Genomic DNA, 288,358 nt, shown 5'->3' with positions numbered 1-288,358 from the left:
TCCAGGAAGCTACGGCAAACCACCTCTAGGTGTCCAGGAAGCTACGGCAAACCTCCTCTAGGTGTCCAGGAAGCCATGGCAAACCACCTCTAGGCGTCCAGGAAGCTACGGCAAACCTCCTCTAGGCGTCCAGGAAGCTACGGCAAACCTCCTCTAGGCGTCCAGGAAGCTATGGCAAACCACCTCTAGGCGTCCAGGAAGCTACGGCAAACCTCCTCTAGGCGTCCAGGAAGCTATGGCAAACCACCTCTAGGCATCCAGGAAGCTACGGCAAACCTCCTCTAGGCGTCCAGGAAGCAACGGCAAACCTCCTCTAGGCATCTAGGAAGCTACGGCAAACCTCCTCTAGGCGTCGAGGAAGCTACAGAAAACCTCTAGGTACCCAGGAAGCTATGGCAAACCTCCTCTAGGTGTCCAGGAAGCTACGGAAAACCTCCTCTAGGTGTCCAGGAAGCTACAGCAAACCTCCTCTAGGCGTCCATGAAGCTATGCAAACCTCCTCTAGGCGGCCAGGAAGCTACGGCAAACCTCCTCTAGGCATCCAGGAAGCTACGGCAAACCACCTCTAGGTGTCCAGGAAGCTGCGACAAACCTCCTCTAGGCATCCAGGAAGCAATGCAAACCTCCTCTAGGCATCCAGGAAGCTATGGCAAACCTCCTCTAGGCATCCAGGAAGCTACGGCGAACCTCCTCTAGGCGTCCAGGAAGCTACGGCAAACCTCCTCTAGGCGTCCAGGAAGCTACGGCAAACCTCCTCTAGGCGTCCGGGAAGCTACGGCAAACCTCCTCTAGGCGTCCAGGAAGCAACGGCAAACCTCCTCTAGACATCTAGGAAGCTACGGCAAACCTCTAGGCGTCGAGGAAGCTATGGAAAACCTCTAGGCACCCAGGAAGCTATGGCAAACCTCCTCTAGGTGTCCAGGAAGCTACAGAAAACCTCCTCTAGGTGGCCAGGAAGCTACAGCAAACCTCCTCTAGGCGTCCATGAAGCTATGCAAACCTCCTCTAGGCATCCAGGAAGCTACGGCAAACCTCCTCTAGGCGGCCAGGAAGCTACGGCAAACCTCCTCTAGGCATCCAGGAAGCTATGGCAAACCACCTCTAGGCATCCAGGAAGCTACAGCAAACCTCCTCTAGGCTTCCAGGAAGCTACGACAAACCTCCTCTAGGCGTCCAGGAAGCAATGCAAACCTCCTCTAGGCATCCAGAAAGCTACGGCAAACCTCCTCTAGGCATCCAGGAAGCTACGGCGAACCTCCTCTAGGCGTCCAGGAAGCTACGGCAAACCTCCTCTAGGCGTCCAGGAAGTTACGGCAAACCTCCTCTAGGAGTCCAGGAAGCTACGGCAAACCTCCTCTAGGCATCCAGGAAGCTACGGCAAACCACCTCTTGGCGTCCAGGAAGCTACGGCAAACCTCCTCTAGACGTCTAGGAAGCTACGGCAAACCTCCTCTAGGCATCCAGGAAGCTACGGCAAACCTCCTCTAGGTGTCCAGGAAGCTACGGCAAACCTCCTCTAGGCATCCAGGAAGCTACGGCAAACCTCCTCTAGGCATCCAGGAAGCTATGCAAACCTCCTCTAGGCGTCCTCCAGATCCCCTTTAGACTTGTAAGCTTTGAAAGACTCCAGTAAGCTGCATTGTGCTAGTTTACCCTGGTCGAGATTTGAGCTTTGGTCGAGGAGTCTTGATGCCGGAATGAGAAGAGGGGTAGACAAAGAAGAAGCAGGACTGACTTTGTTCAGTTGGGGGGTGAGAGTCTACTTGGACCCCATGCTCATGGACTTCACGCACCAAACCAAATCGGCAGGTCAGCTAGAGGGTCCCACGATCTTTTGCTTTTTGCCGCTTTAAGCCCCTGTCTGTTTGCCATCCAGATGATAGCGGCTGACTGCATGATGCTGTTGATACCAGGTGGGCATTGCCCTCGTATGTGGTCAAGTCACACTGAGGAGATAGCAGAGTTCCTTCGGGCAGCCAGTGGCTTGGCTCCGTCCTCATGCCTTCGAAAGTCTCTGCCTGATGAGAAGTGAAATGCACCAGAGTCTGAACAGGCCAGGATCAGGCGTCCCACGCGCTCTTATTCTCAGATACTGATAAATAAAATAAGAAAGTCATCCTCGCGTTCCACAGTTGCAATCCCTCATCATCCGGAACTTGAAACACTTCAGGGAAAGAAGATCTCCTTAATTGATGCCATCCTCCCATATCTTTCCTGTGCCACCTCCAGTGCCAGCTCTGCTCTGAAACCTTTTCACCGCCAAGGGGTTAAGTGTGGCACTGCCTGGTGCCGCTGCACGCCCCACAGTGGACATGATGTGGAGGCCAGTATCTATGGAGTGACTTCCGTTTTTTACGCTTTAGGAACGCCCCTGATCCGGCTTGTTGGACTGCGTCATGCCTATCCCTGGTGATGCCTTGTGCTTTCAGCCCTGTGTGGATTGTGGGAGAAACCCCTCCCCCCCAGGAACCTGCCTGTGCTCCTGTTTGCGGGAGGAACACAACCCACAGGATTGCCGGTCATGCCAATCCATCCAGCCCAGGGCCCTTGACCAGCAGGGCGCAAAATGATTCCGTTTATTTGCCACAAGAGGGGCAACAGAACCCCGTCCAGGTTCCCAAGCTGGGAGCAGAAGAAGGAGGCAGTGGAGGAAGAACAACACTCTGCAGCACACGACGTCATGTTCCTCCTTCCTCTTCCTCCAAGGAAAGGAGTCATTGCTCTAGGTAGGAGACCCTGGCACTGCAACGAGGGTTCCTTTTCCCACCACATTCCCTTCTCCAGAAGAATGGGGGTGGGAGGGTGGATATCTGGCAAAAAAGACTAGACCTGTTTGCCAAAGCTCGCAGTACACAACACGCTTGGACGCGCCGGCCTGGATGCCTCTCAGGACACTGGCCTCATGCTTACCGGCTCAGCACAGGGCTGCTCCTCCTTCAGGTGTCGCGCTTTCTGTGCCTGTTGCCCTCGCTGCAGCGCTCTGAGGGTCTGTGCCCACCAGACATATACCACGGTTCCGATGAGCAGCTTTGTGTCTACAATGTCTGACACTTTGAGGAGGAGGGTCATCCTATCCCATTTGGGATGGAGCCTCAGTACTCTGGTGGGGGCAGGGGACCTCTCAAACTAGTTTTATGGTGAGGGGGAGAACTTGCTGGATCTGGCCTCAGGCTTATAGGAAAACATCATGGACACGCCCCCTGAGCTGGACATCCTTCCATGATCGAGTCAGGGCAGGTCTGACCCTCTTTCCAGAGGGTGATGTCAACAGTGGTGGAAGCACTGGGCTTGAAAGCACCCCTCAGGCCCAAAGTTCATTTGGAAGGGCAACCTCAGAGGGTGTAGAGGCCCCGGGAGAAGCAGCGTTGATTCACCTGCTAAAGAAGCACCCCCCCACCCCCGCGACCTGAGATCCAGGCTTTCTCCTCCCTGTGCTTCCCCAGAGAGTTTGGTGGCGCAGGACGGAGAGCAAACCATAAGACCATCCCTTCCACCTGGCTGCCCCTGGGCAGGGACAGCAGGCGATTGGATCCTTGGGAGCCAGGTGTTGTCTCCAGGCACTCTCGCTCTGAGATGGCGCTCTTGAGTGTTCTTTCTGAGGCAGCAGAGAACGTCTCAGATGAGGAGATGGAGGCCTTCAACACCTTGGTGAGGGACAGCAAGAAAACTGCACGCCAGAATTCTCAGTCAGGTCTTGACATGGCACGTGGCATGGGCAATGGGATCGGTGCGGAGGAGACACACATGGATTTACTCCAGAAGTCCAGGCAACGCTGTTGGACATCCCTTTCCACAGGCACAACCTCTATGGGACTAAAACAGATGATACCTTCCAGAAGGTTCAGCTGTCAAAGGCCAGGGCCGAATCCTCAGGCCTGGTGGCTCAGCAGCACTCCAGCTCAGCCCTGAGGGGTCAAGGTGTTTGGCACCTTGCCTTCTGCACCTAGCATGGTTGGGGACAAGCGCACTCCAGCAAGCAGCGGCTGTGCTGCACCTCCTGCGAAGGCTGTGGTTGTGGAGCACAGAAAGGCAGCATTGCCGGTTCACCGGTCACCACTGCGATCCTGGGCGTAAAGCCTGCAGGCATGCCACCCAAACTGAGGGCAGAATGTCCCTGTTCATCGAGAAATTGAAACAGATCCCTTTTGACGGTTGGTCGTAATGGATTCTGTTGTCCCACAGATTCCTCATGGCCCTTGTGGTCTTGCCCATCGATGTGGGAAATGCCCTCCTGACAGGGCTCCCAGCCGCTCTCTTGTCCCCCTAAAAGCACTCCACCCACGCTGCAGCACTTAATCTCAAACCTCACATCCTTGGGGCGACTGCCTTTGAGGGCAACTGTGGCTGGGCCCATGGACTTTCTGGCATCTGGAATAAGGTTGCCTTTTGGTTATTGTTGTCTCCTTGCTCTCCCTTCTTTCCCCTTCATTCTCGTGTATTGATCTGCTCTTTTATGACTATAATGTTGATAGAATGTACATTGAGGGCCCAACGGCCGAATAAAGTTATGTAAACAAAACAAATATACTTCTTATTACGAATCCTGAATTATCACTGTCCTACATGGAACTATATTGGCTAAATACTGTTCAAGACTGTACGGATCATGTACAAAGCAGTCATGAGTAGCACGCTAGCGCAGTCATGAGTAGCACGCTAGCGCAGTCATGAGTAGCACGCTAGCGCAGTCATGAGTCGCACGCTAGCGCAGTCATGAGTAGCACGCTAGCGCAGTCATGAGTAGCACGCTAGCGCAGTCATGAGTAGCACACTAGTGCAGTCATGAGTCGCACGCTAGCGCAGTCATGAGTAGCACGCTAGCGCAGTCATGAGTAGCACACTAGTGCAGTCATGAGTCGCACGCTAGCACAGTCATGAGTAGCACGCTAGCGCAGTCATGAGTAGCACACTAGTGCAGTCATGAGTCGCACACTAGCGCAGTCATGAGTAGCACACTCACGCTAGCGCAGTCATGAGTAGCACGCTAGCGCAGTCATGAGTAGCACGCTAGCGCAGTCATGAGCAGCACGCTAGCGCAGTCATGAGTAGCACGCTAGCGCAGTCATGAGCCGCACGCTAGCGCAGTCATGAGTAGCACGCTAGCGCAGTCATGAGCCGCACGCTAGCGCAGTCATGAGTCGCACGCTAGCGCAGTCATGAGTAGCACGCTAGCGCAGTCATGAGTAGCACGCTAGCGCAGTCATGAGTAGCACGCTAGCGCAGTCATGAGTAGCACGCTAGCGCAGTCATGAGTCGCACGCTAGCGCAGTCATGAGTCGCACGCTAGCGCAGTCATGAGTCGCACACTAGCGCAGTCATGAGTCGCACACTAGCGCAGTCATGAGTCGCACACTAGCGCAGTCATGAGTCGCACACTAGCGCAGTCATGAGTAGCACGCTAGCGCAGTCATGAGTCGCACACTAGCGCAGTCATGAGTCGCACACTAGCGCAGTCATAAGTCGCACACTAGCGTCCCTGCTTGCTAAGATCCACATATCCTGTGGCACACGCTCCTCACGCAGCAAATCCCCCAACAGGTTCAAATCACAACCCATCCGTGAAGGGGAGGACCTTGAAACAATCCTTCTCTCGTCAAGCACCCACCCTCTGGATCTTGGTCTTGGTTTTTCCTCTGAATACCCCCCCAACCCACCAATTGTCCAATTTTGCAAATCTCTCAAAGCATGGCTTTTTTCAACAACACCTGACTCGGGACTAATCCCAATGGAAGCACAGACCGCAACGCGCAGTACTGCGCGACAATTAAAAGACGCCAGCCCAAACGCTGCCTACTTGCAATCTCTATTGCATTCCGCTGCTCCCAAGCTAGGTCCACCTTCAATAAAAATACAAGAACATAATAGGAAATGCTGTGCCAGCAGAGCTGCTCTTCAGAAACATTTCCAGCACCAGGAGGCGCAGCGCAGCTCTGAGTCAGCTCCGCCTGATGCCCCTACATGCCCTGTGCCAGACATGACGTCGGGCCAGTATATATTTAGGTGTCACGCCCTGTGTCTCCGTTAATGTTTCTGTGCCCTCCGCTCACTTTGGGAACACAGCTCTCCATTTTTAAGAAGAAATGACTCCACGAATGCCTCGGTCTTCAAGCCATGCACGGATTGCGGTCCACAGGTGCCAATCTCCAGTGCCCACAGGACGCATCTGTACTGCTTGGGGGAGAAACACTACCCCCAGGACTGGAGGACTGAATGTTTAAGGATAAAGGCAAAGATAGAGATCTCGACCGAGGCCACAGGACTGAGCAGACGTCCGAAGAGAGGCCCCTGGCCTGAAAGGAGCAGAGGAAGCATCGCCCCAAGAGGTCCCCTTTTCCGAGCAGCTCCATCTCCATCGCTCTTCCTCCACTCCAAGGACTTCCCAGAAGCAGCAGCGCTGTGAAATCGTTTCCCTCCCAGTCCTCCACCCCGGAGGATTGGGAATCCATTAGACTGAAGATGCTTGACATCTTTGCCAAGGGCCTGGTGCCAGCAGCACGATCAGGCCCCCGCGCTTGACTCAGTTGGCAAGGACCCCACGAGGGCCTGCGACCACATGCCTAAGGGCTCCGCCCCAGCCCCCTTTACTTCTGCATCATCGGTGCCAATGGCGCCGGAGATGCTCTAGAATATGCCCCACTTCCTAGGCCACTTATGCCAAAGATGGGTCCAGTCTTCTCAGAGGAAGGGGAGGCCATTCCTTTGGGATGGAGCCCCTGTGTCCTGGGGAGGAGAGGGTCTTCCTAGAGGCATTCTATGGAGAGTTCGAGGCTTTAGTAGCTCTGATGTTAGACCTTGGAGAAGCCAGTGGCCTTGATACTTCTCTGGAGTTGTAATCATACAAGGGTTCTCTCCATCACTGATGGGAACTGGAGACGAAGTAGATACACACATTAGGGGGAGGTGGGGTCCCAACAGGCATTATGTACTGCCACTCAGGCAAATGTCTATAATGGAGCCAGAGGCTTCGCCATTATTCTGTCAATTCTGCTACGAAGAAGTCATGAATAAATCTTCATTTTACAATATGAAAAAATATATGATAAAATAACAATGAAGTGATATTTAATAACTCCCAGGACCCCCCTTGTTTGTGCATATTAAGTAGCTTTGAGTTCTCACCCTAAGTTACTAGGGTAATCCAGATGTGGAACCCTTGCTCATAGTTCTTAGAGAGGCACAGCTCCACCTCACTGACGAGGCCCAACCAGGCCGAAACATGTGTCTGGGGTTTCTGTTGGTGCTCTTGTTCAGAAGTGAATTGTCTGGCATTTCGGTGCTGGGCGGCCTTTGGCCAGGACAAAGACTGATATGTACTGGACATTTCTCTTCTGTGAAAGGATGGTGGCCCCTAATCACCAATGAAGACCCTCCCTGGCCCAATGAAGACCCTCCATGGCTCCTAATCACCAATGAAGACCCTCCTTGACCCCTAATCACCAATGCAGACCCTTCCTGGCCCCTAATCACCAACGAAGACCCTTCCTTGCCCCTAATCACCAATGAAGACCCTCCCTGGCCCCTAATCACAAATGAAGACCCTTCCTGACCCCTAATCACCAATGAAGACCCTCCCTGGCCCCTAATCACCAATGAAGACCCTTCCTGACCCCTAATCACCAATGAAGACCCTCCCTGACCCCTAATCACAAATGAAGACACTTCCTGGCTCCTAATCACCAATGAAGAACCTTCCTTGCCCCTAATCACCAATGAAGACCCTCTCTGACCCCTAATCACAAATGAAGACCCTCGCTGACCCCCTAATCATCAATGAAGACCCTTCCTGAAATCCAGATAGCATAGGGCACCTGACCCATGTCTGTTCTAAAGGTGAAGGGAAGATAAAATACACATCAAAGGTCTTTGTAAAGTCATGTACCTAACCATCACATATTTAAATGGATCTAATTCATGTTTGTGATCAACATCAGGTGAGAATCCATCTGCACTTATGCACGTAAAGAAAGATCAAATAGATGGTACCTTTAAATGTTTGGGCGGTTTCTGTTATTTTTCCCCTGTTTGGTTGCACATTGATTTTGATTGCCCTGGTCTGGGGTTGGAGAATGTGATATGCAGAGTTGCTGGACATGTCCATCTGCCCTCCCTGGTGCCTTCTGAAAAGGATGGACCTGCGCTGCCAGTCAGGGGACTAGCTCTCCCACTTGAACCTTGGCACCCTGAATCTTGATGCCTGGCTGCTGAAAGGCTGAGATACGAGGAGCGTGGGACCTGTGACATCCTGCATCTACTCCTCTCTGCACATAGACATGCCACTAAGTCCATACGTGCCTTCAGGTGGGGTAAATTCTTGGCTTGGTGCTGCAAGAGGGATCCGGTCCCTTTATCATGTCTTATATACTCGGCTTTGCTTTGTTGTTTTTTTTATTAGCAAATAGTTTCAATAGAAACCTTTCAGCTATTTACAAAAAAAAGAAAAGCAAAAGCACAAAAGGTAAGCTAATTATTAAAAATAAAACAACTGATACAGAGAAAAAAGTACAATTACAAGAAACAGCACTTTCAGTAATCGCTCTAGTCTATTTCAGTTGCTTTGAGTCTTTCGAGTATAATCGCGACAAGTTCCAGAAGGCTAAAGGTCAAAGAGGACCTAAGTCCTTGTATCAGCTGGAGCCAAATCTCTTTCTCCATCAGTATGCTGTTTTCAAAGTCAAATCTTTTCATCGGGTTTGATCTCTCGTCCTTAAATCCCGGACAGGTCATGATCAAATGCTCCAGAGATTCCAGCGGAGGAGAACAGAGTCTACACTGGTAGTGCCTAGAGGACTCTGGTTTCCTGACTTCAAGTATCTCCTCTGTCGGGAGAAAGCTTAAACGCATTCTAAAGAATTTGGAGCAGGCTTCTATCCGATGGAAATTTTACCAAATATGGCAGAGTTGTTCCTCGTTTTCTGGTATCCGTGCAGTGTTTCCTGTACAGGTTATACTCCGTTACTGCATCCAGAGTGTTAATCCAATCGGGATGAAAAAGTGCCTGCTTCACAGTATCAGGTTTGTCTATCAGACAGTTTATGTTCCGGCCAATGCTGTTTAGAACTTCTGTACACTCAGAAGACCATTCATTTAGAGAACGTTCGCCTGGTTCAACAGTGTGAATCCACCTTCTATCGGGGGTTTTAAGCATTTTAGGAAAAAGCAAAGGCTTTCCCAAACAGTTTGTACATATAGCAATGCTAGACCCAGCTCTCTTCTAATGATTGCCACACGCATACATTTTGGCAATGATAGAACACATCTCCAAAATAGGCCCTCTAGGATAGGCCAGATTTCCCTTGGCAATGAAAAAGAGCTCTCCGAACCATATGTCAGGATACGGATTACCTTCACACAGTAAAAAGTGAGAACTGGTAAGAGCGAGAATTTACAGGATCTTATGTTGATGATCTTTGCCAGTATAGCAAGGCATGTCATCTTCCTTCTTAGCTCCATCTCGTGGTGAGTGTCCACTAGACTGTCATTGATCGATATTCCCAGATAAGTCATCTGGGTTGTCAGCGGTATTTTTGCTCCTTCAATGAACCAGCTGCATCCTTTTGTCTGCTTTCCCACTTTCCGGCCAAAAATCAGGACACTAGACTTCGATGGGTTGTTGGCTGCCAGGTATTTAGCTAGAGCATCTCATTGCCTCTGCAGACTGACTGCTGTTTCGTCCATGATTATGACTTCATCTGCATATAATAGTCTGTTTACCTGCGTCCCTGCAATGCTAGGCAGGAAAGATCTTATGCCTGTAAAGGCCTCCTCCATGTCTGCTGTGTATAAATTAAAGATTGCAGGTGCTAACCGGCATCCTTGTTTTAGACCTGTTGTGGTAGAAATTGCTTTGGTAAGATCTCACTCTCTGTTCAATCTTATCCGTACAGTGGTTGACGTGTGGCGATTCTTAATGGCTTCCAGAATGTCTCTAGGACAGTCCCAGGCAGTTAATTTGTTCCATAAGGTTTGACGATTAACAAAGTCAAATGCCTTCGACAGGTCCACTGAAGTCAGGTACACTTTCTTGCTATCTTTTTGTGAGGATCTTATTTTCAACAAATTCAGACAAAACAAGTTTAGAGATGTTCCCTCGCCCTTTTGGAAGCCAGATTGACAAGGATCTCAATGTTTAGTTTTCCTTAGCCATGAGGTTAGGTGCCTCAGGACCAAGGCTGTGAATATTTTGCCAGTGACATCGAATAGGGCGATAGGTCTGTAATTACCTGGTAGGGCCCTATCGCCCTTCTTGAAGATGGGTACTATGATTGATGACTTCCAGGAAGCTGGTATTTTGTTTCTTCGTTTACTTTGCTCAAACAAGTCGAACACTAATACAGCCCATTCTTCCGGATATACTCAGTTGTGTATTTCCTGCTGTCTACCTGGATAGGCCTAATATTTAACAAAGGGCACCTGGTTAATGCCTTACTCTACCCAGGTAGGTAAACATTTATCAGACACAATTGAGTAAGGTCATGTGGGAGCCCAAAGGAAAAAGCAACATTCAGTCCTGATGGTCAAGAAACCAAACGGTTTAAGATGACTGCTACTTTGATCCTTATTTAATACATCAGCAGCAAGTGTTATATACACATTTAGATAAACAAAGGATGTTCAACAAAAACCGTGAAAACAAAACATGGCATGATACATGAATAGCATGACCCAAATACACATTTTGGGTTTACAGTTCCAACAATTACACACTCTGTGTTCCCTACTGGGGATGAAGGTTCAGACTACTGAAAGTGTAATTGGAGTACGGATTTGACAAGTGTGTAAAGAATGTACAGTGGTGGAGTATTTACAACAAAAGTGATATGGGTCAACACAACTGTGTTTCGGCCTTGGGGCTATCTTTGGGTAGCTGTTGGTGGGATGGCCTTCATCAGGACGGAAAACGTGGTGCATGTGAAGGATCCAAGGTTATCTTAATCAAAAGCACAGTGGCAGAAATTCTGGGGGTCCTCATTGTCAGCGAGGACACAGAGACATGTGTCATGCCCGCGCCGCTGTCACACGCATTGGCAGCCATCATGGACTACTTGGTACTCATTTATCCTCCTAATACTCCTTGAACAACTCCTTTTCACGCCTTGGTCTTTTATTTCCATTTGCTCAACTTTGGTTCTTTCTTATTTTATTCAATTAACTACATTTACCATAATGCATCTGGCTACAGTCCTCAATTCCTGGCTATTCTCATTCATCGTTATTGGGACCACAATCCCCAGAAGCCCTAGCGGCCAGTGCTGCTTCCACCTGCTCAGGACCAGAGAGGGAGGAGGCAGATTGTCATCAGGTGTGCTGCCCCAGGTGCTGTCAATTAGCCTGCCTCAGAACAGGGCAGGGCTGTATATAAGCAGCTGCCTGCAGGAGCACAGTGTCTTGCATCTTGAGTTCTTCCCGCTCCTCTTTGCCTTGACCCTTTACTTTGTATGCTGTTCCTGTTGCTGCATTATCCTGTTTTGTTCTAGTGCCCTTTCCGGGCTCCCTGCCTTGCAGCCGATCACGCTCTGCTGCCTTCTACCTACAGCCCCTGTCCTCTGGGTTTCCTGCCTTGCAGCCTATTACAGTCCTCTGCAGCCCTCTACAGTCAGCAGCCCTGCTCCTCTGTGCTCACTCCTTGCTGCCCTGCTCCTCTGGGCTCCTTGCTCTGCAGCCTGCCTCACTCCGGCTGCCTACAGTCCTTGTCCTCTGGGCTCCCTGCCCTGCAGCCTACCTCACTCCGGCTGCCTACAGTCCTAGTCCTCTACAGCCCGCCTTGCAGCCTGCCTCACTCCGGCTGCCTACAATCCTTGTCCTCTGGGCTCCCTGCCCTACAGCCTGCCTCACTCCGGCTGCCTACCGTCTTTGTCCTCTGGGCTCCCTGCCCTGCAGCCTGCCTCCCTCCGGCTGCCTACAGCCCTTGTCCTCTGGGCTCCCTACCATGCAGCTTGCAACCTTCTGCTGTCTCCAAGCCCTTGTTCCCTGGGCTCCCTACCTTGCAGCCTGCACCTCTTCGCTGCCTACAGCCCTTGTCTCTGGGCTCCTTCCTTGCAGCCTGCTCCCTCTGCTGCCTTCAGCCCGTGTCCCCTGGGCTCCTTCCTTGCAGCCTGTCTCCCTCTGCTGCCTACAGCCCTGCTCCTCTGGGCTCCCTACCTAGTGGCCCTATTCTTTTGGGCTCTCTGTCTGTCGCCTACTACTAATCTCTCTCTGTCCTGTTCTTCTGGACTCCCTGCCTTTCAGCCTACTACAGCCTACTACAGTCCTCCACAGTCCAATACAGTTTGCCTGCACCTAGTGCCACTCTTGACTGCAGACCTGCTTCCTACTTTGCAGCCTTCTGTTTTCCTGACTGCTGCTCCTTGCTCTCTTCCTTGAGTCCTCTGTACTCCACCTTAGGTTATCTATTTCAGTCTAACTGCCTTTCCTTCATTTCCTTCTGCTAGATTGCTCATTGACTTCCTTTTCGCTGGATATTTCTGTTCTTGTCTTCTCATGTGTTTTATGTAATCCCTTTGTACAGAGCTTGCCTGTTGGTTTTCGGCAGGCAACCTCTGCCCCTTCCTTTGTCGCGTTTTCAGTGTTACAGATACCCATTGCTGTTGTTCCCAGCCATGAGCATACAGCGTGGGCCTCTGTTATAGCAATCTGTGCAGAAGGCTGGAATTTCCTAAGGTTCGTGGAACACTCTTCCCCATTTCAGCATACACTCCAAGAGGGAATCCAGTTTGTTTGTACCTTTGTATCTTTTGCCCCTTTTGGCTCACAGCTACTGTTTCCTACTCTTCTTTTTCGTTGAACTTCCTGCTGTGTGTGCTTATCTGCTACCTTACTTCGGCACAGCCACCCAAACCCTACTTGGGTACCCTGTGCCACTCTTGACACAGTGCCATTCCTGATAGAATGCAAGACCACAAAGATTCTTGTTCCATAGGCAGGAAGGGCACACAAAGACCAAAGATGCTTTCTTTTCGGTTCAAGACACCTCTGCAAAAATCTAAAGTTTTCTTAAGGACTGCAAACACAAACCATAGTTTAAAATACAGACTCGCCCTAGTAAACAAAGGTTTACAAGCACAGTACTACACTCACTGGCTCGCTGACCCTTCCATGTGTAACTACTATGACATTTGCAACTATGATCCGCAGTCTCTATCTAGAGAGGAGCTACAGCAAGAAAATGAATTCCTGCAGATTTTGTTAGCCCAACCAGTGGAAAACACTCATGCGGTTTCTGGCATTTCTTCTGACACTACATTCGACATTCAGCCGGTACACAAACCTTATATTCCTTTATCCCAGGCTACCCTGTCTCAGGACCAATGTCTTAACACTGCTACAGCCAAGGATATTGCACTCATTGTGGCAGACTCTCAACTAGAGTACGCTGTTGCCAAAGTGATATGCTCAAGATCAGCCTGGCAAGCTACACAACCTCCCCTGACTGCTGTAAACACTTATTTAACCAGACAAGGCATTCAGTATCCTGAGGTTAGTGCAGCTGGTCCTGGGTACAAAAGACCAATACTGACCATCGGTTATCTTAATGCTTCCCCAGTAACTACTAACCATGATAACTCTAAGGTCAGTCTTCCTATTGCAACACCCAAATTTTCTGCTGCACCAGATTCTGAAGCTGTAGAACAGGCTAATGGAACATACCTGTCACAAGAACAACTCTTAAGCCTTAAAAGACAAACCGAAGACCTCTATGATGAATTTGTCTATCTGCATTATAAGAATCTAGCCAAGGGACACAATTTACCAGACCATCTGACACTATGTCCAACACCCGACATTCTGTCTTTAGAGTTTAACAGATTAAGGCATGTACTGGTAACACAGAAGAGGATACAGACTTATACAGAGCAGTTGGAAGACCTGAACTTGGCATATAGATACCAGTTAAAGCTTGACACCGCTCATTCACTTACTAGCCACAGTAACACAGGCTGTTGTTCAGATAGTGAAGAATGGACTCCTTCAGTGGGCCAGATCGCTCACACGGCCATTACACCAAAGATCAAGTGTAATCATCTGACTGGATATTCCGCTGAGTCAAAGGATTGTTCCATTCTTGCCCTTGATGTCAGTCCTTTACTCCCACTTACAGCCTCTACTGAAGTGACCAGATCTGAGATGTACTCTGCTTCTATGAACATTGGCACTCCTGACCAGGACTCAGATCCTGAAACATACCCAGTACCTGTCTGGAATCCAACTTTGCCTACTGTCAATACCCCAGATCCATGTATCAACTTGGGCACACAAGACTTTGCAGGCCAGCCTTCGGAAGGCCTACCCTTTCCTGGTCCTACATCCACCATGCTACTTGTTACAAGATCTGCTAGCCCAATCTCTGCTGCTCCCCCTGCTAGTACTCCTGAATCTGCTACTGATGCCTCATCTCAGATCACTCCTACTGCAGTCGAAGCACCCCCTTCCTCTCTGCCTGCAAGGACAGTACCTGTTGCAAAGCCAGTTAAAAGTTCAACTATTAAGGCAACAGCTCCGGTAGATCCTGTTTGTGCCTCTGCAGCACCTAAATTACCAGTCACGACACCATCAGTCTCAGGTGCGTCCCTGTCGGCTGGTGCTCCTGTGACACCTATACTTCCAGCTGCTACAGCATCTGAACTTCCTACTGCCATTCCTGATCTTCCTACAACTCATGGTGTTCCTGCAACTTTTGTTACTCCTGAAGTCTCTGTCGCAAATCTTCATGTTGCCATTGCTGCTTCTGACAATTTGGACGACCGTCCTAGAGCAACCAATTCAGCTGAATCTCTGGTTCCACCTTTCAGCACTGTACCATTGCCAGTCCTAAGGAAGACAACTTCTTTCAAAGCAATATATGCCATGGAGCCTGCAGCACATCTCCACAGTTCCTCAGTTCATGAACGCACTGTTGGATTTTGGGTCCCTAAGAAGTTGTCTTTTCTGAATTCTACCACAAAGGTTCGAAACATTGGTAATGTCTCCTCCCTTCAATACTCTCACCTTGCAGCATTCAACAGTTTTTGGTGCTTCGTGATGTGCCTTTTCGGTATAAGACTCTCTCGCGGTGTGACAGGCCTTGGACGTGCTCTTCTTGTTGGTCAGTCTTCAGGGGGCCTGGAGAGGGGCATACTGTCATGCCCGCCCGCTGGCACACGCATTGGCAGCCATCATGGACTACTTGGTACTCATTTATCCTCCTAATACTCCTTGAACAACTCCTTTTCACGCCTTGGTCTTTTATTTCCATTTGCTCAACTTTGGTTCTTTCTTATTTTATTCAATTAACTACATTTACCATAATGCACCTGGCTACAGTCCTCAATTCCTGGCTATTCTCATTCATCGTTATTGGGACCACAATCCCCAGAAGCCCTAGCGGCCAGTGCTGCTTCCACCTGCTCAGGACCAGAGAGGGAGGAGGCAGATTGTCATCAGGTGTGCTGCCCCGGGTGCTGTCAATTAGCCTGCCTCAGAACAGGGCAGGGCTGTATATAAGCAGCTGCCTGCCGGAGCACAGTGTCTTGCATCTTGAGTTCTCCCCGCTCCTGTTTGCCTTGACCCTTTACTTTGTATGCTGTTCCTGTTGCTGCATTATCCTGTTTTGTTCTAGTGCCCTTTCCGGGCTCCCTGCCTTGCAGCTGATCACGCTCCGCTGCCTTCTACCTACAGCCCTTGTCCTCTGGGCTTCCTGATGTCATGATGCCTGCCCCCGGAGCACCAGGCCAGGCCCAGCACCCCCGGAAGCAGGCATCATGCACTCGGGTAAAAGCCCAGCGGCCCCTTATAGGGGCTCTTTGGACTCAGTCCTGGCGCCTTTGGCGCCAGGCTCATGTTGGACATCAGTCCTGGCGCCATAGGCGCCAGCCTCATAAAGGGAGGTGTCTGGTGCACTTACCTGATGCAGACCATGCTGCACGCTTCAGGCCTCCCTGAGACCTGAAAGGGACTATTTTTTCATAGGGACTATTTTTTCACTCGGGCGTGGCCAGGGAAGGATACATACCTGGGACTTATTTGGTAGCTATTTAAGCCACGCCCAGACAGCAGCTCATGCTTCGCGTTGTTCTGCATTCCAGCAGCTGAACGCTCACCGTGTATGCTACTGCTCCTGGATTCCAGCCACGCCCGCCTCGAACCTGGAACTCCTGTTAGGAAAGAAGAGAAGAGAAAGGTGAAAACCACAAACTATTTCAAACTTCTTACCTGCATCCGGAATCTTCACTCCAGCATCCCTGAAGGACTTCCATTTAAAAGCATCGCGTTGCTCGCTGCAGCGCGCTCTTCACTCACCTGTCCTCGAGACATCTCCCGGCTCCATCGTGGCTGTCAGCACATGTCGCCACATCTCTGCGCCTAGGGGAGAGAAGAAGAGACAAAAGGTGAGCAAAGGGAACACCGGAGGAAATCCTCATTTACAGCCATAATACTTACCAGCTTTTCTTGGTGTCATCCCATATTTCGGGTCGGCGCCGCTCCGTTGGCAGGTACCGCACCCCGGCCCCTATGGGGAAAGGACAAAAGACATTATTTGGAAATGATAAAGACATTTAGAGGAATCGCCCTCACTAACTCACCTGAGTTTACCATCGGCAATTAACCCCTTCAACACATCGTCTTCATTCTGCATCTGAAATAAAGGACAGATCACAAGTTAGGAAGACAACATAAAAGGGGGCTCACTCTTGAACTTTTGAATCTTCATACTTACGGCATTTCGCTCAGAAAGTCAAGAGGATTTTGCCAGCGCCATTCTGAAAACCAGTGAAGTAACTGGACTAACATGCGCCCCTGCACCAGACACAGGATGGAGAGTTCATCCTTCCAAACCATAAGGTGAGCTTAAACCAGGGGTTTGGAGGAGGAAGTTAGAGGAGAACGAAGGGGAACAAGGGGGGAATCAAGCACACTATTCTGCAGACGGTTAATTCCCTTTCTCATCTGCAGAAGGATATTCCTACGGGCCAGTCGAGCAAGATTTGGGGAACCAGTTCAATCGGTGTTCCGGGCTCTGCGCATCACGCTTGAAGAGGCCACAGCAATCCAGACTAGACCTGCGCCTCCGTGGGAACCAGGTGAGCGTTACAGAACGCGAAGCCTCCCTACAAATTCCCACCCAGGCGCTATGGAAACTTCAGAGACTGACCAACTGGCCCAACTACTGGGGGAATTACGGGCCGAGGTACACGCCGCTCGTCAAGAGATTAATGCCCTCAGGAGAGAAGTGATTGTAACAAAGGAAAGAACTGATGACCTGGCTAGACAGCTTTTGCAAGGTCAAGCTGGACAAACTCCTTTACCCGGTTCCGGGGGGAACCCCACTCCTGTGGTTTTCAGTAACCCTGTACAGATTAATCTACCTGGAAACATGCCGCTGGCCCCACCCGAACGCTTTGCAGGGGACCCCAAACGATTTGCCGTATTCATGAATCAGTGTCGTTTGCACTTCCTATGCAGACCTGGGGCCTTCCCTAATGACCATACTAAGGTAGCCTTTGTATTGTCATATCTCAGCGGCTGTGCTGCCGATTGGTCAGTTCCACTGGTTACTCAAGATGACCCGATTCTCCGTGACTTTCAAGGATTTCAAGCAAGCATGGAAAGGTTATTTGCTCGACACTCTCAGGGGCAGGCTCTGGATGATGAACTTCTATCCCTGCGACAGGGCAATCGGGACCTCCTATCCTACATTGCAACCTTTAATAGACTAATTGTGGAAACTGGGTGGCCAGAGGATAAGAGAATCACGTTATTTTATCGAGGTTTACGCGGAGAACTTAAAGATGTCTTGGCCCAAGTTGTGAATCCGCCCCAAGAATGCACAAAATATATAGACTTAGTAATCCAATTGGATCACAGACTTCAAAACAGAAAAGCAGATCTGTCCAAGTTTGAAACCCGGCCGTTGGTCAAGACCCACGTGAATCCCAAGGGTGCCGATATGTCCGAGCCTATGCAAATTGGAGAGGTTAAAGGACCTTTAACCCAAAAGGAACGTGAAAGGAGGCGGCAGTTAAAATTATGTCTTTATTGTGGGAACTCTGGACACTTTCTACGAGATTTCCCAGCAAAACCGCCCAAGAAGGTGGTAGGAGCCGCTGATAAAAACCATGAAGACTCTGTTTCGGGAAACGACCCCGCCCGACAAGCGTAGGGGTCCGCTTGCCGAGCTTGAAAACTAACTCTCAGACCTCGCATTTCATTGTGCCAATGGTTCTTGTAGATCCGGAACAGCCTAAGCGGTTGCATGCAATAAAGGCATACATCGATAGGGGGGCTATAGGAAACTATGTGGATCGTGAATTGGTCTCTAGGATTAACCTCCCTCTGCGTCCTAAAACCAGCAAAGATGTCATCACCACAGTCGATGGAACTGAAATTGCCTCTGGACCGGTAACACATTCCACTACTGAGGTGACTCTTATTGGTCCAGACGGCCATCGGGAGGTAGTTGTGTTTGACGTAATCAAGGCTCCACAGTTTCAGGTTATTCTTGGAATTCCTTGGTTAGAGACACATAACCCTCGAATTGATTGGCGAGCGAAGAGAATAACCTTCCCGGATTGTGCACAAACCTGCTACCCAGAAAATCTGATAATTAGTCTAGCATCAGTAACCTCTGACTCCATGCAACTACCTCCAGAATACCAAGACTTTCAGGACGTCTTCCAAAAGGAACAGGCCAACACGTTACCTCCCCACCGATTGTACGATTGCCAAATCGATCTGGTGCCCGGTGCACAACCCCCTTGTAGCAGGATTTACGCCCTTACAGAACCGGAAAATCTGCGTTTGAGACAATATTTAGATCAACACCTAGCCAATGGTTTCATTCGCCCGTCAAAGTCTTCGGCATCCTCGGCTTTGTTCTTCGTGCCTAAAAAAGAAGGCGACCTTAGAACCTGTATCGATTACCGTGCATTGAACCAGATAACTGTTAAAAATCGTTACCCTCTGCCTCTGATCCCTGAACTCTTTGACCAGGTGAAGGACGCTTGCATATACACCAAGTTAGATCTCCGGGGGGCTTATCATCTGGTACGAGTAAAAGAAGGCGACGAATGGAAAACGGCCTTCCGTACAAAATATGGACTATTCGAATACCAGGTGATGCCTTTCGGGTTGTGCAACGCGCCTGCTGCCTTCCAATTCTTCATGAACGATGTGCTTCGGGAACTCATCGATGTCTGTGTTGTTGTGTATATTGATGACAGTCTTGTGTACTCCTCTTCGGAATCTGATCACAGAAAGCATGTCAGGGCCGTTCTAGAGAAATTGCGCCTGCACAAACTGTTTGCAAAGCTGGAAAAATGCATTTTCCATACCACCGAGGTTGAGTTTCTTGGATTCATCTTGACACCTAAAGGGGTCCGAATGGACTCACGGAAAGTGGATGCCATCCTCAAATGGCCATCACCTAGTTCGGTGAAAGGCGTCCAAAGCATGCTTGGTTTTGCCAATTTTTATCGCAGGTTTATCCCAGAATTTTCACGTGTGGTGCAACCCATCACTGCACTCTTGCAGAAAAATAAACGTTTTGAATGGACCAAGAAAGCCGAACAGGCCTTTCGGGAATTGAAAGCTAAATTTACGTCCGCACCTATTTTGAAGCACCCACGTCCCGATCTCCCATATATAGTTGAAACCGATGCCTCCAGTTTAGCCATGGGAGCTGTCCTGTCTCAGAGAGACACTGAAACTAACCAACTGCACCCTGTAGCATTTTGGTCCAGGAAGTTCTCGCCGCCGGAGATAAATTATGCAATCACTGATAAGGAATTATTAGCCATTAAGTCCGCCTTTAAGGCTTGGCGGCATTACCTTCTTGGCGCCCGGCATACCATCACCGTGATCACTGATCACCGAAATTTGCAATATTTAAAAACTGCCAAGGCTGAATCGTCTCGACAGCTCCGATGGGCTTTATTCTTTGCTGAGTTCGATTTTGTAATCACCTACCGCCCCGGCTGTAAGAATGGCAAGGCGGACGCTCTATCTCGAATTGGAATGGGAGAAATAGACACAAACTCAGAGCCTGTGCCGATAATTCCCGAACAAAGAATTTTGGGGATTTTACAATCTCTTGAAGACATTCAAGCACGAGTAAAACAATTCCTGGACTCTTCAGCCTTGCAGGATTGGATCAAAAGGGGGTCTTACTTTTCAGTAACCGATGGCTTACCTTGCTTCCAAGGACGCTTATTTCTGCCAGAAAAGGAATTGCAAGAACTGGTTATTTCCCGTCACCCTGATACCCTGATGGAAGGACATCCTGGCATTGCCAAAACAGAGGAAAAGATTAAACGACAATTCTGGTGGCCTTCCTGGCGAAAGGATATTAAATCTTTCGTGATGTCCTGTGGAGTTTGCACCCAAAACAAAGGTCAGAAAACAAAACCCGCCGGTTTTCTTCAGCCCTTAGACATTCCACCAGCACCTTGGCACACCTTGTCACTAGATTTTATCACGGAACATCCCTCCTGTAATGGATACAATACTATTCTGGTCGTGGTGGATTTATTTTCCAAAATGGCCCATTTTATTCCATTGAAAGGATTACCTACAGCTTTTGTTCTTGCCAAGGAATTCCTCGAAAATATCATCCGTTTGCATGGATTCCCTTCCATACTAGTCTCAGATCGGGGAAGCCAGTTTATTTCTCATTTTTGGAAAAAGTGTTGTCAACTGGCACAAATCGACGTAAGACTCTCAACCAGCCACCACCCACAGACCGATGGTCAGACGGAGAGAACGAACCAGACCCTTGAACAATATCTACGATGTATATTGCACCAATCGGAGGGTAATTGGAAGGACATTTTATGGGTGGCTGAATATGCATACAATAACTCAATACACTCTGGAACTGGTCAGAGCCCCTTTTATACCCTATATGGACATCACCCTCGTACTTCAGACTTGGACTCACCTCTGAGCCTTCAAATGCCCGCAGTGGACCATTTGCATTCTACGATTACTCAAGCCTTCAAGAATGCAACTGCACATTTGCAACATGCGAAAGGGAAATACAAAAAGAATGCGGATCTGCATCGAAGAGAGGCGCCTCCATACCAAATAGGGGATCAAGTATGGTTGGCTACCAAACACCTATCACTCAAGGGGCCTCAAACTTTTAATCCAAGGTATTTAGGCCCTTACTCGATCAAAGCTATAATCAACCCAGTGGCAGTCAAGCTCGATCTACCAGCTAACATGCGGATTCACCCCGTTTTTCATGTGTCACTTTTGAAACCAGTGCACCCAGGAACCAGATTAACAAAGCCACCAGAACCGATTCAGATAGATGGGGAGCCTGAATTCGTGGTTAAGAACATTTTGGATTCTAAGATCTAAAAATCAAAACTTTTCTATCTAATTGATTGGAAAGGGTACCGGCCTCAGGAAAGGTCTTGGGAACCCAGTGACCACGTACATGCACCTCGGCTGGTAAAAAGGTTCCATCGGAATTTCTCAAACAAACCGAAACCTCCAGAAGGAACGACCTTGGGAGGGGCCTTGGGGGGGAGTGCTGTCATGATGCCTGCCCCCGGAGCACCAGGCCAGGCTCAGCACCCCCGGAAGCAGGCATCATGCCCTCGGGTAAAAGCCCAGCGGCCCCTTATAGGGGCTCTTTGGACTCAGTCCTGGCGCCTTTGGTGCCAGGCTCATGTTGGACATCAGTCCTGGCGCCATAGGCGCCAGGCTCATAAAGGGAGGTGTTTGGTGCACTTACCTGATGCAGACCATGCTGCACGCTTCAGGCCTCCCTGAGACCTGAAGGGGACTATTTTTTCATAGGGACTATTTTTTCACTCGGGCGTGGCCAGGGAAGGATACATACCTAGTTGGGGAAGGATACATACCTGGGACTTCTTTGGAGGCTATTTAAGCCACGCCCAGACAGCAGCTCATGCTTCGCCTTGTTCTGCATTCCAGCAGCTGAACGCTCACCGTGTCTGCTCCTGCTCCTGGACTCCAACCACGCCCGCCTCGAACCTGGAACTCCTGTTAGGAAAGAAGAGAAAAGAAAGGTGAAAACCACAAACTATTTCAAACTTCTTACCTGCATCCGGAATCTTCACTCCAGCATCCCTGAAGGACTTCCATTTAAAAGCATTGCGTTGCTCGCTGCAGCGCGCTCTTCACTCACCTGTCCTCGAGGCATCTCCCGGCTCCATCGCGGCTGTCAGCACATGTCGCCACATCTCTGCGCCTAGGGGAGAGAAGAAGAGACAAAAGGTGAGCAAAGGGAACACCGGAGGAAAGCCTAATTTACAGCCATAATACTTACCAGCTTTTCTTGGTGTCATCCCATATTTCGGGTTGGTGCCGCTCCGTTGGCAGGTACCGCACCCCGGCCCCTATGGGGAAAGGATAAAAGACATTATTGGGAAATGATAAAGACATTTAGAGGAATCGCCCTCACTAACTCACCTGAGTTTACCATCGGCAATTAACCCCTTCAACGCATCGTCTTCATTCTGCATCTGAAATAAAGGACAGATCACAAGTTAGGAAGACAACATAAAAGGGGGCTCACTCTTGAACTTTTGAATCTTCATACTTACGGCATTTCGCTCAGAAAGTCAAGAGGATTTTGCCAGCGCCATTCTGAAAACCAGTGAAGTAACTGGACTAACATGCGCCCCTGCACCAGACACAGGATGGAGAGTTCATCCTTCCAAACCATAAGGTGAGCTTAAACCAGGGGTTTGGAGGAGGAAGTTAGAGGAGAACGAAGGGGAACAAGGGGGGAATCAAGCACACTATTCTGCAGACGGTTAATTCCCTTTCTCATCTGCAGAAGGATATTCCTACGGGCCAGTCAAGCAAGATTTGGGGAACCAGTTCAATCGGTGTTCCGGGCTCTGCGCATCACGCTTGAAGAGGCCACAGCAATCCAGACTAGACCTGCGCCTCCGTGGGAACCAGGTGAGTGTTACACCTGCCTTGCAGCCTATTACAGTCCTCTGCAGCCCTCTACAGTCAGCAGCCCTGCTCCTCTGGGCTCACTCCTTGCTGCCCTGCTCCTCTGGGCTCCTTGCTCTGCAGCCTGCCTCACTCCGGCTGCCTACAGTCCTTGTCCTCTGGGCTCCCTGCCCTGCAGCCTACCTCACTCCGGCTGCCTACAGTCCTAGTCCTCTACAGCCCGCCTTGCAGCCTGCCTCACTCCGGCTGCCTACAATCCTTGTCCTCTGGGCTCCCTGCCCTGCAGCCTGCCTCACTCCGGCTGCCTACCGTCTTTGTCCTCTGGGCTCCCTGCCCTGCAGCCTGCCTCACTCTGGCTGCCTACAGCCCTTGTCCTCTGGGCTCCCTACCGTGCAGCTTGCAACCTTCTGCTGTCTCCAAGCCCTTGTTCCCTGGGCTCCCTACCTTGCAGCCTGCACCTCTTCGCTGCCTACAGCCCTGCTCCTCTGGGCTCCCTACCTAGGGGCCCTATTCTTTTGGGCTCTCTGTCTGTCGCCTCCTACTAATCTCTCTCTGTCCTGTTCTTCTGGACTCCCTGCCTTTCAGCCTACTACAGTCCTCCGCAGTCCAATACAGTTTGCCTGCACCTAGTGCCACTCTTGACTGCAGACCTGCTTCCTACTTTGCAGCCCTTCTGTTTTCCTGACTGCTGCTCCCTTGTTCTCTTCCTGGAGTCCTCTGTACTCCACCTTAGGTTATCTACTTCAGTCTAACTGCCTTTCCTTCATTTCCTTCTGCTAGATTGCTCATTGACTTCCTTTTCGCTGGATATTTTCTGTTCTTGTTTTCTCATGTGTCTTATGTAATCCCTTTTTACAGAGCTTGCCTGTTGGTTTCCGGCAGGCAACCTCTGCCCCTTCCTTTGTCACGTTTTCAGTGTTACAGACACCCACTGCTGTTGTTCCCAGCCATGAGCATACAGCGTGGGCCTCTTTTATAGCAATCTGTGCAGAAGGCTGGAATTTCCTAAGGTTCGTGGAACACTCTTCCCCATTTCAGCATACACCCCAAGAGGGAATCCAGTTTGTTTGTACCTTTGTATCTTTTGCCCCTTTTGGCTCACAGCTACTGTTTCCTACTCTTCTTTCTTGTTGAACTTCCTGCTGTGTGTGCTTATCTGCTACCTTACCTCAGCACAGTCACCCAAACCCTACTTGGGTACCCTGTGCCACTCTTGACAGAGTGCCATTCCTGATAACAAGTTCCATATAAAACATGACGGGTCAGCCAGGAGCCTGCATGCCGAAATGTCCCGGAGAGATTTAATGGTACAGAGAAATTTAGCCGTGGGAAAAGAATTCACCAGGGCACGGGTCGACACATCAAAACCAAACGGGGCTTGCATGGTCACTAACACAGCATAGATCAGTCCTTCGGGCAAAACGAAGCGTCTGCAGTCCTTCGCTGCCGGCCACATGAAGGACTGCAGACGCTTCGTTTTGCCCAAAGGGCTGATCTATGCTGTATTAGTGACCACGCAAGCCCCTTTTGGTTTCTTGACGATCAGGACTGAATGTTGCTTTCTCCTTTGGGCTCCCACATGGCCTTACTCAATTGTGTCTGATAAATGTTTACCTGGCTAGGCCAGCAGATCAGCACTGTGAAGGGGTACCTGGCCACTATCCCAGTTTTTAAAAGGATCCCTGAGCAAGGCTCTTCCTTCACAATTACCACTGTTATGAAATGTTGTGCCTTTGCTAGTTGGAATTACCAGTAACTATCACAGACCAAATGACCAGACAGACCAAAGGATAATGATGAAATAATGCTGTAATCACAATGAAAGAAAGCACATTGATATGACAGCTATCAAAGTACATGCTCAATGTTCACACATAATTTTGTTCATACATACTTTCACATATGTAATTTATGATGTAATCATATGTGGCGTTTCAGAAAACCTATCGCCGGGAGGGATTGGATTAGGGGAACATATCTACTTGTAGAATTGTATAAGGGTTAATATCTCATTGGCTGCCACTTGTCTATAGGACACGCCCCAAGCTACTTCTACGTACGTCACATACTGATTATAGCAGAGAATATGGCAGCGGGCTAATAACTGCAACATTGTGTATGAAAGTGTGTGGCAGGCCTTTTGATTGGTTGGATACACTATCCAACCTTGGACTTCCGACTCCTAAGCAGCATGTGAACAAAACGAAACCTAAGTGTTCAAGCTGCGTCAACTCGTTCTCTTGTTTTCCAAAATAGTCTATCACATTTCATCAACCTGATACTTAGCCAAGGTCTATCATTTGTAGGTAGTTGAATTGGAATTCTGCTCATTGTTCTGGGACATTCGAGGGAGTGTGAGCACACCAGTATCTTAACTCACGCTCTAATGAACAGTCTTTGTTTTGAGTTCTTCATCACGTATTCAGAGACCCCAATTTTGTCCATTTCAGCCTCTCAATTGCTGCTATTTACTTGTATTAAACAGGGTGTCATTTCCCCTTTCTGGCCTTTAGAAACATGCTCACTCCACCTCACACAGGCTTTTGCCCTCGTATTTGTTCAATACTTGGCATCTGCAAATGTCCTTGTCCCTCATAATCTTAGCAGAAATATATCTTACGCAGATGGTATTCAACTTTCTTTGTGCCTTGCACCCATCTCTCGAAATAGCCTCCTTGACTTCAGGCCAACGTAGTTCCTTATTCTGCACACAAACAGCTTCTTCATCAATTCTTCAATTTGCAATCCTAGGCTTGTATTTTGAAGTAGCTGGCTCTATTATTTAATGGGGGCAGTCACACATTTTCTTCCAATGGTCATCCTAACTATTATTATTATTATGCATATACCTCTTTTTACCAAGCTTCTATAAGCTTTTTCTACTTTGCAATACAGTGTATTTACAGTTATTGGTCAGCAAGTTACTTCCTCTTCTTATGTGCATGGTCACTTCATTTTTAGGTACATGTTTCTCTTCCTGCTTCAGTTAGATCGTCAGTCTTAAGTATTTTCATATCGTTTCTACATAGGTTTATGTATCTTCTTCATGACATCATTCTATTTGCGTCAGACATTTCCTTAGCGTTCATCCATGATTCCCATATCTGCATTCTGGCACTTCAGCAGTGGGCATCCCTCTTGGTGACTTCCTTCCACTGTATCAACATGAAGATATCTTCTCAGTGGCTGTCTGAGTACACATCGTCTTTCATACAATCGTCGCGGTATGGCCATGTTGTATAAACTTGTGCATGGGTTCCCAATTGTAGCTCTTCGTCTGCTACTCCAATAAGAGGGTGGTGAGGGGGCAGGGACTAGAGAAGAGGCGTTCACCTGCCCCTCTACATTCCCCCCTCTGGATGAATATTCAACCATACCCTTCTTTTCCCATTCTTCCATAATTCCTGCTTCATCTTCCTCTATCATCTGATCATATTTACTTTTCTTTGGGAACCAGACCTTCGTCACCCTCATCAGGTGCCAAGGTCGGGCCATCTTGCTGTACACTTATACCATCGCATGATGGGGAAAATGGAACTCTGACAGAAGTAATAAAAATGTTAACGACCCTGAATACAGAAGGGGATTGTCAATATACGTCCTGGAGTGTGAATGAACACATAAAGAATGATACGTATGTTGTTCCTCCGGGCGCGTCCCTCCGTCTCCTCCACCTCCTCCGCCCTACTTTCCAGGTTGCCCACGCGTTGTTCTAGGACATGGAGCTCAGATTTGTGGGATGCACATGCAGCTGTATTCGGTGCCACCTGCTTCTCTAAGTCGCCTGTCCGTTCTGCTAGCGCTCTGACGTCTTGCCGGAGGAGATTCACCTCCTCCTGTACTGCCCCAACTTTGAGCTCCAGTGCCACCTTCAGTTCGACCATGGCAAATTCCAATTTGGTTTCCCAAGCCACTTTAAGGTCTGCAATTGCTGCAAAGATCTCCTGGTCTTTGCTTGTGGCATCTGTGCCCACGGTGGGGGTTCTCTCCTTGCTCCTGGCCCCCTCTGCCACCAGCGGTGTTCTGGTATGTTCATCAAGCGTGGGTTGTTTGCCCTTTGTTTTAGGCAGTTTATTGGCCATCTTAATGTTTCTGGGCTTGTGTGTACGAGGCCCACAGCGTTTGGTCTTTGGCTTCTGTAGAATTGGTCCCCGGTGGGCAATGGGACCCGGGTGGGCTAAATTTGGGGTTTCCTTATGCTGCTGAGTCTGTGCCTGGAGTGGATTGTATCCTCCCACGTAATTGTGCACTGGCAATTCTTATTTCCCTCTGTGTGCGTGTGCAGCTGTTTTGATTATTGTTGTTACATTGGGCACCTCAGCAGGCTATTCATCTCCACCTGACAGTGTCATTTATTCAATAAGTGTGTTCCAAGCGATCCGCTTCAGTAATGTGCAACCTCCGCTACTTAAGGTCCCCAATGTACAGTGTGGTCACACTACACAACCTGCTGCAGAGCACCTCTGTACCGTGGCGCAATTACCAGCCCCCTCTGCTGATCGCCGGGCCCTGCACAGCGCTGTAGCCCTACATGGGTTAGGTGTTCCTGGATACTAATGTATCCCCGATGTTGCACTCTCTTTGTTTTTGTCTCTCGAGGTCCGGGGTGTCATACGTTAAGTCCGCCCGCCTCGACTCGCCGTGCTATTGCTACAATGTTCCCTTGGCCAGGCCCGGCTTCGTCAGCGCATCAGCGGTAACTCCATCTCAATCTGCCCCGGGGCTCCGCAAGTGCGTATTCCGCAGTGTTGACAGACAAACATTTCTACGGACCGTATATTGTCCGTCCTCCGCATCGGGTGGTGGACTTCATTTACTTCTCGCTGCACGCTCGGGTGGTGCCTCGCTCCCTTCCTGACACAGTTTCTGTTAAGGGCACCCCCGCTGCAGCTTATTTCAGTCTCTTTGCAATCAGGCACGCAATCCACCCTACCTAGTCAGCTGTTTTCCTCTTTGTTCTGAGGTGGCCGCCATTTTTTCCACTGCAGCATTCGATTCTCTGCAGTTTCCTTCGGTTTTATCCATATCAGCCGCTCCGTTCCTCGATGTAACAATATAACTCCCATTGCGCCGGAGCATTACACACACATTCCTTCCATAGTAATAACTTCCGTATCCATATTCATGCGGGTTCAGATCTGCAGGAGCTTCAGAGAAAGCACGTCCTCCTACATGGCTCACTAGCCACGCCCCCTTGTTTTTTCCATAATTCTTTTTCTTTCTGCAATGATCTTCCTTGTATTTCAATTAACTGCACGGTGGACGTCATATTAAATTCTTCCTTAACCAACATGAATCGCGGTGCGTCCTGCTTTATATTCTTTACTTCACTCTCAAATATAGTTGGACAATTGGATGCTTTTTTGGCCTCTAATTCTGCAGCTTTGCTTCTGCAAGAGATTAAATCTGTTCTCTTTGAATGGGCTTCACATTTTACAATTGCTATGGTCTCTGGGAAACTCAATGCTTCAATGAGTTTTTCTAATAATCCTGTATGTTGCACTGGAGTGCTGTCTGGGCAGAGGAAATCCCTCCTTTTCCAACTTGACCGGCCTGCGTGTGTGGTTGACGGCACAGAGGCGGAGTCAGAGTACACCATCAATTCCTCATCCTCAAAGATTTGGAGCGCGTCAATAAGCGGGGTTAATTCTGCAGCCTGTGCTGAGTAATTTGGGGACAATCTCCTAAATCATTACATCAAAGTTACCCTCTCTGTTCAGTTTTCCACTGCTGATCCTGTATGTCTCACCCCAGTCATTTGATCAATACTAGATGACCCATCAATGAAGACCACTCCCCCCCCCCCAGAGCATTTTCTCTAACTTGGGGAAAATCATCAGACCACTCGCCATACGTTGTACAGTCATCATCTTCTCCCACTGGTTCAGCTATAAACATTACTGGATTCACTGTGCTACACCTAACAATTTTAATTGCAGGGTTTGAGATAATTACCTCATATCCTAATGCTCTTTGTGAGGTCAATGTGCTTTTGGGTTTTTCCAAAATTGCAAATAATGTATGATCTACTAACATGGTCACTGAACATCCCATGGTTATGCTTGAGGCTTTTTCAATTGCAAAGACAGCTGCTATCAAGGATTGCTCACAAGGATGATGTCCTGTCATGACTGGATCTAAGGTCCCACTATAATAAGCCAATGGTTTATGAATATGTACCAATGTGGTTCTCTGTGTTTGAGCATTGCTGTCAGGACTTCTACATTTGAATGAGAAAATAAGTAAAATGTGTCACTTTAATTTGGAATCCCTAACACAGGTGCTGCGCTTATCGCGTTCTTTAATTCATGAAATCATTCAGTCACCTCTTCTGTCCATATTAGTTTATTTTTAGTCATCTGTACCTCTTTAAGTCCTTTTAGAAGTGGTTGAATATATGTACCATAAGACCCAGGACCTGCAATAATTGCATAGGCTTAAAAATAGTTGCATTTGTCACAATGTTTTTGGCTGTTCAGTCCTTATAATAGCCTCTGCTCTTTCAGGTGTCACTGTCATCATTCTGAGCTATAACCCTCTCCTCACCTGAGTCTTCTTCAGTAGAAAACACCTCCTATTTGTCGGAGGGAATACTCAACCCCTTTTTCTTCTAAGTCTTTCTCTCCTTGTAGAGATGAGGCCGATCCCGGGAGGTAGCCACTATGCCCGCTGGAGGCACAGCCTAGGAAAGGGGTCAACAACCCAGGAGCCGCCAAAGGTAAAGAGAAAAAGCCAGAGTCATTAAAAACCACTCTTAATGGGAACTGGCGAACTTCGTCTTTTGTGGATTCCGTAGGTAGTGGTAGGTCTCTGGATCCGAGGGACTCCAATGCAAAGGTAAGTAGAAAGAAGCAGAAGGAACAGTATATGCAAAGTCTCAGTGTGAGTGGAGAGAGAGATGTCTAGAAGAAATGGCAGCTGGGCAGAGTGTTAGAACTCGAGGAAGGGTTGTTGGCTGCAATCCAATGTAAGCGGAGGAGCTGCGATGAGCTCGCTGTATGAAGAGCTGCAGTGGATATTGAAGCGGCTGCAGAAAGGTGAAGAGCAGATGAGCCGCAGGGCGAACCAATGATCCCTGTATTGAAGACAGCCGGAGGGGGAAGGCAGAAGTACTTTGCATGGAAGAGCCGCGCGAGAAAAGGGTGACCCATACCCGGCAGTGAAGCAGAAGCCTGGAAAGTGCAGCAGACTGTTGTGTGCCACGCAGAGGGGCCGTGAAGCGAACTGGGGAATAAAGCATGGGAGTGCCATGCAAACTAGAACCGAGAGGCACAGGGGTGCCATGGGAAGGAGGAAAGAGGTGGCCTGGGAAAACAGCCCCAGAGGGGTGGGAAGCAAAGCTAAGCGGAATAGCGGGGAAGCAAACTCACAGCGTGCGAACCAGTGGGGAAGAAAGCACAATGGTTGCAATACTGTGATAAGGGGTGTGGCCTCCTTAAGAACCCGGCGTCGAGCATTAAGACTGGAAAGGGCCATCACGTACTGAAGAAACATGATGGCTGTTTCAATGGAGGATCTTCCATCTCCTCCACACGCTCCAGTTGCATAAGCCAGTAACAGTGTGCCCTCTTCTGTACCTGGTGGTTGCAGGTTTTCCCGGATGGGTTCGATGGAATTGTTTGAGTTATGGGGCTTTGATGAAGGAAACAGGCTCCCAGGAATTCTCGTAAAGGGGATATCCCTTCCATTGCACCAAGTACTGGAGCCTACCCTTATGGAATCTAGAATCACAAATCCTTGAGACCTCGTATTCCTCTGTCTCCTGGGGTGTAGTCGTCTGGATGGGTTTCTTCTTGCGACAAAAGGCATCTTGAATGCAAGTCTGTAGAAGACAGGAGTGAAAGACTGGATGCAGTCTGTTGAGGGAAGGTGTAACTTAAGTCTAAAAGCCACTGGATTGATTTTGGCTAAGATCTGGAATGGCCCAATGAATCGGGGGAATGTTTTGAAGGACAAACCCATCTGGGAAAATATTTGGTGGATAGCCAAACCGACAAACCTGCATCCCAGTGTGGGACCCTTCTTCTGTTTTAATTGGCTTGCTTCTTGTACTCTTGTCAGGTCGTTTTTAACACTTCTGAGGCTTCCTTGTGAGCTTGGGTGATTTCTTTCAGAAGGGCAGGTAGGAACCGAGGATGGATACTGTAGCTGCAATAAAATTGACTCATCCCAATAGCCGGGTGGACAGTGTTGTTGTAAACAAACTCCGCTTTCGGAAGCAATTCAACCCAATTGTCTTGATGGGTATTCATAAAGTATCGTAGATACTGCTCCATGGTGTAGTTGAGGCGTTCGGTTTGTCCGTTTGACTGTGGATGGTAACCAGATGAGAGCACTCTATCCATACCCAACAAGTTACACAAGGTCTTCCAAAACCTGGAGGTAAATTGTGTACCTAGATCCGAGACTATAGAATCCGGCAAACCTTGTAACCTGAAGATCTCTTTTAGAAAAACCATGGCACTCTCAGAGGCTTAGGGGAGGCCAGGGAGAGGAACAACATTTGCAAATTTACTGTAAGAGTCCACTACCAAGATGGCAGTACAACCCTTAGAGAGGGCTAGATAGGTGGAAATATGGCTCCATGGTCCGGTGGGGGTGGGACCTTGTTCCAATAAACTGATGGGTTTGCCTGAGTTGGACTTACATTGGGCACATGTAGGGCAAGAACGGACAAACACTTTGACATCCTTGTACAAGGTTGGCCACCAGAAGGAGCATTTTATGGGTTCTTGAGTGGCATTGATTCCCTTGTGACCTGCAGTTCTTCCTTCATGGCACCAGGCGAGCACCTTGTGTTGCAATTTGGATGTAGGTACCACTAAAAGATCCTGATGGAAGAGAAGATCTTTGCTCTTTCTGTAAGTGGGATCCGACTGGTCATATGGGAATCCTGTACTTCTTGGACTAAGTGTGAAACTCCTAGAAAGCAGTTCTTTCTAAAGAGGGTCTCCCCACTCTGTCCTTTGATATCCGGAATGGTCCATCTGCGAGAGAGACCATCCGCCAAATATTTGTCAGAGCCTGGGATGTAGGTAATGGTGAAATCATATTGAGCAAAGAAAAAAGCCCATCTGGCATGGCGTGCATTTGAGCACTCCATCTGTTCGAGCACCTTGAGTTTGCGGTGATCAGTCCTGATCTCAAAGGGATGCACCGAGCCTTGTAGAAGATGTCTCCACTCCGTACAGGCGTGTTTCATAGCTAAGAGCTCCTTTTATATAACTGAATAATTCTGTTCTGAGGTGTTAAGTGTTTTTGACAAGTAAGCAATGGGATGTTCACTGTCCCCGAAGTAGTATTAGAGGACTGCTCAAATAGCCCCCGCAGAGGCGTCTGTCTCTATAATGAAATGTCTTGATTGATCTGGCTGTTTGAGTACTGGACCCGAGCAAAATTAGTTTTTGAGGAACTGGAAGGCGAAGTTGGCTTCTTCACCCCAAACAAATGGAACACTCTTCTTCAATACATTTTTGATGGGTAACACAATCTGTGAGAATTTAGGGATAGATTTTCGATAAAAATGTGCTAGTCCCAGAAATCTTTGTATGACTTTGACACTAGACGGAACGGCCCATTGTTGCACCGCTATCACCTTGCGTTGGTCCATCTCAATCCCCTTGTCAGAGAGAATGAAACCTAGGTAGGGAACTGAGGAAACCTCAAACGAACATTTCTCAGGTTTGAGAAGGAGATGATTCTTCTGAAGTCAGTCCGGAACTTTACATACATGTCCTCCGTGAGATTCCATGGTCTTTGAGAATACCAAGATGTCATCCAGGTAGATGATAACTGTCCAGTATAGAAGGTCCGAGAACAAGCGGTCCATGAAACACAGGAAAACAGGAGGGGCATTGACTAGCCCGAAAGGTATGACTCTATAATCAAAATGGACATACAGCATTCTGAAGGCGGTCTACCATTATTCCCTTGTTTGACCCTCAATAAATGATATGCCCCTCGGAGATCCAACTTGGTGAAAATCTTAGAGCCCTGTATGTATTCTAGGATATCCTTTATGAGGGGCATGGGAAACTGGTCTCTTATTGTCACCTGGTTGAGGCCATGATAGTCAATACAGGGGCGCAATTCCTTCGAGTCCTTCTTGGGAATGAAAAACAGAGGAGCCCCTGCTGGAGACTTCGATGGTTGCATAAGTCCTTTCTGCAAATTGGCATCTAGATTTTCCTTAAGGGCTTGTTTTTTGGGGATGTAAGGGAAAATATGCATCCAAAAGGCACTAACGCCTCGGGTTTAAGGTCCAATGCACAGTTCTCCAGGTGATGTGGGTGTAACTGTTTTGGTAGTTGATCAAGAAAAACTTCCTTAAAGGAATCGTAACAAGCTGGGATACAATGGATACTCAAAACCACACTCTCTACCTTGGAGCACTCCACTGAGGGCACCTGGGGCTTGAGGACCCAGTAGCAATGGGAAGAGCAGTAGGCAGAAGGAAAATTATGTTTTCTCTCCAGTCAATGTAGGGATTGTGTAGTCTCAGCCAGGGAAATGGGCGGCTCAAATGAGATCAAATCTGATAATTTCCTGGTGTTCGCATATGACAGCAATTAAAGGGGTAGATCTATGGGTGATAGGACCCAAGAGAAGAGGCCTACCATCGACTCGTTCCACCGCCTGATTCTCCTTTCTTTCTTATACCCTCCTTGTGGGACTTCATCCAGAAAATGTCCTGCCACTCCACTGTCGATAAGTGCTAGTGTTTCTATCTTCTTGTGGGGAAGAATGAGACAGAGACGGACTGCCAACAGTGTGCGTGACCAATAGGGAACCCTCCTAGTCTCCCAGGTCCAGGTCCTGGGTTCCTCCTAGGACCGGGGTCTTTCGTTTCCCTGTTGCCTTGAGGGCAATTTAGGACAGTCTCTAGGAATATGGGTGTTGGCCCCACAATACATAAAAAGACCTAGTTTGTGTTTTCTTCTCCTCTCTGTAGAGGAAAAAGAACCTCGAGCCGAACCGATTTGCATGGGTTCTTCCTTTGTTGTAACCCCAGAAGTTGAAGTTAGCAGGACTGGGACCAAGTTTGTTAGTGGCTTGTTAGAGAGTTTCCTGCGTTCTGCCTTCCTTTACTTTGGACAGTAGTCAATCTGTAAGGTAAAGGCAATCAATTTGGTGAAAGTAGCAGGGCAAGCTTTCTTGCCAACTCGTCTTTCAGCTCTTCCTGCAAACCTTTTCTGAAGATGACATACTGTGTCTGCTCGGGCCATCCGGTTTGGGCCGCAGTACGTTTGAAGTCACTGATGAAGGCATAAGGTCTGTTGATCCTTGGCCGAGATCTAATAGGGATTCACAAGCAGAATACATGACCTCCGACCTCTCAAATGTCCATCGCAAGAGGGCCAGAAAGGCTTGTAAATCCTGTAAAGCAGGGTCTGCTGAGGTGACCAAGGGTGTGACCCAGGCCAAAGCATTGTCCACCATTTTGGATACCATGAAACCTTTTCAGGACTGGTCCGTATCATAGGTAGTGGTCCAAAAAGTAAAATGGACTATGCAGGCATCTATAAATTCTTTAAGCTTCTTTGGTGAGCCCTCGTACTTGCCGGTAGCCAACGCCATTGTAGGGAGGTCTGAAGATCGGTCCCTTTCTGTGACCATGTGCTTAAGCACATCATTTTCCACCTTGACAGATTGGAGTTTGGCTGAGATTCCTTGAACAGCTGCAATCAATTCCTGAACCTATTTGGCGGTAGCCATAGCAGTGGAAATTCTTTGGTGTTGCAAACTGTCACCATGCGTAGCTAGAACCTCCTCCTCACCTGAATCTTCTTCAGTAGAAAGCGCCTCCTCTTCATCCGAGGGAATAGTGGACCCCTTTTTCTTCGTAGTCTTTCTCTCCTTGTAGAGATAAGGCTGATCCGGGGAGGTAGCCACTATGCCTGCTGGAGGCACAGCCTAGGCAAGAGGCTGACCTCCCAGGAGCCGCCAAAGGTGAAGAGAAAAAGCCAGAGGCATAAAAAAAATCTTGATGGGAACTGGCGAACTTCAGCTTTTTTGGATTCCGTAGGTAGTGGTAGGTCTCTGGATCCGAGGGACTCCAATGCGAAGGTAAGTAGAAAGGAGCAGAAGGAGCAAAATATGCAAAGTCTTAGTGTGAGGGGAGAGAGAGAAGTCTGGAAGAAATGGCAGCTGGGCAGAGTGTTAGAACTCAAGGACGGGCTGTTGGCTGCAATCCAATATAAGCGGAGGAGCCGCGATGAGCTCTCGCTATGAAGAGCTACAGTGGATATTGAAGCGGCTGCAGAAAGGTGAGGAGCAGGTGAGCCGCCGGGCGATCCAAGGAGCCCCATATTGAAAAGAGCCAGAGGGGGAAGGCAGAAGTACTCTGTGTAGAGCAGCTGTGGAGAAAAGGGTGACCCACAGCCGGTGGTGAAGCAGGAGACGGGAAAGTGCAGCAGACAGCTGCGTGCTACGCAGAGTGGCCACAAAGCAAATTGGGCAATAAAGCATGTGAGTTCCGTGCAAACCAGAATTGAGAGGCGCAGGGGCACCAAGGGAAGGAGGAAAGAGGCAGGCCAGGAAATCAGCTCTAGAGGGAGGCAAAGCTAAGCAGTATAGTGGGGAAGCAAACTCACAGCGTGCGAACCAGTGGGGAAGAAAGCACAATGGTTGCAACACTGTGATAAGGGGTGTGGCCTCCTTAAGAACCCGGTGTGGAGCAGAAAGACTGGAAAGGGCCATCAAGTACTGAAGAAACGTGAGGCTGTTTCAATGGAGGAACTTCCACCTCCTACACACGCTCCAATTGCGTAAGCTGGTGACAGTCACTTTTCTCCCTTCGTGTGAGATCAGCTGTCCTATATACAGTACCTCCTCTTGGCAATATTGTAATTTCTCCTTATCCACTGTAAGGAAGGCATGGTATCAAACATTAAGACAGACACAAGAGACTACAGTTCAAGGGTGTTTATTGAACTTCGCTTGGGCTTGCAGAACGCCTATCTAATCCTAAATCTAATGATGGGAGAAAGCTACGACCATCAAATAATAATAACGCAGCCCTAGTTAAGTCTCTGTCAAAAAAAAGGGCCTATACTAATAAACCTATTTCCAATCCTTACTTCAAAATACAAAAGGGTGTGGGACAATGGTGTATGGAAAAAGTAAAGTGTTCAAGAAATAATATGTCACGATAGTTGAGCAATTGGCTTCCCTTCCGCACGTTTTCAGCATGGGACAAGGCGGCACATTCAACCTTAGCACAGTCTCTGGCTTCTCTAGCACGAGGATGCAGTTCAAATCTCAGTATCAGGGCATTCTGTGCCAAAGTCTCTTTGCCATTCACCCCGGATCCCACTCCACCGGGCTCAGACACATTTTAACACAAAATCTTCAATTAGTCCCCCTCTGCCGGACTCGGACCAGATTCATGTATTTTTCCAAACTTTCTCTATTTTGTCAAAACCAAAGACTTTCGACTGTGCGCAGGATTTAGCTTGACCCGTCGCAGGACCACTTCGATTCACATTTATTCATTCACTTTCAAAGGATCTCCCTTCTGCCGGGCTCGGATCTAATTTATCTACTTTTGTTACTCCTCCTCTGGATACTTTACAGAGACCTTTGATTGAACACCCACACAGTGCCGGACCTCTCTGTCAAAGGTATTGTAGCTTATATTAAAGTTCAATCACTCATTAGCAGTTTAACTTCACTTATGTCTCTTATCACACGCTTTTTAGCAATGTTCGTTTCAGCGCTTGCCATACAATGTTGTTGCTTGCAACCTTGGCTTTAACACAGACCGGTCTCATATCGGTTTCGCCAACTCACTGGCTGTGTTGATTTCACAGATGCTGCTTTGTTCTTGGAGCCAAGGATGGTACCAGGGCAGCTGGTGCTTCTCCCTGCCTTGATTATTGAAGCTGGAGGGCCCTGGGTATCTCCAATACGCAATGCAGGATTCTTCAGCCTGATTTCCTGGTTTTACTCTTTCTATTCTCAAGGTTTCTGGAAGGTAATGGTTCCTTGTTGAAAAGGTCAAGGGAATCTAACTCCTTGCGATTCCCTTCGGTTTTGCCGTCATTCCCGTTTGCTCAGCTGTTGTCTTGAAACTGTTGCTTCCTCATGTGCTTTGTATGATACTGCAAATGCATCAGAGGGACAGGGCCTCTGAATCCTTGTCCTTTATTGCTTTATCATGTATGTTCTGACTTGTTTTCCATACAGGAGTTCATGTGGGACTCTTGGCGGTGTGGCTCTTCCTGTATTTGGTTTGGTGAACAGACCCTTGGGATACCCTTATGGCACCCATGGGTGGGAGTATGACCCTGTACTCCTAGTGTATGTATTTGGGCACCTGTGTGTGGGCCACTGAGCAGGGTACGGGCTGGGGGCAACTCTCTGCTGAATTGTCAGGTGCCCTGAGCATCCTCCATTTTGGGATGCTCAGGCCCTGTTATTTGGAATCCGTAGTTTCCTGATGGAGACAAGAAGGCCCCCGTGGCCTCTTGCCATCCATCACCTGTTATATTGGTTATCCCGAAGTCTTCCAAAACGTGCCACAAGTGACTCGGTCCCTTCCCCCTGAGTGGCTGTTGGGTGGAAGTTCCATATATGGTAGTATGGGGAAGTGCTGACCAGACTGGCTGGAGCTTTCCCAATGACCGTATGTTGTGGATACGCCCGTGGGGTGGGATCTGGGTGAATGGAGTGTGTGATGAAGACGCATTCTGTGTTATGGGTGTCTAGTATCTGGTGTTTGACAAAATGAGTGAGACAGCCCTGCCCGAAACTGGTATAAATGCAGTGTGTAGTGCTGAATGGCAGAGTGATTGCACGAATCCACAATCTGTCTGGTGAGTGTCTGGATGGAGAAGAATGGCCTGACTGCACCGAGTGCCTGATTGGCTGCCTGAATGCACTTCTGAGTGATTGGTTGCCTGAGTGGGACCCAGCAGAATGAATGGGAGATCAACAGTATATCTGCAGGACTCTCACTGCTAGTCATCGTTCAGAAGCTGAAGTTGATACTTGATGCTTAATCTCGAAGCCAAGCCCAAAGAAGGTGAACCGATGTTCCCTTCCGTGTAATCTGAAAGCTGATGTGCCTTCAAGAACTGATCCAAGAGAGCATCTGGTAAGGAGACCTCTTCCGGCGCTACGAGGGACCATTGTGTACCAGCTGATCTTTGCCAAAGCTCCCTGGGAGACAGATCTACAAAAGGCTGCCGACTGGAGAAGGGGACCACCGAGGAGAACAAAGAAAAGCACAAGACAGCCGTCCACCATCGACGACCGCTGTCGCCGACTGGAGCCGCCGTGCTCCTGTTTTCCTTAGAACTTTTGATCCAAGGAGTCCCTTGTTCATCATCGTTTACTGCTTTCGTCCTGCCAGAGAATGTCAAGGCCACCGATGACCGAGGAGAATCCGCCGGTGTGTTTCCCCCCATCCGAAGACTGCAGAGACGCTGATGAAGCTACTGAAGCCAGCCGTGGTCACGTCATGTTCGCCGACGCCAGACGCAAACGACTCGACGCCGTTGCTGGGCCAAAGTTCTTCCATAACTCTTTGCGGCAATGAATCATCGTCGTCGAGGAGCACCGCATGCCTCCCCTGTTGCAGGATATTTTCGATCACTCATCTACGAGCGCCGCAAGGATCGAAGCTGCTGTCTCAATGACAACTTTCACCCTTTCTTCATCTCGCAAGTTCGACGACCCGTGGCTCCCGCTTGAAAGGGAGCACACTCAAGAAGGGCCCGTCGATTCCCCAACGAAGAACTCTACAACGCAAGGTACATTTGGGTTGTGGAACTATAGTAGAAGGTAATACTCTAATAGACAATACCTGGATTGGGCTTGTACAATATATCTTTATTTACAGGTTGCCCAGGTGGGGAGCTCCTCATAGGGAACTGTGCCTAGTGGTAGGGGAATATGAAACATCAAGATATTTTTCAAATGAAACAAGGAAAACTTTAATTCCTCAACCATTAGGTCACCCAGTGATAACACAATACAAACGGTTCATAAGAGAAAAGATATAGCAAACTGGTTAGAACTGGGTGCAGGTGGGGGGATAGGGAGCCAACGTGATGGAGCTATCTAGCCCGTACTAGAAGAACACCCTGTCCCTACTCTGGGGTGCCTATCCCTAGATGGCGGATGGTGCAACGCCTATCTAATAGTAATAGGGTAGAGAGAAAACTGTCCCTTAATCTACCAAAAATGTGGGCGCCCCGACCTGCATTGAGAAATTCTGGACACGGGATGCAGTAATGAGGAGCAACCATAAAAAACAACACCGTACCACTTCCAATGTATCTTAGTGCGGCAGAGCTACTAATAAATCACTGCCAACACAGCTAAATAGCTTCCATGAGTGTTCCAATGATCGTGGGATTTTCAGTATATGTTTTATAAACCCTAAGGAAATATTGGTTAAGCCTCATGTTGGAGTGGTAAAGCTTCTAAACATCTAAAAGGGCAATTGGTGTTGGTACATCAATACCTGTGACTGTAACACACTTTAAAAGGCTCACGTAGTGTGAGTAAAGAGCGTAGAATGTTATTGGTAAGGTATCACCCCTTGTTATTGGTGATATCTACAAGATGGTACCACCAATGGCCAAGAGGATCGACCGGTTTTGATGGAGTAGGATGTTCACCGCATCTTCTTCAGGACCATTTGTTCAATCAATCATCAGATTTGTCTTCCAAAACGTGCCACAAGTGTGGGGCACAATCTGGATGGGCTGCTTCGTCTCCTGTAGAGGAGACAAAATATGGATAGACCAAAGGGAGGTAATCAGTGGACCCAATGGGCTGACTCATGTCATGTCATAGTCCACTTTTTGGGGGCCCTGGAGACTGGTTGGGCCACTTTTTCACCAGGAAGCATATCCCTTTTGAAGATTGTGGTGATTGTAATGCCTGTTCCTCCCTGCTTATTATCCAGAGCGCTGCCTCCCAGAGCTCTGCCCCTCTGCATTCTGTATGAAGGCTATGTACTAAGGCAGCCTGTTGTGAGCCTGTCTGGAGCAAGTCTGGACTCTAGATGTAAGTACACAAGTACTACCCTATAAAAAGCGTTCCAGGCTTCTCGCAAAAGCTAACTTTAAAACCCCTGTCCAGCCGAGCATCTCACTCGCCTGTGACATCATTTCTATTGACACTCTCTTATCTGCTGTCACGCCACTGCTTGGCACTCTTACTACTCCACTTGCCCTTATCACCCCAAGCCTTATCGTGTGACGTGGGTACCTATATCATTAGCCCGAATACTCTTAAAACATTTTTTACATCTAGTCCACCCCTCCAGTACTCTGTCACCAGCCCACATCTAACCATACCTTTTCATATTTGCGACCAGCCCATCTCTAAAGTGCAATCACCCCACTGATGCAGAATCAGCCTGCTGCTTCACTGCACCTCTGCCAATATTGAGATTTGCATATTGTCTAATTCTAACAAGCAAATGTATTAAATTGTTAGCGCCCCATTGCTACTGAACTAGCCTATCTTGAAATTGTATTGCCCAATTGCTACTGAACTAGCCTATCTTGAATTGTTACTGTCCCATTGCTACTGAACTAGCCTATCTTGAAATTGTATTGCCCAATTGCTACTGAACTAGCCTATCTTGAATTGTTATTGCCCCATTGCTACTGCACTAGCCTATCTTGAATTGTTACTGCCCCATTGCTACTGAATTAGCCTATCTTGAAATGTTACTGTCCCACTGCAACTGAACTAGCCTATCTTGAAATTGTATTGCCCAATTGCTACTGAACTAGCCTATCTTGAAATGTTATTCCCTATTGCCACTGAACTAGCCTATCCTGAAATGTTATTGCCCCATTGCTACTGAACTAGCCTATCTTGAATTGTTACTGTCCCACTGCAACTGAACTAGCCTATCTTGAAATTGTATTGCCCAATTGCTACTGAACTAGCCTATCTTGAAATGTTATTGCCCCATTGCTACTGAATTAGCCTATCTTGAAATGTTACTGTCCCACTGCAACTGAACTAGCCTATCTTGAAATTGTATTGCCCAATTGCTACTGAACTAGCCTATCTTGAAATGTTATTGCCCCATTGCTACTGAACTAGCCTATCTTGAATTGTTACTGCCCCATTGCTACTGAATTAGCCTATCTTGAAATGTTACTGTCCCACTGCAACTGAACTAGCCTATCTTGAAATTGTATTGCCCAATTGCTACTGAACTAGCCTATCTTGAAATGTTATTGCCCCATTGCTACTGAACTAGCCTATCTTGAATTGTTACTGCCCCATTGCTACTGAATTAGCCTATCTTGAAATGTTATTCCCTATTGCTACTGAACTAGCCTATCCTGAAATGTTATTGCCCCATTGCTACTGAACTAGCCTATCTAGAATTGTTACTGTCCCATTGCTACTGAACTAGCCTATCTTGAAATGTTACTGACCCACTGCTACTGAACTAGCCTATCTTGAATTGTTACTGCCCAATTGCTACTGAATTACCCTATTTTGAAATTGTATTGCTCCATTGTTACTGCACTAGCCTATCTTGAAATGTTATTGCCCAATCGCTACTGAATTAGCCTATCTTGAAATGTTATTGCCCCATTGCTACTGCACTATCCTATCTGAAATTGTTACTGCCCCATTGCTACTGAATTATCTCTCCACGAACAGCTACCCCTATCACTATCAAATTAGAATATATTGAATTGCATATAAATCACTATGACTACTAAATCTGATTAGCGAGCTCCATACTAGCACTCAACCCTTGCGTGTCACCACACTGCACACATGTATCCACCTATAGCCTGCCAGACAGCATCACCAGCCACTCCCCCCTCACCTCACCCACCTTGCTCTCTCACTCATCACACTGCTCTGTATCCACAAAAGTATACCCAGCCTAACTCACTCAGTCTCCAGCCCAATAGCCTACCCGTCCTCTCCCACAGGCTTTACAGACTTAGAGCCCGCACCAGGTCACATGTCACTCTCCGCAGCATTCCACCCACTCTAGACACCAGAAACTCTAGACTAAGCTCTCGCACCCCTAAACATGCCTTACAAACATACACCTCATACCACCAGATGCCCAACTCCCACTCCAAATGCACCAAGCTCAACCCCAACCTCTCTCATTCTATCACACACTCAATACATCACTGGGCCCGACCCCCAGCACCTACTGCCTTAAACCATCCTCATCACCCTACCCTGATCTGAAATGCGCACTCATCAATGCCAGATCGCTCCCTGCACATGCCTTGGAGATTAATGACCTCATCACCACCCTTAATCTCGACCTACTAGCCATCTCTGAAACCTGGCAACATGTAGCATCAGGCCCCTCCATTTCTCTCGCCCTCCCCCAAGGTTACTCAATCCTAAGACAGGACCGCAAAACCTCCTCTAAAGGAGGAGGTGTAGCCCTCATTTTCAAAGACACCTACTCCATTAGACTCTGCAACCATCAATGGGAAAACAATTTAGATCTCCTTGTTGCCAAACTATCTCTCTCGCCCAACTTCACTATTAACATCCTAATCACCTGCAGGCCACCTGGCTCACCACCAGACTACCAAAGACATATCCTCCAAATCATAGGGAACAACCCAAAAAGCTCAACTAAAACCATCCTAGTAGGTGATCTCAATCTAGGCCTTCACGATCCCAAGGACAAAGCAGCCTCCACCCTAGCCAAAGTTCTCAGCAACATAGGTTTTGATCACAAAATCAATGCTCCTACCCACTGCAAAGGCTGATGCATAGACTGGATCGCTAATCACAAATGCCAACCTCCATCGCCAACATCTCAGCCCTCCCATGGACAGACCACCATCTCATCCAATTAGCTATTTCCACCATTCCCACTCATAAGACTCTCTCACATGCCCCTCCCGCCAAAGTCAGACACTCCAAAAAACTAACTAAAACCAACCTTGCTCCGCTCCTAGACATCCCTGAATTCAAACCCCCTTTTAACAAAGACCCATCTCACTGGCCACCACCTATACTCAGATGCTCACCCAAGCAATCGAGACGATAGCTCCCCTAGAAGATGAAAAAGAAAAAAAATCCAAGCACTCTAATTCCTGGTTTACAGAAGAGCTATGCACTCTACGAACCAATAAGCGCCGCCGCCAGCCAACCTGCAATCCTCGCCTAATCAGTCCTCCCTAAACAAATTTAAAGAGATCCCATCTACACACAAAAAGGTCATTTCCATTTTCCTTACCAAATCTGAATCTTTCAACCATAGAATCACCAATGCTAAATCTAAAACCAAGGAAATCTTCACCATTTTCAAAGACCTCACCATCCCCTCCACCACCCCGGATGAAATAATTAAAGACAAAGCTTGGTGCACCAGCATCCAGAGTGCTCTCATCGACAAAGTCAAAATGCTCCAAGACAAAATAATAACCCAATGCAAAGCCCTTCTCAACCAGGACACCCCACACCTGTCCTCTCCACCTAAACCTCTCCCGCAAACACCTCTCTTTGTTTTTAGAGACGTCTCAGAATTGGAAGCCACTGACCTCCTCAAAAATATCAAACCCTCCACCTGCAAGTGTGACATCTGTGCCCCTACTATCATCAAAGAAGGTGCAGATTCTCTCACCCCCGTCGTCACCGCATTTATCAATGCAACCTTCTCCACTGGCATCGTACCTCAAATCCTAAAAGAAGCATGCGTTCGCCCACTCATAAAAAAAACACCCTACACCCCACCTGCCCCAACAACTACCGCCCCATTACCACCATTTCCTTCCTCCTAAAAATTCTGGATAAAGCTGCACACAACCAAATCCGACATTATCTGGAATCCAATGCCATCCTTGGTAGAAGACAATCAGGCTTCCACAAAGGACATGCCACAGAAACTGCCCTTGTAGATCTCAAGAACCAAATCACCAAAATAATGGACAACGGTAAACCTTCTCGCTTGCTTCTCTTCGATCTCTCCGCTGCGTTTGATCTTGTAGAGCACGATATCCTCACCACCCACTTGTCCAATGCAGCCCACTTCTCCGACAAAGCCTCCTCCTGGATAACCTCATTCCTCGAAGGAAGGGCCATGAAGGTTTACTCTGATCAGGCCCAGGCCGACCCCACAACCATTAACTGTGGAGTCCCCCAAGGTTCATGTATAGCACCCACCCTCTACAACCTGTTCACCAAACCTCTCTTTGACCTGCTGGATGCGCTCGGCATAGCATATACGAACGATGCCGACAACACCCAAGTCCTCCTCCCTCTCACCGGAGATTACGACCCTGATGCAGCAGCACTCCTCCAGATCTACGCCACCATGCAAACCTGGATGGCAATCAATGGTGTCTGCCTAAACGGGGATAAAACCGAGCATCACCCTTGGTCCCAAGGAAACTCTCTCTAAACTTAACACCAAATACTCTCAATTCATCATTGACCATACTAACATAACAGTCTCATCATCAGTAAAGACCCTTGGAGTGTATTTAGATGCCACACTCTCTGACATGACAACTCAGCGCCATCTCCTCCACCTCTGCTCACACCACCAAACTAATAACTGCCATAAAACCCTTTCTAACCTCCCAAACCTCCATAGCCAGAGCCACTATAGGAGCTACACTTGACTACAGCAATGCCCTTCTGGCAGGCACTTCCACTAAACACATAAACAGACTCTAAATAGTACAGAACAACGCACTCCGCGCAGCCCTACACATTCTTAAAAGGGAACTCATATCCTAGATCAGACGGGATGCCCACTGGCTCTCTATTAAAGAAAGGATCAACTTCAAAATCCTCACCCTGACTCACAAATGCATCAACCTCTCTGCCCCATCCTACCTATCTGAAACCTTATCCAAAAACACCTCTACCCACCCTACCAGAAGCCACCTTGCTAACCAACTCCGTGTACCGCTCATAAAAAGAACCAATGCTGGCGGATTAGGTTTCCCTCACATAGCACCTAAACTATGGAATGCTCTCCCGAATGCACTCAGAGCTGAACCCTCCCTGCTTGCCTTTCGTAAATCACTCAAAACCACACTATTCACGTAACACTCACCAGACCTTCAATAGTAGGACCTGACAATGCCATGTACCTCCCACAGCCCAGGCACCATGTCCGGAAACAATCAGTAAAGTCTATTCTATGTAACCCTAAAACCAAATCTGTAATGTAGCTGCCATGTATTCCCTGTATATCCTGTAACAGCGCCACAATGCCCTAGGGCTGATGTGCGCTTTAAAAATACAAATAGGCAAGTAAATAAATAATATTTCTCTGTCTGCCTTTCCTAGGCTGGTTATATGATATGATGTGGCATTTATAACGCGCCTATGCACAAGTGTTTCAAGGCGCGACGAGGCAAGGGAGGGGGAACAGAGGGAAGACAGACAACAATCCTACTAGGCCAGATTTCATTCAGATTGCGCAAGTGCATGGGATGGGCGAAGGGGCAAAGTGCGGGGGCAAGGGGAAAGGGACAGTGCAGTACATGGGCATAGAATAATAACAATAGGTAAAAGTAACGGCCAACAGGTGGCAAGTGCAAAGGTAAGTGCAGACAACAGGTGTAAGTGCTGGTAGTGGGACTGTAGGGATACAGAAATAGTGCCCAAGTGTGGGGGTTGCCAGGCAGGCAGTGCTGGAGTGTGTGACTGGCGGGGGAGGGACCTGGGCCCGAGAACAAAAGGTGGCCAAGTGACCAGTGCAGGTTCAGTTCAGCCAGGAGGTCAGCAGGAGAGAGGAGGAGAAAAGGCAGAAGCAAAGATAAAGGTTTTGAGGTGCTTCCGGAACTGGAGATGGTTCTCCTCAAGTTTCAGTGAGGCAGGGAGGCTGTTCCAGAGGGAGGCCCCAGCCGAAGAAAGAGATCTACCACCAACTCGTTGCTTGGAGAAGCGACTGACCCTAAAGGAGTTGGAGGCAGATGAGCGAAGAGCTCGAGAGGGAAGATATTTAGGAAGAGAGAGTTGAAGGTATTGAGGCCCCAGTGCCCCAGAAGGCCTTGTGGACAATGCAGAGGGTTTTGAACTTGATCTTCCCAGCCACTGGGAGCCAGTGCAGAGAGTTCAGTCCTGGAGAGATACGAACCCTGGGCTTGAGGCCAAGGACAAGTCTTGCAGTCCCGGTCTAGATGGGTTGCAGAGAGTGGAGAGTAAAGGCAGTCAAATTTAGAAATAGGCAGTTGCAGTAGTCCAGCCTAGAGAGAACCAGAGCTCTGGAAACAGTGAGCTTCTGGGGGAAGGAGAGGAAAGGCAGAATACCTCTGAGGAGGTGCAGCTGGTAGCGTGACTTCTTAGAAACATCATAGATGTGAGGAGAGAAGGAGAGTGTGGAGTTGAAGATGACCCCAAGGTTTTTAGTTTCGCAGGTAGGAGGAGGGCCAAGAATGGCCGGCCAGAGAGCGACAGGAAAGGAGGGAGCGGGTGTGCCGATGAGGGGAATCTCAGTCTTACTGGCATTAAGGCAGAGGTCATTGGCAGCACACCACTCCTGGATGGCAGACAGTCAGAGATGAGAGTCGGGGAAGAGGTGGCAGAGGGTAGCCTGAAAATGAGCTGAGTGTCATCCGCATAGCACTGAAAGTTGGGGCAGAGAGCGGCAATGCCAGGTATTGGTTGAACAACCAGGGAAAGAGGTTAGATCCCTGGGGGACACCACAGGTAGAGATAAAGATAAAGAAGAGGAAGGACCAAAGTTGGACCCGAGAGGGTCGATCAGAGAGGAAAGAAGTCAGCCACGCCAGGGCCTGATCAGTGATACCCAGGTTGTCACGGAGATGATTGAGCAGGATGGCATGGTTGACCGTGTCAAAGGCAGAAGAGAGATCAAGCAAGATGAGGACATGGGGTGTTAGAATCAAGGTTGGAGAGCAGGTCTTCATAGATGTTCAGGAGAGCAGTTTCCGTGCTTCTGGCAGCTCTGAAGCCAGACTGATGGTCATGATGACAACCAACAGATTCAATGTGAAGATTAAGCTGGGCGATGGCCAGTTTTTCAAGGAGTTTGCCCAGGAAGGGGAGTGATGGAGATCGGGCGATAGTTAGCCGGGCAGGAAGGGTACACAAAGGGTTTCTTAAGAAGCGGGTGCACAGGGGAGCGCTTCAGTGGGGAGGGGAAGACTCCAGTGGCGAAGGAGTGGTTGCAAAATTAGCCAGAGCAGGAGCCAGGATGTCAATGTGGTCCTTAATGGTTTTGGAGGAACAGGGGTGAACCTGTTTTGACAAGACTTCCATAGATCGACTTGTCTAGGAACCTCATGAGAGGAGAACAGGGGAAAAGCAGTGAAGGAGGGAGGAGAGGTGGCTGCAGATGGGACAGAGGAAGAACATGGAATAGAGGGAGGAGGGGGAGAGGAAGAGAGAGAGAGGACAGGATGTCCTGAGTTTTAGAGATGAAATGAGAATCCAGAGCTGTGCAGAGGGCCGGGGAAGGGACAGGAGAGGTAGAGACTGCGGCAGGATTGGCCAGTTCCTTGCAGATTTTAAAGCGTTCAGCCGAGTTGTTAGATGCTGCAGAGATGCGGGCTTGGATGTGGGCTCTCTTCTTGGTGAGGACAGAGAGGCGGTATTGCCTTTGGAGCAGGGGGCAGGCCAGTCTGTCAGAGGATGTACCGGAAACACGCCATTTCCTCTCGCCCACCATGCACCTTCGTTTAAGGGTGACGAGGTCTGAGTCGTACCAAGAGTTGCACTTGGCTTAAGGCTTCAGGCAGATCCTCATGACAGGGGCAAGAACATCGAGAGTATAAGATATAGCAGAGTGGAGCATGAACAGGGCTGCGTCAGGATGTGAGTCAGCCAAGAGGGTATAGGGGGAGAAAGTGGCGGCGAAAGCCTCAACTGACACACACTTCATGGGACGGATGACCGAGAAGGTGGGTGGCAGTGAAGGAAGTGGCTTGGCCTGAGGGGTACAGAAGGAGAGATGGGAGGAAAGGAGAAAGTGATCACTCCAGAAGAGAGGAGTGGAGAGAGGGATAGAAAGGGGAAGGTCTGAAGAGATCAGAACATCTAGGGTGTGCCCTGCAGAGTGAGTCAGGCCAGAGGGGAGGAATGAGAGTGAGAGAGAGTCACAGAGGTCATGAAAGAGTCCAGAGGGGGTACAGGAGGCATCCAGGTGGGTGTTGAAGTCTACAAGAAGGAGGAGTTGAGTGGTCGAGACCAGGAGTGAAGAGGAGAGGTCCGCCCACTCAGAGAGGAAGGAGGAGATCTGACCAGATGGCCGATAGATAGTAGCCACAGTGGGGGAATGGCTAGGAGAGAGAGAGAGCCTGCAGGCGAGACATTCAAAAGAGGAGTAGGCCTGCGTGGGAATGACAGAGGCAGGAATCCACTGCAGAAAGATCAGGGCTGCACCCTCTCCGGAGCGGTTGGGACTGGGCACGGAGAGGATCTTGCAGCCGTCCGGGAGGAGCGTGTTAAAGCTTGTGACAGCGCTGGCCGTGAACCATGTCTCGTTGAGATTGAGCACATCGAGGTCAAGTTCTTCCAAAAGGCTGCCGATGTCGGAGGAGTGTTTGACAGCTGAGCGAGAGTTGCGAGTGGCAATATGGAGAAGGTTGCCATCCTTGAAGGACTTTCGGGGAGAGGTACAAATCAGAGGTACGCTCTGCGGAGGTGTAGAAGGAGCCCGAGGGGGGAGAAGAGAGGGAGGGAGAGGGCAAGGTAGCCGAGGAGGAGGCAACAGGGGGAGGTGAGGAGGCCCTGTAAGGGGGAGAGGTGACAGCAGGAGAAGAAAGGAAATTGATGAGACGCGGGAAGTGTCTGTCGAAAAGGAGATGGTTGGCTTGAGGGCCTTGGACCAAGACGGTACCATTCACATAGACATTAATGATGACCTTAGAGGAGTGGAAGGAGGCCAGAAGGGCCTCCCACCGGGTGCCACCGTTGATGGGAGAGGAGGAGAAGGGAGAGAGCACAGAGACCATATGTAGGGTCCATAAATCAGGTGGGGGAACGACAAAGAGTATATCAGTGACAGTTTGCCTGGAGGAGGCACTGGCATAGGTGTCAGCGATAGGGAGGCCTGGGTTGGAGACCAGGATGTCCTTTTTAAACTTCTTCCTACCAGGTTTAGTGAGGAGAGCAGGATAGTCGATAGAGAAGCAGTTAGAAAAGATAGGAGAGACAGCGAGCACCATAGAATAGGCGGGGAGAGGAGAGAGTAGGAAGCGAGTGGGAAGTGGAGAGCACTAGGGAAGGACAGAGGCCAGGGTGCAAGCAGACGAGACAGAGAGAGACGAGACAAGTTGAGCAATTGGACAGGAATGATGAAACTCAGAATTAAGGAACTATCACAATGCAAATTTTAAAAGACAGGCAAAAAACACACCTACGTTTGAGAATTCTGAATAGAGGGAGAAAGGCCTAGGTTTCACAATGCAATTTTAAATACTTGAGACAGCGCAAATGTTAAAAGACAGGGGAAAAAGTGCACCTAAGTTCGAGAGTCTGCTAGGTGGAGGGGGTGAGCAGGGAGGCCTGCGGGACTGACCAGGATGATCACTGGCAACTGTGTCCCCTGCAGACACAACCAGGAGCCACGTATATACCTCAGAAAAGTGGTCCACCCCTCGCCTCAAAAAAGTGGCCCACCCCTCGCCTCACGACCCTTGACCTCTGATGACCTCACCAGAAGTGATGTCATTTGACCCCACCCAAAAGTGTCATCCTGGGAGGCCCACCCCTAGCCTCACGACCCTTGACCTCTGATGACCTCACCGGAAGTGATGTAATTCGACTCCACCCGAAAGTGTCATCCCAGGAAGCGATGAAACACAACCTTTCACCCCTTGTCAAAACAGGAAGTGGCATCAAATAGCATTGTTCCTAACTACACTACGAAAAATATGGTTATGATTTCACTAATGTGATATACATTTCATACAAGAATGGATCACCATATGTCTCATTAATGTCTGTGTGTATAGATCCATATTGTCAAATTACTGTGAATGCCAGCAGTCCTCCAAGGCCAAATGATAATATGTTATTGGATATCACTTACACTTTAGCTCTTTTTATAGAACAAACATGCACACAATATCACCCAACCTGCGTTGGTTCTCATATATCGACTACAGAAGGATGAAAGGCTGAGATGGGGTTGCTGGGATTCAAACCTGCGACCTGCAGATCAGACACAAATCGCAGCAGCGAGCACTCAACCCACTGAGCTATCATATCGGCTATAGTAAAATGAGCAGCTGTAGTGGATACCATTAAACTGGTAACTGAGATTTAACAGCAGACCAGTTAAGTTCATCTGCAGGTCTGGTGCAAAGTTGCGCGCATGCTGCAGCAACATGTGAATGAGGCATGCATCATAATTCATGATGCACACATCATGCGTGTAAATCAATCATCAACGCAAGGTAACGTGTGGTACCTTGCTTTGATGAATGATGCCGTTGCGGGTGCTTTTTGTTTGTTTAAAAATGTTGCGTTTTTTTCAAACTTGTTTTTTTTTAACCGCCCTAATCGTGGGCAGGAACCGGCCCCCAGGGACTACACTTGATTTCTGCCTGGCCACGGGCCGATTGGCAGATGGGCCAATCCGACCCTGATGGAGGGTTCGTAGCGCTATATAAGTGCCAAAGTATTATTATTATTATTATTATTATTACACACACACCAAAGCACTATTAACTAGTAAAAAAAAACTATAACGTTGTGTTCTTTGTGTTTTTTCTGCTAATTGTTGCGCCCGACCGCGTGGTGCTCCCTCCCCCACCGCTCGCAGTCACTTCCTGTACCCTCTCCCTCCCGCCTCCCAGCCAGCCCCCCGTCCTGATTGGTTGTCCTCCCGGTTCTTAGCTGACCATCCCTGAGCAGCCCTCTACCCGGCAGCCCCACAGCTAAGGGCCCCTAGGCAAAGGGTGGCTCCCATATACGCGGCTCCTGGTTGTGTCTGCAGGCGACGCAAGGGGACATCCTGGTCTCCAACCCAGGCCTCACACTGACTCCATCTCCCTCTGCAGACACTATCCTGCACTTCGTGTGACCCTCACAGGCTGTAACACAAGTGTCCCTCTCCCGCCCCTCACACACTGAGCATCCCCTTCCCCTCTGCCCCGCCACCATCACTCAAAGCCCATGTTTCCCCTGACACACACTGTGCCAGCCTCCTACCCACCTCGAGCTTGCAGCCTGCTTCGGCAGTCATGCCTTCCCCCTCGCCCCCGAGAGGCAGACCTGGTGCCCTGTACAATATCCTGCCCCGTCAGACTCCGACGGCTTTGCCATCACTTGAGAGGCCGCCCCTCAGACAACGACCCTCAGACGCCGAGGTCTTCTCCATCCCCTGAGAGGCAGACTTGGTGCCCTTTAAAAAGGGTGTTTCTTTCTGCCATTCTTGTCATTTGCTGTGGAACATTTTCGTTTTTGCTGCAAACTCCCTGGAGGTCCTCTTTCTGTCTCTGCTAGTGGGGGCAGACGCAGCACCAGCTACAAAAACTGCACTGGAAGCGGAGCGGGAGCAGAAAAGATTCTGTTTGAGCTCTGAACCGTTTGGAGGGTATCATAGCCCCGCCTGGTCATGTCACTGCTTTTGTTCCCTGTATTGCATACACCGCTTGTACTGAGGACACTGCAACACTGCAACACTACTTCGTGAGCTTTAAGCAGCGCAAAGCTCGTTACGGGGGTGCGGTGAGCGAATGCACTCTGTGGCACACTATGTTTTTTTTGGGAACTGAACTGAGGAGGAAGATTACCCTTTAAGGTAAACTCTTCGCCTCCTAGCGGGAGCAGGACTACCTCAAGGGCAACTATTGCACCTACTTCCATAGTTTATCTGACTCTCCTGTGCGGAACTCTTGCGAGAGGCAGGGCCGTAGAAGTGCATGTGGAGCGCGGTGCACGCAGTGCTTGCTGTGCCTGTGGGCTGTTTGCATTTGCCTAGATTTATTGTCTATTAACGTTACGTCGATTGTGGACCCTTGGGTTGGAGACGTCATTGGACGTGTATCTGACTACTGATTACTGGAGACTGAACACTTCCCTACGCAGTGGGGGCTTTAGACTTCTTCAAACTTACTGAAACTTCATATCCTAATGTGAGGTGACTGCAGGCCTAGAGCCTCATAGTTTTTTTTTTTTTATGTAGTGAAAGCTGCACTTGCATTGCATTGTGGAACCTGTAGTGAAGTGACTTCTGCAGTCATAGCGCAAACTGCGATTCTGTGTGAACTGGTCATTTCTTCTCTACCGGGTGGTGTCTGCGGGCATTGCGCATTGTACCTTTGAGCCATCCTGGCAAACACACTGGATTTGGATAGAGGGGTCTGGAAAGTGTTTCTTATTTTGACGTGAGGTGACTGCGGGCTAGGGCCTTTGAGCCTCACTGTCTTCTTGAACTAGCAAAAGCTTCCTTTTCTTTACATTGTCTTGTACTGTGGATGCTGCAGTGAAGCAGCTACAGCTTGAATTGCTATTGAACTGATCTCCTGTGAGACATGGACATCTCTCCTGTTTGAACCGAACACACTTCTGTGTGAGGGCATTGCTGGGTGGCGACTGCGGGCATTCTGCCCTTGAGCCACTCAGCATGGTGGCATGGAGCAGCAGGGAGGCTGCTTAGGTACATGAATATGGTTGTCAAGATGCTCCTTGTCTGTGAGTTAAACCGATTGCTGTCTTTGAAAACTTGCCTTTTTACACTGTGTGCTAACGAAATTAGCAGAAGTCTGTATTAAGCATATGATACATGCTGTGTCTTGCCGGTATTACCCTAAAACTTAGATTTAGGACTGTCGACCCATTATCCTGTTAGTTAATGGTTTGTGTAATGAAGAAAGGAAAGCGTGAACTATATCCATATCAGAGGACAGTTCCCCTCAGGAGGCGAGAGACAAGGGCCGAGGTAAGGCCTTTTGATGATATTTTGTCTGCTCCTTTGATCTTTACCCCCTTAAGGGGGACTACAAGAAAGGCTATGGATATGCCCTTGCCCCCTTCCCCTCCGTCTTCAATGGATATAGTCCTGCAGAATCTGAATGACAGAGAGGGAATGGGGGATGATTCGATCTTATTGATCGAATCCGGTGAAGGTGATAAGATTGCTGAAGATGTGAGGTGGGGGGCGTTAGGCTTGCAGCAGCCTGTGGTTCTGGAGGACTCCCAATGCCAAACAGACAGACAGTTCCCTTTTAGCATTGTCGCAATATCCACTGGGCAAAGAAGCTGAATGGCAACTGTCCTCGGCTCAGCCAATTCCTTTAGGAAATCTTGGGGAATGCTCCAAGATGATAATTTCAATGTAAAAATCTTAGAAGAACTTTCTTTGCACGCTCTTCTTCTGAGGAAGCTTAATAGTGCTGTGGAAAATATTCATTGTTTGACGGCTAATCATGGGAGGCCTGTGAACCAATCAGAGGGGGGGGGTCTGGAGTCGGTTCTGCTCACAGCATCTGCAGGTGATAAATCGGGCACAGTGAATTCCGGAAACTCAACTTTGATATTGAAAGAAATGGTTTCAGACGATATTGACAGATAACACCAATACAAAAAGAAAAAAAAAAAGAAGTCTGTCCTGAAACAAAATGTTTTGGGGAAAAAGCATAAACATAGGAAGGCAGCCAAGAATAACTGGCGCAATCAGGTGAGAGAAGAGGTTGTATCCCCCTCCTCGGACTCAGGCACCGATATGGAAGGGGATGACGCTATCCTGTGTATGAAAATCTGAAAATAAGGGCCGGCGGGATAACAAGGCCATCAAAATAGCTGATCCCGTGCCTCAGGTTAAGGGAAGCTTATTTGATTTTTTTCCCCAAAGGACTTAACAAAAAAGTGTCTACCACTGGGGACTCCACTCTGGCTAAGGTTGTCCTAGGAGAGAGACAGATTCTCAAAGAATCAACTACACCAACTACACAGAATATCCCCCCACTGCCGCGCCGCAAACATTGAATGAAGAAGGGGGGGCTGTCTCAGGCTACTGTAGTAGCAATAGGATCGGGAGGACCGGAACATACCATTAACCAACTGCCCGGGATGAACCCTTCAGAGGAGCGAACTTCTGGTAATACAGGTAAAGGAGACTGTATGCAATTTAACAGCTCGGGGCGAAAAATGCATCTGAATAATCCAGCCTCTTGGGGAGTGGGGTGAAGAGATTTTAGGGTTTGTCTCACTAGTTAGGGTAGGGCCTATGGAGGCCGGATTGGAAGGAAATGTGGGGGGAGACATGGTAATAATAATAATAATAATAATTAGGCTTTTATATAGCGCTACAAACCCTCAGGTATCTGAGCGCTGCTTATTATTACCCACGGTGTGTGGTGCTCATTTATCGACCTCGGAAGGATGAAAGGCTGAGTTTGGCCCCGCCGGGATTCGAACCTGCGTTAGCAGGCTCTGCACGGGTGTCAAAGCGAGCGCTCTACTCGCTGTGCCACTTGACCGGCTTAACACGTAATGGAACGTGTTGTTAGAAAAGTTATCAAGCTGATGTTAGATGAACATGTGAGTGTGCAATCTGTACCTGAACCCCTCCAATGCCCCAATGGTAGCTTTTCCTCTAGGGCTGTTGTGAAAGAGCCCTTAAAGGACACAAGGTTACCCTGGGGTGCTCTTGCTGCTGATACTGTGGTGCTGGCTGAACCTTTGGAAACCCCCTGCTGGGGGACCCCCCAGTACGCAAGTAGGGGGGAGCTTTGTGCAATTGGTATCTCAAATGGACGATCATCTTTGGGAGAGTAATGTTATTGCTCCCCACACAAATATGGCAGACATGGTCGCTTTACGTCCCCCACACTACCCTGACAATTCACTTATTCTCCCATGATGGGTGGGCTTCATTAAACTGCCCGAAAATTTTGGCTATGTCTGGGGAAATTCCTAGTCGATCACTAATAACCTCTGGAGACATAAAGCTAGTCAACTTTGTCCATCCTTGTAGGTACGACTTTGTTCGAGTGTTTTTTTTATTTAGAGACCGTGATGGGTGTGGTATTAAAAGAACAAGGTGCTATCCACAAATTTGGCTATGATTTGGAGAAGGCAGCAATGGAGGGGGGACATAATTCAGGGGTGTCTAGGGACCCCCAAATAAAAAATGTTGCAAGTATGAATAATAAGTACCGTGTGGAGAGGACTGATGGAGATTCCAGCCTTAGAAGGCTGGCTCTTACATTGCGGGAATCCATCTCACAACTCCAAGGCTTGAAGCCTAACAGTTAACACTACGATTACATTGCCCTGGTTAGTTGGAACTCCAGGGGCAATTGTTTTCTCAAAAATTGTCCTGAGATCTGCTCCCAACTGAAGGGGTGCTCATGTGTCTGTCTACAGGAGACCTGGTCTACGAGCAGTATGTGTTTGATGGATTCATTGTGCATGCTACATTGGCCCGTAAGGGAACGGTCGGGCGCCCGTCGGGGGGGTCTGCTCATGGCTCTGAATGTAAATATTGGCTGTAGCATCGTTAAGATCCGTAGGATCCTTGACTGGTGGCTGGCGCTGCTGATTCCGTCTAACGTGGTCAGCGTGATCTTTTGTTGATCAATGTCTACTGGAGCCTGAAGTTGGTAATTCAATCAGCCCTAAAACAGCTGGGTCATATCATGATGGAGTGTCTGGAAATTGGTCCTAATACGAGGATTCTGATTGTAGGAGATTTTAATGTGGAAATTCCCAGATTTAATACTGTTGTGCACAATGGAGGGGGAATAAGCCCATCCCAGAGGATGGGCAAAACGCAACAGGGTCTCTTATGGGGACTTTTCTTAGAAGCGCGTGGACTTCAGAATGCTAGAGATCTTCTGAAGAATGATTCAGACCATTCTACTTGGTTTAGAGGTATATTCTCCACTGTAATTGATCATGTCTTTTTTTCTGTTTCAATGATGAAATTGGTAACGGACTTCAAGCTACTTACTACCACTTGTAGTGATCATAAGATTCTACAGTTTAAATTTGCGGGGGAGGGGGACAGTGTTTGCAACAATGTTTGTGATGCCAATCTACAGGTCAACGTTACTAAAACAAGAGTTATTTGGCATAAAGGTAATGTTGTAAAATTGCCGTTTTCCTGTCTGACTTTAACAGCTTTAGGTATGGGAAAAAACATGTATTGTATACTAATGAGTCTTTTGGTGACTATGTGGGGAATGTAATTAGCCAATCTATGGGCCAAAATGCAAAATGTAGTGCTTGGAAATTCCCTTGCACACGTATGATCTGGTGGTTAGAAGCATTAAGAATAATAGAGCCCGGGAATTGCGTACCCCCCCAACTAGCTTTCCATCTTCCAAAACAATGCAACTAAGGAAAAATATTAATAACAAATGGAAATACAAGATCAAGGCTCTTCGTGCTGCGTTATATCAGGCAGATGGGGAAAGTATTCTTGCTTCTATGAAAGATAAGACTGCAAAAACATTCTGGGCTTTGGTGAATAATCAAATGGCTAGGAATTGTGAGGCCCTCTCTTGCTCTATATCAGAAGCACAATGGGTTGGCCATTTTGGTGAGCTCTATAAATCTTCCCAGGTTAAATCTTTACTTCCAGACGGTGTGCGAGATACTGAGTGGCTATTTAAAATCCATCTGGAGTATGTTGAAGAAGTGATTCAGAAGGCTTCAGCATCTAGGGCGGCTGGGCCTAATGGCCTTGCGAATGTTATCTTGAAGAAAAATCAGGGGCCCTGGGCTAAAATGTTGTATATCTTCTTCAATGACATCGTGAAGACCCGTATCATTCCCCAATTATGGCATATTTCCTTTGTGGTTCCAATCTACAAGAAGGGCGATCGGTCTTGTCCTAAGAACTATAGGCCAATCGCCCTTCTTGATGTGGATTCCAAGTTGTTTTCAGGAATTATTTTGAAGTACATCCAAGAGTGGATTAAGGCACACAGTATTTTGTCTCAATTCCAGTTTGGCTTTAGAAAAGGGGTGGGAACTGACGATGGTGGTTTGTTTTTGAATGTCTTGCAGGCAAAGGCATGGACTAAGGATTCGGCACCCATTTACGTCGCCTCCATCAACTTGTCGATTTAGTTTGATAAGGTGGATAGGTCAGTGCTTTGGGGAAGGTTACATCGATTAGGGATGCCTTTGGATCTCCTTTCTATATTAATACATCTTCATGAGGGATCAAAGCTCCAGGTCCGGCTGAACAATCTGGGTCGCTTAACCTCCTGTATAATTGTCTCCAACAGCCTCCGGCAAGGGTGCGTTTTTGTTCCCACCATTTTCAACCTCTATGTTTCTGATGCCAAAAAAAATTTGGAAGAAAAATCTATTGTTCTCCCACTGTGGAAGGAGCCATAATGAGTTGGACTGTCTATGCGGACGACTCTTTACTGTTGGACGACGCCCCAATTGGCTTACAGCGCTTACTCTGTAGATTCAGGGATTACACTGTGGCCAACATACCCAGTGGTTTCTGAATCACGTAAAGCTAGTGGTGCGTCCTTGTTTGAGATACCTGGGTTACCCCATTTTTGGGTGTCTTCAGAAATCTCAATATAGGGACTTCTTGGAGATTAAGGTAGCGCCTCTGATTGCACAACTAAAAAAAGTGGGCAGTGAATTCGGAAAGTTCTCTATTGTGCCTACGCTTCACTACTATAAATTGAAGATTTTACCCGATCTGTGCTATGGCCTCGAGCTGTTCCCAAAATGGATGCTCGCTGAATTTCCCAAATTCGAAGTTCGCTTACTAAGGGCATCTGTCAAGTGTCTACCAAATGGTGTACCTGTGGAAGGCCTTCGTTGTGAATTGGGGCTCACCTCCATTGTAAATGTGATCGTATGGAGAAAGATGACGTTGTTAAGGAAACTAATAACCTCCCCTAAGGACACTTTGTACGATCTTTTGGGTCGAGGTTTTCGAATTGATACAACTGCATCTGATTATTTGTCAAGATTGAAAATGGATTGCGTAGAATATTTGACCATCTTGGCATCTCCTTAGCTCTTCTTATATTTAACCCCCAGAAAGGGAAAAAGCGGTTTCAATGGTGGGTTTGGAGTGTCACTGTCAGAAATGTAGCTGCAACAGTCTTATACAAACATCTGTGTGTGATTTTTAAAAACGGAGCACAATTGAATCCTACTTAATTCTGTTCCCTGATAAGGGCGCTCGACAGAAATATATGCGCTTCAAATTTAATGTCCTTGCAACTGGTGAAATTTTACATATGTGGCAAGCGGGGGATGAGTTTCCACTGAAAATCTTGAACATCTAATGGTGGACTGCGTCACTCTTAGGAATGCAAGAATACAGTATTTTGGGAAATGTGTTAACGATACAGGGGTCGTCAACTTAGACTTACTTTGGTGGAAAATGCTTCATGTGAAACATAAATCATTACAGCTTGCGGTAGTTAGGTCCTTATACTGAGTGATGAATATGAGATAAGTGAATAAGCAGGTTACATTGTATGTTCACTGTATTTTGTGTTTATTGCCTTCTGGTTCTCGTCTGTGTTTGTTTAGATCTGGGAACTATGTATAAGTTATTCATCTAATTTATTCAATTATTTTTTTATCTGGTTTTCTTTTTGTATTATGTTTTTTATCTTTTGTAAAGGTTATGTCTATAACCATAAACAAACAAACATATAATAATATCCTGCCCCGTCAGACACCGACGGCTTCCCCATGACTTTAGAGGCTGCCCCTCAGACACCGACCCTCAGACGCCGAGGTCTTCTCCGTCCCCTGAGAGTCAGACCTGGTGCCTTTTACAATATCCGGCCCCGTCAGACACTGAGGGCTGTATCCTGCCCCGTCAGACACCGATGGCTTCCCCGTGACTTTAGAGGCCGCCCCTCAGACACCGACCCTCAGACGCCGAGGTCTTCTCCATCCCCCGAAAGTCAGACCTGGTGCCTTTTACAATATCCGGCCCCCTCAGACACTGAGGGCTGTATCCTGCCCCGTCAGACACCGACGGCTTCCCCATGACTTTAGAGGCCGCCCCTCAGACACCGACCCTCAGACGCCGAGGTCTTCTCCATCCCCCGAAAGTCAGACCTGGTGCCTTTTACAATATCCGGCCCCCTCAGACACTGAGGGCTGTATCCTGCCCCGTCAGACACCGACGGCTTCCCCATGACTTTAGAGGCCGCCCCTCAGACACCGACCCTCAGACGCCGAGGTCTTCTCCATCCCCCGAAAGTCAGACCTGGCGCCCTTTACAATATCCGGCCCCGCCAGACACCAAGAGCTATATCCCGTTCCGCCAAACAGCGGGGGTTGTATCCTGACCCGCCAGACACCCAGGACTATGTCCTGCCCAGACATTCGGGGCTTTCCCCCATTTCCTGAGCGGCAGACACGGAGCCCGGCGTGCCGATGCACTCCCCATCCCAGAGAAGCATGTCCCGGTTCCCGGCCCAATCGCCTGCCTCAGTGGAGTCTTTCCCGTCAGACCCCGAGAGGTTTCCCATCCCCGAGAGGCGCTCCAGTTCCCTGCGCCGGGAGTGGTAAGTGAACACCTAAAATCAAGAGGGGGCGGGGGGGGGGGGGCTGGAGGAGCAGCACCGCAGGCGGGGTAACAGGAGGGAGGACAGCGGGTAGCAGCACCCAGGACTACACTCTGCTCCAGCACAGCACTCTGGCCACGACCTGCTAGGGAACCGCACCCTGCGCTCCAGCGCAGCACTCTGGCCAGGAGCGGCACTCTACCAAGACCTGCACCAGAACTGCACACTGCTCAGGGGCTGTACCCTGCCCAGGACCCGCTCCAGCACTGCACCCTGGTCAGGAGCTGAACTCTGCTCCAGCGCAGCACTCTGGCCAGGAGCGGCACTCACTCTGTCACAGCACTGCAAACTGCACGGGAGCTGTACTCTGCCCGGGACCCACTCCAGCACTGCACCCATCCAGGACTAGCACTCTGCCCGGGCACTGCACTCCACCCAGGACGAGCACTCTGCCCGGGCACTGCACTCCACCCAGGACCAGCACTCTGCCCGGGCACTGCACCACACCCAGGACCAGCACTCTGTCCGAGCACTGCACCTCACCCAGGACCAGCACTCCGCCCCAGCACTCCAGCACTGTCTGCAGTCCTCCTGCGTTCTTGAACACTGCACACTTCCCGTGACCGTCACTGCACCCACCCAGAAGCTCAGAAGTGTGGGGCAGGGCTGCGCCCTGACCTGCCATCTCCTCGGGACCTGTCTTCCTTCCCCTGCGTATGCCAGGCGCCGCCCGCTGGGGCCCAGGACCTGCACTCTCCCATAGCCCTGCACTCTCCCATAGCCCTGCACTCTCCCAAAGCTCTGCACTCTCCCTTAGCTCTGTACTCTCCCATAGACCTGCACTCTCCATTAGCTCTGCACTCTCCCATAGACCTGCACTCTCCATTAGCTCTGCACTCTCCCATAGCCCTGCACTCTCTGCACTCTCCAATAGCCCTGAACTCTCCTATAGCCCTGCACTCTCCCATAGCCCTGCACTCTCCCAAAGCCCTGCACTCTCCCATAGCCCTGCACTCTTCTCTTGCGCTCTTTCCCGGGACCTGTCTCTAGCGCTGCATTCTGCGCCCAGCACTACACTTCCCTGATCAGCATTTCTCGTTGTCCGCCATTAGCAATCCCCTGTCCCACCCCCCGGCTGGTTCGCGGATCTTTGGCGCCAGGTACGGACTTCTAAGGTTCGCGGAGTCCGGTCCTTTCCCGGAAGCCCACACAGGTGACCCTCTGACCCCCCCCCCCTGTCCTCCACTTCAGTTTATTTTTTGACACAACTCCTCGATGCGCGGGTCTGAATGGCCGCCTTGTAGGTGGTGGCGGGGCCTGGCGTCTGCCCCAGCCCCCCCTGGCTCCTTCAGGGCGGAATAGTGCTGCCTCTGTGCTGTTGGGAGAGGCGCTTTGGTGAGGACTGGCCCGGCTTCTCGAGTCTTGGCTGCAGGTGCAGAGACGGGGGGGCCCCATGGGCTGCTCTCGGGGCCACCTCTGGGCCCTGGCCTGGGCCCTCGGGCTCCTGTGGGACACGGCCACTGGAAGCTTCATGAGGAACCACGTCCACTCGAGTTTCATCCAGCGGCGGCTGAGTGGCCGCGAGAGGCGGGACATGCAGCGTGAGATCCTGTCCATCCTGGGGCTGCCCGGGCGGCCGCGGCCCGGGGCCGGAGCCAAGCTGCCTTCCTCTGCCCCCCTCTTCATGCTGGACCTGTACCATGCCATGGCCAGCGAGGAGGAGGAGGAGGGGGAGGATGGGCCGCAGGGGGTCTCCCGCCCAGTGCTGACCAGCCTCAGCACCCAGACCCCCCCTCTGGGCGCAGTCATCAGCCAGGCGGACACGGTCATGAGCTTCGTCAACATGGGTGAGTGGCACCAGGCGCAGCTGGCATTGCCTGGGGCATAGGGGAAGGCTCGAGACAGCTGGGCCAAGGAAGGGTTGGCAACAAGGGTCAGACCTCAGAGCAAAGCTTCAGAGTGATGGGTCAAGAAAGGATGGGAAAAGATGGGTCAGAGCAAAGCTTGAGAGTGATGGGTCAAGAAAGGATTGAAAGGAGTAGGTCAGAGCAAAGGTTGAGAGCGAAGGGTCAAGAAAGAGTTGAAAGGAGTAGGTCAGAGCAAAGGTTGAGAGCGACGGGTCAAGAAAGGGTTGAAAGGAGTAGGTCAGAGCAAAGGTTGGGAGCGACGGGTCAAGAAAGGGTTGAAAGGAGTAGGTCAGAGCAAAGCTTGGGAGCGATGGGTCAAGAAAGGGTTGGAAAAGAGGGGTCAGAACAAAGCTTGAGAGCATGGGTCAAGAAAGGGTTAGAAAAGGTGGGTCAGAGCAAAGCTTGAGAGCGATGGGTCAAGAAAGGGTTAGAAAAGGTGGGTCAGAGCAAAGCTTGGGAGCGATGGGTCAAGAAAGGGTTGGAAAAGATGGGTCAGAACAAAGCTTGGGAGCGATGGGTCAAGAAAGGGTTGAAAGGAGTAGGTCAGAGCAAAGCTTGAGAGTGATGGGTCAAGAAAGGATTGGAAAAGATGGGTCAGAAGAGCATGGGTCAAGAAAGGATTGGAAAAGATGGGTCAGAGCAACGCTTGAGAGCGATGGGTCAAGAAAGGATTGGAAAAGATGGGTCAGAGCAACGCTTGAGAGCGATGGGTCAAGAAAGGATTGGAAAAGATGGGTCAGAGCAAAGCTTGAGAGCGATGGGTCAAGAAAGGGTTGAAAGGAGTAGATCAGAGCAAAGCTTGAGAGCGACGGGTCAAGAAAGGATTGGAAAAGATGGGTCAGAGCAAAGCTTGGGAGTGATGGGTCAAGAAAGGGTTGAAAGGAGTAGGTCAGAGCAAAGCTTGAGAGCGACAGGTCAAGAAAGGATTGGAAAAGATGGGTCAGAGCAACGCTTGAGAGTGATGGGTCAAGAAAGGATTGGAAAAGATGGGTCAGAGCAAAGCTTCAGAGTGATGGGTCAAGAAAGGATTGGAAAAGATGGGTCAGAGCAAAGCTTGAGAGCGATGGGTCAAGAAAGGATTGGAAAAGATGGGTCAGAGCAAAGCTTGAGAGCGATGGGTCAAGAAAGGGTTGGAAGGAGTAGGTCAGAGCAAAGCTTGAGAGCGACGGGTCAAGAAAGGATTGGAAAAGATGGGTCAGAACAAAGCTTGAGAGCATGGGTCAAGAAAGGATTGGAAAAGATGGGTCAGAGCAAAGCTTGAGAGCGATGGGTCAAGAAAGGGTTGGAAGGAGTAGATCAGAGCAAAGCTTGAGAGCGATGGGTCAAGAAAGGATTGGAAAAGATGGGTCAGAACAAAGCTTGAGAGCGATGCGTCAAGAAAGGGTTGGAAGGAGTAGATCAGAGCAAAGCTTGAGAGTGACAGGTCAAGAAAGAGTTGAAAGGAGTAGGTCAGAGCAAAGCTTGAGAGCGACGGGTCAAGAAAGGGTTGAAAGGAGTAGGTCAGAGCAAAGCTTGGGAGCGATGGGTCAAGAAAGGGTTGGAAAAGAGGGGTCAGAACAAAGCTTGAGAGCGATGGGTCAAGAAAGGGTTGAAAGGAGTAGGTCAGAGCAAAGCTTGAGAGAGAAGGGTCAAGAAAGGGTTGAAAGGAGTAGGTCAGAGCAAAGCTTGAGAGTGACGGGTCAAGAAAGGATTGGAAAAGAGGGGACAGAACAAAGCTTGAGAGCGATGGGTCAGGAAAGAATTGCAAAAGATGGGTCAGAGCAAAGCTTGAGAGCGATGGGTCAAGAAAGGATTGGAAAAGATGGGTCAGAGCAACGCTTGAGAGCGATGGGTCAAGAAAGGATTGGAAAAGATGGGTCAGAGCAACGCTTGAGAGCGATGGGTCAAGAAAGGGTTGAAAGGAGTAGGTCAGAGCAAAGCTTGAGAGCGACGGGTCAAGAAAGGATTGGAAAAGAGGGGTCAGAACAAAGCTTGAGAGCGATGGGTCAGGAAAGAATTGCAAACGATGGGTCAGAGCAACGCTTGAGAGCGATGGGTCAAGAAAGGATTGGAAAAGATGGGTCAGAGCAAAGCTTGAGAGCGATGGGTCAAGAAAGGGTTGAAAGGAGTAGGTCAGAGCAAAGCTTGAGAGCGACGGGTCAAGAAAGGATTGGAAAAGATGGGTCAGAGCAAAGCTTGGGAGCGATGGGTCAAGAAAGGGTTGAAAGGAGTAGGTCAGAGCAAAGCCTGAGAGCGACGGGTCAAGAAAGGGTTGAAAGGAGTAAGTCAGAGCAAAGCCTGAGAGCGACGGGTCAAGAAAGGGTTGAAAGAAGTAGTGTCTATAAATTCTTACGATGCCATGTGCAGAAAGTCTTATTTAAGTAAGAACTGGTCAATTGAGCGATCAATCTGTGGCAGATACAAGTGTATAAAAAAGTCATTTAAGAAGAAATCCTGTATGAACGACTGGGAAGCCTCTATCAATCACCTAAGTGGCCTTAAAAAGGATTCTTTCCTTGAAGGTATTGTGTATAGCTGCTGTACCCCAGAGCTGTATTTGTTGAAGTGTCCTCGTCCTGATGTGCAGAGATTTCGACTTTTGATGCATACTGACCAATTAATTACCTGTAAGAGCCACCCATGGAAAGTGGCAGCCATACCGGAGACAGTGCAACATGTGCTTACATTATGTCCAAAACTGGAGGCCCTTTACAGGGCTCGTTACTGTTGTTATTATCACCACTTTGAATGGGCAGCGACTACCCACTTCTGGAACATGTGTCTTAATTCTTCCTCTGAAGTTTTGATTATCGCATTATACGATGTTTGGACTGTGGTGCACCGTTTCTTTGAGTGCTTTAGTGGCAAACAATATTTAAACAAATGGAGAATGGGTGATGATGTTTGGAATAAATTATTCTAACTACAATGAAGTAATTAATTGAAAAACAACCAAATGTCTTAACATGAAAATCATAGGAATTTCCAGCTTATATGAATTAGAAGTCTTGTATATTAGTACTGATGTGTATATTTATATATGATGAATTTTATCTTTTTTTCTTCTGTTGTTAATGATTGTAAATCTATTTTTGTATGTAGTGTTGTAAAAGTTCTTCATGGACAAAAATACAACAATAAATAAATAAATAAATAAAAAGAAAGAAGTAGGTCAGAGCAAAGCATCAGAGTGATGGCTCAAGAAAGGGTTCAAAGAAGTAGGTCAGAGCAAAGCATCAGAGTGATGGCTCAAGAAAGGGTTCAAAGAAGTAGGTCAGAGCAAAGCATCAGAGTGATGGCTCAAGAAAGGGTTCAAAGAAGTAGGTCAGAGCAAAGCATCAGAGTGATGGCTCAAGAAAGGGTTCAAAGAAGTAGGTCAGAGCAAAGCATCAGAGTGATGGCTCAAGAAAGGGTTCAAAGAAGTAGGTCAGAGCAATGTTTGAGAGCAATGGCTCAAGAAAGGGTTCAAAGAAGTAGGTCAGAGCAATGTTTGAGAGCAATGGCTCAAGAAAGGGTTCAAAGAAGTAGGTCAGAGCAAAGCTTCAGAGCGATGGCTCAAGAAAGGGTTCAAAGAAGTAGGTCAGAGCAATGTTTGAGAGCAATGGGCCAAGAAAGGGTTCAAAGAAGTAGGTCAGAGCAAAGTTTGAGAGCAATGGGCCAAGAAAGGGTTCAAAGAAGTAGGTCAGAGCAAAGTTTGAGAGCAATGGGCCAAGAAAGGGTTCAAAGAAGTAGGTCAGAGCAAAGTTTGAGAGCAATGGGCCAAGAAAGGGTTCAAAGAAGTAGGTCAGAGCAAAGTTTGAGAGCAATGGGCCAAGAAAGAGTTGAAAGAAGTAGGTCAGAGCAAAGCTTGAGAGCGATGGGGCAAGAAAGAGTTGAAAGACCTAGGTCAGAGCAAAGCATCAGAGTGATGGCTCAAGAAAGGGTTCAAAGAAGTAGGTCAGAGCAAAGCATCAGAGTGATGGCTCAAGAAAGGGTTCAAAGAAGTAGGTCAGAGCAAAGCATCAGAGTGATGGCTCAAGAAAGGGTTCAAAGAAGTAGGTCAGAGCAATGTTTGAGAGCAATGGCTCAAGAAAGGGTTCAAAGAAGTAGGTCAGAGCAATGTTTGAGAGCAATGGCTCAAGAAAGGGTTCAAAGAAGTAGGTCAGAGCAAAGCTTCAGAGCGATGGCTCAAGAAAGGGTTCAAAGAAGTAGGTCAGAGCAATGTTTGAGAGCAATGGGCCAAGAAAGGGTTCAAAGAAGTAGGTCAGAGCAAAGTTTGAGAGCAATGGGCCAAGAAAGGGTTCAAAGAAGTAGGTCAGAGCAAAGTTTGAGAGCAATGGGCCAAGAAAGGGTTCAAAGAAGTAGGTCAGAGCAAAGTTTGAGAGCAATGGGCCAAGAAAGGGTTCAAAGAAGTAGGTCAGAGCAAAGTTTGAGAGCAATGGGCCAAGAAAGAGTTGAAAGAAGTAGGTCAGAGCAAAGCTTGAGAGCGATGGGGCAAGAAAGAGTTGAAAGACCTAGGTCAGAGCAAAGCATCAGAGTGATGGCTCAAGAAAGGGTTGAAAGACCTAGGTCAGAGCAAAGCATCAGAGTGATGGCTCAAGAAAGGGTTGAAAGACCTAGGTCAGAGCAAAGCATCAGAGTGATGGCTCAAGAAAGGTCAAAAGTAGGTCAAAGAAGTAGGTCAGAGCAATGCTTGAGAGCAATGGGCCAAGAAAGGGTTGAAAGAAGTAGGTCAGAGCAAAGCTTGAGAGTGACGAGTCAAGAAAGGGTTGAAAGAAGTAGGTCAGAGCAAAGCATCAGAGTGATGGCTCAAGAAAGGGTTCAAAGAAGTAGGTCAGAGCAATGTTTGAGAGCAATGGGCCAAGAAAGGGTTGAAAGAAGTAGGTCAGAGCAAAGCTTGAGAGCGACGAGTCAAGAAAGGGTTGAAAGAAGTAGGTCAGAGCAAAGCTTGAGAGCGACGAGTCAAGAAAGGGTTGAAAGAAGTAGGTCAGAGCAAAGCTTGAGAGCGACGAGTCAAGAAAGGGTTCAAAGAAGTAGGTCAGAGCAATGTTTGAGAGCAATGGGTCAAGAAAGAGTTGAAAGAAGTAGGTCAGAACAAAGCTTGAGAGCGATGGGGCAAGAAAGAGTTGAAAGAAGTATGTCAGAGCAAAGCATCAGAGTGATGGCTCAAGAAAGGGTTCAAAGAAGTAGGTCAGAGCAAAGTTTGAGAGCAATGGGCCAAGAAAGAGTTGAAAGAAGTAGGTCAGAGCAAAGCTTGAGAGCGACGAGTCAAGAAAGGGTTGAAAGAAGTAGGTCAGAGCAAAGTTTGAGAGCAATGGGCCAAGAAAGGGTTCAAAGAAGTAGGTAAGAGCAATGTTTGAGAGCAGTGGGCCAAGAAAGAGTTGAAAGAAGTAGGTCAGAACAAAGCTTGAGAGCGATGGGGCAAGAAAGAGTTGAAAGAAGTAGGTCAGAGCAAAGCTTGAGAGCGACGAGTCAAGAAAGGGTTGAAAGAAGTAGGTCAGAGCAAAGCATCAGATTGGTGGCTCAAAGGGTTCAAAGAAGTAGGTCAGAGCAAAGTTTGAGAGCAATGGGCCAAGAAAGGGTTCAAAGAAGTAGGTCAGAGCAATGTTTGAGAGCAATGGGCCAAGAAAGAGTTGAAAGAAGTAGGTCAGAACAAAGCTTGAGAGCGATGGGGCAAGACAGAATTGAAAGAAGGTCAGAGCAAAGCTTGAGAGCGACGAGTCAAGAAAGGGTTCAAAGAAGTAGGTCAGAGCAAAGTTTGAGAGCAATGGGCCAAGAAAGGGTTGAAAGAAGTAGGTCAGAGCAAAGCTCGAGAGCGATGGGCCAAGAAAGAGTTGAAAGAAGTAGGTTAGAACAAAGCTTGAGAGCGATGGGCCAAGAAAGAGTTGAAAGAAGTAGGTCAGAGCAAAGCTTGAGAGCGACGGGTCAAGAAAGGGTTCAAAGAAGTAGGTCAGAGCAAAGTTTGAGAGCAATGGGCCGAGAAAGGGTTGAAAGAAGTAGGTCAGAGCAAACCTTGAGAGCGATGGGCCAAGAAAGAGTTGAAAGATGTAGGTCAGAACAAAGCTTGAGAGTGATAGGGCAAGAAAGAGTTGGAAGAAGTAGGTCAGAGCAAAGCTTGAGAGCGACGAGTCAAGAAAGGGTTCAAAGAAGTAGGTCAGAGCAAAGTTTGAGAGCAATGGGCCAAGAAAGGGTTGAAAGAAGTAGGTCAGAGCAAAGCTTGAGAGCGATGGGCCAAGAAAGAGTTGAAAGAAGTAGGTTAGAACAAAGCTTGAGAGCGATGGGCCAAGAAAGAGTTGAAAGAAGTAGGTCAGAGCAAAGCTTGAGAGCGACGGGTCAAGAAAGAGTTCAAAGAAGTAGGTCAGAGCAAAGTTTGAGAGCAATGGGCCGAGAAAGGGTTGAAAGAAGTAGGTCAGAGCAAACCTTGAGAGCGATGGGCCAAGAAAGAGTTGAAAGATGTAGGTCAGAACAAAGCTTGAGAGCGATGGGGCAAGAAAGAGTTGGAAGAAGTAGGTCAGAGCAAAGCTTGAGAGCGATGAGTCAAGAAAGGGTTCAAAGAAGTAGGTCAGAGCAAAGTTTGAGAGCAATGGGCCAAGAAAGGGTTGAAAGAAGTAGGTCAGAGCAAAGCTTGAGAGCGATGGGCCAAGAAAGAGTTGAAAAAAGTAGGTTAGAACAAAGCTTGAGAGCGATGGGCCAAGAAAGAGTTGAAAGAAGTAGGTCAGAGCAAAGCTTGAGAGCGACGGGTCAAGAAAGGGTTCAAAGAAGTAGGTCAGAGCAAAGTTTGAGAGCAATGGGCCGAGAAAGGGTTGAAAGAAGTAGGTCAGAGCAAACCTTGAGAGAGATGGGCCAAGAAAGAGTTGAAAGATGTAGGTCAGAGCAAAGCTTGAGAGCGATGGGTCAAGAAAGAGTGAAAGAAGTAGGTCAGAGCAAAGCTTGAGAGTGATGGGTCAAGGAGGAGTTAAATGGGATTGGTTGATACAAAGCTTGACAGAGAGTGCTTAAAAAGGGTTTGGAAAGATGGGCTATAGCAAAGCTTCAGAAAAATAAATCGGGAGAAGTGTTGGAAGCAATGGTTAAAAGAGCTAGACTTGAGAGAGATGGGCCAAGGAAGGATTGGAAGAGATGGGTGAGAGCAAAGCTTGAGGGCAATGACTAAGGGAAGTGAGTGGTCAGTGAAAAGCTTGAGTGATCGGTAGAGGAAAGGTAGACAGACATAGATAGAGGTGGGTCAGGAGGAGTTGACAGTGGGTAAGAGATGATTTTTAGAAAAGCTTGAGGGACATGGGTCAGGTTAAGGTTTGGAAGCAATGGTTAGGAGAGGTAGGCTTGAGAGAAATGGTTCAAGGATGGGCTGCAAGAGTTGGGTCAGTACAAAGCTTGAGAGAGATGTACCAAGGAAGGATTGGAAGAAATGGACGTTAGGTTATTTGTTTGTTTATAGTGCTCCGTGGTCAGAAACCAGCTTCCAGGCACAGGGCTGCTCTTCCGTATCCATTGGCCGCCAGTGAATGCTGATGACTCTGGGCCCTCGTGAAAGGTTTATTTGTTGGTAGACAGTGGACTATGTAGCCCCTAGCTGCCACCCTGGCAGAGTGGCCTGGGCACTAGGGATGCAGAGCTTGTATGTCCTGTTGCATGTGGGGTGGGCAGCCAAGCGTTGGATCCCACAGGGAGGGCTCTCCAGGTGAAGACGAGGGCCTCTCACGTGGACGATGCGGATCAAGCCCGCACCAGAGCCTGATGGTCAGGGCTCCAGTGCCGGGAGAGTGAGGGGAAGGGCCGCCTGAGCCGGCTTCCTGTGGCACGCGGTACCCATGTCTCACTGGCCAGTGCCCAGGGTGTACACAGCACACAGGGAAGCATTGAATGCAGCCGCTATCAGTTGTTAGAGCCTCCGTTTCAAGCTTGCTGATTGGCCAGGGGAAAGCATTGGCGGCGGGCCTCTGCTGTGGTTGGGGTCTGGATTCTACAATTACTGACTGTTGCCTGTCCAATTGGCACGTGAGTCGGGGACTGGCCTTGGCTGCTCGCATCTACACGCGCCTATAAGCAGAGTAAGCTCGTCGGGGCGCTTCCTCACCCGTTTGCCCTCCAGCAATGGACCTTTTTTGGCAGCGTTTGGTACTTGACCCTAATTATGAGCTCTTTTTTGTCTCACAGATACTAGCAGTTGCCGGCCTTCAGCCCAGGCGGGTCCCTCCTCCAGACGGTTCTAGTTTGGGTTCGAGCGCTTGGCATGAGACAGTAAAAACACACTGGCTTTGCCAATGCTTGTTTCCATTGTGCTCCGCGTTTTCACGAGGCCGTGCAGATAGCTGGAAGGGAATGTCTTATGCACCACGCTGCTGCCGACAGAATTTCTCAACTGTTTAAAATCACATATACCAGCCAATTTGGTTCTTCTATGAACTAAAGACCAAACGCATGGTGAAGGCGCCATGCACCCTGCCTGTGTGGCGCCCCTGGGCTGTGGCTTCACTGCGGCCCCGTGTCCAGGCCCGGCATCCGTAGATGGCCTGGGTAATTCCGCGAAGGGACCCGACTTATTTATTTATTTTAATTCCTATATTGTTCAGCACGATCATGGGCCTCAGTGCACACAAACAAACATACAAGGTAAACACAGTATAATCATGAGAAAAACAGCAAAAACAGGAGCTGGAAGAGATTTCCAATCGGAGGGTGAGTTAAGGAAATTGTTACAGTTTGCCAGGAAGATAGGGAGATGACTGTGACCACAGCCAATGAGTATAGAGCCCCCGGGGGCTTGCGTACAACACTCTCCCAACATGATCCTAGGCAGGACCTTCAGATCCCATCCTCTGGCAATCCCTGGTCCAATTCTTTCATGAAGCCAGGCCAACACCTTGATCCCCAGTGCCGGGTGCAGACTTCACAGGTGGCAATACCTCTTTGGGTGCAGACCTTGCTGGTGGCAATACCTCTCTGGGTGTAGACTTTTCTGCTGGCAATACCTCTCTGGGTGAAGACTTCGCTGGTGGCAATAGCCCTCTGGGTGCACACTTCTCTGGTGGCAATAGCTCTCTGTGTGCACACTTCACTGGTGGCAATACCTTTCTGGGCTCCGACTTCGCTGGATGCAATACCTCTCTCGGTGCACACTTCACTGGTGGCAATACCTCTCCGGGTGCAGATTTCGCTGGTGGGAATACCTCTCCGGGTGCAGACTTCGCTGGTGGCAATACATCTGTGATTTCAGACTATGCTGGTGGCAATACCTCTCTGGGGCAAGACTTCACTGGTGGCAATACCTCTCTGAGTGGAGATGTCACTGGTGGCAATACATCTTTGGGTGCAGAACTTGCTGGTGGCAATATCTCTCTTGGTGCAGACTTCGCTGGTGGCAATACCTCTCTGGGTGCATACTTCGCTGGTGGCAATACCTCTCTGGGTTTAGACTTCGCTGGTGGCAATACCTCTCTGGGCTCCGACTTTGCTGGTGGCAATACATCTCTCGGTGCACACTTCACTGGTGGCAATACCTCTCCGGGTGCAGACTTCGCTGGTGGCAATACATCTTTGGGTGCAGACTTCTCTGGAGGCAATACCTCTCTGGGTTCAGACTTCGTTGGTGGAAATACCTCTCTGGGTGCAGACTTCGCTGGTGGCAATCCCTCTCTGGGTGCAGTCTACGCTGGTGGCAATACCTCTCTGGGTGTAGACTTTGCTGGTGGCAATACATCTCTGATTTCAGACTACGCTGGTGGCAATACCTCTCTGGGACAAGACTTCACTGGTGGCAATACCTCTCTGAGTGCAGATGTCGCTGGTGGCAATACATCTTTGGGTGCAGACCTTGCTGGTGGCAATACCTCTCTGGTGGTAGACTTTGCTGCTGGCAATACCCCTCTGGGTGCAGACTTCTCTGGTGGCAATACCCCTCTGGGTGCAGACTTCTCTGGTGACAATACCTCTCTAAGTGCATACGTCTCTGGTGGCAATACCTCTCTGGGCTCCGACTACTTCGCTGGATGCAATACCTCTCTGGGTGCACACTTCACTGGTGGCAATACCTCTTGGGGTGCAGACTTCGCTGGTGGCAATAGCTCTCTGGGTGCAGACTTCTCTGGAGGCATTTCCTCTCTGGGTGCAGACTTCACTGGTGGCATTTCCTCTCTGGGTGCAGTCTACGCTGGTGGCAATACCTCGCTGGGTGTAGACTTCGCTGGTGGCAATACCTCTTTGGGTGCAGACTTCGCTGGCGGCAATACCCCTCTGGGCACATACTTCGCAGGTGGCAATACCTCTCTGGGTGCAGACTGCGCTGGTGGCAATACCTCTCTGGGTGGAGACTTCGCTGGTGGCAATACCTCTCTGGGTACAGACTACGCTGGTGGCAATACCTCTCTGGGCTCCGATTTCGCTCGTGGCAATATCTCTCTGGGTGCAGACTTCGCTGGTGGGAATACCTCTCTGGGTGCAGACTTTGCTGGTGGCAATACCTCTCTGGGTTTAGACTTCGCTGGTGGCAATACCTCTCTGGGCTCCGACTTTGCTGGTGGCAATACATCTTTGGGTGCAGACTTCTCTGGAGGCAATACCTCTCTCGGTGCACACTTCACTGGTGGCAATACCTCTCCGGGTGCAGACTTCGCTGGTGGCAATACATCTTTGGGTGCAGACTTCTCTGGAGGCAATACCTCTCTCGGTGCACACTTCACTGGTGGCAATACCTCTCCGGGTGCAGACTTCGCTGGTGGCAATACCCCTCTGGGTGCACACTTCTCTGGTGGCAATAGCTCTCTGGGTGCACACTTCATTGGTGGCAATACCTTTCTGGGCTCCGACTTCGCTGGATGCAATACCTCTCTCGGTGCACACTTCACTGGTGGCAATACCTCTCCGGGTGCAGATTTCGCTGGTGGGAATACCTCTCCGGGTGCAGACTTCGCTGGTGGCAATACATCTGTGATTTCAGACTATGCTGGTGGCAATACCTCTCTGGGGCAAGACTTCACTGGTGGCAATACCTCTCTGAGTGGAGATGTCACTGGTGGCAATACATCTTTGGGTGCAGACCTTGCTGGTGGCAATATCTCTTTTGGTGCAGACTTCGCTGGTGGCAATACCTCTCTGGGTGCATACTTCGCTGGTGGCAATACCTCTCTGGGTTTAGACTTCGCTGGTGGCAATAGCTCTCTGGGCTCCGACTTCGCTGGTGGCAATGCATCGCTCGGTGCACACTTCACTGGTGGCAATACCTCTCCGGGTGCAGACTTCGCTGGTGGCAATACATCTTTGGGTGCAGACTTCTCTGGAGGCAATACCTCTCTGGGTTCAGACTTCGTTGGTGGAAATACCTCTCTGGGTGCAGACTTCGCTGGTGGCAATACCTCTCTGGTTGCAGTCTACGCTGGTGGCAATACCTCTCTGGGTGTAGACTTTGCTGGTGGCAATACATCTCTGATTTCAGACTACGCTGGTGGCAATACCTCTCTGGGACAAGACTTCACTGGGGGCAATACCTCTCTGAGTGCAGATGTCGCTGGTGGCAATACATCTTTGGGTGCAGACCTTGCTGGTGGCAATACCGCGCTGGTGGTAGACTTTGCAGCTGGCAATACCCCTCTGGGTGCAGACTTCTCTGGTGGCAATACCTCTCTAAGTGCATACTTCTCTGGTGGCAATACCTCTCTGGGCTCCGACTACTTCGCTTGATGCAATACCTCTCTGGGTGCACACTTCACTGGTGGCAATACCTCTTGGGGTGCAGACTTCGCTGGTGGCAATAGCTCTCTGGGTGCAGACTTCTCTGGAGGCATTTCCTCTCTGGGTGCAGACTTCACTGGTGGCATTTCCTCTCTGGGTGCAGTCTACGCTGCTGGCAATACCTCGCTGGGTGTACACTTCGCTGGTGGCAATACCTCTTTGGGTGCAGACTTTGCTGGAGGCAATACCCCTCTGTGCACATACTTCGCAGGTGGCAATACCTCTCTGGGTGTAGGCTTCACTGGTGGCAATACCTCTCTGGGTGCAGACTACGCTGGTGGCAATACCTCTCTGGGTGCAGACTTCGCTGGTGGCAATACCTCTCTGGGTACAGACTACGCTGGTGGCAATACCTCTCTGGGCTCCGATTTCGCTGGTGGCAATATCTCTCTGGGTGCAGATTTCGCTGGTGGCAATACCTCTCTGGGTGCAGACTTCGCTGGTGGCAATACCTCTCTGGGTTTAGACTTTGCTGGTGGCAATACCTCTCTGGGCTCCGACTTCGCTGGTGGCAATACATCTTTGGGTGCAGACTTCTCTGGAGGCAATACCTCTCTGGGTGCAGACTTCGCTGGTGGCAATACCTCTCTGGGTGCAGTCTACGCTGGTGGCAATACCTCTCTGGATGTAGACTTCGCTGGTGGCAGTACCTCTCTGGGTGTAGACTTCGCTGGTGGCAATACCCCTCTGGGTGCAGACTTCTCTGGTGGCAATACCTCTCTGATTTCAGACTACGCTGGTGGCAATACCTCTCTGAGTGCAGATTTCGCTGGTGGCAATACCTCTCTGGATGTAGACTTCACTGGTGGCAATACCTCTCTGGTTTCAGACTACGCTGGTGGCAATACCTCTCTGGGACAAGACTTCACTGGTGGCAGTACCTCTCTGAGTGCAGATGTCGCTGGTGGCAATACATCTTTGGGTGCAGACCTCGCTGGTGGCAATACCTCTCTGGGTGTAGACTTTGCTTCTGGCAATACCCCTCTGGGTGCAGACTTCTCTGGTGACAATACCTCTCTAAGTGCAGACTTCTCTGGTGGCAATACCTCTCTGGGCTCCAACTACTTCGCTGGATGCAATACCTCTCTGGGTGCACACTTCACTGGTGGCAATACCTCTTGGGGTGCAGACTTCGCTGGTGACAGTAGCTCTCTGGGTGCAGACTTCTCTGGAGGCAATACTTCTCTGGGTGAAGACTTTGCTGGTGGCATTTCCTCTCTGGGTGCAGACTTCGCTGGTGGCATTTCCTCTCTGGGTGCAGTCTACGCTGGTGGCAATACCTCTCTGGGTGTAGACTTCGCTGGTGGCAATACCTCTCTGGGTGCAGACTTCGCTGGCGGCAATACCCCTCTGGGCACATACTTCGCAGGTGGCAATACCTCTCTGGGTGCAGACTACGCTGGTGGCAATACCTCTCTGGGCACATACTTCGCAGGTGGCAATACCTCTCTGGGTGCAGACTTCTCTGGTGGCAATATCTCTCTGGGTGCAGACTTCGCTGGTGGCAATACCTCTCTGGATGCAGACTTCGCTGGTGGCAATACCTCTCTGGGTTTAAACTTCGCTGGTGGCAATACCTCTCTGGGCTCCGACTTCGCTGGTGGCAATACATCATTGGGTGTAGACTACGTTGGTGGCAATACCTCTCTTGGCTCCTATTCTGCTGGTGGCAATACATCTTTGGGTGCAGACCTTGCTGGTGGCAATACCTCTCTGGGTGTAGACTTTGCTGCTGGCAATACCCCTCTGGGTGCAGACTTCTCTGGTGGCAATACCCCTCTGGGTGCAGACTTCTCTGGTGGCAATACCTCTCTGGGCTCTGACTTCGCTGGATGCAATACCTCTCTGGGTGCACACTTCACTGGTGGCAATACCTCTTGGGGTGCAGACTTCTCTGGAGGCAATACCTCTCTGTGTTTAGACTTCGCTGGTGGGAATACCTCTCTGGGTTCAGACTTCGCTGGTGGGAATACCTCTCTGTGTTCAGACTTCTCTGGTGGCAATACATCTCTGGGTGTAGGCTTCTCTGGTGGCAATACCTCTCTGGGTGCAGACTTTGCTGGTGGCAATACCTCTCTGGGTGTAGGCTTCGCTGGTGGCAATACATCTCTGGGTGCAGACTTCTCTGGTGGCAGTACCTCTCTGGGTGCAGGCTTCTCTGGTGGCAATACCTCTCTGGGTGGAGATTTTCGCTGGTGGCAATACCTCCATGGTTACCGACTTCGCTGGTGGGAATACCTCTCTTTGTTCAGACTTCGCTGGTGGCAATACATCTCTGGGTGTAGGCTTCGCTGGTGGCAATACCTCTCTGGGTTCAGACTTCTCTGGTGGCAATACCTCTCTGGGTGCAGACTTTGCTGGTGGCAATAACTCTCTGGGTGCAGACTTTGCTGGTGGCACTGCATTGGTGATTATAATGTTTCTTGGATCTAGAACCAGCTCTCTTAGTGACTTGTCTGCAATACGCGGCATATCAGATGTCCCGGGTCGAGCAGATCTAAAAGGGCGGGGTTTAAGTTTGGTGCAGACCCAGTAACAGCTCACAAGGAGGCCTGGCCCGGATCTGGATCCAGCAGAACCAGCCCCCTCTGAGCTGGCCTGTCTGAACCACCAACAGCGGATGCTGACAGAGAAGCGTCAGAGGATTGTAGCACCTCTCCCACGGTGGCGCCTTGAAACCTATCAAACATAGTGCCTTTATTAGGGGCTGGTTAGTCCAAGTCATTAGAAGGGAGGTTCGCCCATTCAGTCTAGGCCACAGCAGCCCAGGAATGCCCTGCGAATCTATTGGCATGTAGGTGCATCTTATGCTCCTGGTTTCCCCCATTTAGTGTTGACCCGATATAAGGTCCACATACAATATGCTTCTGCATTTTTTGTGCTTTTTCAACTATGAAAGCCCAAGATGTTTTTATGAATAGAATTTACGGATTTAATGTTTTTTAAAAATAGTTTTGATACTAATAACATGTGTTATACTGCATTTGCGGTATTGTTCTGTTAATTACTGCATTCCCTCACAGCCGTTCACTTGAAGTTGGGTTCAATCTATTCACAGTGTATTTCCGCCTGACCCACATTTTCTTGGTTTAATGCATTTTATACCCCCCATGGTTAAACATGAAGTCTTTACAGCATTCTTAGCGGTGTCCTCGCGGTGGCAGAAAAGACGACCGCATATCCTCGGGGTCTGTGATGTCTGCCAAGACCTTTGACTGGCACTGGGTCTTTTCTCCTCTGCTTGTCGTGGCGACTCGAGCACTCATCTGCTTGGAGTCGGAGCGACTTGAGCACTCGTCTGCTTGGAGTCGTAGCGACTAGAGCACTCGTCTGCTTGGAGTCGTAGCAACTCGAGCACTCGTCTGCTTGGAGTCGTAGGGACACGGGCACTCATCTGCTTGGAGTTATAGCGACTCGAGCACTCATCTGCTTGGAGTCGTAGGGATTCGAGCACTCATCTGCTTGGAGTCGGAGCGACTTGAGCACTCGTCTGCTTGGAGTCGTAGGGATTCGAGCACTCATCTGCTTGGAGTCGGAGCGACTTGAGCACTCGTCTGCTTGGAGTCGTAGCGACTAGAGCACTCATCTGCTTGGAGTCGTAGGGACACGGGCACTCATCTACTTGGAGTTATAGCGACTCGAGCACTCATCTGCTTGGAGTCGTAGGGACTTGAGCACTCATCTGCTTGGAGTCGTAGAGATTCGAGCACTCATCTGCTTGGAGTCGGAGCGACTTGAGCACTCGTCTGCTTGGAGTCGTAGCGACTAGAGCACTCGTCTGCTTGGAGTTGTAGCAACTCGAGCACTCATCTGCTTGGAGTCATGGAGTCGTAGGGACTCGAGCACTCATCTGCTTGGAGTCATGGAGTCGTAGGGACTCGAGCACTCATCTGCTTGGAGTCGTAGGGACTTGAGCACTCATCTGCTTGGAGTCGTAGGGACACGGGCACTCATCTACTTGGAGTTATAGCGACTCGAGCACTCATCTGCTTGGAGTCGTAGGGACTTGAGCACTCATCTGCTTGGAGTCGTAGAGATTCGAGTACTCATCTGCTTGGAGTCGGAGCGACTTGAGCACTCGTCTGCTTGGAGTCGTAGCGACTAGAGCACTCGTCTGCTTGGAGTTGTAGCAACTCGAGCACTCTTCTGCTTGGAGTCGTAGCGACTCGAGCACTCATCTGCTTGGAGTCATGGAGTCGTAGGGACTCGAGCACTCATCTGCTTGGAGTCGTAGGGACTTGAGCACTCATCTGCTTGGAGTCGTAGGGACACGGGCACTCATCTGCTTGGAGTTATAGCGACTCGAGCACTCATCTGCTTGGAGTCGTAGGGACTCGAGCACTCATCTGCTTGGAGTCGTAGGGATTCGAGCACTCATCTGCTTGGAGTCGGAGCGACTTGAGCACTCGTCTGCTTGGAGTCGTAGCGACTAGAGCACTCATCTGCTTGGAGTCGTAGGGACTTGAGCACTCATCTGCTTGGAGTCGTAGAGATTCGAGCACTCATCTGCTTGGAGTCGGAGCGACTTGAGCACTCGTCTGCTTGGAGTCGTAGCGACTAGAGCACTCGTCTGCTTGGAGTTGTAGCAACTCGAGCACTCATCTGCTTGGAGTCATGGAGTCGTAGGGACTCGAGCACTCATCTGCTTGGAGTCATGGAGTCGTAGGGACTCGAGCACTCATCTGCTTGGAGTCGTAGGGACTTGAGCACTCATCTGCTTGGAGTCGTAGGGACACGGGCACTCATCTACTTGGAGTTATAGCGACTCGAGCACTCATCTGCTTGGAGTCGTAGGGACTTGAGCACTCATCTGCTTGGAGTCGTAGAGATTCGAGTACTCATCTGCTTGGAGTCGGAGCGACTTGAGCACTCGTCTGCTTGGAGTCGTAGCGACTAGAGCACTCGTCTGCTTGGAGTTGTAGCAACTCGAGCACTCTTCTGCTTGGAGTCGTAGCGACTCGAGCACTCATCTGCTTGGAGTCATGGAGTCGTAGGGACTCGAGCACTCATCTGCTTGGAGTCGTAGGGACTTGAGCACTCATCTGCTTGGAGTCGTAGGGACACGGGCACTCATCTGCTTGGAGTTATAGCGACTCGAGCACTCATCTGCTTGGAGTCGTAGGGACTCGAGCACTCATCTGCTTGGAGTCGTAGGGATTCGAGCACTCATCTGCTTGGAGTCGGAGCGACTTGAGCACTCGTCTGCTTGGAGTCGTAGCGACTAGAGCACTCATCTGCTTGGAGTCGTAGGGACACGGGCACTCATCTACTTGGAGTTATAGCGACTCGAGCACTCATCTGCTTGGAGTCGTAGGGACTTGAGCACTCATCTGCTTGGAGTCGTAGAGATTCGAGCACTCATCTGCTTGGAGTCGGAGCGACTTGAGCACTCGTCTGCTTGGAGTCGTAGCGACTAGAGCACTCGTCTGCTTGGAGTTGTAGCAACTCGAGCACTCATCTGCTTGGAGTCATGGAGTCGTAGGGACTCGAGCACTCATCTGCTTGGAGTCATGGAGTCGTAGGGACTCGAGCACTCATCTGCTTGGAGTCGTAGGGACTTGAGCACTCATCTGCTTGGAGTCGTAGGGACACGGGCACTCATCTACTTGGAGTTATAGCGACTCGAGCACTCATCTGCTTGGAGTCGTAGGGACTTGAGCACTCATCTGCTTGGAGTCGTAGAGATTCGAGTACTCATCTGCTTGGAGTCGGAGCGACTTGAGCACTCGTCTGCTTGGAGTCGTAGCGACTAGAGCACTCGTCTGCTTGGAGTTGTAGCAACTCGAGCACTCTTCTGCTTGGAGTCGTAGCGACTCGAGCACTCATCTGCTTGGAGTCATGGAGTCGTAGGGACTCGAGCACTCATCTGCTTGGAGTCGTAGGGACTTGAGCACTCATCTGCTTGGAGTCGTAGGGACACGGGCACTCATCTGCTTGGAGTTATAGCGACTCGAGCACTCATCTGCTTGGAGTCGTAGGGACTCGAGCACTCATCTGCTTGGAGTCGTAGGGATTCGAGCACTCATCTGCTTGGAGTCGGAGCGACTTGAGCACTCGTCTGCTTGGAGTCGTAGCGACTAGAGCACTCATCTGCTTGGAGTTGTAGCAACTCGAGCACTCTTCTGCTTGGAGTCGTAGCGACTCGAGCACTCATCTGCTTGGAGTCATGGAGTCGTAGGGACTCGAGCACTCATCTGCTTGGAGTCGTAGGGACTTGAGCATTCATCTGCTTGGAGTCGTAGGGACACGGGCACTCATCTGCTTGGAGTTATAGCGACTCGAGCACTCATCTGCTTGGAGTCGTAGGGACTTGAGCACTCATCTGCTTGGAGTCGTAGAGATTCGAGTACTCATCTGCTTGGAGTCGGAGCGACTTGAGCACTCGTCTGCTTGGAGTCGTAGCGACTAGAGCACTCGTCTGCTTGGAGTTGTAGCAACTCGAGCACTCTTCTGCTTGGAGTCGTAGCGACTCGAGCACTCATCTGCTTGGAGTCATGGAGTCGTAGGGACTCGAGCACTCATCTGCTTGGAGTCGTAGGGACTTGAGCACTCATCTGCTTGGAGTCATAGGGACACGGGCACTCATCTGCTTGGAGTTATAGCGACTCGAGCACTCATCTGCTTGGAGTCGTAGGGACTCGAGCACTCATCTGCTTGGAGTCGTAGGGATTCGAGCACTCATCTGCTTGGAGTCGGAGCGACTTGAGCACTCGTCTGCTTGGAGTCATAGCGACTAGAGCACTCATCTGCTTGGAGTTGTAGCAACTCGAGCACTCTTCTGCTTGGAGTCGTAGCGACTCGAGCACTCATCTGCTTGGAGTCATGGAGTCGTAGGGACTCGAGCACTCATCTGCTTGGAGTCGTAGGGACTTGAGCACTCATCTGCTTGGAGTCGTAGGGACACGGGCACTCATATGCTTGGAGTTATAGCGACTCGAGCACTCATCTGCTTGGAGTCGTAGGGACTCGAGCACTCATCTGCTTGGAGTCGTAGGGACTCGAGCACTCATCTGCTTGGAGTCGTAGGGATTCGAGCACTCATCTGCTTGGAGTCGGAGCGACTTGAGCACTCGTCTGCTTGGAGTCGTAGCGACTAGAGCACTCGTCTGCTTGGAGTTGTAGCAACTCGAGCACTCTTCTGCTTGGAGTCGTAGCGACTCGAGCACTCATCTGCTTGGAGTCATGGAGTCGTAGGGACTCGAGCACTCATCTGTTTGGAGTCGTAGGGACTTGAGCACTCATCTGCTTGGAGTCGTAGGGACACGGGCACTCATCTGCTTGGAGTTATAGCGACTCGAGCACTCATCTGCTTGGAGTCGTAGGGACTCGAGCACTCATTTGCTTGGAGTCGTAGGGATTCGAGCACTCATCTGCTTGGAGTCGGAGCGACTTGAGCACTCGTCTGCTTGGAGTCGTAGCGACTAGAGCACTCGTCTGCTTAGAGTTGTAGCAACTCGAGCACTCTTCTGCTTGGAGTCGTAGCGACTCGAGCACTCATCTGCTTGGAGTCATGGAGTCGTAGGGACTCGAGCACTCATCTGCTTGGAGTCGTAGGGACTTGAGCACTCATCTGCTTGGAGTCGTAGGGACACGGGCACTCATCTGCTTGGAGTTATAGCGACTCGAGCACTCATCTGCTTGGAGTCGTAGGGACTCGAGCACTCATCTGCTTGGAGTCGTAGCGACTCGCGCACTCATCTGCTTGGAGTCGTGGCGACTCGAGCACTCATCTGCTTGGAGTCGGAGCGACTTGAGCACTCGTCTGCTTGGAGTCGTAGCGACTAGAGCACTCGTCTGCTTGGAGTTGTAGCAACTCGAGCACTCTTCTGCTTGGAGTCGTAGCGACTCGAGCACTCATCTGCTTGGAGTCATGGAGTAGTAGGGACTCAAGCACTCATCTGCTTGGAGTCGTAGGGACTTGAGCACTCATCTGCTTGGAGTCGTAGGGACACGGGCACTCATCTGCTTGGAGTTATAGCGACTCGAGCACTCATCTGCTTGGAGTCGTAGGGACTCGAGCACTCATCTGCTTGGAGTCGTAGCGACTCGCGCACTCATCTGCTTGGAGCCGCTATGTTGGGTGTGTTGTCACAGGTTCCAATTGCACCGCTCAATGCCCTGTTGCTGTGGTGTTCCTGAGGTGGAACCTTGCAGCTTGCCACATAGCCCCGGCCGGCATGGGGAGGACCTTGCCTCCACTTTGGGAAGAGTGGTGAAAGGCAGGGCAGCCGGCAAACATCGAAGGGGGCTTGGCACAGCCCCCTCTGCTGACTGCGAGTGGAGGCTTCCTCTGCAATAAGTACCATGGGTGCGAAACACTGGATGGATGTTCTCAACCAGCTTTTTAAAGAAACCAAAACCATGGCAGGCGAGTTAGGGTGCACCCAGGGTCTGCCATGGATGGGAGAGCTGCTTTCATGTTTGCAAGGTGTTCCTTGTATGTGAACTGAAGGAGGAAGCAAGCACCCAATGTCATTTAGAACCGCCCCCGAGACCCCTGCCCCACCCCTGCTTTCAAGACCTATACCTTTTCGTGGTTGCTAAGCAACCACTGAAAGGTAGACCCAGGGGCGCCCACCGCAGCAGCGCAGGCAGGGAGCCGGCAGCTATATTAAAAGAAACGGACGCTTGGGGAATCCGTATTTACGCCTGGTTTATTTTCTTCAATATAGTAGGGGTCGCAAAGAGCAAGTCAGGCATCGCAAGGGATCAACCCCCAAATGACGTCCCTGGCCAGGCACCAGGGAGTGAGTCAGACGGGGCTCTCAGACTGAGTCTGACTTAAAATTCCAGTAGCATTAAAAAAAAAACGTATTATAATAGTTCCGCCGTAGACGGTATACGTTCTACTTTATCAAATTAAATGATGCGAAAGCCTGTGTGTGTGTTGCTCCTCTCGGCACCACCTAGAGGCTGGGACGCCTTATGCAAAGACCGTCCCTGATGGGGACTGCAGTGGTGGTGGGGGTGAGTCAAGGACCTGTGGAGAGACTTGGGGCACGTGGTGTGGGTGGCTCAAGGAACTTTGGAAGGGTAGTTGGGTCCTAGGATGGTGGTGGTAGAGGTGGCTGAAGGACCTATGGAGGGGGAGTCGGAGCATGCGTGGAGGTGGCTCAAGGGCCTGTGGGATGGGGGGAGAGGGGGTTGCGGCCTGCAATGGTGGTGGAGGTGACAAGTATTTTATGTTATGGTAGTTTTAATAAAGCACTTCTTTCACCGTTAGGCCTCTTGGCGCTATCAGATAGAAAGCAGACATGCATCTCAATTTACGATCAAAACGCTCAGAACTGGTTGAAGAGGAATGTTTTCAGCTGTCTCTTGGCAGAGATAGTGGCAGGGAGTTTCACACCTTGGCTGCTTGAACCGTGAAAGATCGGGCCCCCTCCTTTCCCTCGGATAGGAAGAAATGTCTAGGAGGTAAATCTGACTGCCTCTTAGGGGACGATTCAACCCGACATTTGATTTTCTTCGTAATGATCCCGGTTTTCTGAAGCGCTTTGAAGCACTCCACCTGTGTATAAGCGCTCTATAAATAAAAGTTAGAATTACTTCTTGTTCAAGTTCTGGACAGCTACCAAAAGTCACTGGTCAGAACGATTGAGGAAAAGGCCTTGGGTTTTGATTTAAAAAGAGTTTCCCAGTCTTGTCTGGGTGGATTTTCAGGAAATTAAGAGTCCATCCAATCTGTAATTGCCAGCAGACAGTTCTTAGCTGAGTAAAGTTGGGGGTTTATTCTGTTCATTTATCGATTCATGTATTTGTTTTGCGCCGAAAGGCTGCAGGCATCGGGGCGCAGCCATAAAACATCATAGAGCATAAAAGACGGGACGAGACCCTGTTAGGCAGAATCACCTGCAGTCCCCTTTGGGAACAGTACAAAAAAGAAGGTGGGTGAGGCGCGCACTCCCGGTCCTGGTCAATTGAACCTGTTGCAAAAAATATAATAAGTAGCTGGGTCAAATCCCAAAATGGACAAATATTCACAGGGTTAGATCCCTTCTGCTGCAAATCAGGTACTCAGTAATAACAGGGTTAGATCCCTTGCTGCAAATCAGGTACTCAGTAATAACAGGGTTAAATCCCTCAGCTGCAGTTCTGTGGTCTGTAGTTGTTCTCCTCCTAGCGCTTTCTTATCTCAAATAATCATCAGGGAGGCTGTTGAGCAGGTGTGTCTAATTAGACTCAAAGGATTCTGGTAGCTGTAGTGAAAACGTTTTTTTCTGTTCAGGTGACCAGCAACCGACACCCCTCCAAAGCACAAGTCCTTCCCAAATTAGGGGGAGGGGAGAGAACCATCTTTATGATTCTCCAAAGTGGGGCACAGTCACCCCGTGGCGCTGCCTCTGGAGCCCGGGACTCCCATAGCATTCAGTACAAAAAAGAAGGTGGGTGAGGCGCACACTCCCGGTCCTGGTCAATTGAACCTGTTGCAAAAAATATAATAAGTAGCTGGGTCAAATCCCAAAATGGACAAATATTCACAGGGTTAGATCCCTTCTGCTGCAAATCAGGTACTCAGTAATAACAGGGTTAGATCCCTTGCTGCAAATCAGGTACTCAGTAATAACAGGGTTAGATCCCTTGCTCCAAATCAGGTACTCAGTAATAACAGGGTTAGATCCCTCGGCTGCAGTTCTGTGGTCTGTAGTTGTTCTCCTCCTAGCGCTTTCTTATCTCAAATAATCATCAGGGAGGCTGTTGAGCAGGTGTGTCTAATTAGACTCACTTTGGAGAATCATAAAGATGGTTCTCTCCCCTCCCCCAAATTTGGGAAGGACTTGTGCTTTGGAGGGGTGTCGGTTGCTGGTCACCTGAAAAGAAAAAAACGTTTTCACTACAGCTACCAGAATCCTTTGAGTCTAATTAGACACACCTGCTCAACAGCCTCCCTCATGATTATTTGAGATAAGAAAGCGCTAGGAGGAGAACAACTACAGACCACAGAAATGCAGCCGAGGGATCTAACCCTGTTATTACTGAGTACCTGATTTGCAGCAAGGGATCTAACCCTGTTATTACTAAGTACCTGATTTGCAGCAGAAGGGATCTAACCCTGTGAATTTTTGTCCATTTTGGGATTTGACCCAGCTACTTATTTTTTACAACAGGTTCAATTGACCAGGACCGGGAGTGCGCGCCTCACCCACCTTCCCCTTTGGGAACAATACAGGCAATTAGGACTACATGTGTAAGCACAATTTCACCTTTGGTACAAGCCTGTCCTACACAGTAAAGTGGTAGCGATGGCTGAGCAGCCAGACTTATCTCAAGAGTTTAAGCGAGCAGTAGAACAAGTTACACAAAGGGCCAACAATCACAGTGATTCAAACAAACACTCAGGGTTTCTTGGTAAAAGAATATACATTTAATTACACAGAGTTTGAAAACATTACACTAGCACCAGCAGCTCAATATCATATACTAATACACTACAAATACACAACCAATAAGTTACTGAACAAGTTCAGCTCCCCTGAAGTGGGAGCAAAATGGCACTGCAGATACTTTTAAAAAGGGGTAAAAAGACAAGGTTATAAGAATCAACAGCACAAACACTTGCATAGGCAGGACAAAGGGTTTCAGTGACTACAACCAGCAATTCAGTTCAAGGCCTGGGCCAAAGTCAATGGTTCAGAGTCTTGTATAGGATAGAACAGTTCTGGTAGTAAACGGTTAAGCACTTGCCACAGATCTTAGAAGAATTTGTTCAGACGAAAAGTTAGATGTTGTTTAGGGAAGGACAAGCCTTTGAAGTCAGGAAAGTTTCACAAACTTTCACCGCACTTGCACAGTACCTTGTCAATGAAGAAAGCTGTAGCTGAGCAGTTGTTCCTGGCAGTTCGAGCAGATCTCGCTGTTCCTGATCTTCAGTCGTGGGGACAAGAAGGAGGATGTCGGGAGGTTCCTTCACTTCCCAGGAATGAGGCCCAAAGCTGTAGCAAGACGTTGGGTTAAGGTGTGAGTGCCGTAAAGTCCCCCTGGTTTCCTTCCCTCTGGCTATCCAGTTTTCAACAGCACACTGCAGAAAATTCGACCAGGAGGGAATGCTGTCCAGGTGGCTTGCGAGTTGGCTGTTCCTACCAAACTCAAGGAAAGAAGTTAACCTTGAAGGGGCTTCTCTGTCAAGGGAGTATCAGGCAATTCGGACCTGCAGCAGGGCTTCACCGGTCATCCAGGAGTTGCAGCAGTCCTCTTCCTTCAGCTCGTCTTTGGTTCTTTCGTTCCAGTGGTCGACTCTCCTTTCCAAGTACCAGAGACCTGCTTTTAAACAGTTTTCCCCCATTCATTCCAGCCTAGCTGTCACTCACCCAGCAGGGTGGCTGTCCTTGCCGGACAACCAGCCAGCCAATCACGCCAGAGTGCATTCAGGTCTCCTAGGAGACTAAGCACAGGGAGTTTCGGGCACCTCCCTCACATCCTGTCCACCCCAGACATTCAGGCACCAGAGGAGGACTTCAGAACTGAAGCCCACCAAAGGCAAATGAACAAAGGGACCAAACCTGGTTTGGCACGCAGAGCCAAACACAAGAAGGATCCTTCCAAAAAGAAATGGTAAAAAAGTTGACCGGAGTCTGTTTTTACAGATCGGTTTTAGGCGCCATATTGGAAAACATGGCTGACCTGATTTTTAGCTACTGGTGTTTGCGGTCGGGAAAAATCATGCTAGTTTGTTTAAAACCACTGCAACCAGCCATTTCAAGCAGGAAAGGGTAACATTTGACTGTTACATGAGAGTTTAGCTTAGAAGCTAGGCAACGGCTCCAGCACTCTATAGGAAGATAGTGTGTGCTGGGTCAGTAAATTTAAAGAGACTCGTAAAGCCAATTTAATTTTACAGGCTCTGGGAGACAGTAGTCAGTCCCAGAGAAGGTATTTAAACCTTGGGGAGTCTGAAAGACACCCCTCTGCCACTGCACTGAAGGTGCTGTGTGACACACAGAAAAAGATGATGCCACTGGAGTTGTTTTAAAACTCCACAACCAAAGAACACAAAAGTAAAACACACACAAAATACATGGAAGAGTGGGAAAAAAGGCTCACACTCTTCCCAGATAAAAAATGCAATCCTGCAAATCCAGCAAAGTTGCTGGGGCTCTCTAAAGGTCAGGGAAATTAGCACAGTCTTGAGAATTCTCCCTAACAGACCCTACCTAGTTACAGGAGCTAGTGAGCTCATAGTCCTTATTTAAAAAGAAACATTTACAGCTTTCTTCTGAAGATTGCATAATTAGGCTTAAGTTTAAAAGTTAAGGGCAATTTGTTCCATTTTTGTGCAGAGGGCACCGGGAAGGCCCTCCAGAGCCCATTTACTCATTTGTGGGGCAGGACTGAGATCCAGAGGGGGCACCTCGGGACGTGCAAAATTATCCTTTCCTTCAGATATTTTGGTGCTTCCCCATGGAGACACCTGTGGACGACTGTAACATGTGTTTACTACCTCTGTCCCCACAGGCCATCTCCACCCCTTCTAGCCCCCCCGTGATGTTCCCTTGTGCCCCCCTTCCTGCACGCAGGTGTTGCCTGTTTTGCTTGATTCTTCTTCTCTGCTCCCCCTCCCCTGCCCTCCAGCCTACTTCTGCAGGAGTCTGTCCTGATACATTCTGGTTTCACCATCACCGTCTTGTGGCCAATGCTGGATTTGACTCTTATGGACTTCATTGATTCACAGTGCGTCACCCTTTCTCAACTCTCATGCTGGACTTCCTTTGCATCTTGTACTCATGGTGGCCCTGAATCATGCTGTTCCATCTTCATCTTGTATCCTGGCTTGCAACATTATGCGTTACTACTGACTTCTGCAATTGTATTCGCTCTCCACTCTTGCTTCTCCACTCTTTTTGACTGTTTACTCTCTGTTCTCTCCTCCTTTCCCTTCTCCCTGTTCCTATCTCCTCCCTTTACTTTCTTCTATGCACTTACTCTATCAGAATTGTCCCTGGACCTAGTATGATAACAACCTCATCTGTCTCCTCCCCCCTCCCCTTACTGGTTTATTCCTCCCAACCCCCCTCCAGCACTATCTGAAATGTCGTCCGGCCTAGTGTGATAGTCGCTTGTTTTGTTCCTCCCATCCCTTTCTGCACCCTTCTCCCTCATCTTTTGTTTTTCTCCGGCTCTACCAGAAATGTTGTCAGGCCTAGTACGGTAGTCGCCTGTCTGTTTCCATTTCCTTCCCACTCTCCCCTCCCTTCCTTATATATGTCTTAGCTCTTTCACTATCTGAAATGTCGTCAGGCCGAGTACGATAGTTAATTTCACATCCTTACTGTTCATGGCCTGTAAGAATGTGGTTGTATTTTCCCTTGTTCCCTCCCTTGCCTTGAAGCGCTTTGAAACACATTGTGTATAGGCGCTATATAAATAAACTATCATATCGTATCATGGATTTGAAATGTATCCTGTCCTCAGTCAATCAATGGTGCGCCTTTCTGTCAGCCGTGATGTGGTCACTCTTATTTTTTTTCTTATTATTCTTACCGCGTTGTTTTCAATGATCTGACATTTTGCTATGCACTGTTTGCTGGCGCCTAAAAGTAAGGCATTGCCGTAATCGAGGCTGGAAAGGATGGTGGCCCTTGCAATGGTTGCAGCGTTCTCTTTGCAAAGATAGTCTCGAATAGCCCTAAGCAGGTGCAGATGGTAAAGGTGATTCTTGTTAAGGTTCTCGACCTGAGCACCAGTGCTCAGGGAAGCTTCCATGACAAGTCCTCAGGGTTTCACTTTGTCAGAGACAATGATGGAGGGTCTCTTTGATGGTAAATGATTTATGTTCGGGTCCCAGTTTGGCTTGTGCCTGCTGGGAAACCTGAAAATCATCATCTCAGTTTTATTGCTGTGAAGGCATTCCATCCGTGCCGCGATAATGTTGTATAGTGTTTCCACCATTGTGCTTACCTCTGAATAGTTCCCGTTTAGTTCCACCACCCACTGGGTGTCGTCTGTGTAGTTTGTGAAAAATGCTCCTATATCGTCAAGCACTACGCAGAGACACCTGATATAGACGTTAAAGAAAACTAGCACCCCGCGGGACACCACAAGTTATGGGGGCCTCTTTGGAGAATTTATCTCCCCAGTGTATTTCGGATTTTCTGTTCGCTAAGAAAGAGACTAGCCATCTGGTGGCCTCTCGAGAGCAATTTGCTACTTTCTATAATGCCCATTGGAGTTGTTTATGGTCCAATAGGTCGAAGGCTGCACTAAGGTCCAGGAGTATGAGAAGTCCTGTCTTGCCCTTGTCCAGGACACTCAGCATCTGTGTCTGCAAGTCTAGCATTGCGGTTTCCGTACTATGTGCTCTCCGAAGCCTGACTGCTGGCTGTGCAGTATATTGTTTAATTCTACATATTCTTGCAGCTGTTCAGTAGCTACCTTGTCCATCACCTTGAGTAAAAAATTACAATTGGTGAAGGGTCGCATGTTTACGAGGTCCCTTTGGTCTAAGCCCGGTTTCTTCAATGGGGGTGTAACGGTGACTATTTTGATGTTATTAGGTATGGTACCGTCTCTGAAAGATGCATTTACCATCTTGCTGAGTATGGCTGCAAAGATCTCTTTGTTTTGAAGTATGATTTTTGGGGGTATGACATTTTGATCACATGATGTGGGTTTCATGGAAGTAAGTCCTTTGATCATATCCTCGGGTGTAGCGGCTTGGAAAATGAAGTGTCCTTGCAGTGGCTGCGTTGGATCCGGGCACCGCTGGTCTAACTGGGCATCCCATATTGTTTTGAGCGCCTCTTATTTTCTCCCTTGCTTTCATAATTTTGTTGGCAAAAGCGTCTTGGACCTTGTCACAGTCCTCCTGAGATGGGGAGAACAGGGGGGGGGACTTAGGTTTTTTGACAGATTTAAGGATGTCGAAGAGCTTGCTGTTAGAAATAGTGGCTAACCTAATCTGATTATTAAAGTAGTCTCTCTTGGCCTCGCAAATGCCCGTTTTATAGATTTTCTCAGTTCTCTTCCAGCTCTCCTTGTTGTCCTGGGAGGGTTGTTTCAACCATCTGCCCTCGTTCCTTCTCTTTTCCCTCTTAATTTCAGCAAGATTGGTGCTTGTTATTTACTCTGACCAGTTTGGCCTTAATGGGAGCAAATTGTTCCACAGGCTCGCGGGCCCCACGCAAGTATTTCAGAATGATATCCTTGCAAGAGTCGCTGTCCTTGTCCTCTTCCAGGATTTTATCGATACGCTGTTGGAACTGTGCCATCCCAATTTTCTTCTAGTTCCTATTAAGAATTCTCTTGGGTTAATAGTTTCTTTTCGGTTCAGGATATTTTAGATGTATAGTGAAGGTCACTTTGAAGTGATCAGGCCAGATACACGGTATCTTTCACCCGGGCGTCCAGATAATGGGCGATAACCCAATCAAGTTGATTCCTTTTAGCCGCTGTAGGTTCCTCATAAACTACCTTAAAGTCGATGTTATTGAGGGCTTTCTCAAAGTAAAGGGCTTCTTTATCAGATGGGTAACCTCTCCATCTATTGAAGTCTCCCGGCAGCAACGTGGCGGCATTTGCACTTTTCAGGTTGTTAATTTGTTGAATGACTTCAACTGTGAAATCCGATGTTAACGAAGGAGGTCTGTATACTAGAATTATATTGATACAGCTGTTTTCTGTGGGGGTGTGTTTGGGGTGAAGTACCTCACATCCCACATCCTAGGCACGTAGATGTGTATTGTTTCCCTAACTATGACTGCGACCCCCCCCCCCGCCTCCCGATCCCGGTCTCTCTATTTTTGCAATAAATAGTATAGCACTCAGGAACTGCTATGGCAAAGGTTGGACCGATAGGGTCTCCACATTGTCCAGTTCTATCAAAATGTGTGTGTCATCGCATAGTTTCAAAAGGTTAGGCCATGCTGGTGAATAATCTCTATTGAAAGACGTGTGTAGAGATTAAAAGCACTGAAGTCCTCCACCCGTTACAGGAGAACATTGTGAAAACAGTGGACCTGTTGATATCTGTCAGTCCGAAAGGAATTGATCCACTTCAACACGTGCCTTCAATGGATGGATAGATCCCTTCAAGTATCGGTGGAGGTGGCTCAAAGACCTGTGGAGGGAGAGATGGCACCTGCCGTGGTGGTGTAGGTGGCTTAAAGACCTGTGGAGGGAGAGATGGTTCCTGCAGTGGTGGTGGAGGTGGCTCAAGTACCTGTGGAGGGGGAGATGGCTCCTGCAGTGGTGGTGGAGGTGGCTCAAAGACCTGTGGAGGGAGAGGTGGCTCCTGCAGGGGCGGTGGGGGTGGCTCAAAGACCTGTGGAGGGAGAGATGGCTCATGCAGTGGTGGTGTAGGTGGCTTAAAGACCTGTGGAGGGAGAGATGGTTCCTGCAGTGGTGGTGGAGGTGGCTCAAGTACCTGTGGAGGGGGAGATGGCTCCTGCAGTGGTGGTGGAGGTGGCTCAAAGACCTGTGGAGGGAGAGATGGCACCTGCCGTGGTGGTGTAGGTGGCTTAAAGACCTGTGGAGGGAGAGATGGCTCCTGCAGTGGCGGTGGAGGTGGCTCAAGTACCTGTGGAGGGAGAGATGGCTCCTGCAGTGGTGGTGGAGGTGGCTCAAGTACCTGTGGAGGGAGAGATGGCACCTGCAGTGGTGGTGTAGGTGGCTTAAAGACCTGTGGAGGGAGAGATGGCTCCTGCAGTGGTGGTGGAGGTGGCTCAAGTACCTGTGGAGGGAGAGATGGCACCTGCAGTGGTGGTGTAGGTGGCTTAAAGACCTGTGGAGGGAGAGATGGCTCCTGCAGTGGTGGTGGAGGTGGCTCAAGTACCTGTGGAGGGAGAGATGGCACCTGCAGTGGTGGTGTAGGTGGCTTAAAGACCTGTGGAGGGAGAGATGGCTCCTGCCGTGGTGGTGGAGGTGGCACAAGTACCTGTGGAGGGAGAGATGGCTCCTGCAGTGGTGGTGGAGGTGGCTCAAGTACCTGTGGAGGGAGAGATGGCTCCTGCAGTGGTGGTGGAGGTGGCTCAAGTACCTGTGGAGGGAGAAATGGCTCCTGCATTGGTGGTGTAGGTGGCGTAAAGACCTGTGGAGGGAGAGATGGCTCCTGCAGTGGTGGTGGAGGTGGCTCAAGTACCTGTGGAGGGAGAGATGGCACCTGTAGTGGTGGTGTAGGTGGCTTAAAGACCTGTGGAGGGAGAGATGGCTCCTGCAGTGGTGGTGGCTCAAGTACCTGTGGAGGGAGAGATGGCTCCTGCAGTGGTGGTGGAGGTGGCTCAAGTACCTGTGGAGGGAGAGATGGCACCTGCAGTGGTGGTGTAGGTGGCTTAAAGACCTGTGGAGGGAGAGATGGCTCCTGCAGTGGTGGTGGAGGTGGCTCAAGTACCTGTGGAGGGAGAGATGGCTCCTGCAGTGGTGGTGGAGGTGGCTCAAGTACCTGTGGAGGGAGAGATGGCACCTGCAGTGGTGGTGTAGGTGGCTTAAAGACCTGTGGAGGGAGAGATGGCTCATGCAGTGGTGGTGGCGGTGGCTCAAGTACCTGTGGAGGGAGAGATGGCTCCTGCAGTGGTGGTGGAGGTGGCTCAAGTACCTGTGGAGGGAGAGATGGCACCTGCAGTGGTGGTGTAGGTGGCTTAAAGACCTGTGGAGGGAGAGATGGCTTCTGCAGTGGTGGTGGAGGTGGCTCAAGTACCTGTGGAGGGAGAGATGGCTCCTGCAGTGGTGGTGGAGGTGGCTCAAGTACCTGTGGAGGGAGAGGTGGCTCCTGCAGGGGCGGTGGGGGTGGCTCAAAGACCTGTGGAGGGAGAGATGGCACCTGCAGTGGTGGTGTAGGTGGCTTAAAGACCTGTGGCGGGAGAGATGGCTCCTGCAGTGGTGGTGGAGGTGGCTCAAGTACCTGTGGAGGGAGAGATGGCTCCTGCAGTGGTGGTGGAGGTGGCTCAAGTACCTGTGGAGGGAGAGATGGCACCTGCAGTGGTGGTGTAGGTGGCTTAAAGACCTGTGGAGGGAGAGATGGCTCCTGCAGTGGTGGTGGAGGTGGCTCAAGTACCTGTGGAGGGAGAGATGGCTCCTGCAGTGGTGGTGGAGGTGGCTCAAGTACCTGTGGAGGGAGAGGTGGCTCCTGCAGTGGTGGTGTAGGTGGATTAAAGACCAGTGGAGGGAGAGATGGCTCCTGCCGTGGTGGTGGAGGTGGCACAAGTACCTGTGGAGGGAGAGATGGCTCCTGCAGTGGTGGTGGAGGTGGCTCAAGTACCTGTGGAGGGAGACATGGCTCCTGCAGTGGTGGTGGAGGTGGCTCAAGTACCTGTGGAGGGAGAGATGGCACCTGCAGTGGTGGTGTAGGTGGCTTAAAGACCTGTGGAGGGAGAGATGGCTCCTGCAGTGGTGGTGGAGGTGGCTCAAGTACCTGTGGAGGGAGAGATGGCACCTGTAGTGGTGGTGTAGGTGGCTTAAAGACCTGTGGAGGGAGAGATGGCTCCTGCAGTGGTGGTGGCTCAAGTACCTGTGGAGGGAGAGATGGCTCCTGCAGTGGTGGTGGAGGTGGCTCAAGTACCTGTGGAGGGAGAGATGGCACCTGCAGTGGTGGTGTAGGTGGCTTAAAGACCTGTGGAGGGAGAGATGGCTCCTGCAGTGGTGGTGGAGGTGGCTCAAGTACCTGTGGAGGGAGAGATGGCTCCTGCAGTGGTGGTGGAGGTGGCTCAAGTACCTGTGGAGGGAGAGATGGCACCTGCAGTGGTGGTGTAGGTGGCTTAAAGACCTGTGGAGGGAGAGATGGCTCATGCAGTGGTGGTGGCGGTGGCTCAAGTACCTGTGGAGGGAGAGATGGCTCCTGCAGTGGTGGTGGAGGTGGCTCAAGTACCTGTGGAGGGAGAGATGGCACCTGCAGTGGTGGTGTAGGTGGCTTAAAGACCTGTGGAGGGAGAGATGGCTTCTGCAGTGGTGGTGGAGGTGGCTCAAGTACCTGTGGAGGGAGAGATGGCTCCTGCAGTGGTGGTGGAGGTGGCTCAAGTACCTGTGGAGGGAGAGGTGGCTCCTGCAGGGGCGGTGGGGGTGGCTCAAAGACCTGTGGAGGGAGAGATGGCACCTGCAGTGGTGGTGTAGGTGGCTTAAAGACCTGTGGCGGGAGAGATGGCTCCTGCAGTGGTGGTGGAGGTGGCTCAAGTACCTGTGGAGGGAGAGATGGCTCCTGCAGTGGTGGTGGAGGTGGCTCAAGTACCTGTGGAGGGAGAGATGGCACCTGCAGTGGTGGTGTAGGTGGCTTAAAGACCTGTGGAGGGAGAGATGGCTCCTGCAGTGGTGGTGGAGGTGGCTCAAGTACCTGTGGAGGGAGAGATGGCTCCTGCAGTGGTGGTGGAGGTGGCTCAAGTACCTGTGGAGGGAGAGGTGGCTCCTGCAGTGGTGGTGTAGGTGGATTAAAGACCAGTGGAGGGAGAGATGGCTCCTGCCGTGGTGGTGGAGGTGGCACAAGTACCTGTGGAGGGAGAGATGGCTCCTGCAGTGGTGGTGGAGGTGGCTCAAGTACCTGTGGAGGGAGACATGGCTCCTGCAGTGGTGGTGGAGGTGGCTCAAGTACCTGTGGAGGGAGAGATGGCACCTGCAGTGGTGGTGTAGGTGGCTTAAAGACCTGTGGAGGGAGAGATGGCTCCTGCAGTGGTGGTGGAGGTGGCTCAAGTACCTGTGGAGGGAGAGATGGCACCTGCAGTGGTGGTGTAGGTGGCTCAAAGACCTGTGGAGGGAGAGATGGCTCCTGCAGTGGTGGTGGCTCAAGTACCTGTGGAGGGAGAGATGGCTCCTGCAGTGGTGGTGGAGGTGGCTCAAGTACCTGTGGAGGGAGAGATGGCATCTGCAGTGGTGGTGTAGGTGGCTTAAAGACCTGTGAGGGAGAGATGGCTCCTGCAGTGGTGGTGGAGGTGGCTCAAGTACCTGTGGAGGGAGAGATGGCTCCTGCAGTGGTGGTGGAGGTGGCTCAAGTACCTGTGGAGGGAGAGATGGCACCTGCAGTGGTGGTGTAGGTGGCTTAAAGACTTGTGGAGGGAGAGATGGCTCCTGGAGTGGTGGTGGCGGTGGCTCAAGTACCTGTGGAGGGAGAGATGGCTCCTGCAGTGGTGGTGGAGGTGGCTCAAGTACCTGTGGAGGGAGAGATGGCACCTGCAGTGGTGGTGTAGGTGGCTTAAAGACCTGTGGAGGGAGAGATGGCTCCTGCAGTGGTGGTGGAGGTGGCTCAAGTACCTGTGGAGGGAGAGATGGCTCCTGCAGTGGTGGTGGAGGTGGCTCAAGTACCTGTGGAGGGAGAGGTGGCTCCTGCAGGGGCGGTGGAGGTGGCTCAAAGACCTGTGGAGGGAGAGATGGCACCTGCAGTGGTGGTGTAGGTGGCTTAAAGACCTGTGGCAGGAGAGATGGCTCCTGCAGTGGTGGTGGAGGTGGCTCAAGTACCTGTGGAGGGAGAGATGGCTCCTGCAGTGGCGGTGGAGGAGGCTCAAGTACCTGTGGAGGGAGAGATGGCACCTGCAGTGGTGGTGTAGGTGGCTTAAAGACCTGTGGAGGGAGAGATGGCTCCTGCAGTGGTGGTGGAGGTGGCTCAAGTACCTGTGGAGGGAGAGATGGCGCTTGCAGTGGTGGTGGAGGTGGCTCAAGTACCTGTGGAGGGAGAGGTGGCTCCTGCAGTGGTGGTGGAGGTGGCTCAAAGACCTGTGGAGGGAGAGGTGGCTCCTGCAGGGGAGGTGGAGGTGGCTCAAAGACCTGTGGAGGGGGGGTGCCTCCGGCTGTGGTGGTGGAGGTGGCTCAAGTACCTGTGGAGGGAGAGATGGCTCCTGCAGTGGTGGTGGAGGTGGCTCAAGTACCCCTGGAGGGAGAGGTGGCTCCTGCAGGGGCGGTGGAGGTGGCTCAAAGACCTGTGGAGGGAGAGATGGCACCTGCAGTGGTGGTGTAGGTGGCTTAAAGACCTGTGGCAGGAGAGATGGCTCCTGCAGTGGTGGTGGAGGTGGCTCAAGTACCTGTGGAGGGAGAGATGGCTCCTGCAGTGGCGGTGGAGGAGGCTCAAGTACCTGTGGAGGGAGAGATGGCTCCGGCAGGGGTGGTGTAGGTGGCTCAAAGACCTGTGGAGGGGGGGTGGCTCCGGCAGTGGTGGTGGAGGTGGCTCAAGTACCTGTGGAGGGAGAGATGGCTCCTTTCAATGGTGGTGGAGGTGGCTCAAGTACCTGTGGAGGGAGAGATGGCTCCTGCAGTGGTGGTGGAGGTGGCTCAAAGACCTGTGGAGGGAGAGGTGGCTCCTGCAGGGGAGGTGGAGGTGGCTCAAGTACCTGTGGAGGGAGAGATGGCTCCTTTCAATGGTGGTGGAGGTGGCTCAAGTACCTGTGGAGGGAGAGATGGCTCCTGCAGTGGCGGTGGAGGTGGCTCAAAGACCTGTGGAGGGAGAGGTGTCTCCTGCAGGGGAGGTGGAGGTGGCTCAAAGACCTGTTGAAGGGGGGTGGCTCCGGCAGTGCTGGTGGAGGTGGCTCAAGTACCTGTGGAGGGAGAGATGGCTACTTTCAATGGTGGTGGAGCTGGCTCAAGTACCTGTGGAGGGAGACGTGGCTCCGGCAGGGGTGGTGTAGGTGGCTCAAAGACCTGTGGAGCGGGGATGGCTCCGGCAGTGGTGGTGGAGGTGGCTCAAGTACCTGTGGAGGGAGAGATGGCACCTGCAGTGGTGGTGTAGGTGGCTTAAAGACCTGTGGAGGGAGAGATGGCTCCTGCAGTGGTGGTGTAGGTGGCGCAAGTACCTGTGGAGGGAGAGATGGCTCCTGCAGTCTTGGTGGAAGTGGCTCAAGTACCTGTGGAGGGAGAGATGGCACCTGCAGTGGTGGTGTAGGTGGCTTAAAGACCTGTGGAGGGAGAGATGGCTCCTGCAGTGGTGGTGGAGGTGGCTCAAGTACCTATGGAGGGAGAGATGGCACCTGCAGTGGTGGTGTAGGTGGCTTAAAGACCTGTGGAGGGAGAGATGGCTCCTGCAGTGGTGGTGGAGGTGGCTCAAGTACCTGTGGAGGGAGAGGTGGCTCATGCAGGGGTGGTGGAGGTGGCTCAAAGCCCTGTGGAGGTGGGGTGGCTCTGGCAGTGGTGGTGGAGGTGGCTCAAGTACCTGTGGAGGGAGAGATGGCTCATTTCAATGGTGGTGGAGGTGGCTCAAGTACATGTGGAGGGAGAGATGGCTCCTGCAGTGGCGGTGAAGGTGGCTCAAAGACATGTGGAGGGAGAGGTGGCTCCTGCAGGGGAGGTGGAGGTGGCTCAAAGACCTGTGGAGGGGGGGTGGCTCTGGCAGTGGTGGTGGAGGTGGCTTAAGTACCTGTGGAGGGAGAGATGGCTCCTTTCAATGGTAGTGGAGGTGGCTCAAGTACCTGTGGAGGGAGAGATGGCTCCTGCAGTGGCAATGGAGGTGGCTCAAAGACCTGTGGAGGGAGAGGTGGCTCCGGCAGGGGTGGTGTAGGTGGCTCAAAGACCTGTGATGGGGGGATGGCTCCGGCAGTGGTGGTGGAGGTGGCTCAAGTACCTGTGGAGGGAGAGATGGCACCTGCAGTGGTGGTGTAGGTGGCTTAAAGACCTGTGGAGGGAGAGATGGCTCCTGCAGTGGTGGTGTAGGTGGCTCAAGTACCTGTGGAGGGAGAGATGGCTCCTGCAGTGGTGGTGGAGGTGGCTCAAGTACCTGTGGAGGGAGAGATGGCACCTGCAGTGGTGGTGTAGGTGGCTTAAAGACCTGTGGAGGGAGAGATGGCTCCTGCAGTGGTGGTGGAGGTGGCTCAAGTACCTGTGGAGGGAGAGATGGCTCCTGCAGTGGTGGTGGAGGTAGCTCAAGTACCTGTGGAGGGAGAAGTGGCTCCTGCAGGGGCGGTGGAGGTGGCTCAAAGACCTGTGGAGGGAGAGGTGGCTCCGGCAGGTGTGGTGTAGGTGGCCCAAAGACCTGTGGAGGGGGGTAGCTCCGGCAGTGGTGGTGGAGGTGGCTCAAGTACCTGTGGAGGGAGAGATGGCTCATTTCAATGGTGGTGGAGGTGGCTCAAGTACCTGTGGAGGGAGAGATGGCTCCTGCAGTGGTGGTGGAGGTGGCTCAAAGACCTGTGGAGGGAGAGGTGGCTCCTGCAGGGGAGGTGGAGGTGGCTCAAAGACATGTGGAGGGGGGTGGCTCCGGCAGTGGTGATGGAGGTGGCTCAAGTACCTGTGGAGGGAGAGATGGCACCTTTCAATGGTGGTGGAGGTGGCTCAAGTACCTGTGGAGGGAGCGGTGGCTCCTGCAGGGGCGGTGGAGGTGGCTCAAAGACCTGTGGAGGGAGAGGTGGCTCCAGCAGGGGTGGTGAAGGTGGCTCAAAGACCTGTGGAGGGAGAGGTGGCTCCTGCAGGGGTGGTGGAGGTGGCTCAAAGACCTGTGGAGGGAGAGGTGGCTCCTGCAGTGGTGGCGGAGGTGGCTCAAAGACCTGCGTTGGGAGAAGTGGCTCCTGCAGTGGTGGTGGAGGTGGCTCAAAGACCTGTGGAGGGAGAGGTGGCTCCTGCAGTGGTGGTGGAGGTGGCTTAAAGACCTGTGGAGGGAGAGATGGCTCCGACAGGGGTGGTGGAGGTGGCTCAAGTACCTGTGGAGGGGGAGATGGCTCCGGCAGGGGTGGCGGAGGTGGCTCAAGTACCTGTGGAGGGAGAGATGGCTCCTGCAGTGGTGGTGGAGGTGGCTCAAAGACCTGTGGAGGGAGAGATGGCTCCGGCAGGGGGAGTGGAGGTGGCTCAAGTACCTGTGGAGGGGGAGATGGCTCTGGCAGGGGTGGTGGAGGTGGCTCAAGTACCTGTGGAGGGGGAGATGGCTCCGGCAGGGGTGGTGGAGGTGGCTCAAGTACCTGTGGAGGGAGGGATGGCTCTGGCAGGGGTGGTGGAGGTGGCTCAAGTACCTGTGGAGGGGGAGATGGCTCCGGCAGGGGTGGTGGAGGTGGCTCAAGTACCTGTGGAGGGGGGATGGCTCCAGCAGTGGTGGTGGAGGTGGCTCAAGTACCTGTGGTGGGGGAGTTGGCTCAAGTATATGTGGGGGGATGTTGACTCAAGTACATGTGGCGGGGAGTTGGCTCAAGTGCCTGTGGCGGGGGAGTTGGCTCAAGTACATGTGCAGATTAATTGGCTCAAGTACCTGTGGCGGGGGAGTTGGCTCAAGTACCTGTGGCGGGGGAGTTGGCTCATATGGCGGGGGAGTTGGCTCAAGTACATGTGGCGGGGGAGTTGACTTAAGTACCTGTGGCAGGGGAGTTGGCTCAAGTACATGTGGCTGGGGAGTTGGCTCAAGTACATGTGGTGGGGGAGTTGCCTCAAGTACCTGTGGTGGGGGAGTAGGCTCAAGTACATATGGTGGGGTAGTTGGCTCAAGTACCTGTGGGGGGAGAGTTGGCTCAAGTACCTGTGGCGGGGGAGTTGGCTCAAGTACATGTGGCGGGGGAGTTGGTTAAAGTACCTGTGTTGGGGAAGTTGGCTCAAGTACATGTGGCGGGGGAGTTGGCTCATGTACATGTGGCGGGGGAGTTGGCTCAAGTACATGTGGTGGGGGAGTTGGCTCAAGTACGTGTGGTGGGGGAGTTGGCTCAAGTACATGTGGTGGGGGAGTTGGTTAAAGTACCTGTGTTGGGGGAGTTGGCTCATGTACATGTGGCGGGGGAGTTGGCTCATGAACATGTGGCGGGGGAGTTGGCTCAAGTACATGTGGTGGGGGAGTTAGCTCAAGTACATGTGGTGGGGAGTTGGCTCAAGTACGTGTCGTGGGGGAGTTGGCTCAAGTACATGTGGTGGGAGAGTTCGAGCCTGCAGTGGTGGTGGGGGGGAGTTGCATCCTGCAGTGGTGGTGGGGGACTGTCAATATGACCGCCATACTTGTCTCTTTAATAAATGAGGTGATGGCCGGAACTGTAATGAATTTGCGGAATTGGGACAATAATGGGGTTGTCTGTGTAGAGGTGGTCGGACCAAACAGAGGGGCATCCTCAGAAGCATAAGGTGCTGCGCGTGCAGGGCTATAGAAGGTGGCACAGCAAGAAGGAATGCAAGGCCCGTAGAACAGAGCAGAATGGGGCGGTCCATTTAACTCTTGACATCTAGGTGCTTTTCTGAGGGCCAATGAAAACCCTGAATGGACTCCACCAAGAACATGACTGGCAGACATGTTGCATAGGGATTTCTCCCTGTGCCTCTCCTGCCACAGCTGCTGCTTAGCGAAGAGAAGGCGCAAGATGGCTCCCATTGCTGCAAGCTGTGGTGTCTTGGAGCGAGGCTCGCAATGGCACAAGGGTCTTGCCAGTGGGCTTGGGTAGCCTCGAGCTGTGCCTGCGGCCAAGTAGCTGTGACTGCATAAGCTCCTGGGTTGTTGTCTGGGGCGTGGAGGCCTCCCCTGTGCTTTGGGAAGAGCTGAAAGAAGTGAACTGGATAGTCCAGCCCATTTGATGAGCAGCAATTACCCTTGAGATGGATGGGGATGCAGATCTCACTCATACACCAAATAATAGAGCCGACTCAGGAAGTTGACAAAAAGGAAGACTGTTTTAATGTCAATTATCTAAAACAGGGAGCATAACGAACATCAGCACTCGCTCGATCTTCAAACTCAATGCATTGCAGAAAAAACGGTACTTTTATAAGCAAAATGTGTCATCAATGACGTTGACCAACGTCACTGCAAACGTCATCCTACATGGAGAACTACAAAAACGTATGTGCATAGGCTATTGGTTCTGAGTGAACGTCTAAGTATATGATCCATACTAGTCTGAAAAAGTGTACCTATGTGATTAGTTACTTAACATCAGTTGGGGCAATTAAGCCCTCCTCTAAAAATGACCACTATGAACGTCACTAAATACTCGACGTCCCATTGCTTTACACATTATAGGACCCCTGAATACACAGGTCCTCTACAATTGGTTGGCACTCTATCCATCTTCAGTACTTTTCCACCTACGTTAGCAGCCTGCAGGCTGGCCGTCCAGATGCTGGTGAGGTTGCCTTAACTTTAGCTTCCCACCAATTAGCATATCAATCCATCATCACCTCAGTGGTCTACTGTCAATTAGGCCTTTGAACTTCGTCCTTGAGAGTGTTCTTAGCTCTGAGAAAATTAGGGAGTGAGCAGCACAGTCTACCTTCATGCATAGGTGTGACCATCTCATTCATCCAACTTCATGCTTCCATGTGACTAGAGAGCATGGAATCGAGCCTTTTCATGTATTTAATATTTTATTCAAATAGTCCTGTAATGTCTTCCTTGTTATGTTTACTCCTTCTACACAGGAGGTTTGTTCTTTCACACAATTTTGTATCCAAAGTCAGTTTACTCCAGTTTGATAAGACCTTGGCTTCTTGGGGCTCATCCAACCTCGCCTTTCTGAGCTCCGCTTCTTTAGTTCAATGTCTGCTTTTTAACTGCGACACACTGAACAGAGGCCTTTTTGCTAATGTTCAACCTGATTAAATACGTTTAGTGGAAACATCCCTACTCTTCTTGTTCCTATGTATGTATACGTTGGCGCTTGCCGCAATCTACTTTACTATAAGCAAAGACCTAGCTCCACGATTACTTGCTGCTTGCGTTTCTTCTGCATCTGTACCCGTGTAAAATGATTTAATATCTTCATCTGTTTCTATGACATAGGTTTCTTCACCTTGAGCCCAAGATGTCACTTATCCTTATTGCTTTCTTGATGCCTCATAGAATATCTGCATTCTCCGATCACTGCATCCTTTTATGTACTTCATCTTCAGCTCCCTATAAAATATACCTGGCAATGGCTAGTGATATTACCATTCATCCTTGCCGTTTATTGGTTCTGCTTCTTCAGGGATCTCGTTCAGATGGCCGTCATATTTCTTTTTATGCAGATAAGGTTTTCTCAATGGGTACCTTGGCTCCCATATTCTCTTAGGTACTGGCCCTTTCACTGGCATTAGACTGAGTCCATATTCTGCTCTTTGTTGATTCAGCTGTTCTGTATACGTCACATACTCTGGTTTCCAGCATACAGGTAAAAGGGGTGGGTCGATTGAGGTGGGGGTACTTGGCTCCTTCTCTACAGTAGCTTTCTTTTGGAGTGATGGTGTAGTCGCATTCCAGATCCGCCAGTACGCTGGTCTGCATCACAGAATGGCTGGCTGCGTCCTAGCGTCTCGTCATCCACACACAGCACTAGTTGTTGGCATTGTTCGTGAGGTCATCATCTGAGATGCCCTGCCCTGGAGTTGGACATGGCTGGACAGATCTATCCCTTGCAATGTGACTGCACTTGTGGTTTATCTGCCTCAGTGCCTCTCTGGAGGACGCTGGGTTCTGTGGGGGCTCATTGGAGTCTGCCCGTCTTCCTTCTTACTGGGAAAACCCCTTCTTTGAAAGGAACCTGCTACACTTCTCCCATGGAGCTAAGTCCTTTGTGCTCGGCAAGGGCCTAGGCATTGGATTATAGTCTTGCTAGTGCATCTTTGTGTGTAATGTCACGGCGTCTTCACAGCATCTACCCATTCAAATAGTCGTTGCCCTCCTGTGCCAGGTGCGTTTCTCAACAGCGCAGGTTGTCTTTATGAAGCGAATTCCATGCTGTCTTCGACTTGCAGAAAGGTGTGAAATTGACACTTCCTCTGGGCCCAGGGAATAGGGGGCTCCTCGGGGGCTTGCAGGGAAATGGCTGGTGGTGCAGTAATTCCTTGCATGTTGCTTTCTTTCTGCCTGCCACCGGCTCCAAAGACAATACAGACTCTCTGTCCTGTCCAAGAAGAGAGCCCACATCCAAGCCTGTGTCTCTGCAGCCTCTAACAACGCAGCGCAACTGTTTAAAATCTGCAAGGAGCTGGCCAATCCCGCTGCAGTCTCCACCTCTCCTGTTCCCTCCCAGGCCCGATACACCACTCTGGCTTCTCACTTCACCACTAAAACTCAGGACATCCTGTCCTCTCTCTCCTCTTCCTCTCCCTCTCTTGGCCCCCTTATGCCCCCCCAACCTCTCCTCCTCCTTTCTCCTCCTTCTCCCCTGCCACTCCTGAGGAGATTTCTATACAAGTCTGATCTATGAAAGTGTTGTCCAAACAGGTGCTCCCCTGCTCCTCCAGAACCGTCAAGGACCACATTGACACCCTCTCTCCAGACTTGGCCAATTTCTGCAATCACTCTTTTGCCACTGAAACTTTTCCCTCTCTCCTCAAGCATTCCCTTGTGCACCCCATCCTTAAAAAGCCTTCTGTGGCTCCTACCTGCCAGACAAACTATCCCCTGAACTCTATCACTCCTTTCCTGGACAAACTCCTGGAAAACTGGCCATCTCCCAGCTTATTCTCCACACAGAATCTGTTGGTTGTATCCATGACCATCAATCTGGCTTCAGAGTAGCCATAGGTATGGAAACTGCTCTCCTGAACACCTGTGAAGATCTGCTCACTAATCTCGATTCTAGCCTGCCCTCTGTCCTCATTCTCCTGGACCTTTCCTCTGCCTTTGACACGTTCAATCATGCCATCCTGATCAATCGACTCTGTGAGAACCTGGGCATCACAGATCAGGCCCTGGCTTGGTTGACCACCTTCCTTCTGGACCAACCCTCCCAAGTCCAACTTGGGTCCATTCTCTCTGCCACCTCTCTCTCCACATGTGGTGTTCCCCAGGGCTCTAAACTCTCATCCGGGCTCTTCAATGTCTATGGGCCCCTTTGGCCCACCTAATCTCTAGCTTCTCCCTAACTTTCAGTGCTAGGCGGATGACACTCTGCTCTCCTTCAGGCTTCCCTCAGCTTCCTCTCCTCTCTCGCTCATTTCTGACTGTCTAGTTGCGATTCACGAGTGGTGTGCTTCAACGATCTCTGCCTTAGTGCCAGTTAGACTGAGATCCTCCTCATTAGACCCTCTCTCACGCTGGCCGCCCTCTTGTGCCCTCTTCCTTCGCCTTCCTGTGCAGCTAAAACCTTGGTGCCATCTTCGACTCCACTTTATCCTTCTCTCCCCACATCACGGACCTCGTCAAGAAGCCCCACCTTCCCCCAGAAGCTCGCTGTCTCCAGAACCCCAGTTCTCTCTAGGCTGGACTACTGCAAGAGCCTCTTTCTCAATCTGACTTCCTTGACTCTCCGCCCTCTGCAGCTAATCCAGAACAGGGCTGCAAGACTTGCCTTTGGCTTCAAGCCCAGTGACCATATCTCTCCAACCCTGAAATAACTCCACTGGCTCCTGGTAGCTGCAAGGATCAGGTTCGCAAGGCTTTCTGGGGCTGGGACCCACACTCCATCCAACTCTCTATTCCTAAATACCTTCCATCTCGAGCCCTTTGCTCAGCCACCTCCAACTCTCTGAGGGTCAGACGCTTCTCCAGGCAGAGACTGGGGGGCAGATCTCTCTCCTCTGCAGGTGCCTTCCTCTGGAATGGCCTCCCTGCCCCTCTCAAACGTGAGCCTGACCACCTGAAGTTCCAGAAACAGCTCAAGACCTACCTTTTCATATCTCTCTCTCTCTCTCTCTCTCTCTCTCTCTCTCTCTCTCTCTCTCTTTCTCTCTCTCCCAGCCTACCGCACACTTATTTATTTTACATTTTTCAGTGCACAACACGCCATGAGCATCGGAGAACAAAAACCAAGTGTCAAGAAGAACAGAAGGAGCAGATCAGGCAGGAAAGAAAGAGTGGGGACCTAAGCAGCAGAGTTACAGCAATGTTTTCATGGCCTTTTTAAAGGCCAAAAGTGAGGAGGATAGTTTGCAAGCATTTCTGGGGGGCACACACCTCAAAGCAAGTGCCTCTGAACCTTTTTAGGTGAAAGTGAGGTTGATATAGTGAGTGAGAATTATCAGAGTGCAACGCTCTGGTCGGTTGAACGCGAGAGATTCTTCTTTCAAGATGGAGAGGTGCGGCGTCATCCTGACATTTGTAGGACAGTGACAGTAACTGATTTATTGACCGGATATCGTTGCCCATGATAGAAAGATGAGAGTAACTAGGGTCGATATTCTTCAAAGGGGGAGCGGGGGGCTTGTGTCTACAATGAGAAGCTCCGTTTTCTCGGTGTTAAGCGCTAAGGAGTTATAGGCCAGCCACGATTGAATTTCATTGTAAATGTAATTCACATTTTTGTGGTCATTGGCATAAGTTCCTGATAACTGGAAGAAGACCCGGGTGTCGTCCGCATAGTTAGCAAACTGGATGCCCAGGTCATCAAGGAGGTCAAGCACTGGTCTGGTGTATACATAGACCGGGTCGGGATAAGCAAGATCCCGGAGGCACTGCGCACGCACGTAGAAAGGATGGGAGTGGCTCCGGCATCCTTAAAAGCCACTCTTCAAGTTCTGGAACTCAGGAAGTATGAGATCCAATCTGCTGCTTTCTCTGAAAAGTTAGCGATGTTAAGCCGCCTTTCATCTGAGAGATTGTGGCCAATGAGATCAGAGGCCGCAGAAAGGTCCAATAACATAAGCAAGGCCGATGTGATGTCGGACTTAGGGTCCAGCAGTGCTGTCTCAGTCCTGTGCCGAGCCCTTAGGGGCTGTATCTGTAACGCTACAGTCCCCTGCTTCCTTGCACTTATCCAGAGCCGCGCCGCCCTGGCTGCACTTATCCAGAGCCGCGCCGCCCTGGCTGCACTTATCCAGAGCCGCGCCGCCCTGGCTGCACTTATCCAGAGCCGCGCCGCCCTGGCTGCACTTATCCAGAGCCGCGCCGCCCTGGCTGCACTTATCCAGAGCCGCGCCGCCCTGGCTGCACTTATCCAGAGCCGCGCCGCCCTGGCTGCACTTATCCAGAGCCGCGCTGCCCCGGCTGCACTTATCCAGAGCTGCGCCGCCCTGGCTGCACTTATCCAGAGCCGCGCTGCCCTAGCTGCACTTATCCAGAGCCGCGCTGCCCTGGCTGCACTTATCCAGAGCCGCGCTGCCCTGGCTGCACTTACCCAGAGCTGCGCTGCCCTGATTACACTTCTCACACCCCGCCCCCCAGGTGCTTCCCCCCCCCCTGCACTTTGCCTATAGCACTTGCACGATCTGAATGACACAAGGCCTAGTAAGATTGTTTGTTTTGTCTTTCCTCTGTCTCCCCTCCCTTGTCTTGTTGCTCCTAGAAACACACGTGTAAAGGCACGTTATAAATAACATATCTATCTCTCCTCAGTGCTTCTAGTGTTCTCCGGGTGTTGGCCTCCAGAGAGAAACTGCCACGTGGTCTCCGGATCCCACCTTTGTTGCCACTGTAGGAATTGATGTTTGACACACCACTCAATAAAGACTCCATAATTGTGTGTAGTTGTTCTCTGATCTATTTTTCATAAAATAATTCAATTCAAAAGACACCCGGAGTGCAACTCAAGGAGACAGGAGTGGGGAGGGAGTGTGGCTCTGCCCGATGTGCACTGCCACTGGCAGCGTGATGACGTGGCAGGGCGGGGTGCAGACAGCGTGATGACGTGGTTGGGGCGCAGAACCGAGCAGGCGCACCACTACACCTATCTTTCTTCTCAGGAGGATAGCTCAAGGGCAATGCGCTCGCCTTGGAAGGAAGATGACACAGAGCACCACAGGTTCGTTCCTGGGTACGCGCTTAGAATCCTCTGGGTATTGAGCGCGTTATAAGTAACATATATCATATGATATCAGGTCTCTGCCCTGGGCAGCTAGCCGGTCAAGTGGCACAGCGAGTAGAGCGCAAATCCCAGGCAGGCCAAACTCAGCCTTTCATCCTTCCGAGGTCGTGGGTAATAAGCAGCGCTCAGATACCTGAGGGTTCGTAGCGCTATATAAATGCCTAATTATTATTATTATTTTTATTATTATTAGACTCTTGTGGTATTTGCCGTTAAACTACAGATGCCCTGGTTGCGGGACAACCAACATAAATGCCAACTCTTCTGATTTAGGCGGTAGACTCCTGACTTTTCAGTGAAAAATATTGCCATTTTTCACGTTCTCCCACCTAACAATGCTTTCCTACGGGGAACATCCGTCTCCTGGTTTCTCTCACAAAATCTCCCTGCCAGGTGCGTCGGAATGTTGACCCAAGAATACATCCAAAGGCGGCACACACAGGGGCCACCTTGGGGTGGGGTACTGTAGTGCCACAGGAGCCACGTTAGTGGCAACCACATCAGCAAAGTGGCCACATTAGGGGCTACAGCAGTGCCACAGGGTCCCATTATGGGGGTGCAGCAGTGCCACATTAGGGGGTGCAGAAGTGCTACAGAGGGCACATTACGGCGTGCAGCAGAACCATGGGGGCCAAATCAGGGGGTAGAGCAGCAAAGGGCCACAGCAGTGCCGCAGGGGTCACATTAGTGGGTACAGCAACTCCACAGGGGGCAGATTAGGGGATACAGCTGGCCACAGCGCCACATTACTGGTGTACAACAGAATCACAGGGGCTACATTTTGGGGTGCAGCAGTGCCACAAGGGCCACATTAGTAGGTACAGCAGTGCCACAGGAACCATGTCAGGGGTACGGCAGTGCCTCAGGGGCCACATAAGGATCTATGTCTGTGCCACAGGGGCCACATTATGGGCTACATCTGTGCCACAGGGGCCACATTAGGGTGTATGACTGTGCCACAGGGACCACATTGTGGGCTACAGCAGTGCAACATTAGGGCTGCAGCAGCACCACAGGGGCCACATTAGGGTTTACATCTGTGCCACAGTGGCCACATTAGGAGTGCAGCAGCACCACAGGGGCCACATTAGGGTCTATGTCTGTGCCACAGGGGCCACATTAAGGGTGCAGCAGTGCCACAGGGGCCACATTAGGGTCTATATCTGTGCCACAGAGGCCAGATTAGGGGTGCAGCAGCACCACAGGGGCCACATTAGGGTCTATGTCTGTGCCACAGAGGTCAGATTAGGGGTGCAGCAGCGCCACAGAGGCCACATTAGGGTCTATGTCTGTGCCACAGGGGCCACAATAGAGGTCCAGCAGTGCCACAGGGGCCACATTAGGGTCTATGTCTGTGCCACAGGGGCCACATTAGGGATGCAGCAGGGCCACAGGGGCCACATTAGGGTCTATGTCTGTGTCACAGGGGCCACATTAGGGGTGCATCAGCGCCAGAGGGACCACATTAGGGTCTAAGTCTGTGCCACAGGGGCCACATTGGTGGTGCAGCAGCGACCCAGGGGCCACATTAGGGTCTATGTCTGTGCCAGAGGGGCCACATTAAGGATGCAGCAGCACCACAGTGGCCACATAGGGGTCTACGTCTGTGCCACAGAGGCCAGATTAGGGGTGCAGCAGTGCCACAGGGGCCACATTAGGGTCTACGTCTGTGCCACAGTGGCCACATTAGTGGGTGCAGCAGCGCCACAGGGGCCACATTAGGGTCTACGTTTGTGCCACAGGGGCCACATTAGGGACTAAATCTGCACCACAGGGGCCACATTAGGGTGCAGTAGCGCCACAGGGGCCACATTAGTGGGTGCATCAGCGCCACAGGGGCCACATTAGGGTGCAGCAGCGCCTCAGGGGCCACATTACGGTGCAGCAGCGCCTCAGGGGCCACATTAGGGTGCAGCAGCGCCACAGGGGCCACATTAGGGTGCAGCAGCGCCTCAGGGGCCACATTAGTGGGTGCATCAGCGCCACAGGGGCCACATTAGGGTGCGGCAGCGCCTCAGGGGCCACATTAGGGTGCAGCAGCTATTGGAAGGACGGCAATTCTTGCTCCCGGGGTGTGGAATGCGGGACATGAATTATACTTGAATCTCAAGACTTCGGGGCGTTTGAGTGCTATTTAGACCTCACGCTGAATGCGGCTACGGGTTCCTTTGACACTACATTTAGACGGAGCGCTTGACCACTGCGCGTTCTGAGTGGGCGCTGGGGAGGCTTGGATGCCAGTGGGTGCCTGGGGCCATGCTGTCGCCTACCGGGAAACCATGGCTCATTTTGGGCTCTTCTGCCCACGCTCTTCCATTTTTGGACAGAAGTGGCGTATACCCGCGCTTAGGGAAGCGGCAGTGACGCATGTCCGCAGGGCCTTTATTTGGGCTGACAGCACTATTTGCCCTGCAGTTGTCATCGCTCAGGCACACAATATGAACTCAGCATGGAGCCCTAGTGGGCAGCATTGCTTCCCTCTCCGGCCCATCGCCCTCTTGGGGTGAGAGGGGGCATGGGGAGGGGGGGGAGTGTCCAATTGTTCTCAAGGTCAGAGCCATTCCCATTTACCGTTCCATGCTTTTGCTTCTTTCTATGACCTTTTACATGTATGCAGGATAGGGAATATACACTCACGTGTATGTTAATCTTCCAGGGTTCTGCAGCTGAGAAGGGTTTTAAAATAATGAGTAGAAACAGTACATTTTACAGCACTTTCTTAGAAAAATTGGGTCCAAAGTCACACCGTTTGTGATCCTTTTTGGATGGTGGCACACGAAGAGCACCAACAGATGCGAGTTACCACCAGTGCAGAGGACCATTGTCATGATAACTTTGCCCACAGCATATGCCAGTATATAAAGCATTTTCCTGCTGGCTGAGCCCATGGGTATTACCCCCAAAAAACGAAGGAGAAAATAACCAGGTGGAAAAGACCAAATTTTTAGGTCGGAATTTTGCGAGATTGCTGAATATTTTTATAAAAAAATAGATGGGGGGGGGTGGGGAAAGGGCATTACGTAAGGTAGGGGAGTGTGGGGGCCGTGCAGTCTCCCCCATATTATTAAAACAAATAAGTGCAAAAATACCAAAAACCTTTGGATAATTCGACCAAAAATATCTGTCTTTCCCATCTCGTTATTTTTTTCTTTGTTTTTTTTTCATGTAGTTCTGTGCCCATACATATCCATGCATGCTGCACCAAAATATGCTATTATTACCATATATTTTTGACTTGGCATCAAGGTTAAAGCAAGTATAAGTGTTATTGCCTGCCAAGACGGGCCCACATACAATATAGACCAATCTAGCCAGGTAATAACATTTCCGTTTGCTTTAACCTTGATGCACAGTTACTGTGCATCAAGGGTAAAGAAAATGTGTTGAGTGTAATTACCTGGCCTATAATTAATGCAGGCCAGTGACAACACTTATGTTTGCAAGGATAATGCAAACATAAGTGTTATTAACTGGCTATACCGGCCTAGCTTAAATGTAAGCCAGTCTTGCCATGTAATAACACGTATCATGAGTTTGCTTTATACTTGATGCACAGTACCATGCATCAAGGGGAAAGAAAACATGATAAGTGAAGCATTATTATGTGGGTAGACATGCCTGCATTATAGCGAGTCTACCCATGTGACATTGCTTCACTTATTTATTAATTTTTTATTTACTTGTTTGTAATCACAAATTAGCAATTTTCACAAGAATAGCTTCACTTATCACGTTTGCTTTGCCCTTAATGCATAGCACTGTGCATTAAGAGTAAAGCAAAAACAATGCCATGCTGTGAGCAGCCCCCTCCCCTAAATTTAAGGGTGAGGGCAGAAACATACATAAATGCACACAAAGACTTCCATCCACACATTCACATATCTTTTATACAACTAGCATACTTGCACATATTCATAAAAACAAACACATCAACATGCATGCACACATACATACACAGCATATTAGAAAAACACACTTACCTGCATGCACCCTCAACACAAGCCTGTGCAGCCACAGGGAGGACCGGATGGCTCTCCACTCCTCTCTGGGGCACAGACAGGCTGCCTGACAGGAGAGGACTCCTCACCTGTCAGGCAGCCTGTCTATGCTGCTAGCGCAGTCTGAGAGCTGACAGGGCCAGTCTTCTGATGCCCCGCCGGCTCCCATTATTTCTGGGGCTCATTTGTTGTGGAGCCCAAAGGGCTATGCATACAAACGGAAAAGAAAGCGGAGCGAGGGACGTGCCCCAGCCCAGGCCCCCGTGAAAATAAAGCATGCAGGGATTGTGCTTCCTTCCACTCTGGCTTGGGGCGCTGCACCCTCCCCCCCCCCATCTTTCCCCACCCCACCCACAGTGGTGGGACGCCACTGATTAGGGGTTGTATTATTTAGCTCCACTGGTTTTCATCTGTCCTCACTGACGCCCTTGTCTCTGCCATGGACCCAGAACTATCAGTGAAGCTGCATAGGAAACACATCCTGTGCTCTAATTATTGCCCCCAGTCGCCGCTCGCCAATCACAGCACTCCTTCAATTGGAGACTTGTTCTCAGTACTTGATGCCCTGGATTACGCCTGCGTCCCGCCTCTTTCCTCCATGCGTTTGGTCTTGGGTATATCTTCCATTTCATTGTAGAAGGTGTCCCTACTTTCCCACATTGACGTAATTCTAGTTCTGGGTGACATGTCTAAAAGAGAGATCAGGGGGCGTACCCAAACATTCGGCACTCTCTGGTTTATGTGAGACTCTAACGGCCGCTCACTGCCTCTTAGGATTTAAATGGAGCCAGTCAACACGCCAAGAATGGTCTAGTCCTGAAGCCAATACGACAACAATGGTCTAGTCCTGAAGCCAATGCACCAACAATGGTCTAGTCCTGAAGCCAATACGACAACAATGGTCTAGTCCTGAAGCCAATGCACCAACAATAGTCTAGTCCTGAAGCCAATGCACCAACAATAGTCTAGCCCTGAAGCCAATGCACCAACAATGGTCTAGTCCTGAAGCCAATGCACCAACAATGGTCTAGTCCTGAAGCCAATACGACAACAATGGTCTAGTCCTGAAGCCAATGCAACAATAATGGTCTAGTCCTGAAGCCAATGCACCAACAATGGTCTAGTCATGAAGCCAATGCACCAACAATGGTCTAGTCATGAAGCCAATGCGACAACAATGGTCTAGTCCTGAAGCCAATGCACCAACAATGGTCTAGTCCTGAAGCCAATACGACAACAATGGTCTAGTCCTGAAGCCAATGCACCAACAATGGTCTAGTCCTGAAGCCAATGCACCAACAATGGTCTAGTCCTGAAGCCAATACGACAACAATGGTCTAGTCCTGAAGCCAATGCAACAATAATGGTCTAGTCCTGAAGCCAATGCACCAACAATGGTCTAGTCATGAAGCCAATGCGACAACAATGGTCTAGTCCTGAAGCCAATGCACCAACAATGGTCTAGTCCTGAAGCCAATGCACCAACAATGGTCTAGTCCTGAAGCCAATACGACAACAATGGTCTAGTCCTGAAGCCAATGCGACAATAATGGTCTAGTCCTGAAGCCAATGCACCAACAATAGTCTAGTCCTGAAGCCAATGCACTAACAATGGTCTAGTCCTGAAGCCAATGCACCAACAATGGTCTAGTCCTGAAGCCAATGCACCAACAATGGTCTAGTCATGAAGCCAATGCGACAACAATGGTCTAGTCCTGAAGCCAATGCACCAACAATGGTCTAGTCCTGAAGCCAATGCACTAACAATGGTCTAGTCCTGAAGCCAATACGACAACAATGGTCTAGTCCTGAAGCCAATACGACAACAATGGTCTAGTCCTGAAGCCAATGCGACAATAATGGTCTAGTCCTGAAGCCAATGCGACAACAATGGTCTAGTCCTGAAGCCAATGCACCAGCAATGGTCTAGTCCTGAAGCCAATGCACCAACAATGGTCTAGTCCTGAAGCCAATGCGACAACAATGGTCTAGTCCTGAAGCCAATACGACAACAATGGTCTAGTCCTGAAGCCAATGCGACAACAATGGTCTAGTCCTGAAGCCAATACAACAACAATGGTCTAGTCCTGAAGCCAATGCACCAACAATGGTCTAGTTCTGAAGCCAATGCGACAACAATGGTCTAGTCCTAAAGCCAATGCACCAACAATGGTCTAGTCCTGAAGCCAATACGACAACAATGGTCTAGTCCTGAAGGCAATACGCCAACAATGGTCTAGTCCTGAAGGCAATACGCCAACAATGGTCTAGTCCTGAAGCCAATACGACAACAATGGTCTAGTCCTGAAGCCAATACCCTAACAATGGTCTAGTCCTAAAGGCAATGCCCCAACAATGGTCTAGTCCTGAAGCCAATACGCCAACAATGGTCTAGTCCTGAAGCCAATGCACCAACAATGGTCTAGTCCTGAAGCCAATGCGCCAAGAATGGTCTAGTCCTGAAGCCAATACACCAACAATGGTCTAGTCCTGAAGCCAATACGACAACAATGGTCTAGTCCTGAAGCCAATACGACAATAAAGGTCTAGTCCTGAAGCCAATGCACCAACAATGGTCTAGTCCTGAAGCCAATGCACCAACAATGGTCTAGTCCTGAAGCCAATGCATTAACAATGGTCTAGTCCTGAAGCCAATGCACCAACAATGGTCTAGTCCTGAAGCCAATGCACCAACAATGGTCTAGTCCTGAAGCCAATGCGCCAACAATGGTCTAGTCCTGAAGCCAATACAACAACAATGGTCTAGTCCTGAAGGCAATACGCTAACAATGGTCTAGTCCTGAAGCCAATGCGACAACAATGGTCTAGTCCTGAAGCCAATGCACCAACAATGGTCTAGTCCTGAAGCCAATGCACCAACAATGGTCTAGTCCTGAAGGCAATACAACAACAATGGTCTAGTCCTGAAGCCAATACCCTAACAATGGTCTAGTCCTGAAGCCAATGCTACAACAATGGTCTAGTCCTGAAGCCAATGCACCAACAATGGTCTAGTCCTGAAGCCAAAGCACCAACAATGGTCTAGTCCTGAAGCCAATGCACCAACAGTGGTCTAGTCCCGAAGCCAATGCGCCAACAATGGTCTAGCCCTGAAGGCAATACACCAACAATGGTCTAGCCCTGAAGTCAATACGCCAGGAATGGTCTAGTCCTGAAGGCAATACGCCAACAATGGTCTAGTCCTGAAGCCAATGCGCCACCAATGGTCTAGTCCTGAAGCCAATACGCCAGCAATGGTCTAGTCCTGAAGCCAATACGCCAGGAATGGTCTAGTCCTGAAGCCAATACGCCAGGAATGGTCTAGTCCTGAAGGCAATACACCAACAATGGTCTAGTCCTGAAGCCAATGCACCAACAATGGTCTAGTCCTGAAGCCAATACGACAACAATGGTCTAGTCCTGAAGGCAATGCACCAACAATGGTCTAGTCCTGAAGCCAATGCACCAACAATGGTCTAGTCCTGAAGCCAATGCACTAACAATGGTCTAGTCCTGAAGCCAATACGCCAACAATGGTCTAGCCCTGAAGGCAATACACCAACAATGGTCTAGTCCAGAAGCCAATGCACCAACAATGGTCTATTCCTGAAGGCAATGCGACAACATCGGTCTAGTCCTGAAGCCAATACGACAACAATGGTCTAGTCCTGAAGCCAATATGCCAGGAATGGTCTAGTTCTGAAGCTAATACGCCAACAATGGTCTAGTTCTGAAGCCAATACGCCAACAATGGTCTAGTCCTGAAGCCAATGCACCAACAATGGTCTAGTCCTGAAGCCAATGCGCCAAGAATGGTCTAGTCCTGAAGCCAATACACCAACAATGGTCTAGTCCTGAAGCCAATACGACAACAATGGTCTAGTCCTGAAGCCAATGTGACAATAATGGTCTAGTCCTGAAGCCAATGCACCAACAATGGTCTAGTCCTGAAGCCAATGCACCAACAATGGTCTAGTCCTGAAGCCAATGCACTAACAATGGTCTAGTCCTGAAGCCAATGCACCAACAATGGTCTAGTCCTTAAGCCAATGCACCAACAATGGTCTAGTTCTAAAGTCAATGCGACAACAATGGTCTAGTCCTGAAGGCAATACGATAAGAATGGTCTAGTCCTGAAGCCAATACGACAACAATGGTCTAGTCCTGAAGCCAATGCACCAACAATGGTCTAGTCCTGAAGCCAATGCGCCAACAATAGTCTAGTCCTGAAGCCAATACAACAACATGGTCTAGTCCTGAAGGCAATACGCTAACAATGGTCTAGTCCTGAAGCCAATGCACCAACAATGGTCTAGTCCTGAAGCCAATGCACCAACAATGGTCTAATCCTGAAGCCAATGCACCAACAGTGGTCTAGTCCCGAAGCCAATGCGCCAACAATGGTCTAGTCCTGAAGCCAATACGCCAACAATGGTCTAGTCCTGAAGCCAATATGCCAGGAATAGTCTAGTCCTGAAGGCAATACGCCAACAATGGTCTAGTCCTGAAGCCAATGCGCCAACAATGGTCTAGTCCTGAAGCCAATACGCCAACAATGGTCTAGTCCTGAAGCCAATACGCCAGGAATGGTCTAGTCCTGAAGCCAATACGCCAGGAATGGTCTAGTCCTGAAGGCAATACACCAACAATGGTCTAGTCCTGAAGCCAATGCACCAACAATGGTCTAGTTCTGAAGCCAATACACCAACAAAGGTCTAGTCCTGAAGCCAATGCACCAACAATGGTCTAGTCCTGAAGCCAATGCACTAACAATGGTCTAGTCCTGAAGCCAATACGCCAAGAATGGTCTAGTCCTGAAGCCAATGCACCAACAATGGTCTAGTCCTGAAGCCAATGCGCCAAGAATGGTCTAGTCCTGAAGCCAATGCACTAACAATGGTCTAGTCCTGAAGCCAATACGCCAAGAATGGTCTGGTCCTGAAGCCATTACACCAAGAATGCTCCAGTCCTGAAGCCAATACGCCAAGTTTGGTCTAGTTCTGAAGGCAATATACCAATAATGGTTTAGTCCTGAAGCCAATACGCCAACAGTGCTCTAGTCCTGAGACACACACTCGACTAGACTCCGAACCCATTGATATATGTCACTTCGGGACCTGACATACAGGACCGCCTTATAGGGTATTTTAGTTAAGGACTGTCTTTAAGCTTCAGTGTTATATATATGTTCTTGCGTTCCGTGTCGTTATTTATGGAGGCGTATATAAGACTTGCTCATGGGTTTCTACAGCTTGTGGGCGCTACATTCAAGGACACGTGACGCATGGGCTGTACTCGCCTGCGTCATCATTCTGCCCCAGCTACAGTTCTGTTAGTTATGCATGGGGCTATTTAGGGTCAAGTCCTAAAAATTAAATTGGGGGGACTCATCAACAAGCGCAATGGGACACGATGTCGCCAGAAATTGGCATATCAAGGTGAAATATGCACATTTCATCAAATTGGCTTTGCATAACCACCCAAATTGCACAGGACGAATGGCATTTGCCTTCCATAAAATCAACACACACACGAAACCAAGAGAGGCTATGTTCTTCTAATAGTGTTTTTGTAAACGTTATAATATGTGCATGTTTTAAACTCCAATAACCAATACAAATGTTTCCCCTGGGACTTGCAGCACCGAAATGCGAAATTTCACCTTCAGTTGTTTGTCATTCTTTCATCAGGTTCTATAGTGCAGTGGTGACTGCGGTTCGATCCCCGAAGTCGCCTTAAAATCATATATTAAAAGAGAACATTCAATGCTTCTCATTTTAGCTGGGGAGACTCTGTCCACCCTCTGAATAAAGTGGGGGGCGCGTGTACCCTCGACTTGAGCCCTGCTATTTATATATGTTCATTTGGTGTAACTTGATGTCTGTTTTCAGCCGTGAAGCACGTGCTGGCTGTAACGAGATGGTGCACGGCCTATGACTGCACGTCTCAGACGGTGGCGTGGGTCTCTATTTCTGAGTTCCACTACTGAGAAAGTGTGAGACTTCGCTTCATCGTTATAACTATTAGGCTGCTCCCATAACTCAGGTACAGGAATTATGAAACTCTAGGGAAAGAGCAATCATTCCCGGCGCCTTCCACCCGGATCCAAAAGAGACCCCCCAGGGAGGTCATTCCAGTGAGCGTCTAGGGCAGGGGACCACAACCTGTGGCTCGCCAGATGTCATGTACTACAGCTCCCATGATCCCTCACCATTGACTATGCTGGCTAGGCTTGATGGAAGTTGAAGTCCAAAGCATCTGGGGAGCCAAAGGTTGCAGGGCCTGCTCACGCGGGACCTGCGGGAGGCCACCATTTCATGATGCGTGGAGAGGATGTGGCTACGCCGAGAATGTCAGACTGTCAGGCAGAGGAGTCCCAAGACCAGGGGCTCTGCCCCCTCAAAGATACTGAATGAGCCCCAAATCAGGATAGTGGTAGGGGGGCCGTCTAGTAGCGGGGCCGCCAGAGTCAATGCCTAGGTGCGTTATCCGTGGCGGAGGCGGAAGGAAGGCCCTGCAGTGAGTTGCAGGCCTCCGGGAAGCATCTGCACGCCACTGCGGTACTCCAGAAACACCACCACTAGACGGTGAACCTGGAGATGGCGCTGTGCTCGGAGGTCTCTGGCACCGCTCTTTAGCAGCAATGCCGGAAGCATGGTGACCACAGGCAACTGGGCATCAGTTCGTTCCAGGAGAACCTGCTCCACATTGCCCCGCCCTGCGGCCCACTCTGGCCTGTTGGGCCAGGCCTCCGGGCATTGCCCTGCTGCCCTGTAGGCCAGTCCAATCCTGGCAGTAATGTTTATAATGGGCAGGCAGTGGGTAGACTTGGAGAGCAGGCAGGTGCTGAAAAGGTTCCGAAAGGGGGTGGCTTTGCCGCTTATCCATCTCACCGAAAGCTGCGACCTTACGCGCTCCCAGAGAGTTGGCAACCCATGTGCCCAGGTCTGTGCCAAAAGCATTGTGCCGCCCTAGCAGTCAGACAGGATAAACTCGCTGATAGATGTGTTCTGCCGCTTAATAAGAGAAGAAGGCATTGCTTGCATAAGAGCAGAGAGGAGAACCGCCGGGAACCGCGACTATACAATATAAAGGCCATAGCCCTTCCCCGCAAGAACTACGGCCACCATGGCAAACATCTCCGGAAATGGTTCCCGGGCCATTACATGTGGTGCATGGCAGGTGTGGACTCATGGAACCTTCAGTGGGTCTGCAGGTCTACGGGCAGATGGCTCTTCTGAGAGGAACAACAGAACAGTGTGGCGGAGTGGCAAAAATGCGACGGTAGCTATATTACCGCCGCATTACTGCTTATCTCAAGCCTGAGATTGGGTGGGAAGCTGGAGATTTACCCGAGCTATAAACTGGAGGGAAATCTCCAGCTTTCCACCCATTTTGTGGCTCAATTACCGCCAGCGGTAATAGCGCCAAAAAACACAAGAGGGTCCTATGGACTCTTTGAAAATGGGGAATTACAACCATACGGCAACTTGGGACCGTGAGAGGCGAGGGAGGATGAAAGGGGGAGCAGAGTTAGACACTCATGAAAGATGTGTACACATAAGAGAGAGGATTAAGGGAGGGATGGAGACTGTGATAGTTTCACACCTGCACCAAGAAAGCTCGATTCCTAATATCGCGCTCCAGATCAGAAACCTCTGGAAAAGAGATTCCATAATATGTGCAGTTTGTAGGGCCACCCACCCTCCTCTGGTACTTTAGGGGGACACGCTCCCATTTAGTCTTGAATACCTCGGGGTGCGGTGGTGGAATCTTACTCTGCACCTCACTCATCGCTTCCCTTTTCTAGTACAAGCGGTCAAAATACCTTCTTTCCTCAATAAAACCCAGTAGAATACACTGAGACGGCCTCACCGGTGGGCGCCCCTTTATGGGGCGCCCTCTGGAGGTCTCAGTTTGCCACTCCTCTGTTGTTTTCTGGATGCCTCTGTGGGTATGGCCCAGTACATCCATCTGCCATTGAAGTATTGGCTAAAGTCCTCTAAAACCGAAGTAATCCCCCTCCCTGCCTCTCCTGCCTCCCTTCCTTCTTCACGCCCCCTGCATTGGAACTCCCCTCCCCTACATGCTAATAACCCTTTCGAGAGGCAGATGTACACGTCATCTCTAGTGCCCGCCCCTTATCTACGTCATATTGGAAGGCACTGTGCATGACACCAGGTATCATCCCAATACTGCATCGAAGATAACAGAGACGGTATGCACTCAGACAACCGCATCGAATGTACCCTCACACTGACGTGGTGGAAGGATGTCTGCAGACACCTTGAACATAAAAGAGCTATACGTGAAATCTGACAAGTATAAAGTGACCTCATGAAGAGAAGACACGATATGCACAACATAAAGAATGAAGATGTGACTGAAGTAACAAAGTGAACATACATGCGAATACGGAGAAATCATAGACACTAAGAAGATAAGTGCGAAGAGATGCAGTAGATGTATATATGCAGAAACACGAGGCAGATGAGATATATAGAAGCGTCCTGCCATAGAAAATAGAACATGGTTAAAGCAGCCATGATGACAAAATGGACGTCGACTATGCATAAATCGTAAGCAAGAAGCCTGAAGGAGAGAGATTAGAACTGCAGAGCTGACAGGCGCTGAAACAGCTTTGTGCAAAGAACAAAGGGTATTTGCTTGGCTTAGGATCAAGGATGCCACAGCAAGAAGCGACTGCAAGGCACGAAAGGAGTCGAAGAGGATATGCCATGCACGTAGGACATATTTCTCTTAGATTAAGCAAAGGATTGAATAACTATGAGTGCCAAATATTATACAATCAAAGATGCAGAAAGCATATGCAAGACCGAGCAACCAAGTCTCCAAAGGCCGAGGAGAGTAATAGCACCCAGTATAATTGCATCAAATAGCACTAAATAAAAGGTCGGGATGGACGAAATCATGGTCTCCTCACATGTGGTGCCAGACCAGAGAACAAGGCCTATTCATTGGGTTCCAGATGAAGATAGCAATGTACCCTCTCCCCAGAGAAGAGAACAGTCAGTAAGGTCAACTACAAAGAAGAGACCTTTGCTTAGGACCTAATAAATGAGAGATGTTAGGCTAATTGGCCAAGTGGGCAGTTATTTGACGTTGTTCCCCGCACCTGGGTTTCGTTTTGCGTATGCGCTTCTAACGAGCCGAATGTCCAAGGTTGGAAGAGAATGCCAACCGGTCAGGATGGCCGATGTGATGATGGACAACACATTGTTGCAGAAGCCAATCCGCTGTTATTATTCCGCTATTATTTATATTACATGAAGGTAGAGGTGGTTCAAGGCGTGCCTACCAGATAAGGGGCAGCCAATGATGATACTAACACCTAAATAAGCTATATTTATATATATTGCCTTAACCAAGCCACTTTATCATCTGCCGGCCTGCTACTATCCCTCAGTCCCTTACCTAGGAATGCCCCCTGTTTCCCCTGCACCTTTATCATCTGCCGGCCTGCTACTATTCCTCAGTCCATTACGCAGGAATGCCCCCCGTTTCCCCTGCCCCTTTATCATCTGCCGGCCTGCTACTATCCCTCAGTCCCTTACCTAGGAATGCCCCCTGTTTCCCCTGCCCCTTTATCATCTGCCGTCCTGCTACTATCCCTCAGTCCCTTACGCAGGAAAGCCCCCTGTTTCTCCTGCCCTTTTATCATCTGCTGGCCTGCTACTATCCCTCAGTCCCTTACGCAGGAATGCCCCGTTTCCCCTGCCCCTTTATCATCTGCCGTCCTGCTACTATCCCTCAGTCCCTTACCTAGGAATGCCCCCTGTTTCCCCTGCACCTTTATCATCTGCCGGCCTGCTACTATTCCTCAGTCCATTGCGCAGGAATGCCCCCTGTTTCCCCTGCCCCTTTATCATCTGCCGGCCTGCTACTATCCCTCAGTCCCTTACCTAGGAATGCTCCCTGTTTCCCCTGCCCCTTTATCATCTGCCGTCCTGCTACTATCCCTCAGTCCCTTACGCAGGAAAGCCCCCTGTTTCTCCTGCCCTTTTATCATCTGCTGGCCTGCTACTATCCCTCAGTCCCTTACGCAGGAATGCCCCGTTTCCCCTGCCCCTTTATCATCTGCCGTCCTGCTACTATCCCTCAGTCCCTTACCTAGGAATGCCCCCTGTTTCCCCTGCACCTTTATCATCTGCCGGCCTGCTACTATTCCTCAGTCCATTACGCAGGAATGCCCCCTGTTTCCCCTGCCCCTTTATCATCTGCCGGCCTGCTACTATCCCTCAGTCCCTTACCTAGGAATGCCCCGTTTCCCCTGCCCCTTTATCATCTGCCGTCCTGCTACTATCCCTCAGTCCCTTACGCAGGAAAGCCCCCTGTTTCTCCTGCCTTTTTATCATCTGCTGGCCTGCTACTATCCCTCAGTCCCTTACGCAGGAATGCCCCGTTTCCCCTGCCCCTTTATCATCTGCCGTCCTGCTACTATCCCTCAGTCCCTTACCTAGGAATGACCCCTGTTTCCCCTGTCCCTTTATCATCTGCCGTCCTGCTACTATCCCTCAGTCCCTTACCTAGGAATGACCCCTGTTTCCCCTGCCCCTTTATCATCTGCCGTCCTGCTACTATCCCTCAGTCCCTTACGCAGGATTGCCCCCTGTTTCTCCTGCCCTTTTATCATCTGCTGCCCTGCTACTATCCCTCAGTCCCTCACGCAGGAATGCCCCATGTTTCACCTGCCACTTTATCATCTGCCAGCCTGCTACTATCCCTCAGTCCCCAACACAGGAATGCCCCCTGTTTCCCCTGCCCCTTTATCATCTGCCAGCCTGCTACTATCCCTCAGTCCCTTACCTAGGAATGCCCCCTGTTTCCCCTGCCCCTTTATCATCTGCCGTCCTGCTACTATCCCTCAGTCCCTTACCTAGGAATGACCCCTGTTTCCCCTGTCCCTTTATCATCTGCCGTCCTGCTACTATCCCTCAGTCCCTTACCTAGGAATGACCCCTGTTTCCCCTGCCCCTTTATCATCTGCCGTCCTGCTACTATCCCTCAGTCCCTTACGCAGGATTGCCCCCTGTTTCTCCTGCCCTTTTATCATCTGCTGCCCTGCTACTATCCCTCAGTCCCTCACGCAGGAATGCCCCATGTTTCACCTGCCACTTTATCATCTGCCAGCCTGCTACTATCCCTCAGTCCCCAACACAGGAATGCCCCCTGTTTCCCCTGCCCCTTTATCATCTGCCAGCCTGCTACTATCCCTCAGTCCCTTACCTAGGAATGCCCCCTGTTTCCCCTGCCCCTTTATCATCTGCCGTCCTGCTACTATCCCTCAGTCCCTTACGCAGGAAAGCCCCCTGTTTCTCCTGCCCTTTTATCATCTGCCAGCCTGCTACTATCCCTCAGTCCCTTACCTAGGAATGACCCCTGTTTCCCCTGCCCCTTTATCATCTGCCGTCCTGCTACTATCCCTCAGTCCCTTACCTAGGAATGACCCCTGTTTCCCCTGCCCCTTTATCATCTGCCGTCCTGCTACTATCCCTCAGTCCCTTACGCAGGAATGCCCCCTGTTTCTCCTGCCCTTTTATCATCTGCTGCCCTGCTACTATCCCTCAGTCCCCAACGCAGGAATGCCCCCTGTTTCTCCTGCCCTTTTATCATCTGCCGACCTGCTACTATCCCTCAGTCCCCAACGCAGGAATGCCCCCTGTTTCTCCTGCCCTTTTATCATCTGCCGGCCTGCTACTATCCCTCAGTCCCTTACCTAGGAATGCCCCATGTTTCCCCTGCCCCTTTATCATCTGCCGTCCTGCTACTATCCCTCAGTCCCTTACGCAGGAAAGCCCCCTGTTTCTCCTGCCCTTTTATCATCTGCCAGCCTGCTACTATCCCTCAGTCCCCAACACAGGAATGCCCCCTGTTTCCCCTGCCCCTTTATCATCTGCCAGCCTGCTACTATCCCTCAGTCCCTGACCTAGGAATGCCCCCTGTTTCCCCTGCCTCTTTATCATCTGCCGTCCTGCTACTATCCCTCAGTCCCTCACGCAGGAATGCCCCATGTTTCCCATGCCTCTTTATCATCTGCCGTCCTGCTACTATCCCTCAGTCCCTCACGCAGGAATGCCCCAAGTTTCACCTGCCCCTTTATCATCTGCCGTCCTGCTACTAACCCTCAGTCCCTCACGCAGGAATGTCTCCTGTTTCCCCTGCACCTTTATCATCTGCCGGCCTGCTACTATCCCTCAGTCCCTTACGCAGGAATGCCCCCTGTTTCCCCTGCACCTTTATCATCTGCCGTCCTGCTACTATCCCTCAGTCCCTGACCTAGGAATGCCCCGTTTCCCCTGCACCTTTATCATCTGCCAGCCTGCTACTATCCCACAGTCCATTACCTAGGAATGCCCCCTGTTTCCCCTGCCCCTTTATCATCTGCCGTCCTGCTATTATCCCTCAGTCCCTTACGCAGGAATGCCCCCTGTTTCCCCTGCACCTTTATCATCTGCCGGCCTGCTACTATCCCTCAGTCCCTTACCTAGGAATGCACCCTGTTTCCCCTGCCCCTTTATCAACTGCCGTCCTGCTATTATCTCTCAGTCCCTTACGCAGGAATGCCCCCTGTTTCCCCTGCACCTTTATCATCTGCCGGCCTGCTACTATCCCTCAGTCCCTTACCTAGGAATGCCCCCTGTTTCCCCTGCCCCTTTATCAACTGCCGTCCTGCTATTATCTCTCAGTCCCTTACGCAGGAATGCCCCCTGTTTGCCCTGCACCTTTATCATCTGCCGGCCTGCTACTATCCCTCAGTCCCTTACGCAGGAATGCCCCCTGTTTCCCCTGCACCTTTATCATCTGCCGTCCTGCTACTATCCCTCAGTCCCTGACCTAGGAATGCCCCGTTTCCCCTGCACCTTTATCATCTGCCAGCCTGCTACTATCCCACAGTCCATTACCTAGGAATGCCCCCTGTTTCCCCTGCACCTTTATCATCTGCTGGCCTGCTACTATCCCTCAGTCCCTTACCTAGGAATGCCCCCTGTTTCCCCTGCCCCTTTATCAACTGCCGTCCTGCTATTATCTCTCAGTCCCTTACGCAGGAATGCCCCCTGTTTCCCCTGCCCCTTTATCATCTGCCGTCCTGCTATTATCCCTCAGTCCCTTACGCAGGAATGCCCCCTGTTTCCCCTGCACCTTTATCATCTGCCGGCCTGCTACTATCCCTCAGTCCCTTACCTAGGAATGCACCCTGTTTCCCCTGCCCCTTTATCAACTGCCGTCCTGCTATTATCTCTCAGTCCCTTACGCAGGAATGCCCCCTGTTTCCCCTGCACCTTTATCATCTGCCGGCCTGCTACTATCCCTCAGTCCCTTACCTAGGAATGCCCCCTGTTTCCCCTGCCCCTTTATCAACTGCCGTCCTGCTATTATCTCTCAGTCCCTTACGCAGGAATGCCCCCTGTTTCCCCTGCCCCTTTATCATCTGCCGTCCTGCTATTATCCCTCAGTCCCTTACGCAGGAATGCCCCCTGTTTCCCCTGCACCTTTATCATCTGCCGGCCCGCTACTATCCCTCAGTCCCTTACCTAGGAATGCCTCCTGTTTCTCCTGCCCCTTTATCATCTGCCGTCCTGCTACTATCCTTCAGTCCCTTACGCAGGAATGCCCCCTGTCTCCCCTGCCCCTTTATCATCTGCCGGCCTGCTACTATCCCTCATTCCCTTACGCAGGAATGCCCTCTGTTTCCCCAGCCACTTTACCATCTGTCGGTCTGCTACTATCCCTCAGTCCCTTACCTAGGAATGCCCCCTGTTTCCCCTGCCACTTTATCATCTGCCGGCGTGCTACTATCCCTCAGTCCCTCATGCAGGAATGCCCCCTGTCTCCCCTGCCCCTTTATCATCTGCCGGCCTGCTACTATCCCTCATTCCCTTACGCAGGAATGCCCTCTGTTTCCCCAGCCACTTTACCATCTGTCGGCCTGCTACTATCCCTCAGTCCCTTACCTAGGAATTCCCCCTGTTTCCCCTGCCACTTTATCATCTGCCGGCCTGCTACTATCCCTCAGTCCCTCACGCAGGAATGCCCCATGTTTCACCTGCCACTTTATCATCTGCCGGCCTGCTACTATCCCTCAGTCCCTCACGCAGGAATGCCCCATGTTTCACCTGCCACTTTATCATCTGCCGGCCTGCTACTATCCCTCAGTCCCTCACGCAGGAATTCCCCATGTTTCCCCTGCACCTTTATCATCTGCCGGCCTGCTACTATCCCTCAGTCCCTCACGCAGGAATGCCCCCTGTTTCCTCTGCCCCTTTATCATCTGCCGGCCTGCTACTATCCCTCAGTCCCTCACGCAGGAATGCCCCATGTTTCACCTGCCACTTTATCATCTGCCGGCCTGCTACTATCCCTCAGTCCCTCACGCAGGAATTCCCCATGTTTCCCCTGCACCTTTATCATCTGCCGGCCTGCTACTATCCCTCAGTCCCCCACGCAGGAATGCCCCCTGTTTCCTCTGCCCCTTTATCATCTGCCGGCCTGCTACTATCCCTCAGTCCCTTACCTAGGAATGCCTCCTGTTTCTCCTGCCCCTTTATCATCTGCCGTCCTGCTACTATCCTTCAGTCCCTTATGCAGGAATGCCCCCTGTTTCCCCTGCCACTTTATCATCTGCCGGCCTGCTACTATCCCTCAGTCCCTTACCTAGGAATTCCCCCTGTTTCCCCTGCCACTTTATCATCTGCCGGCCTGCTACTATCCCTCAGTCCCTCACGCAGGAATGCCCCCTGTTTCCCCTGCCACTTTATCATCTGCCAACCTGCTACTATCCCTCAGTCCCTCACGCAGGAATGCCCCCTGTTTCCCCTGCCACTTTATCATCTGCCAACCTGCTACTATCCCTCAGTCCCTCACGCAGGAATGCCCCCTGTTTCCCCTGCACCTTTATCATCTGCCGGCCTGCTACTATCCCTCAGTCCCTCACGCAGGAATGCCCCCTGTTTCCCCTGCACCTTTATCATCTGCCGGCCTGCTACTATCCCTCAGTCCCTTACCTAGGAATGCCCCCTGTTTCCCCTGCCCCTTTATCAACTGCCGTCCTGCTATTATCTCTCAGTCCCTTACGCAGGAATGCCCCCTGTTTCCCCTGCCCCTTTATCATCTGCCGTCCTGATATTATCCCTCAGTCCCTTACGCAGGAATGCCCCCTGTTTCCCCTGCACCTTTATCATCTGCCGGCCTGCTACTATCCCTCAGTCCCTTACCTAGGAATGCACCCTGTTTCCCCTGCCCCTTTATCAACTGCCGTCCTGCTATTATCTCTCAGTGCCTTACGCAGGAATGCCCCCTGTTTCCCCTGCACCTTTATCATCTGCCGGCCTGCTACTATCCCTCAGTCCCTTACGCAGGAATGCCCCCTGTTTCCCCTGCCCCTTTATCATCTGCCGGCCTGCTACTATCCCTCAGTCCCTTACCTAGGAATGCCCCCTGTTTCCCCTGCCCCTTTATCATCTGCCGGCCTGCTACTATCCCTCAGTCCCTTACCTAGGAATGCCCCCTGTTTCCCCTGCCCCTTTATCAACTGCCGTCCTGCTATTATCTCTCAGTCCCTTACGCAGGAATGCCCCCTGTTTCCCCTGCCCCTTTATCAACTGCCGTCCTGCTATTATCTCTCAGTCCCTTACCTAGGAATGCCCCCTGTTTCCCCTGCCCCTTTATCATCTGCCGTCCTGCTATTATCCCTCAGTCCCTTACGCAGGAATGCCCCCTGTTTCCCCTGCACCATTATCATCTGCCGGCCTGCTACTATCCCTCAGTCCCTTACCTAGGAATACCCCCTGTTTCTCCTGCCCTTTTATCATCTGCCAGCCTGCTACTATCCCTCAGTCCCTGACCTAGGAATGCCCCGTTTCCCCTGACCCCCCATCACCTGCCATCATCTGTCTTACTACAGGAATTCTGGCTGGTGTCTTCTTGCCTTTTGTGCGTTCTTTCTGCAGAAACCGCCTGTATTTCGAATACACTACAATTATGAATATAAATGTCACAGGCCGAGTTCCCTCATGTATCATAGGCTGTGTTCTCCTGTAAACTCCTCGGGATGCGATAGGCTGGCCTGCGTCTGAAAGCCCGGGATCCCCGTTATGTCACAGACTAGGTTCCCTGTCTATCAGAGGTCGGGTTACCCTGTATATCAAACGTTGGGTTCCCTGTATGTCATAGGATGGGGTCCCCTGAATGTCAAAGGCTCGGGTTTCCTTGTTATGCTATCTTAGGGGGGGGTTATAAATCGCAGCGGTCACCCGAGGGCATCATGGCGCTATAGATCAGATGATTCGCAGGTTTATGGAGCAGCATTTAACCTAAGCAAGGTTAGAAAGGAGGGGCTAAAGTCAATAAATTAGATTCGCTGAAAAGTGCTGGTGGGAGGGTGTTCCACAGTTTTGCTCCTGAACCCCCTGTCTTTCTCTTCAGCATCTTGGTACAACAAGCTTTGCCTCCTGGATGGGTTTCAGGAGGAGTTGATGGGCGCCATTTTAGGTTCTTTAAGCGAGGATTCGAGTGTGGATGCTGAAGGCTTTTAAAAACCCAACGGTCGGGGTGGGGGTGGGCAATGGCGGGGACGCGGTTCCGGTGTCATGCCATCACACCTAGAGGACGCGGTTCCGGTGTCACGCCGTCACGCCTAGGGGATGCGGTTCCGGTGTCACGCGATGATGTTTATGTTCTTTCAACAACCTTCTGGCTGCAACATTTTGAACTCTCTGTAACTGTAAGATAAGAAGTTTGGGGAGTCCCAAATATATTCTCTTGTTAAGGCATAAACTGGAGGATACACGTGAATCCCTCACTGGTGCCTGATGCGAGAAGGACAAGTGTGGAAGAAGAAGCTGTTTTATTTTCCTAATGAGGAAGTAGAAGCTGTTTTATGTTCCTAAGGAGGAAGAAGAATGCTGTTTTATGTTCCTAAGGAGGAAGAAGAATGCTGTTTTATGTTCCTAATGAGGGAGAAGAAGCTGTTTTATTTGCCTAATGAGGAAGAAGAAGCTGTTTTATTTTCCTGGTGAGGAAGAAGAAGCTGTTTTATGTTTCTAATGAGGAAGAAGAAGCTGTTTTATTTTCCTAGTGAGGAAGAAGAAGCTGTTTTATGTTTCTAATGAGGAAGCAGAAGCTGTTTTATGTTCCTAAGAGGAAGTAGAAACTGTTTTATGTTCCTACTGAGGAAGAAGCTGTTTTATTTTCCTAATGAGGAAGAAGAAGGTGTTTTACGTTCCTAATGAGGAAGAAGAAGCTGTTTTATGTTCCTAATGAGGAAGAAGAATGCTGTTTTATGTTCCTAATGAGGAAGAAGAATGCTGTTTTATTTTCCTAGTGAGGGAGAAGAAGCTGTTTTATTTGCCTAATGAGGAAGTAGAAGCTGTTTTATGTTCCTAATAAGGAAGAATAAGCTGTTTTATGTTCCTAATGAGGAAGAAGAATGCTGTTTTATTTTCCAAGTGAGGGAGAAGAAGCTGTTTTATTTGCCTAATGAGGAAGAAAAAGCTGTTTTATTTTCCTAGTGAGGAAGAAGCTGTTTTATTTTCCCAATGAGGAAGAAACTGTTTTATTTTCCCAATGAGGAAGAAGCTGCTTTGTTTTCCTAGGGAGGGAGAAGAAGCTGTTTTATGTTCCTAATGAGGAAGTAGAAGCTGTTTTATGTTCCTAATGAGGAAGAAGAATGCTGTTTTATTTTCCTAGTGAGGGAGAAGAAGCTGTTTTATTTTCCTAATGAGGAAGAAGAAGCTGTTTTATTTTCCTAATGAGGAAGAAGAATGCTGTTTTATTTTCCTAGTGAGGGAGAAGAAGCTGTTTTATTTTCCCAATGAGGAAGAAGAAGGTGTTTTATTTTCCCAATGAGGAAGAAGAAGCTGTTTTATTTTCCCAAAGAAGAAGAAGCTGTTTTATTTTCCTAATGAGGAAGAAGAAGGTGTTTTACGTTCCTAATGAGGAAGAAGAAGCTGTTTTATGTTCCTAATGAGGAAGAAGAATGCTGTTTTATTTTCCTAGTGAGGGAGAAGAAGCTGTTTTATTTGCCTAATGAGGAAGTAGAAGCTGCTTTATGTTCCTAATGAGGAAGAAGAAGCTGTGTTATGTTCCTAATGAGGAAGAAGAATGCTGTTTTATTTTCCTAGTGAGGGAGAAGAAGCTGTTTTATTTGCCTAATGAGGAAGAAGAAGCTGTTTTATTTTCCTAGTGAGGAAGAAGAAGCTGTATGTTTCTAATGAGGAAGAAGAAGCTGTTTTATTTTCCTAGTGAGGAAGAAGAAGCTGTTTTATGTTTCCAATGAGGAAGAAGAAGCTGTTTTATGTTCCAAATGAGGAAGTAGAAGCTGATTTATGTTCCTACCGAGGAATAAGCTGTTTTATTTTCCTAATGAGGAAGAAGAAGGTGTTTTACGTTCCTAATGAGGAAGAAGAAGCTGTTTTATTTTCCTAATGAGGAAGTAGAAGCTGTTTTATGTTCCTAATGAGGAAGAAGAATGCTGTTTTATGTTCCTAATGAGGAAGAAGAAGGTGTTTTACGTTCCTAGTGAGGGAGAAGAAGCTGTTTTATTTGCCTAATGAGGAAGAAGAAGCTGTTTTATTTTCCTAGTGAGGAAGAAGAAGCTGTATGTTTCTAATGAGGAAGAAGAAGCTGTTTTATTTTCCTAGTGAGGAAGAAGAAGCTGTTTTATGTTTCCAATGAGGAAGAAGAAGCTGTTTTATGTTCCAAATGAGGAAGTAGAAGCTGTTTTATGTTCCTACTGAGGAATAAGCTGTTTTATTTTCCTAATGAGGAAGAAGAAGGTGTTTTACGTTCCTAAGGAGGAAGAAGAAGCTGTTTTATTTTCCTAATGAGGAAGTAGAAGCTGTTTTATGTTCCTAATGAGGAAGAAGAATGCTGTTTTATGTTCCTAATGAGGAAGAAGAAGGTGTTTTACGTTCCTAGTGAGGGAGAAGAAGCTGTTTTATTTGCCTAATGAGGAAGAAGAAGCTGTTTTATTTTTCTAGTGAGGAAGAAGAAGCTGTATGTTTCTAATGAGGAAGAAGAAGCTGTTTTATTTTTCTAGTGAGGAAGAAGAAGCTGTTTTATGTTTCCAATGAGGAAGAAGAAGCTGTTTTATGTTCCAAATGAGGAAGTAGAAGCTGTTTTATGTTCTTATTGAGGAATAAGCTGTTTTATTTTCCTAATGAGGAAGAAGGTGTTTTACGTTCCTAATGAGGAAGAAGAAGCTGTTTTATTTTCCTAATGAGGAAGTAGAAGCTGTTTTATGTTCCTAATGAGGAAGAAGAATGCTGTTTTATGTTCCTAATGAGGAAGAAGAAGGTGTTTTACGTTCCTAGTGAGGGAGAAGAAGCTGTTTTATTTGCCTAATGAGGAAGAAGAAGCTGTTTTATTTTCCTAGTGAGGAAGAAGAAGCTGTTTTATGTTCCTACTGAGGAAGTAGCTGTTTTATTTTCCTAATGAGGAAGAAGAAGGTGATTTATGTTCCTAATGAGGAAGAAGAATGCTGTTTTATTTTCCTAGTGAGGGAGAAGAAGCTGTTTTATGTTTCTAATGAGGAAGAAGAAGCTGTTTTATGTTCCAAATGAGGAAGTAGAAGCTGTTTTATGTTCCTACTGAGGATGAAGCTGTTTTATTTTCCTAATGAGGAAGAAGAAGGTGTTTTACGTTCCTAATGAGGAAGGAGAAGCTGTTTTATTTTCCCAAAGAGGAAGAATCTGTATTATTTTCCCAATGAGGAAGAAGAATATGTTTTATTTTCCTAATGAGGAAGAAGCTGTTTTATTTTCCCAATGAGGAAGAAGCTGTTTTATTTTCCCAATGAGGAAGAATCTGCTTTGTTTTCCTTTTGAGGGAGAAGAAGCTGTTTTATGTTCCTAATGAGGAAGTAGAAGCTGTTTTATGTTCCTAATGAGGAAGAAGAATGCTGTTTTATTTTCCTAGTGAGGGAGAAGAAGGTGTTTTATTTTCCTAATCAGGAAGGAGAAGCTGTTTTATTTTCCTAATGAAGAATAAGCTGTTTTATCTTCCCAAAGAGGAAGAATCTGTTTTATTTTCCTAGTGAGGGAGAAGAAGCTGTTTTATTTTACCAATGAGGAAGAAGAAGGTGTTTTATTTTCCTAATGAGGAAGGAGAAGCTGTTTTATTTTCCCAAAGAGGAAGAATCTGTTTTATTTTCCCAAAGAGGAAGAATCTGTTTTATTTTCCCAATGAGGAAGAAGAAGCTGTTTTATTTTCCTAATGAAGAAGAGGCTGTTTTATTTTCCTAATGAGGAAGAAGCTGTTTTATTTTCCCAATGAGGAAGAAACTGTTTTATTTTCCCAATGAGGAAGAAGCTGCTTTGTTTTCCTAGGGAGGGAGAAGAAGCTGTTTTATGTTCCTAATGAGGAAGTAGAAGCTGTTTTATGTTCCTAATGAGGAAGAAGAATGCTGTTTTATTTTCCTAGTGAGGGAGAAGAAGCTGTTTTATTTTCCCAATGAGGAAGAAGAAGGTGTTTTATTTTCCTAATGAGGAAGGAGAAGCGGTTTAATTTTCCTAATGAAGAAGAAGCTGTTTTATTTTCCCAAAGAAGAAGAATCTGTTTTATTTTCCCAATGAGGAAGAAGAAGATGTTTTATTTTCCTAATGAGGAAGAAGAAGCTGTTTTATTTTCCTAATGAAGAAGAGGCTGTTTTATTTTCCTAATGAGGAAGAAGCTGTTTTATTTTCCCAATGAGGAAGAAACTGTTTTATTTTCCCAATGAGGAAGAAGCTGTTTTATTTTCCTGATGAGGAAGAAAAAGGTGTTTTACGTTCCTAATGAGAAAGAAGAAGCTGTTGTATGTTCCTAATGAGGAAGTAGAAGCTGTTTTATGTTCCTACTGATGAAGAAGCTGTTTTATTTTCCTAATGAGGAAGGAGAAGCTGTTTTATTTTCCCAATGAAGAAGAATCTGTTTTATTTTCCCAATGAGGAAGAATCTGTTTTATTTTCCCAATGAGGAAAAAGATGATGTTTTATTTTCCTAATGATGAAGTAGAAGCTATTTTATATTCCTAATGAAGAAGAGGCTGTTTTATTTTCCCAATGAAGAAAAAGCTGTTTATTTTCCCACTGAGGAAGAAGCTGCTTTGTTTTCCTAGTGAGGGAGAAGAAGCTGTTTTATTTTCCTAATGAGGAAGAAGAAGCTGTTTTATTTTCTAAATGAAGAAGAAGCTGTTTTATTTTCCCATTGAGGAAGAAGCTGTTTTATTTTCCCAATGAGGAAGAAGCTGTTTTATTTTTCTAATGAGGAAGACAAAGCTGTTTTATTTTCCTACTGAGGAACAAGAAGCTGTTTTATTTTCCTAAAGAGGAAGAAGAAGCTGTTTTATTTTCCTACTGAAGAAGAAGCTGTTTTATTTTCCTAATGAGGAAGAAGCTGTTTTATTTTCCTAATGAAGAAGAAGAAGCTATTTTATTTTCCTAATGAAGAAGAAGCTGTTTTATTTTCCCAATGAGGAATACGCTATTTTATTTTCCTAATGAAGAAGAAGCTGTTTTATTTTCCTGATGAGGAAGAAGCTATTTTATTTTCCTGAAGAAGAAGATGAAGCTGTTTTATTTTCCTAATGAAGAAGAAGCTGTTTTATTTTCCCAAATGAGGAAAAAGCTGTTTTATTTTCCTAGTGAGGGAGACAAAGCTGTTTTATTTTCCTAATGAGGAAGAAGAAGCTGTTTTATTTGCCTACTGAAGAAGACGCTGTTTTATTTTCCTAATGAAAAAGAAGCTGTTTTATTTTCCTGATGAGGAAGAAGCTGTTTTATTTTCCTAGTGAGGGAGACAAAGCTGTTTTATTTTCCTAATGAGGAATAAGAAGCTGTTTGATTTTCCTAATGAAGAAGAAGCAGTTTTATTTTACCATTGAGGAATAAGCTGTTTTATTTTCCCGATGAGGAAAAGGCTGTTTTATTTTCCTAGTGAGGGAGAAGAAGCTGTTTTATTTTCCTAATGAGGAAGAAGAAGCTGTTTTTTGTTCCTTATGAGGAAGAAGGAGCTATTTTATTTTCCTAATGAGGAAGAAGAAGATATTTTATTTTCCCTAAGAGGAAGAAGAAGCTGATTTATGTTCCTAATGAAGAAGAAGCTGTTTTATTTTCCCAATGAGGAAGAAGCTGTTTTATTTTCCTAGTGAGGGAGAAGAAGCTGTTTTATTTTCCTAATGAGGAAGAAGAAGCTGTTTTATGTTCCTATTGAAGAAGAAGCTGTTTTATGTTCCCAACGAGGAAGATCTGTTTTATTTTCCTAGTGAGGGAGAAGAAGCTATTTTATTTTCCTAATGAGGAAGAAGAAGCTGTTTTATTTTCCTAATGAAGAAAAAGCTGTTTTATTTTCCCGATGAGGAAGAAGCTATTTTATTTTCCTAAAGAAGAAGAAGAAGCTGTTTTATTTTCCTAAAGAGGAAGAAGCTGTTTTATTTTCCTACTGAGGAAGAAGAAGCTGTTTTATGTTCCTAATGAAGAAGAAGCTGTTTTATTTTCCCAATGAGGAAGAAGCTGTTTTATTTTCCTAGTGAGGGAGAAGAAGCTGTTTTATTTTCCTAATGAGGAATAAGAAGCTGTTTTATTTTCCTAATGAGGAAGGAGAAACTGTTTTATTTTCCCAAAGAGGAAGAATCTGTATTATTTTCCTAATGAGGAAGAAGAAGCTGTTTTATTTTCCTAATGAAGAAGAAGCTGTTTTATTTTCCCAATGAGGAAGTAGCTGTTTTATTTTCCTAGTGAGGGAGAAGAAGCTGTTTTATTTTCCTAATGAGGAAGTAGAAGCTGTTTTATTTTCCCAAAGAGGAAGAATCTGTATTATTTTCCCAATGAGGAAGAAGAAGCTGTTTTATTTTCCTAATGAGGAAGAAGAAGCTGTTTTATTTTCCTAATGAGGAAGAAGAAGGTGTTTTACGTTCCTAGTGAGGGAGAAGAAGCTGTTTTATTTTCCTAATGAGGAAGAAGCTGTTTTATTTTCCTAATGAGGAATAAGAAGGCTGATGTCACTGGTGCAATTTGACTTTTTTTTGTGTCCATTTTTTATCCAAGATAATATTCAGATTTTTTACTTCCATTTCGGGGTCTGGGCTGTGGTCGAATGTATTTGGCCAACGTAAGGGATCCAGATGTCAGATTTCTCTTCACGATTAGAATCTCTGTTTCATCGGGTTTTCAAGTAGTTCGAGTCCCTCCAGCTTTTACTCGCGAACAGCCAGTCTCTGATCCTACCGGACCGGTTGCCATTCCAAAGTCGGGGTGTCATCTGACTAGTTAAAGAAGACAACTCTCAATTGATGAATGACCTCCATTAAAGGGCAGAGAAGCATGTTAAACAGCCTGGGCAACAATGCAGATCCCTGTGGGACTGCACAATGAATGCAGAGAGATTGCGAGGAGAAGGGAGCTAGGTGCACTGCATGGGTAGAAATTGCACATCGCTTTCTGATTATAAAGAACAAGCAGCTAGCCTTGAGAAATGACTAGAAGAGAGGGGTTGCACTAGAAAACTCTTAAATAATTCTAGTGAGAGGGGACAATACACAGCTAGGGAACCGTTGCTAGGGATACCACATTGCACACCTTCATGTGTGTTATGAAACTCAATCCTAAAACACAGAACATTTAAAAAATAATGTACAAATACTGCCCATTGATGGTGCCCCCGTCGCCTCTGGAAGAAGTCCCCACATTTTCACTGAAGAGGTAGAAACTTGAAGGACCAATTAGTCCATTTTAAAAATTGATGTGAGAAACAATGAATCAGATATTTGGCTTTAAAAGATGGTTGAGCCCCTCACTGACTAGATCGTCTGACGACTTCAAAAGGAGTAGAAAGAAGGACTCATTTGGACCCTGGCTGAATGTTCAGTCTGCCTTGCAGCTTCTGTCCGTGAAGGAAGGCCAGGATTCCAAGAGGGAAGCAAGATCCCTCCCCTAGATATCTCCCATGGAACAGAGGGAGATACCGAACACAGAGGAGCCATCTAGCAGCTCCAGAACCGGTACCCAGGCAGCACACAACGTGCCCTGCTAGGTTCTGTCAGCAAGCTTCCTAGGTGGGAAGTGCCAGAGAGTCTCTGACCAAAGGACAATGCCATTATTGCCTGCAAACACTCTCCTCAGCTTTGGGTTGTCCGCCTTGAAAGGACGCCACGAGCCCTGCGAATAAGCTAGGTGAAGTGCCACACAAGCATCAACCAGCATCCATCTTTTAAGGACATTTTCGAGACAGTCGAGCCCTCAAACTGCGTCCGGCTGCACCACTGACTGTTGTCACGCTGCAGTCACTGAAGCATGTTTGTTTTTGTTTTAATAATAATAAAGTAGATATTGCTATACAACCTCGACTGGACCGTCCCTTTTATCATTGGGTACTAATTATATTTTCGCTGTGTTGCAACTAACCAACGATCAATGACCTTGCAGAGATAAGCCTGCTGTTCCGTCCATGTTACCAAAATTGGGCAAGGAGGTTTATAATTTACTTGTGTTCCAATCTGTTCGGATTCATTCTGGAGTACTAGAGGTGTGGGGCAGATTGATGGTTTAGAAACCGCTATTCATCCCTGGACCACTGGTGCCCTGGAAGTTGATTCGTCACAAGGCCTGTGTCCCCGGCCCGGTTTCCCTGTGCGTCACAGGCCCTGATGTCTCCTTTGTGTCACAGGCCTGGATTCCCCTGTGTGTCACAGGCCTGGGTTCCCCTGAGTGTCACAGGCCTGGGTTCCCCTGTGTGTCACAGGCCTGGATTCTCCTGTGAGTCACAGGCCCTGGTTCCCATGTATGTCACAGGCCCCAGTTTGACTGTGTCTTCCAGGCCTGTGTCCCCCTGCGTGTCATATGCCTGGGGTCCCCTGTGTCTCACAGGCCTGGGCTCCCCTGTGTGTCACAGGCCCGGGTTCCCCTGTGTGTCACAGGCCTGGGTTCCCCTGGGTGTCACAGGCCCGGGTTCTCGTGTGTGTCACATGCCCGGGTTACCATGTTTGTCACAGGCCTGGGCTCCCCTGTGTGTCACAGGCCTGGGCTCCCCTGTGTGTCACAGGCGTGGGCTCCCCTGTGTGTCACAGGCCTGGGGTCCCCTGTGTCTCACAGTCCTGGGTTCCCCTGTGTCTCACAGGCCCGGGTTCTCGTGTGTGTCACAGGCCCGGGTTCCCCTGTGTGTCACAGGCCCGGGTTCCCCTGTGTGTCACAGGCCTGGGCTCCCCTGTTTGTCACAGGCGTGGGCTCCCCTGTGTGTCACAGGCCTGGGATCCCCTGTGTCTCACAGGCCTGGGTTCCCCTGTGTGTCACAGGCCCGGGTTCTCGTGTGTGTCACAGGCCCGGGTTACTGTGTGTGTCACAGGTCTGGGTTCCCCTGTGTGTCACAGGCCTGGGCTCCCCTGTGTGTCACAGGCGTGGGCTCCCCTGTGTGTCACAGGCCTGGGGTCCCCTGTGTCTCACAGGCCTGGGTTCCCCTGTGTGTCACAGGCCCGGGTTCCCCTGTGTGTCACAGGCTTGGGTTCCCCTGTGTCTCACAGTCCCGCGTTCCCCTGTGTCTCACAGGCCTGGATTCCCCTGTGTGTCACAGGCCTGGGTTCCCCTGAGTGTCACAGGCCTGGGTTCCCCTGTGTGTCACAGGCCTGGATTCTCCTGTGAGTCACAGGCCCTGGTTCCCATGTATGTCACAGGCCCCAGTTTGACTGTGTCTTCCAGGCCTGTGTCCCCCTGCGTGTCATATGCCTGGGGTCCCCTGTGTCTCACAGGCCTGGGCTCCCCTGTGTGTCACAGGCCCGGGTTCCCCTGTGTGTCACAGGCCTGGGTTCCCCTGGGTGTCACAGGCCCGGGTTCTCGTGTGTGTCACATGCCCGGGTTACCATGTTTGTCACAGGCCTGGGCTCCCCTGTGTGTCACAGGCCTGGGCTCCCCTGTGTGTCACAGGCGTGGGCTCCCCTGTGTGTCACAGGCCTGGGGTCCCCTGTGTCTCACAGTCCTGGGTTCCCCTGTGTCTCACAGGCCCGGGTTCTCGTGTGTGTCACAGGCCCGGGTTCCCCTGTGTGTCACAGGCCCGGGTTCCCCTGTGTGTCACAGGCCTGGGCTCCCCTGTTTGTCACAGGCGTGGGCTCCCCTGTGTGTCACAGGCCTGGGATCCCCTGTGTCTCACAGGCCTGGGTTCCCCTGTGTGTCACAGGCCCGGGTTCTCGTGTGTGTCACAGGCCCGGGTTACTGTGTGTGTCACAGGTCTGGGTTCCCCTGTGTGTCACAGGCCTGGGCTCCCCTGTGTGTCACAGGCGTGGGCTCCCCTGTGTGTCACAGGCCTGGGGTCCCCTGTGTCTCACAGGCCTGGGTTCCCCTGTGTGTCACAGGCCCGGGTTCCCCTGTGTGTCACAGGCTTGGGTTCCCCTGTGTCTCACAGTCCCGCGTTCCCCTGTGTCTCACAGGCCTGGATTCCCCTGTGTGTCACAGGCCCAGGTTCTCGTGTGTGTCACAGGCCGGGGTTACCCTGTGTGTCACAGGTCTGGGTTCCTCCGTGTGTCACAGGCCTGGGTTCCCCTGTGTGTCACAGGCCCGGGTTCCCCTGTGTGTAACAGGCCTGGGTTTCTCTGTGTGTCACAGGCCCGGGTTTCCCTGTGTGTCACAGGCCCGGTTTCCCCTGTGTGTCACAGGCCCGGGTTCCCCTGTGTGTCACAGGCCCGGTTTCCCCTGTGTGTCACAGGCCCGGGTTCCCCTGTGTGTCACAGGCCTGGGTTCCCCTGTGTGTCACAGACCCGGGTTCCCCTGTGTGTCACAGGCCCGGGTTCCCCTGTGTCTCACAGGTCTGGGTTCCCCTGTGTGTCACAGGTCTTGTTTCCCCGGTGTGTCACAGGCCTGGGATCCCCTGTGTGTCACAGGCCTGTGTTCCCCTGTGTCTCGCAGGCCTGGGTTCCCCTGAGTCTCACAGGCCTGGGTTCCCCTGTGTGTCGAAGGCCTGGGTTCCCCTGTGTGTCACAGGCCTGGGTTCCCCTGTATCTCACAGGCCTGGGTTCCCCTGTGTGTCGCAGGCCCGGGTTTCCCTGTGTGTCACAGGCCTGGGTTCCCCTGTGTGTCACAGGCCCGGGTTCCCCTGTATCGCACAGGCCCGGGTTCCCCTGTGTCTCAGAGACACGGATTCCCCTGTGTGTCACAGGCACGGGTTCCCCTGTGTGTCACAGGCCTGGATTCCCCTGTGTCTCACAGGTCTGGGTTCCCCTGTGTCTCACAGTCCTGGGTTCCCCTGTGTCTCACAGGCCTGGGTTCCCCTGTGTCTCACAGGCCTGGATTCCCCTGCATCTCACAGGTTCCCCTGTGTGTCACAGGTCCAGATTCCCTTGTGTCTCACAGGTCTGGATTCCCCTGTGTGTCACAGGCCTGGGTTCCCCTGTGTGTCACAGGCCCGGGTTCCCCTGTGTGTCACAGGCCCGGGTTCCCCTGTGTCTCGCAGGCCCGGCTTCCCCTGTGTGTCACAGGCCAGGTTTCCCCTGTGTCTCACAGGCCTGGATTCCCCTGTGTGTCACAGGCCTGGGTTCTCGTGTGTGTCACAGGCCCGGGTTACCCTGTGTGTCACAGGTCCGGGTTACCCTGTGTGGCACTGGTCCGGGTTCCCCTGTGTGTCACAGACCTGGGTTCCCCTGTGTGTCACAGGCCTGGATACCCCTGTGTGTCAAAGGCCTGGGGTCTCGTGTGTGTCGCAGGCCTGGGTTCCCCTGTGTGTCACAGGCCTGGGTTCCCCAGTGTCTCAAAGGTCGGGATTCCCCTGTGTCTCACAGGCCTGGGTTCCCCTGTGTGTCACAGGCCCGGGTTGTTCCCCTGTGTCTCGCAGGCCTGGTTCCCCTGAGTGTCACAGGCACGGGTTCCCCTGTGTGTCACAGGCCTGGATTCCCCTGTGTCTCGCAGGTCTGGGTTCCCCTGTGTCTCACAGTCCTGGGTTCCCCTGTGTCTCACAGGCCTGGATTCCCCTGTGTCTCACAGGTTCCCCTGTGTCTCACAGGTCCAGATTTCCTTGTGTCTCACAGGCCTGGACTCCCCTGTGTGTCACAGGCCTGGGTTCCCCTGTGTGTCACAGGCCTGGATTCCCCTGTGTCTCACAGGCCTGGATTCCCCTGTTTGTCACAGGCCTGGTTTCCCCTGTGTCTCACAGGCCTGGATTCCCCTGTGTGACACAGGCCTGGGTTCTCGTGTGTGTCACAGGCCCGGGTTACCCTATGTGTCACAGGTCCGGGTTACCCCGTGTGTCACAGGTCCGGGCTCCCCTGTGTGTCACAGACCTGGGTTCCCCTGTGTGTCACAGGCCTGGATTCCCCTGTGTGTCAAAGGCCTGGGTTCTCGTGTGTGTCGCAGGCCTGGGTTCCCCTGTGTGTCGCAGGCCTGGGTTCCCCTGTGTCTCACAGGCCTGGGTTCCCCTGTGTGTCACAGGCCCGGGTTGTTCCCTTGTGTGTCACAGGCCTGGGTTCCCCTGTGTCTCGCAGGCCTGGTTCCCCTGAGTATCACAGGTCTGGGTTCCCCTGTGTCTCGCAGGCCTGGTTTCCCCTGTGTCTCACAGTCCTGGGTTCCCCTGTGTCTCACAGGCCTGGATTCCCCTGTGTGTCACAGGTTCCCCTGTGTGTCACAGGTCCAGATTCCCTTGTGTCTCACAGGCCCGGGTTCCCCTGTGTGTCACAGGCCCGGGTTCCCCTGTGTGTCACAGGTCCGGGTTCCCCTGTGTGTCACAGGCCCGGGTTCCCCTGTGTGTCACAGTCCCGGGTTACCCTGTGTGTCACAGGTCTGGGTTCCCCTGTGTGTCACAGGCCCTGGTTCCCCTGTGTGTCACAGAACAGGGTTCCCCTGTGTCTCAGAGGTCCGGGTTCCCCTGTGTCTCAAGGTCTGAGTTCCCCTGTGTGTCACAGGCCTGGGTTCCCCTGTGTCTCACAGGCCTGGGTTCCCCTGTGTCTCACAGGTCTGGGTTCCCCTGTGTGTCACAGGCGCGGGTTCCCCTGTGTGTCACAGGTGTGAGGAGAAGGCCAGAGGACGAGGCCTGCACTCCTCTTTGCAGCTCCGCTGCGAGTGCCCCCATCAGCTGAGCTGGATCAGCTGTCTGCAGCGTTCGACCTTCGTTTTGGTGTCCCTACGTGCTTCGCGCACATTTCAGAGGCCTCCACCATGGAAGGCATGATCACCGACTGCAACAATGCTTTTCAAAAAGCATCTTTTGAAACTCCCGCCGACCCGATGCCTCTTCCCGCCCGCAGTCCGCAGCCTGATACTGCTTCCCGCCCTTCCGGCTCCACCCCCCCACCATAAAGGGAGACGGGGCTCACCGCCAGGCAAAGCCGCGAGAAGGCCAGAGGACAAGGCCTGCACTCCTCTTTGCAGCTCCGCTGTGAGTTCCCCCATCAGCTGAGCTGGATCAGCTGTCTGCAGCGTTCGACCTTCGTTTTGGTACCCCTGTGTGCTTCACGCACATTTCAGAGGCCTCCACCATGGAAGGCATGATCACCGTCTGCAACAATGCTTTTCAAAAAGCATCTTTTGAAACTCCTGCCAACCCGATGCGTCTTCCCGCCCGCCGCCCGCCGCCCGCAGCCTGATACGGCTTCCCGCCCTTCTGGCTCCACCCCCCCACCATAAAGGGAGACGGGGCTCACCGCCAGGCGAAGCCGCGAGGAGAAGGCCAGAGGACAAGGCCTGCACTCCTCTTTGCATCTCTTCGCTGCTCGAAGTCTGCCGTTTGCCGTGTCTGAAGTGAAACCCTGCCTGCATCACAAGGTAAGGAGTCCCACACTCCTGATCAAGTTAACTCACTCGCCACCAGAACCCAGCGTCTGCGTGCTTGTAGCTCTACATGTACACCACCCTCTATACCCACACCAACAAGCGTACAAAAAGCACGCCTGCAGACCAGAACAATGAACCTCTCTACTAGCCCAAACACTCCAGCCGCACCTAACTTCAATCCCCATAGGCTGCGCCTCATTATGGATCAGAGCACACGCAGTAAGCACTACCCTGACCACAATGCTTCTGTAACATTGGCCACAACCCCGGGTAAGGCACCACCCGCAGGCCTGCATGTGGCTATACCAATGTGCAATTCTTCTACCACAGCCTTGCCACCGACCAATGTAAATGCTACTTTATCCATGCCTATGACCCTAGAAAATGTGCCCCCCAGTATTTCTAATGTGATTACCGCAATGTGCAATTCTTCTACCACAGCCTTGCCACCGACCAATGTAAATGCTACTTTATCCATGCCTATGACCCTAGAAAATGCGCCCCCCAGTATTCCTAATGTGATTACCGCAATGTGCAATTCTTCTACCACAGCCTTGCCACCTACTAATGTTAATGCCTCGTCCGAACCCCACCTCAAGTGTGCCCTTATCAACGCCCGATCCATCAATGCACACGCCCTAGACATCCACGACCTCATCACCACCCTAGACCTAGATCTTTTAATGATCACTGAAACCTGGCTACACGAAGCCTCATGTCCCGCTCTATCCCTCGCTCTCCCACCAGGCTATGCCATCACTAGACACGATCGCCTGACCACAGGAGACGGTGTTGCTCTCATAGCCAAAGACTCGATCTCCATTAGAAACTATAAATAACAACAGTGACTACCTCCAACTGAAACTCACCATCTCACACCACTGCACCATCACCCTACACCTCGTCTACCGACCACCACGCCCACTGGGAGACTTCCAGGCCTCCCTCACACACCTCCTGGCCGACAACCTAAAAAAGTCATCTAAAGCCATTCTCCTCTGTGACCTCAACCTAGGCCTGCATGACCCCAAAGACCTTGCTGCCAAATCACTTGACAAAGCTTTGGTCACTCTAAGATTCACAAACACCATCACAGACCCCACTCACACACTAGGCAGATCACTAGACTGGATAGCTCACCACAACTGTCCACTCACAGTCACAGGCAATACCCCCACCCCATGTCTCCGACCACCACACCATCACCTTTAACATCCCCACCTCCGCCTCGTCACCCCCCCTACCCTTCCCTTCAGCTCTCACAAGAAGTGCCCGCCAACTGACCAAAGAAAGACTCCTTCCCTTCCTACAGGACCTGCCTTTAGACACCCCTTTTCCAATGACCCAGAAACCCTTGCCAAGAACTACAACTCTGCTATCATAGCAGCAATCAATGCCATCGCTCCACTTAAACCACGCAAAACCAAATGCACCAGCCGCACCAATGCGTGGTTCACCCAAGACCTTCTCAAACTGCGTACAGACAAGCGAGCAGCACTAGCCCAATGGCAAACATCCTGTGATGATAAAGACAAACTTAGCTTCAAATCCCTCGCAAATGAATATAAGAAAGCCATCATCAAAGCCAAAGCCGAATCATTCGAAGATAGAATCTCCGAAGCCAAATCAAACACCAAAGAAATGTTCGCCATATTCGGGGAACTCGAGACCCCTACACCAACCCCCAAAAATTTCACCAAAGATAAAGCATGGTGTGATGACATCCAAACAGCTATGCGCAACAAGATCAGCTCACTCCAAGCCAAAATTCTGAACACTAAACTAGCGCTCCCCACCACTCCTACCCCCCTCAACCCCCCCCACTTCCTCACCCACAGAGGCCGCCCCACCTTCTCTTTCAAAACCATTCAAGAGAAAGACATCAACATCTTGAAAAACATCAAACCCTCCAACTGCAAAGGAGACCCTTGCCCCGCTTCCATCATCAAAGACTGCGCTGACACCCTTGCTCCGTTCCTAACAGCATTCGTCAATGCATCCTTCACCACAGGGAGAGTCTCCTCTTGCCTCAAGGAAGCATGGGTCCGACCGCACATAAAAAAACCTACACTTGACCCCACCTCCCCCAACAACTACCGCCCCATCACCACAGTCCCATTCCTCCTCAAGATTCTGGACAAGGCAGCCTACCTGCAGGTCCAGCACTTCGTCGAAGAGCATAATCTCCTAGGACTGAGACTATCCGGGTTTCGGCCTAGACATGGGACAGAGACTGCCCTACTCGACCTCAAAAACCGAATGGATGACGCAAGGGACCAAGGCAAACCTGTCCTGCTCCTCCTCCTCGACCTCTCTGCAGCTTTCGATCTTGTAGATCAAGACATCCTCTGCCATCACCTCACCTCCACAGCCAACTTCTCCCAAGAAACTGCCACATGGATCACCTCCTTCCTCCAAGGCAGGACCATGCAGGTCTTCTCTGACCTAGCCACGGCGTCACCCACCATCATGCTATGTGGGGTGCCCCAAGGCTCCTGCCTCTCACCCACCATCATGCTATGTGGGGTGCCCCAAGGCTCCTGCCACTCCCCCACCCTCTACAACATCTTCACCCGCTCCCTCTTCCTCATCCTCGACGCCATGGGCATCTCATACACCAACTACGCCGACGACACTCAGATCCTTCTCACATTAACAGGTGACTATGACACTGACTGCGCAACTCTCAACAACATATATAACACAATCCAAATGTGGATGGATATCAACAGCCTTTGCCTTAACTCAGACAAAACTGAGCTCCTTCTCGTAGGATCCCCTGACACCCTCAAGAAACTAGACTCCCAGTTCAGCCATTTTACCATTGACTCAGTCAGGATCCCAATACTGGACACAGTAAAAACAAAAGGCGTCTACCTAGACTCTAACCTATCTATGACCAGACAAGTGAACACGATCGCCTCCTCTACTGCCTACTATGCAAAACTCCTCAACGCAATCAGGCCTTTTCTGTCCAAAGACACTTGCACCAACATAGCTAGAGCCATAACTGGCTCCTGGCTAGACTACTGTAACGTTCTCTTCCTAGGGACCTCCAACAAAAACCTCGAGAAGCTGCAAGTAATTCAGAACAGCGCCCTGCGTGCTGCACAAGGCATTGCTAAGAGAGAGCACATCTCGGCTGCCAGGAAAGCGTCCCATTGGATCCGCGTAAAGGAAAGGATTATATTCAAGGCGCTAAGCATCACCCACAAATGTGTCCATCTCTCAGCCCCAGCGTACCTATCCCAGAGAATCCACCCGTCGCTTCCACAAGACCCACCAGGACCCCCTATGCCAACTTGCTCTCAGTACCCAGGGTAAAAAGAGCTAGAGCAGGTGGCGCCAGCTTCCCCTACCTCGCTGCTCTACACTGGAACACCCTTCCCACCTCACTGCGAGCTGAACCTTCACTGACTGCTTTCCGCAAAGCCATGAAAACTACCCTGTTCACCTAACCAGCCTCACATGCTCAAACTTTAATGACTAACATGTATGATGTACTATGGTGCATGATGTACCTTGCTGGATGATTCTCCCTATTGCTTAGCTCCGGGACCGGCCTCACTGTGACCCAAGGCACAACATGTACCTGTAACTAAGTTCCCGTACAAGTAACAGCGCCACAATGCCCCTGGGCTGCCTGCGCGCTATATAAATGTAATAAATAAATAAATAAATAAATGTGTCACAGGTCCGGGTTCCCCTGTGTCTCACAGGCCTGGATTCCCCTGTGTGTCACAGGCCCGAGTTCCCCTGTGTGTCACAGGCCTGGGTTCCCCTGTGTCTCACAGGCCTGGGTTCCTCTGTGTCTCACAGGCCTGGATTCCCCTGTGTCTCACAGGCCTGGATTCCCCTGTGTGTCACAGGCCTGGATTCCCCTGTGTCTCACAGGCCTGGATTCCCCTGTGTGTCACAGGCCCGAGTTCCCCTGTGTGTCACAGGCCTGGGTTCCCCTGTGTCTCACAGGCCCGGATTCCCCTGTGTGTCACAGGCCCGGGTTCCCCTGTGTCTCACAGGCCTGGATTCCCCTGTGTGTCACAGGCCCGAGTTCCCCTGTGTGTCACAGGCCTGGGTTCCCCTGTGTCTCACAGGCCTGGATTCCCCTGTGTGTCACAGGCCTGGGTTCTCGTGTGTGTCACAGGTCCGGGTTCCCCTGTGTGTCACAGGCCCGGGTTCCCCTGTGTGTCACAGGTCCGGGTTACCCTGTGTGTCACAGGCCTGGATTCCCCTGTGTGTCACAGGCCTGGATTCCCCTGTGTGTCACAGGCCCAGGTTCTTGTGTGTGTCACAGGCCCGGGTTACCATGTGTGTCACAGGCCCGGGTTCCCCTGTGTCTCACAGGCCTGGGTTCCCCTGTGTCTCACAGGCCTGGATTCCCTGTGTGTCACAGGCCTGGGTTCTCGTGTGTGTCACAGGTCCGGGTTCCCCTGTGTATCACAGGCCCGGGTTCCCCTTGTGTCACAGGTCCGGGTTCCCCTGTGTGTCACAGGCCCGCTGAGGGGCGGGTAGGTATTCCAGACTCGAGGCCTTCGTCCCATGTGACCTATCCCCTGAGCCACGTCAGAGGGCTCTGGAATGAGGCCTTTGGTGGCTCCATGGGTAGGAGTGCAATGGCTTCCCTTAATCAGAGGGCGCGAGATGTCTATGGGACTTAATGAGCGTCTTCTGGGGCCTCCTTTCATTACCGGGTACAGGCGGCGCATCCCCCAGACACCGGGTAATTACCCGCCTAGATTTCTGCAGAAACCACATGAAAGGCGCGGCAGAGCATCACGCGCACTCCTGCGACTGCACCCAGCTGCCACATCCAGAACCAGACTGCCACGTCCAACGCTGTCCCCTGGGAGGCCCCACCTGCCCGTCACGCCCAGTACTGGCCTCTCTGAGCCTGCACCGGCCCGCCACCCTATAGTGGGCTCAATGACCCTGCGCATGCCTTCTTCCACCAGTACTGGCCTCTGAGAGCCTGCACCCGTTCACTTCTACTTCCAGTACTGGCTTCACTGAGCCGTCACTGGCCCACGAGCTCGTCTCTAGTGCTGGCCTCGACGAGCATGCACAGGTCTTAACATCCACGACTGGCCTCCGTCCGCCACCGCCTTTCTTCCAGCTCCAACACCGTCCTACCTGAGCCCACACATTTCACTGCCTTTACTACTGCCCTCATTGAGGTGCATGCACCCGTAAACTCCATGACCCCGGTGGGGCTCCTTGCACCATGTGGGCTCCATGCACCATGTAGGTTTCATGCCCCCTGTGGCCTACATGCACTCGGGGCCTCCTTGCACCATGTGGGCTCCATGCACCATGTAGGTTTCATGCACCCTGTGGCTCCATGCTCCCCGTAGCTCCATGAACCCGGAGGGGCTCCTTGCACCCTGTGGCCTCCATGCACCATACAGGTTTCATGCATCCTGTGGCCTACATGCACTCGGTGCCTCCTTGCACCATGTGGGCTCCATTGCCCTGCTGCCCTATGGGCCAGCCCTTGTGTGAGAGGGGCCCCTTCTGACAGAGCACCACCTGGCTCTTGCCAGCATGTTGGACATTGCCCTGCTGCCCCATGGCCCAGCCCTTGTGTGAGAGGGACTCCTTCTTCCAGAGCACCCCCTGGCTCTTGCCAGCATGTTGGGCATTGCCCTGCTGCCCTATGGGCCAGCCCTTGTGTGAGAGGGACCCCTTCTGCCAAAGCACCCCCTGGCCCTTGCCAGCATGTTGGGCATTGCCCTGTTGGCCTATGGGCCAGTCCTTGTGTGAGAGGAGCTCCTTCTGACAGGGCACCCCCTGGCCCTTGCCAGCATGTTGGGCATTGCCCTGTTGGCCTATGGGCCAGCCCTTGTGTGAGAGGGGCTCCTTCTCACAGAGCACCCCCTGGCCCTTGCTACCATGTTGGGCATTGCCCTGTTGGCCTATGGGCCAGCCCTTGTGTGAGAGGGGCTCCTTCTCACAGAGCACCCCCTGGCCCTTGCTACCATGTTGGGCATTGCCCTGTTGGCCTATGGGCCAGCCCTTGTGTGAGAGGGACCCCTTCTGCCAAAGCACCCCCTGGCCCTTGCCAGCATGTTGGGCATTGCCCCGTTGGCCTATGGGCCAGCCCTTGTGTGAGAGAGACCCCTTCTGCCAAAGCACCCCCTGGCCCTTGCCAGCATGTTGGGCATTGCCCTGTTGGCCTATGGGCCAGCCCTTGTGTGAGAGGGACCCCTTCTGCCAAAGCACCCCCTGGCCCTTGCCAGCATGTTGGGCATTGCCCTGTTGGCCTATGGGCCAGCCCTTGTGTGAGAGGGGCTCCTTCTCACAGAGCACCCCCTGGCCCTTGCTACCATGTTGGGCATTGCCCTGTTGGCCTATGGGCCAGCCCTTGTGTGAGAGGGGCCCCTTCTGACAGAGCACCCCCTGGCCCTTGCCAGCATGTTGGGCATTGCACTACTGCCCTATGGGCCAGTCCTTGTGTGAGAGGGGCCCCTTCTCACAGAGCGCCCCCTGGCCCTTGCCAGCATGTTGGGCATTGCCCTGTTGGCCTATGGGCCAGTCCTTGTGTGAGAGAGACCCCTTCTGCCAAAGCACCCCCTGGCCCTTGCCAGCATGTTGGGCATTGCCCTGTTGGCCTATGGGCCAGCCCTTGTGTGAGAGGGACCCCTTCTGCCAAAGCACCCCCTGGCCCTTGCCAGCATGTTGGGCATTGCCCTGTTGGCCTATGGGCCAGCCCTTGTGTGATAGGGGCTCCTTCTCACAGAGCACCCCCTGGCCCTTGCTACCATGTTGGGCATTGCCCTGTTGGCCTATGGCCCAGCCCTTGTGTGAGAGGGACCCCTTCTGCCAAAGCACCCCATGGCCCTTGTCAGCATGTTGGGCATTGCCCTGTTGGCCTATGGGCCAGCCCTTGTGTGAGAGGGGCTCCTTCTCACAGAGCACCCCCTGGCCCTTGCTACCATGTTGGGCATTGCCCTGTTGGCCTATGAGCCAGCCCTTGTGTGAGAGGGGCCCCTTCTCACAGAGCACCCCCTGGCCCTTGCTACCATGTTGGGCATTGCCCTGTTGCCCTATGGGCCAGCCCTTGTGTGAGAGGGGCTCCTTCTGACAGGGCACCCCCTGGCCCTTGCCAGCATGTTGGGCATTGCCCTGTTGGCCTATGGGCCAGCCCTTGTGTGAGAGGGACCCCTTCTGCCAAAGCACCCCCTGGCCCTTGCCAGCATGTTGGGCATTGCCCTGTTGGCCTATGGGCCAGCCCTTGTGTGAGAGGGGCTCCTTCTCACAGAGCACCCCCTGGCCCTTGCTACCATGTTGGGCATTGCCCTGTTGGCCTATGGGCCAGCCCTTGTGTGAGAGGGGCCCCTTCTCACAGAGCACCCCCTGGCCCTTGCTACCATGTTGGGCATTGCCCTGTTGCCCTATGGGCCAGCCCTTGTGTGAGAGGGGCTCCTTCTGACAGGGCACCCCCTGGCCCTTGCCAGCATGTTGGGCGTTGCCCTGTTGGCCTATGGGCCAGCCCTTGTGTGAGAGGGGCCCCTTCTGCCAGAGCACCCCCTGGCCCTTGCCAGCATGTTGGGCGTTGCCCTGTTGGCCTATGGGCCAGCCCTTGTGTGAGAGGGGCTCCTTCTCACAGAGCACCCCCTGGCCCTTGCTACCATGTTGGGCATTGCCCTGTTGGCCTATGGGCCAGCCCTTGTGTGAGAGGGGCCCCTTCTCACAGAGCACCCCCTGGCCCTTGCTACCATGTTGGGCGTTGCCCTGTTGCCCTATGGGCCAGCCCTTGTGTGAGAGGGGCTCCTTCTGACAGGGCACCCCCTGGCCCTTGCCAGCATGTTGGGCGTTGCCCTGTTGGCCTATGGGCCAGCCCTTGTGTGAGAGGGGCCCCTTCTGCCAGAGCACCCCCTGGCCCTTGCCAGCATGTTGGGCGTTGCCCTGTTGGCCTATGGGCCAGCCCTTGTGTGAGAGGGGCTCCTTCTCACAGAGCACCCCCTGGCCCTTGCTACCATGTTGGGCATTGCCCTGTTGGCCTATGGGCCAGCCCTTGTGTGAGAGGGGCCCCTTCTCACAGAGCACCCCCTGGCCCTTGCCAGCATGTTGGGCATTGCCCTGCTGCCCTATGGCCCAGTCCTTGTGTGAGAGGGGCCCCTTCTGACAGAGCACCCCCTGGCCCTTGCCAGCATGTTGGGCATTGTACTGCTGCCCTATGGCCCAGTCCTTGTGGGAGAGGGGCTCTTTCTGCCAGGGCACCCCCTGGCCCTTGCCAGCGCGCCTTTCTGGAGAGACAGGTCTTTTTATGCCCTGCATGGGGTTAGGAATCCCAGAAACTGGAGCTGGGTTTGGTGGCTGGGGCGCAGCCCTTCCCTTCCCGAGTGGAATCTCCTGGGGGGGGTGGAATGTCCTCGCCGTGCTCCACCCCCCCCCCCCCCCCCCCCCGCCCGCCCACGGCACAGCTGCTGTGCTGCCTAGCTGCCAGGCCCACACAGCCGCAGCAGGAAGTGGACACCACATCCGCCCGGGTGGCCGCCGGCCCAGGATGCATCTCCGGGAGGACCTTGCGGTCAGCTTAAGTGGCAGGAGCGTGTCATTAAAATGTTCCTTTAATAGCGCCAAGTTACTGGCTTCCACACCTGCAAACACTTTATGGTCAGGGCTCTGAGGAGCAGACGGCCTCAAGTCGTGGGTCCCGGCTGGCGCATCCCTCGGCAGAGGGGTGACGAAAGCCAAGAGAAAGGACCCCAACATGGGCAAAAGCACCCCGAGCTCCTGGCAGAGGGGCAGCCGGCTACTGCCACTCAGGCTAGAGTCTCTAGGAGGCCCCACTCTGTTCCTCCCTGGCACACAAGCACGGACAGAGGAAGGTTTCCGCTTGTGTTTGGTGGGCATATGCTCCGTGCTGCCATCATAAGCCCAGATGCTATGCCCAGGTACTCTCGAGAGGGGCCTCGTGTTGCCATCATATGCCTGGAACTCGCCTGACTGCCTTGGTGAGGCCCGGGGCAGCTCACCGAGCCCGGTTTGCCCCTTTCCGCATTGGGTGCGGCTAGGAGTGTGCCATCTCATCCGTGCCTTTACACGCACCACACAGCCATGGGAAGCTCTCCGATGCGGGGTAATAATACCTGGTCTCATGCCTTCGTGCAACGTCCCGACCTGCTCAGCTGCACTCTGGCTGGCTCTGCCCACATCCATGCACCAGTGCAACCAGCATGCGTGCACAAAAAGCCTCCATCCACAGAGCTCAATGGTCGCCAGGCGAGAATCCAAGATCGGGCGTTCTCCCGCTGCGCTCCCACGCTCTGGAACAACCTTCCTGCTAACCTTAGACTGGGTCCCTCCCCAGGGGCGTAGGAGACGCATACAATCTGGGGGGGGGGGGGGGCAGAGGACACCTTGGGGACTTTGCTAATGTGAATATTGGAGAGCTGGCTCAAGAGAGATACCCAGCTCATCTGTGCAATTTAGAACACAAGCGATGTGAAAGACAGACCAATGAGAGTGTTATGATATGATAGTTTATTTATATAGCGCCCATACGCAATGTGTTTCAAAGCGCTTCAAGGCAAGGGAGGGAACAAGGGAAAATACAACCACATTCTTACAGGCCATGAACAGTAAGGATGTGAAATTAACTATCGTACTCGGCCTGACAACATTTCCGATTGTGCAAGAGCTGAGACATAGATAAGGAAGGGAGGGGGAGAGTGGGAAGGAAATGGAAACACAGGCGACTACCGTACTAGGCCTGACGACATTTCTGGTAGAGCCGGAGAAAGCAAAAGGTGAGGGAGAGGGGTGCAGAAAGGGAGGGGAGGAACAAAACAAGCAACTATCATACTAGGCCTGACAACATTTCAGATAGTGCTGGAAGGGTGGTGGGGAGGAAAAAAACAGTAATGGGAGGGTGGAGGAGACAGATGAGGTTGCTATCATACTAGGTCCAGGGACAATTCTGAGAGAGTAAGTGCATAGAAGAAAGTAAGGGGAGGAGATGGGGAAAAGGGAGAAGGGAAAGGAGGAGTGAACAGAGAGTAAGCAGTCAAAAAGAGTGGAGAAGCAAGAGGGGAGAGCAAATACAATTGCAGAAGTCAGTAGTAACACATAATTTTGCAAGCCAGGATACAAGATGAAGATGGGAACAGCATGATTCAGGGCCACCACGAGTACAGGATGCAAAGGACGTCCAGCATGAGAGTTGAGAAGGGTGACGAGCCGTGAATCAATGAAGTCCATAAAAGTCAAATCCAGCATTGGCCACAAGACGGTGATGGTGAAACCAGAATGTAGCAGGACAGACTCCTGCAGAAGTAGGCTGGACAGAGGGTGAGGGGGGGAGCAGGGTAGAAGAATCAAGCAAAACAGGCAACACCTGTGTGCGAGAATGGTGGGGGCACAAATGTACATCACGGGGGGACTAGAGGGGGTGGGGATAGCCTGTGGGGACAGAGGGAGTAAACACATGTTGGTGCATGCTTACCTGCTGTCTGAGCAGGGGGTCGGGCCCTGGGTCCTCCTGGTCTGAACAGGTCCAAACAGGAATTGCCCTTTTCTTCATCTGCCCTTCGCTTCGGATGCCCGGGCGAGAGACGCCCTTGATCTAAGAGTTAAGAGCAGGAAGGAAGAGGCAGGGTTAAGAAGGTGGGTGGTGCTTAGGCCAGGTAAACTAGATCCACTTGCACCTGCTCCCCATCTGCAAAGGAAGAGGGGCTGGAGGGCTCCTTAAGTAGGGAAAAGAGCAGCAAGCAGGAAAGCACCAGGTGGGCGGGGCTTGCTAAGTGGTGAAAAAGAGCAGCAAGCAGGAAGGCACTAGGTGGGCGGGGCTTGCTAAGGGGTGAAAAAGAGCAGCAAGCAGGAAGGCACCAGGTGGGCGGGGCTTGCTAAGTGGTGAAAAAGAGCAGCAAGCAGGAAAGCACCAGGTGGGCGGGGCTTGCTAAGTGGTGAAAAAGAGCGGCAAGCAGGAAGGCACTAGGTGGGCGGGGCTTGCTAAGGGGTGAAAAAGAGCGGCAAGCAGGAAGGCTCCAGGTGGGCGGGGCTTGCTAAGTGGTGAAAAAGGGCGTCAGGCAGGAAGGCACCAGGTAGGCGGGGCTTAGGCCAGGTGACCTAGATCCACTTGCACCTGCTCCCCATCTGCAAAGGAAAAGAGGCTGGAGAGCTCCTTAAGTAGGGAAAAAGAGCAGCAAACAGGAAGGCACCAGGTGGGCGGGGCTTGCTAAGTGGTGAAAAAGGGCGTCAGGCAGGAAGGCACCAGGTAGGCGGGGCTTAGGCCAGGTGACCTACATCCACTTGCACCTGCTCCCCATCTGCAAGGGGAAAGAGGCTGGAGGGCTCCTTAAGTAGGGAAAAGGAGCGGCAAACTGGAAGGCGCCAGGTGGGCGGGGCTTGCTAAGTGGTGATAAAGAGCGGCAAACAGGAAGGCACCAGGTGGGCGGGGCTTGCTAAGTGGTGAAAGAGCGGCAAACAGGAAGGCACCAGGTGGGCGGGGCTTGCTAAGTGGTGAAAGAGCGGCAAGCAGGAAGGCACTAGGTGGGCGGGGCTTGCTAAGGGGTGAAAAAGAGCGGCAAGCAGGAAGGCTCCAGGTGGGCGGGGCTTGCTAAGTGGTGAAAAAGGGCATCAGGCAGGAAGGCACCAGGTAGGCGGGGCTTAGGCCAGGTGACCTAGATCCACTTGCACCTGCTCCCCATCTGCAAGGGGAAAGAGGCTGGAGGGCTCCTTAAGTAGGGAAAAGGAGCGGCAAACTGGAAGGCGCCAGGTGGGCGGGGCTTGCTAAGTGGTGATAAAGAGCGGCAAACAGGAAGGCACCAGGTGGGCGGGGCTTGCTAAGTGGTGAAAGAGCGGCAAACAGGAAGGCACCAGGTGGGCGGGGCTTGCTAAGTGGTGAAAGAGCGGCAAGCAGGAAGGCACTAGGTGGGCGGGGCTTGCTAAGGGGTGAAAAAGAGCGTCAAGCAGGAAGGCTCCAGGTGGGCGGGGCTTGCTAAGGGGTGAAAAAGGGCGTCAGGCAGGAAGGCACCAGGTAGGCGGGGCTTAGGCCAGGTGACCTAGATCCACTTGCACCTGCTCCCCATCTGCAAGGGGAAAGAGGCTGGAGGGCTCCTTAAGTAGGGAAAAGGAGCGGCAAACTGGAAGGCGCCAGGTGGGCGGGGCTTGCTAAGTGGTGATAAAGAGCGGCAAACAGGAAGGCACCAGGTGGGCGGGGCTTGCTAAGTGGTGAAAGAGCGGCAAACAGGAAGGCACCAGGTGGGCGGGGCTTGCTAAGTGGTGAAAGAGCGGCAAGCAGGAAGGCACTAGGTGGGCGGGGCTTGCTAAGGGGTGAAAAAGAGCGGCAAGCAGGAAGGCTCCAGGTGGGCGGGGCTTGCTAAGTGGTGAAAAAGGGCGTCAGGCAGGAAGGCACCAGGTAGGCGGGGCTTAGGCCAGGTGACCTAGATCCACTTGCACCTGCTCCCCATCCTTCACATGTTAATGCCCACATTTGCCAACGGCTATTCACATTTGCAACGGTGGCGTGTTTTTAATTGAGCAAATGTGAATTGCACATGGAATATAGTATATTACATATCACCGACCGAGGAGAGCCGTGACCGCATACAGGAACGAAGCCGAAGCTCGAATCACGGTCAAGAAACATGCACTATATTTTTCTTGTGTTGTGACAGAGTAACGACTGCTTAAAAAGCATGGCCGCCCCACTACCTGCTTTAATATTTGCAAGCAAATTCTAATGGGGGCAGAGAATCTAGCAGAGAGAGCCAGAGCACATTGGGGGGCGGGGTGTCAGTCCCTCTCTGCCGGATTCTCATGGGTCACTGCCGGAGTGAGTAATAGGCATGGCAAGCAATTCAGGTGGCACCACCAGCATGCTGTCACTAGTATCAGAGGGGAATGCAGTGCCCGTCCCCCGGGCCATATCGGGCACCATTTAAAAATGTTTATAAAACAAAAGTTAGGTCCACAGATGTGTTAGTTCTTTCCACCTGAATGTTTAGATGGGGATAATTTACTATTCCAATCCAGTCCTTGTAATGTGTGAAATACTTTTTAAGATGTTCTATCTCGCACGGGGTCGGGTGCCATGAAGTACACAGAGGAACATTTGAAAGAATAGTATGTAATTGTATGATAGGTTATTTATAACACACTTAATACCCAGAGTTTTCTAAGTGGAACCTGTGGTGCTTCCGTCGTCTTGCTTCCAAGGCGAGCACCTTGCCCCTGAGCTATTCTCCCAGTACAATTGTAATTGTTTATTTGTAAAGTACTTATACACAAGTGAAGTGCTTCAAAGCGCTTTGAGGCGGGGATGGAACAAGGGAATACAGCCATCATTGTTTGGCCTTGAAGATTCCGAATGATCAAACGAAATTACTAAATTGTAGTGGGACTGTCCTGGAGGAGAAACCAAAACGTATCTTCCACTTTGGTTGTAAGTAACTTGTAAGAGGAACTTCTCTGCGATTTAACGTGTTCTGTGTAGAGTCTGGTCACCCTTGCTTGCTCAAACACCATCATGCAAGGCCTAACAAGGGAGACGGGAAACACGGTGGCTGCATGCAGGTTGGCATGACGTGGCACACAGCCTAGTGATGCCCTGCCACCATGTACAATTACTGCACGCAGATGAGCTATGCACAGGGTAGCAAAGCACGCCATGAGCAATGCACACGTATGGGTGCTGGCAGAGTCTGGCGGGGCAAGGTGATGTGCTAGCTCACGACACCACACGGAGACTGATGTAGGGTGAGGTGCGTGAGGATGTGCTCATCAAACGGTGGCTAGTGACACGCACTTTGGTGAGGCCGAGTGTCATAAGTGTAGACGTGATCACCACATGCAGTGTGGTAAGGTTATGCAGTGAGACAGGACACAGTGACTGCATGCAGGCTGCTGGAGCTGGTGTAATCCACAGTGAGGCAATGTGTAGCGTAGGGTAGCATGATTTGTGAGTCAGGAGGGAGCGTGTGCTTACCATTGCAGACTCGTAGTGGTACAGGCCGCCCTGAGAGATGCAGGGTGTGGTGTTCTGAGCAAGGACTTTGGGAGAGATGTGGCTCACTACATGCAGAGGTGCAGTGTCATGGCCAATCGGGAGGACACTGCATTGCACAAATCAAGCTCTTACCCAATAAATATACAGTATGAATTGGAATCAGATCACTTTATCTCATTCCGCTCCGTGGCGCTGATACGAAAAAGTATTCATCCTAATTTGATTGTCTTATAGTCCTGGCTCCTGGACCCGCACCATAGTTCTTTAATTATTTAGCACCTGAGATGATTTTTTAACCTTCTCCTTGTCAGCCACCTGTTAAAATGGATTTCTGAACTCTGACCTGGTGGGCAGAGGTTCAGGAGGCCAGCCTAGCTTCATGGAACAGGGTAACCTTCTGTACAAGCCAGACCAATCAAGGTAGCTTGGCGGTGGTCAAGACTAGTTCTCAGGAGGGGTGAGGGTGCCTGAAAGACCTCAATGAGCACACAGAGTAAAGGACACTTACAAATCACTCCCAGTCAGGTGTATATATATTAAAAATACAAATACATGTATTCAAGGCCTTTGAGTTTCAATACAATAGTTATAAAGAGTAATACATTTAAACCAACACAATCCTATCTAAATACATATATAGAAGACCAAAGGGGTCTAAAGGTTAATGCACAAAATGGGTCCACAACCTAGAAAAGGGAAGGAAGCAGGCAGTGCAACTGGTCTTTAGGCAGTACTGCAGTAATCACAATCCTAACTGACAGGCAGTCGAGTCCCTAACATGAGGGGAGCCCATTGCTCAAATGTACTTGCAATGCTGGCGCACGCGGTAGTGCAGATGAGCGAAACGAGGTCCCTTGTAGAGTCTGTAGCAGCTCAGGAAGGTGGGTGAGGTGATGTAGAATAAGTTCCCACTACTCGTGGAGGGTCTCCCCAACAGGGCAGAGCAGGTTCCAGGAGTTGGGAATAGTTTGCTAGTTCACTCAAGCAGTGGAAAGGAGAGGGGCACTCAGGGGCCACTCGTGCATAAAAATGGATTGATGTGCTAGGGGCCAAAGGTAAAGGTTGTAATTACTCACAGACCCCCGGCGCACTCCAGACGAGACTTCGGCAGTCGAGTCCATTTCGGTTGCAGGTTCAACTGCGGCAATTCTGTGGCTCTGCGGCTTTCAGCGATGAAGTTACAGCATTGATTCCCAAACGATCCAGTGGCGATTTCTCCGCTCATGGTGGATGGATCAGCCAGTTCCGCTGTAGCAGGCTTCAGGGCACAGAGGACCACAGCTGCAATGAACTTGCAAAGTTTGTCACCACGGCTGGGCGACACAGTAACCGTGGATACTCCGGTTCGGACACTCTCTCTTTACTCCAGACCTGGTAATACCAAGTATACGAAATTTGGTGTGAGAGTGCCGTAAACACAGAGCTTGCCAAACGGTGGCGTTATCAGAGAAAAGGTTCTGCGTAAGCTGGTCAGCCCACTGGTTGGCCCAGGGACACTTCCGAGAAGGCTTACTTGCAGGGTTTGATGAAGGTACCGAGAATAGTTGGTCCCACTATTCCAATGGGTCAAAGCATCTTCGCAGATCTTCTGGTTTGATCAGATGCAGAGGGGTTCAGCAGGACAACAGCGGGCTCAGGGTGCCAAACCTTCCAGCGGGACACCAGTGGTTCCTCAACTCGGCTTCTTGGTTTCAGGACACTTGGATCCTATCCCTCGTTCAGTGAGAACTCCAGAGATCGACATGGTATGGGTGCTTCTTTGATTATTTGTGCCGGGCAGATGTCTCCTTGGCATCTAGACGTTATAAGGGAGGCTATAATGTTCGCCACTTACTGGGAGGAAACTGGGGCAAATATGAATCTATTTGGTAGTTTAGTAGCATATGACTGGGATCTCTTTGTGATATAAGGATTCTGGAGGTTTAGCTTTTTTGCTTCTATTTTTTCTTGCAGAAGAGAAATTTCATTGGATAATATGTTTTGGAATATTAGTGCACCAGGTTTTATCCTTGGTGCAAGTGTCAGTTGGTGGAGTCAGGGATTCTAGTTCTTTTAGGATAACAAAGAGTTCTCTTGTACTTGAGCTGGCTTTGTTAATCCTGTCATTGTATGTATCACGTTTGCTTTGGAGGATCTCTGATTTATAAATAGCTGTCATTTTCAGTAGGTTATCTTTATTTAAAATTGTCGGATACTTTTGTATAACCTTTGTTGATTTAAATATTCACATTACTGTTTACATTATGTTATGTTATGTTACTTTGCATTTACATAGCGCCTTATGTACCATTGGTATGGTCTGAAGGCGCTAGTAGGTTGAACGCCGCTGGGAACCGAAGTTCAAGTCAGTAGAGAGAGTAGAGAGAGTAGAGAGAGTCAAAGGTGCGTGTGAGCACCGGATATGTGTGCAGCTGGTGTGGCAGTCATGTAATAGCTGCTTCTTAGCGGTAGGTGTGGTGGTTGAGAGGTCAAGAGTATGTGTTCGTTCTGGCAGGATTTATCCAGACCGATTCTGGCTACGTTAGGCCTGAGGAGAACGCCTGGCTGGGGGAAATGGGGTTGTAACCAGCAGTGTTTAGTTAGAGTGATGGGGAGTATGAGGCAGATGATGGTATGAGAACAGTTATACCGAATGGTGTCATAGTATCGCTGTGTTCTATTTGAGTGGTGGTGTAAAGAAGAGAGTAAGCGTGGTAATGTGAATATGGTGGTTTACTTAAGGTGCTTGAGATCGCGCCCACTCGAATAGTTCCATGAACTTCATCCGTTCCATGTATTCCGACTGTTCTGTGTATTACGACCGTTTCAAGCACTCAGACCGTTCCTTTCAATGCTCTTTCAGACGTTCCATGCCGTCCAAGCCATTCCATGTATGTCACGCCATTCTGTGCACTCCAACCCATTCCATGCACTCCAACCCGTTCCATGCACTCCAACCCGTTCCATGCGCTGGCATCCGTTCGATGCACTCCCATCCGTTCCATGCACTCCCATCCGTTCCATGTACTTCAAACATTTTATGCACTCCACCATTTTATGCACTACTCCTTTCATTCGTTCTATCCACATCTCTGATTATTTCTCACTTCCGCTAACAACTTTGCACTACTATCTTATTCTCTCTTCTGCGCCTTCTCATAATCACTGGAGTCTCTGGGACCTGATTTCTGCTTCCCCCAGGACTATCTCTGCCCCTCCTACGGGCCGCTTTTTAGTTTCTTGCCTCTTTTCTGCTTCTCACAGGACTGTCTCTGCCTCCCTTATGGGCCGCTTTTTAGATTCTTACCTCTTTTCTGCTTCCCCCAGGACTATCTCTGCTCCCAGATTAGTGCTCTTGCATCAAATCAATAATGACAACTCAGTAGTTTGGCAAAGGGAGTCCTTTAATGACAAGTACAAAAAACAGGGAGTTCATGAATATCAGCAATTGCTCGATCTTCCTTCTCGCCTCAACTCCAATTACTTTCAGTAAAAACATAGTATTTATACCAAAAACTTGTCATCACTGACGTGTAATTTCTTAAAAATTAGAACTTGATCGGTTCTAGAAAGGTAAGTTTAATATAGGCACTATATCTATATTTGGTAATGGGGAGAGGGGATTGGATAAACAATGTCAGCTGGGGCAACTAAGCCCTTCCTTAACAATGGCTACTGTAAACGTCACTAAAAGTACAACATCTCATTGGTTTTACTAACTATAGGACCCTAGATTACATGGTCCACTATGATTGGGTTGGCATCAATCCCACTCATACTTTTCCATTTGCTTAGCAGCGTGCAGAATAGCTGGCCAGGTGCAGGTGAGTTTGTCTGCCCCCCAGCTTCCCTCCAATTATTGTTACAATCAATCATCACCTCAGTGGCCATGTGTCAATTATTTCTTTGTATTTTGGCCTCAAGTCTGCTTCTTGGTCTGGGAAAGTTAAGGCGTCTGGGCATGGCAAGGGTCCATGTCTAGGTGTGTTTCATCCCTTCTGCTTGCTCGGTCACGTGATTCCTACACTGTGAAATCGTCTTATTCTCCATGCAATTTGGTGTATTTGATTTAATTTTGCCAGTCTTCTGCCATCTGTGGCTTATCTTAACCTTTCTGCGCAGGATACTCTGTTCTTATTTTCATTAATTGTAACCACTGTTGGTCTATTTCAGCTGATATGACCTTGGCTTCTTGGCATGGTTGTCTTCGTCTGAGTTTCTCTCCGTCTTTAATTTTTGATTTGTTTGCTGCGAAGCTCTCCTCTTGAGACCTTTGGCCACCTTTGGTCGATTCTGCTCTTGTGCATAGTGTAAGTATACTTGTATAAAGTGCTTTCTTGAGGTAAATATGTACATGTGGCGCTTGCCGCAATTTGTCTTACTACTAAGCATAAGCAAGCCTCACGATTTCTGTGCTTCTTATATCACTGTGCATATGTACACCTTTACACTTGCTGAATATCTTCATCACGCTCATGGTATAAGCTTCTGACATTTTGACACCAATTATTTCACTTTAGGCTCAGGATGTCACTTATCCATGGTGTTTCGTCTCTTTTCATCATTCTCAAGTCGTTATATCTTCTATATGTGAGTCAGTCTGGGTTCTTATGACGTCACCATTCGTCTTCTTTTAGTATCTTCTTCAGGTATTGCATTTTGACAATCGTCATTCTGTCTCACGTGGTGGTATGGTTTTCTCAATGGGTACCTTATTGTCCATGTTTTCTTGGGTGTCGGTACTTCAACAGGTTTGTTCTTCTGATAGGTACTGGACAGAGCCCTACTGCGGCTCTCTGCTGGTTTATTTGTTCATCATACGTCATGTATTTCAGCGTGAATTTTCCTGGTACTTCAAAATGGGTGGTTGGAGTGTGAATCGTGCTTGGTACTTCCTCTACACTCCCCCCTCTGGGTGATCCATCGACCACTTTCACTTTTTCCTTTGTATCCACCTTTACTTTATCCTCTGGATCCATTGTTATTTCATCTTCTGGGTCCACACATAGGGGTCTGAAGAAATATCTCTTTGGGGTCCATATCTTTATGACTCCCCTCAAGCTTCATGCTGTTCTTACGTGCGCATCTTTGTTCCATGTCATAAGTTGACATTGTCCACTTGGACTGCAATAGATCCATCTTTCCACATAATTTCTATGTTTCCTTGGATACCGAAACTTTGTTCCTTCTGGTGCATAAATGCTAGTTTTCACAAAGTCTCTTATTTCTTCATCAGTCATATCCTTGGGTTTCCATCCTGACTCGGCATCAATCATGATCTTCATCCCTATGGCTTTTTTTTGCAGTTTTCTGGCACTGAGAGATTATTATCTTGATAACACAGAATCCGAGCAATATCATCACTAGCAGGGCTCCTAGGAATTTTAATGCATCTGTCATCCTATGTGGAACCCATGAAAATAGTGACCCAAACCAGCTGTCATCGTCAACTTCGTCAGTTTCATCAATCATCTGATTTTGTAGTTTTGTCAGCATACCTATGGCCTCTGTTAAGGTTCCATTTTCGTCACCGTGAGATGGTATAAATGTGCAACATGATTCTCCGATTTTTTGCCCAAACACCTCCATCCATGGCTGTGATCATGTCAAGGACATATCTGTTCTGTAGAGTCATTAGTCGAATCGCCCTTAACTCTTCCTTGATTGCATTGAATCCTTTTATGGTCGTGTTGATGGTCTGCAGTAACTCCCACCTGGTTATCTGCAACCATTTAGTATTTTCTCCAACCTGAACTCTTGGCATCAGAATTGTTGTGAACACTGATAAGGTTAGGCTTAACAGCCTGTGTTCATACGGGATTGCATAAAAGGCTTCCTCTGATTTGGCAGAAAAGTAATTCTATCTCTTCATTCGGTTCATTCCACAGATCACTTCTTTCTCAGGTGAGCATCTGCTTTCGGGAAACTGTCAATAGTCAGATCGCTTTTTGGAATCACCAATGCTGGGACCTGGACATTCACTAATGCACTAATGTGCATATACCTCCCCAATTTGTTGGCAGTCTGATATATGCTTTGGATCCACATGCCCAATAATGATCCATGATCACTGCAGTACCATGTACCATTCCTGGAGCATCAAATACTCAGCCACATTTCTGGTTCTCTCCCATTCTTCTTGTGCCATTATTCCTGAAGCAGAATTTTGGGTTCTACAATGGCACTATATGCAAGGGACCTCCTCTGTCTTCGACCCATGTCAAAAGTTTTGCAGGTTTTGGACATAATGGCTTGCATCCATTCTGTACTATGTCAATGGTGGGCTGGTAACAGCCGAAGACCATCCATGCTCTGCAGATCACTACTCCTTCCTCCCACCCGTCTGGTGAAAGCACTGTCCCCCAAAGTTGCATTTGGCCCCAGTTCTTCCAACTCCAAGCTTCTTCTGGAGTTTTTCCTTGAACGTTCAGTTTTTGGTTTGCCTCTCTTCTGATCTATGCTCCTTTAACTCCAGGCTTCTCATATCTGATCACAATGTGCTTTGTTTCTCCATTGTTTCTTGTCTTTATGTCCTGGACATAATCATCTTCATTTGGATAAGTTGCTTCAGTTGCCCATTTGAGTGTAGCATCACTTCGCTTGAACTGGCCTCTGGTGTTGCACATTACTATATGTGATAGACAGTGTGCTGTTGTGACATCTATTTCCACAGCTACAAAGATCTTCAACTTCCCCATGCTGTATGGTAAGAGTGCGCAAACAAAGCATTCCTCCTCTGAATTTTGTCGTCCAACTTCTTTCATATGTTGGTACCAGATGTTATTTCCCAAGTTTGCTGTGCTGTCCAGGTAGTCATTTAGTTCGTTGTTGTCTTCTTGTGTGCTTCTTCTGACTCATCACATCCTTAATCGCATCCATATAGCTTCTTCTTGCTGGAGGATTCTCAGACCTCTCCATCCATGGTCCAGGCATCTTCATCTGTACCATTTGAGTAGGAGAAAGTCTGGCAATTCTTTCCTTGTCCTCTTGTCTTTTCCTGGTTCTGGTTATAAATGGCCAAATTGATTCTGCTATCATCTCTGTACGTGATAGTGTGGCAGGACTTGTACTTGTTCTCTTCATTGGATTAGGTGTGCTTGTCTATGCTGTCTCTGTTTATTCTCCAACTCCCTTTGGTTCCTTAAAAGTTCAGCTTTCTCCATTTGTCTTTTTACTTCGCTTGGTGTGGAACCTCTCATAGCAGGTTGTCCAAACTTCTCCCCTTCTTTGGACTGTGGTTCTGTAGTTATTGACACTAAACATGGTGTATGTGCACTCATCGTTTACGTGTGTATGTTTTTCATTAACCCCTTCTCATGTTTGCTCTGCCGACCCTGTCTCTGGCGGTTCAATATGTTTGTTACCACAAGTGTGTGTGTGTTATTGCTCATCACATCCATTTCAAGTTCACTCATTCCGCTATCAGACCTTTTAGGGACTGGAATGACTGTGTAAGGTCTGGGCACCTTCGTGGGCTTCATGCTTACATCATTAGGAGGGTGCACTGGAATCGGAACGCTTTGTGCACCAATGAAAAATGCAGTTCGAATCGTCAGTGACAGTAAAACCATGATGAATATAAACTTGTGGATCAGTTTAGGCGCTGGTGGGATATGATAATCCAGTGGTCGCTGTTAAGCGAAATAATTTAGACATATGGTCGAGTCAGGTCTTTGTCATTCGTTTGGTTGTTTATTTCATGGTTAGTTAGCACCAATGAAAACATCATAATGGAAATGAATGGCACTTTTTGACATGGTAAATCGCTGCACAGCCGACGTGCGTTTCAACCTAAGTCTTTTTCAAGGCCATTTGAGTTAGGGGGTGGGCTCCAAATTGTTGTAGACTGGTCCTCCCAGATAAGGGCACCGGGGGGCCCGATGGCCGTTCGTTAGCCGGGTTCGGCGTGCTGTGGTCGGCGAGCGTTTGGCCGTGTGGCTTTCCAGAGAAACGCTCGCCCGACCACAGCACGTCGGCTGTGTAGCGATGTATATGAAAATGTCAAAATAAGTTTGCGTGTTCAAAATAAACAAGCTCCCATTCAATTCCTCTTATCTGTTTCACTGCAGAAGACATGTCGTCTTGTTATCAGCATACGCAAGAGTGAAGCTTTCTGACAACACCTTCTCGATCTGTTGCTCGGTGGAAAGTTTACAATCGTCTCTGGTAATTCTGATGATGATTAGAAAATTCGACCTCCATTACAATACCATGCTCATCTGTGTAGAGTTCGCTGATGAAAGTGAGGACATCAAAACTGGAAGGTCTCCCCACAAGCTCTGCAAAGTCCTCAATTAGGCCAAAAAACACATTGCTTACTAGTCTGCTATCTTCTGATGACAAGGACATTTGTCTTGTCCTCACTGTACTCTGGAAGCAAAAGGAACTGCTCGGCAATCACAATGAGCAGCCTCCTTATTGTCTTTTCAGGGTCTTGAAGAAATTCAGTGATGTTAGTGAGCCTTCCCACTAACGACGGGTACAATCTCAATACTAATTCGAAGCAGATCAAAACATCCTTAGTGAGGTCACTACTGTGTGACACCATAAGTGAGTACAAATAAAGCTTCTGTGTTGAAAGATTCTTTATACTGTATTTTCTTTCAATTTGTGTTTCCTCAATCAAAATTTGGTATATCCTTTTCTTATCAAGGCTTCAATGTGCCTCATTCCAAAGTTCAAAGTCAACAGATTTGTGGCTTATATGTGTAATTCTCTTCTTCACCCTGCAACTAGGATGCACAGAGTGTCCGTGTTTATGTCCTTATCCCCTTTTTTGCTCAGAGGAAAGGTAAAAAATTAAGCCACAACTTTGCACAAAAGTTCTTTGCCTTTGTTTTGCTGGTCATGCGTCCTTCTTCCTCGTCATGGATCTCGTCTGCATGTGCTGTGGTTCTTCCTCGTTGTCTGTAGCCTCTACGCATTGGGGTGCGGGCAGAGGGTCTTCTCCGATGTATGGCTTGATGTCACCCAAGAAAATCCAAGCTCTTCTTCCTAGTAACTTGACTGCAGAGGGAGTGACGTCCTCCACTCTGAATGGACCGTTGAACCTTGGCTCGTCCCACTTCTTTCTTGTGTGGTTTCTCACCAGGACCGTGTCCCCAGAGAACAGTTGTGGAACACGTAAACCCTGAACTTGGTCTGTTGTAGTATTTCCTGCTGTGTTCTGTGCTGCCCTGCACCCTTTTTGTCATAGCTGCAGCTGTCCTGAAATTACATTAAGACAAGATGTCGTGCAATTCAAGTAATTTTGCATTTCTGATCCCAACACTTCCCCTGTTGGCTGAGCATCACATCTAGCTCTATCTCAGGGTGTCAGTGGCGTGTGCATCCTTGTGCCTGTTATGATTTAATGCGGCATAAGGTGGTGGTTAGAACCAGGCTGGTTTCTGAGTGCATACAGTGCCAATGGAAGGCAGTGTAGCCACCCCTTCTTTAGAGTAAGCTTCAACTTGGCTATCCTTTCATTTAACAAGCCGTTGAGCTTCTCGCATATCCCATTACCTTGAGGATGATACGCCGAAGAAAACTTGTGCTTTATACCAAGCAACAAGGTGATCTGGTCAAAGACTGCATTAACAAAGTGAGGCCCATTGTCTGACCTCATGACCTCACATATTCCCCATCTGGGAAATACCTCCCTCACCAGAAATTTGGCTGCACAGGTAGAGTCTGGGTGTTTTACATAACCTGCTTCTATCCATCTAGAGAATGGACACACCACAACAATTAGGTACCTATACCCGTTACATACTTGAATCATATCGACATAATTGACATGCAAGTGCTGAAAAGGTCCATTGGGCCTTGGGATGACTCCTCTAATTACTCGAAGTGTATGCCCAGCCATGAACTGTGGGCAGATTATACAGTTCACCATACAAAATGCAACGTGCTCTGCCAAGTTCGGTATAAACCAGTCTTCACCAATCATCACTGCTAAATTCTCTTTCATCATGTGTGCTGGATAGTGTAACTGTTCCAGTGCTATCTTCAATAAGGCTATAGGCATTACCAGTCTACCAGTGCTGTCTTGTAGCCACAAGCTCTCGGAGGGGTTTAAAGAGCACCCTTGCTGCTTCCAGAGGCTTTTCTCCTCCTGTGGTGCCTCCCCTTGGAGTTCCATTAATTGGGTTTTCTCCATATTCCTATAACTGTCAGGTTCACTTCGTGCAACAATCATTCTCTCATGCACATCAGTTAATTCAACATTCATTATAATTTCGTCTTTGGTCGACACACACTTGGCTTCTGTGTCTGCTGCTTGATTTCCTCGTGAGATAAAGTTTGTCCCTTTCATGTGGACGGTGCATTTTACGGCCGCTATACCCACTGGGAGTTGTAGTGCCTTAATCAGCCTGTCCAATAGGGCTGCGTGCTGCACTGGCGTGCCATCCGCTCAGAGGTAGCCCCTCCTTTTCCAGCACGCTAGGCCTGTGTGCACTGTTGATGTCACATAGGCAGAGTCACTGTACACTGTCACTTCCTGGTCTGCGTGATTCTTGAGTGCGAGTATCAACGCCAATAATTCTGCAGCTTGCGCTGAATAATGGGGTGGTAATCGTGCACTAATAAGTACTCGAAGCTCTTCATTTGCTATGTGCTTCATCACAGCGACGCCTGTATACCTCTGCCTATCATTTTGATAGATTCTCAAAGAACCGTCAACAAAGACAATTTCTCCTTCTGCCAATGCATTTTCTTTCACTCTGGGAATCTCATCATAAAATTCTTCATAGTTCACGCAGTCATGAATCGGCTCTCCTTCAGTGACTGGCTCTGCTATAAACATAGCTGGGTTTACTATCTTACGTCGAATTATCTTAATCGATGGATTTGATATGATAACTTCATTTGTAGAAGCTCTCTGAGATGTCAATGTTCCTTTTGGTTTCTCTAGAATGGCAAATAATGTGTGCTCGACGAACAACGTCATTGAGCATCCCATCACAATGGTTGCAGCCTTCTCTATGGCGAATGCTGAGGCAGATGAACTTTGTTTGCATGGGAAGTGACCTCTCATCACTGGGTCCAAATTTCCACTGTATTATGCCAGGGGCTTGTACCCCTATGTGGTTCTCGGTGTGAGTACTGCCGTCATGACGTTGCCATTCATGTGTAAAAACAAGTAGAATTCCTCTGCATAATTGGGAATCCCTAAAACTGGTGCCGTGCAAACGGCCCTTTTTAGTTCGAAAAATCCTTCTTTCATGGTTTCGGTCCATTCAATGTTTTCTTTTGTCCCCTGTGCCTTCTTTAGGGCTTGCAACATGGGCTTGGGATAGGGGCTGTAGTCAAAGACCCATTCCCTGACATAATTGCATAGTCCTAGAAAACTCTGCATTTGTTTTATCGTGTGTGGCTTGACTATGTTTAATATAGCTTCAGCCCTTTCAGGGGTAACCCTTTTCCCCTCATGTGAGATCAGCTGGCCTATGTACAGCAATTCTTGTTGACATTAATGTAACTTCTCTTTGTCAACTTTATATCATTTATCAGCCAATACAGTCAACAGCTGAATGGAGTCGTGTCTGCACGTTTCTTCTGTTGTGCTACAAATTAAGATGTCATCCACATATTGCAAGACAACACTCTCTAATGAAATATTGCTTAAGTCCATCTGCAGGACTCTGTTGAAAATTGAAGGAGACTCACAGTACCCCTGAGGTAACCTCACGTTTCAGATGCATTTGTCTGAATGTGAATGACGTCAAATCTTGGGAGTCTTTGTGCAATGGGATTGAGAAAAATGTATTTTTCAGGTCAATCACCGTGAAATATTTCGTTCAACGGGTATATTACATAGGATAGTGGACGGGTTAGGGACTAGAGGGAACTCGGCCTCCACAATATCATTTATCGGCCTTAGATCTTGGATTAAACACCAAGATGTTGTATGACGATTCTGATGTCACTAATATGCCCTGCTCCATCATAGCAGAAATTGTTTTGAAAATCCCTTCATCTGCTTCTCTAGACATGGGATACTGTCGTGCTTTTGGTAAAATTGCTCCTGGTTCCAATGTAATCCTTACTTCTCCCACTCCTTTAAACAAGCCTACGTCATAAGGGCCTGTAGTCCACACTGAGACAGGCACCTTGGCCATGTCGTCATCAAAATATTCAGGACGTTTTTTGTGCTAACATCATTTTCTGGGGCACCTCTCTTTTGATCATTTTCACCCAATAAATGAGATTAACCTCAACTGTTGTTTCATCTACACCTGTTTGTTCTTCAAACAGATTGTCATCAGTGACATAAGTCAATCTGTACCCTTCCTCAATGGCGATTACTGTGCACCATTGTCTGCCTTCGTCATCACAGCCGTTGATCAGTGTCATTTTTCCCCGCACTATGGCTGTGTGTATTGCCAAGGGAAACACTTGTCCCATTTCCTCATGCATAGGTATTCTTGGCCTAAATAAAAACTCATCTAGGGGTTCTCATTGGTTTGTCTGTAATGCCTGGTAACCATGACATTAATATACGCACTCCATACGCAAATATGTCTGGTTCCAATGAGACAGCTCTCATAGCCGTTTGTCCCGCGTATTCTCTAATAATTTCGCATACATTCAAATAATACATTCCTGGAGTTGAACATACTATGCCCTTCTCCGTGAACGAGATTATCATGTTTATCTCTGTCATTAGGTCTCGTCCCAATGTATTTACTGGAGTTTGCCTTCCATATTGCAGTGGCACATTCATGTCACATTCTCCTATAGAGACTGGAAGTTCTTTTGTAAAAGGAACACGACTTGCTGCTTCTGTGAAGCCCTGAGTATTTATGGCATCGCCGGACAAGGAAAACTTGCCTTCACGTATACACGAGCGTGTTGCACCTGTGTCAACTAAGAAGCAATATTCTTTATCCCCTATGAGGACATCTACCCTTGGTTCCTCGTGAGGGTCTGGTGTCACTGATAGGATAGAACACATCAGGTTGCCCAGTGAGCTGTCCTAGTCCATATATAACTTTGTCCCATGTTGAGTGAATGGACTTCCTCCATCCACAGTGCTATTTCTCATTCCAGAATTAAGTGCCTGTCCTGTACTTGTTGTCTGTGACAGTTGCATCGAAGACTGTTGAGACTGACCTTGTGAAAAATGTGTCATATTCTGAGATTGCAAGGTTTGTTGTGCTCACGGCGTTTGCTGTTGCACCGTGTAATTTTGTGCAACTCCATTTCCATCCTCTGTAAAAACATAGGTGGATTCACCATCCCTACTCTTGTTCCTTGGTTGTTTTGTACCATGCCTTGACTTCTACATGTGCGTGCTAGATGCCCTGCCATCCCACATGTCCAACATATTGGCGGTGGTCTGATTATTTGCCCATTTGACATATCCTGATTGCCGTTTTGCATGTTTTGAAAAACTCCCTGATTACCTTGGAAACCTCCCTGATTACTCTGGAAACCTTTTCCTCAAAAGACTCTCCCTCTGGGGTAAAACTCATTACTGCTTTGATCAACCTGCCTTTGATTATTGACCTGCTGTATGTTCGATCCTTCTTTGCTAGTTATCATTGCCCCTTCAATGGCATATTTTGACAATTTCTTCTGCACTAATTTTGCCACTTCAGCTTTTCGTGCAGCCTCTTTTTTGCAATATTTCTCTTGCAGCAGCCTTCAATAGTGAGCTATGGTCAACTGTATTTCAGACCATGGTTTGGCCTCAATTCCTACCAATTTCTTGAGCTGCTTCTGTACCTGATCCAGCAGCCCTTGGCATAATATATGGTAGAACACAGGTATGGACTTCCCCCAAGATTCACGAGTTTCCAGCACCCATGCGTCTAGGAAATTCTGAATGTAAACCAATGGATCTTCTGACTCCTTCATTGTTTGTGTCATTATAGGTCCCATGTCTGAAGTGTCCGGGTATAGCAATGGTAATGCTTTCCATACCGCAGCTCTGCAATTGGTAAACGGAGCTCCATCATGCGTGGTATTAACTGTAGTCACACCAGGGTAACCACCTGCACATGTCCTCACATCGTCAGCTCTATCACCAAGTATGGTGATTAAAAGACCCTTAATGTCCCTGATAGCTAACGTGTCCCCTCCCGTCATTTTTTCTAGCTCATGTATCCATTTTCCAGCTCCCGATGTCAACATTGGAAGCTTATTTTTCAGGTTTTCTCGATCCCTGTATGGCCAAGGTATATACTGTAGCCTCGTTCCTCCTTTTTCAAGTAACGGAAATTGTAACACATGGCACACCTTTTCCTCCCTCATCATTTTTCTATCCACTGCAGGGGTAATATTCCCACAGTGCTGTCTACCTGCCAATGTCCTTAGTCTGCTCACATAGGACGGTGGAGACACCCCCCTCTGAACGTAAGATACTCCTTTGTGTCGGTCTGATTGTGTGGCTGACTCTGATGTCTTGGGTGCAGACTCACTAGAGTATGACCATCTTATTCCCTTTCCTCTAGAGAAGCATTTTTTGTGTCTTCTCTCATCTTCCTTTTCCTCATATTCCTCTCTTTCTGTGTCTGATGTTGTCTGTACTCAACTCGTGTAACTCCTCTCATCTTCCTCATTCCTATTTAGTGTCAACCTATCTAGGGACAGCTCTCTATTTCTGCTACTTCGGGAGGCGTCCTTAGTGTAATACAACTGAGTGCTCTCAAGACGCTCGTCCTCTCTTCTCTCTCAGGGTACCTGTTCTAGCCCCATTTCATCATATATTCTATTGATCGTCTCTCTGATGCTTCTGGTGTCAAAGTCATTGTCAATATTTGCTCTAGACGTGCCTGGTACTGAATCCTACTCAGGTAAGAATACTTCTATGTCCTTCCAGTCTACAACTGGATCGGGTTTTTTGACCTCTTTCCAGATATTCAAGATCCCGTGCCCTCTGTCTTCTCTTGCGTTCTATGTCGTTATCGAACTCTCTGTTCCTATCTTCTTCCTGTTTCTTTGCATCTTTGCGTTCATTTGCCTTTCGTATTTCCTCATCCCTTTGTCTTTTTATTCTCTTCTCCCGTATCTTTTGTGCTTCTTCTTCTATTATTCTTTGTTCCTGCCTGTCCTGGTCATTAGCTGCTCTTGGCTTATGATCGTGTTTCCTTTCTTGCTCTTCACGATACAGCTGCTCTCGTCTCTGTCTATCTTTTTTCCTGATTCTTTCATCTCTCAATCCTTTTTCCTTTTCCTTATCTTTCCTTTTTGAATTGTCTGACTTTCCCTTTTGTCTCACGTCCTCAATGCCTTTACCATTGAGTTTCAATACAATCTGACCTCCCATCCATTAGTTCTGTTTGAATGCCATCTCATCAGTTCTGTCCTCATCTCCTTTCCATCTCTTTCCCTCTCTACTTGTATCTAGAGATGTACTTGCTTGTGCTTGATCTCCTTTTTCCTTTTCGCGTCTCTCCTTGTCCTTCGGGACTTTGGAGGTGATATCTCTATCTCTGTCTTTGTCTGGGTTTTCGTCACTACTTTGCATAGGAGATTCATATGCCGGGTTGCTATATCCCGTGGCTGCTTTAAGTTCTCTCAAAGGATACAATCCTTCATTTTTACTGGCTTCGCTTTTTGTTTCAGACGGGGCGGGTGGCGCCGAAGGCATTTCACCCCCTCTGTGCATATGTTAAGTATCCAATCTAACGGTGGCCCCTCCTCCTTATCCTCTTGGTTCATCTTCAAAAGCTCTAAAGTAGGTAGGCATTTATCTAACTTTTTGCCAGTATACGTGGCGTGCAAATATGCCATCATGTGTTGCAGGAGCGTTTTAGATAGCGATCCGTCTTGGGGCCATGGCATAAACATTTTGTGGGCGGTTCCTTTAACCCATTCCGCACTGTACTTCTTCAGCTTAGGTGCATGTTTTGGCAACTGTTTGCACAAGTGTACTAACGGTGTAATGTCTTCCATGCTTAAATCTGTTTATCTTGTCCCTATATAACACTTTATTATGCTTTATGTTTCTCAACCAAAATCAACAATATGAGCAAGCACCAATCCTGTTTTTTCCTAAAAATGTTACTTTTTCTTTTTCAAACAACAACCATCAATTCATTTCATACAACATGTTTTCTATACAATTGCACAATTTTCATGCTATTTCCCCCAAAAATGTTCTTACCTCGTGACGTCAGAAAAAAGGGACAGAAAAAACACAATGCAGACGTAAGAGACTAGACAGACTCCGGCCGGATACATAAATCTCCTGCCCCTATCATTATTCCGATATGGAATGTAAGCCCATTTCTTTGAAAAATGTCTTTAATCGTTTTGGTCTCCTACTGCATCCTATTTTTTTCAGGACTTTAAATGCAGGCTTCTTCTAGCGCTATATTAAAACTAGGTATTTGGGCGTATCCTCCTTGCTCGGGTATCCTCCCGGTATCTCTCTCTATTCTCAGGTATCCTCCCGGTATCTCTCTTCTATTGCTGGGGTAGCTTTAAGTTAATATTTTCCCCTTATATATGTTATGCTCTTACTCTGTTGTTATTTTTGTGCCACCTCCCTCCGTTACCTTCCCTTACTTGTTCTAAGGCATGTAACTTTTTGCCAAAGCATTTAGTCTTTTTCACTCACCGCTCGCATTTTTTTCCTTTCTGGATGCTCGGGATCACCGCCTTCATTACCGCCTCTCCTTGCTGTTCGTCCGATTAGCTGCTCGTAGAAGTGGGAAGGGGTTTGTGGGGGAATGCACAGGTTCCTTCAGACCTAACCTGCAGGGTTTATCCACTAGACTATCCACTATCCCCAAGGAGCCTCTCATTCTACTTAGCCAGATGGCAAAATGACTTGTGATATTGCAGAGGACCCAGAGTTACTTATGTCGATGGCCAATGGGTGTCTTCTTCTAATCGATTCTAATCAAACCATCAATCTCTGCTACCAAGTGTGCGGTAGGGACCCCAGCCGGCACATAGGACTGGGGGTTTCCCAAACAGCACTTTAAGATGAGTAGCAGCACCCTTGAGATGGATGGGGTTGCTGATTAGTACTCTAGTATCAAATCAATAATGACAACTCAATAGTTTGGCAAAGGGAGTCCGTTTAATGACAAGTACAAAAAACAGGGAGTTCATGAATATCAGCAATCGCTCGATCTTCCTTCTCTCTTCATCTCCAATTACTTTCAGAAAAAACATAGTATTTATACCAAAAACTTGTCATCACCGACGTGTAATTTCTTAAAGCGTAGCATGCACTTCATTGGTTCTAGGAAGGTAACTTTAATATAGGCACTATATCTGTATATGGTAACGGGGATGCTCGGGATCACCGCCTTCATTACCGCCTCTCCTTGCTGTTCGTCCGATTAGCTGCTCGTAGAAGTGGGAAGGGGTTTGTGGGGAAATGCACAGGTTCCTTCAGACCTAACCTCCAGGGTTTACACCTAGACTATCCACTATCCACAAGGAGCCTCTCGTTCTACTTAGCCAGATGGCAAAATGACTTGTGATATTGCAGAGGACCCAGAGTTACTTATGTCGATGGTCAATGGGTGTCTTCTTCTAATCGATTCTAATCAAACCATCAATCTCTGCTACCAAGTGTGCGGTAGGGACCCCAGCCGGCACATAGGACTGGGGGTTTCCCAAACAGCACTTTAAGATGAGTAGCAGCACCCTTTGAGATGGATGGGGTTGCTGATTAGTACTCTAGTATCAAATCAATTATGACAACTCAATAGTTTGGCAAAGGGAGTCCGTTTAATGACAAGTAAAAAAAACAGGGAGTTCATGAATATCAGCAATCGCTCGATCTTCCTTCTCGCTTCAACTCCAATTACTTTCAGAAAAAACATAGTATTTATACCAAAAACTTGTCATCACTGACGTGTAATTTCTTAAAATGTAGCATGCACTTCATTGGTTCTAGGAAGGTAACTTTAATATAGGCACTATATTTGTATATGGTAACGGGGAGAGGGGATTGGATAAACAATATCAGGTGGGGCAACTAAGCCCTTCCTTAAAAATGGCTACTGTAAACGTCACTAAAAGTACGATGTCTCATTGGTTCTACTAACTATAGGACCCTAGATTACATAGTTCACTCTGATTGGGTTGGCATCAACCCCCCTCATACTTTTCCATTTGCTTAGCAGCGTGCAGAATAGCTGGCCAGGTGCAGGGAGTTTGTCTGCCCCCCAGCTTCCCTCCAATTATTGTTACAATCAATCATCACCTCAGTGGCCATGTGTCAATTATTTATTTGTATTTTGGCCTCAAGTCTGCTTCTTGGTCAGGGAAGGTTAAGGCATCTGGGCATGGCAAGGGTCCATGCGTAGGTGTGAAAGTTTCAACCCTTCTGCTTGCTCGGTCACGTGATTCCGACACTGTGAAATCGTCTTATTCTCCATGCAATTTGGTGTATTTGATTTAATTCTGCCAGTCTTCTGCCATCTGTGGCTTATCTTAACCTTTCTGCGCAGGATACTGTGTTCTTCTTTTCATTCATTGTAACCACTGTTGGTCTATTTCAGCTGATATGACCTTGGCGTCTTGGCATGGTTGTCTTCGTCTGAGTTTCTCCCTGTCTTTAATTTTCGATTTGTTTGCTGCAAAGTTCTCCTCTTGAGACCTTTAGCAACCTTTGGTCGATTCTGCTCTTGTGCATAGTGGAAGTATACTTGTATAAAGTGCTTTCTTGAGGTAAATATGTACATGTGGCACTTGCCGCAATTTATCTTACTACTAAGCATAAGCAAGCCTCACGATTTCTGTGCTTCTTATGGTTACTGTGCATATGTACACGTTTAAACTTGCTGAATATCTTCATCACGCTCGTGGCATAAGCTTCTGACATTTTGACATCAATTATTTCACTTTAGGCTCAGGATGTCACTTATCCATGGTGTTTCGTCTCTTTTCATCATTCTCAAGTCGTTATATCTTCTATATGTGAGTCAGTCCGGGTTCTTATGACGTCACCATTCGTCTTCTTTTAGTAGCTTCTTGGCTTCTTCAGGTATTGCATTCTGACAATATTCATTCTGTCTCATTGGTCGATATGGTTTTCTCAATGGGTACCTCACTGTCCAGGTTTTCTTATGTGTCGGTACTTCAATTGGTGTTGTTCCTCTGATGGGTACTGGACAGAGCCCCACTGCGGCTCTCTGCTGGTTTATTTGTTCATCATATGTCATATTTCAGCGTGAATGTTCCTGGTACTTCAAAATGGGTGGTTGGAGTGTGAATCGTGCTTGGTACCTCCTCTACACCTGAATATGGTGAAAGATATCCTCAGCACTCTGAAACGTAACTTCCACGATCAGATGTTTGTTTAAGCGCCTAAATGCAGTTAACATTAGATTTCGGCAGGATGGTTGATAGAAGGTGGCCAGGGACTGTGGGTGTTCATAAAGGGGAGGAGTGCAGAAAGCTGAAAAATAGTTACAAGCAGGTGATCGTATGATGCATTTCTTTTTGTCCCTGTCCTTCCTGTAGACTTGATAGAACAGTCATGAAACAGAATGTTTGGGCTCATATTACTTTGCATTCCGGTAAATGAAGGGGCAGGAGAAAAATAGAGATATACTTACACTTGTTTTTTTAAGTGTATTTCAGTTTACAATAAACTTTTCACACTATTTTTAAGAATAGTGTTATTAATACACAAAATGTGTAGAAATTAGATTCAATGTAAAACATTTAGAATAAAGTTCAAACTTAGACATAGTTAAGATCATAATAAAACTTGAATAAAACCATTTCAGTTCCAAGTTGACCGAAGTGTCAATCACAAGCAGCCACAGCGTTCTTCAAAAGTGTCCCTCAGTCACCAATCACTACAGCGCTTTTAGCCGATCCAGACCAAGCTCAGCTCATATTCTCCCAGCTTAATTAACTTATAGATGATTCTATTCATTCTCCCAAGGCTAATCTGAGAGATTGATTAGAAGTTAACATTAGTTTATCCCATGAAAATTTGTCAAGACCCGATTGGTTGAATGAATAAAAGGACACAGAGGTATGATCCTCTCATTAAAAAAGGCAGGGTATTCTAGTACCAAATGAAAACAGGACTCCAACGGTGCCTGCCCACACAACCTAAATCCGCCAAGTTCCTTCGGTAAGCCTACTTTAGGACCAATCACCTCGAGGGTTGGTAGACAATTCAAACAAAATCTAAGATGGCGTTCCCTACTTTTCTGAGAATTTTGTGTAGGTACAATCTTGGTTTATCAATGGGAGGTAGAAATTCATTTTTTCTTTAAACAACACCAATCTCCCCAAATCCTCGATGTCCATACACAAGTCCCAATGTTTGATTTTCTTTTTCAATACATAAACTGAATCTAGAACGTCAAGATCAACCATCTTATAAAAGGGCAAAAATCTCCTATGAAATAAAGTTAAAAAAAGCCTAGGGTTCGACTCGTAAAGGTAGAAACCCTGTGTTGTTTTTGCAGAGTGCATATGTTTATTTAAATGAAAGACATTTCGCTTGGCACCCTGGGCCCACCATAAAGTTAGTTCAAATTCCGATCTGTTTGCATTGATTGGGACTCACTTTGGAAGAGCCATGGTGGGCATCCAGATTTTGCTTTCCAAGAATTTCCTACTTGTCATTGTCACCAGTTCACAGCTATACATACCAATTGCAATGACTTTCAATCGGTAAAACTCTATTCGTGTAGTGAGCCCTTCTCGTTTGTATGCTGGAGCCTGGCTCCTTCCTATCCAGGTGCCAACACAATGCTCTATTTTGATCTAGTTTCAGTTCCTACACTAATGCCATTTAAACTACCTATTTCTGTATGGCAGTTTACATGAGCTGCCTATTTAAGTGTAAGTCATGGATTCTGCGTTAGTGTTCTCTTCACGTTTATATTTCTGGAATGGAGTAAGGCTGTCTCAGTTAGTATTATTTTTCACCTGCTCGGTACTGGTGAGTACCGGGGTCAGAGGTTGGTACTTGCGAGTTTATCTGTACCCTTACAATACCATGGCAATTGTATTCAGGCATTTGCAAGTAAGACATTTCACATGAGGAAATTAGCGAAGAAGGAAGTGAATTTTGAATGGGTTAGCCATTGTGAAATGGAATTTGTGGAGATAAAAAAGGCTCTCAATCAAACACCAATTCTGAGCAATTATGATACATGTAGAGTGAGTGTTGTAACAACGGATGTAAGCAACAAGGGTTTGGGTGCACTCCTGTTACAAAGAGAAGGAGAACAGAAGTTCACAATGGCTTTGCATCTAGTGTTTTAAAACAATCGGAAATAAACTATTCTACTAAAGGGAAGGAATCGCTGGCAATCAAATGGGCAGTGGAGAAATTCAGACCATTCTTATGGGGAACTAGGTTTGTGCTGATGTCAGACCACAAACCGTTAAAGGAGATTTTAACTTCCAAGGGTTTGGACACGCTGTCGTTCCATCACTAACTTGCAGGAGCATACATGGGATGTGCAATATGTTCCGGCATTCGGAATAAACCAGCGGATTGCTTGTCGAGACTCACTAATGTGATAGATGATGGTGAGGAGGAGTGCAAGCAACAAGTTCTTAGTGTAGAACAAGGAACTGTGTCTAAGGAGGAGTAGAAAGAGGCCATGAATTCGGATGTAAGGATTGAAAGATACTCTGGAAAGTGGGAGCATGTCGAGGATTTCAATCATAAGCAAATAAAATGGTTTATAATGAGTGGCATTTTTAAAATGGGTTTGTTTTGAGAGGTGATCAAATTGTTCCACCAGTTGGAGAGAGAGAAAAAATGATGTTGGTTGCCCATGGTTGGAAATGTATCACACTTAGATGGATTAATGGGGACAAGACATGTATCATACTTGGATGGATTGTTGGGGGTGGGAAATGTATCGCACTTAGATGGATTTTTGGGGGTGGGAAATGTGTCACACTTAGATGGATTGTTGGGGGTGGGAAATGTATCACACTTAGATGGATTAATGGGGACAAGACATGTATCATACTTGGATGGATTGTTGGGGGTGGGAAATGTATCGCACCTAGATGGATTAATGGGGACAAGACATGTATCATACTTGGATGGATTGTTGGGGGTGGGAAATGTATCGCACTGAGATGGATTTTGGGGGTGGGAAATGTATTGCACTTAGATGGATTGTTGGGGGTGGGAAATGTTGTGCACTTTGGATTGTTGGCAGTAGGAAATGTGTCACACCTAAATGGATTGTTGAGGGTGGGAAATGTGTCACACTTAGATGGATTGTTGGGGGTGGGAAATCTATCGCACCTAGATCGATTGTTGGCGGGTGGAAACGTGTTGCACCTAGATGGATTGTTGAGGGTGGGAAATGTGTCGCACCTAGATGGATTGTTGGGGTAGGAAATGTGTTGCCACTAAATAACTGTACTAAAAACTCACCATTCTGCCTACTCACCCTCAAACTCTGAACTAAACACAAACACACCTCTACCGCACCACAATCCACACATGCTTCACAACATCAAACATGAAAGTAAACCGTACACAATCATACCTCAACACCACATGATGGCTACCAACTGAAAACGCACCAACACTCAGTGACCAGTTTCTTCAAGCTGAGCTGCCAACAGCACATCAAAGCTCTTTCTGATCTCCTTCTCAATCCCATTAACACACACCCTCAACCCTCTTTCCATTGGAGATCTGTCAGAGCACCAAGAGACACGCAACTGGTAACAGTGCCAGCAGTACAAGACCCATTAACATTAGCATTAACATGAGGGGCATCAAGGAATGTCAAAAACCTAACAAAGAGTTAGACAAGATTATTGTTGGCCAGGCATGGATATACAAATTGAGAGAATGGTCAGAGAATGCATTACGTGTGAAAATTCTACTAAGGGTTATGTTAGCAGGTCTAGCTCAATGATGGTCATGATGATCCCTACAGTTCTGTGGGAAAGAGTTGGTTTCTATATTGTTGGTCCTGTGAGGAGTCAAGGGAAACAAGTTTATTGTATGGTGTTATTTGATTTCTTGTCTAGAGGGGTTGAAGTACAGGAGACACAGAGTATATGCACCAGTGATATCATAAAATTCCATGATGTGGAATTTCAAGGGAAATATCCCCATATTTTACTTACTGAAAATGGTGTACAACTTGTATCGAACTAGATGTAGAATTTTCATCAGTGTAATGGTATTGAACATTGCACAAGTTCTATTTACCATCCTGAGACAAATGGTTTGGTTGAAAGATTTAATCATGTAATAAAGCAGAGTATGCAGGATGCCCCAGCAGATAACAAGGACTGGAAGAAGGCTGTTGATGAAACTGTGGGTGCGTACAGATTGTCTCCTCATTTCATGACTGGAGTTTGAGGTTCTCAGAGGCAGGAAGCCTAACACTAGAGTGTGTCCAAGGTGGATGGGTAGATCAAGTGTGAGTAAGGTGAGAGTGGAAGATGTTTGGAGAACAATTAGAGAGAGACAGATGAGTAACAAAGTTGTGTATGACATTCGCAAAGTATCCAAGGTGTGTGATGGGGTGGAAGTTGACTGTGTGCAGATTGAACTGCCCCTTGCATTACACAGGCAAGGTGGGTCTTGTTCCAAAGCCATAATGGTGACAGAGGTGATGCAAGGAGTTGTAAGGACGGCAGATGAAAGGGATTGAAATATCGGTAGAGTGAGTAAGCATGAAAATCCATTACTGTCAAGTACCAATGGTAAAAGGACTGTTGGCCTATTTTAGTCATGCACAGAAACCTCGTAGTCGTTATCTCCTGTGTTTTCCCGACAATAACACTTGGGTGACCTACATGAGATTTTGACTCGATTTAATCCACACGGTTTTCTGCATTAGCAAATGGCAGGGTCATGGAGTGTCTGACTTGAGCCATATTTGCAGGTTCTGTGCAAATTTGAAACCCTACAGCACTTATTTTTGTACTGTCCTTACTTTGAATGTCAAAGCCAAACATGTTTAGACATGGATATAGGAGCTTCCTCGAACCTTGCACGGTACCTGGTTTGGACACGTTGCATGTGGGGTAACAGCAACTCGATAATATTGGTCACGGTGTGACTTTTGGGGACTTTTAAGGCTGCTTTAAAGGAAAACAACTTCAGGCTAATAGACATTATGGCTTAGGTGCAATTTCTGGGTGTGCCCTATGCTAGTATGTCTGGTGTATTAAATTCTATAATTGGAGCAGATGGAAGTATATTCATGTGAAAAATAACTAGACGTGTTAATCTAAGACGCTTGCTTTCACTAGAGAATTTGAAAAAATGCCAGGGTATGTTTTGATGTTGGTTGTATTATGGGAAGTGCGTTTTTCTTTTTGGTAACTCCTTCACAACTCTGACTTGATTTCTGGTAGCCCTTCTTTGTGTTAACTGACATAAAGGTATAAAGACCCAGTCTTAGGTCACAGTCGGTTTTACCTGATGGACTGAGTACTATTTGATTTTAAGAAACACTATGTATTATTTTTATTTGAAATGAACTTTGTCTCATGACTATGAATGGAAATGTTCAATACTGATATTTGTTATTCTTTTGAGTAATGTAACCCGAAAGTGAAGAGGGCAACGCTGTTTTATTTGTGGCAACATATCGTGGTTTGAAAACTTTTTATTCTTAGGCAGTTGAAAAACTGTAATGTGTAATGTAGTGTTCTTATTCTTTGCCGTATCATATGTTTTGTTGCCAATTTGTAAAGGTGTAACTAAATTTACAGCCAAAAACAAAATAAAAAACAAACAAACTAATAAAGAAAAAAGGACTGCTGGTAGGGATGGCATACAACACCAAGGTAATGCGAAGGGGAATGGTAATGAGGAGGCAGATATGCCCCGTGCTGATAGGCCCAGGAGGGGAATGGCAATGAGCTGGCAGATATGCCCCGTGCTGATAGGCCCAGGAGGGGAATGGCAATGAGCTGGCAGATATGCCCCGTGCTGATAGGCCCAGGAGGGGAATGGCAATGAGCTGGCAGATATGCCCCGTGCTGATAGGCCCAGGAGGGGAATGGTAATGAGGAGGCAGATATGCCCCGTGCTGATAGGCCCAGGAGGGGAATGGCAATGAGCTGGCAGATATGCCCCGTGCTGATAGGCCCAGGAGGGGAATGGCAATGAGCTGGCAGATATGCCCCGTGCTGATAGGCCCAGGAGGGGAATGGCAATGAGCTGGCAGATATGCCCCGTGCTGATAGGCCCAGGAGGGGAATGGCAATGAGCTGGCAGATATGCCCCGTGCTGATAGGCCCAGGAGGGGAATGGCAATGAGCTGGCAGATATGCCCCGTGCTGATAGGCCCAGGAGGGGAATGGCAATGAGCTGGCAGATATGCCCCGTGCTGATAGGCCGAGGAGGGGAATGGCAGTGAGCTGGCAGATATGCCCCGTGCTGATAGGCCCAGGAGGGGAATGGTAATGAGCTGGCAGATATGCCCCGTGCTGATAGGCCGAGGAGGGGAATGGCAATGAGCTGGCAGATATGCCCCGTGCAGATAGGCCCAGGAGGGGAATGGCAATGAGGCGGCAGATATGCCCCGTGCTGATAGGCCGAGGAGGGGAATGGCAATGAGCTGGCAGATATGCCCCGTGCTGATAGGCCGAGGAGGGGAATGGCAATGAGCTGGCAGATATGCCCCGTGCTGATAGGCCCAGGAGGGGAATGGCAATGAGCTGGCAGATATGCCCCGTGCTGATAGGCCCAGGAGGGGAATGGCAATGAGCTGGCAGATATGCCCCGTGCTGATAGGCCCAGGAGGGGAATGGTAATGAGCTGGCAGATATGCCCCGTGCTGATAGGCCCAGGAGGGGAATGGTAGTGAGCTGGCAGATATGCCCCGTGCTGATAGGCCCAGGAGGGGAATGGTAGTGAGCTGGCAGATATGCCCCGTGCTGATAGGCCGAGGAGGGGAATGGCAGTGAGCTGGCAGATATGCCCCGTGCTGATAGGCCGAGGAGGGGAATGGCAGTGAGCTGGCAGATATGCCCCGTGCTGATAGGCCCAGGAGGGGAATGGTAATGAGCTGGCAGATATGCCCCGTGCTGATAGGCCGAGGAGGGGAATGGCAATGAGCTGGCAGATATGCCCCGTGCTGATAGGCCCAGGAGGGGAATGGCAATGAGCTGGCAGATATGCCCCGTGCTGATAGGCCCAGGAGGGGAATGGCAATGAGCTGGCAGATATGCCCCGTGCTGATAGGCCGAGGAGGGGAATGGCAGTGAGCTGGCAGATATGCCCCGTGCTGATAGGCCCAGGAGGGGAATGGTAATGAGCTGGCAGATATGCCCCGTGCTGATAGGCCGAGGAGGGGAATGGCAATGAGCTGGCAGATATGCCCCGTGCAGATAGGCCCAGGAGGGGAATGGCAATGAGGCGGCAGATATGCCCCGTGCTGATAGGCCGAGGAGGGGAATGGCAATGAGCTGGCAGATATGCCCCGTGCTGATAGGCCCAGGAGGGGAATGGCAATGAGCTGGCAGATATGCCCCGTGCTGATAGGCCGAGGAGGGGAATGGAAATGAGCTGGCAGATATGCCCCGTGCTGATAGGCCCAGGAGGGGAATGGTAATGAGCTGGCAGATATGCCCCGTGCTGATAGGCCCAGGAGGGGAATGGCAATGAGCTGGCAGATATGCCCCGTGCTGATAGGCCCAGGAGGGGAATGGCAATGAGCTGGCAGATATGCCCCGTGCTGATAGGCCCAGGAGGGGAATGGCAATGAGCTGGCAGATATGCCCCGTGCTGATAGGCCCAGGAGGGGAATGGCAATGAGCTGGCAGATATGCCCCGTGCTGATAGGCCGAGGAGGGGAATGGCAGTGAGCTGGCAGATATGCCCCGTGCTGATAGGCCCAGGAGGGGAATGGCAATGAGCTGGCAGATATGCCCCGTGCTGATAGGCCGAGGAGGGGAATGGCAATGAGCTGGCAGATATGCCCCGTGCAGATAGGCCCAGGAGGGGAATGGCAATGAGGCGGCAGATATGCCCCGTGCTGATAGGCCGAGGAGGGGAATGGCAATGAGCTGGCAGATATGCCCCGTGCTGATAGGCCCAGGAGGGGAATGGCAATGAGCTGGCAGATATGCCCCGTGCTGATAGGCCCAGGAGGGGAATGGCAATGAGCTGGCAGATATGCCCCGTGCTGATAGGCCGAGGAGGGGAATGGCAATGAGCTGGCTGATAGGCCCAGGAGGGGAATGGTAATGAGCTGGCAGATATGCCCCGTGCTGATAGGCCCAGGAGGGGAATGGTAATGAGCTGGCAGATATGCCCCGTGCTGATAGGCCCAGGAGGGGAATGGTAGTGAGCTGGCAGATATGCCCCGTGCTGATAGGCCGAGGAGGGGAATGGCAGTGAGCTGGCAGATATGCCCCGTGCTGATAGGCCCAGGAGGGGAATGGCAATGAGCTGGCAGATATGCCCCGTGCTGATAGGCCGAGGAGGGGAATGGCAATGAGCTGGCAGATATGCCCCGTGCTGATAGGCCGAGGAGGGGAATGGCAATGAGCTGGCAGATATGCCCCGTGCTGATAGGCCCAGGAGGGGAATGGCAATGAGCTGGCAGATATGCCCCGTGCTGATAGGCCGAGGAGGGGAATGGCAGTGAGCTGGCAGATATGCCCCGTGCTGATAGGCCGAGGAGGGGAATGGTAATGAGCTGGCAGATATGCCCCGTGCTGATAGGCCGAGGAGGGGAATGGCAATGAGCTGGCAGATATGCCCCGTGCAGATAGGCCCAGGAGGGGAATGGCAATGAGGCGGCAGATATGCCCCGTGCTGATAGGCCGAGGAGGGGAATGGCAATGAGCTGGCAGATATGCCCCGTGCTGATAGGCCCAGGAGGGGAATGGCAATGAGCTGGCAGATATGCCCCGTGCTGATAGGCCGAGGAGGGGAATGGAAATGAGCTGGCAGATATGCCCCGTGCTGATAGGCCCAGGAGGGGAATGGTAATGAGCTGGCAGATATGCCCCGTGCCGATAGGCCGAGGAGGGGAATGGCAATGAGCTGGCAGATATGCCCCGTGCCGATAGGCCGAGGAGGGGAATGGTAATGAGGTGGCAGATATGCCCCGTGCTGATAGGCCGAGGAGGGGAATGGCAATAAGCTGGCAGATATGCCCAGTGCTCATAGGCCCAGGAGGGGAATGGCAATGAGCTGGCAGATATGCCCCGTGCTGATAGGCCGAGGAGGGGAATGGCAATGAGCTGGCAGATATGCCCCGTGCTGATAGGCCCAGGAGGGGAATGGTAATGAGCTGGCAGATATGCCCCGTGCTGATAGGCCGAGGAGGGGAATGGCAATGAGCTGGCAGATATGCCCCGTGCTGATAGGCCGAGGAGGGGAATGGTAATGAGGTGGCAGATATGCCCCGTGCTGATAGGTCTAGGAGGGGAATGGTAATGAGCTGGCAGATATGCAACGTGCTGATAGGCCCAGGAGGGGAATGGCAATGAGGTGGCAGATATGCTCCGTGCTGATAGGCCCAGGAGGGGAATGGCAATGAGCTGGCAGATATGCCCCGTGCTGATAGGCCGAGGAGGGGAATGACAATGAGCTGGCAGATATGCCCCGTGCTGATAGGCCGAGGAGGGGAATGACAATGAGCTGGCAGATATGCCCCGTGCTGATAGGCCGAGGAGGGGAATGGTAATGAGCTGGCAGATATGCCCCGTGCTGATAGGCCGAGGAGGGGAATGGTAATGAGCTGGCAGATATACCCCGTGCTGATAGGCCGAGGAGGGGAATGGTAATGAGCTGGCAGATATGCCCTGTGCTGATAGGCCCAGGAAGGGATGCCCCGTGCTGATAGGCCGAGGAGGGGAATGGCAATGAGCTGGCAGATATGCCCCGTGCTGATAGGCCGAGGAGGGGAATGGCAATGAGGTGGCAGATATGCCCCGTGCTGATAGGCCGAGGAGGGGAATGGTAATGAGCTGGCAGATATACCCCGTGCTGATAGGCCGAGGAGGGGAATGGTAATGAGCTGGCAGATATGCCCTGTGCTGATAGGCCCAGGAAGGGATGCCCCGTGCTGATAGGCCGAGGAGGGGAATGGCAATGAGCTGGCAGATATGCCCCGTGCTGATAGGCCGAGGAGGGGAATGGCAATGAGGTGGCAGATATGCCCCGTGCTGATAGGTCCAGGAGGGGAATGGCAGTGAGGTGGCAGAAATGCCCCGTGCTGATAGGCCGAGGAGGGGAATGGCAATGAGCTGGCAGATATGCCCCGTGCTGATAGGCCCAGGAGGGGAATGGCAATGAGCTGGCAGATATGCCCCGTGCTGATAGTCCGAGGAGGGGAATGGCAATGAGCTGGCAGATATGCCCCGTGCTGATAGGCCGAGGAGGGGAATGGCAATGAGCTGGCAGATATGCCCCGTGCTGATAGGCCGAGGAGGGGAATGGTAGTGAGGTGGCAGATATGCCCCGTGCTGATAGGTCCAGGAGGGGAATGGCAGTGAGGTGGCAGAAATGCCCCGTGCTGATAGGCCGAGGAGGGGAATGGCAATGAGCTGGCAGATATGCCCAGTGCTCATAGGCCCAGGAGGGGAATGGCAATGAGCTGGCAGATATGCCCCGTGCTGATAGGCCCAGGAGGGGAATGGCAATGAGCTGGCAGACATGCCCCGTGCTGATAGGCCGAGGAGGGGAATGGCAATGAGGTGGCAGACATGCCCCGTGCTGATAGGCCCAGGAGGGGAATGGCAATGAGCTGGCAGACATGCCCCGGGCTGATAGGCCCAGGAGGGGAATGGCAATGAGGTGGCAGATATGCCCCGTGCTGATAGGTCCAGGAGGGGAATGGCAATGAGCTGGCAGACATGCCCCGTGCTGATAGGTCCAGGAGGGGAATGGCAATGAGCTGGCAGATATGCCCCGTGCTGATAGGCCCAGGAGAGTAAGCAGGAGGCCTGTGTATCGGATGAGTTTGGTGACTGATTCAGAAGGAATAATTCGGTCAGCGGCATCTCATTCACCAGTCGATTGACTTTTTCTTCTTATCTGTTTTCTGTGTTGGGTAGTTATTTACTCGGAACATGCCCTGCTATTGTTCCCCATCTGTGTTCATAGCATGTCTTACTGTCTTACTGTCTTACTGTCTTACTGTCTATTTTGCACATGGTTCGTTTTCTCGTTTATTCATTTTCCATTCAGTTCTCCTTTTTCCACTTAGTGTAGCATATTTGTAGTGTATTTTTCAGAGTATTGACAGATGTGTAGTGTTGTGGATAAGGGCGGGAGGTGTGTTCTTTAGAACAAGGGACCAATTCTTATTCCCTGTTCCACTGTAGGACAGATGTCAATTGGAGGCGAACCAATGATGCAAATACATGATCTCCCTTCCACTTACTGTGTAAAGCATCTCTTTTACAATCATGTGACTTTTCATCTCCATAGCGCAGCGTGCTATTTGGGACCTATTTTTTCACTTTTTAAACATCTATCACTTGCCTGCCAGAACTCAGCTGCAGCCCCACCCAATTACTGCTCTTCCAGGCCCACCCAGGTGGAAGGTCTTCCATGTTATAACCCCATGTCCATCAGTGCATACAGTCTGCTAGACACATCCAATCAGATCAGCCTCTGCAGGCATGGCATGCCAGGTCCATCCAATCAGACCACCCACCCAAACCTACCTACCTGCAGGTAGGGTCTGCAAGCCCCATGCAATCAGAGCAATTCCTGCAGATATAGCCTGAGAGGCCCATCCAATCACACCATCGCATGCATTTAGGACTGGCAGGCCCATCCAACCCACCCATTAACTTAGTATCTGCTCTAACACTAGAGACCCTTTTATAGTGTAATACAACTAGGGAGGGGTCATTATTGCAGGAAATTGCCTCACCTGAAAGGCGCCGATTGCCATACGTTGGGCAAGGGCCATTATCCTAAGTGATGGCTATTAGCAGGCTCTGCTAATAGCAATCTAGGGTTTGGAGCTATTGTGGTTGTGGTTTGTAATATTTAAATAATAAGGCAAACACCTGCATCGTACACTTGGTTGAGTTGAGACTGCTTCAGCCAGATCCAAGTGAATAGCGCATGCGTCAAGCGCTGGTCTCTGTAATTGGCCCAGCCGACAATTTGCCAATTCGAATCCTCTGCGGCCTTCGCTTTGCGCCCCTCCAAGGTCAATAAACGACCATAAATGGGGACATAGTAACACCTGTTATCACTCTGCTTAGAAGCCGGCGGAGAATCAGGACTCTGGAAGAACATACATTATGCATGGTGGGTAATGTAAAAGGGAGCATTTCTCTGTGGGAACATGTAAGCAGGGGTGCCTTTTTTAGCTTCCACTTTGGTGCGTTGAATTGAAAGCATAGAATTATTCTCGGTTGTTTCCACTTTTGCTTCTAAAGTCGGAGGGTTTAGAAAGCAGTCAATATCAGTAGTTACTGACTACATTCTGGGCATTCCGATTGGCCCTGCGTCGCTCATGTTGCGATTAAACCCCCTTGCGGTCACAAGCCCACATCAGCTCTCATGGGAGCGGGTGGGTTGCTGGGGGTGACATCAACAGAAGTGCCACGCCCTCTCCTCTGTGGGTAATTAATAATACTTAGCTGTATTGAAGCATGTCTATGAATGATGCGTCCACAGCCCTTCCCCCAACCTCCCCTGACAGATTGTGTGCTTGTGTCTTGCAGTTGAACACGACAGGGACACCTTCTATCAGAAACCCTACTGGAAAGAGTTCAAGTTCGACTTGACCCAGATCCCACCGGGGGAGGCCGTGACCGCAGCAGAGTTCAGAATTTACAAGATGCGAAGCGTGTCCCAGCACGCGAACAAGTCCCTGCACATCAGCATGTATGAGATTGTGAAGGAGCACAGCAACAGGTAACGGGGGAGGGGAGGCGGGTGTGAGGTAATGGCAAAAAGTACGGAGCACAGAGCGTAAGTGGCTCACTCAGGCAAACACTCTGCACCTGGCATCATTGGGGCAAACACTCTGCATCACTGGGGCAAACACCCTGCACCACGGGACTAATCAGGCCGAACCACTGGAGCACACCCAGCACATTTGGGGCAGAGGCCCTGCACCTCCCTGCATCACCCGGTCCAACACTTAACATCCCGTGGGCAGACACATCGCATAGCCCGGGAGAATATTATGCAGTGCACCGATTTGGCAAACATTCTGAGTCAACTCGTGAAATAGCCCCTATCATTGGTGAAAACAGCTCACATCACCTAGGGAAGCACCCCATATTCCATGACTAACACCCTGCATCACATAGGAGAACACTCCACAGCCCCCATGCAAATACCTTGCCCTTTCCAGGCAAATATCTGGTATCATATTCACATCACCTTAGCAAACATCCTGTATCACCATAGCAAATATCCTGCATCACCTTAGCAAACAACCTGCATCAGCTTAGCAAACATCCTGCATCACATAAGCAAGCATCCTGCATCACCTTAGCAAACACCCTGCATCACCTAACAATCAGCCTGCATCACCTAAGCAAACATCCTGCATCACCATAGCAAACATCCTGCATCACATAAGCAAACATCCTGCATCACCTTAGCAAACATCCTGCATCGCCTAACAATCAGCCTGCATCACCTAAGCAAACATCCTTCATCACCTTAGCAAACATCCTGCATCACCTTAGCAAATATCCTGCATCACCTTAGCAAACATCCTGCATCACCTTAGCAAATATCCTGCATCACCTTAGCAAACATCCTGCATCACCTTAGCAAATATCCTGCATCACCTAAGCAAATATCCTGCATCACCTTAGCAAACATCCTGCATCACATAAGCAAACATCCTGCATCACCTTAGCAAACACCCTGCATCACCTAACAATCAGCCTGCATCACCTAAGCAAACAGCCTGCATCACCTAAGCAAACATCCTGCATCACCTTAGCAAACATCCTGCATCACCTTAGCAAACATCCTGCATCACATAAGCAAACATCCTGCATCACCTTAGCAAACATCCTGCATCACCTTAGCAAAAATCCTGCATCACCTTAGCAAACATCCTGCATCACATAAGCAAACACCCTGCATCACCTAAGCAAACACCATGCATCACCTAACAATCAGCCTGCATCACCTAAGCAAACATCCTGCATCACCTTAGCAAACATCCTGCATCACCTAAGCAAACATGCAGCATCACCTAAGCAAACACCCTGCATCACCTTAGCAAATACCCTGCATCACCTTAGGAAGAATTCTGTTTCACCTTAGCAAATATCCTGCATCACATAAGCAAACATCCGCCATCACTTAAGCAAACAGCCCACATCACCTAGACAAATATCATGAATTGCCTAGCAAACACCCTGTAACACCTTAGCAAACATCCTGCATCACCTAGCAAACAGCCTGCATCACCTAGTAAACAGCCTGCATCCCCTAGGCAAATATCCTGAATCAACTAGGCAAACTCCCAGAAACACTTTAGCAATCAGCCTGCATCACCTAAGCAAACATCCTGCATTACTTAAGCAAACATTCAGCATCATCTGTGAAAACAGCGTACATCACTCAAGAAAACACTCACCTCCACTCTAGCAAACACCAAACTCCCCCAAGGTAAACATTTAGTATTTCCAGCAAACTCCCTATCAGCCAAGCACCAAGTTCCATCAAGAAAAACACCCTGCATCACCTAAGCAAACACCTTGCATCACCTAAGCAAACACCCTGCATCAACTAAGCAAACATCCTGCATCAACTAAGCAAACATCCTGTATCCCCTAAGCAAACATCCAGCATCACCTAAGCAAACATCCTGCATCACCTAAGCAAATATTCTGCATCACATAAGCAAACATTTTGCATCACATAAACAAATATCCCGCATCACCTAGCAAACATCCAGCATCAACTAAGCAAACACCCTGCATCACCTAAGCAAACACCCTGCATCACCTTAGCAAACACCCTGCATCAACTAAGCAAACATCCTGTATCCCCTAAGCAAACATCCAGCATCACCTAAGTAAACATCCTGCATCACCTAAGCAAATAGTCTGCATCCCCTAAGCAAACATTCTGCATCCCCTAAGCAAACATCCTGCATGACCTTAGCAAACATCCTGCATCACCTAAGCAAACATGCAGCATCACCTAAGCAAACACCCTGCATCACCTTAGCAAACATCCTGCGTCACCTTAGCAAACATCCTGCATCACCTTAGCAAACATCCTGTATCACCTTAGCAAATATCCTGCATCACCTAGCAAACAGCCTGCATCACCTAGCAAACAGCCTGCATCCCCTAGGCAAATATCCTAAATCAGTAAGCACCGTGCATGATCTGATCTGAACTTATTGATGTGATTTTTATATAGTTATATGATATGATGTGGCATTCATAACACGCCTATACACAAGTGTTTCAAGGTGCAACGAGACAAGGGAGGGGACACAGAGGGAGGACAAAGACAATGATCCTACTAGGCCTAGTGACATTGAGATCGCGCAAGTACAGAGGAGAGGGGAGGGGAAAGTGCCAGGGGCAGGGATGGATGGGCGAGTGCCGTACAAGGATCAAAAACAGCAAGTAGTGCGGTCAGCAGGTGTCATGTGCAAGGGTTAAGTACAGACCGCAGGTGTCCAGTAAGTGCAGGTAAGGGGACTGTAGGGTGGTAATTGTAATTGATTATTTATAATGCGCTTAATACCCGGCGGTTTCCATGCGCGGACAGGGGGATCGAACCTGTGTTGCTCCACGTCATTTTGCTTCCAAGGTGAATGCGTTGGACCTGAGCTATCCTCCTTGCAGTTACAGACCCAAAAGCAGGGGTTGCCAGGAGGCAGTGTGGGTGTGCAACTGGGTGGGCAGGGACCTGGGCGCGAATTCTGAGGGTAGCCAGGTAACCAGTGCAGTATCAGACAGGAGATCAGCAGGGGAAAGGAAGAGAGAAGGCAGAGGCAAAGATGAAGGGCTTGAGGTGCTTCCGGAACCTGAGATGGTTTTCCTCAAGTTTCAGAGAGTCTGGAAGGCTGTTACAGAGGGAGGCACCAGCCTAAGAAAGAGTTCTACCCCACCTCGTTGCTTGGAGAAGCGACTGACCCTGAGGGAGTTGGAGGTGGAGGAGCGAAGAGCTCAAGTAGGAAGATATTTCCAAAGAGGAAGTTGGAGGTGTTGCAGTCCCAGGCCCCGGAAGGGTCTTGAACCTGATTCTTGTAGCAACTGGGAACAAATGGAGAGATTTCAGGGCTGGAGAGATACGATCCCTAGGCTTGAGGCCACGACAAAGTCTTGTAGTCCTGTTCTGAGTGACTTGTAGAAGACTGAGAGTAGAGGCAGGCAGATTTAGAAAGAGGCTGTTGCAGTAGTCCAGCCTAGAGAGAACCAGAGCTCTGGAGACAGTGAGCCTCTGGGGGAAGGAGAGGAAAGGAAGAATACCTCTGAGGAGGTGCAGTTGGTAGTGTGACTTCTTAGAGATGTGTACAGTTCACAATAGTCTATTTTTCCTTCACTTGGACCCAGCTGTCTTTTGCAATGAACTGCTCTTTCCCAGTAGATTCAACCTTCGATAGCTAACACGCAACCAGGTTTCCCCTCTGGACACATTGGAGCTGTGTAGGTTCCTAGGGCCATAATGTTCAGGCGTTTCCAATTCTCATCTACACTCCTCGCCTCACTTCAGAGATGCTCAGAAAGTAGTGACTGCATCCCACTGGACATGAGTCTCCCAGACTCCCAGTGAACAACCCGACCCACCTGGAGCTTGCCTAGATTCCTGGCATTATTCTGGATGTTGGAACGTATGTCGTTAGAACAGGCTCATAGAAATTAAAGAGCCTTGTGCTGCCTTAAGGTCACACTGCCAGCTGGACAACGTCCAGGGCTGCCACCATGGCCACAACGCAGATGGAACTCCAGAATCCTTAATCAATCGTCTGCCGCTTGTTCATTCAGGTAGTCTTGTCCTTCTCCCCAGATGACGTTGCCTTTGATCCTTTGCCAAGCGAATGTGATGTTAGATATGGGATTCTTTCAATGAATTGTGTGAAGCTGCTTGAATCCTCTCCCACGCACACATCTACATTAAGAGTCAGTCATCAATCCTGGAGCTTTGTCTAATTAACCTTGTCTCTCCTCATGACTCGCTCCCCAATAAAGATTCCATGCTCAGTGTCCAGAGTTGACACCCCCCCATATGGGACCTTTGAACTCCCTCAGTACTCTGCTCTTGACCATCAGCATGTCCCTTTTTTGGGAGCCAGTTGTGCAGCTCAGGTAGAACAATTTGGAAAACCAGATGTCACTTGAAAATTCTAAATCCTCAGGTAGAACTGTCTTGAGTCTAACGTTTTATCTCAGGCCATGTGAGGTTTCATTATGATTGATTCTTTTAACTATTTGATCTTTAGGGGTTGAGAAATCGCAAAGTGAACAATGTTGCAAACAGTTCGAGACACAGGCACTTTGTCTGAAGTGGCTAGTTCAGCAACTCGTCTGCAAACAGAAAGCATCCACCTTCCAGAACTTCCATATCTTCCTGTGGTTCACAATAGCGTGGAAAACATATAGGGCCCGATTCATGGAATTTCCTGTGCGGTCAATGGGGACTTTGCGTGCCAAACCGCACACAAAATCCTGTTTGTCGATTCAGGGAATCAAATGCGTGGGACTTTTTTGTACCCTGCGTAGACCGGAGTAGGGAGCGAAAGTCGCAAAATCGGGAAGAACAACAGAAAATGTGGGCGTTGCGGGGGACAGCCTGCGCAAGGCCATTGCATGCCCACAACTGTGCAGGTAAAATCGTATTCATGGATCTGACTGCGGAACTTTAGGTCAGGGAAATGACCACGCAAAGCTCTCAATGTAACCGCCACCTGAAGATAGGCGTACAGACCCTTGCACATAAGAATCACTGCACAGAGGTAAGATTAGGGTTCCGATAGAAGTTAAATTGCATGTGAGCAGTGTAGAGGTGTGCAGGGATGTTTTACACGGGCTCATACGCATATTTACCGAGAAATGTTAACTTTTATGATACATGTTACGCCTGTTGATGTGGTACTGGGAATAGTTCCAAGGGACACTACGCAGTGTCACCGGGGTGCTGGCTTGGATTACAGGGGTGCTTGAGTTTGCGCCCGAAGACCACACTCTGGTAGGTAGGGGTGTCACGGTATTAGTTTTATGACGGTACGATAACCTTCTTGCCAAATGACGGTATATCATGGTTATCGTGGTATAGCAGGTGGAGTTAACTAATCTTGACAAATATTTTCTAAAAGGTCGTAAATTGTCAGATTTATCAACACAAACAAAACCAGGCACCCAGGGCCAGAATTGGGCTTTTCAACATACTTTCCACTGAAATGCCACCCCTTGTTTCCACCAAACACCAACACACGTGTGGAGAGGAGGGGAGGGCCCGGCTGCGACTGGCAAAGCAAACTGAATAGCTTTTCTTAAGTGGTCATTTAGGCTTTAAGCTCCCCCACTGGCTACTGGTGAAGATGAACATGTTGCCATCTTGATAATCTGCATGCCACAGATCAATGGAGTCTGATGGTATTATACGCGTGTGCGCATAGACACACGCACACACACTTTTTAAAAAAAAAACATTTTATTGAATTATAAAAATAACCAAACAATACAAACCAAACAAACAGTGCATGTTCCAACAGTTTCATTACACTTTCTTAACTTCTAACCACTACTATCCTTAACCCACCCCCCTCTATGAGTCTGTTGCATTAAACCTTCAGTTTCCGCATCCTGTGGTTCGGTCTCCTCTTCTACAGGCTCCGCCGGGTCATCTAATGACCCAAACAGTTCGGCTATCAGTGATTTCCAGGCCATCAGGGACTCAGTCTTCTCCTCCCCCCTGTCCTACTCGCTTCTTGCCATGCCATGGTTTCGGCTTCCGCCCCTTTTTTGCAAATCTCTCCACCGCACCTCTACCTTTGGCACATGGCATGACTTCCATCCCATGGCAATCCTCCTCTTTGCAATCACATAAGCCAGATCCCTCAGCTTACTCACGTGCCTGAGCTTCTGTGGTCTGGGGACCCCCCAGCAGACAGGCCCACACTGTGTCCACTACCATCTTGACCCCTTTTTCTTCCAGTTTCTCTTTCAGTGCCCTCCAGAAACGCTCTATGATCGGGCATGACCAGAACATATGCACCATGCCCGCGTTCTCCTCATCACACTTGGGGCATGCTTGCCGTCCTGCATTTTCAAACCTCGATATCCTCCAAGGCGTCATATATGCCCTATGCGTTATGTACAGCTGAATCTGTTTCAGCCTCGCGTTTCTAGACACCTTCTTATGATACCCCTGCACCCGTTCCCACATCCCGTCTTCCATCGGGGCTCCAACCTCCGTTTCCCAATCTAGTCTCAACTGTGTGACCTCCTTCCCCACTTTAGACATCAGCATTTGATACCATCTGGAAATCCCGCGACCCCCCTCAGCTATGCCGTATATCACGTCTATGGTGGCATCTGATTCTTCCTCCAACACAGTTTCAGGCCATGTTCTCTTAATCCTCTGTACCACTCTATGATACGTAATATACTGGCCCTCGTGCAACCCAGTTTCTTCCCGCAGCCCCTCAAAAGTAATACTAGAGCCCTCCCGCCAAATATCACCCATTGTTGCCACCCCAGCCGGTTCCCAGTGGTTCCTGAGTGTCATTCGTAACTGCGCCTCTGCCCCCGTCAATGCAACCAGTGGTATCTGCGGTGAGCATGGGGACGGGTTCTCCATCATTTGACATGCCCTGCGCCACACCTTCCACCCCAGAAGCATCATTTTAGGGCGCCCCACCATTTCCGCCCTGGGTACCCACATCATCTCTTTCAAATAAAAAGGTGCACAATCACGCCCAAACAGCCTAAATTCCGAGGTCTCTTCGTCAGAGAGCCATTTGGCAACATACTGTAGCTGGCTTGCCACATAGTACGCCTCATAGTTGGGCAGCTTTATCCCTCCTTTGTCATGGAAGTTCTGTAGCTTCCATAACGCCACTCTATTTTGCGTGCCATGCCACAAAAAGTCCCTACACATGCTATTCAATTTGGTGAGAACTTCTTAGGAATCAGGTACGGTATGTTCCCGAAGTAGTGTAGGAGCCTTGGCAGGACGACCATCTTTAGCATTGCTCCCTGCCACATCATCGCCAAAGGCAGCTTTTCCCAAAATTGCATGCACTTCTCAATTTTTTTAGGGGCTACTTCTGTATTGCACCTATGCTCTTCCTCCACGGTGTGGTATATATCTATCCCCAGGTACCGAAATGTGCTAACCGCCCACAGCACTTGCAATACAGGTAGCCGCTCCGCTGGAATCCCCGTGTACCCCCCCTAATGGGAACAAGCTGGATTTATGGGGGTTCACTGCTATACCGGACAGCACAGCGTATCTCTCCAGCACTTCTAGGATGCACTGGAGATTTTCTTCTGGGAATCGCAAGTACAGCAGCATGTCATCTGCATATAGGGAGATCAGATGCCGCTCCCCTTTCACCTCAATGCCTATGGTGTCATATTGCTGCCTCAGATATATTGCTAGAGGTTCCAGGGCCAGTATGTAGAGCATTGGAGACCACACACACTCTCTCTTTACGTTACAGCCTTTAGTTTACTTCCGGCCCAAAAGGTGTTCAGTAATCACGGACATGTTACCCTTTGGTATGGCAGCAGGGAATACCAACAGAGATGATAACATTTCGCAGTGTGACTTATTATATGTAAATTCAATGATAGAACCAGGGAAATCCCCCATCGTCATATGTTTAGAAAACATTATCCAGTATAAATATATAAACCCCAAAGTTGCCAACCCAAAGTCCCGGGAGGATAGCTCAGCGGCAACATGCGTGCCTTGGAAGCAAGACAACACGAAGCAACACAGGTTCGATCCCTGGGTCCGCGCTTAGAAACCTCTGGGTGTTTAAGTGCGTTATAAATACGCAACTAAGACAAAAACAATTACGCAACTAAATAAACAAAACCAATTTCTTTAACAGTGCCTCGATGACTGCGGGCGGTGTGAGTGCTTTAAAAAAAAAATTACATAAAAAAAAAGTAAACCCTTTTCCTTCTTGGCACTGTATTTATACTTCCTATTGCTAACATATTGATTTTGTGTCAGGCACGTGTGGTTTATGGAATGGCATTAAAAACTGCTCAAACTGAACCTACTTGGCAGACGGCACATCCAACAGTGCCTTACCATGACTGCGCAGCAGTTGCTTACTGCAGCCTTTCCAAATCAGATTGAAAAGCACACTTAACGGTATGAACGGTATACCGGTATAAACAATGTGACGGTTATTATTGTTCAATTAAGTGGTTCACGGTATCTTTAACGGTATACCATAATACCGTTACATCCCTACTGGTAGGTATTAGTGGCTGTAACTGCTTTGCGGGGGGCGTGTCAGGGGCGTTCCTGCCGCAACTTGCCTATAGACTTACTTTGCGGGGCCTATTCCATGAAAACGTGGAGCGCGCAAAAAAACAGATGCGCGCAGGCTCACACAGAGTCGTTCTCGGCACACAGGCTTTGCGGGATCTATGCACACTTTTCCATGGATCGGGCCCATAGTCTGTAATGAACTTGACAATTACATTCAGTGAAGAAACTCTTCCTTGGAGATTTATTCCCCCATCTCTGCTTCATTTACCTCTAATATGTGTCCATCAGTCATGCACTGACCTGCCCACTAGAGGAGGGCTACTTATTCTAAAAAATACAGATAGGTAAAACAATATGATGCCAAGTTAGTTTTCCGTATTGGCCAAGGCCACCCAGACTCTTTCATTTTCAGTAATCTTTTGGGAGTACATGTATCAATCTTGGGGTTTACATTTGTTCTTACCCCTCTGTGAGTTGGGAGCTGCTGCCTTTGGGACTGAGTTGGATAGGAAGCTGTACCCGCATGCCGCAGGGGGCCATGCCCCAGGGAGAAAGCCCATGCAGAATGCTAGGCCACATTACCACCGCTCCTTCTCTGCCATGTTCGGAAGGTCATGTGTACGCAGAGCAGTGCCAAAGCTAAACACTCACATGCACACGTTTCAGCTGCCAAGAGGGTACAGTACCAGTACCGTACAGCACAATGTAATCTCGTGTAGAGGAACACATGGGAAAAGGCAAATACCGCGAGAATAAAATGGATGCTGAAGACCTCCAGGGAGCGGTACTGCCGCAGAAAGAAAGCGCCGAATTCTCAAGGCTGGCTCAAAGCACCTTTGCAACCTAGCGCCACAGGGCAAGGATGCACCAGCGATGCAAGGAGCAACAAGGGACCAGGACACTTCTATCGACACTCAGCCCTCGGGTGCGCTGACAGTGGAAAACAATGCAGGTAGATGAATTGCAAATACAATCACGCAGTGTATTCCTCTACAGGAGATCGCGCCGAGAAGGACACTGCGCGAGCCTGTGCGCCCGCGTATTCATGGAATTCACTGCGCAAAGTGATCGTATTCACAAGTCGCGCGCGGAATGCCCCTGAGACGCCCCCACGCAAAGCATAAAGAGCCAGAACAGCTACCTTTGCGAGCACTCACTAGGTGCGAGTAAATGCACCCTCCAGACAGTGTGCAGGGTCCGCCGGAAACATGCCTGCATCTCGGGGACCCTGTGCAGGGTCCCACGTAACTGTTGGCGGCACCCCAACAACATGCACATGAAAAATCGTAACTCGGTTTTAACTCAGAAAATCTGCGTGCAAACCCCCATAAACCGTTCCTGCACCCTGCTACACTGCTCACGCACATCCCACAAGTAAGATGAGAAGCCTGGTTACATACGCGCACCCCTAAACCCGACATGCAAGCCCCTCTCCGCGCGGCGAATCCTATGCGCAAGTGTACTTACACCTGCCTTCGGGTGTCGTAGTGATCGAGGGATTTGCATGGCCATTCCTATGCTGACAGGATGGACGCTCAAATCCATGAATACGTTTTGTGCCACGCATTTGTGGCCATGTGAGGGATTTTTTTCCCCATTTTCCATGTTCCGACCCCTACTCTAACTGTCTAACGGAAAGCACTCGACGGCTCACAGAGACGTGCCGAGCCTGCGCGAACTCCACGCAAGTCCTGGAAAGTACAGCGCATTTGATTCCATGAATTGACAAACACGGATGTGCGCACAGTTTTGCGCGCAAGTACCTTATTTCCCGCAGAAATAATTCCATGAATCGGACCCTAAATGATGTTATAGGGTACTGTACATCATTGGCAGTTTTTTACGCCTGTTGTTATTTAAAAACATTCACATATGTGTTTTCCGAGGGTTTGCTTTGACACTGTTTTTTTGAGCGTACAAATCTATTTACACGCCCTTTGCGTAAACCCTACGAGCTGCTTTTTGTGCTCGCCTTTGCCATAATAGGATGGTGAACCTCCAGAGGGCGCTGTTGTGCACTTGGATGCATGCAGGGTCTTGTGTGAGCTCCATTGGGATGCAGAGGTGTCCGGTGTAATTGTTACAGAATCACTGACCGGTTTGCCACCAAACTGATGTGAGAGTGTTATGAACTTGGCAGGCACACCCTGTCCAAAAACTGGGAAGATTTCCCCAACAACGCCCGAGATACACGGAGAGATCGAGTGAGCAGACCTGCCTGGTGCCCGGGGCAGGCTGAGGGTGCACTGACACTCACGACCAGACCCTCTGCCTCACCTCTACTGCAGCATTGGTACTGGTTGCCCGCACCCTGAGACGAAGTGAGGGAGTAGTGGTCAGGACTAGTTTACCCGGGCAGCCCGGCATAATTCAGGCAAGTTACATAAGTTGCAGGGCCCCGTTCCACACATGCCATACAACACAGCCGGGAAGGGGTGTGAGCCTGGACGGCACGCAAACCGAGGAACAGACGACCGAAACAACACATCATACTAACTTGCTTGTTTAAACAGACACAGACCCGTGGGCTAACTAGCATGGCTCCATTCCGCGTAGCCTCAAAGTGCGCCACTCAACTACTTCCGTGCTCGCCACTGGCCCGCACTTCGGGTGAGGAGGGAGATACTCGGCAAGAATACTCTCACTGATATTGAGAGTGGAGAGAACATAGTGGCACCTGCCGTATTCTAAGACTGATAGGAGGTGGTTTGGTGGCCCGAGTCGAGGCATTCTCCTCCACTGAACTTGGCAGCCTGCAGCGGGAGGTACACACTTGCCCGCAGACTTGCACGGGGTGAAACAAAGTGAGCCCAAACCAAAACGCCCTTAACTAGAAGGGAGAAGCGGTGAGGACTCATCTGGTGGCACAAGAGAGGTGCAGCGACGTACAAGGTACATATCAGGATGCAACAGTGCTGCGCTGGATAGCAGGTAACCGCTGTGGCGCCTGATACATGTTTCCACTGACGCACACACACCCATCCAAGGCAAGCCTCTCACAACAAGCTCCACACAGCATTGTAAGGCCCCAGAGTAATGGACTAAGTAATATACTTTGTTGGGGCACACGAACACAGGACGCGTCACCTGCGGAGGCAGCGTTTTGGTTACATTTGTGGAACAAACTAGAGGTGGGAAGCAACCCATGGATATGGTGTGGTAACAAACCTCACAGAAGCCAAGCTGTGAAACTCCCTACACCAGCCTGGTTCTGAATCTCGAAAGACACCAACGTCTCCAACTAGATACCCAACAGGGTGGGGTGGCAAAGAGCGTCAAACCCTGAACCAGCAAGCAACCATAAGGCTCCGGCAATACCTATACCTGACTCTCTGACCACAACACCCTACCACGTGACTGATGCCAATGCAGTGTGCCCACCTAATATTAATATGAAACACTTGTGTATAGGCGCGTTACAAATGCCATATCATATCATATTGCTGGATAATGACTAAAGGTGCGCTCTCAAAAAAAGGTGGCACGATAGACAGATTCACCAAGCCAGCCACTAAATAAGCAACCGCCGACAGTGCAGGAGTACAAAATATGGCGACGGCATCACCACCAACTGACCTGCATGGAGTTGTCACTATCATGCAACGGGGATGTGCTGTAATAAACAATGAGTTGGCTGGCATTAACATTAATATCAACACAATCCGAGCCCATCTGGAAAAGGCAACGCAGTGCATCACCGAAGCGGAAACGCGGATTAGCAACACTGAGGACACCGTAGAAACCCTGCAGAACACAGTAACAACCATTGCAAAAGACTTGGGCAATATCAAGTTGAAATGCGAGGACCTAGAGGCAAGGTAGAGGAGAAACAACGTCTGCATCATAGGATTCCCAGAAGACGCTCTGAAGGGCCCCATGGAACAAGCTGAAGAGGAACTCCTGAAAAACCTGCTAGAGGATCCAGGGGGGTCCTCGATGTTCGTTGTTGAATGAGCGCACAGGTCGCTGATGGCGAGACCCAAACCAGGAGCATTTTCTCCACCTATCATGGCTCGCCTAATGAATTACAGAGACAGGGATCTGGTACTAAGAGCGGCCAGAGAGAAACCAGACCTCAGGATGGGCTCCAGCATAATCCACATTTCCCCAGATTATATGGTTGCGGTAGAGCAAGAAAGGCGCTCATTTATTTGGGTGAAGAAGCTGCTGAGAAACCGCTAAATTCCCTATGCTATACTCAGCGAGGCTGCGCATGCATTTCAAGAACAAGACCTACTTTTTTTCGAAGGAGGCAGCCTCTTTTGTGGAGGCAAATATCCCCCTACCAGAGGCGCAGCTGCTTGGAGAGACGGAAGGGTGATGAGACTGCAGCACTATCTGCCTGCAAAGCACCAAACAGGCTCAGATAGCATGACCTACAGCAGTGAATTAGCACTCACCGACACTATATTTCAGTCTGTTTCTAGCCTGCGCTCGAACCATTGAATATGCATGGGGGTACAGAGGATTGTATGTTATTGTTGGTAAATTGCCCCACGCTTGAAAACCCCTGTACCCCGCAAATGTATTAATGATGTGTTTTTTGAAATGCAAGACTAGTGGTGAACTGGAAACAGTTCTCATGATGTGTGAGCCTGCACTCCCAGACACCACGGAAGCAGTCGCCCCCAATGCAAGTGCACAATTTAGTTCATACTGGTAGGTGGAGGGAGGGGGACCGGAGGATGGGAGTTACATAGTCACAGTTCGGGGCACTATGAGGGAGGGGGAGGTGGTGTTGGGGAAAAGTTGGGGTGAAAAAGTTAAAAACATGCACACTCAGATAATGAAAGGTAATGAACAAAATGCAAACAGATCGAGGTCTATGGAGCACAAGGGCTGATATGTAGGAAGAAATGGCTAACGCCGGACCCACTGAGATTAAGCTACTAAGTTGGAATGTTCAGGGCCTGGGCATCCCTGTGAAAGCATACAAGGTGGTTGCATATGCAACCAGACAGGGAGCTAAGATACTGTTCTTACAGGAAACACACTTCTTGGAACATCATGCCCAAGGTTTGCCCCTAGCTGGGGGGGGAGCGCCGCTACCATACCTTTTACTCTACTAAGGCTAGGGGGGGTCATGCCCCTCATTCATAGATCACTCCCTTTCACACATCACTTCATAGAGAGTGACATCTGTGGCAGATATGTGTTGGTGCATGGGTAACTGGGGAGTGCAGAAGTCCTATTGATAAATATTTGTGGTCCCAATGTAAATTACCCCGAATTTTATGAACAAGTGTTTCAAAAATGCATACCCAACCGCACAACTGATCTGCGGGGGGATTTCACCACTATACTCAACACAGACCTGGACCGCAGCACAACCACGCCAAGACCGCTAACGAAAATGGCATGCACAATACACACATCTCTGATCTAGATCTCAGAGACACATGGCGTTCGCTCCATGGATCACAGAAGTCCTTTACCTTTTACTGTACTGTGCATGACATGCATTCTCGTATAGACCTATGGCTAACATCACACGCAGTTCTGGACTGGGTTGCGGAGGCCCAGATACTTCCCAGGACACTGTCAGATCATTCCCCTATATCACTTGTTATAAACATCCCGGAGGGAGCCCCCCAAAGGGCACAATGGCGATTCAAACCCGCATCGCTCTCAGACCCAGTCTTTAAAACTAGCATGACGCAGCACATCTCAGACTTTTTTTAAACCAATGAGGGATCGGTGGCCGAGCAGGCTGTTCTGTGGCAAGCATGCAAGGATTATATGAGAGGAGTGGCTATGCCCACCGAATCTGGGGTACTATGCAATATCATGCGGTACCTTAAGAAACGTGAAGAAACCATAGCTTGGCTGCAGGTTGAATACTCGAGCAGCTCATCTCCACAGATCACTGTGGTACTTAATGTGCAATTAGAGCAGTACCCGTGAAGCAGCAGATAGGGAGCTGCGCTACTTTGACAGACCTATGGTGGCTCGTAGATACAGGGAGCAGGAGAGGCCAGGCAAGCTTTTGGCACAGACGGTGCGCACAGAGAGAGGCAGTACAGATATCCCATGCATCACCATGTTGGAATAGAAAGTATATTGTGCCTCCTATTGTAATAAGTATATTAATATTGGCCTACGCCAAGCTGCTCGAAAGTCACTTGCGAGATCTGTGTTACAAGGTCCTGACCTTTAATCTATGTAGGCCGCCATTTTAGGTCAAACCGCCATTTTAGGATTCGGTGTGGAAAAGTCACCCTGTGAGCTAAAATGGTGGACGATGTCATTGCAAAATACAACATGGCCGTCTTGACCTCTGTACATAGCTAATGTGTAATCTGCCTGCAGGCCACTTGTTGAGGTCATGAACTGAGACCTCGTCCTTCGTTGACCTATGTGTAAAAGGACCACTTGCGCGATGAAACGAATCCACAAGCATATATTGAAGATAATGTGTTTGCATAATGAACGAAGAACATCTGTCTTACTACATTGTATTTATGTTTAAGAAGATCTGCATGGGCAACTTTAGAATACACAGTTGATGCATACGCTTGTTCCTACACGTATTAAAGACAAACCAGTTAAATGCGGTTATTTGAGACTCGGCACAAACCCTAGAATTGGTGATGTATAAAGTAGAATATTAACCCGAAGTGGGGCTGGACATAGTGCCCACAAAATGTATAAAAAGTGAATGCATTCTAATGTACAGTCTCTCACTGAACACACTGAACCACGCTGGAGTTCGTTGTGTTGTACTGAGGACCGATAGCTATCTGACTTTGCACTGTTTTTGTAATTGAATTCAGTAGAGAATAAAGTACTTTGTATGTTCCTTTGTAACCCGTGTTCGGTGTATTTCCTTTTGGGGTACTCAGCCTCGATATTTTATTTCTGTTTTCACAACCAGGCAGGATGGGGTAGTGGCTACGAAAACAGACGAGGTTTGCGAAGTGTTCCGTGACTTCCACAGTGGCCTATACTCACACCAGAGTGTGGCCACTGAGAAGGAGCTCGACAAATACCATGCTGCAATACCCACAACCCTATTGTCCGCAGACACGCGTAATGCCCTAGAAACTCCCATAATGCCAGTGAAATAAAGGTGGCAATAAAAGACCTGCCTGGTGGGAAGGCCTCAGCCTCGGGCAGGTTGGGGGCTGAACTCTATAAGGAATTCATAAAGGCACTTGCTCCCCACCTACTGGCGGTGTGGAATGAAGCACTGGACTCCAGTATCCTGCCAGAGACAATGCGAGAAGTGGTCATAACTTTGCTGTTGAAACCCGGGAAACCACCCGAAGACTGTGGATCGTACCACCTGCTGTCCCTCATTAACATGGATGCAAAAATGTTCACAAAGATACTGGTTTCCCGACTCAACCCGGTGATGCCTTACATGGTGCAAGAGGACCATGCGAGATTCGTGTTAGGGAGATCAACGACATCTAACATTCAGAGGTTCCATAATATTCTAGCAAAGATCCCGAAAGACACTGAGGGGGTCGCCATATCCCTAGACATGCAGAAGGCTATCAACACCGTCTATTGGCCAATCTTGTTTAGAGTACTGAATAATTACGGATTTGGCCCTCACTTCATTAAGTGGGTACGACTCCTTTATACACAACCGTACGCTAGGGTGTCCGTGAATGGGGTGCTGTCATTCATTGGTGTTGAAACTGGAGGACGGCACCAGACAAGGATGTCCACTCTCCCCCCTACTGTTTGCACTCGTGATTGAACCCCTAGCTGATCTCATGCCAGGGCGGGTATCGCCATAGCCGGGCGATTATATGTAGACGACATCATGTTGTTTGTGAGAAACCAAGAGAAATATCTTCAGAGGGTAGTAACAGTGATTCAGGAATTCAGAAGTTATTCCGGACTCTGAATAAATATAAATAAGTCTGAAATATTCCCCTTGACGGATGGCATGCAACCACCATGCAATCTACTGGGACTTTGATGGGCTCCCCAACAGGTTAGATATTTGGGGCGGAAATGGCGCGATCGCCTGATCAGGTCCGCTCATTTAACGATGACACACTACTGATAGCAGCATGTACCAAACTCGAGCGTTGGTACCATGTACCTCACTATTTCACTCATGGGACGAGTGGCACTAGTGAAAATGATTGTACTACCTAAGCTCTTCTACCTCTTCAGTTCTATTCCACTGTGGTCAGGTAGGACCTTCTTTGAGAAAATAATGAGTGCCTGCTGCACGTTTGTGGGGAAAGGTCAGGGGGGGGGGCAGCTGGAGGCGTCTTACGCAAACATATGAGCAGGGTGTTCTGACAGCTCCGGATTAAGGGATGTATTATTTGGCAGCCCAAGCATATTATGCCAGAAACTGGATAGAGGGCGAGCCACAGAGCTGGTATGTCGACTTGGGCACACAGGGAAGGGCGAGGGTCACTCTATTACAAGATAGCCACTGGTAAGAGAGGAAATTGCAATCACTTTTGGACCCGGCACTGGCCACATAGCAGGCATGGTCGAGACTAGTACAACAACCTCGGAACACCGTAATGTGTAGCCCCAAAATGCCGATCTGGGGCGCGTCCTAAATTGACCCGTCAAAAGATGCAGCACTGACCACACACTGGCAGGAGGCGGGCATCACACAATTTGGAGAATTATACCATAATGGCCAATTTAGACCCTGGGAAGACGTTAAACTTCAGGTGGGTGACACCCAGCTGCGGAAAGTGCAATATTTCAGAATCAGTTCAGCTGCAGTGTGGAGCGGATTCCCGCAGGAGCCTGCTTGGCACCCAAATCTGAATTATATAACTTCTGTTGCTACCCCTAAAAAATCTGCATTAGCTTCATACAAGTGGGCATTGGTAGCAAGCAAGCTACAAAAACCTGATGTCAGGGGGAAGTGGGAGGAAGATCTGGGTGTCCCACTCACAGAACCAGGCTGGTCGCAACTGTGCACTCCCACCAAACAGATATCGCTCAACTCCAGCTACAGGCTGATTCACTTCAAAATATGAAATAGAGTGCATCCAACCCCGGGTCGCTTGAGGAAAATGTAGGACATGTCCAAGATGTGGTAGTGAGGAGGCCGATCTAATGCACATGCTATGGTCCTGGGAAGCGCCCTCTGGATACTGGGGTAACATCTGTGAGGCATTAGAAGCAATGGTGGGACAGCCTGTACAGTGGGAACATTCTGTGTGTTTATTGGGCTATGTACTTAAAATGGATGCTGTTAAAGGCAAACTTATCAATATTGGACTGCTGCTGGCTGAACGCGCCATATTAATCGGGTGGAAGATTATAACAGCCCCAAGGGTCGATGAATGGACGAATGTTATGATACGGGCAATTGGCCGAGAGGAGGTGTACTCCCGCTCATTACCTCGGGCCGGTAGACCACAAGACATATGGGCGGGTCTTCATCAATACCTGAGTAACAGGACCAGTGTGGACAGCGACGAAAGTGGACACTGTGAATGCTCTGTTGGCCGACTTACCTGTATACTGGTTGTCAAACGATACCTGTGTAAGCATTTCTTCAATGTACGTATGTTTCATGCTGAGTACTGTGCAATTGAAATAAAAGTTTTATTTTTTTGTTTTTTTTATTTGATTGTGCATTAGTTTAATACAATACAACTTTTTACACAGTTTCCTCAAAACATCTCTTCAATAAAAATCATCCTAAACATTTCCTCAGTTTCGTTATTTTTTCTTTTCTTATCATGATTAAGAGTCTGCTATGTTTGTTTCATATGTTTATTTTAAGCTCAATATCTTTTTTTTCAGGATTGAAACTTAATTCCACTAAGTTAGAGTCATTTGCTTCCAGGAACTTACCTCAATTGACTTTCCAAGCATTTAGGGGATTTCCGCTTTTACCAATCCCTTTTGTACTAAGCATATTGTATCCAGTCACTGGTTCTTGGTCAGTAATTTTCCTTAGTAAGGAAACTGATCTTCCAACAGATTACGGAATGAAGTGATTGCCGGCCCAATTCAGTTCTTACCGCTGATATCGGGAGACATTTTGGTAGGTTTAAGATAAGCTTCCAAAATGTACTTTCTGAGGCATCGCAGATTTTCCAGCTTAAGTTTAGGCCGGCCTCACCTCCATGGGTTAATGTTGGTTGGACCTTTTGTACATAAAATGTTCTCATGGGTATCAGCGAGAACCCGCCGTATCTGTCATGCATCATTTTCCCTTGGGAGCATAACATCTTTACTTTGCCTGTTCATTCTTTTTCCCAGTTCTCCTCGGCTATCGATTTGTTAAATAGTATACCCAAATACTTGCTTTCTGTCACTGATTCAAGGTTATCAGCTCCTATTTTCCATTTAAACTGTTTGGAGGTTGTTCTTCTATCTCCTCCAACCGTGAAGAATTTGGATTTATTGGTATTTATTAATAATAAAACTTAAAAAAAAAAAAAAAGGATGGTGAACGTCTTCCCAGAGGGACTGCTCATAACTTCCTTAGATAGTTCTTGCCCACTCCTTAACTCCAACTGGAGTAACACTTTCTCTCCATCACCTCAAGGCCCAACAAAATGTCTCCCCTGGGTTGCAGTTCAACAGAAGCGTGCCCAGCCTGCTCCCCAGAAGCAGCGTCAAAACCTGCAGGTGCTGCTTCCTGGCACATGGATTGTGGCACATGGATTGCTCCCAGCCTGCTCCCCAGAAGCAGCGTCAGAACTTGCAAGCGCAGCTTCCCTGCGCATGGCTTGCTCCCAGCCTGCTCCCCAGAAGCAGTGTCAGAACTTGCAGGTGTTGCTTCCCGGTGCATGGTTGCTGCCATGGCCCCATCTCCCACTACTGCGTCCCTCATGGGCTCCATCTCCCACTACTGCGTCCCTCATGGGCCACATCTCCCACTACTGCGTCCCTCATGGGCCCCATCTCCCAGTACTGCGTCCCTCATGGGCTCCATCTCCCACTACTGCGTCCCTCATGGGCCCCATCTCCCAGTACTGCGTCCCTCATGGGCCACATCTCCCACTACTGCGTCCCTCATGGGCCCCATCTCCCAGTACTGCATCCCTGAGGGGCCCCATCTCTCACTACTGCGTCCCTCATGGGCTCCATGTCCCACTACTGCGTCCCTCATGGGCCGCATCTCCCACTACTGCGTCCATCATGGGCCCCATCTCCCACTACTGCGTCCCTTATGGGCCCCATTTCCCACTACTGCGTCCCTCAGGGGCCCCATCTTCCACTTCTGCAGCCCTCATGGGCGCATCTCCCGCTACTGCGTCCCTCAGGGGCCCATCTCCAAATACGGCGCCCTTCATGGGCCCCATCTCCCACTACTGCGTCCCTGAGGGGCCCCATCTCTCACTACTGCGTCCCTCATGGGCTCCATCTCCCACTACTGCGTCCCTCATGGGCCCCATCTCCCACTACTGCGTCCCTCATGGGCCCCATCTCCCACTACTGCGTCCCTCATGGGCCCTGTCTCCCACTACTGCGTCCCTTATGGGCCCCATTTCCCACTACTGTGTCCCTCAGGGGCCCCATCTTCTACTACGGCATCCCTCATGGGCCCCATCTCCCACCACTGCGACCCTCATGGGCCCCATCTCCCACTACTGCGTCCCTCAGGGGCCCCATCTCCCACTATTGCGTCCCTCATGGGCCCCATCTCCCAGTACTGCATCCCTGATGTGCCCCATCTCCCACTACTGCGTCCCGCATGGGCCCCATCTCCCACTACTGCGTCCCTCATGGGCCCCATCTGCCACTACTGCGTCCCTCATGGGATCCATCTCCCACTACTGCAGCCCTCATGGGCCCCATCTCCCACTATTGCGTCAATCATGGGCCCATCTCCCAGTACTGCGTCCCTCATGGGCCCCATCTCCCACTACTGCGTCCCTCATGGGATCCATCTCCCATCACTGCGTCCCTCATGGGATCCATCTCCCACTACTGCGTCCCTCATGGGCCCCATCTCCCACTACTGCGTCCCTCATGGGCTCCACGTCCCACTACTTCGTCCTTAATGGGCCCATCTCCCAGTACTGCGTTCCTGATGGGCCCCATCTCCCACTACTGCGTCCCTCATGGGATCCATCTCCCACCACTGCGTCCCTCATGGGATCCATCTCCCACCTCTGCGTCCCTCATGGGATCCATCTCCCAGTACTGCGTCCCTCATGGGCCCATCTCCCACTACTGCGTCCCTCATGGGCCCATCTCCCAGTATTGCGTCCCTCATGGGCCCATCTCCCAGTACTGCGTCCCTGATGGGCCCCATCTCCCACTACTGCATCCCTCATGGGATCCATCTCCCACCACTGCGTCCATCATGGGATCCATCTCCCACCTCTGCGTCCCTCATGGGATCCATCTCCCACCTCTGCGTCCCTCATGGGCCCCATCTGCCACTACTGCGTCCCTCATGGGCCCCATCTGCCACTAATGCGTCCTTCATGGGCCCATCTCCCAGTACTGCGTCCCTCATGGGCCCATCTCCCAGTACTGCGTCCCTCATGGGCCCCATCTGCCACTACTGCGTCCCTCAGGGGCCAATGTTGTCTGTCTTGTGTTTGTGTCTGTTGAATGCTGGCCACACGGGCTAAGTAGCCTTCCGAATGCAGTCCTACTTGCGAGTACAGCTCTTCCCTTAAAGCTGGACATTACTTATAGTAAGGTGTCTATGCTCTTCTGGGCATGTGATCAGGTCTGCACATCCTAGTTAGCAACCTCTGGATAATGGGAGATAGCTGCCCTGATGGGCACTGCCAGTCTGTATGTTGCTGAAGCTTGCCACCCGTGCCAGCACTCACCCCATGCGTCTTTCTTCTGCAGGGAGTCGGACCAGTTCCTCCTGGACCTGCAGGATGTGGGCGCCGGGGACGAAGGCTGGCTGGTCTTTGATGTCACCGCAGCCAGCAACCACTGGTTACTGAACCCCAAGTATAACCTGGGCCTGCGGCTGTACGTGGAGACCGATGACGGTGGGTACCCGAGGATGTGAGTGGGGCCACAGCATGAGGCCACGGCATGAGGTCTGCCCATGTGGTCCAGAGCCACCCCTGGTAGCAGGCGGGCACATCTGGCGATTGTAAGGGTACAGAAGTAAGACTCGGACACAGTGTTTATAGAGGCTAAGAGGGGTTTCCCTGCCTCTAGGGGGAGACTAATGAGATTGCCAGGAAGTCCTAAACTATGAGTTGTCTGCCCCTGTCCTGCCCCATACACTTACCTCTGTGCCTAGCACTAGCCATCTCACATACATGTGCAGGGCGATCTCCTTTCAGAGGAACTAAGAGGCTCTTTCTGTTTTCACACAAATAAAAAGTTCCCCGTTTTGCTGGCAGAGAAGTGTTGCAAAGGTAAACTTCCAGACTTGGATATGCGCCCCCTTTCCCGAGCCTCTGTCTCATGTTCAGTCTCTGAATATTTGGCAACGAGCTGGTGTTTGTTTTCACAGTTACAAGTTCTTATTAGCGTGGTATGCTTTGCTCCCCAAGTGAAGCTCGCTAATTCTAGGGGTCTAGTTCCCCCCCCCAAGTGAAGCTTCCTAATGTTAATGTTAATGTTAAAGGACATTTGTACCCGCGCACTATCACCACCGTAGTGGTCCCTTGGCGCTCTGGCGGCTCTGAAAGAGGGGGAGGTTGGGTTAGTGGGAGGAAGCAGGAAAGGTGCAAGAGAGCAGTGATGTGCTGTTGACAGCCTCAGCCCGGTGGGTCCGTTGGCTGGGCTTGGGGTGCCTTGTGGTCCGTATTTGTCGTGTGCTGTTGTGCAAGTCTATGTGTGGTTTGTTTTGTTGTTGCATTGTTGTGAAGTTTGTGCGGATTGCTGCGTTTAAGGTTTGTGGTTGTGTTTGGTTATAGTTTGAGAGGTGTATGCAGAGGGATGGAATTGTTAGTTGGCATTGCTGTCCTTGCAATGGTGGGATTCCATCTAGGTGCGGCACCTGCTGACAGTCACTTTTCTATCTAGATTTGACGCGAGCTAGGTTCATAATTCTAAGTGTGGCATATGCTAACAATCACATTTCTGTCTAGATGCGACACAGGCCAATGTTCACAATTCTATCTAAGAGTGGACATGCTAACATTCACAATTCTAAGAGTGGACATGCTAACATTCACAATTGCTAGGGTTATAGTTTTTTCCCCCGAAGTGAAGCTCCCAAATACTAGGGTTATAGTTCTCCCACCAAGTGAAGCTCCCTAATGCTAGGGTTATAGTTCTTCCCCGCCCAGTAAAGCTCCCAAATACTAGGGTTATAGTTCTCCCACCAAGTGAAGCTCCCTAATGCTAGGGTTATAGTTCCCCCCCCCAAAGTGAAGCTCCCTAATGCTAGGGTTATAGTTCCCCCCCCAAAGTGAAGCTCCCTAATGCTAGGATTATAGTTATCCCCTGAGTGAAGCTCCCTAAAGCTAGGGTTATAGTCCCCCCAAGTTAAGCTCCCTAATGCTAGGGTTATAGTTCTCTCACCCCAAGTGAAGCTCCCTAGTGCTAGGGGTATAGTTCTTTCCCCCGAAGAGAAGCTTCTTTTCCCTAGACGCCTTTGGATGGTACAACTCAAGAGGAAATGTTTCTCAACTGCGCAGTTCCCGTCTCCTAGCGGTTGTATACTAATTGACCTTTTCACAATTGACCTCAGGAGAATTGACGTCGGGAGAATTTACCTAATTTAGAAGGTCAATTAGGACATATATGCGGGGGGAAACCCCCCGCAACCACCCACCCAATCCAAAACCCCATGCAACCCCCCACCCAATCCCCTCGTATTATTTATAATCCAAAACCAACCCAATACATATATAAAATAACTAAAATAATATAACGATCAATTGTGCAGAAGGTCAGTTAGGACCACTATAATTAGGTCAATTGTGCAAAAGGTCAATTGTAAAAGGTCAATTTGGGTAATACCGTCCTAGCAGCTTGGCATGTTCTGATACCAGGTTTAGGACTCCTGTCATTTCCATAGTTCTTGGTCATGTTATTTACAGTCTTTTGTATGGGTGCAAGTCTCAGGCTCACAACATGTCAAATTGAATATTTGGTTTCCCTTTAAAACACGTTGTCGTCTTTATTTGTTATCCGTCGGGGTCACGGAACCTCCTGGCCTAAGACCTTGGTTTAACATGTGGCTGTGAGTCCCAGACTCGCAATGTCGTATTACTTGGTTCACTTCCCTCCAAGTCTGCAACTCTTCCTCACTTGCCTCAGGGTCACAGACCATCCTGAGTATGTGACTCTCCAATATTTGTTTCAGGGTCCCAGAACTTCCTGAGTGTGTGACTCTTCCTTATTTCCTTCAGGGTCCCAGACCTTCCTGAGTATGTGACTCTCGCTTATTTGCTTCAGGGTCCCAGACCTTCCTGAGTATGTATCTATCCCTTATTTGCATGAGGGTCCCAGACCTCCCTGAGAATGTGACTCTCCCTTATTAGTTTCAGGGTCCCAGACCTTCCTGAGTATGTGACTCTCTCTGATTTGCTCCAGGATTCCAGACCTTCCTGAGTGTGTGACTCTCCCTTATTTGCTTCAATGTTCCTGACCTTCCTGAGTTTATCACTCTCCCTTATTTGCTTATTTGCTTATTTGCTTTAGGGTTCCAGGCCCACTTAAGTGTGTGAGTCTCCCTTATTTGCTTCAAGGTCCCAGACCATCCTGAGTATGTGACTCTCCCTTATTTGCATCTGGGTTCCTGACCTTACTGAGAGTGTGACTCTCCCTTATGTGCTTCAAGGTTCCAGACCTTCCTGAGTGTGTGGCTCGCCCTTGTTTACTTCAGGGTTCCAGACCATCCTGAGTGTGACTCTCCCTTATTTGCTTCATGGTTCCTGGCCTTCCAGAGTGTGTGACTCACCCTTATTTTCTTCAGGGTCCTGACCTTTCTGAGTGTGTGACTCTCCCTTATTTGCTTCTGGGTTCCTAATCATCCTGATTGTGTGACTCTCCCTTATTTGCTTCAGGGTCCTGACCTTCCCGAGTGTGTGGCTATATGCATTTTCAGTGCAGTCATGCATGTGAGTTTGATTATATGCATGTGTAGTGTTACTATGCAGGTCAGTTTGGATATATGCATTTTCAGTGCAGTCATGCATGTGAGTTTGATTATATGCATGTGTAGTGTTACTATGCAGGTCAGTTTGGCTATATGCATTTTCAGTGCAGTCATGCATGTGAGTTTGATTATATGCATGTGTAGTGTTACTATGCAGGTCCGTTTGGCTATATGCATTTTCAGTGCAGTCATGCATGTGAGTTTGATTATATGCATGTGTAGTGTTACTATGCAGGTCAGTTTGGCTATATGCATTTTCAGTGCAGTCATGCATGTGAGTTTGATTATATGCATGTGTAGTGTTACTATGCAGGTCAGTTTGGCTATATGCATTTTCAGTGCAGTCATGCATGTGAGTTTGATTATATGCATGTGTAGTGTTACTATGCAGGTCAGTTTGGCTATATACATAATGCTCTTTACTGTCTAGGTCCTCAACATTGTCATGTGGGTTAGTTGTACTAACCTGCCAGTTATAAATGTTAGCTGTATGAGGGAGGGGATCATAGGATTCCTCCCCATGTGATCCTCCCTCGGTGCACCACCCTCAGGGGCACTATTGTACTGTGGACGCACAACCCCTCTCCCCAAGGGAAAGGTCTCCTCCTAGGGAATAAAGGACGACATCCTCAGATCCGTCACACCACGCTTCCTCCTACTTGGCCACTCAGCCAGGGGGGTCGAGGCCTTCTTGCTTTTGCGGTGCAAGCAAACGTGGCCAATGAGCGGAGTAGGCGGTAACGGCCATCTTGGTTTTGCATCTGTCGTGACAGGGCACAGTGTGGATCCGGGGCTGTCCCGCCTCCTAGGCCGCAGAGGACCGCGCTCCAAGCAGCCCTTCATGGTCACCTTCTTCCGAGCCAGCTCAAGCCCGCTCCGGGCACCTCGGGCGGTCAAGCAGCTGAAGAAGCGGCAGCAGAAGAAAAGCAATGACTTACCGCACCCCAACAAACTGCCAGGCGTCCTGGGTAATTATCATGTTATTATTATTGTTATTATTTAATGAGCGCGGACCTAGCTTCAGGAAGCAATAGAGCGTGAGCCTGCACGGATGCTCACCACTGGGCGCATCAATTGACCCCAGGAGTCTGTGTTACAGGGCTACCTTGGGTAGGAGTAGACGATGCACAGTAAGACCTTTCCAGGTATATATACGCACGCGCGCACGCAGGCGTGCGCGCGCGCGACAGTACTGCTAAATACATAACAGGATGCACAGCGCCAACCCGTTCCCATTCACACCTCAAGGAAGCCAAGATGGTTGCCCAAGTGACCACTTTTTGCAGCTCTTGGAAGTGAAGAAACAGCCAGATAAGGAGCTCTATCTTTCTACATTAGATCCACCACACAGCCACCACGGCTGATCCACGCCACAGCCACCATGGCTGATCCATCCCACACGCACCACGGCTGACCCACCCCGCAGCCACCACGGCTGATCCACCCCATACCTCCCACGGCTGATCCACCTCAAACCCACCACGGCTGATCCACCCCACAGCCACCATGGCTGATCCACCCCACACCCACCACGGCTGATCCACCTCAAACCCACCACAGCTGATCCACGCCACAGCCACCATGGCTGATCCACGCCACAGCCACCATGGCTGATCCACCCCACATGCACCACAGCTGATCCACCCCACACCCACCACAGCTGATCCACCCCACACCCACCACGGCTGATCCACCTCAAACCCACCACGGCTGATCCACGCCACAGCCACCATGGCTGATCCACCCCACACGCACCACGGCTGACCCACCCCACATCCACCATGGCTGATCCACCCCACACCCACCACGGCTGATCCACCTCAAACCCACCACGGCTGATCCACGCCACAGCCACCATGGCTGATCCACGCCACACCCACCACAGCTGATCCACCCCACACCCACCACGGCTGATCCACCTCAAACCCACCACGGCTGATCCACGCCACAGCCACCATGGCTGATCCACCCCACACGCACCACGGCTGACCCACCCCACACCCACCACGGCTGATCCATGGCTGATCCACCACAGCAGATCCACCCCACACCCACCACGGCTGATCCACCCCACACCCACCATGGCTGATCCACGGCTGATCCACCTCACACCCACCACGGCTGATCCACTCCTCATCCACCATGGCAGATCCACCCCACAACCACCACAGCTGATCCACCCCACAGCCACCACAGTTGATCCACCCCACAGCCACCACGGCTGATCCACCCCACAGCCACCACAGTTGATCCACCCCACAGCCACCACAGTTGATCCACCCCACACCCACCACAGCTGATCCACCCCACAGCCACCGCAGCAGATCCACCCCACACCAGCCACGGCTGATCCACCCCACACCCGCCACGGCTGATCCACCCCACACCCGCCACGGCTGATCCACCCCACACCCACCACGGCTGATCCACCTCAGACCTGCCACAGCTGGTCCACCCCAAACCCGCCACTGCTGATGCACCCCACACCCACCACAGCTAATCCACCCCACACCCACCATGGCTGATCCACGGCTGATCCACCTCACACCCACCACGGCTGATCCACTCCTCATCCACCACAGCAGATCCACCCCACAACCACCACAGCTGATCCACCCCACAGCCACCACAGTTGATCCACCCCACAGCCACCACGGCTGATCCACCCCACAGCCACCACAGTTGATCCACCCCACAGCCACCACAGTTGATCCACCCCACACCCACCACAGCTGATCCACCCCACAGCCACCGCAGCAGATCCACCCCACACCAGCCACGGCTGATCCACCCCACATCTACCACGGTTGATCCACCCCACACCCGCCACGGCTGATCCACCCCACACCCACCACGGCTGATCCACCTCAGACCTGCCACAGCTGGTCCACCCCAAACCCGCCACTGCTGATGCACCCCACACCCACCACAGCTAATCCACCCCACATCTACCACGGCTGATCCACCCACACCCGCCACGGCTGATCCACCCACACCCGCCACGGCTGATCCACCCTACACCCACCACGGCTGATCCACCCTACACCCACCACGGCTGATCCACCCTACACCCACCATGGCTGATCCACCCCACACCCACCATGGCTGATCCACCCTACACGGCTGATCCACCCTACACCCACCACGGCTGATCCACCCCACACCCACCACGGCTGATCCACCCTACACCCACCACGGCTGATCCACCCTACACCCACCACGGCTGATCCACCCTACACCCACCACGGCTGATCCACCCTACACCCACCACGGTTGATCCACCCTACACCCACCACGGCTGATCCACCCTACACCCACCACGGCTGATCCACCCCACACCCACCACGGCTGATCCACCCCACACCCACCACGGCTGATCCACACCACACCCGATCCACCCTACACCCACCACGGTTGATCCACCCCACACCCACCATGGCTGATCCACCCTACACCCACCACGGTTGATCCACCCTACACCCACCATGGCTGATCCACCCCACACCCATCACGGCTGATCCACCCTACACCCTCCACATGATTTAAGAGCAAACATGAGCACATTTCTTGGTTCTACATATTTCAATGACATAACCCAGGGCAAAGAGCAATCCTTCATTCTCTACTGGGCACAGGAGGGCAGTGCCAGCAGGACACATTCCGCTTGGGATTCGCCTATTGGGCGGTTGGGGGGGGGGGTGTAGGTTGAGGGTTGGAATGCAAGCAGAGCCGAGGGTGGCAAGGTGCTTGTAGCCAGAACTCCAGGTGGCGCATCTCCTTGAAAATGACCCTGAGTTTCACTGCCAGCTGGTGAAGGTGTTCATACCAAGGGGCTGTGTGTTCTCATTTTGTGCTGAGGGCGATGGTGTGAGAGGCTTTATTCTGGGTGAAACACATTTGTATAACGAGCTTCTGGGGGCTCTGATATACATGCTGTGACAGGCGCGCAGGAGAAGGAGGACCAAGGCCCCAACCAGGTCCCCCTTACACCAATGGTCGAGATGGGACAGGACTGTCTTCAGAACGTGTGGCTGGAAGCTGCCGTGCCCGTAACGCTGGATTATTCGACCATTATTACGTTTGTTTACTTTAGCCATTTGCCATATTTCTATAATCCTATTTTGCAAAATATATTTTACCTGTGAAAGAGCTCAGTTTTGTTGAACACATGCACACACAAATCCCTAGACGTTGTTGTAACATTAAAATGTGTTCTTCGATTGTGGCCAAGCTTTTCAAAACCATAGCTAGTCATGCTCGGGCTCATACCACCGATGTCCCAGCAGGTGCCATAACACCATTAGAGCCTGGAAGACCTGATAAGATGTCCGCCATGGAGCGCGCCGCTTTGCCTATTCACCCTCAGTGCCCAGGAGGGCCTGCTATCTATCTGCACCCTGAATGGCTGCATGATATCCTACAGGAAGCAGCCCGACCGAGCCAGGGGGCCAAGCCGGCCCAGCTCGAAGGCCCGGCTACAAGCTTCCTCACCTGTCTTTCCCTGTCTTACCGGAATAACCAGCATTTCGGAAGAAAATGTGCCGGGATTCACACATCTGACCGCCTACCCTCTCTTAAGGCAGCTTCAGAGTCAGCAACTCACTGAGACCTGAATTCCTGGCTGAAACTGACTGGTTACCTGGCCACCCTCTGATCTCGGGCCCAGGTCCCCTCCCCCACCGTTACATACCTACCCTGCCTCCATGGCTACCCCCACACTTGGGGACTGTTTTTCTGTATCCCTACAGTCCCCCTCCAGCACTTGACACCCAATGTCTGCACTTACCCTTGCACTTGCCACCAGCTGGCCTACTTCTATTGTTTTATTTATTCTATTACCCCCTGTACTGCACTGTCCCCACCTCCTTCCCACTCTGCATTTTTCCTCTTCCCCCTTCTCCTGCACTTGCGCGATCTGAATGACACCTGGTCTAGTTGTCATGAACCGTCCTCTGCGCCCCTTCTGGACTTCCTGGTCCCTGACCCATAGGGGATTGAATACAGTGATCCTTCCAACATGGCCGCTCGAAACGGAATGCTCCTGGTCAGTCTCTACGTTCCACGCTGCACGCTCTGCAAAACAGACACGTCCCCGCGGCTCTGCGCGTCTCAACGCTACCGCTTGCTGTAGTCGGACGTGTGTTGCCGAGTTCGTTCGGGGCTCCCGTTTGATTCCTTGTTCCCAGTCCTTTGAAACCCCGTCCTTCCTCCCATTCGTCTACCTTATCTTCCTGGATTTCTTCCGCGCTCAGGTCACGGCGTTCCGTGCCTCTGAGTGCAACTTCATTCCTTACTGGTATCCACCCTGGACTTCTGAACGCACCCGGAAGCTGGATAGCGAACCTCACGCTGGAATCCGAGGACCAGCGTTCGGGTTTGTACAAATCCCGGACCGTGAGAAAGACATCCCAGAAGGTCGCAAGCAAACAACAAAAGCAGCTGAGAAGGGGAGAGACGTGTGACAGATTGAGACGCCTAAAACACGATACAGACACAGAGATGGAAGCCAGCTTCACTCTCTTCCGAAGAGGTCTAAATGAAGAAATAAAAGATGAGCTAGCTAGGGTAGCTCGCCCAAGTTCCTTCCAGGCTCTTATGGACCTTTCCTTGCAAATAGACTTCCGAATCCAAGAAAGAAGCGCAGAGAAAAAGAAGTCTAAATCGGGTTTCCAAAAGACCACCACAGAACATCCGCCTAGGTCAGAGCCCACAGTTTCTCCAACCCCAGACCCAGAACCCATGCAACTGGGGGCCTTCCGTGGACCCATTTCCCCACAAGAAAGGATGCGACGGATCCACACTGGTCTGTGCATGTATTGCGCCTCCGATAAACACCTCGTTAGAAAATGCCCTATTGCTCCTCCACGGAGTTCGGGAAACGCCAGCTCCCGATCCTAGAAGGGGCACAATTTCAGGAGAGAGATGTTTGCTCCACATCAATTCCATCATTGAACTCTCCTGGACAAAATAATCTTGTGGTTCTACAGGCCTTTCTATCGCCTTCCAAGAAATAATCTTACCCCATCCTGGCATTAGTAGATTGCGGAGCCATGGGCGTATTCCTAGATCATGATTGGGTCACTGCTCACAACATTCCACATGAAATTCGAGGAACAATGCAACCTGTAGAGGCTATCGATGGGAGACCTCTGTCTTCAGGACCCATAACCCTTCAGACTAAAGAGATTCTACTCTCTATAAACCACCATCGAGAGAGGATCGAATTTGACATTATAAAATCAGCCATTATCCGATGGTTCTTGGAATGCCCTGGTTACAAAATCATAACCCTTACATCAATTGGGCAGCAGGCTCCCTGCTCCTTGGATCTGAACACTGTATGTCTCACTGCTTATCCCTGTATTCCTTACCGAAGCCTTCTGAAGACTCGCAAGAGAGCCAGCAAAATCCAGTCACCGTCTCTAACATCATTTAGATTCCCAGGGCCTATCAAGCCTTTTCTGATGTATTTTCGACCGCTATAGTTCAAGCTCTCCCTCCTCACAGACCAGAGGATTGCGCCATCGATACTGAACCTTCGGCAGTGATTGATTTCGGCAGGATGTTTATATTATCAGAACCTGAAAAGAGGGCTCTCCGGGAATACCTGGATACTAACCTGGAAAATAGCACAATACGACCATCTAAATCCCCAGCGGGTGCTTCATTGTTCTTTGTTCCCAAGAAAGACACCAAGGAGATCAGACCACGTCTAGACTACCGTGGCCTTAATCAGTGCACTCTCAAGGACCGCTACCCCTTTCCCCTCATCTCGGATATCTTGGAAGCAGTCAGAGGTGCAGTAGTCTTCACTAAATTAGACGTAAAGAATGCCTACCATCTTATTCGTATAAAGGAAGGTGACAAATGGAAAACAGCCTTTAGAACCCACTTTGGCCATTTTGAATACCTGGTTATGCCCTTTGGATTGCTAATGCCCCAGCGGTCTTCCAACGTTTTATGGACCGAGTGTTCTCTGATATGCTGTTCATCTTCGTCATTGTATATCTGGACGACATACTGATATACTCCAAGGACCATCTAAGACATTAAGAGCACGTGAAGACAGTCTTACAATGTCTACGTGAACATAAGCTCCTGGCCAAGCCCGAGAAGTGCATTTTCCATGTATCAACTGTTCACTACCTCGGATTCGTTCTCATTCCAAAGGGAATTGGAATGGACTCCTCGAAAGTAGATTCCATTTTGTCTTGGCCCATTCCAACTACTGTGAAACAGATTCAATCTTTTCTGGGGCTTGCTAACTTTTATCGGAAATGTATACCAACCTTTTCAGAGATTGTGCATCCTATTGTTAAATTGTTAAAGAAGGACACCCCCTTCCTGTAGACCTCAGCCCAAGATACAGCGTTTCAATGCTTGAAGTCGGAGTTCACTCAAGCCCCCATCCTAGCTCAACCTGACACTGATCGACCCTTTCTTGTTGAGACTGATGCTTCCAACTACACCATTGGGGCAGTCCTAAAGCAAGAGTTGGATGACCAGTTAGAACACCCCATCGCCTATCTTTCTCGCACCTTGACTCCCAGTGAAACCCCTTACTCCGTTTTGGAAAAGGAACTACTAGCCATCCGTCAAGCCTTCTCTGACTGGCGTCATCTCCTCCTGGGAGCTAAACACCCAGTCCAAGTTCGCACGGACCATCGGAATCTTCAAGTCCTACAATCCCTAGAATGCAGAAACAGTCATCAAGCCCGTTGGGCCTTCTTTTTTGCTCAATACCAGTTTCAAATCCATCATGTCCCTGGAACAGATAACATTATAGCCGATGCCTTATCCAGACGTCCAGATAACGAAACCTTTGAAGATTGGACCTTCCCAAAGATGTTTCCCCACACAATCTTTGTTGCCCAAGCACTCACCCTCCTGGAGAATATTCGAAGTCAAACTCAATCCTCTTAAACCTGGAAGGAGTTTAAGAGAAATAATTAATGGAATCTCACAACAAAGGATGGATATCTATCCAAGGACAATCGGTTGGTCATCCCGACTCCTGGACTGAGACAAAGGATCACAAGCCTATGCCATGATACCTTTCATTCGGGACACAGTGGCATTACCAACACCCTCCATCTAATACAAAGACAGTTTTGGTGGCCGAAGATGAAGGATGATATCAGGATCCATATCCAGACATGTGCAGTCTGCAATCAGAACAAACATGACAATAAGAAACCGGCAGGTCTCCTAGTCCAACCAACAATACCAACAAGACCCTGGGAAATTATCGCCACAGATTTTATCGTGGAACTACCATCCTCCAGGGGCTACACAACTATCATGGTTACTATTGATTTGTTTACTCATATGGCTCATTTTACACCTTTATACAAACTGTCATCCTCATCTGAACTTGCCGGAATCTTCCTGGAACACATATTCCGGCTTCATGGGCTACCCTCCAAGATCATTTCTGACCGAGAACCCCAGTACATATCTCAGTTTTATTTATTTTTATTTATTTATATAGCGCTAAAGCCCGCAGGCATCAGAGCGCATTCCAAAAAGACAGGACAGTGATTACAAAAATGGGACAAGAATAGACACACAGAAGATCATATCATGGGGAGCTGAGAGAGGTCGCTCTTATGTCGTATTCTGGGAATTCAACGTGCCTTGTCTTCAGGCTATCACCCACAAACCAATGGAGCTACTGAACGTGTAAACCAAACTCTTGAACAATACCTTTGTTGCTTTGCTACCAAGGTCCAAGATGATTGGTCACTCTTAATACCGGTGGCCGAATTCGCTTATAACAATTCAGATCATTCAGCTATCAAAACCAGTCCCTTCTTCTGTAGTCAAGGATTCCATCCTTCAGTTCTTCCCTCCGTTCTCCCACACCCTACCTCAGTTCCTGCGGTAGATTCCTGGATTGAAAGCCTTATTACAGTACACAAAGAAGCTAAGGAACACTTGGAAAGGGCCCGAAGAGACGTTAAACGTTATGCTGACTCTAAAAGAAGACCTGGACCTTCCTACTCTGTAGGCGATAAAGTCTGGTTATCCTCAAAGTTCCTTCCTCGACATCTGCGCCCAAATAAATTGGCTCTCAGGTATTACGGCCCTTTTTCTATACAAGAAATCATCAATCCAGTGGCTATTCGACTACAACTACCAGAATCCTGGAAAAGGATCCACCCAGTCTTCCATACCTCACTGTTAAAACCATATCTTCAGTCATCTCGAACATCTGCAAAATCTACCCCAGTGATTGTAAATGACCAACTCGAATACAAGGTTTCCAGAATCTGTGACTCTAGGTACCGACGCGGGCAACTACAATATTTGGTTGAATGGAAGGGATACCCTCCCAGTGAACGCACCTGGGAACCCATGTCAAACATGAATGCCCCCAGGCTGGTTCGAAGATTCCATCTTATCCATCCGGGTTTCAGAGGAGGCATACTGTCATGAACCGTCGTCTGCACCCCTTCTGGACTTCCTGGTCCCTGACCCATAGGGGATTGAATACAGTGATCCTTCCAACATGGCCTCTCGAAACGGAATGCTCCTGGTCAGTCTCTACGTTCCACTCTGCACGCTCTGCAAAACAGACATGCCCCAGCGGCTCTGTGCGTCTCAACGCTACCGCTTGCTGTAGTCGGACGTGTGTTGCCGGAGTTTGTTCGGGGCTCCCTTTTGATTCCTTGTTGCCGGTCCCTTGAAACCCTGTCCTTCCTCCCATTCCTCTACCTTATCTTCCCGGATTTCTTCCGCGCTCGGGTCACAGCGTTCCGTGCCTCTGAGTGCAACTTCATTCCTTCCTTGTATCCACCCTGGACTTCTGAACGCTCCTGGAAGCTGGATAGTGAACCTCACGCTGGAATCCGAGGACCAGCGTTCGGGTTTGTAGAAATCCCGGACCATGAGAAAGAAGACATCCCAGAAGGTCGCAAGCAAACAACAAAAGCAGGTGAGAAGGGGAGAGACTTGTGACACTAGTAGGATTGCTGTCTTCCCTCTGTTCCCCCTCCCTTGCCGCATCTCGCCTTGAAACACTTGTGTATAGGCGCGTTATAAATGCCATATCATATCATACCAAGGTAAGAGGTGTTGTGGCCCAACCCTCGCTTCCTCTAATTAATTAGTGTCCTGCTCTTCCCACTGCTGCTCATGCACGCACCCACAACCACATGTCCAGGTATCGCTTAAGGAGCCCGTCGGACCTCACCAGGGTTAGCCCCCCCCTTTTCATGATCTTTTACAAAAAATGATCTGTTGCATTAGATCTCTGTTAGACCCAGTTTGATCAGCCATTTTTGAGGTTAGATCCACTACAGAACAGGAGTTATAAGCAATTACTTAGTGGGGGGGGGCTCACCCCTAGCTAGTACCCCTCAATCAAAAAGTACACAACAATCGATGTCATTGGTTAGATATATGTTAGATCCGGTAGGATCAGGCATTTGTTTGTTAGATCACACACAGGTGCTGAAATAGTTGGCTGCAAAGGAGGGTGGCTGCCCCTGCCCTCAACTAAATTTAGGGAAAAAGTCATTCTTTTTAATACATATTTGTTAGATCCGGTAACATCAACCATTTTTAACGTTAGATCTGCTACAGAACAGGAGTTATAAGCAATTATTTAGAGGAGGGGCCAACCCGTAGCCAACCCCCGCAATCAAAAAATAGACCAAAATGTATGTCATTTGTTAGATCTACCCATGTTGCCTCTGACCAAAAATATGCCAATATTGTCACTGGCACACTCTCATGCTGATCGGTCTGCAAAATATGCCAGCACTGCTACTGTAAAGCACATTTTCATGATGCCTGTCTACCATAAATGGCAGCACAACTCTGTAAAACATTGTTCATGCTGCCTTTGCCAAAATATATGTCAGTAATGCCACAGTAAAAACGTTAATGATGGTGTCTAGATTATACTCCAGTATGCCACTCTGAATCCTATTGACAGTGTGGGTACCTCACAGGAGGAAGGTTTCTAAGGCCAGGGAGGATGAGAATTAACAGCTGAGAAGGAATGGGCCCGACATTCCTCCAATGTCTACTCGCCTCATGGAGGCACTGATACATCTGATGAGGTAACATTATTGCCTCACTGTCAAGGGGATCCCTTAGACTTGAGCTTCTCCCTGCAGGAGATAAAGAAAGCGCCAGGGTTACAGAAATCGGGGAAGGCCCCAGGCCCTGATATGGTACCTGCCTGTGGACCTTTTCAAAAAAGCGCCTGACATCTGGGCAGTTGTGTTCCATTGCTTCTTTAGCACAATCATTAAGACAGGGAAGATGCCGGCATCTTGGACTAATGCTATAATTGTCCCGCTGTATAAAGAAGGAGGGGGCGTGACTGCCCTGGGAACTACAGGCCCATCTCACTCCTGGATGCCAGGGCACTACAGGTCCATCTCACCACTCCTGGATGCCAGGGCACTGTTGGTGCACGTGGAAGATTGGGCTACAGGCCAGAACATTATCAGACATGTGCAGGGCAGCTTTCAGCCTGGCCTTAGTACTACAGACTAGAGGCTGTCCGGCTTCAGTTTTATCGATGGACTTGACACGTGCATTCGATGCTGTCTCTGGGGCACCGCTGGGGCAGGCTTTGCAAGAGCTTGATGTCCCGCCGCAGCTTTTATGTGGAATCCAGGGCTTGTGTAATTGTAACACTGCCCGAGCCAGGTGGACCCTAGTAGGGAATATGAAAGCTGAAATGCCCCCTAAACAAGGGGTGCGACAAGGGGGCATCTTGCACTGACTCTATTCTGTATGTTCATTAATAATTCCATACTGAGACTCACGCATTTCCAATCTGATGCTCCCAAATTAGGTGAGGATACAATCCCTGTCGTATTATTTGCTGACGATGCCGTATTGCTTTCAACGACCCCGTTGATGTAGGTCATTATGCTTGTAAATCCTGTGGCTTCATCATGAATTCCGATAAGACTAAGTCAATGGTCTTGAATATCCCAGGGCAGTGTGGGCATGCTAGGCTGAGGGTTACTGTCGAAGGTCGTGCTATTGAGCAGGTTGCTTCCTTTGTGTGCCTCGGCCTCAGGTTAAGTGGGAACAGCAGATGGACAAGGCCATGCTGTCCTTGGAGAGACAGAGCAACTCCATTCTGAAATTCAGTCGAAAGCCTAGCAGTGCTGTGTATTGCCCTGTCCTAAAGCTTTATTTATTTATTTTATGTATTGTTTGCTTGTTAGGCACTTATACAATAAGAATATACTGTTTCAAAGTCCCCACAGGGCAGGGAGGGGAGTAGGGTGGGAAGTAAAACTACAATATTACACCACAGTATTTAAGAGCAGAGGGGGGAAGAGGAAGAGGGACGAACCTACTATTCCTTGTGAGTATTCAGAACGTGCAAGTGCAGAAAGGAAGAGGGGGTAGGTGCAGGGGAGTCTGAGCTCGTGGGAGAGCCACGGATGAAGTGCTGGGAATGTTGAGTGCTACACAGCCTGGGCCGCGATAGATATTAACAAAAAGGAAATTATTATTGCACCCGAGCACACACATTGAGGATTCGACAGCCAAGGCCCCTTGCTGGATCCCAAACTCCTTGATTGCAGTTATTCCAATACCTGCTTTAATCATGACCAAAAGACCCCAAGCCCGACGACCCCATTACCTTGAAGGGCCAACTGGAAGCAAGTTGTATAGCCACATCTGTACAGGCGCGTTATAAATGACTTGTCATATTCTATCATCCAGCAAGGGTTGTTTCAACAACCATGACTCCTGTGCACATATAACCTCATACAATAGAAAAATGGATCCCAGCCCAGGATTAGTAGAGTTTCAGGACACTTTCTCCAATGGATCCTTTTTACTAACGCCGATTCAGAAAACACTCATAACATTGTGTATGGCTTGCGCTAACCATGACCAATCCTGGATCTTCTTTCGGAAAACTACAGTTCCCAGCACCTATTGAACTTCCCGTCTCCATATCCTTCCCAGAATGTGTACCCAATGCAGCACCAACATTATCCTCATTCGAGAGACTCAAGGCCTTAAATACCAGGATGTCAAACCCAAGTTGTCTGAGAGGAAGCGATTCCCTCAGAATAGTTTCAAACACTATTTTACATCCAAGATCCAAAGTAACCAGGTTCGTACGCACTGGATCAATAAACTCCACTCCGTCAAGATCCTTGGTGGAAATGGCCCGAAGATTCGGCTTGTTGGAGAATAAGGCCAGAATGTTGGATCTTTTCAATACTTGTCTTCCCTAAACACATTCTCCACCAACAATCTGTGAGGCCATGTATTAGCAGGCATGATATCGGTCCTGTTAAGGCACCCGCGATTCAAACCCAGTGTGTTAACAGCGTCAAACCTCTCCTGTCACCCTACCACCTTAATGAAATCCCCCTGAGTAACCCTCAGAATACTGAAAGCTGGAGCTCTTCCAGCCTCTGTAGTGTCCTCTGCCCAGAGAAGCACAGCCCCTCATCTGGGGGGGCCGCCGTATTATTATCGAGAGGGACTTCCACTGTAGTCTCCCTTTCAACACCCAATATTGTTATGGGTAACCGCCCTCCTGGAAAACTCAATTCCTTGGGCTTCCTAGTTGTAAATGAGTCCACTGTCTCCGTTTGCAACGCCGAGCAAACTGAAACTTTATCTGTCGAGGATATTAAGACGGCGTTCCGCCTCCCGGGCACAGATGTGTCGTCATTCCCGGATGGCATATTAGTACCTTTGGTTTCTTTATGAGGTCACTTGGATTCATTACAATTTCCCTTTTCACATACGTACGGGGAGACCCGTCGCCAACTCTACGATCTTCCTCCTCAGAAAAGCGATCGACAACCACCTTAATTGGAACCACCTTAGAAATCACTGTAGTTTTAGTGTCACACTTTTAGCTTTGACTAAACATTCTTGTATTGTAAGGTTTCCTAGAAACTTTCTAAAAGCTCTCCTGACAGTTTTTTCAATTGGACGTTTTTAGATTTTCTTTCCTGCTTCTGAGGGTTTTTTCATTTTTGAAACACTTTTTTGCACACGGATACCCACCCAATAGCCACTTTATTTAGGCTCTTTTAAAAAAAATAAACGTTTCTTTTGTTTCACACCACAATAATTTACATTAGGCATCACTTGTCTGTTTATTCCCTCTAACCCCCAACTCCTCCCCCGTACCCCGTCCTTCCTTGCGCCACACCATTCTACAATCTCTTGCTTACACTCCACCTCCCGGTCTGATGTCTGCACCCTCCTGTGCGGGACTGTGTTCCGATTCCTTGTCATATAATGTAGACGTATCCAGCTCTGCAATCAACTGTCTCCAGGCTTCCACCCGCTCCACCTCTTGGTCCGTGTTCCACTTTATCCTGGCTCTTTATTGCTGTTAACGCAACAACTTCATCAATCTGTTTATTAGAAGAACCTTCTGTCACCAAAGTAAAGTCTTCTGATTCCTTGGTCTTCCCGAATAACCCGGAGTAACACTGTTTGAGTTTTGTGATTGGCCAACAGAGTTTTGAAGTAAAAGAATCGCTGGATACAGATCAGACTTCGCCGAGGTCGAGTCTAGCTGAAGCAATGCCTTCAAGCCCGACTCTTAAGTTGCCTTTTCTAACTTGCTTCGAATAGCACGGAGCGGGACCGTATGCATTCTCACTTCGCTTTTGAGGTTCTCATGTAGGGGACCAAAGCTGTTTGCGCATTTCCGTTTAAAGGAGAGGGTGACCGCCTAGGTTGAGCTGCACGGGGGGTAGAGACATAGGAAGTAAGAGAAAGATCACTGTTCTCTCCCTCCGCTTCTGAAAATATAGATGGTGTGTTGGCACGAGAGCCAACGTAGGGCGTACCAGATCCCTCTTGGTCCTGTACCGTCAGTCACCGCCAGGAAGGGTGCCTCGGTCTCCCAAGGTCTCACCCTTAACTCGCGATGTTGAATTAAAAAAATGCTGTCATTTCTGAATCTTCTGTTTGGGGTATCAACACCTAAGATGGGACATGATCGTTTAGGCCACTCTCAACCTCTCCCGGAGACTCGGGTAAGGCTAATTCACGTGCCATTTAGAACATCTGTTCTGCAATAGTCTTACCGGATGTTTTCGATAAGCTTCTTAATGCATACATTATGCAAAACCCTGTAGGTACCAAACACCATGTAACAGCCTACTGTCTGCTGACAGAGACAGGCCCGGCACTCTTCTGCTGCCTGCAATCACAGCACTCCACCTAAATCCAAATCTTGCAACCTTCAGCAATTCTTGCAACCTTCGGTGGCCAAGTCTTTTGGGTTCAGCACTTTATGTATTAAAAGCAGCTCTAATTAGGTGCTTATGCATAAAACAAGTGGATTCAAAGCCGGGTTACCCACAGTTACTCCAAACTATCAGGGAGAAGTCTGTCCTTCTGAATAATAAAAAATAAACAGCAGGTTCACGGCGACGCCACCCTGCAGAACTGCCAAACTGCTTTTCATTTGCGCGCTCCCGGGCTGAGTGGCGATTTTAAATCTGGCAGGGAAGATTAGCTGAACACAGTTCCAGCAGACAAAAACAATGGAGCCCAATCCACTGAGCTCCTTCACCACTCCGGCTCTGAGCCGCGACAAACCGACAGACTACTGCCAAACTGCTACTTACTTCTCCACTCACTTTCCCACGCCATTTCTTAGCATAAACAATCCCACAAAAAGGTGCTTTGCAAGCGAGTTAAACACAACGTTTCACACATAAATGTGCTAATTAATGACACTCTAAGGCAGGTGGGGGATAAATGGGGGGATAAATCAGTCATTAGTGTGTGCAAAAGTCCACTTGTGCCCTTAGCACCTGGAAGTTTTCAGGAGACAGAGCAGTCTCCAGTGGGCCGCCCTGGTCTTCTGCAAACACCAAGGATGGTCTGGTGATCGGCCAGGATTGAGGCTTTGCCTACTTGACACATTAAACCGCTATTAGTGTATTTATTGAGCAGGATCATAGCTTTGGAAAGCAACAGTTCTAGCTCATGTGCTGAGAGGCTGGGGTCTGTGACTTGGGGTAATGACCACTGCATGGTGACTTCGGGCCCGCTGTCAAGAACCTGTCAGCCATTTTGATTCACAGACTGAGCTAGGAAACAGATTCCACCATCTGGTCACTGCACAGAGACAGACTGACTGATGGGTAAATCTGATTTGCACACAGAGATTGTTATTGACCTCCTCTCAACAAATCAGAATGTTCAGAGTACAGTCAATAACCACTGGCATTGACTGCATTCTGAACATACTGGGCCTCATTATAACTATTGCGGAATATTGTTTAACGGCACTGGTAATGGTGCCGGCGCCGTTAAACCCACTCCGCACTATTACGAGGTCCCCTCGCGGGACCCGCTCTGGACCTCTGGTTTTAATAATGTTATGTTATGTTTATTATTTGTAATGCGCACCTAACCTGTGGGTAGCAGGAGTATGGGCCCGTTGTTAGCTCCTTCCCCATTCCCATTGATCCTTCAGGGTTCTCTGAAGGAGGAAATACCGGGCCCTCCATACTCGGAATGGCCCGGTATTTCCCCATTCAGGGAACCTGGACCCAGACACGATTTTGGAGGCAGCCATGCCCTTATTAAGGGCATGGCTGCCTCCAAAGTCGTAATGAGGCCCACTGACTTTAATAGCAGACCGGAAAACTGTAATGCAATTTCTAGGCAAGATTTTTCATTAAGACGCTTCCTCTGCAGCCTCCAATTTATCTGTGCAAAGGGAAAGTTGGAACATGGGAACATATTTCCACTTTCCTAAAGAGAAATGATTTACTTTTGCATGACACCTGATGCACGCTCATGTTAAACCCGCTCCAGTTTCACTAAGTTTACAATTGAAATGCTTAATTTATGTTAAATGTTAAAGGTATTTGTACCGCGCACCGTCACCAACAGCGTTGGTCCCCAGGCGCTCTGGCGGATCTGCAAAGGAGAAGGCGGGATGGGTTAGTAGGGTGAAGAGGGAGTAGGGTAGTGAGAGAAGTGGTGTTCTGTTGGCAGCTTCATCTCGGTATACACGGAGTGCTGAGCTTTGGTGCAAGTATCGGAGTGCTGTCAGTCCTCGTGGGCTGTTGGGGTGGTTTATGTGTTGTTGCGGTGTGGTGAAGTACATGCGGCTTACTGTGCGAGAGGTGGTTGTGTGATTTGTTGAGTGAGTTAAGTATGCAGAAAATTTGAGCTTTTTGGTTAGTGGGTTATATGTTTTGCAGCTAATTTTCACACTATGGCTAAATGCCTGGATTTCGGGTGTCCTGCATTGTGCGAAGACAGCTAGATTTGAGAGTCCTGTACAGTGTGGAAAAAGGCCCACGCTTAACATGGCGGATGAGTATAGTACCATACACAGCTGGGTTTGAGAAACAATTGAATAATTTAGTACAATCCTAAAGTACAGCGAGATATGAGGGTCCTGTAATGTGGGAGAGAAGCCTACGCCTGACAGAAATATTGGCTTTAGTGTGACATACTCCCTGTAGTATTCTAAATGAACTATGTTCATGCCGCAATGGTGTTGATGGGTCTTCTAACTGCTTCCGTCTTGCTCTTTCTATGTATGTGTTCAGTCTTTAGTGTCCTCCTCTTGTGGCTATCTCTCATTATGTCTCATGGTCTGTCGTGGAGTGCGTTCCTTGGATTCTGTTTGTGTATGCTTGCTTGGTGGGAACCGCGATCGGTATCTTTATTCATCTTTGTTTTAGCGGTGTGGGCGTTCTTGTTAGTGGTCTTTTAGTTATGCAGTGAAGAGGCAGGATTTGAGCAGTTTCCTGAATACTATGTGGTTTGTTGTGTTCTGTATATTCTTAGGTAGGTCATTCCAAGTTTTCGGTGCCTGGTGAGAGAAAGAGGATCCTCAGAGTTTTCTTCTGTTGTAGAGTTTCGGTTCCAGGCGGATGTCCTTGCTTGATCTGAGCGTTCTTGTTGGCTGGTGCAGGCGTAATTTATCGCTCAGAAATTCTGCACCTTGGTTGTGTAATTCTCTGTGCGTGATGCACATTGATTTTAATTTTATCCGTTGTTTTATTGGTAACCAGTGTAGTATTTTTAGCGCAGGTGTGATGGGTTCTCTTCGTGGTAGTTTGAGAAGAGGTCTGGCTGCTGCATTTTCTATGTGTTGTTGTTTTTTCAGAAGTCGTTCAGGCATACCCAGGTAGAAGCTATTGGCACAATCTACTCTGGACATGACCAGGGCGATGATGGTGTTTTGTTGGTGAATGACAGGAACGATAGGATTCTTTTTGTCGCTCGCAGGATAAAGAAGCATTTCTTGAGTAAAACATTTACTTGTGGTTCTAGAACCAGATTGTTGTCCATCAGGACTGTGATGCTGGGAATGCATTGGTGGGAGAGGGCCTCCGTATCCTTGTCCTTTATTGCTTTTTATCGTGTGTTATGTCGTGTTTTCCGCACAGGAGTTCATGTGGGAGTCCTGGCGGTGCAGCTCTCTCTTTTGGTTTGGTGTACAGACCCCTGGGATACCCTTATGGCACCCATGGGTGGGGGTACAACCCTGTGCCCCTAGTGTATGTTTTTGGGCACCTGTGTGTGGCCTACAGAGCAGGGTACGGGCTGGTGGCAGCTCCATGCTGAATTTGACAGGTGCTCTGAGTATCCCCCATTTTGGGATACCCAGGCCCTGCCATTGGAATCAGTTGATTCCTGATAGGAAACAAGATGGCCCCTGTGGCCTCTTGCTTTCTATTGCCTATTACCTTGTTTTCCCAAAGTCCTGGGAAGCCCTGATTATGTCCCTTCCCCCTGACTGGCTGTTGGGTGGAAGTTCCATATATGGTGTTGTTGTGAAGTCCAAGCCAGACTGGTTGGAGCCTCCCCAGTGACTGTATGTTGTGGGCACACCCTGTGGGTGAGACCTGGGTGAATGGAGTGTGTGACGAATACGCATTCTGTGTTGTGGGTGTCTAGTATCTGGTGTTTGACACAATGACTGAGACAGCCCTGGCCAAAACTGGTATGAATGCAGTGTGGAGTGTTGAATGGCTGGGTACTTGTCCCAATACACATAAGTTGTTGTGAGTGTCTGGAGAGAAGTGAATGGCCTGAATGCACTATGCACCTGATTGGCTGCCTGCCTGCATGAATGCCCTTCTGACCCATTGGTTGCCTGAGTGTGACCCAGCAGAATGAATGCAAGAGCAACTAGTATATCTAGGGGCCTCTCACTGCTAGAATTCGTGTTCAGAAGCTGAAGAGTAACTGGAGTGAAACTGAAGCTTGACCTTGAAACCCTGCTGGAAGAGAAGAATTGCTGTTGCTCTCCTTCACAATCTGAAAGCTGCTCTCTCTCCAATCACTGACCCAGAGAGGACCTGTTCCCGAGCTACGAGGGACAATCGTGCACCAGCTGATCTTTGCCAAAGCTCCCTGGTAGACAGACCTTCGACAGGCTGTCGACCCGAGATGGGGACTGCTGCGGAATCCCAAGGAGAAGCGCCCGGACTGTTGTCCGCCACTGTCGACGACCGCCGTCGCCGACCAGAGCCGCCGTGCTCCCGTTTGCCTAAGAACTTCATTTGATCCAAGGACGCTCTTGTACGCATCGTCGCCGCTGTATCCCGCTTCCCCGTCAACGAGCACCGCTAGGAACGAAGCTGCCACTTCACCGTCGTAGCTCACCCTGTTCTCCGTCGGATGTTCGACGACCCATGACTCCTGCCTTAAAGGGAGGGCACTCAAGAAGGACCATTGATTCCCCGCCGTGGAATGCTACAAAGCCAGGTACTTTGGGGTTGCAGAACTATTGGGAAGTCTATTGTGAACAATATATGGACTGGGCTTGTATCTTTATTCTACAGGTTGCCCAGGTGGGGGATCTCCACACAGAGCTGTTTTTAACGGTAGCAACCAGTATTCTGCCAATTGTTCCACCGTCTTGCCTTCCTTCCTATCTCTATTGCTGGTTTCCTTGTTATTGATCTGTGTGACATTTTGACAGTATAGTTGATGAACTATAATGAGATCTGATAATATTTGTGGTACCACTTTAGAACTGTATATATTTACCATTGTTGATTTTCTGAGCACAAAGTGAGTTATTGTGATAGTGTACATAACCTTGAATATTAATTATATAAAGACTGTGTTTTCAGTAATACAGTGTGCGGACATTCCTTTGTGGGTGCTTGGGGACTACACTGTACTTAAGAACCAGCCTGCATCACCTCCTGAGAAGCTAGGCCTTGATTGCTAGACCATGTACCAATAATAGAGAATCTTGGCTGGGGTCCTCTGTGCCTCTCCTCTACCATATAGAGAGCGGAAGTACAGACACCCCCCTCCAGTCTTTACACGGACCCCCAGTTTTTTACAATCGACAATGGCACTGGGGTCATTCCGAGTTCTCGTGGCCATGGAATGTAGTCGATGTCTCCTCTGTTATTTGCGGCGATCATTATCTCTGTTTTGCCTGCGTTAATTTTGAGGTGGTTCTAGTTCATCCAATTGAATATATCACGAAGGCAGTTCTCTAGTGTTTTGTTTTCTTCTCGGGTGTCTTGTATTTTGAAGATAATTTGTGTGTCGTCGGCGTAGTTGTAGCAGGTGAGGCCATGTCTTTTGATAAATTTGATTAATAGATATAGGTAGATGTTGAATAAGAGCGGGGAGAAGGATGAGCCTTGTGGTATTCTGCATGTGGAGTCTCTTGGGTTGGATTTAAAAGGTTTCATCAATATGGTTTCCGTTCTGTTTGTTAGGAAGGATTTGATCCATAGTAGGGCGGTGTCTGTTATTCCCAATCCTTCTAATCTCGTTATGAGGATGTCGTGGTTAACAGTGTCGAAGGCTTCAGATAGATTGAGGAGAATCAGGGCGGTACTGTTGTCCGAGTCTGCCTTTGTTTTTAGGTTGTCCCATATTGAGAGGAGAGCTGATTCTGTTCCTCTCATTGGTCTGAATGAACTTGGGCTTGCTCTAGTAGGCAGTGCTCTTCTATGAATTCTTGGGTTGTTTTGTAAACGTAAGTTTCTAGCAGTTTGGCTATGTATGGGATATTGGAGATGGGTCTGTAGTTGGATAAGTCCTCTACGTTTCTTGCGGTGTCTTTGAGAAGCGGCCTGATGTACGCCGATTTAAAAGCCTGTGGTACTTTACCTGTTGAGATTGACAGGTTGAGGAGATTCCTGTGGTATTCCATGGGAGTTCCTTGTTTGAGAATTGTTTTGTATATGTCCGGGGGGCACTGGTCCTTTTTTTGCTTTGTTTTACCAGTTTGAGGAAAGTCTCCACTGATATTTCAGAAAAGCTTCGTAGTTTGTTCGGATGTTCCTCGTGAGGATAGGTGGGTTCTGCAGTGTGGTCACATGGTATGCTTTGTATGAATTGTTGGATGGTAATGACTTTATTTTTGAAGTGATCTCCTAGGTCCTTGCATAGTTTCATCAATGGAATTGGTGTGTTGTTGCATCCCGGCGTTTTTTTAAATTTCATTTATGATTTTGAAGAGTTCTTTTTGGGTGTTTGGTGCTTCGAAGATTCGGTTATCGTAGTGTTTTCTCTTTGCGTTTTGTATTTCCTTTTTGTATGAGAGGATATGTTGCAGAAATTTTAGTTTATTTGCAGTGTTGTTGTTGATCCTCCATATTGATTCTAGTTTTTGGTTTTCTCTTTTCATGGCGCTGAGTATTGGGGTGAACCATTTTGCAATTGTTTTATTACGTGAGGGAGTGAAGGGTTTTTGTTTGGCAATGTCATCTAGGGTTGTTTTGATCCAGGTGTGCAGTAAAGCTACTTTTTTGTCCAGGTCAGCTTCTTCCATAATTGTTGCTTGGGGTTTGCTGAGTTCCAGCAGTTCAGTTAGGTTGGAGTTTTTGATGGTTCTCCAGTTTCTTTTCATGGTGGTCAGTGGTTTGTCGTGTTGCTTGTTTATTGGAACGGCCATTGTGATTATGAATGGAATGATGAGGTGGTCGGTTCAGAGTATTTGAATTGGGGGTGCTGTGTTAATGAGTTCTTTATTTGCAAAGATTGCAACAAGTGTATGCCCTGCCAAGTGTGTTGCTCCTTTGACTATTTGTTGTAGATTCATTGCTGCTAGTTGGCCAGTTAAATATTTTTGTGTGGTTGTGGTTTATTCATCGAACCAGATGTTGAAATCTCTGAGGATGTTTAGATGATTGTGCTTGATGGCTAGGATGGTGATTGCTTCACTGAAGGCATCTACGAAGGTTGCATCGTAGGACGGTGGTCTGTATATCAGTATGAATTTCAGGTTTGTTTTGGGGTTTACTGATAGGCGTAGTATTAAAGATTCACATTTATCGATGTTTAATGGCTCTTCTAGTTTGATGGCCAGGTGTTCCTCATGTATGATTGCCAATTCCCCATCTCTTTTAGTTTTCCTGTTTGCTTGGATACATTTGAAGTTTTCAGACAGGCAGTTGTTGAGGGTGATCTTGTAATTGTAGTCTAGTCATGTTTCAGTTACAAATAGGATGTCGATACCTCCGTCAGATAGGAGGTCGTATATTTCGGTCGAATGTTTGGACATTGACCTTTTGTTTATTAAATTACAGTGGATGTTCTTGGTGTGGTTTTCTTTATTGGTAGTTCCTTGTTCAGGTATGTGGTTGTTCCGTTGTGGTGTTTCTGTATTGATGTTGATTGGATGAAGAACAGCAACGGCTGCTTCTTCATTGAAGCAGTGCACCCGGTTGATAGCATGGCTGTTCAGTTGTGGTGTTTCTCCAGTGATGTCGATTGGTTGAAGATCAGCGATAGCTTCTTCTTCATTGAATCGGTCTGTTAGGTTAGTGGTATGGTTGTTGGGTACCAGGACCTTGTCGTCTTGTCTGGTGTGTTGTGGGTATCAATGGTGCCTTTCTGTTCTTGTGATGTATGGGGTCAGGGGGTTGGAGTCATCCCACTCTCTTAATAGGTGCTCCCTTCTTTTTTCTGGTGTTTTAGGGGGTTCTTTATATGTGTCGAGATTTTTGTGTTGTTGAGGTATCGACGCTCCGTGGTTGTCACGAGGTATGGTGTAAGATATAAGGATTTTTCTCTTACATGGTTTGTTCTGCTGATAACCGTGTTAAGCGAAGTGTTTCTTGAATTTGAGGTTGCTTCTACTGGGTGCTGTTGGCTTTGTGTGTCCGTGGCCATTGTTGCACGATCTTGCTCTCTTTCTCGGCATCCCTTTCTGGGTCGGGGCATTTTGGTTCACGGTTCAGAGGTGGCGGGGTAAGTGGTCCTCTGTGATGTATTGTGCAAGCACAGTGTTGATGTTTCTTTAGTCTTCATATGCTTGGATGCTTTCAGGTTCAGTCTGTCCTTCCTGTCGATGGGTCAGGGGTCTTTCCTATTGGTGCACTGTCAAGGGTTTTAGAGGCGGTAGACGTTCAGGTCGGATGGTTTAGGACTCAGTTAGGTCAGTAGTGATAGATCTCAGGCTGTTGGCAGTAAGTTGTGACTTGGTTTCACTGGTGTGGGTCATTAATAATGGCAGGTGGTGCTCGGCTCCTTAAATGGGGCCAGGGCGGCGAGGGGCCTTGTTTCAAACGGTCTTGGGTGGAGGTTCGAGTAGTTGGTTTTGGGACCCCTTGGTAGCTAGAGGAAGGTTTATTCAGTGCCCAGATCTGAGGTGACTGGACAGCAGGAGAGGCCTGGCTTCAGGTAGTGACTGAACACGGCTGGGTATGAGGGTCCTGCACAGTGGGAGGGAGGCCTACGTCTAACAGAACAATTTAGTGTAATACTAAGTACCGCTGGAATTGAGAGCCTATGCCCAACAGAGCAATTGAGTACAATCCTAAGCACAGCTAGGTTTGAGGGACAAATCGAACAGTTGGGTACAAAATAAACACCGCTAGGTTTGAGAATCCTGTATAGTAGGGGAGAGGCCTACGCCTAACAGGACAGCTGAGTATAGTACCAACTCAGCTAGATTTGGAGAGTCCTGAATAGTGGGGGAGAGGCTCCCACCCAACAGAACAATTGAGTACTATCCTAAACACAGCTAGATTTGAGGGTCAATTCAATAGTTGGGTATAAAACTAAACAGAGCTAGATTTGAGAGTCCTGAATAGTGGGAGAGAGGCCTGCGTCTCGTATAGTGGGAGAGAGGCCTACGTCTCGTATAGTGGGAGAGAGGCCTACGTCTAAGAGAATAGTTGGGTACAGTGCTAACACGGCTAGATTTGGGAGTCCTGAATAGTCGGAGAGAGGCCTATGCCTAACAGAATAATTGATTACAGTCCGAAACACAGCTAGCTTTGAAAGTCAATTCCACAGTGGGGTACAGAACTGAACACAGCTAGGGTTGAGAGTGTGGGAGCGAGGAGGGCAGTGGAAAATAATCACAGTGTTTTAGATGGGTTTGCTAAGCGGCTAGGCTTCCAGAGTAGAGTAATTGCTCTACTCCCAACATAGGCCATGAAGAAAAGCTCGTTTAAATGCTACACAATAAAAACACATTTGTCTATTTACTTTACTCACTATTAAAGTAACGTTTTTACTTCACCACTGAAACTCCACAACATGTATTCATGCTCCCCCCAGGTACTTACAGACCTATAGACCTTGGGAGGGGTCGTAATGCCCTCCCCTGGCACTTCTATGCAGGCGGGAGGCTCTCAAGTGCTGGGACAGTTACTCGTGGGCCAGGCTCTCTCTAAAGCACCAGATCACTTCCTCAGGACAGCATACCCCACTAGTTCACCCCTGGATCTCTCTCGGAGAGTGATCACACAGGTTCCTGAAGGTCTTGGTCTCACAGGGAGGACCTTAGTGGCAGACATAGAAACCTTGGAATGGACTTCTGTCTCGGGCAGAAAAACCTCAACAGTTGGCGGGACAGTCAGAAACCATCTGCAGGGACCAGGTTGGGAGCTGCAGTGGCTGCTGGGAATGAAGGAGGAGGGGGCGACTGGAGACAGACAGGCGCCTATATTGGGGGCTCTGGAATTGCCTACTCTAGTGCAGTTTCTATTCCATTTTGCAGAAAAGTCTTTTGCAAATCCTCTCCCAAGAACTGAGTTCTCAGTGTTGTAGAACGTGGAGAAAAAAAAACAAATGCGGGCAATGGAGCCCCCCAGGGGGTTAGGGGGACTCTGAAGCCACAAGACACATTTCACTGCAGTGGGTTGGCAAAGGGGCGCCTGTAATTGCAACCCTGGGGCAAGGTTCCCTGCTGCGCACCCCACAAGACTTCCTGGAGGAGTGGTACCCTGAGAGTCGCTGCCCATCATGCGCCCCTACACTCGCCTCACCCTGCTCTTCTCTTCTCTTCTCCCAGATCACGTGCACGTCGGAGATGGGCGGCAGGTGTGCAAGCGGCACGAGCTCTATGTCAGCTTCCGGGATCTCGGATGGCTGGTAATTAGCTTTCTTATTTCGCTGCCCAGACCCCAAGGTAAGGCTGGGGGTACAATTCTGCACACTGCAGCCTTAGCAGGGCCACAGGAATGCCACAGTTCCAATCTGGCCCTAAATAAGAATATTCTCTGCAGTGCACTGGGTTCTCCACCAATCTCCACATAAGGCATGCTGTGCCTACACCATTCTCCACCCGCATGCCATGACTGGGATCATTCTCCACACAATGCATTCTCTGACAGGCGCCATTTTCCACACACATGCTGTATGCCATGACTTATATCATTCGCCACACAATGCATGCTGTGACCAGCACCATTCTCCACACACAAGCTTCACACCATGACTCGGACCAGTCTACACATAGTTCATGTTGTGACTGGCGACATTCTCCACACACAAGCTGCCTACCATGACTAGGACCTTTCTACACATAGTGCATGTTGTTATTGGTGCCGTTCTACACGCACTTGCCGCATGCCATGACTGGGATCATTCTCCACACAATGCATGCTGTGCCTACACCATTCTCCACACACATGCCACCTGCCATGACTGGGATCATTCACACAATGCATATTGTGACCGGCACCATTCTCCACCCGCATGCCATGACTGGGATCATTCTCCACACAATGCATGCTGTGACGGGCGCCATTCTCCACACACATGCTGCATGCCATGACTGGGATCATTCTCCACACAATGCATGCTGTGACGGGCGCCATTCGCCACACACATGCCGCATGCCATGACTGGGATCATTCTCCACACAATGCATGCTGTGACGGGCGCCATTCGCCACACACATGCCGCATGCCATGACTGGGATCATTCTCCACACAATGCATGCTCTAACCGGCGCCATTCTCCACACACATGCCGCATGCCATGACTGGGATCATTCTCCACACAATGCATGCTCCGACAGGTGCCATTCTCCACACACACACACTGCATGCCATGACTGGGATCACTCTCCACACAATGCCTGGTGATGGGTGCCATTCTCCACACACATGCCCCATGCCATGACTGGGATCCTTCCCTACACAATGCATTCTCCAACAGGCGCCATTCTCCACACACCTCCACACACATGCTGCATGCCATGACTTGGATCACTCGCCACACAATGCATGGTGACGGGTGCCATTCTCCACACACACTCCCCATGCCATGACTGGGATCACTCTCCACACAATGCATGCTCTGACCGGCATTCTCCACACACATGCCCCATGCCATGACTGGGATCGTTCTCCACACAATGCATGCTGTAACGGGCGCCATTCTGCACACACATGCTGCATGCCATGACTGGGATCATTCTCAAACACAATGCATGCTCCTACGGGCACCATTTTCCACACACATGCCCCATGCCATGACTGGGATCACTCTCCACACAATGCATGCTCTGACCGGCGCCATTCTCCACACACATGCCCCATGCCATGACTGGGATTGTTCTCCACACAATGCATGCTGTGACGGGCGCCATTCTCCACACACATGCCCAAAGCCATGACTGGGATCATTCTCCACACAATGCATGCTCTGACCGGCGCCATTCTCCACACACATGCTGCATGCCATGACTGGGATCGTTCTCCACACAATGCATGCTGTGACGGGCGCCATTCTCCACACACATGCCGAATGCCATTACTGGGATCATTCTCCACACAATGCATTCTCCGACAGGCGCCATTCTCCACACAGATGCTGTATGCCATGACTGGGATCATTCGCCACACAATGCATGCTGTGACGGGCACCATTCTCCACACACAAGCTGCATACCATGACTCGGACCAGTCTACACATAGTGCTTGTTGTGACTGGCGCCATTCTCCACACACAAGCTGCCTACCATAACTGGGACCTTTCTACACATAGTGCATGTTGTAATTGGTGCCGTTCTACACGCACTTGCCGCATGCCATGACTGTACCATTCTCCACACAATGCATGTTGTGACTGGAAGCTGCATACCATGACTGGGAGCATTCTCCACACAATGCATGCCATGATTGGGAACATTCTCTATGCGCTGCATGCTGCCACTTGTGCCGTTCTCCACACAATGCATGATGTGACTGGTACCATTCTGCACAGTCCGCATGCTGCGACTCCACACACTGCACGCTGCGACGGTGGCCAGTTTCCATACACGAGCATGCTGCAACTCAGGACATTCTCCACACACTCCTCCGATTAGGCCTGCCCTAACGGTGAACATTGACTCCTTGGCTTGGGCAGTGTCTAAGCAGTAAATGCCCACCCCATGTACCCTGCCCCTCATCTCACTGAATGCCCACCCTATCAGTGCATCCCCTCCCCCAGTGCAAGGTATACCAACCTGCTTGGCATAGGCCAGGCTTAGTAGTGATCTCCCACCCGCTCAAGTCACTGACCAAGCCCACCCTAGCAAAGAACGCTTGCAACTCCAAAGCCACACAGGGCAGGGTTCGTTTGCCCCCTTGCCAGACCTGGCCTTATCGGGACCCTTGCCCTCAGTAACCAATGACTGTCTTCTTCCCTCAGGATTGGGTGATCGCCCCACAGGGCTACTCGGCGTACTACTGTGAAGGGGAGTGTGCCTTCCCATTGGACTCCTGCATGAATGCCACAAACCATGCCATCCTGCAATCTCTGGTGAGTACACACTCAGGTACAGGAGTGGGAAAAAGGCAGCACTGGAGCTTGGGGGCACCAGGGCACTTACTTCCTGGGGGTCATATCAGAGGCCCCCACATCCAGGGATAGGATGAGCAGCCCAGACTTCTAGAAAGTGCCCGTGTTTTCTCACTATGGCCTTCAGGCTTCCTGGGGGTCATATCAGAGCCCCCCACATCCAGGGATAGGATGAGCAGCCCAGACTTCTAGAAAGTGCCAGTGTTTGCTTGCTATGGCCTTCAGGGTGCCTGGCTTACACAAGACCCCTCTTCTAACCTGTCTGCAGGTGGGGTAGTCACAGATATATGGAATCTGTAATGGGGTGCGGATCGAAGAGAACCTCCAGTAATCTGGCTGTGTATGAGTGGCTGTGGACTCATGTGTGGCAAACTCTAAGGTGGGGGAGGGGTCTCAAGGAGTGCTTGCATGCCTCTTGTGATCAGTACAGGGAAGTTACTCAGACTGTGGCGCAAGGGCAGGAGAAGAGGTCAGACCAGGGTTTCTTGGAGGTGGACAACTCAAGGCACCCAATAAGAAAGGCCAAGATACAGGGCAGAAAATAGAGGCTTCCGGTTAGCCTGCTACGGTGCTTACGGTTCAGAGGATAGATGGTTGTCTGACCGGTAGGGCGATAAATAGAGCGATTTTGACTGTGTTCTGGCGATTGGACTTGTTTGAGTTGAACATTTTGGAGTGCCATCTCTTGCCCTCTCTTGCCATCTCTTGATATCTCTTGCCATCTCTTGCCATCTCTTGGTATCTCTTGCCATCTTTTGGTATCTCTTGCCATCTCTTGGTATCTCTTGCCATCTCTTGCCATCTCTTGCCATCTCTTGCCATCTCTTGCCCTCTCTTGGTATCTCTTGCCATCTTTTGGTATATCTTGCCATCTCTTGCCATCTCTTGGTATCTCTTGCCATCTCTTGATATCTCTTGCCATCTCTTGCCATCTCTTGCCATCTCTTGGTATCTCTTGCCATCTTTTGGTATCTCTTGCCATCTATTGCCATCTCTTGGTATCTCTTGCCATCTCTTGGCATCTCTTGCCATCTCTTGCCATCTCTTGCCCTCTCTTGGTATCTCTTGCCATCTTTTGGTATCTCTTGCCATCTCTTGGTATCTCTTGCCCTCTCTTGGTATCTCTTGCCCTCTCTTGGCATCTCTTGCCCTCTCTTGCCCTCTCTTGCCATCTCTTGCACTCTCTTGGTATAGGTTGATTCCCGGGTGTGGTGTTCCGTGATTACTGCACTTCGCTTCTTCTGTTCTGGTTATTCCTTGTGCATCCGTCTTTCCTGGTGTGGGGCATGTTGTGGTGGTGTCCCTCCTGAGAGTGAGACTATCCCAGGGAGTGGGACTATCACAGGGTCGAGCTGTGCCTTGAGACAGGGCTGTCACAGGGGCCGTGGGTATCCGAGGGGTTGTGAATCAGTGGCCATTTCTTTTGTGCCCAGGAAAGGACCTGGCGGCTTAAAGGTGCCATCACTGGAAGTAAACTCTACACGCAGGGAATGAATGGAAAACCATCTCACAGTTTTACTGAGACCCCCAGCCGCCCACGTGGAGGGTCCAAGTGGAGTGCTGATATAGACGGGACATGGGATCCATAGGGGGTACTTTGGCTCCTTTATTGGCAGCAGTGGCCGAGCATGCAGGAAGGGAGGGGGAGGCAGGAAGGGAGGGGGAGGCAGGAAGGGAGGGGGGGCAGGAAGGGAGGGGGAGGCAGGAAGGGAGGGGGAGGCAGGAAGGGCGGTGGAGGCTGGAAGGGCGGTAGGGGGAGGCAGGAAGGGAGGGGGAGGCAAGAAGATCAAGCGTAGCAACTCAGGTACCTCACTGCCAGCTATCTGCGGGTCTTCCTGGGCTGACCTATCACATGCTCGGCTCCGGCAAATGGTGAATGTTGTAGAAGCGCATGTGTTCTGATGGTCCAGTGGCATCATGAACCCGCCGCTCGGGGGTCTTCAAAGAACAAAGCAGGTAGGAGCCACTACAGGCAGTCTACCAAAGTTGGGGTCCTGACAATTTACGGGAGCTGGGGTACAGTGAGTCTACCAGAGCTGGGGCACCAACAGTCTACCGAAGCTGGGGTACAGAGTCTACCAGAGCTGGGGCACCAACAGTATACCACAGCTGGGGTACAGAGAGTCTACTGGGGCTGGTGTACAGAGAGTCTACCAGAGCTGGGGTACAGAGAGTCTACCAGAGCTGGGGAACAGAGAGTCTACCAGAGCTGGGGCACCAACAGTATACCACCGCTGGGGTACAGAGAGTCTACTGGGGCTGGTGTACAGAGAGTCTACCAGAGCTGGGGCACCGACAGTCTACTGGGCCTGGTGTACAGAGAGTCTACCAGAGCTAGGGTACAGAGAATCTACCCTAGCTGGGGTACAGAGAGTCTACTGGGGCTGGTGTACAGAGAGTCTACCAGAGCTGGTGTACAGAGAGTCTACCAGAGCTGGGGTACAGAGAGTCTACCAGAGCTGGGGTACAGAGAGTCTACCAGAGCTGGGGAACAGAGAGTCTACTGGGCCTGGTGTACAGAGAGTCTACTGGAGCTGGTGTATAGAGAGTCTTCCAGCGCTGGGGAACAGAGAGTCTACCAGAGCTGGGGCACCAACAGTATACCACAGCTGGGGTACAGAGAGTCTACTGGGGCTGGTGTACAGAGAGTCTACCGGTGCTGGGGTACAGAGAGTCTACCAGAGCTGGGACACCAGCAGTATACCACAGCTGGGGTACAGAGAGTCTACTGGGGCTGGTGTACAGAGAGTCTACCGGCGCTGGGGTACAGAGAGCCTACCAGAGCTGGGGTACAGAGAGCCTACCAGAGCTGGGGTACAGAGAGTCTACTGGGCTGGTGTACAGAGAGTCTACCGGCGCTGGGGTCAGAGAGTCTACCAGAGCTGGGGTACAGAGAGTCTGCCAGAGCTGGGGTACAGAGAGTCTGCCAGGACTGGAGTATAGAGAGTCTACCAGAGCTGGGGCACCGCCAGTCTACCGGGGCCTGGGGCTGGTGTACAGAGAGTGGACCAGCGCTGGGGTACACAGAGTCTACCAGAGCTGGGGTACACAGAGTCTACCAGAGCTGGGGTACAGAGATTCAACCATGTCTGGGGTACAGAGAGTCTGCCAGGACTGGAGTATAGAGAGTCTACCAGAGCTGGGGCACCGCCAGTCTACCGGGGCCTGGGACTGGGGTACAGAGAGTGGACCATATCTGTTGTACAGAGAGTCTACCAGAGCTTTGGTACAGATGGTCTACCGGAGCTGGGGTACAGACAGTCTACAGGAGCTGGGCGGGGTGGGGGGAGCCCAGGGACAGGGTAGGAGTGGGATGAAGGAGCCCAGAGAATGCGATGGGAGCAGGTGGGGGAGTCCAGGGACTATACTAGGAGTAGGGTGTGGTGACGGCACGCAATAGTTCATAGCCATTTGGGCTTACTGTGCATTTGGCATTTTGGGGGAGGCCCGGCCGGCCCACATTTTGCTCGAGGGGGCCAGTCCTAAAAGTTTGAAGACTACTGCACTAGATTCATCAAGAAAAACTATGACTAACAGGCACTTGAGCATAACTATATTCTGGGCACCAACTTGTAAAATCTCAATATAACACATATAACCATATTTTGGCAAAGATGACTCTCCTTTATTTTACTCATTATAAGCTCAATTGGCAATCTCGTTTAATTGGGTTTCGTTTTTCTATACCCAAGAGGGTTCCTGTAAATTAAAACTCCGCCACAATATTATAGAGACTACATATGAACAATCAATATCCCCGACCATTCTACAGTGGAGAAAGCGCACTAACTCTCATCTGTTGGTGTATTATTTAGTCTGACCTTCGTAGTTACAAAACCATGTAGTAAGGTCAATTAACGAGCGCAGCCCAGATATTTCAACACTATACTTTTGTTCTCATTTTATTGTCCATTTGGTGACGCTACTGGAATATCCAATAGCTAATGTCTCATCTATTAAGCCATACATGCCTAATTTAGATCCATTCCTCGATAGAACTATTATAGAAACTGGTTCCACTCTTCTATCTTATTTAGACCATTTATATAACTCTGTGTGTGATAGTGCCACCACTACTCTCGCTAAGAGAGTCTAGCTGATGTGTACATCCCATCGTTACTGAACACCTTTTCAATGGTCCACCATTCAAACTCCTCTGGTCTGTGTTTTGCTTCCAGAAAATGCACTACCAAAGGAGATGTTAGACTCTATGTTCGAATCCTGGACTTATGTTCTGTACTCCTCAGTTTAACTGCTCTATATGTTTTTACAATATAAGTCTTATTACATGGACATGTAATTGAGTAAATAACATTATTACTATTACAAATAGTATCGCTTCTCAAAGCCCACATTTTCTTATTCACTGTAATAGAGTTACATGAAATGAAATGGGAAATGGCCCACCACGGGTGCCATCCCCACAGAGATGTATTAGTCCAAGATTTTTCTTTAGAAGCTCTCTCGGCCCGGGATAATCACTTCATCAATTTCTTGCCCTTTATAAAGGAAAACAGGGTGTTGCAAAGTAGGATTATCCAGCTGTAATAACAGGCAATGGGCCTCATTACAACCCTGGCGTTGGACCATGGTGCTATTAGCACCATGCTCCATGCCGGATTCCGCCATGGTGGATGGCGGATTTACCGCCCCATTCCAAGGTTGGCAGGGCGGTAAATCCCCATTCACCATGGCCCCTTCCCCATTCCCATTTTTGGCCCATAGGGCCCAATGGGAATGGGGAAGGCGCTAACTACGGCACCGTAAATTACGGTGCCGTAATTAGCACCAAGGTCCCTTAGCGGGTTGGACTTTAACGCCTGCAAAAAGCAGGCGTTAAAGTGTGAATCTGGCGTTAAGGGTTTAACGGCGCCGCAGCCTTTTACGGCGCCGTTAACCCCTTAACGCCAGGGTTGTAATGAGGCCCAATGTCTTGATATAGCTTGTCTAACTTCATTGTGGTGTGTGTTTTAAGTCATAGCACACACCAACCGAGTGGTTCCCCTCTCTGTCGTTCCTTCTTCAGTCAACAATATGTCTCTTGTTTGATTTTAAGCTCTTTTTTTGGATTGACATAGTAGTCTTGCTGGGTAGCCCCTTTTAGAGAGAGACAATCTAGAATTAGATTGTATTGAATCATAAGATCCTACAATTTGATACAATTCCATCTAGCCCTAAAGAGTTGACATATGGAATATTATTACAAAACGCTTCAGGATGAAAACTATCGTACCTCAAAATCGTATTCCTATCTGTTGGCTTGTGGAACAGATCAACAATTAGATGACCATTGTTTTCTCTAATTAAGAGATTTAAAAATGCTATCTGTTTGTTATCAGAGTGCATTGTAACTCTCAAATTAGTGTTAAGTATTGATATTGATAATTTATTTCTATCGTGCTTGTACACAAGTGTTTCAGAGCGCAACAAGGCAAGGGAGGGGAACAGGGGAGAACAAAACAGCGATCTTACTAGGCCCAGTGACATTGAGAACGCGCAAGTGCATGGGAGAGGGGTAGGGGAAAAGTGCATGGAAGAGGGGTGAAGTGGAAAGTGCGAAGCAGAGGAGAGACGGATAAATAATAATAAATAAATAATAAAGGCAACAAACAGTGGTAGTGCAGCCAGCAATTTGGAAGTGCTAGGTTTAAGGCAGCAGACAGGGTAGGTCTGATAAGTGCAGGAAGAAAAACGGGGGGACTCTATGGGTACAGATACAGACCCCAGTGCAAGGGGTGTCCAGAGGCAGTGCCGGAGGGTGGCAGGGAAAGCAGGTACCTGGGCCCAGAGGACAGAGGGTGGCCAGGTACCTGGTGCCAAGAGAGAGCAGATCAGCAGGGGAGAGGGGGAGCAAAGGCAGAAGAAAAGAGGAAGGTCTTGAGGTGCTTCTGGGCCCGTAGATGGTTCTACCCAAGTTTTAGAGTGGCAGTTAGGCTGTTCTAGAGGGAGGCCCCAGCTGAAGACAGAGATCTACCCCCAGCTTGTTTCTTTGATAAATGACTGACCCTGATGGAGTTAGAGGTAGAGGAGTGAAGAGCTCGAGAGGGGAGGTATTTGTGGAGGGATAGCTGAAGGTATTTTGGACTCAGGTCCCAGAAAGCCTTGTGGACAATGCAGAGAGTTTTGAATTTAATCCTTGCATCCACTGGGAGCCAATGGAGAGATTTCAGAGCTGGAGAGATACGATCCCAGGGCCTGAAGCCAAGGACAAGTCTCGCAGTTCTGTTCCGGATTAGTTGCAGATGGCGTAAAGTAGAGGGAGGTAGATTTAGAAAGAGGCTGTTAAAATAGTAAATTAATGCAATCCCTTTTTGCTATGCCAGATAATTATAACATCGTCAATATAGCGTTTATAAAATCTTAACGCTGTTCTCAATGGATTGGTGTCAACAAGTAGGCATAATTGTTCACATTTCCACATATAAAGGGTGGCAGAATTTGGGGCAAACATTGCCCCCATTGCCGTTCCCTTTACTTACATATAATATGTGTTTTTGAAACAGAAACAAATTCTAGTGAGGGCTACCTCCAATAATTCCACTAATAAATCACTGGGTACTTCAATATGTCCCTCTTTTTCTGCCAAAAAATCTTTCATGATGTTTAGAGATTCTCTCTGAGGAATATTTGAATAGAGGGATTCCACATCCAATGTAATGAGTATGTCTGTGTTCATATCAAATTCAATTTACTCTATTTGATTTATACCATCCGTAGTATTGGCTAAGTAGGTCAAAGATTTAGCCGCCAGTGGTTTGAGGAAAAGAATCTAAACATTTCCCAATCGGTTCCAGGATAGAACCACATAGCGATACTACGGGCCTGCCTGGAGGATTAAAAGGGTCATTGAGGACTTTAGGCAATATGTGAAACAAGGCAGTACGGACAATGTCCAGATTCAACAAATCAAACTCCTTTTTAGTCAAACATCCTGCCTCGAATCCTCTTTGAAAAATAGAGAGAATCTCTTTTGTAATGCCATCAGTAGGATCACCTCTGAGTTTCAAGTAAAAATCAATGTTGTTTAATTGTTTTAACACTTCTGCATCATATTTTTCTGCATCCCAGACAACAATGCCTCCACCCTTATCTGCCTTTTTAATAACCATGGTATCATCATTGCGTAGTCCTAAGAGATGGTCCCAATCTGCTTTACTGAAATTGTAACCCAAATTGTACTTAGGATCTGCTTTGTCATAAATCCACGGAAATTCCTTTGACCTAGTGCCATTAAGAAAAGCCATTCCACAGTAAGAAAACATATCCTTGCTGACTACATAAATCCCCCTCCCCATGCAAGAACTCTCATCATGATCTATTTGCTCCCTAACGGCAGTACAAAAATGTCATCCCTTGCAGGCTGCACAAGTGCCCTCAAACCAATGTAAAAACACATATGTTGCCTTTAGATTTATCACCAGTCATAAGATCCAATGCCACAGTAAGAAAACATGTCTTTGCTGGCTAGCTGGTAAGATAGTTCAGCAGGTTGAGCACTCGCTATTGCGATCAGAGTGTGATTCTCAGGTTCAACTCCCAGCACGGCCAACTCAGCCTTTCACCCTTCCGAGGTTGTTAAATGAGTACCAACTTGGGAACTTCGGGTGCGTGATAATTGTATGTAACTATATTCTCTGTACAGAGCTTTCACCAAAGCGCTATATAAATAACATATCATTACACAAATCCCCCATATAAGAACACTCTTGTTGTACTCATGTTGTATTTAATCTGTAACGCCAGTAAACACACACTCCAACGCCACCTTCGCATAATAACACTCAGTTTGGCTTTGCTTTGCCCAAAATCGCCAGTAAACATGCCATGCTCCTGTCAAAAAATGTTCATGCTGCAATGCCCCTGCCTGGGCCCCAGCCCCCCAGAGAGCACACAAACACACACATACCCCAGTCACGCACCCATGCAACATATCTGTCATTCACATGAGCACCCAGAACATTTACACTGTACTCTCATTCACACGCACAGTTGCTCTTATGTACACCATTCACACTGCATTAATTCATATGCGTGCACTTACAGACACCCCCTCGCATACATTCACACACTTACACACTCCTTCACGTGAATGCAAGCATACATGCATGCATGCAATCTCGCATACACACAAACAGTTTTTTTTAGTTAATGCTGATAATTGGCGGCATGGGCCATGTAAACGCTGAGCCGAGCAATTAAGCCTTCAGCTTCAACATGGGGGTGTACTACTGATATCCCCTGGGCAGGCTTTTATCCTCTGCCTGTACTATTGCTGCTGCCAGCAGTTACGCTAATTAGTGTTCTCTCACACAGGAGCAGTGTATTTGCTTACTTTTAAAGTTTGAAAGTAAGTAAATACACCGTGTTCCGAGGTGAGAAGTGTGACAGCTTCTTGCTGTCTGAGTCTGGGTGTGGCAGAGGAGTGATGTCTGGCACCTGCACTAGCCTTTTGATTCTAGCCTCTGTGCTTCTATACAGGGCTACAACCAAAGGACATGGGGCTATAGCCCCCCCGCCCCCTCAGCTCACCCCTAGCGATGCCCTTGGCCCCAGGGGCAATGCCAGCATATTATGTGGTTGGGGATTCACAAAAGTGTCTTTGGGCACGGCAAGGAGATAGTGGGTGCAACACTGGCGTATATTGACGATGAAAGCCCCATGGTGGTCTTAGGGCACGAGTATCTTATTTTGGGTATTTGTATCCCGCCTGCTTGACGCTGCCACAGCTTGTTAGTGGTGAAGTATTCGGCATCCCTTTAGATCACTAAGAAACGTAAGTACGTTTCTGGTTATTTGGGAAAAATCATGCTGAAATATGTGTGCTTGTGACAGGGTTTTTTCAAAAATGTTCATACAGGGGTAGAACCCCTGCACCCCCTCCCCTTACCTCCAGTACCGCCCATGTCAAGTTCAAGCTTGCTTGCTGCTCTCGCTTGCTACATTGTATAATTAAGTTATGGCCCACCACTTTTTAAGACCACTAGCTACCCCCTGTCAGTGTCACGATCAATGGACATGGAAGGCGTATGCACCGCTGCCCCCGAGCTACAGTGGGCTCACTACATCGGGGTGCTGCCCTAACCGCCCTTACGCAACGAAAAAGGATCACTTGGTCCTTGACCTGGCATCTTTGGCGCCGGGCTCATCAACAAGTGAATAGTGGCAACCAATAAGGACCTTGGATACTCAAACATGGAGGGCACAGAGCCACAGCCCTGTTCACTGCGTCTGACCATGCAGACTAGTGTTTTGGGGTGTGGTTGGACACTCGGTTGTGGGTGGCTATATAAGCTACGCCCCGGCCCAGAGGAGTGCTTCGTGTTGCTCTGCTTCTCAGCAGGGCAACGCTCTCCGCGATCAGCTCCCTGCACTCCACAAACTCTGACTCCTTCACCGAACCCAGCTGTCGGTCTGCTGCAAGAAAGACAAAACAAATACAGAGACATTAGTAGCGGGTCAACACTCAACTGAGATCCCGTTACCGCGTCCCAGACTCCTGACGTGGAACCTGGCTGCTTATCAACGCCTCACGGAGCTACAACGCCAGCGCCTCGCGCATCCAATTTACCTGTCATCTCGACTGGGCGCAGCACTCCGTTTTCACCCGCGCAGCTCCTCGGCACTCGCGGGTTCGTCAGAGCAACACCAAAACTCATCACAGCGCCTGCGGAGACAGGGGAAAATTGACAATTATAAAGGCATGCTTAAGGACACGCGAAAGAAGACACGTTAGACAAAAGGCCAATTACAAAGGCATGCTTAAGGACACAGAAGTAGAACAAGCAAGAAGGCGAAAGAAGACAGACTACAGCCACATGGCAAGGACTGAACTAGCAACACAGGGCATAGCGAGCCTTAGCCACAGCCGGCCTGGGCTAATTACAAGGAACAGTGATGCAACTCGGTCCCACAAGCGCCCGTACCCCCTGCAACAGCGCCACTGCACAGAACAGCAGGACGGAGAGCCTACCAAATACAGTCAACAGGTGATGAGCATCCACGGGGAAGAAACCAAGTGTTAAGGGATGGGGCAGTGACACGGGAGGGGCAGTGTGGGCTAGACACTAGCACTGGCACCCCCTCATCTAACCCGCTTTCCTCGTCCATCCTAGGAGCAGACCTCTAAGCAGACCAGGCCTCCAGAGTGGTCCAAACCCAGCACCCTGCTGATGTCCTCACACCCAGCAGTGCCTGACGCCCCCGCGGAGACAAGGTGAGCCCAACAACCAGCAGCAAGCGACTGTGCGGCTAATGTGGCAAACAGGTAGCTCTCCAGCTGCTGCTTATATACAATTTCCCAATTCACAGCAAGTCTTTGGCTGTCCCGTCTAGAGGCTTTTCTTTGTCTTATATAACCTCGTAAAGTGTTACCTAGCGCTACTGAAGGAATGTTCACACTCTGGGGTGGCAGTATAGCTACATGTTCGCACAGTACTTCCAAATGATTATGAGTAGAAACGTATGAAATATTAACGCTGGAAAGCACATGCAGCGCGTGCGTTCATATGATATAGTTATGTGACGTCTACACTTGGCGTGGACTCTACCCCTGGATCTCATATAAACCTTGCAACACCCCTGCCAGGGGCTATAGCCCCCCGGTCCCCTAGCAACACCCGTGCACATGAAACAAAAGGGAGAGGGCAGAGGGCATTCCTGTGGTACATAAGCCCCAGCACTGGCCCCCTGAATACAAGAGGGAAGGGACGAGGAATCCCCCACGGCGACAGATTCAGAATCTAGTCATCGGATTGGCCTGTACCTCAACCATTCATGACTTCACACATCTAGTCTGGGATGGTGTCAGGGACTTTCAACTTTTTCAATTGCAATTGGCACAGGGGCTGTGGGGGCTCGATGTCGGCAGTCTTATGACACAGAAACATACTCCTTTAATTCGGGATGTTAAATGTGCAAAGTGCACATACTTCAGGATGCTTTTGCTGGCCTCCTCGTGCCTCTCACCTCCCTCTTGCAGTATCCAGCAACATTCTTATCAGTATTTTGCTTTTGTATTCGCGTTTATGGATATATCCTGCTTCAGCTCCCTGCTGGCTGGCTGCCTGCTCTGTGATAATCTGCAGCTATTTACCACCTTGCTGCAATCTTTTGACTTTATTATAATGTAAGCCCCCCACGGGCACCTCTGATGGTTTTCCTCCTCTGTAAGGCAAGGGGGCAAACATTATGTTGAAATGGGGTCCCGTCAGCCTTGTCACAGCTACTTGGATCTAGTCCAGCGCAGGGGTTCTGACGGCTCAGTGGGGAAATGGCAGCAAAGGCAACGGTCTAAAGCATCATCTATAAAAGCTGAAATGTAAGCCTAGGAAATATTCCAATTGCCAGGGACGGCGGCAGGGCTTTTGAAGCATTTCATTTGAATTGCGTCCTGAGTCTTGGAGGGGTTGGGGGGGGCCCGAGCGGGATCCCCAATGTGGGAAGTCTTGTGACAAAGCGAAATGCTTCTTTAATGCAGGGCTTTGCAGTATCCACAAAGGTTGTTCTTTTTACCTCATTGTCTTTTTACTCCGGTTTCAACTACGTTAGCATCCTGGTAAGAAAGAGCGGTTAATAGCTTTTCATGTGGACATTTAGGCCCTAATTCACAGAAGAATTTCATAATGGCAAAACCCCATTCAAAAACACTCTGTGAATAAGGGCCTTAGTATTTCAGCTACCCATTAGCTGCCTGTCACATGGTTATCTGCAGCTATTAATCCCCTTGCTGCATTCCCTTATTTCGTAATTGTCAGCTATTCTTCCCACCGGTGCCTCAGACTGTGTTTCCCTGCGCTAGGCAAGGGGCCTCCCGAACATCTTTGGGAAATGGGCCTGCACAAGCCCCAACCCTTCTTCAGCCGCCCGTGGCAATTAGATATAGGTGTCTTCTTTGGTGTACGGGGACGGCTGTCCTAAAGTCCTGTGAACATTCCTGCTACACCACTGCAAAGGGGCCTCCTGTAGCCAGCCCAGTCACCACAGCTCCCGATAGGCAACAGCTGTTCCTGTCCAGGTGCCAGAGTCAATATTGGCCTTTGAATTCGGAATAAGTTACTCGCTGAATCGCTGCTTTATGCACAGGTAAGAGCGGTTTCTTCAGGCGCCTCCTTTCAACTTAATCTAAGGGATGCTGTTTGCACAGAGGCTACTTAGTGCTGCCGCTAACAGCTGCGGTTACACAAAGTCCACAGTGAATTTACATACAAGCGACAAGCATGTGAACCCATTACGCACTCACTAGGCCCTCTGTGGGGTTATAGCGAACAGGGTTCATGCCGAGAATCACCCGTCACCATACTTCTGGCAACTCATAACGATCACCCAGACCAGAACAGTGCAGAGAGTCTTGATTCTATTAAAGACACGGAGGCAAGCATTATGTTTTCTGTCTTTACTGATTATTCTTCAGCAGTATTTACAGCCAATCAGGTGGCTAGGAACGTAGGTTTGAACTGCCGGTGAAAGCCTGTGTTCCATGCTGCCTCCTGATGGCCGGCTCCTCCCAATGCCATCTTCCCCACCCTCTGTTCCCCTTTCAGTTTTTTTCCCTTTTCCCACCCCCACTTATCTGTTTGTTGTGGCAGCGCAGACCGCCGCTGCAGCTGCTTCCCCGCTTGTTCAGCCGCTATGGAAAGGGGAGAGGGACTCCGAAGAGCCCTGCCGTTCCTTTCCATGGTGGCCATCTTCGAAAAGGATCTAATTAATTGAACGGGACACCTTGCGCATCATGTTCAATGAATGAAATCCTTTTTTTTCTTCAACTTGGACTAAATATCCCAAGCAAACCTGAAATTGTGTAGTTCCAAAAACGAAATGGACCCTTTTGAGCCTCCATGAAGCCTATCCTTTCCTGACATTCTATATGTTCTTGCTCTCCTAGAGTCCTTCCTCTCTCTGTGATAATCCAACATTGTGTCTCTCCTACTTGACATTGAACAAGATCAAACTCTTCAACTGAATTTAAGAACTTTATCAACTGCGAACTGAACTTGCATGATAAACTGCGTTAACAAACACTTCCTGAGGCCCACCGTCCTGCCCGTGAGGTGTTTCGCTTCTGTTCTTCCCCTAAAATCAATCAAAGGATATGTTATGGGCGGGCTCCAATTTACATATCAATTCTTTGTACAATTCGGATCAACGGGAGGGATAATGCTTGCCTCCCTGTCTTTAATAGAATCGGTGCCCCCTGCACTATTCTAGTCTGGTTAATCTTTAGCCTACAGCAAGGCCGGAGGCGAGCTCTATGCTAGTTCTAACCTTCTCTATCACCGTTGGCGACACTCCTGTGATCGGTTTAAAGTAAAATCTCTTAAAGGTTACAGCACTCGACCAGTCTGCTGTCTTTAGAATCTTTCCAAGCGTACTCCCATTGTAAAAGCCTTAGATCCCACAGCCACCCGGGCAGAATGCACCCCAAACCTTGATACATTGATCCCTGATTTAGCCATGACCAATCTGGCAATCGTGCGGGTAGAGGCTGGCCCAAAAGCCGCATGCTGAGAAATAAGTAGCTTTTTCACATTTGCCTACCTGTGCCCTTCGGTCATTCTCTCATAGGTTCTTAGACAGTTTGCCACACAAGACTTAGGCCTCTCAGTGAAATATGGATAAGACATTGTTTTGCATGAGCGTTTTGTACACCAAGTCCGCGTAAAGGTCACTTCAAGAACCTTTTCCATTATATGTCTAACGTGCATCTCATGTGTTATTTGGTCATTCTTCCATTCATGTCCCACTGGGGGGGATTATCTTTGCTCTGGAGGCCTGGTAAACTTTAGCCCTCTTCACCCACAGACCGCTGGATGTTCCCCTATTAGGTTCCCTTCACCGAGCTTGTGCTCCGCAGAAATCGCTGACCTATAGACACCTGTTCTAAACGCCTTACCTTCTTGCGCAAGCTCTGCTAGAATATTCAGTACCTCTACCAAAGGTGCCGAAACGGGACAAAGATTTTGTTCCATGCATCATCTGTTCCTTACTCCCCAGTGCCCCGGGAACTTCTTGCTGTGCTGGCTGCCCAAGATTCTGCAATGAGTACCGAAGCCGCCTCTGAAATTCCAGGCCATCTCCATCTAGTCCTGAAATCCTGCAGTCTAGAAGTTCCAACGAAACTGAGCCCGCCAATGGATGCACCTCCCCTGTTGTCCTCGTCGGAGACTGGAACGAGGTGGGTAACACTAGTGGGTAGTCCGCCACTAACTCCAGCAGGATCGGGAACCAGGTTTGTTACCTCCACACCATGAAACCACTACTACAAGAGAGGTGTTGCCCCTCCTTACCTTGCTCAGCGTTCTCGCGGTCATCGAGAAGGGTGGAAATGCATAGCACCCCGGCGTCCGCTAGGATTGTAGGAATGCATCTGTTGCCTCTGCTTCTGGATCCAGTCTCCAGGTGAAGAACGGCAGCAACTGAGTGTTGGTCCTCGAAGTGAAGAGATCTATCTGGAGGGTTCCCCATCTCTTTATATCTCCAGAAAGATCTTCCTGTCCAGCCTCCAATTGCTGGAATCCGTCAGGTTGCGAGAGTTCCAGTCAGCCACCACGTGGTCTGTTCTCGGCAGGTACTCCGCTGTCAAAGATATTCTCTGCTCCAGGCCATAGAACCAGAAGTCCTTCGTCATTTTCACCAGAATTCTGGACCTGGTTCTTCCTAGATGATTTATGTATCTGACTGTCGAGATGTTGTCCACCCGGATCACCATGCAAAACCCTACCCGGTCTCTCAACTGGGAACGGATAGCGAAGAATCCGGCTAGGCGCTCCAAGAAATGTATGTGTAGGCCCAACTCGCGTTCTGTCCAACGGCCCTCTGTCACCGTCTCGCCATACCTGGCATCTGACTCCAGGATGACGTCTGCCGCTTGCCCAAAGATGGCCCCGCCATTCCATGCCTCCATGTGATCCAGTCGCCAGTTCAGCACCGTTCCCGCTTCTGCATCTGTTTCCACCAGCTGGTGATATGCCAGTCCTCTTCCATCTCCGCAGTGCCTTGTATGGAGGACTGCGAGTAGTCCCACGATCCATGCCAGCTCTCCGAGGGAGATGTGTGTCTTGCTTAGCGTGGAGGCTGCAAGTAATCCCACGATCCTTGCCAGCTCTCCGAGGGAGATGTGTGTCTTGCTTAGCGTGGAGGCTGCAAGTAATCCCACGATCCTTGCCCGCTCTCCGAGGGAGATGTGTGTCTTGCTTAGCGTGCTCCTGATCTCTCTCCTTATTCCCTTTACCTTCAGGCCGTGCAGTTCCAGTGTAGTCCTCTGAGTGTCCACTACGAATCCCAGGAACTCCATTCTCTGTGCTGGCTTCAGTTCAGACTTCTCCTAATTGACCAGAAATCCCAAACTCCGTATCAACCGGAATGCCCTGACCGCCTGTTCCAGAGATTTCTCTACCTCCTGCGCCATGATGTTCATGTCGTCTAAGTAAATGACCAGCCTTATTCCCGACTCTCGCAATGCCGCCAAAACCGGTTTCTCATCAACTTGGTGAAGCACCACGGCGACGATGATAGCCCGAATGGTAGACATGTGAATTCCCAGGCGTTCCCTTGCCAGATAGATCCCAGGCACTTCCTGTACTCTCACTCCACAGGTATCGTTAGGTAGGCGTCCTCCAGGTCTAGTGTGATAAGTCAGGTCCTCTCTCGTATCATGTCTCTCAACAGGTGGATCCCCGCCATCTTCAATTGTCTGTAGGCGATCCATTTTTTGAGTTCCCTGGGGTTTGTTACTGGCCTCATCTTACTCTTCCTGTGAATTAGAAAAAGGTTGCTTACAAAGCTGTCTCTGCCTATGACCGCCGCTGCTATCGCTCTCTTGGCTTGGAGATTGCACGGCTCCTGGTCTAGCAGCTGGAGTTCTGTCTCTGACATTACTTTCCATGTCGGCCTCCTCTGCTGTAGCGGTTCTGTCCAGAATTCCAGTTAGAAATCCTGCCCTGTCTATATCACCCAGGCATCGCTTGATAAGTGTTTCACGCCTAGAAACACTTGTGTACAGGAGTGTTATAAATCCCATATCAAAGCGTCGTCTTACCCCCTACCAGCGGATAAGCCTCCTGCTATCTCACCTGAGGTAATGGAAGGCTGAGGCCTCGCCAACCTCCATCTCCATTCTCCACCGTTTCTTCCACGCGATGGAAAGGAGTAAGTCTGCACGTAATCCTAATACTGGGCTTCGCCTCGTCCTCCTCGGGGCCTTCTACTGCAGCGGAATCGACTGGCCGATCGGCCAAACGGCCCCTAGCTCGGCCGGTCTCCCCAGAAACCTTGGTTCGAAACACTGAGTCAGCCGATGATGTGGTTGCGTATCTATCAGGAGACCCTCTTCGTTGCATTTAATTTCATTGCACCATTGACAACTCGTTATTTGCCATGCAAGAAACAAAACTCTTAGTATTCTCCCCGAAATACACAGACTAGCGTTGGCTAAGAGAAAATGCTTTAATACCCGATCCAAAACCAGATCTGTGTCAGATAGAGATCTATACACGAGGGCAGCTAAACATCAGAAATTGCTGATTATTCATGCAAAGAAGGTTGCGTCTAATGCTAGAATTTTGAATAATGGTTCTGACACACAGGAATTTTTAAACATCCTTAAAAAACTTGAAAACCCATGTCCCAGAGGATCCATTATAATCTCTGAGGATAACACCTGCTGGACCTCCACCCAAGGTGCTGGGGATGCTATGTTAGGAAAGTTGCACAAGATCACAGAAGACATCTGTGACAAACGGAAACTGAAATGTGTTCACATTCTATACTGGGCAAGGGTCAGACATTTTTTGAGTTCAGACCTGTTTCTGAAGCCGAAATGTCTGACATCATCTCACAACTCAAACCTACTAACTGTAAGCTACATGTGACTGCTAAAAACATCTTGAGTGAAAAACAATCACGCTTGCGAGCCATCCTCGGTACCAAAACCTTAAATCTAATATCTTGCAAATTATGGATAGTGGACAAGCTGTGCTCCAGATGCTATTAGATCACTCTGCTGTGTTCGATTTAGTAGATCACGCCCTCCTGACCGAAAGACTTCTACATGTTGCAGCTTTGCCAGCATTTGCAGCTGGGTGGGTTAAGTCCGTCCTTGCGAATCACTCTAGCCGGAGTTTGTAGCAGCGAGGCATCGACAGATGTGGTTAAGCTCCAGTCTGGGGTTCCACAGGGGTCTTGTCTTTCACCCACATTGTACAGCATCTTGAATCCACCGCTGTTTCAATTACTGGATGACCGGGGGATTAGTTTTACCACCTGCCCTAATGCCTAATCCCTCAGTCTGGGGTCTATGAAAAGGACCGTGAGGATGTAGACAGGGCCTACTCCCTCATTCAATAATCAATGGTGGAGACGGCCTGGCTCTAAACAGATCTAATCACTGCCGGCACAGCCTGCAGGTTAAGAAAGCTTGGTTCCGAGTATCAGCGTTTCATTGTAGCAGGCTGTAAGAGAGCTACCCTACCAAAGCTGAAAACTCTGGGGCTCTACTTTGATCAACACATGAATATAAAAGCACAGGTAAAGAACCTTGTGTCTACTTCGGCCTACTATATTAAACTACTGACTCAGTTACGCCCGTTTGTCACCAGGAGGAATTGTGCCACCATTGCGAGGGCCATCATTGGCACCAATCTAGACTATTGTGTCAGTCTTCTTTATGGCATTGGTAAGGGAGATGTTTCCAAGTTACAGGCCAACAAACTAGAAGGGAAACGCATTGGCCCCAAATTAATGTAAGAAATGAATATCGACGTTTAACTATTGCTCACAAATGCCTGTTCGGCATTAGTCCAGAGAATTTGTCCGAAAGTCTCTCGAAGCTACCATACCGGGGGGCCCTGAGATCAAACGTTTCTAAATTACTATCGGGCCCAGGCAAAAGTGTCCATGCTCAGTCGAGGTGCATTTTACTGTGCAGCACCCATATTATGGCCTTAGGGGCATTGCTTCCCTGGACATTTTTAAACAGATCCTGAAAACTCGTTTTCGCCTGAGCTCTGACGTCCATTCCCTCATGATTCTGTACCCTGCGCCAGGTGTTTTATTCAGAGGGCCTCATTACAAGTTTGGCGGTCCAGAAACAAGGGTGCCAGAAAGCTCACTGGCACCCTTGTTACCGGCACGCCACACTACGAGTCTGCCTGCTGGGGCCACTGCGCCCAACTGGTCTGTCCCTGCCGGGCACAATGGCCATGGTAGGTAGAGTCGTCACGGAAGCAACAGCACCGTTAGCACCGGTGCCGGTGCTTCCATCTCCCCACTACCATAGAGTTGTATTGGACTCTCTGGGAATGGGGACTTACAAAATCTGGCGCCTGACTTCCTGCGCCACCGGGACTTGTAATGTCCTGGTGGCACCGGGAAGTCAGGTGCTAGATTCAGGGTTACAGGTTGGTGGCAATCTGCCGGTCGCACCAGCGGGTTACCGCCAACCTCGTATTGAGGGTTTATGTCTGTTAGTTTTGTTTTGTCTCCATTTGTGTTATGTCTTAGCGTCCTGATGCCTGCGGGCTTTATTTAATTCCTGGAACTTTACAAATAATAAATAAATACATATTTTTTTAATGGATGCCTTTGCCTTGTCCGGAGTGTCAAGCGGGCCGACGTATTTCACCAGTTCGTTCGCGAAGGCATCTCTGAATAGGAGTCCCCGCGTTGCTGGGCCTGTTTTGTGCTATGCCAGGTTGCTGCGCTTTTGGTCTATTTAGAGCAATAGACCGTTCCTTTGCTCTGATGCGATGGCGCAGTGGCCGCTCCCCAGTAGGCACACTGTGCCCTGCACCCAGGTAGCCAACACCAAGGGATCCACTGGCACGCTTGTGTCCTTGGCCCTCTCCACTAGATCCATGATCTTAGCCACGGGTCCCACCAGGTATAATAGTTTGTCCTGTCGGCCCCCTTCTTGGGGACCTTCTGGTTCTTAGCCACAAGTGTCTGGAGCTTCAGGTCCAGGTCAGGCTTGTCGGTGACCGTCCACTCTAGTTCTGGTCTAAGGAATTCCGCCTTGAGCTGCTGCCTCACCTCCTCGTCCAGAGGCTTGCGCAGCCTCACGCTCATGTACTCTGTCACTCTAGGTGACCGAGTCCAGACAGAGGATCTCAGGAGTCTGATGGTCCAGCATGCCATCTTTCTCTCTCACATTTGGCTGGGTCTTCTCCTTTTTTTCTACTTTCTGTGCAGCTTGGGGGTCCTTGGCCCGCTGTCGGAAGAGGACAGCTCCCCCACAGATAGTGAGTCCAACTCCCCTATGGAGACTCCTGCCTCTCCCATATTATTATCCCCTGGGCTGAGGGTCACGAGGCTGAGCACTGCACGCCTTGAAACCGCAGCACAAAGCTTCTTGATCGCGCTCTCCGCCTCCGAACGCAAGCCTTCATGGCCCAGCGGGGACAGAGAGGAACTCCTCCCCCAGACTTGAGCACTCCCCTTTTCTCCGTCCCGAGGGAGAGGTCTGGATGCTTATGGTCCTTTCTTTTCCCTCCCTTTAGGCGTTTTTCCTTTATATCGCTCCGCCATAGACTCCATACTAAAGAAAGAAAGCATAATGCTCGCCTCCGCTCTTGCATATACTTACATTGTGCCTGGAAGACCGATCTGTATAGTGTAAGGGGCTGAAAAAGGCTCACCTTATCCAGTGCTTTCAATGGACCAGTTCCTACTGACTCTCAGTAGCTGCACTTCCTTTTTTGGCCGTACAGAGGTCCAGGACTCAGGGTTGTCACAAGGGAGTTCGGGGGTTGGGGGGGGCACTACACCAGGCCTCGCCCTCTGTAGCGGCCTCGCACTGAGCTGCAACCATTGTTATTTTAACAGGATAATGGTATAACTCTGTGAGTCAGCTGCTGCCATTTCAAAGCTATTAAAGTGTAGCCTGAACACAACTAATTTCTCACACAGACCTGCTTAGCAGTGTTTCTTTTTCATCCGTCCCATTGGTATTTCCCCAGCCTTTTCCCACCCTTTTCCCTATTGTCACGACCCTCACCCAAAACCCCTTCTGGCAAACCCATTGGCCAGGCGGAGTCAGGACTCGGGCCTCTAGAGCCTGGCATCCTCTTCAAAAGCCCTCATGGAGCCAGACCTGGAGCCTATGACGCCAGGCTCATACACCATGAACAACAATGTGCTTGGGAACTACTTTCTTGTATTGTCAGCCAACATGGAGGCATCCACATAGCTTGGTTCCTCAGAACCAAGCTATGCGGTCTAGTGTTTTGGGTGTGGTAGCCTAGGGACTACTTTACCTGGACTATTTTGTTGGGGCTATTTAAACCACACCCGAGCAAGACAACACGCTACGCGTTACTTTGCAGCTTGCAACGTGACGCTCACCGTGTCCAGCTATTCCCTCGAACCTCAGAGAAGCAGAACCTGCAAGGAGACAAAAGGAACATCATTAGCAGCAGCATCTTACCTGCAGTCTTCATCTTTAAACACTCGCAGCTACTGAGAACAGCTTCCTCGAATCTGCACGCCTCCCGGACAGAACGACCTGAAAGAGGAAGATAGAGGCAACATTAAAGAAAGCTGTAGAGACATTTACAAATTACAAACTGCTCAAAAGGCTTACCTGGCTGGTCGCCTCTCGACTGGCACCACTCCGGACATTCCACTCGCGCTGAAGAACACTGCGACCTACAAGGAAGGAAAACACAGGTTAGCAAAGGCAAGACTTTGCAGCGCTGTGCATAGCGCTTACTTACCGCATCATAGTGCTCTTAATGCGCCAACATTTACCAGCAGGGCTCAACCAAGCCAGTTCGCTGCACTGAAGCTCCGCATACCTAAAGGAGAAAAAAGAGACATTTTAAACAAAGAAAGGCATGCAGGATAGCAACAAAACTAAAGAACAGCAATAAGACCTACCTGAACAATATCAAACGGGCCGGCGTCAGTGAAGTAACTGGACCGCACTCGCCCATGAAAGGCAATGCTCCCCTGCAAAGAAGGCAGCCTGGAGAGCACGCCTAATTCTACCACAAGGCAGAACCTTCCCCGCAGACCACATCAGGGCAAAGCTGAGAAGTATACCAGCGAGTAACCCGGCGGGGTGGTGTCCCTGTGGATACCAGGTGAGCGTAACAGAACACGAAGCCTACCATAATAAATCCACCTGGGCGCCATGGAGACATCAGAAATGGACCAATTGGCCCAATTACTAGGAGAGCTTTGTGCTGAGGTTCATTCTGCCTGACAAGAGACTAATGCCCTCTGGAGAGACCTAATAGTGACCAAAGAACGCACTGAGGAGATTAGCAGTCAATACTTTTAATCACAGGCAGGACAGACGCCTCTACCTGGAAGCAATCCAACGATGCAAAACCCCGCCATATCACCCACTCCGGTACAGATCACATTACCTGGAACAGTGCCCCTGGCACCACCAGAAAGGTTCTCAGGCGACCCACGGAAGTATGCGGCATTCATCAATCAGTGCCGCCTTCATTTGCTTTGTAGGCCTGGAGCATTTCCAAACGACCAAGCTCAGGTAGCTTTTGTTTTATCATACCTGAGTGGTAGTGCAGCAGATTGGTCGGTGCTGTTGGTAACCCATGACGATCCTCTATTACATGACTTTGGGGGGTTCCAGAGAGAAATGGAAAAACATTTTGCTCGCCATACTCAGGAACAAGCAGTAGACAACGAACTCTTGTCCCTCCGACATGGGAATCAGGACTTGTTAACGTACATTGCAACCTTCAACAGACTGGCTGCCGAAGCTAGGTGGCCAGAAAACAAAAGAACCACGTTATTCCATCAAGGCTTACGAGGCGAATTAAAGGACGTCTTAGGCCAGGTGGTTGATCCACCCAGAGACTGTGCAGAATTCATAAATCTGGTCATGCAGCTAGACCACCAGTTGCAGGACCGAAAGGCAGACCGGTCTAGGACGGACCCTCGGACCGTGTATGTTCGACCGAGGGAAAACACACCCTGTGCACCTGAAAATGCTGTAGAACCCATGCAGATTGGAGGGATACGGCCTCCATTAACCAAACAAGGCGGGACAAAAGAAGACAACAACAGCTTTGTTTGTATTGTGGGAAACCAGGACATTTCCTGAAGGACTGTCCAGTAAAACCCCCAAGAAGAACAGTCGGGGCCACAGAGAAGGATGAAGCTAAGGAATCGGAAAACTACCGAGCTCAACAAACGTAGAGGTCAGTTTGTCGAGTGAGAAGAATGAGTTGCTGATCTCGCACTTTGCAATACCAGTGATCTTAATTAACCACCAACAGTCATAAAAAATGCATGCCGTTGAAGCATACATTGATAGCGGAGCAGTTGGAAATGATATTGAACAAGAACTGGCAGCAGAGATGGGGCTTCCTTTGTGTTCTAAGCCAACTATGGACAAGGTAACCACCGTGGATGGGACAGAAATCGCTTCCGGACCAGTAACCCAGTGGACAGCCAGGCTAACCTTGCTGTGCCAGGACGGACATCGGGAGTCTATTTCATTCGATCTCATCAAGGCACCTCAGTTCAGGCTAATACTAGGGATGCCATGGTTGGTTGCTCACAACCCTTTGATAGACTGGCGGGCATGAAAATTAACCTTCCCCGGTGACTGCTCCCCTGCCTCCTATTACCAAGAGGAGAAACCCGACGTCTGTATCCCCATGACTCCCGGAGCGCCTGTATCAACCCTGGGAGCAACTAATATCTTGCCAAGTGAATACCATGATTTCCAGGATGTTTTCCGAAAGGACCAAGCCAAAACATTGCCGCCGCACAGGCCCTATGACTGTCAGATCGACCTTGTTCCTGGTGCACAAATTCCTTGCGGCAGGATCTACCCTCCCACAGAGCCAGAAAACCTTAATTTCAAATCCTATTTAGACCAGTACCTTGCAAACGGATTCATCCGTCCTTCGAAGTCCCCCGCAGCTAGTTCTTTGTTCTGCGTACTGAAAAAGGAAGGAGACTTGAGAACCTGTATTGACTACCACGCATTGAACCAGATCACTGTGAAGAACCGTTACCCCTTGCCACTTATCCCTGAGATGCTAGACCAAGTTAAAGATGCCCAGATTTATACCAAATTGGACCTTCGAGGAGCGTACCACCTGGTCCGAGTCAGAAAAGGAGATGAATGGAAGACCGCCTTCCGTACTAACTACGGCTTGTTTGAATATCAAGTCATGCCCTTCGGGTTATGCAACGCTCCTGCGGCATTCCAATATTTCATGAGTGACATCTTAAGGGAGTTAATTGATGTGTGCACCTTAGTGTACATAGACGACATCTTAGTATACTCAGCCTCGGAACAAGATCATGTCAGGCACGTTCGTTCAGTCCTCACCAAGCTCCGTCAACATCGCCTGTTTGCAAAGCTTGAAAAATGCTTTTTTCACGTCACCGAAGTAGAATTTCTTGGTTTTATCCTTACTCCAGGAGGCATCAGAATGGACGTGCTCAAGGTAGACGCCATTCTGAAATGGCCTTCACTGAGGTCTCTGAAAGGGGTACAAAGCATGCTGGGCTTTGCGAACTTCTACCGCCGGTTCATCCCAGACTTCTCTCAGGTTGTGCACCCAATAACAGTACTATTACAAAAAAACAATAAAAAGTTTGCTTGGACCGAAGAAGCAGAAGAAGCCTTTCAGGAACTTAAACAAAGGTTTACCTCCCCTCCAATCCTGTGACATCCTCGTCCAGACCTCCCTTATGTCATTGAAACTGATGCGTCCAGTCTCGCAATGGGGGCTGTCCTTTCACAGAGAGACCCGGAAACTGGCCAGCTACATCCTGTGGCCTTCTGGTCGACAAAATTCTCACCTCCAGAGATGAATTATGCAATCACGGACAAGGAACTCCTGGCTATCAAATCTGTCTTTAAAGCCTGGAGGCACTACCTTCTGGGGGCCAGACACACCATTACAGTCAACACAGACCACCGAAACCTGCAATCTCTCAAAACAGCCAAGGCCCGAGCCTCGCGCCAATTACGGTGGGCCCTTTTCTTCGCCGAATATGATTATGTAATCACATTTCGACCAGGAGTCAGAAACGGAAAGGCGGATGCCTTATCTCGCATGGGCATATATGAAATAGTATATACAACTCCAGACCCAGTACCTGTTATACCTGAAGACAAACTCTTGGGTATCACGACAGCCTTAACACAAGCAGAACTACGAAAAGAAATCCAACGAACAATGAATCCTGATGCCTACCTCGCATGGCAAACTCAAGGAGAACAATATACCATCAAGGACCATCTACCCTTTTTTAGGGATCGCCTATATGTACCCAAGAAGGAATTACAACAGCATATTATTTCAAACTATCACGATTCACTGATCGAAGGGCATCCTGGGATTGCCAAAACCCTAGCTAAGGTGAAAGAGAACTTTTGGTGGCCTACCTGGCGTAAGGACATCATTCAGTATATTCAGTCCTGCGGTGTCTGTGCACAGAATAAATCACAGAAACAAAAACCATCTGGTCTCCTACAACCATTGGACATTCCTCCAGTTCCATGGCACACTCTTTCCCTTGACTTCATCACTGATCTACCTCCAAGCCAAGGGTTCAACACCATCCTTGTAGTTGTGGACTTATTCTCAAAGATGGCCCATTTTATTCCTCTCAAAGGCCTCCCAGACACAGACACTTTAGAAAAAGTGTTCCTGGAGAGCGTGGTTAAGCTACGTGGCTTCCCTTCGGGTTCTGGTCTCTGATCGAGGCAACCAGTTTGTTTCAAACTTCTGGAAAGAATGTTGTGCAATCGCGCAGATCGACGTCCGGCTATCTACCTGTCACCATCCACAAACGGACGGCCAAACCGATAGAACCAATCAGACACTCAAGCAATATTTATGGTGCATGCTGCAACACGAACAAAGGAATTGGAAAGACCTACTATGGATAGCCGAATAGGCATATAACAATTTTTTGCATATAAGCACCGGACAAATGCCCTTCTATACCCTTTATGGCAGACATCCACGTACCTCTGAACTAGACCTTCCAGCCAGCTTGGAAATGCCAGCGGTAAAGACTCTACACACAACCATTACTCAGGCTTTCAAAAGGGCAAAGGAACACCTTATTCATGCCAAAGAAAAACAAAAGAGATTCACCGACCAACACCGGAAAAGGACCCTGATTAGCAAGTAGGAGACAAAGTTTGGTTAGCCGCTAAATTCGTACCCATCAAGGGAACCTGGACGTTTCAATCCCAGATTCTTAGGACCCTATACCATTAAGGCAATTATCAACCCAGCAGCCATGAAACTGGATTTTTCCACCTAATCTACACATCCACCTGGTATTCCATGTGTCCCTCCTGAAACCAATGCAACCCGGCACACGGATTGGGACACCACCTAAGCCCATACTTGTTGACGGAGAACCAGAATTCGAAGTCAAAGATATCTTGGACTCTAAATACTCTAGGACCAAGCTATATTATCTCGTCGATTGGAAAGGATTTGGACCACAAGATAGATCCTGGGAGCCCAGTGAGAATATCCACGCACCACGTCTAATCAGAAAATTCCATCGGAACTTCCCAACCAAACCTGGGCCGGACAGAAGCAACACCACGGGAGGGGCCTTAGGGGGGAGTGCTGTCATGATGCTCACCCAAAACCCGCTCTGGCAAACCCATTGGCCAGGTGGAGTCAGGACTTGGGCCTCTAGAGCCTGGCATCCTCTTCAAAAGCCCTCATGGCGCAAGTCCTGGGGCCTATGGCACCAGGCTCATACACCATGAAAAACAATGTGCTTGGGAAGTACTTTATTGTATTGTCAGCCAACATGGAGGCATCCACATAGCTTGGTTCCTAAGAACCAAGCTATGCAGTCTAGTGTTTTGGGTGTGGTAGCCTAGGGACTACTTTACCTGGACTATTTTGTTGGGGCTATTTAAACCACACCCGAGCAAGACAACACGCTTTGCAGCTTGCAACGTGACGCTCACCGTGGCCAGCTATTCCCTCGAACCTCGGAGAAGCAGAACCTGCAAGGAGACAAAAGGAACATCATTAGCAGCAGCATCTTACCTGCAGTCTTCATCTTTAAACACTCGCAGCTACTGAGAACAGCTTCCTCGAATCTGCACGCCTCTCGGACAGAACGACCTGAAAGAGGAAGATAGAGGCAATATTAAAGAAAGCAGAAGAGACATTTACAAATTACGAACTGCTCAAAAGGCTTACCTACCTGGCTGGTCGCCTCACGGCTGGCACCACTCCGGACATTCCACTCGCGCTGAAGAACACTGCGACCTACAAGGAAGGAAAACACAGGTTAGCAAAGGCAAGACTTTGCAGCGCTGCGCATAGCACTTACTTACCGCATCATATCGCTCTTAATGCGCCATCATTTACCAGCGGGGCTCAACCAAGCCAGTTTGCCGTGCTGAAGCTCCGCATACCTAAGGGAGAAAAAAGAGACATTTTAAACAAAGAAAGGCATGCAGGATAGCAACAAAACTAAAGAACAGCAATAAGACCTACCTGAACAATATCAAACGGGCCGGCGTCAGTGAAGTAACTGGACCGCACTCATCCATGAAAGACAACGTGCCCCTGCAAATAAGGCAGGATGGAGAGCATGCCTATTTCTACCACAAGGCAGAACCTTCCCCGCAGACCACACCAGGGCAAAGCTGAGAAGCATACCAGTGAGTAACCTGGCTGGGTGGCGTCCCTGTGGATACCAGGTGAGCGTAACACCTATGCACTTTTTTCTTTCCTTGTGAACATGCACAAAACTAATCCAAGTGATGTCAGCAGAAAGAGGAAAACTACTAATTAAGAAAAACTTGAATAGATGTGTGTGTCCCTCTACAAGCCCTCTAACCCGTGGTCAGGAAAACATGTTTTCAATGAGTAATGCAGCTTGCCCAGGGGTAGCCAAAGAATAACACAATTTAAACCATCTTTTTTAAGTATACTTGTGCCTGTCACTAGCAAAATCATGGCAATATGTATAGTGTGGGGGCGGCCCCCTAATTACCTCAGCCCAAAACAGGTCTTAAGCAACGAGTGCACATTTTGTACGTAAAGCAAGTTTATTGCACAATCGTCCGGCAGCAGCTAGATGGTGCTATGGAACCAAACTAACCAAAGTTTCAACAAACCACATCAGTTGATACATTTTATACATTTTTGCAACAGTCAAAAGACTCCCAGATACTTTATTACAACCCACCCCCTCACACATGATTGGACAAAACAGTTATAAAGCAGTTCCATCTTTCTTAATTTCTTCCCTTCTCATTGGTCTTCGACATTTTTACTTCCATCTTCGGATCGTGTTCATGGTCCACCTTTGATTGTGATCCATCCATGGTAAGTCGTGACATCTTGACATAATAAAAAATTCATGTACAACATAATTCATTACTAGCAACAACTGGCCTAAAGCCTTTTAAACATAAGTGCGATTGCCCATGGTCCGCATGGATATTTTAGCAACATGAGGAAAGGCTGAGCAAACAGGTTCTCTTTGAACTACCGGTTTCTATCTCATTCGCCCCAGTTTACTGGCTCCACCCATATCATTCTAATGTATGCGACTACCACTCCAGCACGTATGTCCTCTAATTCCACTGTGAGAAAAAATTGAACACCGGACACAATGCATTCAGGCGCCATCTTACCCCATCTTTATTGCCGGCCCAAGCAAACGACCAAACCCCTCTGCGCATGCTCAATGCAATGCAATGATTACATCTGTTCCCTGCGGAACTGTTAAGCCATAAACCACTGCGTCCTGTTCAACAGTTGACCTTCTGCCGGATCACTCATTATTTCTCCGTCATCCGCCAAGCCCACAAAACTAGACCTTCCCAGTTACCTGAAATTCATCATGCAAATGCCAGCTGTAAAGCATGACTACATTCACAAAACCCCACTGCATGCAGATTTAGATAAACACCTTTTGTTTGCTCCTCCGTGCGCATATCTAATAAATATTATTCCTTCTTTACTACAGGATTTCAGGACAGGCCCCCCGTCGCATGCGCTTTAAAACTCTCTCTATCCCCCAGTTTCAACGTACTTCAGAGCACCACGTGTGTGAATCGTGTTCATGTTATATTTGGTGGTTTTAACATTTCATCTTTCTGCACATGTGCAAATCTGATATGTATCAGTTATAAGCAAAAAGTAACACTAAAGTAACATATCCCATCCATAATTAACTACCCTGGATACATATGAACTTGCTACATCGCGCATTGCACCAATGCTACATCGTGCTCAGTTCACAGCGCCCCAGTCATCAATACTGTGTGCGCAACATGATCCCCTGGTGCTCGTGGGGACCCTTCCCGACCACCCCAACAAAAGCTTAGGATATATGTTTTTGCCATGTGTGGCTCTAGGATGTGCAAGAATCTGCTTAGCCAATTAAAGTGAAAAGGCATGAAGTTAGGTTGCGCAGGGACCCGCTACTCAAGATATGGTCGGCAAGCCTGAGCGACTACAGGCAGTCAGAGAAGAAAGGTCATTTATATTTGTTCCCAGCAAGCTGTGTCGAGGCACCATCACCTCACTGCCAAGGCATTCAAAGCCCAGCCTCATTCAGCTTCAATCAGGCATGCCAGTATAACATACAATGAACACATATCTGAAGGAAGCAAAGAAACCCTTGGTTCTGATCTGTATACCGGTGTGTAAGAAGTTGAATAAGAGTCACAGATGTCACACTTAAAGTGACACCAGTTTAAACTATGACAATTTTCAGAGCATTTGCTTGGATTGACTGATGTTAACATCCAGGCACTTATAGTAATGCCTTACTTATGTAGAAGTTTTCCCAAAGCATTGTGCATAAAGCGCTTACAGAGTATTATTACCTGCAACAGAAATTAATAAGTTTGTGTCAACCTCAGTGGAATAAAAGGTTGAGTAGGCCTTGCTAGGATTCAAAGCTGTGACTTGTAGATCATACATAGATTCCAACAGTGAGCACTTAACCCTCTGAGCTATCTTATCAGCTAATTTTCCTTCAATGTGCAAACCACAGTGTTTGGAAATGCATCGGCTATTGGCCAATTTCTTATTAATATAACAATTACTACAGTGCTTAGAAGCAGGAAGAATATGCCACGGGCCGCTACTAAACGAGACCATGGCAGTGATGCTAGTGGGTAAGTAATCAACTGTGCAGTTAAAAAGAAACATATTTTAGGGTAAACGGCATACTTGTCACAATTGGACAGCTCACCAAGGTAAAAGCTGACATGTGCCAATCTGGGTTTTTCAGGTTCATATTTCAGCAGGGTGAATCGGCCCTACATTCTTCTGAGGTTGATCAACTGAGCACTATTACATTTGGGAGTACGAACTCTATATTTTACAGGGGTTAGGAGGAGCAAGAGTCAGACGTGAAGCGCTATACATAGAAATATGGTATAACAACTATTAGGCCACAGGGAGATACAAATGTGAAGTATATTTGCACAAAATGGTAGGGTCAGTAACATTAAACAATGAAGTTGACTCTAAGCTCTGAATCTTGCACCCAGTTTGATTGGCTTTTAGAGACAAACACTACTCTCCAGTTGTACCTTTGTGAATATAGCAAATTAGAGAAAGCCAAAACATATATTAAATTTCAGAAGGTTCTGATCGGGGGAAGGGTTGGAGTATTGTGATGGGAATGTCATACTGTAGCTCACAATAGCAGTGATGTGCACAGAGATCATGTGACTAGTGTGTACATGCTAGCCCCATGGTTCATGACCTTAGACACTGGTGAAAGGTGGCATATGTTGGGCGACCATGACATGATGTTTGCAAGGTTTTCAGTGTGCTTAGTCTCCAGGTTTACCCTACAAATCGTTTTGATGGTAAGTGCAATTGATCAACAGCAGGATTTTAGTTTAGCCCAGCACCCTCCAGCAACCTCATCACATGTCATGGGAGAGGATTCGAGTCACCTGTTGGTGTCGCTGACGCAGTGCAGACAATAGCAAGGGGGCCTCACCACATGATTTGCCTTGGACCTCACCAAACTCTGCGACAGGCCTGCCGGGACCTCTCCAAGCTTGAAGAGAGTATGGTCCTCCATAATGGTGTCAAGCGTCCCACACAGATCAGCTGCCCAAAGCCTGCCCAGCTCAGCGTTCACACGTTGCCCTGTGAATCGTGAAAGCCCAGAAAAGCTGCTCGCCTGAAGTTTCGCTTTGTGACAACAGATCATTATACTAAGGATCCTTCCAGGCTATTCTCTAAGGTCTGGTGTCCTTTAAGAGGTGTGAATGGGGGGTGAAGCATAACGCGGGGTGCTGTCTGAATTCAAGACGCCAGCAGATGGCGTTACATTGTGTTGCATTTTCTTTCACTGTGAAAACTGTTTATAAAACAGACACACTTTTGTAAGCTCTTACTGTCATCTTCTAGTCTGGGTGGGTAAAAAAAAAAGCTATAATCGTATTTCTGCTGGACATCTTTCTAAAATGATTTATATAATGCCAGGTTCGCATTTTATCTCATTTGCCATAAAACCATTATTTAATTTTTTTCCCAACCAAACATTAACAAATGATTATATTAAATATAAGTAGAAGATATGTCACCAGCTGCTAAGATCACCAACTGTGCCCGAGTCCTGGTTGTGCCACTTGAGCAAAGTGTGTGATCCTGGGCAAATCAGTTATTCTCACTGTGCCTTATAAACGGAAATGGGGAATCCTGCTTAATATTAGGCCATATTTTGGGGGTCATTTTCCAATCTCCCAGAACGGTAAACATGTGTATGAGGTTTATGGATGTTTTTTAGCCTCATTTGGACACCAAGGTCTTTTCAAGTTTTTCATTGGCTCGGGTGGGGTCCCAGATTGAAACGTACATGCCGAGCACCCCTAAAAGCATATCCGCCAGCACCTGGTCTGTGAAGTGAGACAAATCCCACTTCTCCCCCAGAGGGGGACACTTCCCATGAGGCCAGGGGCGTGAGACCGCTACCCGATAGCCCCCCTTGAGCTGGGACTCAGGGGGAGGATCCAATGGGAGGGGAGAACGCAGTGTGTCAGCGACCATGCCGCCATGCATTGCTCACCTAACAACACGGGGGGCCCAAGAACCCCCCCAACCCTCTCCGTGTCTCCTCTTTTTCTGTTATTTACTTCATGCATAGTAACCCAGTCTATCAGGGAGACAATACTGTGACGAGGAAGTGAGAGTAGATGGCTCCAGAAATACTGACACCAAGAAGAGCAGGATAATGAAGAGCTGCGTGGAACCAAGACAAACATGCTCGCTGCCTGGGGTAAAAACCGATGAAGAACTCTGAGAGTCAGTCCTGAACCCAGAGGAGCATCGAGCTGGCGAGCGAAGTGGCGCAGGGAGAATGCGCTGCAGACTCAGATGCCAGGAGTAGGAACTCGGCGTCTGAGAAGGCCGAGCGGAGTGAGGGCTCACCTGAAGGCTGCATACCCCGACCGACCTCCGGTGGCAGGAAGGAAGCCATCCAAATGGTCCAGGCGAAACCCGGCGTACAGCGACAAACCAGCATGGCAGAGCCGGCGAAAGTCAAGAGCCGACTGCGAGAGCCCAGAGATGCTTGCAGGTGTTGCCAAAGACGGGGACGCTCGCGGACCAAGTTAAAAGCTACTTGGAGGGGTACCAGGAAGGCACTGGGAAACCCTAGAGGCTGTGGCCGGAAGTGCAGAGCCACCTTCCTCTTCCCAGTGGGACCAAACAGAGAAACAAAACATACTGGATGTGGGAGCACCCCAAAGAAACCAGAAGAGAGAGTAGGGTCCCTGACCCAAATGTTCAAAGGCTTGGATAAATACCTGTAGAAGATGATGCCTGGCAAGAGAGTGAAACAGGCATGAGAAAGGGGTTTTGAACCCACATAACCAGAAGAGAAGAGCAAGAGGGAGAGGGATATCCTTTAGCAAAGGTCAGAGAAAGAGCAACAGAAAAGAGAAACATTCTTTAGTCAAAGCCAAGAGAAGACCAGGAAAGAGAGAAATATCCTTTGGCAAAAGTCGAGAGAAGACCAGAGGAGGAAAGTAATATCGTCAGGTAAAAATCCAGATATCATTGTGAATGTTAAAGGGGAGCCTGGAAGGGGTTTGGGGAAGGGAAGCCTCCCGCCATTGGTGTTGAACTTTATAGAAAGGCCAAGTGACAGCAGCGGAAGGAGGATATTCCCCCATCATTTACAAACTGCCTAAAACCATCCAGAAGGAAGGAGCCACCCTTCTGGAGTTAGGGTGAAATCTGTTATATAGAGTTTCTTTTTAAGTGTAAGGGACAGAAGTAGGTTTAGGACGCAGGACTGTGGACTATTTGATTTTGAGGGACATTTCTGACATCATCCTGAGTTTTATTTTGAGGCAGGCAAACCCCTCTTAGTTATAGGGGCAGACAGGGTTCTTCCTTATTTTCTGTTAAATCATGGTTTATGCCATGAAGTATGCCACCTGTGTGACCCGCGTCTACTTCTGCACCCTCACATATGGCGGATATGCGTTTGATTGCTATGGAAAATGCCAGCTTTGAGCAACTGCTGAAAGCTGGCCTATCCCATAGGAATGAACATAAACACACATACATACATGGCACTACGACCAAAGAGTGCACTGAACTCGGGTTCTCCTGAATCGCCATACATTTGTGCTTCATGGTGTCAGCCATCAGAATTGCATGTGGACCCTCCTAACATGCACGTGTCGGGGAGAATGGACCCCTCTCTGCACTTATCTGAGGGAAGAAAAGGACCCCTTCCCACCAAAGAGTAGGCATGGTGTGTTGCCCTCGGTAACATCTGCAGATTTACTTTTGGATGATCAAGTTGGATGTCAAGTAACATCTGAAAGTCTGAAGACGCACTAATTAGGATGGTCAGCTCTGACGCTAAAGGATACACCTGTCTGCCCAACCAGGTATGCATCCACCCGGAGTCCTCCAGCAGGCCTTAGTGGGGGGTGTGAGGGTGTATCAGTGAGTTTTCTCTTTAAGCACCCTTGTTTATGCATAGATCAGAGCTATTTGCATTGTATTAGTTGTCTTTCTGACCCTCCGTTGAACCAAAGCCTGCCACATTCTATAGATTACAATACTGATGCCAAAAACCAGGCCATGTCAGTCTGTGATTGATGGGTGTCTTTAAGAGGTGACAGCATTCGGCTGGCAGAATCAAATTTCAAGTATATGACTTAAAAGTACAACATTATACCGAGTTCATGGTTGCAATCGCTGATTGTGATGTTTTAGTGTGCCAGGGTCCCAGGATCCAAGCTCAGAAAAAAAGCGACTTACAGAAATGGGAATATGATTGGAGCATGGGTATGTAATGGCGGGGTGGTAAGTCCCAGCCGTGAGCAGAACAGACAGGCCGGGAATTCCTGTGCCCAAAAACGGAAGAGTCAAGGTAATTGCCAAAGGCCTGCGTTATTAACACTCGGATAAAACAGGGACAGCAATGAACACAGAAATTCTCCAGGCTCGCGTCGTCTTTGAGCTTGACAACAGCTTAAGAGCACAAAATAAGTCACAACTGATGTCACATTACAATCTTAGTCATAAAGATCTACGAGTGGTGTGATTGGTGAGAGGAATCATCTATGTAATGTATAGGGAGGGTTCAGTCTTCTCATTGGTTATGCTCTATCTGATGGCTCCACCTGCGACCACCTCCAGATGGATAATGGTGAACACATGTCATCTCTATCCGACTGGATTGGTTCATGCAACAGTTGCAAGACAGCATCATTTCAGAACTGTGATTGGTTTACATTGGTTCCAACCTTGACTACTTGGCAGATCATCAGCACATGAGCAAGAATAGTGGTAGGGGGAGAAGCACTGAGGTGCTGCTTTTCCCAATTAATAAGACTCGAGCCAGGACGTTTAGCTTTGAACTCGGCTTTGTCTTGTATCGTTGTTCTGAGAATTTGAGGGGAGTGAAGGCCTTGGCCTACGTGAGTCTGGAGCTAATGAATAGCGACTGTTCTCCAACTCCACATCACGTTTGAGGAGACCATGTTTTGGATTATTCTGCTCGATTTTTACTAGGATTTGAGACCACATTAATGCACGTGTCTTTACCCTTCCTGTCCACTTGAGAGTTGTTTGAGCTTTAATTAATGATCACCTGGTTTTCAAGGGCTGTTTGTTTCTTTACTTAATTGAAGAGAAATGTGCCCTACGCTTGGGAATTGTTATATTCTGTTCTCCTCTGTGTTAGTCCAAACCTCCCTTTTCTACCGTAACCTTGGCAGGAGTGGCAGGAGTTGTGCAGCTATTGTCTGCTTGCTTGGATGTGTATTTTTAGCTGACTCAGCGAGTCTACTCTTCCTGCAGCTTCGAGGCTTTTTCGATGCTTCCCATTCACTGGAAGGTTCCCGCGCCATCCATTTTATCCAAAATGGCCACTCGCTACTGTTGCATTTCTACACTGAGCAAGCTCTGCATGTATCTCATTTGCCTTGTGTTTCAGCGTATACATCAGTTATATGGTTTCTAGTGTCTATTGAATGCAGGTAACATTCTTCATGTCTAAATGCAGTTTGACCTAGTGGCCTTGTAACTTCATGGTGAATGTGTATCTGCTCATGTGTCTAATGCATCTACGTGTGTCAGTTTCGGCCATGATGTCACTTGCTCTCGTCATCTTTAGTTACAGCATGTTCATGTCTGCTAGAATTTGCAGTTTCTTCGATCGTTCCCGGGTAAGGCCGGTAGGTAACATCTCTCATGCTTGCAGTATGGCGGCGGAGTAGGGACAGACGCCATGAATGATGTGCTCCTTTCATTCCTATGGTATATAGGCGGGGGAGGGGTAGACGCTATGTATGATATATTCGTCTGCCTCTCGACAGGTATGTGGAAAGAGAGACAACTTGGAAGTGATACAAATAGATAGTGAAACAAAAGAGAAAAATACACATAGAACGTGATCAAAATAGCGAACTATGAGCCTCATTACGAATTTGGTGGTAATTCGGCAGAAATTAATCTAAATTACCACCAAATTCAAATACCGTTAATCCCATGGGGTTACCATGGGATTGAAAGTAGTGGTAACTTCCTTTTTCGTAATCCATAGGACTCCATGGGGATTTATGAGGGATTTACCACTGGCGGAATTACGGTGTGGTGTGGTAAATCTGCTGTTTTCTAGAGGCAAAATGGAGAATTTACCTCCAGCAACGTGCTGAAGGTAAATCCACCACTTTACCTCTGAAAATAGGCAGATTTACCACGTGGTAATTCTAATGGCGGTAAATTTACCAAAATGTTCATTTGACAGTACAGTAAAAGTGGCGATAACGGAATTACCACCACTTTTGCCCCACACCACTAAAGCACTAAACTTGTAATGAGGCCATATGTGACTGGGCGTGGAGACCAAGTGAATTTCATAGAACTGAGTTTTGGAGACCCAGCCAGGCCCCGGTATGAGAGCAATTATTGACCTTTCTGGGTCAGAGCCCCAGCCCACTTAAACCCTAGATTGGCGAGTACCTGCACATCTTCTTTCCATGTGAAGTAGTGCCCTTATCCATTGCATATTCCATCATTCAAGGTTTTTTGTATCATTCTTCAGAAGCACTTCCTGATGCTGTAGCAGCACGCAGCCCCGGGCATCACACAGCTGCTTAGGTGTGGTTTCAGAGCATTGTGTACGATGGGTTATCACTCTAAAAGCAAAAACAAGGCGGTGGGGGGGGGGCTGGGGAGCATGATGCTGACTTCCAAAAAGTGGCACTGGGGGCAGGAACAGACCTTACACCTAATCTACATCTGGGTGATCCAAGCAGGGTCAAAGATTTGCATGAAAGTAAGGGCGATGGATAATGGGCCGAATACTAACCAGTAATCTTCCTCGTCACAGGATTTACTGGACTGGATAAGTCTTACCTCCATGTGTATGTATTTTGTTCGGGAATGTTCCTCTGATCACCCTACAGGACTCCTCACGCCCCTACCCATGACCCACTATCGCAAGCACTCCCCTACAGAGTAGGGCGGGAGGGATGAGGCCTGTGATGAGGACTATCCGGACTCAGAGTAATGACGATTACCTGTAAGTAATCAGGCCATTACCCCTTGGTCACAGTCCTTGCTTCATTGAGGATATACCAAGCATGCAGACACCCATGCACGTACACTGGGAATCCTCACAAAGGAGGACAGTGTGCAACAGCCAGGCAGCAGCTGCAGTGGAATGCAAAAGTGGTTTATTCACACAGTGGAGCGTGACAACACTGCAAAGCCCAAACTGCAGACGGACCTGGGGGTGGTTCCGCCAACACTTTGTAATATCCCATGAAGGTTGTGGGGGTCGTCCATGTTCCTACTCCTCCCAGCTCGTCCCCAGAAGCTGCCAGAACCCTAGTAAAAACCCCTGAACAGGTCTGGGCAAGGACACCCCTGCCTCAGCAGGTGCTGTGGAGATTGTCAACTCAATCCATTTTCTAAGGGTGCTGGGAGAGGGCTCAATATCCCTCTTAGCCGCACCACAGGTAATAAACAGAGCCTCCACCTGGTGGAAGGAAGAGGAGTGTAACAGGTAAACTGCAGAGCCCTGCCCTGCCAAATCCAGGCAATCCAGACCCCTTCCCCCACCCAGCCCTGTGAGATATGAAAACATGAGGCCCCCTTAGGATGGAACGAGGGCAGGGAGCGCAAGACCACTTTGTCCGCAACAAAACGTACATATGTTCATGACACAGGAGGGTCCCAAGCTCGCCAATCCATCTCCCTGAGCCAATCGTTTCGAATATGATCCAGGCAGCAGGGGGGCCAGTGTAGCTTGCATATTGTAGAAGCAATAAAGACGAATTTACTGGTGTCTGTCATAAAATGGACTGCGGCATGGTGGGTTGCCTTGAGGGTGCCAGATGAACAGCTGGAGCCCAGTAAGGAGGCTGTTTCCCTAGTCAATGTATGAGTTCACAAGGGCTTGGGCACCTTGTGGAAGCCATGCAGGGTTTGATTTTCGAGAATGTGGAGGTGCGTAGCCAATGTGCTTTTGGAAGGAAAGACTGCTATCAACAGTGAAGCCCAGGGACTTGGCCGGGGAATTGGCCGAGTTTGACAGCTGTGGGGTAAATCGTTTCAAGCACATGTCTTCCAGTCATTGTCGCATGGGTTGTTTAGTGGGAACACTGTCTTGAAAGAGATTGGTTTGAGATATCCAAGAACCTTGAAGACCAGCTCCTTGGACAGTCTATTACAGACATTGGAAGAATGTTGATGCCTGGACCAAAGATATGGCCAAACCTCCAGTCTCATGGGATCCAGCTGTAATATGGGATTTTTTCTAGAGGTGGTGATTTGATGAATCCCTCTGTTTCCTCTCTCTGAGGACATGTGCAGCAGACAGCGCTTTTGTGAGTTTGGAGTAGGGTTACCCAGCATCAAGCTCCCAGCCAATGGGCTTCTCCATAGCGATGAACTCCCTCGATCAGTTCTTCTCTCACCTATTCCTTCTTGGCAGCTTCTATTAGTGTCAGACGTTTTGCAGAAGATGTTAGTCCCTGTCCAGGGCGACAATCCCACATGCATCTCTTACCTTGGAGGCTGCGTGAAATTCCCTGAAGGCTTCTCCAGAGAGTCGGTCGAGGAAACGCAGCAGCCAGCTGCTCCCACACAGTCCCCACCCAGGCCACCCAGCTGCTCTCCTGTCCCCACCTAAGCCCTCTGCATGGCCCTGTCTTCTCATTTCATCTCTAAAACTCAAGACATCCTGTCCACTCTCTCTTCCTCTCCCCCTCCTTCCTCCTTCTCTGCCTTTCCTCTGTTCTTCCCAGACAAGGTTTCTAGACAAGTCTGATCTATGAAATTCTCCTCAAAACAGGTTCACCCCTGTTCCTTCAAATCCATTAAGGACCACATTGACACCCTGGCTCCTGCTCTAGCTGACATCTGCAACCACTCCTTTGCCACTGGAGTCTTCCCCTCCCCCTTGGAGCACTGCCTTGTGCACCCTCTTCTTAAGAAACCCTCGACCGACCCTTCCTGCCCGGCTAACTATCGTCCAATCCCCATCACTCCTTTCCTGGGCAAACTCTTGGAAAAGCTGGCCATCTCCCACACTGAATCTGTTGGTAGTCTCCATGACCATCAGTCTGGCTTCAGAGCCGCCAGAAGCACGGAAACTGCTCTCCTGAACATCCACGAAGACCTGCTCTCCAACCTTGATTCCAACACCCCCTGTGTCCTCATCTTACTCAATCTTTCTTCTGCCTTTGATACAGTCAACCATGCCATCCTGCTCAACTGTCTCCGTGATAATCTGGGTATCACCGATCAGGGCCTGGCTTGGCTGATCACCTTCCTCTCTGATCGACCCTCCCAGGTCCAACTTGGGTCCTTCCTCTCCTCTATCCCTATCTCTACCTGTGGTGTTCCCCATGGGTCTAACCTCTCTCCCTGGCTGTTCAACAAATACCTGTCTCTACTTGCCTACTGCATTGCCACTCTCTGCCCCAACTTTCAGTGCTATGCAGATGACACGCAACTCATTTTCAGGCTCCCTTCCACCACCTCCTCTCCTTCTCTCAACTCTGACTGTCTGTCCGCCATCCAGGAGTGGTGTGCCACCAATGATCTCTGCCTTAATGCCAGTAAGACCGAGATTCTCCTCATCGCCACACCTGCTCCCTCCTTCCCTGTCACTCTCTGCCCGGCCTCTCTTGGGCCTCTTCCTTCTCCAACCTGTGAGGCTAAAAACTTCGGGGTCATCTTCGACTCCACACTTTCCTTCTCTCCTCACATCTCTGACGTCTCTAAGAAGTCATACTACCAGCTGCACCTCCTCAGAGGTATTCTTCCTTTCCTCTCCTTCCCCCAGAAGCTCACTGTCTCCAGAGCTCTTGTTCTCTCTAGGCTGGACTACTGCAACAGCCTCTTCCTAAATCTGCCTGCCTTTACTCTCCGCCCTCTGCAGCTCATCCAAAACAGGACTGCAAGACTTGTCCATGGCCTCAAGCCCAGAGATCGTATCACTCCAAGACTGTAATCTCTGCACTGGCTCCCAGTGGCAGCGAGGATTAAGTTCAAAACCCTCTGCATTGTCCACAAGGCTTTCTGGGGCCTGGGACCTAAATACCTTCAACTCACTCTTCCCAAATATCTTCCTTCTTGAGCTCTTCGCTCATCTGCCTCCAACTCCCTCAGGGTCAGTCGCTTCTCCAAGCAGCGAGTTGGTGGTAGATCTCTTTCTTCTGCTTAGGCCTCCCTCTGGAACAGCACCCTGCCTCGCTGAAACTTGAGGATAACCATCTCTGGTTCCGGAAGCACCTCAAGACCTTCCCCTTTGCTTCTGCTTTCTCTCCTCCTCTCCCCTGCTGATCTCCTGGCTGAATCTGATACTGCACTGATTCCTGGCTACCCTCTGATCTCGGGCCTAGCCCCCCCCCACTGCCAGTTGCACACCCGCACTGCCTCCCTGGCAATCCTGCACTCGGGGTCTGTTTCTGTATCCCTACAGCCCCTACTAGCACTTGACACCTGATGTCTGCACTTATCCTTGCACTTGCCACCAGCTGGCTGTACTTTTATTTATTGTCTTTATTTATTTTACTGCTATCCTATGTACTGCACTGCCCCTCCCCTTCTCCCTGCACTTCTCCCCTTCCCCTCTCCATGCACTTGCGTGATCTCAATGTCACCTGGCCTAGTAGGATCGTTGTCTCTGTCCTCCCTCTGTTTCCCCTCCCTTGCCTCGTCGTGCCTTCAAACACTTGTGTATAGTCGCGTTATAAATGCCTTATCATATCATATCATGCTTGAAGGGTCCTTTCCTCTGACATGACAGCAACACGCAGCATGGTGCATGGTGACACCGATCCGAGCAACAGGAGCCCTTAAGAAGAAATGAGACTCATCGTGATGCGTTCTTGCAGCAAAGATACTTTCTGTTTTTGTCCCGAAGAGCCCTGCCATATAGCTCTTAGATAAATATTGTGTATTCCTTTGTTTTCGTGTACCAACTATTGCTAGCCGAGCCTTGCCTACGCAATCTTTACCCATTATAGGGTTTCCTGTTTAGAATTGAGGATCTATCTGATCCCTTTTTGCATCTTCATTCATCCCTAGTTCTGGGGAAAGGATCTTCCGTTCTATCTCACCCCAGCTTCCTCCTGCTGAAGGGTAAACATTCAGTTTGGAGGCGAAGGGGGGATTGTCCTGTATCCTCCTCTGTTGCTAATCATTTCCTGTTTCTTTCCTGGGGAAGTCACCAACCATCAGGAAGGGGGTGCCAAGTATCGCTTCTGTCCAGCAGTTGTGTCTAACATCATTGTGGTGCTGTTCCTTTTGGGTTGGCGTGTGTCTTTCTTCTTGGTTCCCGAGAGGCTCGTCAAGCTGTCCTCATTCTGACTGAACTTCTCCATTTGGATTCCTAGACTCTCGAATCATCAAAGTGTGTTCTCTTGAAGACATTGCCACGGGGTGATTCATTGAAACTTATGTATAGGCGCGTTATAAATGCCATATCATATCATTGGGGGAACCAGTGCCCTACCGGATCACCCTCCTTATTTATATGTTTTTCTGTATCGAGTGGTCCCTCCTTTAGCTCCAGAAAACCCTCCAAGTTCCGTGAAGAACAGAACATACCGTCACCGGTTTTGGACACTAATCCCGACACTGACCAAGGTTCTTCACATCCTAGAGATATTTCAAAAAGCTCAGTCTCGATCTGAATTGGACAGCGAAGTTCAGAACATTCCCTAAGTTATTTGTGACATTTTGCTGCTCTGCGTCGGGTGTGAAACCATCTGCGGGCACATGAATCCGTTGTATCAGGATATCGATTTCAACAAGATATCAGGCAACTGGCTGTTTGTGTCCCTCACAGGTACAGGAGAGGTCCACTGGTGGCATAGCAGCCTCACAGGCAGAGTTTAAAGGAGTCCTCTTGTGTGACATTTGCAATGCTGTCACTTGGGCCCCACCAAACACATTCACCCAACATTCCAAGCCAAGTGTTCACTCTGTTTCTTGAGGTATTTAGGCTGAGACTCTCTCTTGGCGCATGATCATTAAAGTAAGGACTGTGACGAGGGTAATAATCAAAGAGGTAATTCCCAGATTTCTTACCGGCAATCTTCATTACTCCAAGGGCTGGGCTTTCTCGTCATGGTCATTCGATCCCACCCTTCATGGTTGGAAGGGGTTGGCGATTAGAATGATGATTCTGATCACTGGCTCGTCATACCTCAAAGGGAAGGGGATACAAGAAATGAAGAGAAAAATTCCAAACATCAAAGAAGACCATGCTTGTTACTGCCGCCTTCCTTTAATATTTTTAGGAAAGGATGGCACCGAAGGCAGAGAAAGTTCGTCCCCCTTTTTCTTCCTCGTCAAAATCTTTATGAGATGTTGGAGACTCTATCACGGAAGACCAGGACTTGTAGTATTGAAGGTCACGGATAAATTACTGGGCCATTACCTCCTCATTGTCTTCTTCGCAACAGTTCTTGTGAGATGCAGGACTCTGTCGAGGAAGACCAGGATTTGGAGTGTTGAAGACCACAGGTACGCAATAGGCCATTGCCTCCTTGTCCATCTTTCTCGTCACAGTTCTTATGAGATGCAAGAAGAGCATGACGATCACAGGTAAGGAATTGGGCATCGGGTCCCTGAAAGTACAGCGCGGGTTAAGCGTGCTGCCCTTATCTTGCTTGATCTCGCTACTCCACTCTGCGCTCTGCTCTGTCACCCTTTGTCTGACCTTACCGGTACGTGTGGTCGCATGATTTTGGTCACACATGCTGCCCTCTGAGACTCCCTCCTATGCATGCAATAGAAGTTCTGTGCATATATGGCCGGCCTCCTGCTCCCTCTCCACCTTCTTTCCACCACCCATGACCCTTACCTACTCTACCTTACAAAGTGGCAGGCCACATTATTCCTCATCGTAATGTGCGCTACTCCTTACCTATGCAGTCTAAAGTGGATCTATGTCACCACTGCACCACCGACAAAGACGGCGAGGCGCAGCGATCACATAGTAGAATAGTCAGGCATCCAAAGATGACTAAACATATAGTCAGGGGTGTTGCTAGTTCTGGAAAAGACCCGGGGCTACGCTAATGTGGGAACTGTTTGGACTGGGGGCTAGCTATCCTTTTGGTTGTAGCTCCTGAGATTCTATCCGGGGCTACAACCAAGAGACCAGGGGCTATAGCCCCCTTAGCCTCCCCCTAGCAACGCCTCTGCATATAGTTCATGATGGCAAATATTCAGCACATTTTCCCCAGCCCTTTTCCTCTTCCCGCCGTTGTTTACCTTGTGACACCTAGAAATCCGTTGTGATCTGCGTTCACATTTCTGCTGAGGCCCGAATATTGGCGAGCTTGTGGCATGCTTGGGCCAGCTAAGGCACAAGACCACGCCTGCTCGCTTATCTCGTCACTCTGAGCTGTGCTTTCATAGTTGACTTCGGGAAGGCGAAAATAGGACACATCGATGTCTGCTGATATGTGTTTATATCTGTGAACCTGACGTTTCCTGCCAAGACACAATCATGCCAAAAGGAGCCGGGCTGTGACTTCATTGCCTCTGGGGGATGGGAAAATCAGCAATCACAAGAAAGAGGCAGCCATGACTTCATCCAATCAGAATTTTGGTACAGCGTCATTGCGCCGTATTCATTAGGTTTGCATATTTTAGTCAACATTTTAGTAGGATACCGAATGTCCCAAGACCTAGTAGAAACATTACTGTCTTTCTTCCCTATTCCTCCCCCACCACCTCACTCTCCACATGTGGTGTTCCCCAGGGCTCTATCCTCTCCCCTGGCTTTTCAATGTCTACCTGGCAGAGGAGTAGCTAGGATTGTCTAACAGGTGGCGCCTGAAGATAATATAGTTGGACCCAGTGCAGTGACATTAACATTTGTAAATGCCCCACAACATTGCTGAATGGGCATTTACAGATTTTGGGTGGGCCTTGCCCACTCAGGCCCTAACCTGTCTATGCCTCTGCTACCTGGCCCCTTTCAGCATCCTGATCTCTTCCCTTTCCTTTTACTTTCAGTGTTATGCAGATGACGCGCAGCTCGCTTTCAGGCTACCCGTGGCCTCCTCCTCCTCCTCCTCTTCCTCCTCCTCTTCCTCCTCCTCTTCCTCCTCTTCCTCCTCCTCCTCCTCCTCCTCCTCCTCCTCCCTGATCCCTGACTGTCAATCGGCTATCCAGGCATGGTGCGCCTCTAATGATCTTTGCCTTAATGCCAGTAAGACTGAGTTCCTTTTCATTGGGACCCCTGCTCCCACTTTTCCCCTCTCACTCTGGCTGGCCTCCCTGGGTCCTCTGCCCTCACCCCCTCGAGAGGCAAAAAACCTTGGCGTAATCTTCAAATCCACTCTCTTCTTCTCTCCACACATCAAGGACCTTGGCAGAAAGGCCCATTTCCATCTGCACCTTCTTAGAGGTATTCTCCCTTTTCTCACCTACCCCAGAAGCTCACTGTCTCCAGAGCCCTGGTTCTCCCTAAGCTGGACTACTGCAACAGCCTCTTTCTCAATCGGCCCAACTCAACTCTTCACCCTCTACAACTCATCCAGGACAGCACTGCAAGACTTATCCTTGGCCTCAAGCCCAGGGACTGCAACTCTCCGGTTCTGAAATCCCTCCACTGGCTCCCGGTAGCTGCAAGGATCAAGTTCAAGACCCTGGATAGGACACCTGCTCCCCCTGCACTTGCCTACTGGCCTTCCTGCTCTGCCGCGTGCCTTACCGTTCACTACCGGGGGTGTGATTCCCCTTGGAGTCCCAGCCCTCCAGGCACTTAACCCAGGGACCTGATGCTCTGGGTCCACTTCTCCCCGTACTCTCTGCCCTGCACTTCCTGTCTACGCACTTGCACAATCTGAATGATACTAGGCCTTGTAAGATCTTTTGTCTTGTCCTCCCTTTTCCCCCGCCCCTTTTGCCTGGTTGCGCCTTGAAACACAGGTGTTACATATCAATCAATCACTCCCCCTCCCCTCCTCCCCTGCATTCTTGTAGTGCACTTGCACGATCCAAATCTCTCAAGCCCTAGTAGGAACGCTGTTTTGTTTTTTCTCCCCTGTACCTTCCCTTCAACTCCCGTGTCTAGATGGGCCTTGGAACTCCATTTTGCTGTGTAGGCGCATTTTAAATCGCCAATAAATAAATAATAATAAAGTGTAATGAAGATTACAGGTAAGTTATCGTGCCAGTACCTACTTATCCATCTTCCTCGTCACAGTTCTTATGGGATAGGGACTCAGTTGAGGAAGACTAGAAATTGAAGTAATGAAGATTATATGTAAGTAATCGTGCCAGGACCTACTTATCCCTCTTCCTCGTCACAGTTCTTACCGGATAGAGGACTCCGTTGAGGAAAACTAGAACTTGGAGTAATGAAGATTACATGTAAGTAATTGTGCCAGTACCTGCTTATCCTTCTTCCTCGTCACAGTTCTTATGGGATAGAGGACTCCGTTGAGGAAGACTAGAACTTGAAGTAATGAAGATTACAGGTAATGAATCGTGCCAGAACCTGCTTCTCCTTCTTCCTCGTCACATTTCTTATGGGATAGAGGACTCCATTGAAGAAGACTAGAACTTGAAGTAATGAAGATTACAGGTAATTAATCGTGCCAGTACCTGCTTCTCCTTCTTCCTCGTCACAGTTCTTATGGGATAGAGGACTCCGTTGAGGAAGACTAGAACTTGAAGTAATGAAGATTACAAGTAAGTAATTGTGCCAGTACCTGTTTATCCGTCTTCCTCGTCACAGTTCTTACGGGATAGAGGACTCCATTGAGGCAGACTAGAACTTGAAGTAATGAAGATTACATGTCAGTAATTGTGCCAGTACCTGCTTATCCTTCTTCCTTGTCACAGTTCTTATGGGATAGAGGACTCCATTGAGGAAGACTAGAACTTGAAGTAATGAAGATTACAGGTAAGTAATCGTGCCAGTACCTGCTTATCCGTCTTCCTCGTCACAGTTCTTATGGGATAGAGGACTCCGTTGAGGAAGACTAGAACTTGAAGTAATGAAGATTACAGGTAAGTTATCGTGCCACTACCTGCTTATCCATCTTCCTCGTCACAGTTCTTATGGGATAGAGGACTCCGTTGAGGAAGACTAGAACTTGAAGTAATGAAGATTACAGGTAATTAATCGTGCCAGTACCTGCTTCTCCTTCTTCCTCGTCACAGTTCTTATGAGATAGAGGACTTCGTTGAGGAAGACTAGAACTTGAAGTAATGAAGATTACAAGTAAGTAATTGTGCCAGTACCTGTTTATCCGTCTTCCTCGTCACAGTTCTTATTGGATAGAGGACTCCGTTGAGGAAGACTAGGGGCCTCATTACGACCCAGGCGGTAAGGGGTTTACGGCAGCGTAAACAGCGCCGACCCTTACCGCCTGATTCCGAGGTCCCTTAGCGCCATGGAGGATTTAACACCTGCTTTTAGCAGGTGTTAAAATCCATGGCGCTAAGGGACCTTGTTGTTAATTACGCCACCGTGATTTACGGTGGCGTAATTAACGCCTTCCCCACTCCCATTATGCCCTATGGGGCAAAAATGGGAATGGGGAAGGGTAAATGGGGATTGGGGACTTACCGCCCCGCCAACCTCGGAATGGGGCGGTAAGTCCGCCAACCACCATGGCGTAAACATAGTTTACGCCATGGTGGTAAAGGTACGACCCAGGCGGTAACTTACCGCCTGGGTCGTAATGAGACCCTAGAACTTGAAGTAATGAAGATTACATCATGCCATTACCACCTCATCCATCTTCCTCTTCATAGTCCTAACAAAATATAGGACTGTGAAGTGTATGACCAGTACTTAGTCTAAGGGAGATTATGGGAGCATAATTGGGAAAATAGTGAGCCATGTTGTTAAATGATCCAGAACGTCTTAGGGTGACCAATTCTTGAACTCAGAGGACCGAGGGGCTGTTTGGTGGGGGGGGCTCAGTTTAATCGATAACACAGTTCAGTTCAGTACTCTCTTTATTTGTGGTGTTCCCCAGGGGTCTAACCTCTCTCCCTGGCTCTTCAACCACTACCTGGCACCTCTTGCCCACCGCATTGCTGCATTCTGCTCCAATGTTCAATGTTATGCGGACGACACCGAGCTCTTATTCAGGGTCCCTCAGCCACCTCTTCCCCTTCTCTCATACCAGACAGTCTGGCTGCAATTCAGGAGTGGTGTGCTACCAGTGATCTCTGCCTTAATGCCAGTAAGACTGAGATCCTCCTCATTGGGACACCTGCACCCTATTTTCCTCTCTCTCTCTGGCCACCCACTCTGGGCCCTCTTCCTGCTCCTTTCTGTGAGGCTAAGAACCTTGGTGTCATCTTCGACTCCACCCTCTCCTTCTCTCCTCACATCTCTAAGAAGTCAAACTATCAGCTGCACGCTGGAAAAATAGAGACCCTCCAAGGCTGGAAGAATGGGTGAGAGCGATGACTTGGGTGAATGATAACAAATAACTATACTCTAGCCTACTACCATTGACATGCCGCCCGAAAGATATCCGGGGTCATGTTAGACAATATCTGATTGATAAAAGCACAAGTGAAGACAGTCATAATGTTGATATGATATATGAGATCCACAAAAACATTGTATAAATGTAAAAGCAAGTAACACACATCTATGTAATGCGAAAAATCTGTGCAGGTTAAAAAAAAGTTTTTAAAAAAAACAATCAGCTGCACCTCCTAAGAGGTATTCTTCCTTTTCTCACTTTCCCCCAGAATCTCACTGTCTCAAGAGCTCTAGTCCGCTCTAGACTGGACTATTGCAACAGCCTCTTTCTAAATGTTGCTGCCTCTACTCTTTGACCCTTGCAACTCATCCAGAGCAGGACTGCAAGACATATCCGTGGCCTCAAGCCCAGGGACCGTATCTATCCAGCTCTAAAATCTCTTCACTGGCTCCCTGTGTCTGCAAGGATCAAGTTCAAGACCCTCTGCATCATCCAGCAGGCGTTCTTGAACCTGGGAAAACAACTTCTTTCTCGAGTTATCCACTCATCCACCTCCAACTCTCTGAGGGTCAGTTGCTTCTCCAAGCAGAGAGTTGGGGGCATATCTCTGTCCTTGGCTGTAGACACCGTGTGGAACAGCCTCCCTGCCACTCTCAAACTTGAGTAGAGCCACCTGCGGTTCCAGAAGCAACTCGAGACCTTCATTTTCGCTTTCTCTCTTCCTCTCCCCTGCTGATGTCCCTGACGGCTCTGCGCACTGGTCGGCTGGTCACCCTCTGGACCTGGGCCCAGGCTCCTGCATGTTCAGTTGCCCTCGCTCTGCCTCTGGGCTCCCCCAGCACTTAAGGGTCTGTGTCTGCAACCCTACAGTCCCTTCTCTCTGCACTTATGAGCCACCCGCTGGCTGCACTTGTGAGTTAACTGCACTTCTCCCTTGCCCTCCCCCCCTGGCACTTCTTCCCTTCCCTGTTCGCTGGACTTCCACGATCTGAATGTCACAAGGCCTAGTAAGTTTGTTATTTTGTCTTCCCTTTGTTTCCCCCTCCTTGTCTCGTCACACCTAGAAACACCTATGTACAGGTACGTTATAAATGTCACATCATATCATAACATTACATTCCTCAATCGATTTTTTTCCATGGCTGAACATGAGTTGTAGTCTGGGCAATCGCTCGAGCATATGGTCAGACCAGCTCCCATTAGCCAACATTACACCGGATTCTGCTGTGATAAATAGAGGTGTTTATCTCTGGGTCCTGAAAAGACGGATTCCTACCAGATTATCTAACAATCCAGGAGTAGTTCAATGAGTAGCTCTCAACCACATGTTAACATCTATGCATGTATGTCTAATGATGTCATATGTTCACATTAATCAGCTCATCGACTGTCTGCTTTTTGCTCCCAGGTGCACCTGCTGAAGCCGGAGACTGTCCCGAAAGCCTGCTGTGCCCCCACTAAGCTGAGTGCCACTTCCGTCCTGTATTACGACAACAGCAACAACGTCATCCTGAAAAAGCACCGCAACATGGTGGTGAAGTCCTGCGGCTGCCACTAGAGCCGGATATAGGACGACCGCTGCTTCCGGTGGTGAACCCCTGCTGTCCAGAGTACCCGAGACAGGGGACCCTCGAAGAAACACTCCATTACAAAACTGCAAGGCCTGGGTGCCCGGGGGGCCCATGGGCCCAGAGCACCTGTGGAGCCCGGAATGCCTGGGGCAACCATAAAAACCTTGATTTGTCATAGACTGAAAGGCAAGGGCATCTGGGAAATGGTACCCATGAAGAAAGACTGCTGCCTCTTAGAGCCCAGACCCTGGCATCCAGGGCACCTGTGACCATGGACGTTATGAAGAAATACTGCTGCCTCTTAGAGCATAAAGCCCTGATGGCCAGGGAACCTGAGATCATTGAAGTTATGAAGAAAGACTGTTGCTTCACACGCTGAGACCCTAGTGTGAAGGCACCAGAGATCATAGAAGTTATGAAGAAAGACTGTTGCTTCACACGCTCAGACTCTGGCGTCCAGGGCACCTGTGACCATGGAAGTTATGAAGAAAGACTGTTGCTTCACACGCTCAGACTCTGGCGTCCAGGGCACCTGTGACCATGGAAGTTATGAAGAAAGACTGTTGCTTCACACGCTCAGACTCTGGCGTCCAGGGCACCTGTGACCATGGACGTTATGAAGAAAGACTGTTGCTTCACACGCTCAGACTCTGGCGTCCAGGGCACCTGTGACCATGGAAGTTATGAAGAAAGACTGTTGCTTCACACGCTCAGACTCTGGCGTCCAGGGCACCTGTGACCATGGAAGTTATGAAGAAAGACTGTTGCTTCACACGCTCAGACTCTGGCGTCCAGGGCACCTGTGACCATGGAAGTTATGAAGAAAGACTGTTGCTTCACACGCTCAGACTCTGGCGTCCAGAGCACCTGTGACCATGGAAGTTATGAAGAAAGACTGTTGCTTCACACGCTCAGACTCTGGCGTCCAGGGCACCTGTAACCATTGAAGTTATGAAGAAAGACTGTTGCTTCACAAGCTGAGACCCTAGCGTAAGGGCATCAGCGATTATAGAAGTTATGAAGACTTTTGCTTCACACGCGCAAACCCTGGTGTCCAGGGCACCTGTGATCATAGAAGTTATGAAGAAAGACTGTTGCTTCACACGCTGAGTCCCTAGCGTGAGGACACCTGCGATCATAGAAGTTATGAAGAAAGAGTTTAACTTCACACGCTCAGACCCTATTGTCCCGGGGCACCAGTGATCATTCAAGTTATGAAGAAAGACTGCTGCTTCGTTCACTGAGGCCGTAGAGGCTAGGGCATGACAGGGATGAAGAAAGACTGGTGCCTCATAAACTTTAAACCCTGGTGCTCTGAAGTAGTTCCTCACACTGCCGCCCCCCCCATATTTAGAAAGACCAGGAACATATGCAGTGGGTACCCCAAGGGTCTCTCTCTGTCAAGCATTTTGGAGGAGCAGCCCCCTCAAATCTACTAACACTACTCTGAGTAAAGCTACTAAGCATTAAGCTAGAGACATCTATGGCGTGCAGTGATGATGGACGACCTCAGACAGGGTCCCTTTCCCCCCAATTGTTCCCCATTAAAACTTCCCACTAACAGGGGAGGTGGGGGACCTTGATTAATCATGCCCAGGGCTCTCCAAACCTTTCCAAATCCAAGGAGACTGCAGCAGCCAATCACAGCATTGATCTCCTTCCTCGTGTCTTATTTTATAAACGCATTGCAACCTTCGGGGCAAGTGATGGGGGCATAGAGGGACAGCGACAGCAAGTTCTGGTTAATGAAAGACTCCTGCATTATTTAGCACTGGATACTGTCTCAGAACCGAGGAAGGGGCGTGTGGGGTACGGGGGCTTCTGGGGAACTGGTTGTCATCATTGTAAAACAAGTCAATGGGATAGAGTTTGGGGTGCAAATCCTCCTCTGGGATGTGCTGTAACCCCCTACGAGTAAAAGGCCATTGTTCTCATCACTCGGTGTGTATCATCCTTCTTTTGCCACCCACCCCGACCTTTTATTCTCTGGACTCTCTCTCTGCCTCGCCCGAACTCTTGCATTCCTTTTTTAAGACATTTGTATTGTGCAAACTGAGCAGAATAACCTGCATCTTGGCGCCAGTCCATGATCGGGTGCAGCTTCCATCTTCCCCTGCTGGCCTGCATCCAGGCGCCAGTCCTTGATAGGGTACAGCTTCCACCGTCCCCTGCTGACCTGCATCCAGGTGCCAGTCCATGATAGGGTACAGCTTCCACCGTCCCCTGCTGACCTGCATCCAGGCGCCAGTCCTTGATAGGGTACAGCTTCCACCGTCCCCTGCTGACCTGCATCCAGGCGCCAGTCCATGATAGGGTACAGCTTCCACCGTCCCCTGCTGACCTGCATCCAGGCGCCAGTCCTTGATAGGGTACAGCTTCCACCGTCCCCTGCTGACCTGCATCCAGGCGCCAGTCCATGATAGGGTACAGCTTCCACCGTCCCCTGCTGACCTGCATCCAGGCGCCAGTCCATGATAGGGTACAGCTTCCATCGTCCCCTGCTGACGTGCATCCAGGCGCCAGTCCATGATAGGGTACAGCTTCCATCGTCCCCTGCTGACCTGCATCCTGGCGCCAGTCCATGATAGGGTGCAGCTTCCATCTTCCCCTGCCGACCTGCATCCAGGCGCCAGTCCATGATAGGGTGCAGCTTCCATCGTCCCCTGCTGACGTGCATCTAAGCGCCAGTCCATGATAGGGTACAGCTTCCACCTTCCCCTGCTGACCTGCATCTAGGCGCCAGTCCATGATAGGGTACAGCTTCCATCGTCCCCTGCTGACGTGCATCTAAGCGCCAGTCCATGATAGGGTACAGCTTCCATCGTCCCCTGCTGACGTGCATCTAGGCGCCAGTCCTTGATAGGGTACAGCTTCCATCGTCCCCTGCTGACCTGCATGCAGGCGCCAGTCCTTGATAGGGTACAGCGTCCATCGTCCCCTGCTGACGTGCATCTAAGCGCCAGTCCATGATAGGGTGCA

General features: G+C 49.3%; 1 protein-coding gene across 1 annotated transcript; it reads left to right on the top strand.

Annotated features, from left to right (window-relative positions):
* The first annotated feature begins 59,439 nt into the window (after positions 1-59,439).
* On the top strand, positions 59,440-287,316 carry BMP8A (bone morphogenetic protein 8a). Its single transcript, XM_069622415.1, has 7 exons — positions 59,440-61,171; positions 184,671-184,863; positions 206,161-206,309; positions 210,157-210,351; positions 234,612-234,691; positions 237,242-237,352; positions 285,217-287,316. The coding sequence occupies exons 1-7, from the start codon at positions 60,778-60,780 to the stop codon at positions 285,364-285,366; spliced, it is 1,272 nt and encodes a 423-aa protein (XP_069478516.1). The 5' UTR covers positions 59,440-60,777; the 3' UTR covers positions 285,367-287,316.
* The last annotated feature ends 1,042 nt before the right edge of the window (positions 287,317-288,358 follow it).

The sequence above is a fragment of the Ambystoma mexicanum genome, chromosome 11 (genome assembly GCF_040938575.1).
Source record: "Ambystoma mexicanum isolate Mex_15411 chromosome 11, UKY_AmexF1_1, whole genome shotgun sequence".
Taxonomy (NCBI): domain Eukaryota; kingdom Metazoa; phylum Chordata; class Amphibia; order Caudata; family Ambystomatidae; genus Ambystoma; species Ambystoma mexicanum.
The sequence above is the reverse complement of the archived record's forward strand: the minus strand, read 5'-3'. Positions and strand labels throughout refer to the sequence as shown.

Bases quoted from the DNA above. Each gene is read 5' to 3' on its own strand.
- BMP8A (XM_069622415.1), top strand. From the start codon at position 60,778: ATGGGCTGCTCTCGGGGCCACCTCTGGGCCCTGGCCTGGGCCCTCGGG. The intron at 61,172-184,670 runs GTGAGTGGCACC...TGTGTCTTGCAG, and splicing joins CATGAGCTTCGTCAACATGG to TTGAACACGACAGGGACACC. The intron at 206,310-210,156 runs GTGGGTACCCGA...CTGTCGTGACAG, and splicing joins GTACGTGGAGACCGATGACG to GGCACAGTGTGGATCCGGGG.